Genomic DNA, 288358 nt, shown 5'->3' on the forward strand with positions numbered 1-288358 from the left:
CTCCTTATGCTTTTTGTTCTATTCAAACTTCATGGATTGAATGAGACATGCCCAGGCTGGATTGAGCGATTATGCTTACTTGGACTAGCAATTCAAATGTTAATCTCATCCATAAACACCCTCACAGTCACACCCAGAATAATGCTTAGCCAAATATCTAGGCACTCCTAGCCCAGTCAAATTGACACACAAAATTTACCATTACAAGTCTGCCCCTTGTAAACTCAACACCCATATATATGTGTTTAAACCATATCTCCAAATAATCTCCATAATTTCCAAATAAAGACAATAACAAAGTCATAATTCTAACATTATAACATTATAAAACTACTCTACATGCATATTAACCTTTTTCCACAAAAAAGAGAAAAAGTCCTTGAGTGGTGTGTGTGTGTGTGTGTGTGTGTGTGTGTGTGTGTAGCATTGGGGATTGAACCCAAAGGTGCTCTTCCGTTGAACTACACCCCCAGCCCTATTTATTTATTTATTTTGAGACAGGGTCTCACTAAGTTGCTAAGGATCTCACTAAATTGCCAGGGCTGGTCTTGAACTTATAATCCTCCTGCCTCAGCCTCCTGGTGGAAGGCTAGCTGGAATTATAGGCATGCATCACCATGCCTGGCTTAAAGATCTTTATTTTTTTTTTTAATTTTTGTTGTCGATGGACTTTTATTTTCTTTATTTTTATGTGATGTTGAGAATCAAACCCAGGGCCTCACACATACTACGTAAGGGCTCTCTCTACCACTGAGCTACAACCCCAGCCCTTAAAGCCAATACATCTTATGTTACATGATAAAATAATGAGAGAGAGAGAGAGAGGAGAGAGGAGAGAGAGAGAGGAGAGAGAGAGAGAGAGAGGGAAACAAAGATATTTTAGACACACACACAAACATATTCATAATAAAATAAGGAAGAAACACCCATGACAATTACAGTCCTTTTTTTTCTCTAACTGATCATGTGGTGGCTGGTGTTTATAGCCACCTTCTTCATTACCTGTTCTCTATTCCCTTTGCCTTTAGAAAGCATGTCAGATGACTGGGTCTTTAACTGGTGGGGGGACCCAAATCTTTATTTCTGAAGGGTCTGGGCCATTAGTAGTGTTGTCTAGATTGGATTGCTATTTTTCATCGACCTTAATCACAGGGTATGGTAATACCAAGAAACACCCGAAGGGAGTTTCTGCATTCCAGATATCCTCTTTCTTACCATCACTGTGGGGATACTAGTGCAATTTCTGCATCAATCACCCAGCCAGCACAATAACTCCCTTACTTGTCTGTTGACTCATACGTGCCAGGAGTCCAAAGGAGCCAGGCAGAAGTCTTAATGTCTACTTCAGTAGAGACTATTGAACCTCCTGGTAGAATCACTCCTCCTGGAACTAAGACCTGTATGTAGGCCAGCAAAGCATAAAATTGTGGGAACGAGGAGCAAAACTTAGCTGGAGATTTAACTCAGTTGTATGGCGCTTGCCTCGCATGTACAAGGTCCTAGGCTCAATCCCTAATATCAAAACATTCAAAATTTAAAAAATTTTAAAAGACCCACTTTTGCTAGTGCATCATTAGGAATAAGGTGTGAGTACTGGCACTTCCATTTCCACCCTGGGTCCATGAATCCTATCATATATTAGATGCTGACTCAGAGCATATACAACCTTTTACACTGACCTGCAAGCTATTGCTACCTAACTGGCAATGTAAATGTATCTTCAAAAGGTCATTTCACTGCCTCTCAAGCCAGCTGTTTCCGAATGGTAGGGATATGATAAGACCAGTGAATTCCATGAGCACGGGCCTATTGCCACACTTTGGCAGCAAAGAGTCCCTTGGTCAGAAGCTATGCTGTGTAGATAAAATATTCCTAAATCCACAACTGGTAGTTTGGCAGAAGCAATTGCATACAGGGAAAGTTTAAGTGTCTACTCTAAGAAAGACAAAATGCTGCCCCTTCATGATAGAAATAGTCCAATGTCACAAATTCACCATCAGGAAGCTGGCTGATCACTTGGGGGAATGATTCCTTTTGGGGGACTCAGCGTTGGCCTCTGCTGCAGGTAGACTGGGCACTCAGCAGTGGCTAAATGCAAGTCAGCCTTAATGAGAGGAAGTCCATGTTGCTGAGCCCATACATGATCTTCTTCCCTGCCACCATGGCCACTTTGTTCATGAGCCTGCTGGGAATGCCAGGGGTGGCTGGGGGAACAGGATAATCGGTATCCACAGAATAGGTTATCTTACGCACTTGATTAAAATCTTCTCCTATAATCCCGATGGCTTGGAAAGCTGAAATAGGAAGATTGCGAATTCAAAGCCAACCTCAGCAACAGTGAGGCGCTAAGCAATTTAGTGAGACCCTGTCTCTAAATAAAATACAAAAACAGAGTTGGGGATGTGGCTCAGTGGTTGAGTGCCCTGAGTTCAATCCCCAGTACCCATCACCACATAAAATCTTCTGTTGAGGTCATCCTTTGGTGAGCATTCACATGGGACATAAATTCCTTTCTCTTCTTCCCTGCCCCCTCTCCTCCTCCTTCTCCTCCTCTTCCCAGAAGTCAATCCCAATATGTCTCCCTCAAATTTTTTTGTCACCAATTTTATGATCAGGCTTCTTCCAAGTCCCTGACCATTCAGCCAAACCACTGGCCTACAATTCATGAGAGGTATGTAAACACACATCGGGTCAAATCTCCTTCCAAGCAAAGTCAATGACTGGTGCACTGATTGAAGTTTTGCCCACCAGGAAGATTCCCCTTTACCACTCTGCTTCAGAAATGTCCCAGAAAAGGGCTTCAGTGCAGCAGCTATCTACTTTTGGGGATAAGACTCACTGTTGTACAAGCCTAACTTTATGACTTGGTGGATCATATAACATCCAGTTTGCAACAAACAGCTCAGGTAGCATGATAACTAGGTGATCTATGGCTAAGTGTTGGTCTCTACTAAGGCCCAGTACCTATTTCTCAAAAGAGTTGTTATTCATAGCAGATGCAAGGGCTTTCCTTCCAAATCCTAAGGGCCCTATACTGCAATTCACTTAAAGAGCCCTGTCAAATGCTCGGAAGAGCAGCCTATCACTTACATCTCAAGCACCATTGATATGCAGATCCTATGACCCCAATGTAGAGCAACTTGCATAGCAATCTGAACCTGGTGGCAGAGCCTTCTCTTGTTCTTGGGTCCCACTCCAAAACTAGCAGCTTGGGAAGCCAGGTGTGGTAGCTCACGCCTATAGTTCCAGTAACTCAGGAGGCTGAGTCAGGAGGAGCCACAATTCAAGGCCAGCCTCAGCAACTTAGCAAGACCCCATTTCACAATAAAAAAAATAAAAAGGGCTGGGGATGTAACCCAGTGGTAAAGCACCCTGGGTTAAATCCTCAGTACCAAATAAAACATAAAAATACCCGGGTGTGGTGGAGCACGCCTGTATCCCAGCGATTTGGGAGGCTGAGGCAGGAGTTGTCACAAGTTCAAAGTCAGTCTCAGCAATTTAGTGAGGCATTAAGCAGCTCAGTGAGACCCTGTTTCTAAATAAAATACACAATAGGGCTGGGATGTGGCACAGGGGTGGAGTCCCCTGAGTTCAATCCCTAGTACCCACCCCCGGTAAATAAATAAAATTAAAAATCAAAAAACCAACTGAACAAAAAAATCTAGCAGCTTGGGGCTGGGGATACAGCTCAGTGGTAGGAGCATGTACTTAGTATGACAGATGACCTGGACTCAAACCCCAGCACCAAACCAAAACACTAGCAGCTTTTCAGGTCACTTGGTAAATAGAAATGACACACTGAAAAAAAGAATATGTTGCCTCTGAATGTCTGGGCACCCCATGGCTCATTTGAGCTGACACATAAAATTAACTATCACATACAATGACATGGAATATCCCTAAGATTGAAGTATAAGAGCAAATAAGGTGGAGAATAGCAGGATGAACTAAATTATTATTTATAATTTTTTTCCTGTGTTATGGATTGAACCTAGTGCTTTACACATGCTAAGCAAGTGCTCCCCCTGAGTTATCCCTCCAGCCCTTACTTGTAATTTTTTAAGTGGAGAAAAAACATACACAAACCAATATAATGCTTATATATGCATGAAATATATCTGGAAAGAGATTTTAGAAGTAGTACAGGTTGCTTGGGGAAGGAACGAAAGACTAGGAATAGATGTGAGAAAAATATGCAAGGTACTATTCTAGTCCAAGAGAAAACAGTTTTGAATTTTTGATTAAAAACTTATTCAAAGGATAAGAAACTATAAATGGAGAAAGGATTTTAAATTTTATTTTATTTTATGTTTTGGCAGTGCTGGGGGATCAAACCTAGGGCCTTACCCATGTGAGTCAGGCACTCCTCTACTGGGGCACATCCCCAGCCCATGCAAAAGAAATATTTGAAGTTCAGCAGGACATCTCAAAACGAAAGAGGAAAAACATGTCTCTCACACACATACAAAAATTTCATTATAACCGCCCTGCTAATATAAAATAAACCTTCTGATGATAAAAGTTTTCCAATTCCACATAAAGAAATAATTGATTCAACAATATTGTAATAACTTGTAATTTAAAAATTACCCCATTTAACAGGAGTTCCCTGTAAAAGATTTTACCTGTAGATGAATGCTATATTACAGATTTTGCATCTGTTTTATCTTTTCCTTTTAAAAAGTTGGTCTTCTGGGCTGAGGATGTAGCTCAGAGGTAGAGCATTTGTCTAGCATGCACAAGGCCCTGGACTTAATTCCCAGGACCACAAAAAAAGTGGGTAGCTGCTCCTTTGTCGGTGATTCACTGATAAAGAAAATTGCTTTTGATAGGTGAATGAAGGAGAATATGGAGTGAGATTTGATGAAGGTCAAAATGAAAGAAGGAAAAGAAGGGCATTGTCCTGGATTATAGCAGAAGTGTAGTGCTTTCTTTTGGGCAGTAAGGTGATATGAAACTTTGGAAAGTCATGACGATTTTTCTTTTGTGCGTGTGTGTGTGTGTGTGTGTGGTACTGGGAATTAAACCCAGGGGCACTCTACCCTTCAGTTACACCCCCAACCCTTTCTATTTTCTTATTTTTAGACAGGGGCTTGCTAAGTTGCTTAAGTCCTCCCTAAGTTGCTGAGGCTGGCCTCAAACTTGTGATCCTCCCTGCCTCAGCCTCCTGAGTGGCTGGGATTGCAGACCTGCACCAGCATACCTGGCTATAGTTCTTTTTATTGTCCATTTCATCCCTTAGCAAAGCAGATAATTATGGGCTACAGTTTTTGTTTATTTGTTTTATTCTTTTGTGGTGCTGGTGATGGAACCCATGTATTACACAAATACTCCTCCACTGGGCTACACTCAACGATCTCTAATTCTTAAAGTCTCCTAACTTTTTTAAATATTTTTTTTAGTTGTAGATGGACACAATACCTTTATTTTATTTATTTACTTTTATGTGGTACCAAGGATCAAACCCAATGCCTCACACGTGCTAGGCAAGCGCTCTACCACTGAGATGCAGCTCCAGCCCCATCCTAAATCTTTTTTGACTTTCTTGTCATACATGCAAGGTGGTACGGGGAAAAAACATTACGCATATTTCCATTTCCTGCCAATGCTTTTCATATCAAATCTGAGGGTCACAATGTATACCCTTGATGATCATTACTGTGACTTTATTGCAGATACAGCCAAAGTATATATGATCCATTAACCAAGTCTGAAGTGGGTCCTGACAACCCACTAGACAGCCAGACTGTTTGCTACATTACTAACAGCTTTTGGTAAACAAACTAAAGCAACAGCACAAGAGATAGTAAGCAAATCTGGGTTGTAAGTATGGGGAGTACATAAAATTTCCAAACAATTATGGTCTGGAGGAAATCTGCTCCAGAATATTAGACCACCCACCAGAAACAGGCTAGAACCCAAGGATCTGTCACTGAAATTGCACAGAAAGCTTTTGTTCTCACCATGGCTTGTTCATAGGTCAGAATCAAAAACAATTAAGACATCTTAGGGGCAAATTTTTCTACATTTTATACTTGACTGAAGGCACAAGTCAAGGAAAGACATCTGGAAAGAAATGACAGGGTCAGAAAGTCCAACCCAGCTCTCAAACGCTAAAGACTATGAAGTATCAAGAATAATTCCGATTCATCACTTCTAGGTCCAAATGAGAATATCGAAAGCAGACAACTGGGAATGGAAACGTTCCAGTGAGAACTAAACTTGGACAGAAGCTTGTTGCTTCTTCCTGGGCAACAAGTTGTAAAGCAACACATGGAGTTTAGATTTCATCCTGGCACAGAGGAGAATTTTGAGCAGCAAACACGATCACATTAATGTGCTGAAGATGGTCCTGTGGATGGTCAGGAGAGAGCAAGGTAGGAGAGATGAAGACTGATTAAGAGGCTATTCAACTGGACACAGTGGCGCTCGCCTGTAAATTCCAGCTACTCAGGAGGCTGAGGCAGGAGGATAGCAGTTTAAGGCCTGCCTCAGCAACTTAGTGAGATACTATCTCAAAATTAAAAAATAAAAAGGATTGGGGATGTAAATCAGTGGTAGAGCACCCCTGGGTTCAATCCCCAGCACCACACACTTAAAAAACAAAAAAGTCTATTAAATAGGAAGTGATGGGCTTACACTACTGCAATGGCAACAGGTATGAGAAGGAAGAAGTCTGGGAAGACTTTTTTTCTTTTTTCCTTTTTTTTTTTTTTTTTGGGGGGGGGGGAGTGTACCAGGGATTGAATCCAGGGATACTTGACCACTGAGCCCTGGCCCTTTTTCATTTGGAGACAGGGTCTCACAAGGTTGCTTACAGTCTCGTTAAGTTGCTGAGGCTGGCTTTGAACTTGTGATTCTCCTACCTCGGCCTCCTGAACTTCTGGGATTACAGGCATGTACCACCACACCCAGTTTAAAAAGACTTTTCGAGTGGATGAAAGTACCATTCGGAAAACAGAAAGAACAGGTGTGAGGAGTGAAATAATTTCTAGTTTAGGTCCTTCTGCACCCAGCAGCCCCCTAGGCACTTCCACTTGTGAGTGAGAATAAAAAGTCATACCTCCTTGCAATTTAGCAAGACAGTGTCTCAAATAAAAAGGGTTGGGGACTTAGCTCAGTGGTAAAATACTCCCAGATTTAATCCCCAACACCAATAATAATAATAATAATTAATAATTAATAATATCAGGACATAAAGCTCTGGTTTGGGGAGAATGGTGAATAAGAAGGGAATTACTGATGACCTTGAAAAGCAGAAAAAAAAAGTCTGCCTCTGCCTAGGCCTTCCACTGAGCAAGCAAGCACTCCTGAGGCCCCCAATGGAATCAAGCTCCAGTCTGTCTCTATGTAGCAGAAGGGCAAACTGTGCTGTCACTGTGCTAATCCTGGACTTATCAAACTGAGTTGCTCAGACATAGCAAATGCCTGGTAGGGTCAGTGACTTTTTCCTCCCTACACAATAAATTGGCCTAAACCCTTGAATCCCAGCCCTTTGAGCAAGTCAAACTTACTTTCAGGATAGAGATGAAATTGGCATTGTGCTACCTCCTCATTCTCTTTCTGGCCTTCTGCCACAGCCTGAGGGATCCTGACACCAAGATGTGCTCTAATGTCAGTCAGAGAGGCTATTCGCCATCATCAGTGGAGCTCTAAGTAGTGTTACTACTTCCAGTGAGACTCATTGTGGACATAATACAGATAGTGGTCCTCAAAATATGGTCCTCAACCAGCAGCAAGCGTCACCTGGGAAATGTACCTCTCCACATTCATCCCAAGCCTGAATCAGAAACTTGATGCCCAGAAATCAAGATTCTTCTTCATCTCCTTCTTTTACAATGGCAATTGTTCATACTTATTGGGAGCTTATCGACACACTGTTCTAAGCACTTTGCAAAATCTCACAATGACCTTGTGCCTGCAGGTGCTTCTGAGACTCACTCAAGGCTCTGAGCCTGATATAGAATGGTGGTACTGGCAGCTTCCTGGACTGGCCTGGGACTTGGCAAGCCCAGCCCCCTACCAGGCCAAGATGCCCACTCCATGAATATGCATAGGTGATGCTGATACATGAGCTTAACTGTGGAAGACAGGGGGAGCCAGTGAGCACAGTGCCTCTGAGCTGCATGTGGGAGCACTGGTCCAAGCCAGTGGGCACCATTGGTCAACCGCAGCTCAGGAAACCTCAAGACTCAACGGTTGGAGGCCCGACACCCTCTGCCTTACTTTAGTCTTCTGTAGTCGACAATGTCAAACCCTGTCCTATCTGTCACTACATGCCTGTCAAATATCCTTTTCCAGGGAAGTGACTTCGGAGAGAAAAGCTAAGAGCCACTCCACCCACTCACATAGGAACGTGCAGCTCTGTGGTCTCCATCTCTACCAGGCAGGGTTTTGCCATCTCTGAGCTCAGGGCAAGGGGTTCCCAAATTGCAGCAGCACCGGCGGACAGCAGGGCCTCATTAGATCCCATCCATTTCTTCCTTGGTGCCCCAGAGACCCTCCAAGTAAGGACACTTCACTAGCTGGCACAACTATCTCCTATGTATCTGTGATGCTATCAGACTATGTACTACCCTAGCCCTCTCGAGTGCCTGATGAAAACTGTTTTGTGCAGCCTTCTGAACAGAATGGCCACTGTTTACTTAAAGGAGCCCTTAATGGTTTTTGGCCAACATCTTCTGAGAGCCCCAAGCCAGGCATACAGGTGCCTTGTTACAGTACTGCCTCAGGCCAGAGGTAAGATGTGTACTTAAGGGTCCCAGAAGGGTCACAGGTTGTCCATATGATGGGTCCAAAATGCTGCCATGTGAGGATTCATGGGAGTGAGAAATCCTCTCTACTCTCAAGTCAGAAACATTGGCATTTCCTGAGATTTTCTTGGATACTGTCAGGAATTCATTCCCTACTTTTCTGCCTCACTATCCCTCACTTACTGGTTTCCCCAAATAAGAGAAAGTGTTCTTGGTTCTCAAAATTTGACTGTAGCACCTCACATGCTGGTTAATGTTTAGTGACGGAGGCAACCCAGAGGCCCTGACTTATAGCGTTTGTCTATTTCAGTGGTGTAAATATTCCCATCAGGGCCAATTTCACACTACCAACATCAGGTCACTAGTCACAGCATTGGGAAGAAATGTGCAGCAGTCCCTCAGTTTATGGCATTTCTATCATACAGCTATAATAGATATAAATAACCTTACTAGATAATAGTAAAATGCAGTAAAATATTTAGAAAGTGGTGAGTTTTGAGTATACGTTAACTGTTTTTTAATACCTTTCAATTGTCTGTATAGAATTTAATTTTGAATAATGACTGTGCTTTACAACCAGTTCAAAAATTCCTGAGAATTATGACCAGGTAGGACAGGCTATTCCAGGGTAGCACCTGACCCATCATTCCTTCCTAACTGGCACCTTTGGCTATCCGGGTCTGCAGGGTTTTTGGTGGCCTTATATTAAAACTAGCACTCTGCCTTATATGACCATGTGTGATAATATTGTAGTGACTCTTTTTGGGGGGGAGGGTACTAGAGATTGAATTTAGGGGCACTTGACCACTGAACCACATCCCCAAACTTATTTTGTATTTTATTTAGAGACAGGATCTCACTGAGTTGCTTAGCACCTTGCTTTTGCTGAGGCTGGCTTTGAACTCCTTGTGATGCTTCTGCCTCAGCCTCCCCAGCTGCCTCAACAGCTGTTGGATTACAGGCGTGCTGCCACAATGCGGGCTTCGGGGGACTGAACCCAGAGGCACTATATGACAGCCCTATCCCATTTTATTTCTTATTTTGAGACAGGGTGTCACTAAGTTGTCATGACTAGACTTGAACTTGTGATCCTCCTGCCTCAACCTCCTGAGTTGCTGGGATTCCAGGTGTGCACAGTTGTGCCTGACTGTAGTAACTCTTGATTCCTAAACATCCTTGGATTTCACCTCCGACCTCCACTCCTCACAAGAGCATGAAGTTGTCCAGGTGATGCTGGTGTTTACAGTCACCTTCTAGGAGGCCTGCAGTACCTTATCTTTCCATGAGTTTCTTAGCCACCACTTGTCTATCCCCAGCTCCTAGCTGTCCTCTGATTTTGGAGGACATTGATCAAGACTCTTTAAATAGAGAATCACCTGTTCAGTGATCTGAACTATCATCTGTGATAAATCCCTTGCTACACAGCATCTACTGGACCATAACTGCTGCCAGGAACAGGACCATCAACATATCTCACTGTTACCAAAGTCACACACAACTCAAATTCACATGCAACATACGGCAGGCACTTCTTACCTTGGACTTCCTCATTGCATTCCAACTTGTGCTATTTCTTTACTTCTGGGCTCCAGCAGCCAGACAGCACCTGAGAGGACTGCAGATCAGGTAGGGGCTCACAGGCACAATCAGGCCTCCCCCAGTTCAACACACTAGCTCTCTGTACCACTACCATGAGTCCTTTGAGTGATTGGTCATCAATTCAGTATCATCTGACTCTTCTGTTTCCCTCACTGTGAACCCAACTCATCTTTAACTGTCCCCTGTTCTCTGACTTACTGAGATGCTGTTTTAATCCTGCATCCTTGTAACCAGAAGAGACAAGCTGGGGTGGAGAACCACGCTGTAATTTAAGAGCTCTTGGACTCCCAATGATGCCATGGCCAGATAATGTTCTGGGTCTGCTGGCACAGGTTCAGCCCAGGGAACAGACATGGAAACCCACTTCTCACATTCAGAGTGTACTTGGAGTGGGGGGGGGGGTGTCAGGTTTCCATCAGTGAAATCTATTTCACCTTTTGGAAGGAAATGGGGGAGGGAGACAGCAGATCAGTTTCTGTTCATTTGCTATCTATAGTCAGGGCTAAGGATGTTCTGTACAAGGTTCTCTACCTCATGTACCATTTTTTTTTTTGTAGTTGTAGATGGACAGCATGCTCTTATTTTATTTGTTTATTTTTTTAGTGAGGTGCTGAGGATCGAATCCAGTGCCTTACATTGCTAGGCAAGTGCTTTACTACTCAGCTACAGCCCCAGCCCCTGTCACGTACCTTTGATACACAGAATTTCTCCATCTGATGACTCAGTCCTCCATAAGGCAGACCTTTTCTTTGGGGTTTGATTATTGCTCTCTCCGACTATCCCATAGACTAGCTCTTTAGACCACTTATTGATTCCCAAGGCTTCCTTGCCTGGAGTCTATCTCAACTTGTCTCATTTCTAACTTTGGCTCTTAAGATCTTAGATCAGTGCTAGAATGCTGGTCTAGCATGTGCAAAGCTCTGGGTTCAAGCCCCAATACCTCAACAACAATAAAAAATCTTAGCATGAATCAGAGTCCTAGGCACCTCCATCACCTGGAAGGACAGGGTGGTTGGCTGTGTGGAGTCAGAAGTGCCTATCAGAAATGTTTGGTTCTAGCCAGGTGTAGGGGTACATGTCTGCAATCCCAGCTAATAGGGAGTCTGAGTCAGGAGGAAAGCCAAGTTCAAAGCCAGCCTGGATAACTTAGTGAGATCCTTGTCTCAAAATAAAAAATAAAAAAGACTGGGAATTTAGCTTAGTGGTAGAACCCCTCTGGGTTTAATCCCTGATATGGAGATGGGGATGTCTGGTTCTTGTGTCCACAAGGAAAAACTAAGTTGGAGATAGGGGTTTAGGAGTTGCTGATGCATTAAAAGTAGTAGTATAGATGTCATGCGTGTAGACGAGGCTGCCCAGGCAGAGAGAGAGAGCTGTCTAGTGGAGGGATCCAAGAGCACCAACAGGAAAGGGTCAGACAGAGGTGTCTGCAATGAAGTCTGAGAAGAGCAGCTGGAGAGGCTGAAGCAAAACTAGGAGAGAGGGGCTCTATTAGAACTGTGAAGAAACTTCAAAGGAGGGAGGGGTCACTGTGTCATATGCAGCTGAGAAGTCTAGAAAAATGAGACCTGAATTAGGTTTGACAACTGGGAAGTCACTGGGGATCTTAGGAATAGCTCATTAGTTAGCCTGGTGGGAGCAGAAGCAGGGGGAAAGCTTATGTCTATTATGCTTGGCAACTTAGAGAAGTTTGGACATCAAACAAGCATCTCTGCCTGTATTGCTCACCACCCTGTTTCCACATGTTTCTTAGTTGAGACACCCAAATAAGTTGCTAGTCTGAGGCTTGGGGTGTAGCTTGGTGGTAGAGTGTTTGCCTAGCGTGTGCAAAGCCCTAGATTCCAACCTCAGCACTGTGCTGGGCTTTGTACAAACACACACTGAGTCTGAATGAAGAGAACACTTTGGGACCTTAAAAACTACTGCAGGGTGGTTGCCAGAAGTTGAGTGGCAGCACCAATTAAGAGCAGCAGCTATGGGGATCCTGAACTCTCCAAATTTCAGTTTGCCCCCTTCAGTAGTGGCTTCTGCATGAGTTGACCCGGAAGTTGAATGAATATCCACTAGATGAAGCCCCCAAGGACATTAAGGATTATTACTACAATGGTGATTCTGCGGGACTGCCAGCTCACTTAATGTTGGAGTTCAGTGCTTTCCACATGAGTGCCCCCATGCCTGCACACTGCTGCCCTGCTGTTGGGGCACTGTATAACACTAATACACTTGAGTCTTTCAAGACTGCAGATAAGAAGCTCCTTCTGGAACAAGGAGCCAACGAAATCTGGGAATCCATAAAGTCGGGTGCTGCTCTTGAAAACCCTGTACTCCTCAACAAGTTCCTCCTCTTGACATTTGCAGATTTAAAGAAGTACCACTTCCACTATTGGTCTTGCTATCCTGTCCTGTCTTCCAGAGAGTGTTCCTCTCTCATTCAGGGGCCAGTGGGTTTGGATAAAAGGTTTTCATCAAAACATATTGAAGCCCTTGAGCTGGCTTATGATAACCTTTGTCAAACAGAAGGTGTCACAGCCCTACCACACTTCCTAATCAAGTACAATGACAACATGGCGCTGGTTTCCTTGCTTAAGCACTACAGTGATTTCTTCCAAGGTCAAAGGACAAAGGTCAGAGAAACTGAGTATTTTATTATCCGGTTTAAGAAAAAAACTTCAAGCTCATGTTATAATAAACTGCTGTAAAATTTTAAATCAGATTTCCTCCACCCTCCAAATGATGTTGTTGAACATTTATCTCTGGCCTCTCCTACCCTTACTGTTCTCAAACCAGCTAATTCTCTACATTTCTCCAGTTCTCTTACAGCTCCAAGTAATTTTAGATACTTTACTTCCTATTAGTGATAAAGTTATTTCAGTTTTACCCCCTGATGTATTTTACTCTTGTGTTTTCATTTCCATTCTCAGGGCTAACACTGTAGCTCAGGCCCTCCTTCCCTCACTCCTGGATACTTTGAATCTTCTCACTTCCATCTTGCATGACCCCACTATGGAAAAATCTTCCTCAAACTACTCACATTCACTCTGTCATTCACTGGCCAGGAGCCTGATGGTGACTTCCTTCTGGCTCAGCCTACTTTTCCTGTCTCCTCATAAATATTAGCTCCAGCTAAGTTTATCTGTTTTTTACCAGACCATCCCCACTGCCATCCAATCAAATATACATAGACCTTTTTCTGTATCTTCCTTTTTCCTCACATAGTATCATCTTCCCGAAACATGTCCTGAGAAACTCTCACTCTCCTTATTGAAATTTTCCTTTCATTATGAAGCATTCTCACGGGGATGGCCACATGTGATCTTTCCCTATCTGGACTCACTGCACTTATTTCTGAACCTCATTTATAGTGCCTTGTCTGGATTTCTTTCTGTACTGTTTTAGATTATAAACTCCTGGAGGGCAGGGCCCATGTCTCATGGATCTGTTTCTGCAATAATGTCTAGCATTTGTCTGAGGCCCCCCAAAAAGTTCTTTTGAATGAAAAAAAAAGTCAAACTTACTGCAGATTTTGGGGGGGGGGGCTCATGTTCAGTACTTTCTAACAGTTTACCTTGAGTTAATGAATTTGCAGGCTGGTAAGTCCTTGAATTGGTTCAACCTAATATAAACTTGACTTTTTTAATTGTATTATTAGTCTAACTGGCAACTGACTGGCGTGAGTAGCAGTCATAGCTTCACTTGACTCTGTTGAACCTTCCTTGCCTCCATTGCCTATGGGTCCCTGGTTTTTCTTAGGCTGGGCTAGTCTCACTTATTTGTTAGCCTTTTTCTTTTTGCTTCAAATTCTTAATTATCAAACAAAATATTTATGGCATACATTTATATCATGCTTCCATGTTTACTTACAAAACATCTACCATCAGCTTGGCCCTGTGTTGCACGCCTGTAATCCCAGTGGTTTAGGAGGCTGAGGCAGGAAGATTGCAATTTTGAGGCCAGCCTCAGCAATTTAGCAAGGCCCTAAGTGACTTAGTAGAGGCCTTGTCTAAAAAAAAAAAAGAACTAGGAATTGAATTTGTCTCAGTGGTTAAGCTCCCCTAAGTACAATGCCCCTAGGTTCAATCTCCAGTACTAAAACAAATGAACAAACAAACCAAAAAACACTACCATCGTTTGCATCTCAGAACACCTTCAAGTACACCCCAACTAAGCCGGGTGTTGTGGGGCTCGCCCGTAGTCCCAGCTAGTTGGGAAGCTAAAGCGAGAGGATCACTTGAGTTCAGGAGTACAGGACCAGCCTAGGCAACAACTGAGCGAGATCCCGTCTCAAAAAAGAAAAAGGAAAAGGAAAAGAAAAAAGGACTCTCAATTTTCAGACTGTAAGGGCAATGGTGGGCGCGTGCGCCCCCTGCCGGCTCTCCAGAGCACTGAAGTCTCTCGAGTGTGCAGTGGCTCCTAAGCCCGCCACCTTTCGGAAATGTAGTTAGATGTTCAAATTAGAACTACAAATCCCGGTAGGCTTCGCGCTGCAGCCCCAAAGATGGCGCTTCTCTGGTGAATCTGAATCTTGTTTTTCAGTGCTGTTACGGTAGCCGCACAAGCCTGGCTCAATGTTCACAAGAGGCTTTTGGGAAACATGATAGCTCTCTCGCAGGGGTGCAAACGCCAGTTTTTGCTTCCACAGCTTCATCCATGTGGCGAATCTGCTGTTCTGTACGCTGATTGGCCTCTCAGGGACCAGAAGCGAAGTTTGTGGAATCTGCTGTGGGAAGAAGGACGCAAGAGTTTCTTAGGCTGCTACTGTCATGGCGGCGGCTGCCCCTAAGGCCGGGGTCTCCGCACCCGAGGCGCGGGGTCCCGCTGAAGCCCCACTGCAGTATAGCCTTCTATTGCAATACTTGGTGGGTGACAAGCGTCAGCCCCGGCTCCTGGAGCCTGGGATCCTGGGTGGAATCCCGAGTCCGGCCAAGAGTGAGGAGCAGAAGATGATCGAAAAGGCGATGGAAAGCTGCGCCTTCAAGGCGGCCCTGGCCTGCGTGGGAGGTGAGCGGAAGCTCGTGGGGGCCCTCGGGAGGCTGAGGGCTCCGAGGGCCTCGGATTTTCGGCCAAGACCGCACGCCTCGGAGGCGAGCGACCTGTGCGTCTCGACCTTGACTGCACTCCCGCCCGGCCCAGTGAACTCGGGTATTTCCTCGCCTCACCCTGAGGTTAGATTTCGCCGGTGGAAATTGAGTCAGAGAATCATTATTATGGTCAGGGCCTGCAGGTTATAAAATGGTAGGCTTCGTTCATTCACTTAATCATTCATTCAACAAGTTACTAAGCAACTGTCATGTGCCGGGCGGTGGGGATACGGGATGAAAGAGGTAAGAGCGCTCATTAAGCTAACATTTTACTATATGTATTAGATATGGAACATGAAAAATCCCCAAGATAATGTGGCCTGGGAAAAGGGTGTGAAAAAGAAGGCCATATGCTGACGTCAGGCTTACATCTCCCAAGACAAAGGGTGCCAACTACAGAGAAGTGTTTTATCGCCCCTAAAGTGACTCCCTAGAGGGCATTAACCCCCTCCGAAGATAGTTCCAGCAGACTCTCAACCCAGACGGTGGAAACCCTAAACCCTCAAACTGACACATTCCCTGACCCCAAACTTCTGAGGGCCCAAGAAAACAGATATGCTCACTAACCACCCCTCAAAATAACCTATATAAACCCAGTCCTTTTCTTTGTTCAGTGGCTTATTTTCCACCAGGAGAGTGGGTCGACTAATGCCATTTCAATCCTGCAACCCCATTCTGCATTCCTCACACATGCTGGGCAAGTGCTCCACCACCAAGCTACAGCCCCAGTCCCCATTCCTGCATTCCTGTGTGAAACTTCGTTCCTGAATAAACAGCTAAGCTGATTTGTGAAGTTTAAGTCTGTCCATGTCTTTTTGTGCTAACAATGTGAAGAGAAGAATATTGAGGAGGAGCCTGGCAGAAGAGTGCTGAAAACAAAGGGAACTGCAAATGCACCGGCCTTAGCGGGAACTACTGTGAGCTGCCAGGGGAGTCGGGAGGGAAGGTGGCTTTTTAAGAAAAAAATTGACCTTTTGAGTATTTGAGAATATACAGAATGCCTCCTGTGTGTTGGTAGAGAGGCTGACTGCATTCATAGATGAGATTGAATTTTACTGGGAATGAAAGACATTTGAGAAATGAATAGCGTGAGTGCAAATTTTAAAAAGTGAAATACATTAGAAAAGAGATCTTTTTGGAGCTGGGGCGACTTGAAAGAAAGAGCCATAAGCTGGGCTGGGGCTGTAGCTTAATGGTAGAGCGCTTGCCTATCACCTGTGAAGCACTGGGTTCAATCCTCAGCACCACATTAAAAAAAAAAAAAAATTAATTAAAGGTATTTTTAAAAAGAAGATCCATAAGCAGGAACTATGGAAGAGGAGGAATCCATGAACTCATATTAATTGTGAGGTGATGAGAACACATCCGTATTGGAGTGTCCAGCAGCTCAGGAAGGTTGTAAATGGACAGCAGTGTGGGATTAGCTGTTTGGTAACTATGTGATCTTAAGAAAGTTTCATAACTTCTTGAGAGTGGCAGAATCATGAGCAATATTAGGAAATGAAAGGAGGAAGAAATGCTAGAGGAGACAGAAGATAGATCCTGAATTGTGTAATGTGGAGGCAAGTGGAGAGTTGTAGTGACTGGTGCACTAGTGACCACACAAAAGGTCATCTTCAAATATGATCCCAAGCAATAACCCAGAAAACATGCCAAAGAAATTTTTATCTCTGTTTGTTTTTAGGATTTGTCTTGGGCGGTGCATTTGGAGTTTTTACTGCTGGCATTGATACCAATGTAGGCTTTGACCCTAAAGATCCTTACAGGACGCCGACTGCAAAAGAAGTCCTTAAAGATATGGGACAGAGAGGAATATCTTATGCCAAAAATTTTGCCATTGTGGGCGCCATGTTTTCTTGTACTGAGTGTCTGGTAGAATCTGTAAGTGTCCCTCTGTTTTCTGAGAAGTCCTTACTTGCTGCTATCTCACAAGAGCTGTGACTGAGTTACATCCTCAGCCCAGTTGATGATTTTAAACATTTGACTTTCTTGACCTGGGTGTGGTGGTGCATATCTGTAATCCCAGCTACACTGGAGACTGAGTCAGGTGGATCACAAATTCAAGGCCAGCCTGGGTAGTTTATCGAGACCCTGTCCCAAAATAAAACATGAAAAGGGCTAGAGGTGTAGCCCAGTGGTAGAGTGCCCCTGGGTTTGATCCCCAGTGCCTCCCTCCCTCACCCCTGCCCCACACAGACATTTTGGAGAACCTGAAAAGAAAATTTGATTATTTCCCAAATGCTGGATCTGATTTCAGTGCTCTAGTGCCAACTTCAGGAAGCATCTAGGAACGCATTTAAATTTTAGAAACTATACTTTTAAAAAGATTAGGTTTCCTTTGGGTGATAACTAAATTAGCCAACTGGAAGCCCTGTGCATTTTCCTTGATCGTCTTGTCTGGCTTGTTTCTCTGGCTCTAAACCGCACTTCTCCACCCACAGTACCGGGGAAAATCAGATTGGAAGAACAGTGTCATCAGTGGCTGTATCACTGGAGGGGCCATTGGTTTCAGAGGTTAGTAAACAATTCTCAAATGGTTTTTCTTTGTGGCCTTGGCTAGCATGCTGATGTTGACATTTCCAAGCATGAGTGTTCCAGGGACACTTGATATTCTTCCCTTCTGACAAATCTTAATTGCTTCTGTGTTAATCAGTTTTGGTACTTGCTGTGATCTCTATCAGGGTTTCTCATTCTTGGCACTGTTCATATTTTGGACCAATAAATCTTTGCTGGGACCTGGGGGCAGTACTGTCATTGTAGGATATTTAGCAAGATGCAGATAGCATCCCCTTCAGTTGTGACAACCATAAGCTTTTTCCCAATGTTGCCAAAAGCCCCTTGAGGGGCACCCCCACTAAGAATCACTGGTCCACTCTATCGTAGAAAAAAAGAACTGCCCCCTTATTATCAGACAACTTTCTCATATAGATAAGTTGGAATTTGTTGGTTTCAGGATAGTACAGAAGTATAGCTAAGTCCAGTCAGCTCTGGATAACCCATTTGTCCACATGTGCAGGCTCTCCAGTCATTTTAAATGTTTAGACATTATTCTTAATTTTACACAATTGTCAGTTGTTGTATTTTTGTTTTGTTTTGTTTTGTTTTGCAGTGCTGTGGATCAAACCCAGGGCCATGCTAAGCATGTACTCTTCCACTGAGATACATCCTTAGTCCCAATTATCAGTTTTAATTTTATATCGAAATCAGAATGATAATGTCATTCTGCAGTTGAGGATTCTTAGAATTTTTCCCATTGAAACCTAAATACAAACATTCTAAAAACGTTAGATTATCAACTAAACAAATGCAAAAACTGATCCCCACCATTTCTCCCTGTTGGCATGTTCGAGTGTATGGTATACTTTCCTAGAAGCAGTATCTATTGCTGGGCCACTTTCCATCATTCACACCCTGACTTACTCAGAGCAGAAGCCTCTCATCTTCTGAGAGTAGGGATGATATGCTGTCATTAAAGCCTGCTTTCGCTGCTTACACAGCCATATGTGATTTATAGAGTGACTTCTCTTTTGGTCTTCTCATTGCTTAGCTTTGTCAGGGCCTCTGTGAGAAGCTCAGCTCCCTTCAGGACTGCTTTGATCACTTTCCCAGAAATTTATTCCATAAACAGATAGGGTAAAAGGCCATATGCTTTCATTTGATTCCAAATGCTGGTTCTTTTTACCAGTTTCCTGCCTGTGGAGGGCTATTTCCATAAGACTGGAAGTAGTAATTCTCCAGAATGAGAAAACTTAAGCGAATGTACAGTTAGATAAAACACAAAGATTTACATCTTTTTTTGGTACTGGGGATTATATCCAGGGGCACTTAACCACTGAGTCACATCCCCAGCCAATTTTTTATTTTTTATTTAGGAACAGGGTCTTACTAAGTTGCTTAGGGCTATACTAAATTGCTGAGGCTGGGTTTGAACTTGCAATCCTTCTGCCTCAGCCTCCCCAGCTGCTGGGATTATAGGCATGTGTGACCACACCCACCTGGCTTATATTTTATACGTTCTTCACTGAATTTTTTTTTTTTTTTAATTTTCTTTTAGTTGTGGATGGAGACAATACCTTTATTTATTTATTTTCATGTGGTTCTGGGGATCGAACCCAGTGCCTCACACATGCTAGGCGAGCACTCTACCACTGAGCCACAACCCCAGCCCTTCACTGAAGTTTTATAGAGCCATCATAGGTTGAATGACTAAGAATGTTTAAGCTAGTTTCTTTGCATTTGGGGGTAAACTTTTGGTAAATGCAGCCTAACCCAGCATCTGTCACCACAGGTAAGGTAATATTACTTCTGTTTGCTTTACAGCTGGCTTAAAGGCTGGGGCCATTGGTTGTGGAGGTTTTGCTGCTTTCTCTGCTGCAATTGATTATTACCTACGGTGAGAGTAATTGCCTGTGGGGAAGGAGGACGCCAGCCCAGGATCAAAGCTGTTCTTTGGAGGACAGTTTCTGCACCACTTGGCACTTGCTTCAGGGGCTGAAGACATTTGTTTTCCTTCACATAGTTGGTGTTTTGAGGGAGCCTCCTGGCTGCTCTCTGCCTCTAGCAGTCAGAGCAACCACACTCTGTGCTGCTCCTGGATTCCAGCCAGGCTTTTCAGGGGATGTACTATGCCAGATTGTCTCCTTGGAGTGATCAGGTGACATTGTGTTGACTGTTAGGAATTAAGCTCCACAAAAGCTCAGTCCTAACCACATCCTGCCCTCTGGGTTGTGGGCATGGAGGTGGCAGTGTGTTCCTATGTACCCAGGAATGTCTTCTGCCTTGGAACACCATGCAAGCATCCATCTCGCATGCCAGGGCAGGGCAAATTCATGCCATCCATCCAATTATGTCATTTGATTTAGTGTTCTGCCTTCCTTGTTAAAAGTGTATATATTTATATTATAGTTTAAAGGTTGGTTTATTTTCAAATTCCACAGTGTTTACAAATTGTGCCAGGCAGCCCAAAGAGTGACAATCCAGTGGGAAAGAGTAGGAAACCTCCTGAGAAGTCCAGGAGTGTTAGATTCTCAGGGTTTGTGTGGACTGTGTCTTCTTCACCAGGGTCATTTATTTGGCCAGAGAGCAGCCCTCTCTCTGAAGCCTAGCCTAGCTGCTTTCTAGGATGCACTGAAATTCCCTGTGTGACTCCTTCTGGCCTCTTCACAGAAACCCTTCAGGGCTAGCCCATAGGCATGCCTGCAGTTTGCTGAACCACATGTTGGTTTCAGGCCCAAGCCCAGCTCCGGGACACATGAAGGGTCCTGTTTGGTCATCCTGATGACTCAGTCACAGCAGCTACTGATGAAGACCAGACACTGTAGTGGGGCTGCTCACCACCACCCTTGTTCTCCCCTGTCAGTGGATATTTTGTTTTTGACCTCATGGTTTTATGATGATAATGGCAGCTCAAAGAAGGAAAAAAAAAACCAAAAACCAGCTCAGCCTCATTGTGTGCTACAGGCGTGCGCACACACACACACAAATATATATATTTTATATACACACACACACACTCATATATGTAGTATACATATGTATGTAAATGGTCTTTGGTGATTGGGTTCCACTGCTGTACTGCTTTGCTCTGGTGCACTGGTGCAGCAGAGTTGATGAACTCTTGGGCTGTACCTCTTGGGGGAATAGGCAGGTAGGCTCAGTGGGGTCTCTGAGGTGCTGGCTGCCTTTCTACTGTACAGTAGCTCCTCCACTTTTTTTTTTCCTTTTTTTCCTATTTGCTGTTTTCTATCCTACCCACCCTTAACTAGAATTCAGAGACTGAGCTTAAACATCCAGGCAGTCCCAGTGTTTATTTGTGTGATGTCAAAGGACAGCTGGTGACACCTTCCTTTAGCTGTTTCCTTTCAATGAATGTGCGCTAGTACACAAGGGCTCGTGTCCTCTGTGATGATTCTATGTGATACTGGTCCTGTTCTGGTAAGCATGAGGCTCATCATCACTAGGCCAGTGGGAGCATTCCTCAGAGCTCTGGGACAACTTTAGGAGTGTTTCCTGTACTATCCCTAAATACTTCAAACCTAGGATTTCTTTGAAGCCAGGGCCGTCAGACAGTCCTACCTGGTACCTGTTAAAATGCTCAAATGCCTGGGATCTTCTACCAGCTGGTCTTGTGCATGTGACTGAGTACAAGAAATGCTGCCCTCATAATTGACTTGGCAAAGATGAACCTGGAGGATGTCAGTAGCCATCAGTTCAATAAGCCAAGCCTTGTCCACACTGACTATTCAATCAAGAGAGGAGATGAATAGCTTCCTGTTTTAGATGACTAGGGAGCCAGTATGAGCTCATAAACCAAACAGCAATATTCAGAGACATCTGTTCCTGATCTCCAGAATAAACACAGTATCCAAGGGCATAGGCTGGTGGGAGCTTACATTAACCCCTCTGGCTCTCCCAAAAGTAGGGTGGACCCCGGCCTCTGGGGGATACAACTTCAATAAGTAGATTAGACCAAAAGGCTGACCCAAAGACATGCCACTTCCAAGGAAAATGCAGAGAAAAATTACAGAAAACCAGTGGACAACTTATTGCCATCTCTCCAAGGCATATTGATGGCCAGGTCGGTGGTTAGACATTTCTACCTCATAAAGAGGACTGCAGCAGCCTGGTCTGAAGGGAGGTCTTTGTGCTGAGCAAAGAGAGGGCTGGCACTCTGCCCCAGTTCCCAAAAGGAAGGTTCAAGGACAGATAGCTAGGTAAATAGGTTCCTGGAAGTGCACATCTGGATGCAGCTGGAAGTGTTAAATATTTAGATTGGTGGTCTTCCCTGGACTACTGAAAACACAAACATCCACACCACAGGGCTGAGTTTTGTGCAAATGTTGGGGCTTTGCATTTTTTTTTTTTATTAACATTTTCCTTTCACATGGTTTACATCAATTTATAATAATCTACATAAGTTGAAACAGAACAGAGACAAAAAAATATATCCTTACCAACTTATTAAAGTCAAATATTAACGAAGGGTCCCATCCTACCTCTTATCAGCAAAAACTGGCAGCCCTCACCCATTGCTCAGCAAGGACAGGCATGCCTGGGACTACTGTAGCCTGTCCTTCACATCCTGTTGGCACAGGCTGCCCTGCTGAGTACAGTGACTGGGGGTTCTGGGCTGCACAATCCCTGTCTCAGGAGAACCCACCAGGTATTTATTTCCTCGGTGCAGCTTAGTCCAAGTCTGGCACCCGACCCCCTCCACTCGGTGGAATTTATAAATATTCTGAGTCTTGCATTTCTCAGCCCTTCCAGCCATCCTGTTCTCATATTGCCTAAACAAGCTGGGGGCTGCAGTAGCTTTCTGACTCTGAAAAGCAAACATTCTTCATTTGGGGGAGGCAGGAGACACCCATTTGGGGCTGTAACTAGCTCTATCTGGGCCTCTAATTTGTTACTGCCAATCTTCTGGAAGCAAGAATCTTTCATGCCATATACCAATACCCGAGTGCCAACCAGAGACTTCAAGGATGGTCAGAGATGGGATCTCTTCCTTCACCTACCCCCATCAGGGCTCCTTGCTAAGCTGCTAACAGGCAGCCTGGTGGTCAGCATTTCCTTCCTCCAATGTGCAGAGCTTACTGTTCCACTGACGGCAACAGGAGTAAACAAGATCAGGGAGGCCCCTGCCTTGCCAAGCAAGTACTCCTGCTTTAGGGCCAACAAACCCGTCTTTAGATTTAGACTTGGCCCTGAGCATAAGCAATGGAAACTCTTCTCCCCAATCCTAAGGGCCTAGAGTTGTTTCTGCCACATAGATGAGCCAGGGAGCTGTGCTATGGTTCAAGCCCCTTTTGCTGGTGCTTTGGGAATAAATATTACTCCTTTCCAGTACTGCGTGATCGATCTCAGTTGGGAATGGTACCTCTTGATCCCCTGCAGTGGCAACAATGAGGTTCCCCAGCAAAACCCAGTCTTGAGAGGCAGGTGCCTGTGATTCTTCATCCTCTAATTTCTGGGAGTTTCCAGAGTTCATTCACAAAGCTGCATTTAGAAGCCGAGGCAGGGGCAGGAGCAGCACCGTGATGGCTGGCAACTGCTGGACTGTGCCTTCCTTTCTCAGGGTCTGGAGCACACGTGGCAGTTGGGGCTGCCCCGTGGCAGTGCTCGGCTGTGGAGTGTGTGTGTAAATCTAAGGCAAAAGTACCATGAGGTATGTGAGGTGCCAGGCAGCCTCCACAATGGAGCCTGCATGCTTCTGGACACCTGCACCAGCCACAGAAGTTGCCCTCCAGGAAGCCTGGCTCCACCAGGAAAGCCTCTGAAACTCACTGCCAAGTGCAGCTTCCCCACAACTCAGGCCACCAGTTCTGCATGGCACTGTCAACTGTTCCACCTGGCTTGTTTCCTCAGCAACCTGGACTCTCCCATCTCCCCAGATGCCTTCCTGACCCTCTGGCTCTCTTGATAGCAGGTCACTTGTGGATCTTTACACTCAAAGGAAATAGAACTCCAGGGGGAAAGAACTGAAAATTCAGCAGTAGAAGAAACAGTCAAAGATGCCTCACTGCTAGGCAGGAGACAGGACAGACAAACCCCAGAAATCAGCTCTCCAGCTCTGTGCTAAAGCTTGGGATTAGTATGAGTCTGTCTCCTTGTGCAACATTTGCACAGGCAGCAAGGCAAAGCAGGTGTGCTCCCACAGGTGGAGGGCAGGGGGTGGCCAAGGACAGTGCCCAGCAGTGTTGGATGGGCCGCCACTGCTGCCCAGGACCTCTGCAGAACTTTCCAGATGATGGAGCAAAAACTGAAGCTGCACATGCATGAGGGCGGCCTGGGAAGGCGGAAAGGGTGGAAGACACTGAGGGGAGGCTGTAGTCTAGGAGCAGGGCCAAGAGAGGAGAAACTGGTGGCAGCTACACAGTGCCAAATAAAAGCCCTTGGACTGGACTCAGGAGGAAAGAAAGCCTTGGGGGAAATGAAAGAATAAAGCAGGCTGTGTGCCCACACATGGTCGGTCACTACCTTTTCTGCATGACAGATATACATTAAACAATTCCCAAACAGCACGGAGCATTAGACACAACTAGAGGTACAGAGGGCAGGAGCCGGGGTGTGGTGGTGAGGCTGGGGGCTGGTCAGCTGGCTTTGTACAAGGTGGCACAAAAGATGCACATATTCCAGTTCTTGGAAGCTGGCTTCCCTTGGAGTCTGGAGTGCTGGGCTGGGGAGTTTCTATTGCAGTCTTTCAAGTCTGTGTTGGACTCTGGCTGGAGGGGCTGGCTCTGGCCATCCCCCACAGCCACCCCTCCTCCGGCTACACGTCAGTGGAAAAGTACAGTGTGTTCCGCTTCAGTTCTGCGAAGGAGATGGGGGGGTGCTGCAGGTAGTAGAGAAGGACCTGGACCTGTGGGGAGACAGGAGGGACTGAGGTTGGGGTCCTTGTCCTCCTGGCCCTCTTCATCTGATCTGTTGAGACGAAATGGTCCCTGGGCTGGGGCCTCGTCTGTGTTGCCCACTGTCATTCCCAAGGCTGGCTCTGGCCACCTCCTGGAAGCCACACCTTCTTTGGAAGCCCAGGTGCATTAGCGCATTGTAGCACTAGAGGGCACTGCGGGGAGTCTAGACTTGGGGAGTCTAGAGCCACTTGCCCAACCTCAGCCATAAGCGTCAAACCTGGGCCTGAGGTTGGCTTGGCATCCCTACCCTAGTCTTGTAGGTATCTCGGGGAAGCCTCCTGACCCTGAAAGCAATCCCAGGATTTTTATGAGGATGAAGCCTCCAGAATTTTCCTATACCCCTGGGTTTGTTTTCTGAGACTGAGGTACTCCCAGGAAAGTAGCCAGCACCTGGGACAGACATTCTCTGGGCCCTGGTCTAAATTACATGTTTTGGCCTGGAAAGAGCAGGACTGTCCACAGCCCTGCCTTCCTGGTGGCATCATATACACTATCAGTCCAGCTGTCCAGGAGGGGAGAGGTGTGGGGACTCAGCTATTCTTCTTGCTACCCCTCTACCTGGGCAGTGCTGGGGTACCTGTGCCATGACATCATGGGACCAGATGTCTGCAGCTGATGTGAGATGGGCTTTGCTCTCCACTTCTGAGGGTCTCAGTAACGTGGGGCCAAACACGGTGGCCAGGTTGTGAAGCGACATTTTGTTGATGGGCTCCTTCTCAGCAACCCTGAAAGGAAGAGCAGGGAGAGTAGAATTCACTCCCCAGCAGCTACTCAGAGATCGAAGGCCCTTGGCCTTAAGCTTACAGGAACTCCTGGAAGGACTCCTGGAGGGACCCCTGGTCTCCCCCTTCTAAGGGTAGTGACCTGCTGGTGGGAAGGACACTAAGCCAGACCCAACTATGTCCCAGTTTCTAGGCCACCTGCTGACCTGATGGTAAACTGCCAGGGTCAGAAAGACCCACAGCCATCGACTCCAACTCCCCTGCCTTAGAATGTTACTGCTCTAAGAACTTTCTCTGCAACAGCACGTGTTTGCTACAGTTCTTTGAGGTAGGTACTATTATTATCATCATCCCCATTGTAGAGATGAAGAAGCCAAAATACAGAAAGGTTAAGTGACTTGTCCACAGTCACAGAGCTAGCAAGTGTGTACAGCTGGGATCTAAATCCGGATAGTCTGCCCAAGAACCCATGCCCTTGACCATTCTGCTCTTTACCCATGATCCAACAGTCTAGTTGTGGGGAGTGGCTGCAGGAAGAGTCAGTGGGAGGAGCAGGGGGCAAGGTGGGGTGGGCCTGGAGCTAATTAGCTGTTAATTAGACCTAGGTTCTGCCTGCTGTGCTGGGGCAGAACCAGCTGCAACTCCAGGAGGAGCCCAGGGCTGTCTTTCCTGCTGCTCTAGGGACCTCAGAGCTCCCTTTGGACTTTTCCTGCATCTCTTGCATAACAGGCCAGATGCTGTAGATCTTCCCCTGGATGCTAGCAGGAGCTGCCATCTGTGCTTGGTGTCCAAGAAGGCCTAATATCACCGAACACAGCAAGAAGCAATGGGCCTTCACTGTTCTAGAAGTGTTTTGGTTTTGGGAGACAGACCAACCCCAGGCAGTGTCCCTCACCGCCTCCCTATGACACCATATAGTTCCCACCCTCTGGGCAGGAGCCACAGATATGCCTGCTGACTGTTTTGGAAACGGGCAAACATTGTAATGCTAGCAGGGAACTGTGCAGTGGGTAGCCCTCTACACACACACACACACACACACACACACACACACACAGCCAGAGGCCCAGATGTGGGAACAGACTGTGCCTGATTCCCAGGGCAGAAAACCTAATGAATTTTCCCTCCCACTCCTCCTCTGTGCATCCTCCCCACAACACTCGCCAAACTATTTGGGAATTGGTTGGGGCTTTGGTTCTGGCCAAACCAGAGGGAAAATGTCTCATAATGGGAAAAATAAGACACCAGCGCCAGGCACATCCAGGGCTCCCTCCCAAGCCTGGTCTGGCTGCACTGCAGTAGGCGCCTGGGCCGGACGGGGAAAGCTCAGGGGGCAAGGGTGCTGGTCCAGAGAGTAGCCCTTTCAGGTACCCTGGTTGTGGCTGGCAAGTCAATTTAAAGGAGACCTAGTACTTCAAACTACTATGTATAAATATAAAGCTCTAATAACAAACTATTTAAAAAGGACTGGGGATGTTGCTCATCAGGTTAAGTACCCCTGGGTTCAATCCCCAGTATCAAAAGAAAAACAAACAAACAAAACAACAACAACAACAACAACAACAAAAAACAGGACACCTAGTGACTTCTTCTCCCCATCCATGCATAAGATTAATCCTAGGCTCAAAAGTGAGTGATTTGCTAGGTATCATGGTGCATGCCTGTAGTCCCAGCAGCTTGGGCAACTGAGGCAGGAGGATCACGAGTTCAAAGCCAGTCTTGCAACAGCGAGGTGCTAAGCAACTCGGTGAGACCCTGTCTCTAAATAAAACACAAAATAGGGCTGGGATGTGGTCGAGTGCCCCTGAGTGCAATCTCCCCGCCAAAAAAATGATTCCAGGATACTTTGTGGCTAACTTCTAGTTCTGAACCCTGGGGCCTCACCAGCTTGAGCAGCTCTTGGTTTTCCCTGACCAGGGAAGAGGTGAGGGAGGGGAAGGTGAGAAGGGACTTAAGTTTAGTTTTGGAAAACATAGGCGCTAGAACAGATCTACAGCTAACCCAAAGACGACCTTGCTGGGCTTGGAGACTCACTCCCCCTGTCTATTAAATGAAGCATGAGCTGAGACCAGTGGGTTTCAAACTCCACTGACAAAACAACAAACAGTTTACAATGCGAGCCAGTGCACGTCCGTAGTAACTGTGGTAGTTACACTTCCTGCTGCAGTGTACCCTGATGCTGCCCTTTTTGTCATTTCAAAAATGCTAAAATGGACTGGTTGGGGCCACTAATTGTAAAATCCTTCTACAGCCCATAGCTCTAGTCCTGCCATTCTGAGCATTTCATGGCCAATACCTGAGGCCTTTGTTAGGACCACATATTTCCCAAAACAGAGGAGTATGTGTGCAGAAAATTGAAAAGCAAACTCTCACACTGTTATGGGTGGCCTAGTAGAAGCCACTACCCATGAGGAGCTGCTGAGAAGGTGGGGTCCCATATCAGGACATGTGGGGCTGCCCTGGGTCTCTGGCCTTCCCTCGGTGGACCCCGTCCTATTACCTTTTCAAGTGTTCCAGCAGGAAGAGGAAGGTGATGAGGTTGGGGTCGGGCAGGGAGCGGAGCAGGTGCATCATGCAGTTCTCCTTGGCGGCGGGGTCTGACAAGGCTGTGGGGAAAGAGGGGCTAGGGCAGGGCGTGGCTCCTGGGGTGGAGAACGCCTGGCCAGAGCTCCTATGGCCATGAGGCTGTGAGACCCTGTGGGCAAACCCAGGCTGCTGCTGTTCAGAAGAGCAGATCCCATAGGGGAGGCCTGGCATCTGGGTGGTCTGCTAGCAGCAGGTTCCTTCAGGAAGTCCTCCCGTGACTGGTGACGTGGCCAGAAGGCAGGCTGGTGGGAGCAGTCCCTTTCCTTCCCTCCCGCACAGGTCTTTGCCCCCAATGCCATTCCACCCCAAGTCTGTACGCTAGATTCAAGCCAGTGATGGCGTATGCTGTCAGGGATGGGGATGATCTGTCAACCACCTCTGGTGCTATCACATGGGAGCGAGCAGCCTTCGCCCAGGGCTCCTAACTCCCCATGGGGGCCAAGGCCCTGGCTGCCCCAGGAGAAGGAAAAACAGGAGGGATGTGCCAGGCCTGGATCTGGCCCAAGTAGGTGGAAGCAAGAGCCCTGCCCTCACAGGGGTGAGGAGGAAAGTGCAGCACAAGCTGTCCCCAGTGCCTTCTGGCCACACCAGCCTCCTCCTTGGCTCCAGGTTGCTGGCTTCTGACTGACCACCTCAGGGCAGTCTTCCCTAGACATCTGTTTCCAAGCAAGCAGGTCAGTATGCAAAGAGGACAAACGGAGGGCTGCCATGGGGATGTGAGGGGAGAGAGGCAGGCCAGAGAGGGACCAGAGGGCCTGCCGGGCCACTCTTCATCCTTGGGCCTCCCAGCCACACAGTTGGCTGGTGCAGTGGGTAGGTCAACAAGCAAGGGAGGCCACGAACCCCTTGCTCTTACTTCACTAGCAAGGGAGGCCTGGCTCAGCCCAGTCCAGCCCTCAGGACCCAGCAGCCTCACCAATGCCCTCCATGAAGGCTGGGTAAAGTCGGTCTGTGAGGAGGGGCTCAGGCAGTTCCCGGAAGTAGAGCTTGAGGGTGCCAGCAATGGCATTGATGTCCATGTCACTCAGCATTAGCAGGATATCCTTGTTGTCTGTAGGAGGGGGAAAGGTCAAGGACTGGCCTCCAAGTCTTCCCTCTCCCCAACAGTCTTCAGCCTTGTTCCAGCCCCACAGGACTGTCTCAAGGCAGACCACCACCCACTTCTCTGCCTCTGATTTCCCCCAGAAAGGCGGGGTATAGGTAGCACCCACTAAGCTCTGCTGACTAGGGGTGAGGGAGACAGACAAGCTGGGTTCTGTCCCTGGGAAGGGGAGAAGGGAGTATGACTTATCAGCCAGAGTCCTAAAGTCAGAATCGTATCACATGGCAGGCACCCTCCTTCCCACCTGGAATCTCCCCATCGTGAATCTCTTTTGTGGAAGGCACTGTACATTTTTCACACCTAAAATCATGTTCTGACAGAATCTCAGCAGGTTGCACCGGGCAGCCACGTGCCAGAATGTTCCTGGTCGGGGTCCTGTCTTCTGCCCCAGGCTTGCCCACTGGGCCCCTTTCCCCTGGAATCATGGCTGCCAGTCCAGTTCAGGCTTCTTGACCACTGCGTATGCTGCTGCAGCCACAGCCTGACCCAGCAGAATGGGGAACCAGAGGGCCAAACCCCACCCCACCACCAAGGGGCTTATACAGAGGCAGAACTGTCCCACAGGATGCCGGGGCCTGGAGACAGATGAGGGGAGCCAGCTCAGGCTCATAGCTCTTTAATCTCCCTGCAGCCCATTAGGCACCAGGCAATAAGCACAAAAGCCAGGAACAGAGTCTGGAGTCCAAAACTCGAGTTTAAATTCAGGCGGAAAAGCTACAGGCTGGGTAACCCTGAGCAAGTGACTTGGCTTCTCTGATTTCCATCCATGTTCTTCTCTGTAGCAGTGGATTGGAGTGTAGAGAGATTACATGAGAAAATGCCGGAAGTAGGCTGGCCACAAGAACTCAGAAACAGTCGCCCCGTGCCATGGGGGGACTATGTGCATGTCATAGGCCAAGGCTGCCCTGCCATCAGCTGGCTGGTCCAGGCGTCTCTGCGAGGAAGGCCTCCTGGTCTAATGAACTCTCCTGCCAGACTGCTTGGGCACCCCCCATGCAGCTGGGCCTCCCAGACTCACTGGCATCAAATACAGCCTTCAGTGCCTGGATGTCCGTGGCTACTCCTGATATCCGGTAGATGCCAACCTCCTCGATGCCCCTCTTTTCCACCTCTTCCACACACTGCCGCACGATGTAGGGCACCTTAGAGCGCTCCCGCCTGGGGGACAGAGGATGCAAAGGGAGGATGAGGGAGCCTCGCCGTGCCAGCTGCACTGTCCGGTCCCCACCCCAGCATACCTTGGCTTCTGGGATGAGGGCTGGAGGTAAGGAAAGGGTTAATGAAGAGGCTGTACCACCCCACCCTACCCAGCCCACTAGGCCTGCCTACTGAGCAAGGGCGCAGGTGGGAGACAGTTCTGGGTGATGGCCCAAGGACCCTGAGAAAGAATGTTCCCTGAGATTCAAATGCTTATGGTGGGGGCAGAGGTGGGGTACAGCTCAGTGGCAGAGAGCTTGCTTAGAATGTCCGGGGCCCTGAGTTCACTTCCCAGCCTGGAAAGAAAACAAAGTAGCCTACATGAAGAGGTGGGTCAGGACCTGATGAGGAGCAGCACAGAGGGCAGTGTGACCTGACGCACATGGCCCTTTCTTGAGGGCCAGCTACTCCCTGGACGCCAACCTGCTGCCGCCAAGCCCAGGGGTGGCCTAGAGTCGTCAACCTCCCCATTTAGCTTGAGAAGCAGCCAGTTTGGCATTTTTCCCATGAGATCTTCTAATGTTTCCATGCGGACTTGCTGATTCCTAAAGTATCGTGTGACCCAGAGAACACACCTCTGAGGGCCATTTTTGGCTTCCAAACTGGCCATCTGTGACTGTTGAACTGGGGGTGATTGATTAGGTGCTGGCATAGGCAGCAGGGCTGGGAGATCAGGACTGGCAGGGGCCCGAGCACTAATGCCAACACTTGGACTCCAAGGCAGCACCTACTTAGTCACCACACTGATCTTCACCCCAAAGACACCGGTCTGCTTTTTGGACGGGGTCCTCTTCAGGCTCATGTCCCGGCTGGTGAATTTCATGGAGAATTCCACTTTGATCTGCTTGGGGGATGAGTCAGGGCAGGGATTAGTCCCCCCGGGCATGAGTGTCCGAGGACTGCCCCAAAACACAGGGGTCTCCCTCCCCAGCCTGCAGCAGCCCCTCCAGGCTTCCATACACCCCAGCAGGTGGGAGTGGGGAAGGCGTGGGCAGAGGGGAGAGCCTGCTGCACTAGGGGAGGGGGCGGCAGACACCTCCTATCCCCCAGAACTCACCCCATTCATCTCGATCACATCTGTGTGCCAGTTCTTGGTTTCTACAGTTTGTGGATCCAACTGCAGAGAGAAAGAGGGGGCTATGAGTGAGGGAGTGGGACAGCTCAGAAACCAAGTCAGTACTGTCCCTGCTGGGTGGCAATTTGCTCACCAGCCAGCAATGTTTAGGAAGGCAGAGGCCTTGATGCTTGCCAGGCATGGGAGTGCATGTCTGTAATCCCAGTGACTCAGGAGGCTGAAGCAGGAGGATCAGCCTCAGCAATTTAGCATGATCCTGTCTCAAAATAAAGAAATAAAAAGATCTGCTGATGTGATGTAGTGGTACAGCACCCCTGGGTTAAATCCCCAGGAGCAAAATAAGGTGAAGTCTTAATGCTTATCTTGAAATCTTTAATCTTCAAACTTCAGGGTGGCTCTAGCCCTCTGGCCCCTCCCAGCCATGGCTGGTGAAGGACCCCCAGCCCCAGGGAGGCAAGGACCCTCTGTTAGGCACTCTGCCCATCACATCACACTGACTCCTGATCACCACACTGGGAAATGGGTATTATTAGCCCATTTCACAGATGTAGCAACTGACAGTCACAAGAGGTAAGTAACTTCCTCAGCCATTTAAGCTGGAGTCGTCAGGGGAGAGAGCTAGGCCTTGGCCCGTGCATATCAGAACACCGAATGGGTTTGAATCCCTGCTTCACCGCTTGCTATAGTGGGACCTAAGCCTCATCTGTACACGGCAGCCAGAACCTGCTGCACTGGACTGTTGTGATGAGATAACTTGGGTTAAAGGACTGGCTCCAGAACAGGCGAACTCTCTATAGGGAAGTCCCCAGACCTGAGCTGGAGATCTGGGCGGGCAGGCGGGGGAGGCAGCGGTGCCAGCAGAGGGTCACAGACATCCCTTCCTCTAATTCAGTGGTCTTCAAACTCAGTGGCTTGTGCACCCACAAAATAATTTTGAAGACCAATGTGCTCCCTAGCACATTTTTAAATCAACATCTCAACATTTCTAAGGCAAGTTCAAATTGCTGCAAAGAATGTGATTTCCAGAATAATGTAAATATTGACAGCTTAAAATAAAACCATTACATCATGCTTTAAATGTATGCAGTGGAATCAAATTACTATAATGATTAGATACCCACCACCATGTTCCACTTAAAAACACACAAACAAGCTCTTTGTTCCCTGCTCCATTTCTCCTTAAAAGATTCCTCCTAGTTTGTATTTTTTATATTTTCAAATCTTTTACTCATCACCCTATTATCATTCGCTCCCCAAATATACCTATACATTGAAATGAAAAATTTCCTGAGACCACAGGCTCTGAATACATAAAACATATTCTGGATCTGTTATTACCATGACCAGCAGTGCCCACTAATAAAAATAAACCAACACATTACAAATTTTAATGAATACAAAGCGGCCAGGTTAACACTGTGGTGGACCTGTATCTGAATGAGATAGGTAGGACACCTTTCCTGTTTCAGAGCATGGATCTGAGTATTATTTTTTGCTAGATTGTTCACATTTTTTTGTTTTTATTTTTTATTTTAAAGGATGCAAATGACAAAACATTTTGTTCACTAGACGAGGCTGAACAGGGTTTTACGACAGCAATGTTAAGCAAGTCTTTAACCTCTTTACGTGTCATTTACCTTAAATTACCTATATACCTATGATCAAACTTTTTTTTTTTTTTTTTTTTTGGTACCAGGGATTTGAGCCCAGGGGTGCTTTACCATTGAACTACATCCCCAGACCCTTATTTTTTATTTTTATTTTGAGATAGGGTCTCCCTAGGTTGCTTAGGGCCTTCCTAAGTTGCTGAGGCTGGCCTCGAATTTGTGATCCTCCTGCCTCAGCCTCCTGATTACAAGCATGTGTGTGGCTCAAACATTTTAAATGATCTCTTAGCTGATAATCAGGTCCTTGTCAGTTCAGTGGAAGGCAAAGAACTAGAAAGCTTTGTAACCAGCCATTGGTGTCTTTACTTTTCTTAACATCTACTCTGATGTTTCTAACGGTCCCTCTATTTTCACCCCGGAGGTCTGGGCCAAGTCCCCACAGGGAGCCTGAGCTTTAAGCCTTCCAGCTTCAGGGGGCAGAGTGACGACAGTGAGGTGCCCATTTCAGGTGGGAGTTGAGGTCCTGCAAACTGATTCCCTTCCAGCTCTCTTTGCCCACCCAGCCCTTGGGACATCTCTGCATACCCCAGAGATGAACGCCACAGCTCTGACAGGCCACCATCCCCATGGAAGGAAACTGGACCTGGGTTAGTCAAGTGCTTTTGTACCTTCTGTCTCCCACATAGTGGCTGGGGACAGGGGGTACCCAAGCCTCCTACAGGTTCAGGGGGCTGTACCTGGCTGGCTCGAGGCCCCACATCTGGGCCAGCTGTGGCCAGGTCCCATCATCAGCAGTCAGTTCTCCGCCCAGAGAAGGGATGAGATTGAGAACAAGAAATGGAGAAAGCAGTGTGGGGAGAAGCCCAGGCCCTACGACTGCCTCGAACACAAAGGGAGTGGGAAGCAGCCACCAGTATGGCCGCTGCCCAGGCTCTCTGGTCCAGAGGCGTGAGGTCAGGGGTCTCAGTGGGTCTCATCAGAAGCCCATCACTGGCATCACTTTCCTGAAACCTGTCTCCCCTCAACTTCTTTTGTCCCCCAAACCCTACCTGGACCTGTAGCACAGGCTGCTCCGTGCAGTTCCTGTACCCCATCCAGACTGCTGGTTCTTGGACATAGGGCCCAGGTCTGCCCCCAGCTCCATCCCTCAGCAGTGGTCAGAGCGGGCAGAGGGATCTCAGCTGACTAAGGCAGATGTGTCCTTTGGGAGACACATTCTGAAGTTATTTTGCAGTGTTTGGGGTCAAACCCGGGCTCTACCAGTGAGCTCAGCCGGGTCCCTGACCAGCCCTCTGGAAGGCAAGTCTCTCCGGTATCAGCACACACCTTAGGCCACCTTGCTGGATTCGCCCCATGCTTCAAGTGACCTGGCACTTCCTGGCAGCTGCCATAAACTGAGCCGGTGGTCCCTGCCTGAGTCCTGGATTTAGCATGTGGACACAGCCCAAGCAGGGGAAGGGCAGGATGGAGTGTTAGGCTGACCTGGGTCTTCCATTCCATTGTGTGCATCTGAGCAGGCCACTGAACCTCCTTGAACCTCAAATTCCTCGCGGGGGTATCTATGCCTATGTCTGATGTGTTTTCTGTAAGTCTGGTACTAGAACAAACCCTGGACACACAGCGCCTCAGTTCACTGTCAAAACAAACCTGTGAGGTTTAAGCTTTCACAGCTCTTCCCATTTTACAGATGAGGACACTGAGGCTTCAAGAATATAAGGAATCTGGCCAGTGCCAAATATCTAGGGAATGAGAACTGGGGTACAAGATCGGCTCTCCACAACCCACTCTCTGCTAAGGTTGCAAGATAATGTGCACTGTATCTAAGCAGGCACCTGCACCTGCAGGCAACGAAAGCAGCTGCTGTCACCTGAATTTATTCAGAAAGGCGACATGAGGCCTTCTGGCACAGGGTCTGGTGCCTGGGAGGTTGCCTCAAGCACAAGCTCCCATTTCCTCACTCCCCATCGCGTGGCTGTTTTCAGGAGAGCGTGTGAGATAGGAAAAGCAAGTCCTGATGCTAAGACCCGACTCAAACCTCCTACTTCCAGAAAGCTCTCCCAGAGGACCTCAGGCCTCTGGAATCCTGGCTCCTCTCTGCCACACGAGGAGCCTGCCTCCCCCATTTGCTGTGGTTTCACATGCCTCAGCCTGTCCGAGGCCAGCCCTGAGTAAGGTGTCCCTTTCTGGTTTGCTGTGAGTCCCCATCACTGCCATCTTCCTGTTCTCTGCTGCAGGTGTGGTCCTGGTGTCAGCCCAGGAAGGCCTGCCCAGCCCTTTAGTGTCCTGACAATGATGCTCAGACTCCCAGGAGGCCAGCAGCCTTCAGAAACCAAGTCTATTTCAGGATATCACTTAAATACAGAGAAGGGAGGTGGGGAGTGGAGAGGGACATGGCACATTTTCCAGAGAAACGATGCTGCCTGAATTGCTGTGACTATTTATAACCCCTGGGAAATGTGGACTCTGCTATTTCCTGATTAGATTAGTGCTTAGGGTGGAGAAGCCAGCCCCTGGGACATCAGTGGAGGGGAACACCTGAGTGCTCACCACCTAATCCCAATAAGTGCCATCCATGGGCTCTGGGGAGCAAATACCTGGGGGACATCAGATCACCTGAAGGAAAGAGAGAGGTGCGAAGAGTCAGGCTGGGGAGACCCACCAAACCACAGGTAAGGCATATGCAGTGGGTTCACAAAATACCTTGGAGAAAGTTAGTAGCAGCTGGAGATCACTAAGAGCAACCTGGCCACATTCTTTTTGTCTTTGCCTTTAGCCATGGTGGAATCATGGCCACGCATTCTGACCTCTTCCAAAGAGAAACAGCTGACCTTTAGGGCTGACGTATGTGAGAGCACCGGGGCCCCTGCAAAAGATCCCAGGCCTCTGCTGGAACGTTACAGGTGGCTGGGAAAGGCTGCCTCCCCTTTCTAGACCAGATTGGCCCTCAGTTTAGAACAGGAAGCACCAAAGCAGACTTGTAGCAGGGGCAAGATCTGAGATTCCAAGGACCTGAGTGTCCTCCAGAGCTGTTTCAGTAACACCACAGGGCTCCCCAGGTCAGCCCTCCCTCCCAGCCCCAGGCAAGTGACCCCATCACTTTTTCCCTCACCCTTGAGGGCTGTTCATGGCCACCTCCCAGTGCTTGGCATTTGGGAGGCACCTGGTGAGTGTGGGCCACCTTACCACTGGGGGTCCCCATTCCTGCTCCCTGGTGATGACAGAGCCATGTTCAGACCTGAGTCTGACTGCTGGGCTGCACCGTCTCTCAGGCACTCTCCCTCCCCTACATAGCTTGCCTGAGGTCTTCTGGGGATGGTTTCTGCTCCTCCCCTTCCTGCAAATCCTTACACGAGGCCCTTTAATCTTCAGTAAGAGGACTGTGATGGGAGCTAGGGATAAACAGTCATGTTCTCTGGGGGGCAGAGGGGGAGGCACTGAGCAGCCTTCAGCAAGCACCATCGGATGACAGGGACTCCTGATGACGCTATTCAGCAGAGGCCCCACCTATGAAGGCTGAGCCCCTTCCCTTAAAGCACTCACCCCCATCACTGCCACAGCACATGGGACTGGAGACCCCGAGAGTTCGACCTCCCAGCATAACCCTAACCTCCTGCCCCTCAGGCCTGCTCCCACACTTGGCTCTGCTCCCCTCTTCTCTGCCCTTGGACCCCTGAGCCTGAGGCCCGCCATCCCGGTCCTGTCCTGGAGGGAGGCAGACTCCCCTAGAAGCCTGGAGTTGGTTTTAGAAGTTAATAAAAATGAAGTGCTTTTTAACAAGGGCAGTAAATCCAGTAGACTGAAGTCGTCACCCTAAGGCAGGGCAGGAACGTTAGAAAATAACTCAAGAGGGACTTCAATAAAATCGACCGCTGATCAGGGCGCTAAATAGAAGGCAGAGCCGTCTGGATGTGTTTTTGGGATCCTTGCCACAGGCCAAGCATCAGGTCATGGAGACAGGGCCCTGATCCAGGCATCACGTCTGATGTGGGTACATTTCCTGTGGCTCCCACGCCAGGGGCCACGGTGGCGGTCCTGGGCTTTTCCCCTGCCCTCTCTAAAGCGTGGTCACATGCTTAGGGCTGGGTCCCCTTGGGACACCAAACCAGCCTGTTATTGGGACATACCAAAGGCGTGAGAGGCATGGCAGGGCGGGCAATGGGGAGAGAAAGCTGCCAAAGCCTGCCTGGCCTCCCTGGAGGAGGGCATTCAGGATTCCGGCAACGTGGCTGCTCTGAGATTCAGGGAGAGGCCATGTGGAGAGGGAGGGGCTGCCAGGGCCTCTAGCCTGGCTTCCAGCTCAGCAATTGGGTCAGAAAAGGCCAGGGTCAGGCTCAGAAAATTGTCACCTCATCTTCCCAGTGGCTGGACAACCCCTGCCATGTGGCCAAGCCAATTTTGCCTCTCTGATCTTCACCCTGCAGGGACTGTTTGGGCAGGGCTGGCTAGGCTGCCCTGAGGTTGCCCTGAAACTGAAGTCTGCCCACCTCCTCGCAGGCCAGCACCGAGGGGCTTGGCTGACTGTATTCCAAGGCAACCGGATGACGCCTTTTCCCCTCCCTTCCCCCTCTCAAGAACTTTGAAGTTCCCTGAGGCCCACATATGGAAGGGGTTTAGCAGTTCTGAATGAGGCTTTTATTGAAGCCAGGTTAGCCTCTTAGCACCCACGGCAGCCTGCCTTCCCCAATGCTCCCAATCCCATGGCTCGGTCGGCCCTCTGCGTGCCACACTGTGAGTCCCTGGGCTGGACACAGCTGACCTTGAGCAGAAGCAGACAAAACTCAAACCTAAACTGCTTCTGGAGGCCCCCAAGTTTAGGCACATCTTCCCCAGAGCCCTGAGGCTCTGCTTCCTCGGAGTTAGCCCATCAATCTCAGCCTTCCCTGCTCCGAGCAGCCTGGAGACTTTACTCCAGGGCCAGACTGCAAAACAAAAGCAAAAAAGCCCAGGGCCATACCGGTGGCACCAGGGTAGCAAGGGCAGGGATAGTGGTCACTTCGGAATAAAGGAAGGGTTCCGGACAAAGCAGCACAGAGGCAGCACTCAGCAGCCAGTCCCCACAGGGCTGGGACCACCTTAGAGGTCACAGTCCAAGGCAAGAGGCTTTCTGAGGTCCTGATAAGGAAATTTCAAGCTAGCTGCTTATGGGAAGGCCACAGGACTTGAAGACCACAATGGGCTTAGAGGCCTCTCTCTGGTCTTGCAGAAGTTTGGTAAAAATTATAAAATCCTTCTCTGAAACTGGCTTCACTCTCCCGACGCAGGCCAGGGGCACTTTCTGGGCACAGAGTCTGCTACTAGTGAAAATGGAGGAACCAGCAATTCCGCAGCCTGTGTGGCTGTGTGGATGCCTCCCTTGGGCCTCACATCTGCTCTGAGTCTCACACTCATCACATACCATCCACAGTAAGGGGCGTGCCCACTACTATGTAAAGCATGCCAGGCTGCGTACCACACACCCGAAGGCTGATGGACAGGAACCCGGCTCCTCCAGAAGTCCCCCAATCCAGGGCATGTGGCCCTGACCTCAGTTGGCCCTGTGACCACCCAGACAACTGGACAACTGAGGCACAGCCACAGGGCCAGAGCTGGCTCTGGGCTTCCTCCTAGGAGACCACCGAAGGCAAGTGGCACTGTGGGTTAGAGCCAGTGCTGAGGCCAGGCTGCCTGAGTGTGAGCGGCAGCACCTCTGCAGAGCCTCATCTGGGTCATTCTTTGAGCCTCAGCTTCCTATACATAACACGGTGTGGATAATCATAACACCCTGCAGGACACTGAGGGCTGGGAATGGTGTCTGGTACTTGGTGCACCATCACGAAACTGCACTGAAACTCCAGCAGCTTCACGCCACACTTAAAGGGCAAACTCCTCGTGGCCTGCAAGACCCTAGACAATCTGGCCACTGCCCCCTCATCCAATGCCATCCCCTCTTCTCCCCATATGGCCTCTGCCTGCCTCTGAACACACCTGACTCAGGGCTCTTCCCTCGTTGGTTCCTTTGCCCAGAATGTACCATCCTTAGATCTCTCAAGGACACATCCTTCTCACCATTTAAATCATAGTTAAAAAATGACCTCCTCAGGCTAGGCCTCCCTCCCTCTACTCTCTAATCCATTACCACTGCTACTCTCTGACTCCCTGCTTTTTTTTCTCTTTGTGGTAATGGGATTGAACCCAAGGATGCTCTAAAACTGAGTTACACCCCCTGCCCTTTTTTTTTGAGACAGGTTCTAGCAAAGTTGCCCAGGCTGGCCTTGAACTTGCAATCCTCCTGCTTCAGCCTCCCAAGTAGCTGGAATGACAGGCATGTGCTGCCACAGCTGATTTCATCACCCTATTTCATTTTCTTCGCAGCACTGTCCAGCCTCATGATCTCCATACTGACTGACTCCTGCTGACACAAGTGCCATGAGAGTACAGCTTCACCTGCCACGGCCCCTCTCTATCACTTGTGCTCAGCATGTGCTCCATCAACATTTGTGGACCAAAGGCACGTGCTGGGATGTGGGAGACGCAGACAGCAACGCCTTTCCAGGCCAGGACTCCTTCAGGACAGGGGTCAAGATGCTGCTTGTCTCTCTTCTCCTGTGTTCAGTGAATGACTTGGCCTTGGCTCAGGGGCAGCCCTGTGACCTCTCCCATCCCACATTCTCCCAGTATGTTGAGGGCTTAAGGCTTAGGAATAGGAATCCTGGGTCATGGCCAAGATCATCATATGAACTGGATTCTAAGAGATCATCCCGTTTAGCTCCCTCCCTGTACTGATGCCAGGGAACCAGAGAGGTGAAGAGATTTGCCCAAGGTCACAGAGCAAGTTAAAACAACAAACACAGGACTGGAAAAATGAAGCCTCCTGACTCCTTCCAGTCCGAGGCCTTTCCTTCTCTAGCAACCCATGGCAAACAAGCCTGAGGAAGCCGCCCAGGGCACAGCTGAGACATTCAGGCTCCTGATGGAAAGAGACACTGTAGATGTCACTGTGCTTGCCTGGGTTCATCTGAGGCACCAGCCCTGGTTGGGGTCCCTGTCCAGGATAGAAATAATTCTAGCTTCTGGCTCATGAGCAAGTTCCCGTCTAAGCAGAGCTTGAGAAATTTCTCCGGGTATCCCAGCATTTCTCCACCACAGGCCTTTCTGCAGAAGAAGCCCAAGAGAAGCTCCCATGGTCCCTTCCTCCCTCTCCAGAACTCATCCTGGGGGGTCAAGAGCAACAGACCCCACGGGAACCCAGGACCAACACCAGTTTTTCCCCCAAGCTTTAGGGAGGCAAGTCCAGGAGCAGGGGGCTGTCCCTCAAAGGTGCTAGGCAGCTGTCAAAACACAAGCACCCTTTACCTCCAGCATATGACAGGGGAAAGGAAGCCAAAGTAGCCTGCTGACCAGCCCCCAGTAATGTGCGCAGCTGGCAAGGCCACTTAGCAGAGGGCTCAATCTTTTCAGACCAGTGACCTTTCATCAACACCTGCCAACTTCCCCAAACCAGCACCTGCAGAAGTTTCTGGGTTCTTTCCAAAATGTCTGTCCTCCTAGGCCGGGGGCCTCACTGTCTCTGGATACTACTACAACTCTGGGCCTGGGCAGCTTTGGCCTTTCAGGAACCACCTTGGTTGGCAGGCTCTGCTCTCTCTGGGCTAGGGCCATCCAAAAGACAGGGCACCAAGCCCAGTAAGGCTGACTAGCCAAACTGTGGGTGGGATCCAGAGATGCTGGGGAGGGCCAGTGCCCATTCAACCTCCCCAGGTGCCAAGAAACAGTGCCCAGACAAGTTCACTTAGAGGAAGGACTCCTACCTTTGAGTCCTCTGAATGGCACACAGTTTATCCACAGGATGGCTCTGCTTCTGGGTGAGCTTGAACCTTCATCAAATTCTCAGAGTCAAAGACTCCTGCTCTGTAAGTCAAAAAGGCCTCTGGAGAGCTGACTTGGTGGAGAGAGGGGAGCACTGGGGTTGGGAGACTGCCCATGTGGACCTAGGAGCCAGATCTCCTATTCCAGGGGTGGCAGGTGTGGTAGGAAGCACAGTGGCAGTGGAACGCAGCAAGTAACACTAACCCCACTTCCCACCCACCAGTCTGGCCAAGATGCTGGCCCACACAGGGACCTGTGAGGAAGCCCGCTGGCAGTGGGCCTATGAATGGCAAAGACAGAGAGGAGGCAGGTTCTTTCCTTCTGGCAAATAAGGAGAGTGGTGGGTGGCCGAGGCCAGGACAGATTTCTATTGCAAATGTTTCATGATTTTTTTTTGATGCCCAGAGCTAGATGATGTGTAGGTGAGCCTAAGACACATCTGTATCTTGCACCCAAGCATCCATGTGTCCTCAATGTTAGGAATAGCCAGTAAATGGGTGAGTGAACCTCTGGGGAGTTGCATGTCATTTGCAAACCTGGTGCCATCAAGAATAATTGTCAAGTGGGTGCTGTGGTACATGCCTGTAATCCCAGCTACTAAGGAGGCTGAGACAGGAAGATGGCAAATTCAAAGCCAGTCTCAGCAACTTAGCAAGGCCCTAAGCAACTTAGTGAGACTCTGTCTCTAAATAAAAATATTTAAAAAGGGCTGGGGATGTGGCTCAGTGGTTAAGCACCCCTGGGTTCAATCCCTGGTACCAAAAAAAAAAAAAAAAAAAAAAAAAAAAAATCAAGTTAAATGACACTCTGTAAGGAGTTGGGAGCTGTCCTGTGATGACAATCAAGCTCACAAAGAAAGGGACTCTCTTTTATAACCACCCGAGCCTTAAAGTTCCCCAGACAATGGCCCAAAAGGGTCTCCCCTGTGCTTCCCTGGGTAATACCTCTGACCTCTCTATAACTGGGGGTCCATCATGGAACAGGTGGACTTAGCAATACCAGCCCCTCACTTCCTAAGAGAAGGTCTTTGGAAGTAGGGAATTCTCAAGCCCACGTGGCAACCACTTGAAGCAGAGGGCAAGTCACTAGAAGCTGTCCTTAATTCTCTTCCACTCCCCTGGATCCTGCCAGTTCAATTTGAGTCCCCACCTTCAGCCAGTATCTGGCCTGGTCTGGGTCAAAAGCACCTTTGCCTTGGTTGCAGGGAGACAGCAAGGGTGTTGATTTCCCCATAGACAAATGCTTCTGGCCTGGCCTCACTCTGGACCCTCTGAGCCTCTCTATGACTCCCACAAGTGACCCCATTAAAATCTTTGAATTTTACAGAATTTGGGATGGGATTCCCCCTTCAGTCCCTTCCCCTCTGAAGTTCAACCTACAAATCTACAAGCAGGCAGGATGGAAGGAAGGGCAAGGCACTGAGCCTGGTTTACTCGCATGTGATTTAAAACAAAAAGAAAAAAAAAAAAAAAAAAAAGGAAAGCAAAGTAGAAATGCAAGTTCAAAACCGAGAGTGCTGGCAGAACCCATAAACCCAAATGCCACGTGTCTCCTCTGCTGAACGCTTGCACAACAGACTAACTGCCAAGTCAGGGGCTGGAATGAGGCCTCAGCTCCAGAGTGCTCCTTGGGGACAAGAGCAGCCCTACCCTAACTCTGCCTCCCCAGGGTCCCAGGGAAGCTTGTGAGTGTCCCTGCCTCCTCTCCCCCAGCCACCAGAGGCCCCATCCTATTTCAATGGCTCAGTTTTAATATTGAGACTTTTGCACTGGAACAGATTCTTCATTCCAGCACAGGGACCCCCCAGATGAGTCACAGCCCCTCTTCCAGCCTTTAATGACACTTTGGTTAAATGGGAGCATCTACAACACTGAATCCTTAGGGTGCAGTTAATGAGTTAATGAGGCGGCTCCTCCTGCCAGGCTGGGCAGGACCTGGCACCCTTCCCCCACCCCACCTAAACTGCTGCCTAGTCCCAGCCCCCTTGTCCTGGCAGTGAGCTCACTGTAATGAAAGAAATAGGTTAGCACAGCTGGCAAAGGAGGGATGCATACAGAGGGCCCCACTGCTGCCTGCGCACCTACCAGCCCACGCAGAGCGAGGCAGACACAGGAGGATGGATGTCCCTCTATCACCGCAGTGTTCCTGACACTGACACACTTTGTCACACAGCATGTGCTAGGGGACTGAATCACCAGCTACACAGTGCGTCCCAGCACCAGAGCCACCCTGCAGTTGCACTGATGCCAACCAGCTCAGCGGCACAGCGCCTGACTGGCCCGCCACCATCTCCAGAAGTCACCATCACATAGGGAGCTGTCAGACATCACCAGAGGCAAACTTAGCTAGCGAGTTCCTGAGGTGGCTCCTCAGTTTTGCCAGCCATACATGAAAGGAGAAAAAATCTGGGCATGAGAGTTTAAAAAGCCAACCCTCCCTGCCAGGCACCTTCTCCAGGAGGCAGGTAAACTGAAGGGCTCTGTTTGGCTGGCCCTGGGTTAGGAACCTGCTGAGACAGTTTCTTGCCAACCTTGAGGTTTGGGAATGGATGATGAGCTTTGAGCTGGTGTCTGCTGGCCTCAGCAAGGGCTGGGGAGAGGAGATAGGGAGGGGAATGGCTCCATTCTGCCGGGCACAGACAGCTGCCTCAGCACAGAGGGGCTCTGGTAACAGCCAGGGCCAGCAGGGCTCTGCTAGCCTGGTCCCTAGGGAGGCTGAAGGTGACACAGGGGCCAAAGCAGGGCAGCTCAAGTTGCTGCCCTGCCCAGCACTTTACAGAACTGATATCACCTCTAAGGGGTCAAGCATGCCCCACTGGCAGATGAAACTAAACAAGAAGCCAACAGGCCCAAGAGTACTTCCTCTTGGTAGGTGCCAGGAGCCTCTCTGCTGGCTAGAAGAGCTTGTGCACAGGAGCCTCCTCTGAGCTACAGGAGGGCTTTCAAGTCTCCATCACAATCTGGCCAAGGCCGCCTTTGTCACTACCTTGAAGGATGAACACAACTCTGCAAGCCAGGACTGGCACCCTGCAATGTCTTAGGCAGTTGATTCAGTCTGCAGAGTTATCAAGCACTTACTTTGTGTTAAGCACTGGGTCTGGCTCTTCCTTGGATGCCCGATGCCAGGGCCCAAAGCCAGCCCCAAGGCAGCCTGCCCAGCTGCAGGACAGTCAGCTTCTATCTCAGACTTTAATCCCAACTCAGGTCCGGGGCTGGAGGAAAGGCCAGCAGTCTGCCCTGGCACAGTTTGGTCTGAGTTGCCTGCTGGGTCAGGAACCCCCTGGCACGCTGATTGAGTTGCCTGGTGCCTAACTGGCACCTGGCCAGCAGTCATCTGGGTGGTCCCTGAAGCAGCAGCCTATAAGACCCCAGACTCAGCACATCACTACTTCCCCAACCAGAACGCTCCCCACAACTTGCACAAAGAAACCTCAGATGGTGGATGGTATTGAGGTGCCCCTCAGCAAAGAGGCAGCCAGCAATATCACAGGAAGTGGGGTGAGGGAGATCAGGCCTGTGATGGTTGAGTGGGTCAATGAGACCCAGGAACCCCTTGCCTGATCTGTTTATATTCCTGCTAGTGTAGACTCAGAAAGCAGCCAGGCAGGGTCTACTTGCATAGGACACATTCCCCTTTTTCCCGAGACAGGGACAGTTGCAGAGAAGGCAGCTAGGATTGGGGTGGGGACAGCATCAAGTTCAAGTCACTTAGAGCAGACCCATACACATATTCCAGCCTCCCTGGTTCAGGCAGAAAAAGTGTCCCCAGCAGCACCCAGCCCCTCTAGCCCAACCCCCCTGACCCCTCTAGTCCCCCACTGGCACCTTGTGGCGGAGCAGCTTGCTGCGCACTCGGCCCCAGAGCCGGGCACCAGTATTGGGGCCCCGCTTGCTCCCGGGCTCCTCCAGGTGATCGAGGCAGCAGCGCTCCAGGGGTTCGCACACTGCCTTCAGGCTGCAGTCGGGCTGAGGCAGGACGTCGGTCATGCCGGCGGCCGGCCTGCGGGCCAGCTCCGGGAGGGGACGCGGAGAGGCGCTGGTGGCGTTGGAGCGGTGGCTGTGCGGAGCGCTCAGTCCCGGACTGTGAGTCGAGCAGCTGGCAACACGCGTTGCGGGGCTCGGCTTTCTCCTCCCTCTGCGTCCTCCCACTTTCCCTCCCCACCTCCTAGGAGACTGCAGCCCGCAGCGCACAGACCTAGCACACCGCAAGCGCCGGGCGCCTCCCCGCAGCTTTCTCACCCCTCTGCCTGCGGGTCGGGCCCGCGGAACGCCGAGTGCGTGCGCCACAGCCGGACGCAGGCAGAGCGCAGAGCGCAGAGCGCCCCCACTGCACCGAAGGAAGTGACTTAAAGGAGGCGCTGGAGCTGCCCCTCCAAAAACACCCAGCCCCCGGGCTTTAACTCTTGGCAAGCTGGCGCTGCTCCTCACCGACCCTGAGTCCCTCTTTCCAGCGCCTGCTAAATAAAGTTTGACAAGCAGCTAAACACAAGCCAGTCCCTTCCCGTCTAAATCCCTCCGTTAACTCCTTCACCACCAGGCTGCTCCAGGGGCCTGAGGTATCATGGAGTCTTGGGGCCAAGCCAGAGCGGGCTTTCAAGAGCCAGGGTTCCAGCAAGAGCTGCGTTTTGGCAATAAAGAATTACTCTTCTCCCCTACAAAGGGTTCACACTGCCTTGGAGTTCTACTTTCCCCTACCCCCAACTCCTGCCCCAAGGAACCTCATCCGTGCCACTTAGGTGACAGGCCAGACACTTAGGGGCCAGCACTCCCAATCCTTGTCTCATGGGGAATGTAAATAATAAAGAGGAAGTATGGTGGTACATAATTGTAATCTCAGTGACTCAGGAAGATCACAAGTTCAAGGCCAGGTTTGGCAACTAGCAGGACTCTCAAAAAAAAAAAAAAAAAAAAAAAAAAAAAAAAAGTTAGGGATGTAGCTCAGTGGTAGAGCGCCCCTGGGTTCAGTCCCCAGCACTAGGAAAAAAGAAAGGAATAAGAGGATCCCTAGTGTGGCAGCCCCCTGAGCTTTAGCAGTCCCAGTGGTAATCAAACCACTGTGGGCTCTCTGGAGGAACATGGGCAAAAGCCAAGGAGACTCTGGTCATAGGTGACTAGCAGGAGGCTAGTCATGCCATGGCCTTGCATACCTCACCAAAAGACTTTTGCAAAGGACACCCAATGGCAGAGGGGCAACCAGTCACATATGTATTAAGCACCTCAGGAGACAGGGAGTAAGACCTTGTTCTTGACCCTTTAGTTAGTGCATGTTCTAACTGAAGAGTGAAAAGTGAATCATTGCTTACCATGCAAGTTAGAGTATAATACTTAGAGACAAGAGAACAGCCTGAACCCCAGATGGTTACGATGGTCACAACCCAGGTGTCCAAGACATCCTGCCACTGTAGAGCTGGGCATGTGGAAGAAGCAAATCAGTATCTGCACAGTACCAACCATGAGGCAGGTCCCATGCACAGGGCTTTCAAACAGCCAATTGCATTTATGTGAACTTGGTGTTCCTGTTTCTCTTTTAGAGGTGGTGCGAACTGGGGCTCAGGAAGGTTAAGTTTTTGCCTGTGGTCATGCTAGGGAGTGTCAGTCTCCTCCGAAGCCCCTGCTGTTCACAACCACTGTCTCTGAGGGTTCTTTGGATTCAGGAAAAAGAGCTGGGTCTGGACATTGCTTGGTAACTATGGTTGGGACAAAGAGACCAGTCCTTGGCATCCAAATGTCTTTGTGTGTGGGGAGATCTCACCCAGCAACCTGGAAAGCATTCTAGTCCCTGGAATGCTTTTTTTTGGGGGAGGGGGTTCTGGAGATTAAACAAGTGAGTGACACTCCCAGACCTTTTAATTTTTTATTTTGAGACAGGTGCTTGCTAAGTTGCTGAGGGTCTCACTGAGTTTCTGAAGCTAGCTTTGAACTTGCTATTCTCCTGCCTCAGCCTCACAAATTGCTGGGATTACAGTCTGCCCCACCACACCCATCTCCTTGAAGCTTTTTTTTTTTTTTTAAAGTCTTTTTAAAAAAAAAAAAAATATATATATGTATATACATATATATATGTATTTTAGATGTTGATGGACCTTTATTTTATTCATTTATTTATATGTGGTGCTGAGGATTGAGCCCAGTGCCTCACACATGCTAGGCAAACGCTCTACCACTGAGCCACCACCCCAGCCCCTCTTTGAAGCTTTTTCAGAAAGGGGTAGCTTCATGGCAGAGTGGGCCCAGAACAAAGTGGTTATAATCAGAGCTGCGCTTTTATCAAGCTGCTGACACCATGCCAACTCTCTACACAGACTAATTCAACCTCTCCCAAACTTCATGAAGTATCCCACTTTTACATTTGAGAAAACCAAGGACATTGAGTCGATTAACTTGCCCAAGGCCACCTCTACCGCCTCACCCTGCAGGAATGCGACCTCAGTGGGGCAGGATTGGGTCCTGCCTGCCTAGTGGAGGTGGGGCCTTGGGCTCTGGGTGTCCCTGCAGGGCACCTGAGTGAGCCCCATCTCTTTCATGGCTCCACATGCCACCACCTTCTGCACAGTGCAGGTGGGGCTGGGTTGCCAAAGACGCACACAGCCTCTTTATACCTCAGCCAAAGCTGTCCAAGGCCATTTTAGCTAAAGGTGGGCTGAGCCACACCAGCTTTGCCAGTACCCCAACAGGGAGGTGATGAGACTGACCGAAGGCGAAAGGTGGGGATGCACCTGTGACCCCTAACCCGCTGAGGCCCGAGACACTCTTCCTGACCTGTCTCTCGCCTGCCTCTCCCAAGGCACTTGGGTGCCACCTCTGAAGAGTCTTTCTCTAGTCTCATGAGGGACAAGGTAGGTGCCTTCAGCCCGACTGCTGCCAAACCTATTTCCTCCAGGAAGACTTTGCTCATTCCTTCAGTTCTGTATCTTCACCCCATTCATTTAATTCAAGAGGCAGGAACTGAGGACCTGGCGGAGTGCCTGACCCTGGGGTAGGGGCTGAAAGAATCAGAGATGAGTCAAAGCTAGCATTTGACAAAAGCTAGCATTTGACAAAGTTGCCAGCCTGACAAAGGGGAAGAGATGTGACCAAACTCTCAACAGGAGGCACAAAGGTTTTTATGTATTCATTACCTATCAGTTGTGCACCTACTATGTGTCACACCCAGAAAGTTAAGAGAAAGAAGAGGACATTTCTAGTCAGAGGGAATTGGGGACAGCTTTGTGGAGGAGATGGGGCTGGAGTGGGGTTCTCTGAGACAGGGGAAATGAATGCCCAGCTTCTCTCTGCACTCTTTCAGCAAATGTGCAGTGGTTGGTTGTATAACTGCATATTCTTTTCTTTTTTCTTTTTTCCTCTCCAGCGCTGGGGATTGAACCCAGGGCCTTGTGCTTGTGAGGCAAGCACTCTACCAACTGAGCTATGTCCCCAGCCCTGGTTGCATAACTGGTTGGGAAGATGCCATTATAACTGCTCACCACGTTCACCTGCTGTAGGTATCGTCGGCACTTTGCACTGGCTGGTTGACTTCAGAACTAGACCCTCACTGGCTGAAGTTCTCTTCCCTCTAGCTGGGTCACATGCCACAGGGTACAGTCTGGGGAAATGGTGTGCTGCTCCCCAGTGCTGGGTGTGTGGGAGAAGGGGGCGAGCAGGATGAATGCTGTTTCCAAAGCCCTTCACTCGTCTGTCTTAGAAACCCAGGCTCAACACTCGTCTGGGTAAAGCAAGCTCTGATTGGATGAACGATGGCCAACTGGTCTCCATGGTGACAAAAGTGCCTTAGCAGATGGGTAGCTGAGTTGGGAGGCTCTTCCCTGGAGTTGCTCATCTTTCCCTTTCTCCCTATGGACCCGGACCTTCCTTTGGGGACGGCACAGATTTGCCTTCTCTTCCCCAAGCCTGACTCATTCCTTTCTGGAACCAGTGGCCTAGGACTAGGGTGGAGGAAGAGTTGGGTAAGACAAGTGTCCCCAACAAGTTCCTCAAAAGCGGCAGTCTGAATTCTAGTCTCTGCTGCCCATCACAGACCCTTCACCGTCTCTGCTGGATAGGATAAGCTCAGGTTATTCTGACCACCCAGGAAGTGACCATATCCCCTCCGGCCTGTGTCCATCCCTTCCATCCAGCCACAGCTGGCAGAATCTGCCTCTGAGGACATGCAAGGGCCCCTGGTCTGAATAAACAGAGCCTGGGCGGTAAGGCCCCCACAAACAGATGTCGCTGCCTTTGGAATTAAAAACATTCCTGGTAGACTGTCCCATCCTCCCTTATCCCCTCCCCAGGCTCTCTGCCAGAGGAATGAGGGGCTGTCTCTAGGGAGAAGTGGGTAGGACCCTAGGTTATATGCAGGGAGGGGAACCAGTCACCCAGCACAGCTGTGATTGAAGTAAAATCAGGTTAAAGTGATCAGCAGAGGAATCACTGAGGGGGAAAAAGGCCAACAGGAAATAATATGTAGCCTGAGACATGTGGGTGGGAGAGGTAGGGACTGCCACAGTGCTGCTTTGGTGACAGCTGGGGGTGGGTACAGCTTCTAGGTAAATCCTCCAGCCTGTGAACATGAGGAGGAAGATTCTTCTTCAGAACCTTGGGATATGGCTGCTACTTCTCTGGAGTGACCTCCTTTTTTTTTTTCCTTGAATGATTTTCATCTTCTCCCTAATCAAGACTAGAACCCTGATTCCTTATCCCTGTTCTTCAGTTCAAATGATTAAGCTAGGAAAGGGGGTCTCTGAGCAGCAACCTAGACCTAGGCCACAGCTCTCTCCCATGGGAACTGCTCAGGAGCAAGATGGGGAAGGGGCCATACTGAAAGTCTCAGGTGCAAGAGCTGGGCTTCCCAGAGAAGCCTGGCATTGGGCTGATAATGAGGATCAGGAGAGATGTGGTGTGGCTGCCAAGAACACTCCTCTCAGCCCAGAAGAGCATGGCATGGGATGGGCCCAAAGGAACAGAGCTGAGAGGCATGATGCCTGTGGAAGGTGAGGTGGGCCAAGGCTGTGTGTTACAGGAAGGACGCCAGGGAGTGGTTCCTGCCCAAGGACAGACACAGGAGTCTAGGCTGTGTGAGAACCAGGCAGGGCGGTACACAGGAGCCCAGAGACACCATGGTCCGTGGTGAGTCCTTGGGAGCTGAGCGGAGGACAGCATGTCACGGGGGAAACTGTGGGGAAACAGGGATGGGCTCACACTCCCAATATGAATGGCTCTGTAGTCTCCACGTTCCTGTGTACTCTCAGCAAGTTCTGTACGTACCCTAACCAAACCCATAGGTCGGAGCAGAGGGAAACCGAGACCTGTTCGTTTGTCTATCTATCCATCTGATAGGTTCTGAATATCTGCCATGTCCAAGGCCTGTGCGAGGTCCAGGGATGGGAACCCCTTGCTCAATGTCACCAAGCAGCCAATGGCAGAGTTGTAGTTCCACTCACTTATTCATTCATTGGTCACCAAGTAGATCCCCACCACATGCTGGGTCGGGGGGCCTTGGCACAGCTCACAGTCTAATTCAGTCAAATCTACCTCTGCACCCCCATCACTAACCTTTTCCTCCAAGGAGATCATTGGACAGTAATCAGGGCTCTTTCGGGCAGTCAATGTCCAAGGTCCCAAAGCTCCCCTGGGGTCTGGTCCTTGCCTGCTAAACAGCTGTGCATGAGTTTGCAGCAGTCTGAGCTCTGGAACTCCAACTCTGTCAATAAGTGGCTATTGGCTGGGCATGGTGGCACATGCTATAATTCTAGCAGCTTGGGAGGCTGAGGCAGGAGGATCGCAAGTTCAAAGCCAGCCTCAGCAAATTAGCGAGACCCTCTCTCTAAATAAAATATAAAAAAAGTGTTGGAGATGTAACTCAGTGATTAGCGCCCTTGGGTTCAATCCCAGTTATACACACACACACACACACACACACACAAGTGGCTACAGACAGACACCCAGGGTGGGGCTGGAGAACAGGCTTCAGGTTTAAGATGTGCACAGCGTAAGGAAAGGAGGGAGCCAGCATGGACAGTTACTTGCTCCCCAGCCCACGCCAAGCCTGCTCAAGGTGACCTGCCATCATTCCATCTTCCAGGGGCTTGTGCTGCTTCCCACGCAGCCACCTCAGGCTGGTGCCCCCCTGCCAAAGCATGGTGGCCCTAGGTGGAAAGAAGAAGCTGAAGCAGCCCAAGAGCTTGTGTGCTGAGGAAGGACTGTCCTGATGGCACACCCCTGGCAATCCCCAGTCTTTCTCACGGCACATTTGGTCACGGAAAAGGGTGGAAAATCTACTTGATCCTTTGGGAACATCTTGCTTCTCTAGAACTAAACCCACCCAGGGAGAGAATAGGCATGAGACATTCCTCCCCCAGTCTCCATCTACTGCTTTTGGACTCCAGGACACAAGTCACAGCCGGGAGCATGCTCAAACCTCCTTGGCCACTTGCCTGCTACCCCTCACAGGAAGGAGGAGGTATGGCCAGGGTCTCCCAGCACAATCAGTGGGCAGGGCACCCCAGGCGCTATGCTCTGGATACATGGGTCTCCCAGGCCACACGTGACAGAGGGGTTGAGTCTGAAAGTGGGTCATAGGGCAGGCCTGAGGAGCCTCGCTGCTCCCTTCTCCCCATGCATTGAGCAGCTCCCTTCCACTCACAGGAGCATAAAGGGACCAGAAGAAAGCCCTGCGCAGCTCAGGAACCCGGGCCCAGCACTGCCTGGTGACCATGGACTCTTTCTCTGGGTTTTAGTTTTCACACTTGTCAAATCAGAAGCTTGGGTTAAATTGTATTCAATGAATTTCTTTTTTTATTTTGGCTGAGCTCTACCCTTTTTGTTCAAATAAAATCTTATGCCAAATCTCTTTTACCTCCCCAAACAGAAGCTGAAGCAGAAAGTAAGAGGCCCTGGCTGAAGCAAGGATGTGGGACCTACTGTTCCCAACTCCTCTGTCCTATAACTGTCGCCTTAAGAGCACCTCTTGGCATTCCCAGGCTCTGCAGACAGAACCTGAAGCCCTGGATTCTCCTTTCCAGAGTTTCTGACTCAGACCTGAAGTTCTGCGGGTGGATCACCAGTGCCAGTGCTTCTCGTGGGAACTGATGCTTCTCTTGACCACAGCCCCTGGCCCTTGCTCTCCCGCAGGGTGTGGGGGTGTGGAGGCAGGGAAGATTAGGGGCTTTTTAAGGAGACTTCGGGTCAGAGTCCTAGATCCGGAAATCATTTATCTCCACTTCTTTCCCCACTTTGGGAAAAGTGTGGGCTTCTGCAGTGCTGATGTCGGTTCCCCTCTGTGGCCTCTCAATGGCATAACACTTATCTCATCTAGTCAGTCAGGCTGGTGTTTTATGGGTCAAATTGGTTCTCAAGTCACTCTGGGGTCTGCCCTGAAGTCAGTGCAGCTCAGTCCTTGCCTCTGAGGGTGTAAGCAGGCTGTGCTGGACCCCGTACCAGCATCCACAGGTAGCTCAGCCCTAACTAAGTGCATTCCTGGTCATTCTTCTGCTAAGTGCTTTAGAAAAAGAATCAAAAGTGGGATCGCCCTAGGGACTAGTTTTGGGGATTTCCAGGAAGAGGAGGCAACCTCTGTAGGGAAGTGACCTACTTACCAAGCGCCATGACTACCTTTGTTTTTACCTCCACAGGCTCATCTGAAGGCCACCCAGGCTTCAGAGGACTTGCATTGGGAGGGCACCTGAAACCAGCCAGCTGGCATAAAACCTAGGTCTTCTGTCAGGGAGTCCCCACCCTACAGCTGAGAATACCCACCTTGGGGTTTGGTGAAAGGCTGCAGTTTGGTGAGAGGCTGGTTATTCCCAGGGCCTGAAATAATCAGTTTGCAAGGTACTCTCTGGATTGGATTCTCAGCTTGTCACACATCCCTCAGAGGTGGGCCTGCGGGGGTGGGCACCAAGCCTGCCTGCCAAGGTGGCATTCCCAAGTGGGGAGGAGGGAAGGAGATCTGAGCCTCCATCTGCTTCCTATGAATGTTTCCCGTCTCCAGAATTCACTGGCAGAGCCTAGGCTCCCCAAATCAGGAACACCTGGGCAACAGAGGCGGTTGCGCTGGGATTCACATTAGGCATTTAGAACAGCATTTGGAGAGCCAGGGTCCTGCCCCTGGCTTTCTTTCGCAGAAGATAAGCCTCCTGCTGCCACTTTCCAAGTATCGCCAAGGCTTCCAGACCTGCCTTGAAGAATGACAGTAGGTAGGGCACTGGGCTGGGAAAAAAAAATGGATCCACATCAGCTGGGGTGGGTGGGCCCCCACACGACAATAGCTCCAGTCCCCCAGGCCCTGGGAGTAGTGGTGTCTGATGCAAGGAGTCGAATTGGGCCTGGTACTGTCTCCCTGTCCCCATGTGCCTCCAGGACTGGCAAGGTGGTGGTGATGGCGGCAAAGGGAAGCACCCACCAGGGCTGGCTCTGAGAACAGCAGGCACCAGGGATACAAAACACCAACTAGAGGGAGACACAGTCCCTGCCATACATATCTGGCCCACGCTGCGGGTAGAGAAGGAGTCCATCTTCCAGGGGAGAGGCTATGTTCCAGAGCAGGGAGCTGCCTGGGGTTGTGAGGTATGGCAAGATGGGGGGCTTGGGGGACTAGGGTGGTGGAATGAAAGAGAATGACCCACCAGTCAAGATTTTTTCACAGCAGCCTACTCTGCCCTCCACTCCAGTCAAAACAAGGCACCTCCCAGGAACATGGGCCCAGCTGTGGCCAGTGTGACCCAGAAATAAAGGCCTACAGGATAAATGGGACAAGGTGTCAGGAATCCACTTTAATGGTCCTGTCATCTGTCCAGGGAGAGTTCCTGGTCATTTAGGACATGCCAGAGCCCTGGCTACCAGGCAATAGAGCTGACCATCATGACCCTCAGGGGCCAGGAGGGAATTGCAGTCGGGAGCCCTTGACTTCTGCCCTAGCAGGCTCCTGACCCATGTTCTCCCAGAGCTCCCTCCAGCTCGGCAGAGTAATTAAAACCAGAAGCTGGCTGACAAAGGACCCTTGTTCCAGGGCTCCTCACTCCCGCTGCACTCTGGGCCTGACCCCGCCAAACCCAGTAGAGAGATGTTGGGAGGACAAGCCCAGAGCTGCTCTGCCCTGGGCATGGCAGGCAGTGAGGGCCCCAGACTTGACCTCCCCAGCCACTCTGAGGTCAGTCCAGCAAAGCTGGGTCTGACTCTATCAGTATAAGAAAAAGGATAGTCAGCTAGTCATAGGCCCAAACACAGGGGTCACACACAGGTGACAGCCTCAGGAGGGGGTCACTTGACAAGCTGTAACCAGACTGTCTGAAGGAAGGTGGGGGACAGGGGACCTGAACCTGCCAGCTTAGGGCAAAGGGCCCTCATCATTAAACAAGTACTGACTCTGTGCCAGGACGCATGGCAAGGGGTTCAGGACTCTCACTATAACCCATTTTAGAGATGAGGAAATTAAGGCTCAGAGAGGTAATGTAACTCAACCTGTTATCCCAACTAATGAATAGAGTAAGCAAAACTTGAAGCCCCTGCTCTGTCTATCCTCAATGCTGGCTGAATGATCAAAATTCTCTCATGGTTTCTTTACTAGATGGTGAGGTCCCATCCATTCTTTGGAGTCACAGCACTGTGCCTATCATTTAAAGGGCTCCCAATAAACCCTAAGTGAAATGAATAAATCAGTGAAAAGCCTGGCTATGCATGTCACAGCTCTAACCATTTCTTTCAGGTACATTCTATTCTTTAAGACTCAGAATAATGTGGTGGTAGCCAGGGCACAGTGGCGCGTGCCTGTAATCCCAGTGGCTCAGGAGAATCAGGAGAATGAGACTGGAACGTCTTGAGTTCAAAGCCAACCTCAGCAACTTAGTGAGACCCTAAGCAACTCAGCAAGACCCTGACTCTAAATAAAAATATAAAAAAGGGCTGGGGAAGTGGCTCAGTGGTTCAGTGCCCCTGGGTTCAATCCCTGGTACCAAAAAAAAAGAAAAAAGGAAAAAAAAAAAAAAAAAAAAAGAATATTGTGGTGGTGAATATTTGATAATTATCCCATTTAATAGATGAAGAAATGGAGGTTCCAAGAGCTCAAGAGACACTGACCTTCAGTTTGGATTGCTCTTCCCACAGCATCGGGATCACTGTACTTCCACATGCAATACATCTAAACCATTGAACAAGAAGAGGAATGGACAAGAGGCCCCAGGAAAGAAGGGTCAAGGAGCCAGGGATGCCTTCCTGGGGTAGAGAAGGTCAGAGGATGCTCAACATTACAAGGTTCCCAGTGATCAGCTGTGCCTTGGGGTCACGGGGCATTACAAGGTTCCCAGTGATCAGTTGTACCTTGGAGTCCCGGGGCCCTGCTGTCTTATTATAGCCAGGGGTGATACAAGGTGTGTGACCCTAGGCAGAGACCTGGGTCTAGAGAGGAGGCTACAAAATCTTCATCCCAGAAACTAGACTTCTTTTTTTTTTCCTTACCTAAAACTATGACAGACTAAGATGTTATTATTTAATAATAATGTTATGAAGAACGAAGGAGTTATTATTTAATGGGTATAAAATTTCCAGTGAGGAAGATAAAAAAGGTGTGGAGAGGGATATTGGTGAACATACTTAATACCTCTAAAAATTATTAAAATGGTCAATTTTATGTCATATATATTTTACCACAATTAAAAAAAGAAAAGAATAAAAAGTTAGAGGGTCTAGATATGGTCAGATTTGCCAATCTGGACTCTGAAGACATCCCCAGTCCTGGAGGCCAGGGGCGTGGCCTTCATGACCTCCTCCCAAGTATCGTTTATAATAGCTCCAATTTCTCACAAGCTTCCAAGTAGCCTGGTCAAGAATGTTAAAGAAACCCTCCCTGGCCTGCCTATTCCCTCTAGACACAGGCTCCAAGCTCTGAGAGGGAAGAGAACAGATGGGCATCTCATTAGCATGAACTTAGCAACGAGGGGTGAGGGTGAGTTACTACCCAGGATAGGACAGTAGCATGTCCATCTCGGCCTGGAATGCTGTCCCTTCCCACTCTGGGGTCTTGAGCACTCTTGTGCCCAAGAAGGGCTGTCTGTGCAGGCTATGGGAAAAGTGTAGCTGCCTCCCACACAGCAGAGCAGAGTGATGGGGGGGCAGTCCCAAGGCTTGTGGCTGAGATGGGGAATGGGAGGGTGTGGGGAGGTAGACAAGGCACAAAGGGGCTCCCTCTGGCCTAGCCAGCTAAAAAGGGTTGGACCCTGGGAATATGCTAATCAGTCAGCAGGCTGGTCCCAGTTGGGGATAGCACATCTGGAGCCTGGAGCAGCTTGGTTGGAAATAGACTAGGATAAACATATAGGAGTCCCCTGGGAGCAGGAAAATAAAGCAGGCAGTGGGGGTTGGGGAAGTCCTGGATGAGTTGTAACCCTGATGGCTGGGCTGGGGGTGGGGCAGCAAGGAGGAGGTGAACAGTGGGGCAACCTGGACTGAGAATCCACAGGTAATGACCCCTCAGGTCTGGAAAGAAAGGAAGATCTCCAGACCAAGCTGCTGAGGACTTTCACTAAATCTGCAGTGACAAAGGACAGACCCCTGAGAGTTGCAGGTTGACACCCAAATCTGTTTCTATCCCATCTAGGATCATTTCCAAGCATGACCAGCTTTGGGTGTATGTGTGTGTGGTGGGGGATATCCCTGAATTTGGAGCTCTTGCTCAACCACTAATGAGCTGTATGATCAGCCATGTCACTCACCCATTCTTGTCTTGGGTTCCTTCTCTCCAAAAGACAGGACTGGATTCCTTCTGGTCTCAAACCTTTCAGATCCTCTTCTTTAATTCATTCCTTCACCTTCCCTTCTATTTGCAAAACTCACAACCTCCCCGCTTAGAGCCAGCTGGGCTCTTAAGTTTCCTGGGCTGCTCCCTGCACATTCCTGTCCCCCCACCCCTTCTACTGTTCCAGAGCCGGCCCACCTTGCTAGAGAACAGAGACTAAAGACAGCAGTCATTGTGCAGGCTGTTTTATAAAATGATTGACAAAGTATATAAAGCACTTTTGACAAAAGATACATGTAAAGACTATATCCAGCCCCAGAAAGAAGGGGGTTTATGATAATATTCCACAAAAGTAGAATAAAATATACACTGTGATTAAAGCTATATAAAAATGTATATATCCAAGGAAGGTAAAAGGGACAAAATAAAATGGGTGTTCCAGAGAAGTTGGAGTGGGATGGTTTGTGACTACGTTTCAAGTTGCTTTACTATGATTGCAATTTTCTTTATGATATAAACCTGCCTTTAGACTCAAAAGACTGTTTTCTGCAATCCCTTTTGCCCCACCTCTTCCTCGAAGCCTCCCTACCTCCAGCCCACGATGACCTTTTCGTCTTTGAATTCCTTCAGGTGCACCAGGCAGAAATGTCCCCGTCCAGAGGGGACAGTAATCCAGGCAAAGGCAGAGTTTGCTCTCCTTATGCAATAAAACAGAATCCTGGGGCAGAACATCCTGGCTTGTTGTCCAGGTCACTAGCCTTGTCAGGGCTTTTAAAGGAGGTTAGGAATTTCTTTGTCCTTCTTTCTTTTTTTTTTAATAATTTTTTTTTTTAGTTTTTATTTTTATTCAGTTATTTATATGTGGTGCTGAAAATTAAACCCATTGCCTCATATGTGAGGCAAGCACTCTACCACTGAGCCACAACCTCAGCCTTCTTCTTTCCTTCCTCCCTCCTCGCCCTGTCTTTCTTTTTCTTTGAGACAGGATCTCACTATGTTGCCCAGGCTGGTCTCAAACTGGTAGTCTCAAGAGATCCTCCAGCCTCTGGCTCCCCAGTAGTTGGGATGACAGGTGTGTGCCAGTGCACCCAGCACTGAATTTCTTGATGAAGGTCTGAGGCAAGAGGACATGGCACAGAGGAGAGAGCATGGCCTTCACTGCATACTATAAGCAGAGATGCTTTGGCCAAGATTCTTAACCTAGGCCTTGGTGTCCTCATCTGTGAAACGGGGAAGACAGAATGGTCATTTTCCTTGCAGAGCTATTGCAAAGATCACATGAGACAACATTTGGAAACAGGCTTTCAAGAGCACAAATGCCAGACACACATGTTGGTGATTAGAACTGCCATTTATCTGTCACTAAATGCTGCCGGCCCCTGCCTCCCACTCTAGATTCCATGACCCACTGCCACATCAAGCAAAGTCTGAGAGGGCCACTCATCACAGGAGCAAATTCCTGGAGCTCAGACTGGGCTGAGTGGGAGGGGGCCTAGGAAGAAGGGCAGCAGCAGAAGCGGGCCTCTTCTCCCTGCCTTCCTGCAGTATGCCTGAGGACCTGGCCCCACTCAGCCCCATCCTCAACACCTGCCACAGGGGAGCAGGCTTGTGCTCAGGGCTCATGCCAGTTCCTTCTTGGGCCAGAGGCAGGAAAAAGAGGTGGGATGAGCTGCGGGAACAGGTCATTCTGTGGCTCTGTGGGGCTTAGTCACGTGGGAACAGCTTGGTGTAGATTGTCCATCTAGCCCAGCATCCTCACTGGCTCTGAGGGCATTCACAGGGCTAGACTTTATGGGCTGTGGCACACCCCCGGGGAGGTACCCTCTCCCCAATACCTAGGGGGCTGGTGAGATGGCTCTGTGGCTGGGGCCCGAGGGCTGTGTTGGGGGTTGGGAGGAGCTGAGCACAAAAGGACTTCAAAGTCCTATGGCTCTGAACTGTCCGCTCATGGGCTCAGGTCAGCTGGCAGTAGGAAGGTTTATGTTTCTTTTAATATCAACTCCCAGGCATTTAACATTCCTCGAAGCTTAAACACAGAAACATTTTCCTTAGCAGACTGTGCTTTCTGCTCTGCCAAACATAACCTGGCTGCCTCCCCTCCCCCACCGCCTCCATCTGCTCCTGTCTTCAAGATGCAGTGATTTATGGTGTGCTTCTCCTAGGCCTGTGAGTTAAGCGGGAGGGAGGGACACAGCAGGCTTAAGTCCAGATGGGAGATTACCACCTTCGTGGCCTGGACTCTAAGTTCTAGAGGGGTTGTGGGTCATGGTGCCCACTGAGCTGATTGCCCTGGACACTCTTTCCGCTCTTCCATTCCACAGTCACCAATGGCAGCCACTCATGTCTCTTGGATGGGGTCTCCTGGAAGCTAGAACTCCTCCCTTGCCTGTCCCTCTGGCCCAGCCCAGGGATGTGGAGATGAGGCTCCCACTGCTTATCCCCACAAAGTAGTTTCTGGGGACTAGATTTGGAGAACTTTCTCACTTCATTCCTAATTCCTGAATAATGAAAGACTGGCTTCTGGTTGCCTAGCAGCACTGTCTCCCTGACGACAGTGCTGAGGAGCAGGGTGTAGGTCCCATAGCATCAGGAAGGGATGTGCTCAGGAACATGGGTGACATAAGGCAGATGGCTAGGCCTCTACCAAATAGTGCTCTCCCCCTGAGTCAGGAGTCGGGGAGTGCTACCAGGAATTTCTAGTTGAGAATCCAATACCAAATTTTAGCTTCAACATGCATCAGAGAACAAACACTTTCTGCAAAACAGCCTGACCCCTGCTATAGGTGGGGCTATCACAGCCTGTACACCATCATTTTGGAGCCACCGTTAAGAGACCCGGAGAACTCAAAGTTCAGGACTCAATATGTACCAGTTATCATTTCCCTTGATTTCATAGTCACAGAATCGATCCCCACTTGTATCATAAGCACGAGGTCACACAAGGTGCCAGATAGGAGTGTGGAAAGCTCCACATTGCATGTTATCTGTCTCCAAGCCTAGTTCTCTTGACAGGTAGGTAGATAGCAGCCATCTTCAAAGCTGACAGAATGGTCTAGACATACAAGCTGCAAGCAAGGACTTTTTCCTCACATACATTTTCAGGGCACCAAGAAACAGAGCAGAGCCAGGCACAGTGGCACATGCCTGTAATCCCAGTGACTCGGGAGGCTGAGGCAGGACTGCCAGTTGGATGCCAGCCTTAGTGACTTAGTGAGGTCCTAAGCAACTCAGCAACAACCTGTCTCAAAATAAAAAATAAAAAGGGTTGGGGATCTGGTTCCTTGATTAAGCACCCTGGGTTCAATCTCTAGACCAAAAAAGAAACAGAGAGAAGGCATGTTCACTCAGACTGACTGAGGATCTGCCTCTACTGAAACCCAAAGTATCTATTCTAAGTTGGCGACTCCCAACTCAGCTGAAGACAGTCCAGCAACCCTAGAAACAAGTCAGAGATCAGCCCTAGGAACCAGCAGGACCCAGGCCCTCTGGTAGAATGGCAAGTGCTCAGGGAATACGCCTCATTCCTATCTGGCATCCGTGACAGAACTGCTCATCACACAGTACTCCCCTCACGCTCATGACGCAGCCTCGACACAGTGTTCTAGGAAAAAGCCCAACAGACTAAAACTGGAGTATGAAAACAAAGGTAGCTGTCATTCCTCAATTCCATCTGCAGAAGTATGAATGATCCACCTAAGCCTGCTGTAACCCCACAGAGGTACCTGGCTGCTCAGTAAGATGCCATCTCTAGGAAGGATGAAACACCACCTTGGGGAATTTTTTTCAAACCAGTTTTGAACTAAAGTCACAAAAGGCCAAGCACCTTAACCAAGAAGACGAGATAGGAGGGCGCCTTCTCAACTGGTACCACACCACCTGGCAACTCCCCAAGTCTTGGACCCTCACCTGAATTTGCCCTTTGCCCATGATCTTGTCCACGATCTCATTGTTGTCCTTGTTGACCTTGGTCTTGTCATAGCATTTCTCGTAGCACAGGATCCTCAGGGACTGAGAACCCTCCAGTTCGATTTCAAACTCCTAGAGAAAGATGGGACAGAGGGTCTTCAGCCTCAGAAGCTGGGGTACAGGGTTTTGTGGCTAGTGTGGGCCTCAGCTTTGCAAGGCTTTGGGTGAGCAGGGCCCATGAGGAGCACATCACAAGACAAGAGGAGCATCTCATTTTTTGGAGCTCCTAGAGACCTCCACTTCACTGATGAAGTGGAGTTTGGGGGCCAGAGCTGAAACCCTAGTGTCTGATACCTGACAAAAACACTAATCTGAAGCCAGCTGAACAGGGGATGGAAGGTGCTGGGTTAGGGAGACAGAGCTGGTCCAACCAACTGGCATGGCCACCCCTCCCCCAGGAACAGATAGGTCATGAACAGTGATTGAGATGGGTATGCTCGGTGACAACCAGGAGTCCTTGGGGGGACACCTGCCTCCTCCACTCACCTCATCCCACTTGGGCTCTGTTGTGTCCCGGAACACCCTGGTTTTAGCTTTACTGACAAAATAGCCAAAGGAATCCACCTCCAGGGTACAGTACAGGTCTGCAGGGGGAAGGACAGACAGAGACATACCAAGTGAGGCCCAAGAGGCAGGGGCAAGGGGCAAGGGTAGTGGTGGTGAGGGCCTTGAGAAGGAAAGGGGACAATGTATCAGTCCTTTCCAAAGTCCCCTTCAGAAATGCTCTAAAACAAAGAACTTGGGCTGAGGTGTCAGAAGGCTTAGATCCTGCTGCACCACCTAATGATACTGCCACCCTGGAAAGTCCCTTGAGCCCTTTGAGCCTCAGCTTCCCTTGTGTGAAGAAGAAAAGGTTCAGTGATCACAGAGGGATGCCAGAGAATCAGAGCAGATAATGGGGCTGAAAAGGCTTTGAACACGCCAAGGCACTGTCCACACACTGGCCACGTTCTCCTTTTCTCCAGGTACACAGTAGGTGCTCTGCAAATTAACAGTGTCACTCAGCCCTTCTGAGCTCCTAGTTATCCAAAGATCAAGGAGACCTGGTTCCTGCCTTCAAAGAAATCAGTGGGAGAGGCAAATTATAAGTGACAAAACAGCATGACAGGTGCTGTAAACACAGTTTGCCCTGAACCAATGGGGACACAGAGGGGGAGCCCAATTCTCCCCAGGAATTCAGGAGGCTTCCCAGCAATGCCTGAATGGCTGTTTGTGGGCCAATGGCAGAAATTCTGAAAGGGGCCTGCAGGGAGACGGACAGGAAAGGGAGAGGGAAGGGGCAGGCTGAGGAGAGGAGTCAGGAGCTCTGGGTTATTGGTCCTGTGTGATGTTAAGTCCTTTTTAGTTCTCTGTGACTCAGTTTCCTCACCTGGTAAATGGGTAGGAGCTGTCTGACTCATAGATTCCTGGGTAAAAAGTAGATAAAATATATATAATAGATAAAGTGTAATTTGTAAAATATGAATCAGATTTAGTATTACTAAATCTACAATTCTAATAATCTCCAGACTTAGGGGATGATAATAAAGAAGAGAGAAAAGGATGGGAGCTGGCACTGTGCATACATGATCATCTTTGAGTTCACTCTCAGGTCAGTGTTAACAAGTGTGACTGCCGTTTATGGAGAAGGAAGCTGAGGGTCAGAGAGGTTAAGAAACTTGCCCAAGGACACATGGCTTGTAACTGGCAGAGGTGGGGTTGAAGTCCAAGTGTCTGCAGCTCTAGGGTTTCAGATACCTGGAATGAGGACTTGGGGAGAGTAGATTATAGAGAGAGGGCAGGGTGAGTCTCCTGCCAAGAGGAGCTGGTTCCTGGCCTTTAGGGGAATGCCCCATACCACAAGGCATACTAGCAGGGCCCCAGCCTGCAGAGCAGAGCAGGCGGGCAGCCCCTCACCATGGGTCTTTTTGTAAAAGATGAACAGGGTCCACCCAACTTCTTCCTAGGGTAAGGTATTCAGGGGCACTTACTAGCTGATTGTTTAAACCCCTTGGCAGAATGGACGATGACGTGGAGGAAGCCATAGAGTCCTGGAGACTCGTCATCTGAAAGAGAGAAAAGCCCCCCAGGTAGGGGGTGTTGAGAAGTTCACCCACGATTCTGCAGGAGGGAAAGCTGCAGACCTGGGGAGATGCAGCAGGGTGGTCTGACAGCACCACCTGGTGGCTGGCTGGAAAGTTTGCAAAGCCCACTGCTTCCTCCAATGTGAGCTGCACCAGGTCTTAGTGCCGGGTTATTTCCCCCTCTGCTCAGCCTCTACCTACACTCCTGGGCCAGATAGATAGTACTATTCTCCAAGGTTACTTTCCCTCCCTGTGAATCTTGCTTATGCCATGGCTGCCCTCCTACTTTAGCCTTTCAAGGGGAAAACTAATTTGATCAGTCACTCTGCTAATGGAAGAGGGAAGGCTCAGCTCTGATCCCTGCCTGGGACACAGGGATCCCTAGTTGATCCCACTAAGCCAAGGAAGGCTGGCTTCGAAACCACTTTCAGAGAGTGGATCCTTTCCCAGCACATGGGCAGCCAGAACCCACCTGCTCTGGGCCAAAGTCCAACTCTGGTCACAGTTGATCCTGCTTAAAAACCTCCCACAGGTCCCTCAGTTTGGATGACTTTTAAACTCCCTTACTTAGCATTTATAGCCTTCCAAGATCCAGTCTCTGGGAACTTCTGGGTTAATTTCTCATATACTACTCTCTCCATCCAACATCTTCCCCTACCCCTTAGGCTACAGTCTTTTGCTTCCATTAAGGAACTGCCTCAGGAACTCAACACCATCCCAGTGCCCAGGGTGCCAGATTCTTCTCTCCCAACTGAGAGGGCTGAAGAGGACCTAGGGGCCATTTGGGGAGTCATTTGATAGTAACCCCTATTTAAGATATTGTTATGGTTTGCATGTGAGGTATCCCCCAAAAGCTCATGTGTGAGACAATGCAAGAGGGTTCAGAGCAGAAATGACTAGGTTGTGAGAGTTGTGACCTAATCAGTGAATTAATCTCAATAGGGACTAACAGAGTAGTAACTGAAGTGGAAGAGTGTGGCTGGAGGAGGTGGGAACTGGGGGTTTGGCTTTGGGTATATATTTGTGTCTGACAAGTGGAGGCCTCTCTCGCTGCTTCCTGATCATCAAGTGAGCTGCCATACTCTTCCACCATGATGTCCTGCCTCACCCTGAGACCCAAGGAATGGAGCCTGTTGTCTGGATTGACACCTCTGAAACCTTGAGCACCCAGATAAATTTTCCCTCCTCTAAGATTGTTCTGGTTGGGTTTTTTAGTGGCAACAGTGAAAAAGCTGACTAAAACAGATCTCTATGTACCTAGCAATAAAATACTCCCAGCACAGTTAAATAGAGATCAGACATTGGTAGCCATGTATCTTGGCTGGTCCTTACAGAAGGACCCAGCAATGCCCTGGGGGCTTGGATCTGTTGCTTGTGCAACCTCAGGTTCCAGATCTTACCGTCTTTATTGCTGGTGACAGGAATGTTGTGTACAGTCCTAAGCTTGAAACAGGATCCTGTGAGTACCTGGAGCTCCACTGAGCTCAGGACAAAGGCCTGGAGATCTACAGGAGGAAGCAAGAGAGGAAGGAGCATCAGCACAGGTTCACTAGGATCTGCTGCTCTTCCCTGGGGGCTGCTGCAGGAAAGCAGTTTAGTTCGAGGGTTGGAGTTGGCCCTTGGGAGGGAAAGACTTGGAGATATTCACATGGGCACAGTTGTGAGTGCTGTCAGAGGAATCTATGGGAAGAAGCTTATGTATGTGTGTATAAGAGTAAGAGCAAGAGCAAGTGAGAACAGCATATCCTTGAACTCTGGGTCCAGTTCTATCACCAATTCATTGTATGCATTAAGTGAATTCACTTTAATTCTTTGGGTTTCAATTAATCAGAAACATCAATTAGGTGCCAACTCCCCTGGCATCTTACAGGGTGGCTGTGAAGACTAAAGAAGAGATCACTGACATGTAAATGTTTAGAAATGCAAAAAGCTGGACTGGGGACATAGCTCAGTTGATAGAGTGCTTGCCTTGCAAGCATCAAAGCCCTTGGTTCAGTTCCCAGCACCGTAAAAAAAAAAAAAAAGAAATGCAAAAGGCTCATTGTTGGCATGGGCACCATCAGGGCAGCATGGTGGACTTTACCCTTCTTCTGTAGTTTCTGAATTGCTTCTCTCCACTCTGACCTCTCGTAGTCCGAGGACAGTAAGAACAGGTAGCTCTGAAGAGAAATGAGAATTCAGTGGGGTGACAAGTGAGGCCAAGCATATTCCCCAATTCTGGGGCTCCCAGAAAAGCTCTTTACCCACGGAGCCCTGAGCTTAGAGGAGGCAGTTGGGAGGTGGGGAAGGGGTGCGCTCCTCTTTGGGAAACCAGCTGACAGGACTGGCAATGCTAGTGGTGGCCAGCAGAGGGCACTGGTTCCACACGGGTAGGGAGAGGGAGTTCAGGGCTGGAACCACAGCGGACTCATTGGAAAGTGGGGGACCAGGCAGCATGGACAATGGGCTGCTCTGGACCAAGAAAAGGAGTTATCTCTGTCCCAACTCCGCCCTTCCTGACCTTTCCATTCCGATTGTGGATCCGAAACGGGATAGTGGGAGAATTGAGCAGCAGTAAGAACTCATTCTCAAACATCTTCTTTTTGAGGCGCTCGATGGCCCGGCTCTGCCCTTTGTTGGCTTTCTGCAGGGGACGAGGCACAGATGGTTTCCCTCACACTCAGACTCCACTTCTCACTCAGCAGCTCTAAGCACAACATTCCCCTGTGTGTTAATCACGGTTTTTTTATTTTCTATATTTTATGATGCTTTGACAGCTTGGGGGGCCTACCTAGGTGAGGAGAAGCCACTCCTCCTCTCGGGACTGGCTAACTCTTAAGGTCCCAGATGACTCTCCCCCAAACCAACACCTAATCCAAAACCCAAATCCCCAACAACCACTTATAGGACTCTCACCCATCAAGCCAGTATTTCTTCTGCCCTAAATCACCCAGGGTCAGGGACAACGAGAGACCACCCCAAAGCCCAAGCCCCCCAACTTTATTTGAAATAGGCAATGCTAAGCTGTTCCCCCACCCTGGCCTCCTTCTTCCACAGAAGCCTAATTAACACTGTGGTACCATGTCCTGTGTTTTCTGCTTCTGCCTGTTGATGACCCTGTGGCTTCCCCCTGGGTCCCTGTGTAATGTGGTAGACCCCTTTTCTCGGGAACTGTAAGTAATAAAAATATTTCAGTGGCTCAAACTCTCTGCATTGTTTTTTTGATCACCTCTATAAATTAAATCCTGGGTACAACAGAGACATGCCAGGCGTGGTGGCACACACCTGCAATCCCAGCAGCTCGTAAGGTTGAGGCAGGAGGATTGCAAGTTCAAAGTCAGCCTCAGCAACTTAGCCAGGCCTTAAGCAACTCAGTGAGACTTTGTTCCTAAATAAAATATAAAAAAAGGGCTGGGGATGTGGCTCAGTGGTTAAGCACTCCTGGGTTCAATCCTTGGTATCAAAAACAAAAAAACAAAACAAAACAAAACAAAAAAACTCCTAGATGCCTGTCAGCCCCAGATACTGTCTTGGCCACAGGGTCTCTGACAGTAGGGTTCCAGTCTCTGAGTCCAGCCTGATATCCCACTGTGTCCCCCTGCCCCCTGGCTCAGCCTCCTTCTCCAACAAGCCATTCCCTCTGCCAATGCAGCCTTCTCCTCCACATGTTTAACTTTCTATTTTATTAAGAACCCCCTCCCTTTTATTAATTGCCATTGTGCTTCAAGTCTCAGTTCCAGTACCCTCCTTGATTAGAATTAATCTCTCACTACCCCCTCCCAGTATTTTTAAAATTTCTCTTTTTTTAAATCTACTACTCTGGCAAAATTATTACAACTGCATGGGGAACAGTGGCTCTCACATGCTGCTGGGAGAAATGTAAGCACACAACTTCAGAGGTAAATCTGACAATTAAATGCATACACTGTTTGCCCTGGCCATGTCATTTGTAGGGAATTTCCCGGAGACATGAGGACAGTGATGTGTACTACTGTCCTGCCTCCTCTGGGTAAAGAATCAGAAATTATCTAAATACCCCAATATACCGCTGTGTGGTCAAGCAGCAGAACATGACATTGCCATTAAAAAGACTCTGATGGATCCAAAGAGCTCTAAGGTACAGTTACAAGAAAAGCTTACAAAATTGGAAAATAACTCGTGGTCTTGTTTCATTTAAAATACATATGTTTAAGCCAGGTGTGGTGGCACTTGCCTATAATCCCAGCATTTGGGAGGCGGAGGAAGGAGATTCACAAGTTCAAGGCCAGCCTCTGCAACTTAGTGAGCCCCTATCTCAAAATAAAAATAAAAAGGGCTGGGGGTATACCTCAGTTTTTAAGTGCCCTTGGGTATAATTCCCAGCACTGGGGAGAAAACATGATAAAATATATAAATATAAATATAAATATATATTTATATATATATTTAAAGGTATTTATATATTTATAGGTATAAATATATTTATATATATATTTAAAGGTATATATATAAATATATATACCTTTAAAAATATATCTATACACACACGTGTGCGTGTCCACAGCTGCCTTCTTCTCTGGGTGAGGCGCTCCGTCAGGTGTCTGGCATACCCTTTTTAGCTAATGGGGCTCAGTAAGCATTGACCTGACTAAGCAGAAGGTCATGTCTGCTTGGCGACTAAGGAAGGTACAAGACCTGTCAGCCCCAGGCCTGGGAAAAACCATGCCCGTAGGCTGCCCCTGGAGGAGATGATGGGCAGCGCCAGATGGGGAGGGAGGTGTCACTGTAGCAGGCTGGGCCCCACCCCTGCTGGAGGAGGACACCTGTGCTTGTCAGAGCACTCCCTCTGGGCAGATGTACCCGCTCCTCACTTTCACTCCTAGGCCTCTCCCCTGCCCCAAATACCACTGTGGTCTTCTTTTCCCTGTTCAAAGGGAGACATTTGAGTCAAAAGGATCCTTAGAGGCCATTTGGTCACTTACTCATTAATAGTTGTATACTAAGCACCCATTTACTACATGCTAAGTACTAGGGGCACAGAACTAGAGAAAACAACACACATGCTGGTGTTCAAATTCTAGTGAGGAAGAGATAAAGCTGACCAAGCTATTATAATCAATACCAGTCAAGCAAAACCAAAGATGAACAGCAGGGACAGAGAGCAGGGCACCTAACCCACATTATAGTGAGGGTGGATACCAGAGAAGGCTTTCCAGGGGAGGTGAGGTCTAAGCCAAGCCTGGACAGACAAGGAAGAGAACAGGCCAAACAAACCACTCCACACCCTGCCTTCTGTTCACTGGGGAGGCTCCTTCAATGTCCTTTCCTCTAGCCATTGTTTTCAAATGTAAGAATTTAAGGCTACATATTTTCCTCTTAACAGTGCTTTGGTTATATCCCCTGGGTTTTAACATGTATGACCCTCATTTTCATGCAGTTCAATAGTCCACAGTTTCTTTTTTGTTTTTGTAACTTAAAAGTTTTAACTTTCCAGTCATTCAACTAATATTCTAGTTGTTGACTTCTAATTTTATGGCAGTGTGGTCTATGAATGTTACCTGTATGCTACTAATTTTTTTAAAATTGAAATTTCCTTTGTGGCTTAATTGTGTACGTATGCATGTGTGCATGTGTGTGCATGCATGCTGGGGACTGAAGCTGGGGTACTTTATCACTGAGCCACATCCTCAGCCCTTTTTACTTGAGACAAGGTCTCACTAAGTTACTGAAGGTTTTGCTAAATTGCTGAGGCTAGCCTCAAAGTTGTGATCCTCCTGCCTCGGCCTCCTGAGTCACTGGGAATATGGTTGTGCACAACCATGCCCAGCTCTTCGTGACTTAATATAGGATAAATAATTATGAATGTTCCATGTGTGTCAAGAATCTCAGCACTCTGTCAAGGCACAAGTTTCTGTGCATTTTTAGGCCAAGCATATTAATTGTGGTACTCAGGTCCCTTCTCTCCCCTTTTATTTGCCTACTTGATCTGTCAGTCCTTAAGAGATCTCCTAGGCTTTTTCTCTTGCATAAGTCCTGCTTTTCCTTGAGAAGCTCTCCTTGTTCTTCCTCTCTTGCTTCCTTTTTCTAGTGTTCAACATATACTGTTCTCCAGAAAACTTCCCATAATTTAGCCCACCAAATTCTGAGCACTCACTCCTTGGCCTTCCTGCCACCTGCAGAACTATCTGCCTTAGTTTGGGGCTTTCTCTTATCACCTACACATTTGAAGGCTCCCACTCTTGTGTCCTGCCTCCCTTAGCAGATCATCAACCTTACAACTCCCCCTTTCTGTCCCCTTCCCCCAGCATACCCGACTTAAAGGGACCCAGTCAAAATGGTCCCAAGGCTCTGCTGCCAGGCTCTCCTCACCTCCTTCTGGATTTCACTCTTGAGGGCAGAGATCTTCATTTTCATGTCCTCCAGCTCATGGTCTGGGAAGGGGTGCACGTGGGGGCTGGCCTCAGACTCCTCGGGAGATGGGAACACTAGGTCGGCCAGTGGGATGTACCACTTACAGTCATATTGCTGGTGCTTCCTGAAAACAGCCAGCGGGAGACATGAGCCAGAGGGAAGTCAGCTTTTCAGTCCTGAACTACTGGGCCCAGGACCAAAAACAATGACCCAAATGGGATCTACTGGGAACTCTCCAGGGGTAAGAATGAATGCTGTCCTGGAGAGCGAGATTAAGAAATGCACACATAGAGTAATGACAGTCAGGTCTGGGGTCAGCCAAGCAGGGAGGGCTCTCATCCTTCACTTTGACAGTCTTCAGATTCAGCAGGACCAGTGTTTTTAAATATCCCAAATCATTTATTTATTAAGAAAAACAAAACCCTGTTGATTAGATTTACATTTTCCTATTCTCCATCCAATACCTTTGCTCCCCTCTAGACTATCTAGACTTAGGCTCCCATTCATTATCCTTTAGGCTAGACACAGGATACAGATGTTATTCTAGATGCCAACTCTGATTAATAGGGTCACCGAGGGTACTGGATTAAAGATTATAAAGTTATATCCAAGCCTATTGAGAAAGGGCAACATGGTTGATTAGTAATGTCTGCAATGGGCAAAGGACTTGTGCAGAGGCAGGTAGGCTAATTATTGACATTTCTGCTTTAGAACTATCTCGAAGGTGATCTAGGTCCAGGGAGTCATTCCCTCTATTGAAGCTCATATGATCTCTCTTTCTCTGACTTCCTTAGAACTTTAGGTTTGTACCTCTCATTCCAGTTCCTTATTGCAATAAGCACATGGCTTATCTACTGCACAGCAGTGTATCTGGCACACAGTAGGTGATAAGTAAATGGAGGTGGACAAATATATGGATAAATACTGAAGAAACTTTCCTGCTCAAGGCACAGTGCAGACCCACATTACTGATATGGACGTAGAATGGAGTTTTCAATTTAGATTAGGGTTCAAATCCCCTCTCCTCCACTTCTAGCTGTGTGACCTTGGGCAACTTATTTACCTTCTCTAGAACTTTCATCTGTGAGGTGGGGATAATAATAAACACTCTGTGGCATTGTTGGGAAGATTAGAAATAATGTATTCAAAGCATTTGTCATAGCACCTGGCATGGCATAAGCCCTCAATAAATGGTGGCAGATTTAATGAACATTCACAGAACTGCAGTTAGCAAAAATTTAGAGATGTCTAATAAAAGGAAAATGCTTAAGTAAATTATGGCATATCCACTTGTAACATCATACAGGAAAGTATAATGATAATTATGAAGATCAGGCAGCAATGGGGAAAATGCTTATGACGTGAAATAGAAGAAGCAGAGCCCCAAATTGGGCATTCACTCTGATTACAATTATATGAAAGAAAAAAAAACAAAAAAACAAGGACATTTAAAAAACTGGGAAGGAAATAAAACTGCAGGAGACTGGTGCTTATGTTTGTGTGGGTGACAGCTCTTTTCTGTCATGTCCTGGTATTTTCTTTATAATTTAAAGCATACTTTATTTTTAGAAAAAGGCTAATAAAATTAATTAATATACTTTCTATAAAGAAAGAAGAAAAACCATACAGATTGTCCCAGGTTGCTGAGGGCTCTACAAGGGTCAGGCCTGGTTCCCCCTACTGCGACCCCAAACCCCCGTCCACATACTCACCCTGCAGAGGTCTTCTTCAGCTTGGCGCACAGCAGGACATCTGTAAAGAGGAAGACATGCCGCAGCTTCCGGGAGCTCTCTGACATTTCCACCAGGAAGCCGTCCTTCACCAGCTGCCGTGTCTGAAGGAGATGGCACCCCCCCACCCCGAGCCTGCTCAGAGGTGGGTACAGCTGAGGGCCCAGCCTGCACTGGGGACACTGCCCTGCTAGGGAGGGTGGAAGGGAGGGGTGGTATTGCCTAGTGGTTAAGAGAATTGGCTTTGGAGTCCTAGGCTGGAATCCAGACTCTGCCACTTCTTAGCTGGGACCCCAGGCAAGTTCCCTAACCTCACAAATCTCAGATTTATCACTGTACAAGGAGGAGAACATCTGCCTCGTAAGGTAGGATTCGTCAAGATGGTGTATATGAAACAGCACGGTGCCCACAATTACAATGTGTTTGACAAATGGCAGCTTTCTCACAGTTCTCCACAGCGCCCCCTGGATGGACCTAGTCCAGAATGACCTGGTTTCTCTGGCCCGACCCATGAACAACCTCTATCCTCAAAGAACATCCTAATTGAGCCTGGGAAGTTGATCTACTTTCAGCTCAGCCTTCACCTGCAGGCCACTCAGGCCTGTTTCTGCTACTTCGCAGTGTATTTGTCAATCTCCCCCAGTGGATGGGAGATGCTGGGTGTCCCTCAGTGGGGTTGTAGCAGTCCTAGAGCCACCTCTAACCTGGGCTCTAGATGGATGGGGCGTTTTGCTGCACATGGGACTTCAAGAGTTTCCTCCCTCCCATCCTCAGAGCCAGTGGGCTTCGCTGGAGCTGTCACTTTCTAGCCCAGCCTCCCCTCTGTGCACTACACACCTTGTGACCTACATATGCTGCAAGATGTGGGTGAACATGTTGAAAGGATACAATTAAGACGACCTGAAATTGATGGTGCTCTAAGCAATCTGGAGATTTTTGAGCTATCCCCAGAGTACAACAAACTAATGACATTCCTAGGCATTGCAAACCAGGGCTGGGAACTGCACCAAGACAGTTCCATGCCCCGCTAGTCATGCTCCAGACCCTGTCCCTCATTACTTCTCTTCCCAGGAGACATTGGAGGCTCATAAATGTAACAAAGGAGCATAAACCCAGTCAGCCTTCACTCCTAAATGCCACTTAATTACCTCTATTGGACAGGAAGCACTGTATCTAGGCCAGGATGCTGACCCACAAGGGTCAATGTCCCTCTAATTCTTCACATTGCTTCCCCTCACTGGGCTACCCACTACCCTTCCATCAAGAAGGGTCCCCAGGAGAGCTGCTGTGCCAATCTAGGCACCCACATGGAACATTTCAGCAGCCTGCGAGGTTGCAGACATCCGTGACGTCAGTGTCTTCTGCTGTCAGCTCATTCCCAGCTCCAGCCTACCTGCTGTGCAGGCTGAGCTGAAGCTGCTCAGAGTTTCTGTTCCCTCAGCCTCCAGGGAGAACAACATAGCTGCCAGGGGGGTTGTCTATAACTGGAGGCCCGGTTTCTCTGGTATGGGGCACAATGCTTGGGGCTTATAGCCAGATAGCCCCAAGTACAGAATCCTGTTCTGACACTTATGACTGAGGGACCTCATGCCAGACCTGGAGAGACTCTCCAGGACTCAATTTTCCCTTCCGCCTCATTGGGTTATTATGAGGATTAATGAGACACTGGAGTTAAAGTTGTTAGCCCAGGGCCTGAAATGCCATAGGTAACCAGGGATGAGGAGTAGAGAGGCACAGGACACTCGACAGTGATGCCCACGTATGAAGGAGAGCAGGGGCATCTGGTCAATTGCCTGCTCCTTAGCATAGGTGTGAGGCTGGGGAGGGTCTTGAGCTCACCTCCCCTTTGGGTGTAGTGACTGCAGTCCGGCGGGGATCAATGTCCTCATTGATGCTGGACAGGAAGTTCTGGGAGATGCGGAGGGCATCCTGTAGCAGCGGGTAGTCTGGGTGGTCCACAGGTGTGTGCTTCAGAAGATCCTGGGAAGGAAAGGACGCAGTAAGTCGAGAAGGACGATTCTCTGCTCCATAAGACAGTGGGTAGTACTCAATCTTCACCAAATGAATTCTGAGGTGGGAACTCTAATCTGGTCATGCATGCTAAAAATCTGAACTAAAAATTTACGGTTGGAGTAGTCAGGGTGAGGGTATGATCCCCATTATTCCTTCTGCATCATGACTTCTTTTGCTGGTAGGGGAGGCCAGGTGTAGTCTCATCTCACCAAGCAACTCAGAGAGACACTGCTCTACTTGCCCAATAGCTAGCTGCTCCCAGGACACCAGAGATCAGGAGGCAGAGGATGGGGAAACAGAAGTGCCTGCCTCTTAGGGAGCATTTGGCCAAACATCAAGCTTAGTAGCCAAGCTATATTTAGGCCCTGGCCCTGTTGGCATGGTTACTACAGGCCAGGCAGGCGCAGTTGAGGCCCAGGGACCCTCTGCTCAGCTCCCCAAATAGGCTGTTTTCAGTAACTCCAGCACCCTCCCGCCAAACTCCTAACCCTTCCCTGGCCATTCAAGGGGCTTGACACTCACATGTAGGACCAGGGTACTCCGAGTGACTCGGTCAATGGGCTTGTAGAGCAGAGCTGTTGGGGAACAGGGAAAGGAGACAGGACGGTGACATATGAGGAGCAACTTAAGACCCTGGAGATCAGCTTCATCCCCCAAGCCATCTTGTCAGCCTACATGAACATCCACTTGCTGGGAGCCACAAGGTGTTCCACAGTAACTTGTACATCCACTCTCACTCCCAGGGCAAGCCATACCACAGCAACAAGCGGACACACAGCCCAGACTCCCGTGCCACCTCTGCCTCTGCATCTCACTGCCCAGCACACATTTCCCAGACCCTCCTGGCCTGGTCTGGCTCAGCAGGTATTCCCCTTCATGCTCCCCCACCCCTACACCTGGACAAGCCCTTCAGGTCCAGCACACTCTGGGTCCCACACAAGACTCTGGGCTCAGGGAAGAAGACGTGCTGAAGAAAAGCAGCTTCTCCATTCTTGTGCTCCTCCAGTTAGAGGCCTGGCCCTGTCAGTTGGGCACAGCATGCTTTCCTCTGACCCACACATCTGGTCTCTTCTGTATGAGGAAAGACCTTTCTATATGTCCTTGAATTCCCAAATAGAACAGGAAAGGCTGGGGGGCCAGGAGGCAGGCCAGACCTCCACACCAAGTCTCTGTGCTCCAGCCAGTGGCAACCTGAGGGGCAAAGACTTTCTGAAGGGATTCACTGGGACCTTGGCTATGGTAGTCACCAAGAGGTTGAGCAAATGCAAGCTCAGTCAGGCCCCCGTGAGCCACACCCCTCTGTGACCCAAACACCACATGAGGATTGCTGGCATTCAGCGGGGACAGGTGGAGGCAGCAGCTGGCAGCCCAGTACTTCCGGAAAGCAGTTGTGTCCCCCTCCCAACATGGTGGTTCAGCATTGGTGGTCCTGCACCCGAATGCCCCAGTCCATGGGCATGACCTTTGGTCTCCTGCCATAGGAGGTGTAAGAGGCAGGACATTGGTTTGGGAAGGACCCCAACTGGGTTTCTCATAGGACCAGGTTGTGCCAGATTCCACTCATGCCCTAGCCAGTCCCCAAAGTGTCCCCCCAAAGCCCTAGATATAAATACCCTGTGAATTGCTAAGTAGACACTTCAGGGAACAATCTGCTGGCTACAAAGAAGATGCGGTCTCAGCGGTATGCCAAGAGTCTTATCTGCAGTCTTTGCTTGGCTGCCCATTAGAATCACTGGGGGAGCTCTTAAAAGAAACAGATGCCCACCCCCTACCCCATCGACTAAACCCAAATCTCTGCGGGGCAAAACAGGGTAGCAACATTTTTAAAAAGCTCCATTGCTGGTTCTGATGCATAGTCATGGTAAAAAACCACTGCTTTATACAAACACACTTTCTATGACTTATTTGTAGCCCTTTCTTATCTAGCAATTTCTAGAGGCCCTCTCCGTGGGCTATGGGAGCTAGAATGTGCAGGACCAGGCTTGGTATGTCCTGGGACAGTGAGGTAAAGCCCAGTTACCAGGTCGGGGGGGGCCCACTTCTGAAGCTGCTGTAAGGCACCCCACCTACTTGTGGCTCAGCCCATCTTCAGGGGGGAAATCACCCCATGAGAAGAGAACCCAGAGACACACAAGGAAGTGCAAGGTCAGCAGACACCTGACAGGGTGGGCCCTTGAGTTCCAGCCCCCAGGAAAGCTGAGACTGCACTGTCAGCTACTCCTGGCCTCTCTGAGTCCCAGGAGGAAGAGGTTTCTGTACAAATGGTGGGTTGGGTTTCAGAGGGGTTATTAATATGCTTGTAGTCACCTCAAGAATCCACCTGACAGGGGCTGTGGAATGTGTCCTGCAGCCTCAGCCTTGGCCGAGTGGGGTGAGGGCAGCTGGGAGGAAAAATAGGGAGAGAGAAAGACAGAAGGAGGCTCTGGAGCCACGGTCAGATATAGAGAGGAAGGGCAACTCCAGTGTTTGGGTTCCCCATGGCCCCCGAACACTTGCTTCCCCTAGGTGAGGTGCTCATCCTTTGCTCTAGGAATTCCTGCCCCTTCCCTGTTCCCTGGCTCTTGCAGGCCAGCCTGGTTTCCCCTAATGCTCACCCACTGTCCCCACTCCCCATGCTGTCTGGCCCAGCATACCTGGCATCTGACAACTTGCAAAGCATGTCTCTCCCCCTACTCCAGGAAGCCTTTCCCTGACCAGGACTTTTGGAAACAACACCTTATAGCACCCAAAAATCAGACTCCTGGCATGAACAAGCTGGTCTCTCTCCTGTTTGCTGAGAATTTACTCCATCCAATGGCACTGAGTTAATTGCTTGGTGTGCATTACTTCCTGTGATTAAAATGGGAAGCAATTTTCACCAGCCCCATTTTACGGATGAGAAAACTGAGGCACAGAGACGTTCTGTGACTTGCTCACAATCACAAGGCCATAAGTAGTAGCTGGGTTTTGGATCTCAGTTTACCTATGCTTCTAATGGTGAGCTGCCTTCTTCCTCAGGAGAGGGTAACCCCTGTGAAAGCTCAATAAATGACAGGATGGTTCTCAGACAGATTTCCCAGGGGTGTGTGAGATGACCTCTAGTTACTAGGGTGAGCCCCCTTCTTGAAAGCTGGCTTCTTAATTCCTCATTCCTACTTTGATGCTGACTTCAAATAGGGTATTGCAGGAACCAAAGAAACCCTGAACTCCAGGTCCTGGGCCTGTTCCACGAAGACTAAGCTTTCTTTGTGGAGGGAAGAGGAAGCAAAGGAATGACTCCCTTTTTCTTTTAGGGAAGTAGAGTGGAGACCTGACCAACTCCTAGGCCAGACCAAAGAAGAGCATTTCCCCTCACTCTCTGAACAATCCAGCATCAAGTCCCACTCTCCTCTAGACCCCAGCCTGTCAGAATCAGCTGAGGGGCTGAGGGCTGGCAGGGCAGCTTCTATCCTGTAAGTACAGTGCCCATAGCTATCCTGCTAGGGCTGCTGGAAAGGCTGGCTGCCTCTGAGGCTGCTTCTATCATGAGCAGACTTCGACACAGGTCAGCCCAGGAAGGTGAAGGGGAGGTGGTCCTGCACAGAGTCCTTTGGGAAAGAGCCCAGAAAACCTCATCCATCATCTCTCCTCCAGCAATCAGTCACCTGCCCCTTAGTTCAGCCTTTAACAAGGAGCCCCAGGTTACCACGGAGATAGGAAAGCAAAGTGATTGAGAAGGGTGCAGACAAAATGCCTGGTGGGAGGGAAGAAGGTCCTAAAACCAGCCACCTGCTGCTCTGACACACATGGGCCTAGAGCAGCTGGCCTGGAGGCCACACTTGCCCCTCACACCCTGCCAAACACAGCTTAGGTCATCCCTAAGGCACTTCTTGCCTTGGACAGCAGGACCCGCCTGCTTCGGGACACCTCCCGCCTAGGCCCACTTTGGCCTCTTCTGAGCAACAGCTGGGTGGACAGCGCACATCTATCTTGGGATCCTCACTCCTAGCTAAGGAAACAGGACACAAGATGCTCTGTGTCCCTTTCATTAAAGGGTGGGTGTGTGACCTTCACAAAGAAGCAGCTGCCACACCCCCTTCTCCCAGAGCTGACCTTCTGTGTTGAGTGTGAGACTCTCAAGAGTCTCTGGAGGCCAGCAACAATCCTCCTGGGAGGAATCCAGTCCCTCCTGGCTCCCCCAGCGCGGTCCTGAGGAGGCGGCATGTGTGCCGAGCACACAATACCCTAGCGGCTCAACCTCCTCTCCTGTCTCCGGAAACAAAGAAACTCCCAACTTGTCCCTCCAGCCCAGGCTGGCACCCTCTTGGTTCGAGGTGCTGACATCCACACCCTCTGCCCCCCTCCACCTGGCCCCTGCCGACCCTCTCCCTGGCCTCAGGGTTATTGTGCCTATAGGTACAGCCTACCACTTCATTTCCTTAGCCTCTTGAGGAAGTTGCTCAAAGCCTCATGCACACATTTAGCCACCAGTTCCCCACAGATCCTTGTGGGGAGACCTGGACCTTTCTAGACTGGTCCTTCCATTTCAGAGCCACCCTGCCCTGAGCAGCCCCTAGACTTCAACTCCACTGGCCACAGAGCTGTGCACACAGATCCAACCACTTGCCCAGCCTCCCTTCTCTGCTGCCCCTGAAATCCTGTTGGTCACATTTAAGCCCATTCCAGCCAACCCTCTGCCCTCCCAGTGGGTTAATTCCCATGCCTCCCATGAAGAGGCGCCTGGGTTACCATAAGTGCAGTTACAGCAGAAGCGAATGATGAGAAGAATTTCCATGGCAGCCTCTGTTCCTGCAGCAGGGGCGTGTAGCCATTGCTCCCGTCTCCCGGCTCCCCTCAGCAGCCCAGCCACTCGGCCACCTTGCTGGCTGCTGCTGCACAGCCTACAGAATCAAGCAGCCGCTTTCTTCCAAGAGCTTCTCCAGCAAGGGGGAGGGTAGGAGGCGCGTGGAGAGGCAAGAGGAGGGAGGGGAGGGAGGAGGGACCCAGCGCCTGCTGGCATCCTAAGGAGGAGCACGTTTGTAGCTGGCCCGCTGCCTGGGGAGGAGAGGCTGGATTTCTCATGTGCATGTGCGAGAATGAGCCCGAATGCGCGGGCACGTACACACACACACACACACACACAAAGCAGGGAGGGCACCATGTTCACACACAGCCTGCAGTTCACAAAACCCAGACAAAGGAAGGTAACCGTAAAGCAGCCCCATTCCCCAAAGTACCTTCCATGGTGACTGATGTGTGGCTGTCCTTGGAGTCCTTGGGCCCTTTCACTTTGAGTTCCTACCAGAAGGAGGAAAAGAATCACTACCTGGTCTGTCCTCCTCCTCCCCTCCCCCACTGTGAGCATAATAGGAAGAGGGGCTTTGAAACCTGGGGGTACAAATACAAGGAGACAAAGGAGAGCCAAGGACATAGGGTGCCTCTGCCTCGCCATCTAGATTCCCTGGAGCTTCCTGAGTCCAGCAGCTGGGGTGTGGGCAAGAAGGGTCTGGACCAGTTGATAGGAAGTGCTGAGATACTGGGAATTCCTCAGACCTGTCTCCTGAAGCCCCTCCCCAGCAATTCCTAGGGCCTCCCAGAGACTGGGCACGGCAAGAGCAGGATCCCACCCCCTAGGAACCCCTGCAGAAGACCCTACTCATGGATGTGTACATATCAGGCCCAGGGCCAGGGTTTGAATGGACAAGCACCAGGCCAATCAATCAATTCCTGGGGCATGAATGCCCCTGAGACAAGGAGGGCTCTGCGCACCTGCACAGGGGGAGCAGGGAGGAGGAGGGCCTGGGGCAGAGATGCTGAAGGCCACAGGCTACACCCTCCCCAAAGAGCAGGGCCTCATCACCAACCCAGCCCCCTGACACTCCCCACCACCTATATCTGTTCTGGGCACAAGAGAAGAGATTGCAGGGAGGAATAGCCACCACAATGGCCTTCTAGAGTTCAAGCCAAGTAACCCAGGAATGAGTGCTGGAAACAGATTCCAGTGACAGTTTATGGCATCCAAACCTCTCCTGTGATGTGCTTTAGAGGGAGAGGTGCCCTGGCCCTTGCTAACAGGACAGTACAGCCTGCAATTGGAGCTGAAATGCGATCTCCATTTGGCAGGCAGAGTGCACAGAGCCTGGACAAGGAGTGTCCTAAGAAGGCAGGGGCGAGGTGAGGCCAAGGTCAGGTACCCAGGTGATACTGCCTGCTCTGCCAGGAGGAAGGAAATGCCCAGACAGCAGGAGTTCATTTCCTATGCTGTTTCTAGACAGAGAAAACCCTCAGGGGCTGAGCTTGGGGTGTGTGTGTGTGTGTGTGTGTGTGTGTGTCTGTCTAACTCAGCTTCTCTGGGCTGCATCTCTTTCCCTGATGCCTGGATTCCCAGCTTTAAGGAATTTTGCTCCACGCCCCCCTCCAGTGCAGCCTAGAGGTATGAAATCACTCCTGCTGCAGAGGAGAAAGGCCTAATTGCAGTAATTAAGTGGCAGCGCCAGCAGGAAGCAAGAGCGTCATCCAGTGAGTCAGGATGAACAGCCACCTGGCAGAGGGCCATGGGCTTGGGACAAGTCAGCTTTGAGAGGGGTTTAAGGGTGTAGGGGTTTCTGCCCATGCACACAGAATGGGCAATAAGCCCAGGCTAAAGAGGAAATAGCACTTTTTAGACACTCTTTGGACCATGCTGGCCCTGGGCATCTAAGTAGCTGTGGCAGGGCCGCTCTGAAACAGGCTGGGGAGCCCAGTTTGTTCCTGGGGAGGGCTGGAAGTTGTGAGGGGAAGCACTAGTTCTCTAGCCTCATGACTTCACTTGGAGGGACCTCCCTACCCTAGCTCCGTCCTCCTGGAAAGAGGGTGACTCATTTGACCCATGGGTTTGGGAGAAGAAATTGAGTCCAGGCCTCTCCTCTCTATACCCTGAGTTAGAGGGGCAGGCTCTGCTCCCATCTCAGGGAGGAATCTGTGGCTTGCCATTCCTGCTAGATTCAATAGATACATTTACTTTCAGAGGTAAGGCATTAGCAAGCCTCATGTGGCTATGGATTCAAAGCCATGTCTTCCAATCTGTTTTTTTCTAATAATCAAGTTGACACTTTCATCTCTATCTGTCCAACTCTTGTGCAGCCTCTATGTTGATTCCAAACTTGGGCAAAACCCTTAACCTCAGTAGTTTCAGGAAAACTATCCCATGTCTCACCAACTTTTCTGGCATCAGAGGTGAGACAGGGAAAGCAAAGGGACCAGAAGGACTTTCTGGCAGGACTTCCAAAACTACGAAAGTATGCTCTCTCCCCAGAAACAGAGGTTTCCTTGCCCTGACTTGAGAGGTGTCTCTAGGGTCGTTTTGAATAAAGAATGAACTGGGCTGCAGATCTTGAAGGATCCTAAAGTACGATCCCCTTCTTGCTACTTTCTGGATAGAAGTGCTGATGGCAGGCAATGCCATGCTTCTAGTCTCAAATCTTCCTGGTAGTAAAAAATTACCCAGGAGCTTGTTAGAGTGTAGACTGCAGAGCTGCACCCCAAGACTTCTGAAATTAGAAGCTGCAGGAAAAGTGCCTGGAGATCTGCATTTTGAACAATGCTCCAGCAAGTTTGAGACGAGCTAGACAAGTCCAAACAGCTCATTCTATAGGAGAAGAAACAAAGGTCAAGAGAAGGGACGTGACTTGCCCAAGGTCACCACTGTATAGGATAATACTGCTTTTTATATTTTGCCTTCTCTGTTCCTCTCTCTAACCTGAAATGGGATTAAAAAAAAAAAAAAAATCAAACCAATCGATATTCTTATATTAAGAGGAAAAATGTCAGGTGTCAAAAAGCAAATGTCAGGATAAGTGTTACCCATGAAGGGAACGGCTTCCCTGACTGGCGAACAAGGGAGGAGACAGGCAAAGGCTGGAAGGCTCCGAGCTGCCTGGGGTTGTTGGGAAGGCTGTGTGGGGAGCTTCCTACCTCTGAGATCTTCTGGAACTGGTTGTTGGACTGGCTGCACTTCTCCGCTGTCTCCAGAGCGACTTTATAGTTATCCACAAATGCTTTGTATACTCCAAGCTGGCTGGCCTGCAGGGAAGAGACAGAGAATGGACAGAGAGGAGGGTGGGAGTGGGCTGGGGGAGGATTAATGAATGGATGAAAGCTTAACCAGAGCTCCTGGAGCTCCCTTAGTGCTCAGAACCTCTAACTCAGCTCCAAAGGGCTCTCTGGGAATGGGAGGCCTGGCAGGATGAACATATTACAGTATCCTTTGAACTTGACAGTTTCCATGGAAACGAAGTCAGCCAATAAGGTTAATAAGAGGGTACTTGGGGGGAGGAGAGCAGGGCAGAGGCTTTGTTGGCAGGCCAGAAATTCAACTCATCATAACATTTAGCTTTCTTTAGCACCATCCCAGGCAAGTCCCTTAATGCCTCATTTGTCTTTCACAAACTGTAATTCGAGGAGCACAGGGAGACAGGGGAATGGGGTGGATAATATGGTCTGCTCAGTTCCCCATTCCCCATACTGAGTGTGGGGCACAGCATTTAAAGGGGCCCTCAGGTTCCCATCCCTTAACCCAAAACTTCCCCTGACTTGTGACTACAAAGAGCCTTGCCTCCTCTGGGGAGCAGGACAAATCCCATCACTCCTTTCTGTAAAAGGAGAAACGAAGGTTCACTAATTTGATTCCTCAAATATTTATGGGAAGTCTTCCCTGGGCTGCACATACATATTTTCTCTAAAAGATGGAAATTCAAACTAAAGCTACAATGACATACTATTGCATACTGGTCAGAAGGGTTGAAATTTAAAAATTTGATGCTATCAAGGGTTGGCAAGAATGTGGGGAAATATGAACTCTTATAGACTGCCTGTAGGTATAGGTTAGTACAATTATTTGGAGAGAAATTTGTCAATAATTAATTAATAAAGCTGACAATAGGCTCGAGCTCAGCCTGCCATGTAGCAAATTCACTTCTAATAGAAACCACAGTACTATGCTGCCCACTATGCTGCCCTACACAGTGGCCATGAGCTACATGTGGCTACTGAATGCTAGCAATGTGGCCAGTGCAAATTGAGATTTGCTGTATGTGTAAAATCTACACTGGATTCCCAAGGCTCAGTACATAATAGAGGATGTAAATTACCTTGCCAATTTTAAAATATGAATTAATGTTGAAATAATATTTGGATCTGTTGGAATATATAAAATATATTCTTAAAATTAACTTCACCTGGGTGGGTTGGGCTGTGTGTGGTCTAGTTGTAGAGCACTTGCCTCTTGTGTGTGAGGTACTGGGTTCAAACCTCAGCACCACATAAAAATAAATAAAATAAATGCATGCCGTCCATCTACAACTACAAAAAATTTTAAATAATTTAATTTCACCTGTGTACTTCTTTCTTCTTTTTATTGGTGGGGGGTACTTTTTATGTGTGTGCCCGGTGCCTGGCATCATTTATTTGTTTATTGTGGTGCTGGTGATTGAATCCAAGGCCTCACACATGCTAGGCAAGCACTCTGACACTGAGCTACATTCCGAGCCTTCTTTTCACTTTTTAAAAATGTGGTTACTAGGGCTGGGAATGCATTTCAGTGTTAGAAGGTTTGCCTAGCACGTGTGAAGCCCTGGATTCAATCACCAGCTCTGCTGGGGAAGGGGGTGCTACTAGAACATTTAAAATTATATATATGGCTTGTAATTATTTCTGTTGGATATCACTACTCTTGAAAAGTCTGCATATGTGTGTATCCAAGATGTAAATAAGGATACTTGCTGCCTTTCTCTTCTTTCTGATGGTAGAAGGGTTAGAAACAAATGCTCATAAATACTGGAATCTATAGACACATACAGCAGTTCAGATGAATGAACTAGATTTATATGTAGCAACACCAACGTGTTTTGAAGCAAATGCTAAGTGAATTGCAAAATGTGGCATATATAGAAACTTAAGCAAAATTTTAAAGTACATGTAATGTCATAAAAAGATATAGATATGGAGTAAAAATATAAACTACAGTATATAAAGTACACATCAAATGCACATTGACAGCTGCCTTAGGAGAGAAGGGGAAGGGAAGGGAAGACTTCACCTTCACGTGCAATATTTTAATTTTGGATAATAAAGTTTTGCCAGGGTTTGGAGGTGTAGCTCAATGGCAGAGGCCCTCGGTTCAATCCCCAGAAGAAAGAAGGGAGGGAGAAAGGAAGGAAAAAAGAAGAAAGGAAGGGAGAAAGGAAAGTAAGAGAGAGAGAGAGAGAAAATAGAAGTTAGTTTTGGTATTTATCTTCCAAGCTTAACATCTGTTAATTCTGGGAGGTGCCTACACAGTTGTCTGCTATGTTATTCTCTAGATTTTCTGGTTTAAATACTTTTTTGTTGTTGTTGTTGTTGTTGTTGTTTTAATGAAGTAGCAAGGGGGTACAGCTGCTGCCAGGCTTTATCAGAGGCTTCTACTTTCCACCAAGGTGCTGGGAAAAGTGGCGGTCCCAGAGTCCAATTGTGGTCTTCTCTGCTCCCTGAAGAATCTTGTGCAGTTCATGGACCCAAAGAGGCTGGGCAGGTGGGTTGGGTGCACTATCAACTGGGCCAAGAGCCTCCCAGTACAAAGACAAAGCCCTTTATGGAAGTTGGTGCAGCTGGGGGACAGAGAAGCCAGAGGGGACAGTGAAAACTGGGATGCCTGGAGAAGCCAAGGCCAGAGCAGTGTAAGTTCCAACCCCAAGGGATTAGACTTAAAAATCAATCAATCAAACAAACAAACAAAAACAACCATTTCTGGGAAGGGGCAGGAAGAGGAGGAGTTTGGGTTCTTTCAGGGCAGTCCTGGTAGTCTGTGTCCCAGGGTGTAGATGTGCTAGACGACTGCTTCCTAAGGCAGAGTGCAAATCACTGAAGTCTTCCAGGAAAAGGCTCTCCATGCCTCCCATTCCCATGAGAAGGACACAGCCTGGCTGCCCGGGCTGGCACGCTCCACTAAGCCAAAAGCAGGAGCCATTTTTGTATAGGTTCATGTGCAGAGGTCACAGGCCATCCTGGAAACTGCCATCTCCAGTCACTGGAGGGCCCAAGGTCTGGCCTGCCAGGGTCATTAACTGGAAAGTGGAGGTTGCTTGGAAACAGCAGCTTGGCACTGTAGTGATCTCATAAAACAAACAGCAGAGATGCTAATTCCCTTCTCTCAGTAATGAATAATCAAATACCCAGAGACTTTAGCTTGACATAAACTGCCTCCAGATGCCTAGCTTGCCCCAGCTCTACCCAAGCCCTGCCAACCCCACAGCCCCAGAAGTCTCAGGCATGAGTTCATGATGCTGGGGGTGGGTATCAAACTCACAACCAGGCCTGTGGAAGCTGAGACCAGAACAGGAGGCTCTGGTGACAGTTGGGTCCAAGTGATAAAGAGAATTGGGATAGCGTTTCCACTGTCCTCTGGCTACTCAGCCCTCACCACTGGTTTACACTCTTCTGCCCTCATGAGGGCTGAGAAGAGGCTTTCCCCCAAGTCAATTACTTTAGACTCCAGAGACCAGAGAAGCATGACTGAGTGTTCGCCATTCCTGTACCAGGGAAAACATCTGGGGCCACTAGAATCAGAATTATGATATTCCCTTGAAATGATGCCTTCTATGGGGCACAGTGGTGCATGCCAATAATCCCAGTGACTCAGGAGACTGATGCAGGAGGATGGCAAGTCCAAGGCCAGCCTCAGCACCTTAGCAAGACCCTGACTCAAAAAATAAGAGGTCAGGTGTGGTGGCACATGCCTGTAATCTCAGTGGCTTGGGAGGCTGAGGCAGGAGGATCATGAGTTCAAAGTCAGTTTCTGCAACTCAGTGAGGCCTTAAGCAACTCAGCAAGACCTGTCTCAAATAAAATATAAAAAAGGGCTGGGGATGTGGCACAGCGGTTAAGCACCCCTGGGTTCAATTCCTAGTACAAAAAGAAAAAAAACAATGATGCCTTCTGGAGTGCCCACTCCTAATAACAGTAATAATAATAACCACAGTAGTAATGATAATGGCTGAACACTGAACATTTACTAATTCACAACCTCCCAGGCCCTGTTCCAAGCACTTTTCAGGTATTAACTCATTTATTTCTTGCAACAAGTCACTGAGGTAAATACTGTCATTACCCCCATTTTACAGAAAAGGAAGTTGAGTCATATAGAAGTAAAGTTGCCCAGTCACAGGATCATCTGTGGCAGAGCTGGGACTGAAACTTGGCTGTAACCTGGCTCTAGAAGCTGTGCTTGTCCCCACAATGCTGCTGGTCTTAAAGAGCAAGGCTCTCGATCAGGACACAGATGTCTCCCTCCAGGCCCCAGTCCTCCCCAAATCCAATGGTCAAGGTCTTGGCACATTCATTCATGTACTGATTTCTGGGCTGGTTCTGGGGGTCCGGTGAGAAGGAAATACAGTATGTCTGCCCTCCTGGAGCTTGTGGTTTTGGGGAGACAGGCAGTTCTAAGTGCTCACGAGGGATGAGCACAGAGACTGGGAAAAGCTTCTTTAAGGGAGACACTTTTAAGCTGGGAGGTGATCAAAAGGCCAACAAGATAGGGAAAGACATTTCAATTAGATGGAACCACATGTCTGCAGAAGTCAGAAAATGCCTACAGTGTGAGCTGAGAGCAAAAAGCCCTGTGTAAGAAGGCACAGAGGGCACAGAGGGGAGGGAGGTAGCAGCCAGAGGGTCAGCAAGCAAGGGTCTCACAGTCTTTCCTGGAACCTGACCTTTAGTGACTGTCGGGGAGTCACTGGGGGGACAGAGCAGAGAAGAATCAAGGTCTGGTTAGGGTTCAGATGACTCTCTGTCGCTGCCAGCAGTAGTGGGTGGCGGGAGGAGAGCGGCCTGGAGGTGAGGGCCGCTCATGAGGCCACGGCAAGGGTCCAGGAGAAGGTCAAGGGTGGTCAAGAGGAAGGGTGCCAGAGGGGTGGAAAGAAGTTAGTAGCTGTGAGGGACATCAAAGAAGTGGACTCTATGGAACATGGAGATGAGGGAGAAGGGAGAGGGTGAAAGTAGGCTGGGGAGGAAGAGGTGCCCAGGATGAGTTCAAGGCACTACTGAGATAAAGGCAGGAAGCAGAGCAGGTGACCTCAGAGTCAGTGAGTCTAGTTTGGAACGTGCTGAGTTTGAGGCCCTAGGAGTGACCAGCTAGTGTCAGGGCAGGGAAGGAAAAATGGAGGCACTGCTTCCACCCTACCTCTCAACCATTCACACCCAGGGAACAAGCAAAGAGCCCCGGACCCCTCTCTGCCTGCAGGGCTGCAGAAGTGATGGTGGACAGCCCATGGAGAGCCAGGTAGAGGCTTCACAGGTCTCTCCGGAGGTGTTCCAGCAGAGGCAGAGGCAGAGCTAGGAGAGAGAGTTACTGAAGGCCTGGGAACCAGAAGACTTCTGTGAGCACCACCCCACAGAGTCTGCACCTGAATTCTACTCATGCGCTTCCTTCCCCTGCAACAGCGGGTGGGGTGGGGTTCTCGGTACTTTCTGCTCTGGGGACCTGCACAGATGATCATTAGCTGGTAAAGTCTCCACCAGTGCTCAGTTTTACACAGGTAGCACTGGGATGTGGTGAATCCTCAAGATCTCAGGTGAGCAGTCCTTGTCCCCCGATCTGGTACATGCCTCTCTGTCCATGGAGAGACAGGGGACCAGAAGATTGGCAGGGGAGGTTTGATTCCAGGACTGGCTTGAGAAGTCCCCGTGAAAAGAGAGAAAGGGGCAGGGGGAGCAGTCCTCTCCCAGAAGCACTGGGGCTCTTCCCACTATCCCTGGAAACACTCCCAGGGAGTCAAGGTTCCAGGACCAGATGCCCCATAAACCTTGTGTCCAGGACTCAGAGATGACTCAGGCCTTCAGGAGGCTAAGAAGGCTCAGGCTGGTTAGTCTTCTCCCAAGGCCTTCTCCATATACGAGCAGTCCCACCAAGACCCTGCATGGGGTTGCTCCCTCCATGGAGACTCACCAGCTTCTGGAAGAGGTGGCCCATGGTGACCTGGCTGTCCCACTGTTGCACCTTGGGGCAGAGGTTGTCATAAAACTCCTTGTGGATCTCGTAGATGTCCTGGATCTTGTAGAAGATGGTCTCAATCTGCTGGATGGTGAGCACAGGCTGGGAGGTGGTGGCTGTGGCCTTCAGGGGTTTCATGGGCTGGGAGAGGAAGAGGAAGAAACAGCGTGGGTGGGGGTGAACAAACCAGAGTGTCGGCCCAGCGCAGATTGTGGCACTGATTAGTGCTTTGTGCAGCCCAAGTCCTGCCTCAACAAGGCCACCTGAAACGTAGTTTGTACCTTGGAGCCGTTGTCACAGGCCCCAACAAGCCATATGCAACAAAGGTGAACCTGACAGCCAGAAAGTGGCCCAGAAGTCAGAGCACACCCCCCACCCCCGTCTGAGCTCACAGCATCCGGCTCATGGCCCCGATGGGTTTGCAGATCAATTTCACAGGATCTACATCTCACAATGGTCTCATACTCTGAGTCACAAGCTTTCTTGTCACACTTCCATGGAAGGGAAGGTTGCCTGGGAACCCAACTACTTAGCTGTTACCTTTCAAGAAAAAAAAATGTAGTTGTAGGACTTGAGGACTCACAACCAGCTCAGATTCACTGATGTTTCAGTTTCCCGTCACTTATCACAGGGAGAGGAGTAGGTTGCATACATGCCACCCTCCTATTTCCCACCCCTGTGGCAGACATTGCTAAGCGATTATAATTATCTTTCCCACTGAGCACAGTTGTCTGTGTTCTCAGACTCTCTCTCTATGCCTGAGTTGACATGAAAATGAAACCTATCTATCATCCCCGTGTGTCTAAACCAAGATGTGCCAGAGCCTGCAAGTGGAGAGGTGAGGTGACAGATGATAACTCAGAACCATTCTGCAGTACTGCCTGGAATAATGGATCCTGGGTACGCTCTCTTCAGAGTGATGCTCTGTGTTTTCTAAGTCACCTATGATAAAGTTGGGCACTCTGGTGCACAACTGTGGTCCCAACTACTCAGGAAGCTGAGACAGGAGGATCACTTGAGTCCAGGAGTTCAAGATCAGTCTGGGCAACAGCAAGATTCTATTGCGGAAAAAAAAAAAAATAATAATAATAAAATGGATAAATAAACCACCTACAATGCATAACTATTACTTTTGTAATCAGAAAAACCCCAAAGATACCCAGACTGTACTACAAAAGCCCTGCAGGGGATAGGGTCTGGAAACCCACTGTGTGGAGAGGACATGGGGGAGTACATTTCCCTGGAAGAGAGAAGACTAAGTCAGATACGGGTGATGTTCTATCTGGTGGCTGTGTGGAAAGGGGACTCAGACTTAGTTTGAGTTACTCTGCAGACCAAGGAGCAGTGGGGAGAAGTTAGGGGCCTGGTTTGAGCTCATTAGCGCTGCCCCCACACTGCCTCCTGGGATGAGGTAGTGAGAAGCATTCTAGCAGCGAAGGGGCAACTCCCCTGCTGAAAGTGCTGTGGGTGGGAACACCTACAGGGAGGGAGGCCACAGCCATGGCTGGCTCCCTCTGAGCCAAGACCACCAGCTTGAGCTGACCACAGCAGCCAGACCTCCAGCCAGGCTTTACTCCATCCTCCCTCTGATCGTGGCAGAGCCCAAGCTTGTCCACAAAAGGACGTCTCCTCTACTCAAACACCCAGACAATGCTCTGACTTTGGGCTTCCTCTTCCTCTGGGCTCTACAAAGTCCACACACAATGATGGAGGCAGAGTAAAGCAGACTTTCTTCTGCTGACCCTCTCAGTGCTGGAACCAATGACCCTCAGCATGGAGTCCTTGCTGGGAAAAGGGATGGGGTTCAAGTTGGGTCAGGCTAGGCAGTGTGGGTTTGAGTTCCAACTCTGACACTTAATGGCTGTGGGCAAGTTACTTGCCAACTCTGGGCTTAGCATCAGCAGTGGTCTCATTTGTAAAACTGGGATAGTATTATTTTCTTAGGAGAACTGACGGGAAGATCAAAAGTCATGCTTTACCTGAAATATCTAGTATATGCCAATCAGCAAGTATGGGCTGCTACTGTTACTACTATTCACCCCACAATAATGTCCAAGATGAGGCTAGGCCTGGGGTATTCAGTGGTATATAACACATGCACAATCCCTGTCCCCGTGGGGCTTCCCACCTAGTAGGGTAGACAGACAAAACACAAGTAAACAATCGAACATCTCATGACACAGCAGTAAGTACAATGAAGGAACTGAAGGAACTAAGGAGGGGACCTCCTGAGACAGAATGGTGAAGGACAGCTTCTCCAAGAGGGGACATTACCCTGAAATGGAAGCAAGAGGGCCCAGTATTGCAGATAGACTTCCCTAATGCCTGGTCCTGAGGTAGGAATGGACTTAGTGAAAAACAGGAGCTGAACAGATTCGTGAGCCCGTATGCAGTGGGTAAGGGGGAAAGAGGGGCTTAACGCAGAACTGGATGCCTCACAGGCAGGGCCAGATCATGCAGGGCAAGGAATGCAGGCCCCAGTACTGGAATTGAACCCAGGGCACTCTTACCACTGAACTACATCCCCAGTCCTTTTTATTTTTTATTTTAGGATAGAATTTTCCTAAGTTGCTGAGGTTGGCCCCAAACTTGACTTCCTCCTGCCTTATCCTCCTGAGTCACTGGGATTACAGGCATATGCCACTGCACCTGGAAAGAATTAGAGGTTTGATGATGCAATGGATCATGCACTGACCCAGCTTTCCCTGGAGGTATTTAGGCAGGGGAGTGGTGGAGGTCCAATATTCAGATTATTTTTTACAATCCATCATTTCTGCAATATATTTGAGTAAATCAGATCAACACAAATCAAACAATTTAGTAGACAAAGTAAGATAGGGCTATTACCCAACTTGGACTATAAATATCAACCAGGTGGTTACAGAGTAGCTCAGGGGCTTCACAGAAGAGACAGGCAAGAACTGGGCCTTAGAGATTGGGAAGATCTGAGCAGGTCAGGGGCTGGAGGCTGAGGGCTGGTTAAGCTTGCAGGCAGGGAAACAGAAGGTACCAGAAGAAGGCATATCATTCTCCCAGACCCAGGCAGAAGGATGCAGACTCGCCCTTGGGTGCAATGTTTATCCTTTTCACCTCTATGCAGGATCCAGGGAAGGGGCCCAAGTTGCCAGAGTCCCAGAACCACTCATCCTTGACCTGTCTCAGTGCAATCCCTACTGCAGAAGGAATAAAGGAAATGGAGGGCGGGGACATCCTAGGAATGCAAAAAGGATCAGATTTCTCAGAAGCTGCTAGGGAAGCAGACGCTCATCTGCTGCCTATACAAAGACAAGGCACAACTCCTCTGCTTCCTCCTCAACTTCCTATTCAGTCTACAAAAGGGGAAGAAAAGGAAGCTCGATGGCGGTCAGTCACATGGACGGGCCTGCATCCGGGGTATTAAACGGTTCTCACACAAGATTGAGGACCTTTGCTTCTACCCTTGATTTCATGTGTAGGATGGGGAAGGGTTGGTCAAGTCCTTAAGGCCTGTTATTTTTATGTGGTGAAGCCTCAGGGGCAGGAGGGGCCAAAGGGCCCCCACGACCCTTACTGAGCTTTGACCCAGTACTGCTGTTCTGCCACAGGGCTAGCATTCCAGTTACTTCCTCCCTCCTCCTAGATCCTGCTGCAGAGAGCAGGAGTGGGACACTGGCTCTCCATTTTCCTGGGGAAGAATTCTTAGAGAGAACTCCTGGGCCACCTCAACCCTGGCTCTTCATTTCTTCCTGAGTGCTTCTCAGGAAGACAGGGTTGGGCATGTCTGCTTTGTCCCCCAGCAATTGGCCTTTTGAAACAGGTGAAAGAAACCTGCCCACTTCCTCCACCTCCTACCCCAGAAAGCCTGCTAGTGGCTGCCAGACATGTCTGCTAACCTATCACCTGGGCTCCTACTCACAAGAGCCCAGGGAGGAGATGTCATTGACCTGTTTTACAGATAAGAAAGCCAAGATGCAGCAGGACTATGAACTCCAAAGCAAATTGCCAGAATGAGAGTATAAGAGAGGAGGGCCAGTGAAGACGGTTGTGGCCATCTTGGCTCAGTGGTGGGATGTGCTGTGGATAGCAGCTCTGCACCCGGTGGTCAGGAACAGGCAATACACAGAAACCCAGCCACTGCCCAGAGCCTGGGAGATGCAGAATTACAATTCATTTGGTTTTGGTTTTCTACTTCCTTTTCTACCTCCCACCTCAGCCCAGGTTCCCAGACCTTGTTTGTAAAAAGAGTCCACCAGGAACCAGCAGGGTTCCAGAAAATTACCAAGCATGACTTCAGCCAGCACCCCAGGGACTGGAACAGAGGTCTTTATGTGACGTCCCTGTCATCCTGTGTTATGTACAGGCTTGGGTACACACGCCCAGCCCTCTGCATACCAGGAAGTGCTAAGCGGAACACAGACACACATTAGGTAGGAGCAGAGTGGTGGGAATGGGGCAGGAGGGGGAGCATGAGCTGAGGGAACCGTCCCCCTAACCAGCCAGGAGCCAGGCCACACCAAAGAACAGAGGGTTTAACTCCCCAGTAGCTGAGGGGGGAGGGCTCCTGGCTCACAGAAGGGGGAGGGCTTGACTCCTTATCTCTGAGATTTATCCTCTGAGTCTATGGCTGTGGAGGGTCCTTCCCCTTCTTTCTAAGCCCTCCAGTCACAGACCTGGCCTCCCACCTCAACTCTCCCTCACTCCCTCTGGCCTCTGCTCAAGAAAGAACCAAGAAGGAACCCAGAATGAATAAGTTTGGGGTGGGGTGGGGTGCCTCGCCTCAGAGTGTTGCCTTTGGGGCACAAGCTATTAGAAAGGCAAGGCAGGGAGGAGTGCTCTTGGCCCCTAAATCTGTTATCTTTGCCCAAATGAAGAGGGCGGGATAGAATCTGAGTGGCATGCCTCTGAAGAGGGTGGCACCTTTCCCTCCTTCAGGGAAAGGGCTTGTCGACAGGAACGAAGAAGCCCTAACCTGTCTTCTCTGCCAGTACCTGAGACAATAACAGTGTCATGTGATGCTCAGGCTCTGTTCTAAGGGCTGTATGTACAAATTTATGTCATCCTCATTAACTCCACAAAGAGTACTATTTGTGTACCCGGTTTATAAATGGAGAAAAGGAGGCACAGAGACTCAGTCACCTGCTGAAGGCCAAGAGCTAGTAAGAAGGAAGAGAGGATCCACAGCCAGGCAGTCTGATTCCTTTCAGGGAGGCACCCTGTTAGTGACAACCATGCCCTCTTTTTGGGTACAGTAATCCAGTTTATAAGGTGTTCTTCACATACGTCTAACTGGTAGTGTGCCTGCCTTCAATTCCCAGCAGTGTACTAGGTACCAAAGGATGACCTGACCTAACACAGGAAGAGAAAGAAGGTAAACAGTATTTCTGTAGTCCCTGCACATCTGCAGTCTTAGTCACCTGCAGTCAACCACTATCTGAAAATGTCAATATTTGTTTTGACTCTTCAAGAAAGAGAGGCCACATTCACATGCTTTTTATTATAGGATATTGCTATAATTATTCTATTATTATTCTTAATCTCTTGCTATGTCTAATTTATAAATTAAACTTTATCACAGGTGCATATATGTAGGAAAAAAATAATATATATAGGATTCAGTAGTATCCGAGCTTTCAGGCATTCACTGGAGGTCTTGAAACACATCCTCAGTGGACAAGAGGGTGCTAATGCAGTTTCATCTTCATACAAGGAAATAGAGGATCAAGGGCTCATGTATAGCTTTCCAAAGACAGTGGTTTCAAATCTTCAACATGTATAAGAAAGAGTGTGGCCTTATTTATGCATATATATCCATCCATCCATACATACAGTTAAACATGTGCAACAAACCAAGGGTTCCTGCAATAGTACTAATCCTTACTGTGTGTGATGCACATTGATATTTTCTTTTTCCATTTGTTTTAAAACGCTGGTTCAACCCACTACCCACTAAGAGGTGCAATATGCCTGCAATTAATGGCAGGGTGAACACAAACAGCCCAGTGTATCATGAAGTATCTTCGCATTTCTGTAGTCATTCCTCAGGTAATAAAGATCTCTGGGACACTGAGGAACATCATCTCACATCATAGCAAATACACAAATTTGTGTCTTACCTGTAAGACAGAGTTTTAATTTTCTACACTTACATTTCTAACTCCCTTTTTCTGATAGTACCTTGACTGCAAAGCACCCAGGGGAAAGAATTTTATATGCTGCAATCACTCTGCATAATATCCAGACGCATCTAATAAGCACTTTCTTCACACTCACAAACACCTTACATCTGCGTAGAAGTTTGATCTCTGGAAAACATTTTCATGTTGCCCTCCCAATCTGATTCTCACAACAGTGCCCCCATCTTGGAAAGGGCCCTGGGAGGCATCACTCTGGAGGACTCAAGTTGGTCTAATGCCTGAGTTGTGCTGTTTCTCAAAATAACAGACAAGCTTTCACCTCGAATTTCCTGACGCAGGGTCTCTGGGATGGTGCTGACGTCTACTTTCCCAGGGAGAAGGAATGACTTTGACAGAAGATGACAAAGAGGTCTCAACTTGATTGATTGGTAGAGAATGCCAGGAGCCAGCATGGAGGAAGGTGGCCAGGTGCCCATCTGGATAGAGCAATGCCAACACCATGGTCATGGGCAATGAGAGTATTTTGCTCCCTGATCTGTGCTCTTCCTCTTGTCCTTCCCCGAGCAGGGTAACGGGGTTAGGACATATGCAGGTCCCCTTTCCTCTCCAATTCTAGAAGCAGTTTTAGAGCATGACATTGGCCAACAGGAGAACAAGAAGGCCCCAGAGCAGATACTCACCAGTAAGAGAGCTTCCAACTGGTTAATGTAGATTTCTTCACTGGCCAGGAAGCCAGAGAGAACCAGCTTCCTCATCTCCAGGCCCTTTCCTGCCTCCACCTGCAGAAAGCAAACCAAAGTCCAACGGCTTGTGAGAAAGAGGCCAAAATCCCAGACTGTTTCCTTGTTTTGTTTTGTTTTTCTCTCTTAACAAACTCTTTCACAGGAATAAGAGGCAGTTGTTATTATAGAAATTTTCAAAAATACAAAAATATAAAAGCAAAACCAATCGCTCATATTCCTGTTCACATCTTGCTTTATTTCCATTGTTTTTCTTCCTTTCCTTATTTGCTATCCACCCATTCATCCACCCCTCCATTCAGTTGTCCATCCATCCATTCTTCCATCTTTCACCTTAGCCAACTTTGTCACATTATGCAGGACAACCAAGGACCTGCCCTCATGTCTAGTGGGCAGTTTAAAGGGGGAGGGGGTTAAAGACATATGATGGAAAATCAGTCATGACTGAGGCAGGGCATAATCACATGGGTGGGCACAGCAAGGGTCACAATCTAAGTCTGGGGGACATAGAGAGGATCCCAGAGGAAGTGACATATAAACTGGGAGAAACGGGTAGAGAGAATGGGAGTGGGCACATGAGCCCCAGCCTTGTGACCATTTCTGATGAGATCTTCCTACCCCGCAGGGGGATGATTCCACAACAGAGGGCCCTTCCTTCCAGCTTACCTGTGGAAGCCCCTCAGCGTTTCCTCATTGTGTAAGCCACAGACCCAAGCTAGACTCCTTCTGCTTCCTGAATTCCTGCTCCTCTATGGTGGAGATCAGCCTTGAATACCCATCAACTGGCCCAGTGCCTATACTAGGCACCCCCAAATTTTTCTTCAGTGAAAAAATCTGTAATTATTCTCATCATCCGGGATCCATACAAGGCATTCCTGGCCCCTCTCTCCCTTCCCTCTGCCACATTTCTAAATCCCTTGCCAACATCGTACATCAATTCTTCCCTTCGATTCTCCTCCCCTCTGCAGTGGTTGAAACCCGAGGCCCACTCAGCCACCTGGATTCTAATTGACCTCTACCCAGCTCTCCTCCCTCCTATCCACCTGGGGCAGCTAGACCAGTCTTCTATGAATACCACCTGATGTCTGATGCCTGTTGAGAACTTAATATGAATAATGCAAAATTTGATTAGGTTATTTGTTCATTTATTTATTATTCATTCAACAAGTATTTAATGAATGTCTGTTGGGCTCTATAGGTACAATGGGAAATAAAAAGACAATAGTCTCTGCTCTTGTGTGGTTTATACTCTAGTAGGAGAGAAAGACAATAGCAAACAAATAAATATACAACCACCATCTGTGATGTGTGTCCAGCATATCCTTTGAACACCTACAGTGGCCCTGGTGTGTCTCCCTACCCTTTCTCTGTCCCCCATGGTTCAGAGATCTATCTATCCAACATGCTGGAAACATCCATCCACTGAACTTTGGTTCCTGCCATTGCTGCTCCCACCCGATTCTTCTCCTGACTAAATGACACCTCTCCTTAAAGACACAGCTGCCATCTTATCTCTTTCTCGAGTCTCCCGGGACCACCCTAGCCTGCAGCACCTTGTTACCTGCCCAGGAACTTCTGAGCTTTGCAGCACCTGCCTCTCCGCCTCTCTTCCCTGAGGGCAGCACCACGGGACACACCTGACATTTACTGGGGCTTGCACATCTTTTCCACATTCTCAGTCTTCAAACATCCTACTGAAATGGATTCTGTATTTTCTCATTATACAAATGGAAATAAGTTATGTTTACAAAGAGGGAAGGGAAGGACCCCGGTCACATGGCCAGGACGTGGTGGAGCTGGGATTCCAACGCAGCTCTACCAATTCTTTGTTTCCACTGACTGCTCTGAGGAATTCCCACTCTCCTATTTCTTTTTCAAGCATTGGGCGTTTGTGTGTCATCTCAAACAGATCCTTGCTGGGCACCAAATGCATACCCTAATGTCACCTGGGAAAAGTACGACACCATCAGAAATCTCATAAACCCCTGACAAGAGCTACTTTCTCCTAACTGGGCACGTGCCACAGTGTGTCCTCACAGGTTTTCCCAAGCCATTCTTTCCGCCTTTCCCACAGGTGAGGGCTTAATTAACACTTTGCTGCCCACGAGCAACCCAATTGGGAGATCTGTGTAGAGGCCACTGTCCCTAAAGTCTCTAAAATGATATCTGACCCCCCAGGTAGAAAGAACAATGACTCCTCAGAGATGTCCACATCCTAATCCCTAAAACCTGCGAATACATTACTTTAATGACAAAAGTAATCTTGCAGATGTGATTAAATTTGAGATGGGTTCCTCAAATTTAAGGAACCTTAAATGGATTATCTAGACCCTCTATAATCAGAGGGGTCCTTATAAGGAGGAGGAAGAAGGGGCAGAGTTAAAGAAAATACAATGTGACAAGAGAAGGAGGGAGTCTGGAAGATGCTACACTGTTAGGTTTATTGTTGTTGTTTGTTGCTTGTTTTTGGTGGTCCTGAGGATTAACTCTCCTGGGGATTGAAGTACTATAACTGAACTACATCCCTTTTCATTTTTTATTTTCAGACAGGATCTCACTAAGTTGCTGAGGCCACCCTTGAAGTTGCAATCCTCCTGCCTTAGCCTCTAGAGTCTCTGGCATTAGAAGGGTGTCACCATGCCTGGCTTACACTGCTACCTTTGAAGACAGAAGATGGGACAGGGAATCAAGGAATGTTGAGGGTCTTTAAAAGCTAGAAAAGGCTAGGAAATGAATTCATTCCTTAGAGCTTCCAGAAGCAACGCAAATATGCTGAACCTTTTATGACCTGTATAAGGAACACAGTCTATTTTGTTTTAAGCCATTAAGTTTGTGGCAGTTTGTGTGGACCTCCAGCTTTTGAGAAGAACAATGGTTTTTTACTGATGGCTACAGAGACACTGGGCTAAATGCTTTTTGCTGCAATCTCACAATCTGGTAGGTATTGCCATTATCTCCCTGAGGCACACAGAGCAAACTGCCAGCTGCTCAGAGACAGCACAGCCTCCAGGACACACTTAGGCACAAGATCAGAGCCTAGAGCAGGGTCTTCAGCCCCTTGAGGTCAGATCCAAGGCCACTGCCATCCAAGTCTGACCAGAACCCTCCACAAAGGGGCTTGCACTCCTCCACCATGCCCCACTTCCTTCCTGCTCTCTGCCAACCAAAGATTTGCCTGAGGCCTTGGCAAATACCCTCTAAAGGACATCCCCTGGGGCATACTGTGGGCTGAACGGCAGAGTTGGCTGGACCAGGACCCCAGGTGATTGGCAGTCCCAGCCCCAAAAAGGCCCTCAGCCTGGCACCAGCAAGGCCCCTCAGACCCTGTGCCAGCCATGTCAGCAAGAGCCTCTCTTCATGGCTCCCACCTCATGATCCAATCCTGAATGTTGGTTTTGAGAGGGCAGCTCAGAGAAGAATCCCTACTCTGGGCTACATTCCCTCTGAAGTTTTGGCTAGGATGGGGTGGAGGCATTAGGTAATTTAATGATGTGAAATTAAATTCTGTACATTTTACTAACAGGTCTATTGCTCAGTTACCAACTAAGACCTATTTCATGTTTGCTTTCTCTACACCCCACATTAGAACTGTTTCTTCAGTCCCTCTGGGGCTATTTCTGTCTCATTTTCACCAGGGCTCAACATTCACTCACTCCTCTCTATGACATGCCAGGCACTGGAACGCAAAGGTGAAAGAAATAGTTTCTGTCCCCAACAAGCTCTCCAGAAGGGTCCACATAGCAGAATCCCTTGGGCAAGTTCTCTGAAGAGGTCAGAGCATAGGCTCTGCCATGCTGCTGACCAGTTCCCAGCATAGGAAAGCCCCCTTCCAAGTGGCACTGTCCCCTCTTCCTCTCCAGAGCTCACAAAACACAACCCTGGTGGGCTCATTCAGATGAAAGTCTATCAGCCTGAGATTCCCAAATCAAGGACATCAGGTCACTATGATAGGGGCAGTATCTACGAATAAACCTTAGTCAGCTCTGGCCTGGGCTTCCACAGAGCTAAATAAAGCCTCTGAAGGTTTGGTTCTAGGCCAAACCAAGAAACAATCTCTCTAGGAGCCTTGATCTCCTCCAAGACAACATTAAGGATGAACAGGCAGGGCTGACTCTCTGGTTGTGCTTCAAAGCCAGAGACTGAGATTGCAGACAACAGACTTTGGCCCAAGGACCCATATCAGCTTGCAAGGAGCACCAAGTAGATCTGCTCAAAGTAGATACCACTGGGGTCAGGGGTATTGCACATGCCCAGGGACTTAAAACCAAGCCAAGCATCAACCTCAGGACAGCTGGGCCCTCTCTGAGTTACATGTCTCTTTCAACTACTTCCTTGGCAGAACTCAGAGCAAAGAGGAGAGGGGATGGAGGATAAAGACCAAATTCCAGCTGTTCCCTCTTCATGTTCTGGGCTCTCTGCTGTTGTCTAAAGTTTTAGGCAGAACCCATAGGGGCCAGGCAATTGTTCCTAACTCAACTTTACAGCTTTGCCATACTCTCATACCACTTAGTATTGTTCTTCACAACAATTGACTTTTTAAAAGAAGAGTCTTATCATAAGACTTAGAGCTGAAATCACAGGAAAGATATGCAAGTGATTTTTTTAAAAATAACACATTAAAATACATACTTAACAATTAAAATGAAAAAAACATATCCAGGTGCCACCTAAAATCATCCCTCAAATAAGCACCTACGTGGCTCACACTGCAGGAAACACTCAATGGGGGACAGAGGCAGAGCCCTTACTGCATGTAGAGGCAGGAGAGACCTGGGCAGGTGAAACAGAAGCACAGGCATTTCACACAAACCATTAAAACTTGGCACAGAATAACACCTGAAGGGTTAATGTGCTCTATAAAAGGGCTTTTATTCCTGACAAATGAGTTCCTTGAAATAGCAGCTTCCACAAGTCCCCGCCCGCCAGCCCTATGAACCTTTAAATAGAACTGCACGAAAAGATTTTGGGAAAGTATACACCGTTTTACAGATGGGAGGTGATGTTGCTATCAGTATCTGCATTATGAGTTTCCAGATCATTAACTCCTCAAAAGGAAGTCTGGGTTGAGATGCAGCAAACTCCAGTTACAGCTCTTGAGAAAACTATTGCCAGCTTCACATCTGTCCCCCAGGAAGATGAAGCATCTCGGAAACTACACTAAAATCAGGATTGATTTATAGGACTGGCATTTGAGCACATGCTCAGCAACACAACTACTGTTAAAGGTAAGTACCCCTGAAGCAAAGTAATAGCAAAGAGCGAACTGCCTTGGATTCCTACCAGCTGCCTTGGAGGAGTGAGCCAAGATCGTCTGCAGCCCAATACGAGCGCACCATCCAGAAAGGCCCTTTGGCCATACACACTGGGAACACACATGCACACTCACGGTGCATACATGCACCCAATCTATCCCAGACTCAAAAAGAAGTGGTGTCACCTCTGAATCTGATACCCTTTTATAAGAACACCTCTCATACCTTGACTGAGTTCTCACTCTCTGTCACCTGTGCACTTGCCAACCCTTGCTCTGCTCTTTGTGAGAAGGATAATGCCTTGTTTACCTCATCACATCCTGGAGGGATGCTCTGAATACAACATAACCTGCCTGCATTTGTTGAATGAATTAAAGAGTTTTCTTTCCCCCTTCACAGACCCTGCTTGTCATCCTGCCTGAGGTCAAGCCTGGTGGAAAAGAAGGGCTTGGGAGAGCTGTTCAGGATGAGCCAGGGAGCCTGAAATTCCCCAGCAATCAGGAAGGAACCCCTGCTCCTGTGATGGAGACAACTCCGGGAAAGGAGGAGAAAACTCCATCCAGGCATCAAGGGGACCTGGGAGGAGAGGCAATTTTAGGAGTAATATGTGTCTGGGCCCCCTTGTCAGCCACATACCGCCTCCTGAGAACACCTCTCAGATGCAACAAGGCCAAGGTACACCCTTTGCAGGTCTCAATGAGGCTCACTGGTTTCACAGATTCTCACTGGCACCAGCCACACACACCAAGCACCATGTCATGTTCAGCAGTGAGGATAACATGGTACTTGCCCTTGAGGAGAATAGGACATAACTGAGAAGGTAGATATCTAGAGTTCTGAACAGTGTAAAACATCAACTAAGACTGAGGTATAAGCCAGAACCGAGGAAAAGGGTGGGCACAGGGGGCAGCGCATGAGTGGGATTACATCTGTGCGGGATTACATCTGTGCTGGGGAGGACTTCTCCGAAAAGTCCCTTAGGAACCCCACTGAACCTCCCATCCCACACATTGCACTCTTGATTCCCAGACTTTCCCCCCATCCTGTTCCTGGTGGGGAGACTGGTCAGACACTAAGTCTGCAGAGGCCTCCATGTGACTTACCCCCAGTGCTCCAAGCCAGCACCAGATCAAAGCACAGGGGTTGGGTGCCAGCCCCGGCCAGCCTCCCATTGCAGCTCCTCTGCAGTCACTGCTCCACCCAGACTCCACACATCAGCCATCTACCTACCCTGAGTCTGCAGGCTATTTCTGCCTCCATTAGCTCCTGGGAGTCACGCTGTAGTGTGGGCGGGGCAGGGCTGAGATTCTCATCTGATGGTGAGGGAAGGCTCAGAGAGGATCAGAGACAGCCTCCTACCCCCAGCAATGCTCTGTGCACTACGCCCTCTAGGGGCCCACCTGCTGTTAGGCAGCCTGGCTTCGCAGTGTGCAAACTCTGCCACAGTCCTGGAGGGCCCTTCCTTCTAGCCACAGAAGAGGGGAGCTGAGAAACAGCTGAGGTAGAGCTCTTAGAGGTAGGTCCAGGTAAAAGAAAACCCAGCATGGTGTGTCATGTCCTCCGGAGGGGGAGGAAGGCCAGGGGGTTGGTGTAACCATTCCCCTCCAGCTCTGCCTCCAGGTGCAGGAATGTAAAGAACTCTGAAACATGGGAGTGGGTGGGTTGGTCCAGCAGATGTTTCTTGTGTATGCCAACTTTGGGAAAAGCACCTACCTATCTGGCTGGTGTCTCAAAGACATTGTTACCTCCACCTCTTCAGCTGATTCAATTATTTTCCTTCAAGGAAGCCCAGTGACCTGTGGCTCTTGACCTCTGCAACTGCTCTCTTGCCTCAGTCAAGACACCAAATCCCCAGTATCCTCACTAGGAAGAGGGGTGGCTTCCTTAGCCTGCACTTCTTGAGTGCCCTTATCCTCCGGTTGCCATGGAAACAATGAATTATTGCCCACCGGTTTCAAGTCAGCCAGCTCCTCTGGGGGAAGCAGGCTCGTACCACTGACAGCCCACCAAGTGACTCATGTCACGGCCAGAAAGAGCCCCCAGCACAGCTGGGGGAGAGGAATGCCCACAGTCACTGCCCCTAAAGACAACTGGTGCAGTGGGGGCAAGCACGAAACCTCTCCCCCAGGAACAGCTGCCAGGAGAGCACAGCCCTCGGTTCCCCTCCCAGGCATGCGCCAGCCCCTCTCACACTGAGTGAGGTGCTTCCACTTAGCCATGAGGCTTGTGCACACACCAGCCATTTCTGCCCGCACACGGCTTTGGCGGCAGTCGAGAGCTGCCAGCCCTGCCCCCTCCCCGACAAGCATCTAGGGCGTGTCACATTCCCACCTTCACAGCCATCAAGAAGGGGGACCCTGAGCCGGGGCTGGTCGGGGTTCCCAGCTCACACTCCTCCAGGAGAAATACATCTTCATCTTCCAGAACCTTGTCCAAAAAGCCTATTGCCTCCTCTTCCTCTTCCATGGCAGCCGGAGCCGGTGGAGGGCAAACAGGAAGCAGGGTCCACGCAGCAACAGCAGCAGCAGCAGCAGCAGCAGCCGCGGCCGCCGCCGGGAGAGAAGCAGGCAGGCAGGCAGGCGGGCAGGCGGGCAGGCGGGCGGGAGGGGAAGAGCGCGGGGCAGGCCTACACCAGCATGCTGGCCTCCCCGGAGTCAGTCCTGGCACCTGGCCACCGCCTCCCGATGAAAGGCTCCATTATGAACCTTTTCCTGCTGCCGCTTTCCAGCCCTCTTGCGCGCAGGGCTGCGGGCCCGCCTCCCGCGCGTCCCCACCCTGCGAAAGGGGAAGCCTGGCCTTCGGGCAGCCCCTGACGGCCACCGGCCGGCCGCCTCTCGCGCAGAGCTCGGCCTCCGCCGGCGTTTCAGGATTGTCACCCCGAATGTCGAGAGGCGGGCGGTGCAGCTGCAGGCGCCCTCCGCGGCCCTTCCTGGCTAGCGCACAGGTCCCGCGCAGGCGGGGCCCCAGACGCCGCTCAGTCCTCGCGCTCCGCTCGCCCCGGCCGCCCGCTGCCCGGGCTCCGTCCTGGCGCCCCGCCGCCGCGTCCCCGGCCCCACAAAGCCCGCCCTTTCTGGACTCGGAGGCTCGCGTTTGCTCTGAATACACAGGAAATGCACGTCTTGACTTGCGAGGTGGAGCCGTTCGTTCCCTCTGTGGTCACCGGGCAAGCGGCTGGCGGAGGCTTCTGGTGCGGAGGAGGAGGGAGGGAGGAGGCCTCAGACAGGCCGGGCGGGCGCAGGGGGAGGTCTGCTTCCCAGAGACAGGCTTTATTTACAACTTCTCGCCAGAGCCGGCAGGCAGGGGGAAGCAGGAGAGTAGCTTTCTCAAACAGCCGTCCCCCCTCCACCTGGTCACCACCGGTCACCGTGGGACTCTTCATAAGCCAGAGCCCCCTTCGCACCTCGGCCTCAGGCTCCAAAGCCTAAGCGGAGGGGAGGCCCAGGCCTGGTGAGAAACCACTGTTGCCATCCCTACCATCCCTGGATGAACAAGGCTTTGTGACAATAAAAAGGGGCCTGATCTGCCTTACCCCCAACAAGAGTGCCAGAGTCCTGAGCACGTGTCACCTGGCACCACGGACCAACCAGGTGCCCCATCCCCATCTGTGCCACTTACAGGTGTTACCAAGACTAGCAATGCCACTTCCTTGGAGGAGTTTCCCCTCAAGAGGGGCCTCCCCCAACAGAAGCAGCTCTACAAGGCCAGGACACATATGACCTAGGACAGGTAGCACTGCCCGCCCTGCCCACTCCCAGCTTGCTTCTCACCCTTACAGAAACCAAATTCATCGCAGGGTAAAGCCTCCATGTTGGTCTCCTAGCCTTGATCCCTGAAATGCACACAACTCTACTCTAGGGGGGTGGAGTCTAGAGGCAGCTCGGGAAACTCTTTCACAACAGAACATCAAGGGCAATGGGGACAAACACTAGCACTCCTTAAGAAGCAGGTGAGGTAATCAGTGAAGGAACCAGGTAGGGGCTGGGCAAGCTAGATAAACCTCCCTGGCTCCAGCCGATGGCTACTATTCTCTGTTGAAGAGAAGTGGGAAATCTGCTTTAAAAAATGACTGCAAATAATTTACCTGATTTTAAAAACATTATGTGGTCTAAGTGAACAGCATCTGTGCCCTGAATTATTAGGTCCACAGATTACAGGGTTGCCTTTATTCTTGCAATGGGTTGTTTCTTTGAGAAAAATAACTTGTGTGGGGACGGTTCCCTGTCCCATTTCCTCACTGGGCCTGGCATCTTGGTGTCAAATTCAGCTTCACACACTACTAAAAGACCATTTATCTGTGTAAACCTGTACCTTAGGTTCCACCAACCAGGCAGTGCAGAATCTGAGGCTCTCTATCAACACGTGGTATGTCTATGACCAATCTCTCATGCACATATCACATTCCCTGTCAGGTGACAACTGTATAACCACAGATAAAGAGTCAAACTGTCAAGACCATTTCCAAAGGAAAGTCAAACTGCACCATCCTGGGTCCAGGTGGTGCCACCTTCTCTCTGCTCAGCACCTTAGCTAGCTGAGAACAGGCCTTCTGCTGAACCACCAAGCTGGGTGGAGAGAGGAAGCAAAGGAAAAGAATGGGCATGGTTTCTATCTGGCCTCCCAAATTCTGTCGAAGTTCTGGCTCTAGATGGGGTTCCTGTCGATCTATCAGTAGTAGAAAACCTGTCCTTGCTGGCCACAGGATCCATCCTGTTACCAAATACAGAGATTTGGGATGGGTTAGCTGGGCCCCAGAGACTGTAAGGCCTGGTCAGGGAACTGTCCCCTCACCCCAACCCCCTTTCCCTCCAATCCCTGGTTTTTCCCTGTCCCTGCCCTGGCTGGGTTATAAATAGCCAGGGCACATATGAAGGGCCCTTTCAGCCACAATTCCTCATTTGGTTTGGACGGGTAAGGCTGTTCCCAGGGTTTGGGAACAACCAGGCCTGGCATTCCCCAGGGCACAAGTGTTTCAGCTTGGGGCCCTGTGCCACAGGTTCTTCTGTCTCCACCCTGCAGAATCCAGTGCCTGGCATGAGCTCACATGGGTCGGACAAGCAGGAGGCATGAGAAGAGCTAAAACCCCAAGGAACTGTGTGTGTCCCTTTCTCCACTCAGGAGAACATGAGGTGTCCTTAACAGTCTTCTAGAGTATCCCTGTCTCTATTCTCCACACTCCTAGCATGGTGGGATCAGCACCCAATTCTTCCCCAAAACCTTGAACCTCACAGAAGCGACTCTGAACATTCAAGGCATCTCTGCTCCACCCCACTCCAGTTGCCTGGAATTTCCAGTGAGTAAGTAGGATGCCCCCTCCATTGGACTCCTCACAGGCCCTCAGACCTCTCCCTGGGGGGGGAGTGACTCACAAGTCCCCACTTCTCCCTCCCTTTCCCTCACAAATGCCCTGAGTTGGTCCTGGACCTGAGCTTCCTCCCTGTGTCCTCCACACTCTGCCTACTTCAACCTGGCTCCTGAGCCTCCTCTCCAGAGAAGCAGCCACTCCAAAGGTCCCCAAACTGCCTGTTCCAGAGCCAGTGGCCCTGTTCTCCTATGCTTCACCTCTGCAGCCTGGACTTTCTCAAAGCCCTCAGGTCTCTTGGCCATGGAGGTACTCCTTAGCTTAGGCTGGACCTTCTTTCTCCTGCTTACTATACAAGTGGAGGCACCCACTCAGGCCTCTTGCCTCAGGCCTTTGTGCTCTACCCTTGGAGGACTCATCCCTTCTTCCTAGGCTAACAGTAGCTTGCTAGGTTCTAGGTATGACACCTGCACTAGAAGTCGGATCACCTCACTTGGGAGATGTAGCTGCAGTCCCTCAACTCCACATATCCAGACCCCACATACCCACATATCCAGAGGAGGCCCTTCCTCCTCCCTAAACCAGCTTCCCCTTTTGGCTTCTCCACTTTTGTTGGTGGGCCGCCATCTCATGGCTCTTCCTTCCCTCTGGTCCCACACATCTCTTTTACCAGCTCCTTTGGTTCTTCCTTCTTTTCCTTCCCCAAAGCCACCACCCAACCAAGGTTTGTAGCACCTCACACCTACACAATCCTGGTCATACTTCACTTGGACTCCCCATGTCATCTGTCATCTACCTGTTCACTGGCTCCATTCATTCATACCCTGAAAAGGCCTGGCAGGGCAAACACACTATCTGCAAAAGGACCCCTGCCATCGGCCCATTCTCTCTCTATAAATTTTTTGATTCTGTGAAAAATGTCTGAACAAACGAGGCATGGTTCTTATTCATCAGCCTCGATGGGAACACAAGACAAAGACCAGTCCTGCCAGAGAGGGAAAATTCACAGGAAAGTGGCTTTTGGGTGTCACCTGGGTGCAGGGAAGAGGTTTTCTTTCTTTCTTTCTTTGTTAGTACTGGGATTGAACCAGTGCTTTTCCACTGAGCTACATCCCTAGCCCTTTTCATCTTTTGAGATAGGGTCTCGCTAAGTTGCTGAAGCTGGCCTCAAACTTGAGATTCTCATGCCTCAGCCTCCTGAGTTGCTGAGATTATAGGCCTGTGCCACCATACTCTGCATAGGGAAGGGTTTTTAAGCACAGGGAAGAAAGTTTGTGTGAGTGCATGTGTGTGTGCGTGCATGGGGTGCCAGGGACTGAACCCAAGGCCTTGCACATGCTTGGCAATGCTCTATCACTGAGTTACCTCCCCATCCCTTCTTGTTTTGTTTTGTGACAGGGCTTTGCCAAATAGCTCAGGCTGTTCTTGAACTTGCAATTCTCCTGCCTCAGCCTCCAAGTAGCTGGAATTACAGGTGTGTGCCACTGTGTTTGGCATAAAATGTTTTTTTAAGGAAACTCAGGAGGCCATACTCACAGGACAGAAGAGAAAAGGGGTAGGAGACAAACGTTAAGAGGCTAGCTGGAAGGATACCATGAGGCAATGTGGCACCCACCAAATCCACATCTGGAAGGCTCCAGCAGGTTATTCCCCACAAATGGCCTTCTCTCCCACTCATCCTGTACCCTTGCTTTCACAGTCCCTTGCGATTCAGTCTGCAAGTATTAATTGTCTGCTGTGCATCACCAAGCACTGTGCTCACACTCAGAATGCAGTCACAAACGGGACACTATGTTACCTTCGTGGAGCTAATGGTCTCAGAGGAAGAGTGACCATTGTGACTGACTCCCAAGGCAGAGCCAAGGGAGGGGCAGTGCCAGGGGAAGGGCAGAACTGGGGAGGGGCACATTTTAGAACTATGCAGTTGAAGTACAATTCCTCTGGAAAGGGTAGCATGGAAATATCTATTGTTGATTTTAAATGTTCACACCCTCTGACTCAGCAATTTTACTCTAGGGAATTTCTCTGAAAAAAAAAATTCTAGAAGGACACAAAGATGTATATGTACAAAGATGTTCATTGCAGCAATACTTATACCAGTGAAGACTGGAAAGAGCCCGAATGTCTATCAAAAGTGGACTGGTCTGGCAGGGCAGAGTGGTGCACTTCTAATCTCAGTAACAACAGAGGCTGAGACAGGAGGATCCCAGTTAGACTTAGCAAGACTCTGTCTCAAAATAAAAAATAAAGGCAGGTACAGTGACTCACGCCGGTAATCCCCGCGGCTTGGGAGCCAGAGGCAGGAAAATTGTGAGTTCAAAGTCAACCTGAGCAACTCAGCGAAGTCCTAAGCAACTCAGCCATACCCTGTCTCTAAATAAAATATTTTAAAAGAATTGGGGATGTAGCTCAGTGCTTAAGCGCCTCTGGGTTCAATCCCTGTACCAAAAATAAATAAATAAATAAATAAATAATTAATTAAAAAGGGCTGGGGATGTAGCTCAGTGATAGAGTACTTGGTTGGTATAAGAAAGGCCCTCGATTGGATTCCCAGCACTGCAAAAGAAAAAAAGAAAAGGGGTGGGGCGTTGGTTAAATGAATCACACATATCCATAGAATGAAATATACTGCATATGTTTAGGAAGAGGAACAAGGTTGACTTTAATTACTAGTATGCAAGATGTCCTAGTCTTATTAACTAAACAACATGAGCAAACTTCATACCTACCAATAGCATGATCTCATTTTGATTTTATGAGAACCATACAACCAACTCTTGGCAGTTCTCTTTGTAGGATGGGAATTAAGGAGACTTTCATTTTCTATATTATGTTTTCTGTTGTTGGACTTTTTAGTGATGTAATCAGGGAAAATAAAGAAGTTATAAAAGAAGTGTGGGGGCTGGGCACATGCTTATTTTTATTCGCAAGGCCCTGGATTGGATCCCTAGCACCACAAAAAGAAGTATGTTAAGTACTATGACTGGGAATTTAGAATAAGCTAAGGGTACAAGGAGATGCATCTGAGGCAGCAAAAGAGAAGTCACTGGAGGCTCCCTGGAGGAGGTGACATTAAAACTCACACTGAAAAAAAAGCATGAGTTAGCCATGCCAATGGGGGCTGGGAGACAGATAGGAAAGAGAATGTAAGGCCCAAGGAAATAAGCTCAATTTGGCTGGAGGATAGTGAGTGTTCACATATTCATTCACACAGTATTTACTGAGTACCCACCATGCTCTAGGCACTGGGAACTACAATAAGCAAAAGTTTTGTCACAAAACTGACAAACCCTTGTGGAGTTCACATTCCAGTAGGGGACTAGTCGGTCATGAGGCTGCAGAGGTATAGGCAGGGGTCAGGTGGTCAGGTCAGACACAGTCTTGGCAGTTATACGGAGTTATGAATTTCACCTGATAGACAAAGGGAAGGCATGGGAAGGTTTTTAGTAGGGAGGGACATGGCCATTCCTTAATGCATCCCTCTGGCTGACATCAGATTTCTCTTTCTAAAACACTGTTCACTCTGTGCCCAGCAGGAAGCCACTAAATCAGCCCAAACAAGGGCAGTGGGGCCTGGCTGATGACTCAGTCCCTCACACTCCAGACAATAACCTCTGAAGGGCCATGTACATTCCCACCTCCACTCTGCCTGGTTCCAGTTTTCTTGGCCTGAAGCACTTTCTCCCTTCTCTCTGCCTGTTTCTGGCTCTCCCAGCTTTCTTGGTAGAAGGTCAAGCCCCACTCCAGACTTTTTGGAGTTCAGTAGATCTTGGGCCAATGAGAACTGGCCTCCAGAGGCCAGTACTAGGTAGATGGAGTCACTATAGCTGCAGATAGAACCAGATTCACCATCTTCCTGCTAACCTTGCTCCCTCCTCTTCCTTCCCTTCCTCTGTTATAGTAGAAGTCACTCAAAAGATGTATGGAGTTCGTAACATAAAACAAAAGTCAGGTATAAGACAGTATACCACAATGTTTATGTGAAAACAAACAGAAACACTCCCTTAAATTCTGGACTTGAATTCTACACAGTGGCTCACACCTGTAATCTCAGCAACTTACGAGGCTGAGGCAGGAGGACTACAAGTTTGAGGCCAACCTCAGCAATTTGTCAAGGCCCTAAGCAACTTAGTGAAAAGTTGTCTCAAAATAAAACATAAAAAAGGGCTGGAGATATGACTCAGAGGTAAAGCACTCCTAGGTTAAATCCCTAGTACAAACAAAAAACAAACAAACAAACAAAAACCAAAATCTCTTGCCAGCTCTGTAACCCTGGGCAAGGCATTTAAACTCCCTGTGCATTGGTTTCCTCATCTGTTAAGTGGGCATAATCATAGCACCAATCCTAGGGCCCCTGTAGGACTGGTGCACATGGGGTAGTGTACACCCTTCAGCTAGCTCCAGCTATTCCTCCTATTCTTTGGCAGGTGCTGTGTGTGGGAGAAATACAGAAGAAGGGGCCCTGGCCCACTCCCAGACTTAACTCCTATCTGTTCCAATGAACCCAGTGTTCCACCCACACCAGACCATTCTCCTTTTCCCAAACCTCCAGTGGCTTCCCCACATTCCAGAAGGTACACAGCCCCCTTGCCCAGCACGTTCTTCCTGACCAGTGTCTCAGCAGAGCACAACCCACTCTCAAGGATACCTTCAGCATGATCCCCTCCCCATTCCCTCCTCCCCTTTGGGTATTTACATCTTTTAAGGCTGCTGCACAGACAACCTGAAAATAGGGGAATTTGGGGCTAGGGAGTATAGCTTAGTGGTAGAGCAGGTGCTTAGCATATGCAAAGACCTGAGTTCAATTCCCAGCACTTCAAAAAAAGAAAGGAAGAAAAGAGCAAAAGGAAAAGAAAAAGGGTTTTAAAAACAAAAAGAAATAGAGGAGTTTTGTTTGTATGTGTGAATCCCTTGTTCAGATTAATTCACCCCAGCACCCAGAACAGTATCTTATAAAAATGGGTGCTAGGGCCAGGGGTTGATGGTGCATACCTCTAATGCCAGCAGCTTAGAAGGCCAAGGCACAAAATTGCAAGCTCAAGGACAGTCTCAGCAACTTAGTGAGACCCTGTCCTAAAAAAAAAAAAAAAAAAAAAATTAAAGGGCTAGTTTGTAGCTCAGTGGTAAAGTGCCCCTGGGTTCAATTCCCAGTTCTATCACCTCAAAAAGGTGGGAGCTCAGAAAATCCTAGTGAGGGGCAACAATCCTAGGAGACTTACAGGGCAAGGCAAGAGGTCACCTGAGAAGATAAATCCAGGGGTTCAGGTTAGATGATGGCTGGTATGGAACAGTCATGTGAAGCGGGCTCCTAGGGCTAAGGGAACTCAAAAGACACTACCAGTCAGGCATGGTGACACATGCCTGTATTCCCAGCAATTTGGGAGGCTAAAGCAAGAGGATTGCAACTTGGAGTTCAGTCTCAGCAACTTAGTGAGGCCCTGTATCAAAATAAAAAATAAAAAGGGTTGGGGATGTGGTTCAGTGGTTAAGTGCCCCTGGGTTCAATCCCTGGTCCCTGGTACCAAAAACAAATAAATAAAAGGGGCTGGGGTTGTGGCTCAGTGGTAGAGCACTTTGCCTAGCACATGTGAGGCACTGGGCACTGCATAAAAAAAATGAATAAATAAAATAAAGGTATTGTGTCCATCTACAACTAAAAATAAAATAAAAAAATAAAAGTCCACTACCAGTGAAGGAATCTCCTTTCTACCTTCAGTCACCAGCCTTTACTTGAATCCTTCCAAGGACAGGAAGCTCATTACCTGTCCTATTGCTGGACAGCTCCAGCATCTGAAACCTTGTTCTTGGTGTTAATGTACTCAACTCTTGCCACACAGTAACTCTATTCTCATCCTGTCCTCCAGGACAACACGAGATAGTTTTCTTTCCATTTTAACTGAGAAGTGTCTGCCTAATTCAAATGCAGAGTACGACGGGATGCCATCTCCCCACGCCTGACCCAGTCACTCTTCAACACACTGCCCAGCTAGGCTGCAGGTGCCCCCTGGCCCTGGGATTCTATATCACATAACTGGGTTCACAGAAACCAGCTACCCAACCTGAGCACTTGGACCTATCTTCCCTAGCAGCTGCTCACCTTGCCAGTGAGCCTGTAGGGCCATTTCCATTCACTAAGTCTTTTCTCAGCACTGTCTTTTTCCCACTTAGTAAATGCCAGATGTCCTGGGCAAGGGGAACCCCTGCCCTGAATGGGTATTCTAGACACCTAGCTTTCTACCTCCTTTTAGAGCCACAGTTGTCAGTCTGGGGTGGTTTTGCTCTCTAGGAGGCATTTGGCAATGTCTGGATACCTTCTTCTCCTTCTTTTTTATTGAACTGGGAGTGAACCCAGGGGTGCTTTACCACTGAGCTACATTCCCAGTCCTTTCAAATTTTTAAATTTAATCTATCTACTTATTTATTTGTGGTACTAGGGGTTGAACTCAGGGGTGTTCTACCACTGAGCTACGATCCTTAGTCCCTTTTTATTTTAATTATTTTATTTTATTTTTTGGTACTGGGGATTGAACCCAGGGGCACTAAACCACTGAGCCTCATCCCCAGCCTTTATATAGAGACAGGGTAGAACTGAGTTGCTTAGGGCCTTGCTAAGTTGCTGAGGCTGGCTTTGAACTCTCAATCCTCCTGTCTCGGCCTTTCAGGCCCCAAACTTGCAATTCTGCCTCAGTCTACTGAGTCAATGGAATTACAGGCTTGCACCATTTGGTCCGGCCTTGGATAACCTTTGAATATCATAACTTAACTTGAAGATGCTACTGGCATTTAGTGGGGAGAGGTCAGGGATGCCGCTAAACAACCTACAATGTGCAGGCCAATCCCTCATAACAAAGAATTGTCTGGCCTTTTCCAGATTACAACCCCTGCTTGAGATGTACTTCAGAACCAGAAGCCAGGTTCTGAGGAAGGAGTAGGAGTGAACATTTGCAGGGCCAAACACAGTGAGCGAGCCTCATGTTGTCTGCGTTTCCTGGTACTGCCTTTCTTCCTCAGTCCACAGATCCTGGCAGTGGGTTAGTGTCCATGAGGGGGTGCTTAGAGCTTCAAGGGAACATGCTCACTGTGAGGGGACAGGGAGGGAGGGACATGCTGGCAAAGTGGGAAATGGCTCAGATCAAGTGTCTAGGTCTGAGGTGTCCCCAAAGAACTCCTGTGTGACAATGCAAGAAAGTTTAGAGGTGAGATGATTGGGTTACAAGAGCCTTAACCTGATCAGTGCATTAATCTACTTGAATGGTTAACTGGGTGCTAACTATGGGCAGGGAGGGTGTGGCTGGAGTAGGTATGACACTGGGGTGTGTGCCTATATATTTTATCCCTGGTGAGCAGAGCTCTCTGCTTCCTGGTTGTAATATCCTGAGCTGCTCTCCTCCTTTATACTCTTTCTTTTTCCTTTTCTTTTTTTGGCACTAGGGATTGAACCCAGGGGTGCTGAGTACATCCCCAGTTCTTTTTATATTTTATTTAGGGACAGGGTCTCACAAAGTAGCTAAGGTCCCACTAAGTTGCTGAGGCTGGCTCTGAACTCCCGATCCTCCTGGATCAGCCTCCCGAGCAACTGGGATTACAGGCGTTCACCATTGTCCTTCCCACTCTTCACCATGATGTTCTGCCTCATCTTGGGACCAGAGCAATGGAGTCAGCTATGGACAGAGATCTCTGGAGCTGTGAGCACCAAATAAATTTTTCCTTCTCTAAAACTGTTCTTGTCAGGTCTTATGATCACAGTGGCAAAAAAGCTGAGGGCAACGACCCCCTTCCCCGACACTGGGTCCTCTCCTTTGTCTCTCTCTTTCCCTTGAGTTCCCCATGGTGGCACTCTCCAGAAGGGCTTTCACCCAGCAAGAATGCTGCTAAGAACTGAGTCATCCTTGTTGGGACCACAGCAGGAAGGGGAAGGCCCAAGGGTAGCCAGAGCTAGAAACATGTGAGAGAGCTGGGGTTCACATCCCAGAAAGGGTTCAAACTCAACTAACTCCCCAAGAGGTACTGATCTCCATCGACAGCTGAGGGGGCTGAGTCTCAATGGGTTGCACAAAGTCACAGGGCCAGAAAGAGGTAAAATGAGGGCGCTTGGGCTCATGTTCTGGAGAGGGGAGAGAGCAGTGGTTCACCACTATCCCATCACTGACTAGGTTGCATAGCCTCACTGTACCCTAGTTTCTACATCTATAAAATGGGGAAATAATGGTGCCCACTATTATTTGCTCCTATAACTGTCAGCTCATTTGCTCCTCAGCACCACTTCACAAGGTGGTGCTGAGGAGCAAATGAGCTGACAGTTATAAAGTGCTACTGCAGTGCCTGGCAGTTTGTAGTTTTCCTCTTCTTTCTTCCACACAGGCCAGAGGGTCAAGGTTCCGTGTGGCCCTCCAGATGGAAGATACTGGCTCATAACTCTGCTGAGTAGGAGGTCAACAAGAACATCTTCCATCCGAAAGAAAAACACTCTAGCCTTGTTAGCACCAACTAGTGGAGAAGCTAGCTAGGTCACAGTGACAGGAAATAACTCTCTACTGATTCTCTGTCGCCCTTCTGCACCCAAGAGAGCACAGAGTCCAGAGGTCATCCAGCATATGGCCCCTAGGTGTCTCACCTCTGTGTGGCTGAACACCCCTGGCTTTTATAGCACTTGTTTCAGGGGGCAATTTAACATCATGTTCGTGTGATTATTTGGGTCCATCACATCCTGTCTCTCCCCAAATTTCAGGGCCTCAAGAACAGAGAATGGGTCCGATTGAACCAATCCTCCTATCTACAGTGCCCAGAACCTATAGATTAGCCCACTTTTATTGAATAAATGTTACTTTCTAAGTAGCCTTATTGGCAGATGTCAAATACATTAATGAACTCGGACCCCAACACACTAGCAGGGAAGGATCCAGAGAGGATGTGAAAGAAAGCCACCAGGATCAGCTGGGCAGTCAGGCGGGTTTGTCAGGGAAGACACCCTGGAGGGGTAAGGGTGAGTGAGGTCAAGGGTGTAAAAAGCAGAGAGGGGTGGCCTGGAGAGGACAGGGAGAGTGAGCCAGGAAGGGGACGGAGGATCACAACTCAAGCATGTTATCTGCCTACTTCTGACTTCCCTCCTCCCACCCTGCCCTTGAATTTCTTCATGTATAAAAGGGGGGATTCCCCAAGAGGCCGAAGGTGTTGGGTAACAATGAAGCCCATGGGCCCCTAGCAGAGCGCCTGGCACATGGGAGCCAGTCAGCATCCTCCTCCTTACACCAGGGACTGAAGACCCAGAAAGGGGAGAAATAGGGAACAAGGTTACTGAGGCAAGGAGGCTGGTGAGCTGAGAGCATATCTACCTCCACCATGGCCATCCCCAAGCCACCTCACCAGGCCTGGGACACAGCATGAAGGGTCCAGGTGGGGTGCAAGCTCAGAAGCTGCCACTCTCCACTTGCCCTCCCCCCTTCACTTGGAAACAACCTGTTCGCTTTGCACCCCCAAGTCCCAAGCCCCAAGCCCTCAGAAGGGACTGAGGAAAAGGGGAGAAGCAGTGATTCTTCCCATCTTCATTCCAAGACTGCCCTTACCCTCCCTTTCTCCTCCATGGTTGCCCAGAGCTACTCGGTTCAATTCCAGACACTATTTGAGAACTCCTAAGTGCCTGGGAGCTGCTGGTGGGGCCCACAGAGATGATCAGGGATTGGAGTTCCCAATCTCATAACAGCAGATGCATCCCACAAGTAACTGTGTGACCCTCCCAAACAGCAAGGGGGCCAGCAGCAGGTTATAAAAGCTTCACAGGGACAGGGCATCTGAGCAGGACCTGGAAGCACCACTCGGGCTTCAGCACCACAAAGACCCAAGTTTAAATAAAGCTCTAGCGCCTCTGGCTGTGCAGTCTCAGGCAATTCTGTCTCCTCTGAGACTGTTTCCTCACCTGTAGAATGAAGACAGAGCACACACCTCACAGGGCTGTGTAGACCTTAAATGGGGCAACAAAGTCTGCAGCTGTGATGATGAAGAGGAGATGGAGGAAGGGGAGAAGTGACCATGTCAACTCACCTCCATCCTTATTGGTGGATTCTCCTGCCAGCTGGAGTCTGAACCATGAACAGACTTTACAATTTACAAAGCATTCTGCTAACACCGCCTCATGGATAACTCGTGACAGCTGTGTGAGGTCAGGAGGGAGGAAATGCTCAGGACCTTCACAGATGAGCAAACTGGAACTCAGAGAGGGTGAAGAACCTCCCTAAGGTCACAAAGCTACAAAGTGGTAGAGGAGGGACAGAACCCAGATCTCCTCTGTGCCTTGTGGCCCTTTTTATACTGCACCTCCCTGGAGGGGAGACAGGAGTTAATGACCTATGGGGAGCAAGACTGTGGTTCTCGCTGAGGAATCCCCCACTTGTCAGCTGAGCTAGAGTCCCCAATACTCCTACCCAGCATGCAATGTGGCACTCCCAGTTGAACTGAACCATCAGTGGTCTGTGACCTTGACCCTGTGCCAGGGTGCTCTGCTCAGCCGAGGCCTGGGGAATATCTGAAGGGCTGGGATTTAGGGTTCATCCAATACCTCTGTGGGCTCAAACTAAGATGAGAGCAACAGAGTAAGGCATTTTGGGGAGTGAGAGGTTTGTGTCTGTCAACATCTGAGGTTCTGCTACATCTGGGGCTACCACATGTGGCAGGAGGGACCCAACCCCAGAAAGGAGGTGGGCTGCAAAAGTAGATTCCTTGTGCAGCATGTGCTTACTAGACTGGGTCCTTGCAGTGCTTCTGGTTCCCCACATCTCTAAAAGCTGATAAGAAAAGTCTCACACATCTCACTCACCAAGGACTGAGTATCACAGTGTGCCAGGCCAGATGCCCCAGGCCATCCTCTCAACAGTCCTTCAGGGTAGTCAGTGCTATTTAAAGATGAGGAAACTGAGACTCAGTGGTATTACAACACTTGTGCAATGTCTCACAGCTAGAGAGACAACTTAAGTTCTGGGCTGGGGAGAGAGCTCAGTTGGCAGAATGCTTGCCTTGCAAGCACAAGGCCCTGGGTTCAATCCCCAGCACCGCAACAACAACAACAACAACAACAACAACAAAAACAAACTTAAGTTCTGAATTATGAATCAACTTGACTGAACCACAGGGTGCCCAGGTATATGTCTAAATATTATTCTGAGTATGCCTGTGAGGGTATTTCTGAACGAGATTAATATTTAAATCTGCAGACTGAGTAAAGCCAATTACCCTCTTCAGTGTGGGTGGGCTTCAGACAATCCACTGAAAACCTAAGTAGAACAAAAGGCTGAGTAAGAGGAGACTCTTCCTAACCGACTGCTGGAGTTGGGACACTGGTCTTTTCTGGCCTTTGGACTTGAACTAAAACATCAGCTATTCTTGGACATCAAGTCCACTGGTTTTCACATTGGAATTTCTACCATTGGCTCTTTAGGTTCTTAGGTTTCTGGACTTGGACTTGAACTATACATTATCTCTTCTGGGTCTCAAGCAATCCACTGTAGAGACTGGGACTTCTCAGCCTCCAAAATCACACGAGTCAATTCTTTCTAGTAAATCTCTTCACATATTATGTCTACACACACACACACACACACACACACACACACACACACACACACACCCCTTACAGTTTCTATTTCTCTAAGGAACCCTGAGTAATACAAAGACCAATCCCTGAGCTTTCAGGCTTAGTTGGCTGCATATTTGGATGTAAAAGGCTCAGTCACCAGGCTCTGCCAGAGGTCAGATATCTGAATATCTAGAACAAAAATCTGATTTGGCTGTAAGTTCCCACTGTTCTCAAGTTCCCAACAGGAAGCCCAACCAAGTGAGATCAGCCAAGTTGCAGAAACCTTGACTCTTTTTTTTTTTTTTTAACCAAAACATCCCAAGTACTCAGGAAGAGATGTGGGCACCCTCTAGACACCCCAAAGTAAATAGCAATACTTGAAGTGTCCACTAGGTGGGGCCAGCGATGCAGTGGAAAGGGCTGAAACGCATGGGCTGGAATCTTCACTGCTATTCCCAAGTTGGGTAGATTGCTCCCTACTCCTATCTGGAGTGGCCTCTAGTCCAAGGTGTAAAAATCAATATTAGAGGCCCCAAGCACTTCAGTGAATTGCCAATTTGTAGCAACTCTAAATTTCAAAGTCCTCAAATTAGGTTATTCCCTTATGAGCTACCAAGGAAAATGGGTAGCCACGAAGTGAAGTCACTGCCCTAAGCTCCAGAGTATCTGATAGGGGCATCTCCCCATGATGTGTGTGACCTGTTTCACTAGAGAAAGCACCAGACAGTACCTTTCACCAGAGAATCTAACAAGGAAGGAACAGGAGACAAGAGGCAGACAGGAAGGCAGAAAAGGAAAAGGAAATGGCAAGGACCTGACCCTGTGCGGAGATGCTACAGGACATCTTCCTGCACCTGCTCACAGTGGGGTAAGATCTGTGTCCTGCCTGGGCATCTCTGAGCCCTGCAGGTGCCTGAGACTGGAAGGCAGAGATGAGGAGCAAGAGTTCTCTCCTTTCCTTCCCTTTGGTTGGAGTCCAGGTTCCAGAATTCCTTCTTCTCCATTGGGTACAAAATCCTGTCCCTGCCTGTCCAAGACAGCTTTCTCTAACCCACCACCTCTTTTTAGGACACTGGAGAAACAACACCCCAGAATGCTAGCTCAGGGGCACCTGAAGGTGACCAACACCCTTGCCCACCCCCTCCACCTCCCACCTGCACCCCCCATCCCTTCCCAAACTTGTACTTCCTGGCAGCTGCTGAGCTCTGCGGCCTCTGTTACCATGGCAACAATGTGGCTTCCCCCAAGTGGGAAGCTGGTTGCCAAGGCCCTTGTTGCCAAAGGCTATAACAGCCACCCCAGTGCGTGAAGAGGGAGTGAGAGCCTGTGCAGGGTGGGAAGGAGCAGGGGGTTCTCCAGAATGGTAGAGTCCAGGCAGCCTCCAGATGGAGTGGGGGTGCTAGGCCCCAGAAAGGGGAAACGTATCACACAGTCTCTCAGTGATGCTCTTCTGTGGGCTTCAGAGAAAATAAAAGAACCCCACAAAGCACACCTGGACAAGCCTGAATCAAGCAGGACCAGGCTCTCCTACAGCTCACCCCTCAAACACCACCAAGAGGAACAGCTTTGATTCTTCTCCCAAACTCCAGAAAAAGAGCCCTGAGGAATCTCTGTCTTGCTGGCTCATGTGTCTCAGATGCACATGCACAAGCTGGGTCCAGAGTCTGTCCCTGTCACCAGGAACAGCATTAATTACAACAATGTGGCCCTTCACACATTCCTATCCCCTGCCCTGTCTTGAAGGATATACTTAATACTCCTTATAAAATGCTTCTCTTGGAAGCAGAGCTCCTGCCTCTGTTGATAAGAAGAGATGTGGACACCATCAGGGTTTACTCCTTTTCTGAGTGAAGAACACAGGGCTGGAGGGTTACTGTCTCAGGCAAGACTAGAGAAGCAGCCCTTTCCAACCCTCAGGGAGCACAGGGCCAGCCTCACCTCGGCTGGGCCAACACCGGGACATACACCACTCACAGGCCACCCATGCAACCACTGTCCAGCCTGGGTGCAGACAGAAGGGTCTGATCTTTCCTGGAGCCTCCTCCCCACCCTGCCAAGCAGAGAGACTGCAAGGTAAAGCTGGAGGAGGACTGGTTGTCCAGGAGGTATGGAAGCAGATGCTGATAGAAGAGAGGAGTCAGGTGCAGGGGTGGCAGAGAGCAGCAGGTAGGGGAAGAGGAATGGTAGTATGAGGGTGGCCCCCAATGGAATGAGAGGACCAGAGTCCCAAGAACACCAGGTCCATACTCCCCCAGTATGGCCCCAGAGCCCAGCCCAGGACACCCAGGTTGCTCTATCGCCCTCCCCTGAAGCCTTCTCTCCCAAAACCCCAAAGGAAAAGCAGGTGTATACCTACCCCAGGTGCCAGCCCCTCGGGTGGGGTGGGAGAGATGCCATCCCCACCACCCTGGCTGCGGGCGCTGAGCTGGGGTGACATGGTGGGTGACTCGTCGATGTATGGCATGGTCTCCGAGCCCTCTGGGGGCCCCTTCTGCTCCTCATGCCCCTCTGCGTCGTAGTCGTCGGCCCCGTAGCTGAAGTCTGAGACAAGGAACAGGAAAGGCCACTGAGAGTCCTCCACGAGGGCTGCCAAGGACTGGTAGCGCAGTGGGCGCCGGCGGCGGCCCCCGGCTGCCATGGCCCCGGCCGCACCATGCACACCAGGCCGGGGCAGGGGCTGCACAGGGGCCCAGGCCTGGGGAGGGGTGGGGAGCGCCAGCAGGCACCGGGCTCTGCTCGGTCACAGGCTGCTGGGAGTTGGGGAGGAGCGGCTCTGCTGTTGCCACCCGCTTAATAGCATGTCAGCCGCGTATTTCGAGCTGTTGTTTCCTTTGCCTCCTGCCTAATTCCACGTCTAAAAATTAACAGTGGGAGCAGGAGGCAGGACGCTTCCAACTCTCCTCTCTGAGTCACCATTTTGCTTTTTATAGGGAATAAGGAGTGGGGGCGGGCAGAGCGATGTCACTTCCTCAGCCCCTCCCCCTTAGGTACCATTTGTACACTGAGTCCCATCCCTCCAGGGGGGCAGGGAAGGCTTGGAAGGGATGTTGAGAAAGTGTGCCCAAGGGGCACCTCACCCCTCTAATTCAGGCCCTGGGCCCGCGGGACAGAGCCCAAGGCAGGCAGACGTGGGCGAGAGGGCTGTGCCCAGTCCTGGCAGGGACACGGTGAGCAGCAGACTCCTCAAAAGCCGGCACTTATGTCTATAATTCCAATGTAGGCTTCCTTCAGAGGAGGAGGGAAGGGAACACAACAGGAAGTCGAACTGTGTTAACCCCCTCAGTGCTTGTCAGCCCGTTGGGCTCCAGAGCCCACGTGCAACCCCCCCAGCCGAGGGTTGGACCATCAGGGGACACGGTAGCACCAGGCTTGGCACTGAAAGGGTTACAGGGGCAGCCTCACACAGGCCCCTGCATCACACACTGGCTGGGGAGCTCTCCTCTAGCAGGGTGAGGGCCTTCCAACTTGCCCAATCACTACCCCTTGGCCTGTTTGCATTCCACCAGCCCAGAATGGAGAGGCCAGGGCAAGGTCCCGCAGGGCTGCTTTCAGCTGGCTGGTGTTGGGTCTCCTCAGGCTGGGGCCACTTTCTGAAGATGGGGGGACTCCTCTCTAACTCATCACTGGCCAGGAGCTAAGAGCATAACCTTTGGAGAACAATAAAAGCTGGCACCATAGTGTGTAGGGGGGACATAAAGATTATAGTCTGTCCCTCTGAGCTCCCAGATAGCCTCAGGTCTTTCCTGCAAGCTGGACTGCCCAGAAGCTGCATACAATTGTTAAATAGTCCTGAGCATCTTCGAGATGGGAGGAGTGGCCCAGTATCTTGGGGTCATGCCCAGCGTGGGGAGGAGTCTGGCTGGGTCTGTCCCATTGTCTGCTCAGACATTGCGTCCTCCCTGGCATACCAGCTCAGAGCACTTATAGCACATGGCATCCTGGTGTCCTTCTTGGTCCTGCCTGTTTGTTCCTGAGCCCCTGGGACAGGAAATGAGTGTCTCAGCCATCACTGTGTGCCCAGCACCCCTGGCCAACCCACAGTAGACTCACGGCAAGTGTGTGTGGCAGGAATGAATGAGAGGAAATGCACTGTCAGTCTCAGGTCTGACATCTGAGCCAGGCCCTAGCTAGCCAAGTTTTCTGCAGAGACCCTGACTCCTCCTCCTCTGTCACAACACACTGGTCCCCGGGCAGCCAGCAGCCTAAGAATGGTGTCAACAGGTCACCAGGGCACCCAGCCACGGCCACACTCAGTCCAATCTGGCCCTTTGGCAACTGAGAGCTTCCCCCAGGCTCCCTGCACCTGCTTCTGCTGATGTCCTCTCCAGTCTCTAGACCTGTTAAGCTGTCAGGGAACATGGGCTTTTATTTCCTAAGACAGGCTGTGCACATGAAGAACACAGGCCCTAATGACAACCCAGGAACTGAGATGTGTATGCCATATATTCAGGAAACAGGTCCACTGCCCCTGCAGGCCACAAGGCCCATGTCTGTGGCCGGCAGGAGGTGAGCAGACCTAGTATTTCCAGGGACAGGAGGAAGGAGAAAGGCAGAGTCAGGTCTGCAGAGTCTGGCACTGAGGGGCCTGGCTGTCTGGAGAGACCTGCTTACTTGGGCAAGCTCAGGAGGGACTCGAGATATCAGGTTGACCTCTATCTCTCCTCCAGCAGGCTCCAGGCTGGCGTCAAGGCTGGGGGAAGTGAGCTAGAGTGGATCTTGGTCTGTTCAACAGTTTAGATTCCAGCAGGCCACACCAGGGGTCATGGGAATGAAGCCCTCACTCTAGGTATTTCCCATAAGCAGAAAAGACGACAGGGAAGGTGGCCTGTCTCACCTTCACCTCACAGCATGGAACCCCACAGGGAGGAAGGTCTCTGCTGGCCTTCCCCCAGGTGGGCACAATGTATCAGAGGGACAGATGACCAGGTCCCCTGCCTTTTAACCTAACTGTGAAGTTCTTTTTTTAAAATTTTTATTAATTTTTTACTTGTTCTAATTGGTTATACATGACAGTAGAAAGAATTTTGACACATTGTACACAAATGGAGCATAAATTCTCATTCCTCTGGCTGTACATCTGGGAGGTTCTTATTCCCCTAATTCACAGAGAAAGTAACTGAGTCCCAGAGATATTTACCTATGGACATAGAAAGAACCGAACCCAGACCTGTCTGCGTGCCTCGAAGCCATCCTTTCCCCTTTGAAGTTCCCTCCAGAGAAATCCTCCTACTCAGCCCTCCTGATAGGAGAGACCCAACGAAGGGGAACAGGAGAGCCCAAAGATGGACTGCCAGCACAGTGGGCAGGCAGGATGGGGACAAGGTCCAGAGAGCTCTTTACAAGCATTCCTAGAGCATTTCTCTTTCATTCCTACCCTCCATAAAATCCCAAGAGGCCAGGAGACACCTGCCAGGAAAAGGAATACAGAAAAAGATTGAGAAACCAATGTTTCAGGAAAGAAGGAGCCCTGGGGAAGAAGGAAACCTGCCAAGCACAGGCTTCAGCCTACCAAGGCCACAGGTGGGAACGCCAACTGGACTGCAGCTTGGCCACCAGGTCTCAAAAGAAAGAAAAGGCAGATGAAGTGACAGTCAATTCCATTTCCCTCTTGGTAACAGAGATCCCATTGTATTTGAAGTGGCAGTATGCCCAGTGACCCGTTAAAAAACTACTTTTCCTAATGCTGTGGGCCATGTGATCAAGTTTTCACTCTGAGATGGATTTGTGTAGGACTTTGAGAAAAGCTGCTAAAAGAAATGCACTCCTTACTCCCCTCATTATTCCTCCTTCTGTTGTCAATATGGAAAGCAGGTGGGATGGCTGGAGTTCTAGCAGCCACACTGAACCATAAGATGACCTTGAGAATAGAAGCCAGCACTGAAGATACCTGAGCAGGACAGGAATCTCTGCTGCAGGATGGTCTACCTCTGGACTGCTTTTACACAAGAGAGAGAGAGAAAATGCCGATGTTCTTTAAGACATTGTTACTTAATTTTTCCCTATGACCTTCGTTATTCCTTTTCAGTTTCTTTGGTGAAATCTTTCTCTGCCACAACCCCTTTAAAGATATTGGTGCCCCTTATAGATCCTTACAATAGAATTGCACTCATCAACAAAAAGGTAAAACAACATAAATTACTCTCAAAGACATTATACTAAGTGAAAGAAGTCAGACACAAAAGAGCACATCCTGTGTTTTGTTAAACGAAGTCCTCGAATAGACAGAATTAATCTATGGTTGAAAAAAATAAAAATGATCGTTGCCTCTGGGGTGGAGCAGGGACAGGACTGACTCGAGTGGGCACAAGGGAACTTCCTGGGCTGATGGAACTGTTCTGTATTCTGAGAGGAATTCGGAAGACATGGGTGGACGCATTCACCACAGTTCATCAAGCGGGACTCTTCAGATCTATGCAGTTCCTGAATACTGAACTTCAGTTAATGCCATGCCTGCCACCCAGGTGCAGTGGTACACATCTGTAACCCAGAGAGAGTTCTGGCAGCAGATTCATCTCTGATTGTTTCCTGGGCCTCTTCCCTTCAGGAACCTCAAACCCAAGATTTTCCTGAAGTTAAGACACAAGATCAGGGCTGGGGCTATGGCTCAGTAGTAGAGCGCTTGCCTAGCACGTGAGAATCCCTGGGTTTGATTCTCAACACTGCATATAAATAAATAAAATGAAGATTTATCAACAATTAAAAACCATAAAAAAAAAAAAACCACAATGACAAAAAAAAGAGACACAAGATCATTCAAGTAGGAAACCTAGGAGTCTTCCCAGATTCCTCCTCCTTCCTATGGCTCATCTCCTACACCCCACTCTCCCTTCTCCTTCCCAGCCTCACCAACTCTTTTTTTTTAATTTTTAAATTGTAGATGAACACAATACCTTTACTTTACTTATTTATTATATGTGGTGCTGAGGATCAAACCCAGTGCCTTACACGTGCGAGGCAAGTGCTCTACCACTGAGCCACCATCCCAGCCCCTCACCAACTCTTACAGGATGATTCCAACACTCTCTCTGCAGCAGCCGGACTGCAAACCTGGTCTCCATTTACTTGGTCACAACCCAAACTCCTCGGTGCAGAGCCCTTCTTGGATGGCACCTGCCTCTACTTTATAGGAATATACTTCTGCCCTATAAGACTTCTTCTAGGTTCCTATAGGGGTTAAGTAGTGGCACCCACAAAACAGATGCCCAAATCTTAACCTCTGGTACCTGTGAATGTGATTTTGTTAGATGTAATCAAGTTCAGGATCTTGAGATGAGATCATTTTAGATTAACAGGGTGGGGCCCAAATCCCCACTTGTCCTTCAGAGAAGTGGAAGGGGAGATGCAGACACAGAGGAAGCCGCAAGGAGACTGGAGTGAAGCGGCCACAGGCCAAGGAACACCTGGAGCCGCCAGAAGCCAGAAGAGTCAAGAATTCTCCCCAGTAGCTTGGGAGGGACCTGCCCACCCCTTGATTGAGGATTTCTGGCCTCCAGAGTGTGGAGAATAAATTTCTGTTGTTTTAACTTACCAATTTTGTGGTCATCTATTTTGGCAGCACTAAGTAATGAATATAGTCCCCAAACACAGGCACTGCTGGGTCTTTGCACATGCTATTCCAGGGCCTAGTAACACTCCTCAGTCCTTGTTTATCTGCTAAAAGCCTATTTAGCTTTCAAGTTCAGCTCAGATGCACTCTCTCCTACCAACTCCCTCTGTGTTCATCATACAACAATATCTGGGTATGTAAAGTACTTATACAAACCAATGAGGAAAAAAGTGAAAACCTCAACTTTCTAAATGAGCCAGGGACATGAAGAGAAAATTAAAAAGAAAACTAAAAATGCTCAACAGATACATTTTTAAAAATGCGAACCTCACTTGTAAACAAAAAAAATGCAAACTACTTCCCCTTCTTCTTTGTTGTAATTTCCCTATCAAATTGGTGAGGGTTTCTCCCAGTGACTTGGGAGACTAAGGCAGGAGGATCTCAAGTCCAAAGACAGTCTCAGCAATGTAGTGAGAACCTAAGCAACTCAGCAAGATCCTGTATCAAAATAAAAAATAAAAAAGGCTGAGGATGTAGCTCAGTGGCAAAGTGCCCCTGGGTTAAAAAAAAAAAAAAAAAAAAAAAAATGTGGGAGGAAATTATGTGGATGGGGCTGGGGATTATAGTTCAGTTGGTAGAGCACTGGCCTAGCATGCATGAGGTCCTGGGTTCAATCCCACACACCACAAAAAATAAAATTATATGGATGATATCCAGGTATAGTGGCGTATATCCATAATTCCAGTGACTTAGGAGGCTCACAAGTTCAAGGCCAGCATGGGCAACTTAGTGAGATTCTGTCTCAAATTTAATAAAAAGGGATTAGGGATACAGCTCAGTGGTAGATGCCCCTGGGTTCAATCCCCAGCACCATAGATAAATACAACAAGATGTATACCATCTTGTTAAGTGAAAAAGATTAAATGATAGCAATGTACAGTATTATATGTTTGGAAAAAATAAAAAGGTCTGTACATACATGGAAGAAAGCTTGGAAAGCTATAATATGAAACAATTACAGAGCCTCCAGATTCTGGGAATTTGGAAGAAATAAATGCTTGGTTTCTGATCCCCAGGACACCAGAAGACACTGCTTGTTTTCTACCCAGTATCCATCTTCCCTGCTTCCATTACTTTGGCTTTATTTTTTTATTTAAAATTTTTTTTGGTACTGGGGATTGGACTCTGAGCCTTATGCATGCTAGGCAAAGTGCTTTACCACTGAGCTAGATCCCCAGTCCTTTTTAAATTTTATTTTGAGACAGTGTCTTGCTTAGTTGGTCTTGAACTTGGATCCTCCTGCCTTAGGCTCTGAAGTACCATTATTGGTTTCACATGAGGTGGCAATGGTCCCTATTCCAGGCAAGATACCTACTACTTTCTCTGTCTCTTTTACTACCAGTAGTGGCCATTTGACATCATTCTAGCCAGTGAGACCCAAGTGAAGCATCCTGGGGCATCTGGTCAGGCCTTCACTTTGATGATTAAGAAGGGCTTATTGCTGAGCATGGTGGCACACGCCTGTTAATCCCAGAGATTTGGGAGTCTAAGGCATGAGGATCATGAGTTCAAAGTCCGCCTCTTCAACTTAGTGAGGTTCTAAGCAAGCTTTTTGTAATAAAATACAAAAAAGGGCTGGCTCAGTGGTTAAGTGCCCCTGAGTTTCAATCCCCTGTACCCACCCCCCCAAAAAGAAGGCGTCTTGCCTTGAACTCAGATGTGATGACTAGAGCCACAGTGGCCATTTGCTGCCATGAGAAAAAGGTCTATAAAGAATAGAGACACTTCCCTGATAATACTGAGCTACTGAATTGCACTAAATCCTACTTCCTTTTTTGCTAATTGAGAAAGGTAAATCCCTACATAATGGGGTTTTGGCTACTTTTTAAAATGAACGCATTTCTAAGTGATTCCTTTATAGTCCAGGAGAGGTAGACAGTCCAATAAGCAATAATACTTCACAGACACAGTGAAGCAGAGAACGGGGAGCGGGCAGCAGTGGAGGTGAGGGGATGGCTGGAAGGACTTTGGCAACACTGCCAAAGATGTGATAGAGATAGATTGTCAATCACAGAGGCTAAAAGCAAAGACCCTGGGGTCGGACAGCCTGGGTTCCAGTCCATGCTCCATCCCATCCCAGTCTCTGTACCTCAGAAGCATGCCTGGCACAGGGTGACCACTTACCAATAGACTGACTTAATAAATTAATGTGAAAGGAGGACAATAAAGGGATGGGGAGCACAGGGCCACTGTGAGGGTTCAATCAGATGGATAACACATGCAAAGAACTTGGCACATAGTAAGCACCCAGTAAATCTTAGCTTCTATTATTAATAATATCATTAATAGAACCTTGAAAGATGTGTGGGTGCTTGCCAGGCGCGTGGGGGACGGGAGCAGAGTTCTAACCAACAGGAGGAGGCCTGGCAATGGCACGAAGTGTGAAACAGCAGGGCCCCTTAAGGGGACTATAAATAGCCAGGCATAGCTGGAACACTGAGTGAGCAGGAGGGTGAGGTGATGGCCCTGGGGAAGTGGGCACAGACCAGCTCACCCCAGGCCTCCTAGCTAAGCTAGGGGATAGACAGGAATCAGATCCAGCCCACCACCCCAGGGTCTTGCCTGCCCTAGGAGTGCTGAATCTTGCTCACTCTAGGCAAGTCTCCATGACACATGCTCCTCCGTCAAAAAGCAGTCACAATGCAGGCAAAACCTGGAACTTCCAGATCTCCTGGCAGTCCCCCAGATAAGTGATCACACATGAAGATAGGGGTACATACTGCAAGCCCATAAGAAAGCCTGAGTCCGCGAGGCTGGACAGATGACAGAACAGGAGCCAAGCAGTGGTAGAACAGTAATGGGGACCTCAAAGCACTCTTCTCAGGCAATGCAGAGAACTGGCTTGCGGGAGGCAGGTTAACCCAACTAACTGGCCCTTGTTCCTACCCTCTTAAGCTCTGCCAGGTGTGAAGGGAAGAAGTGCCCAAATACAGGAGGGTGAGCTGTTTACACCAACGACCTACAGTTAAGAGCTGAGAACACAACCCCCAACAAACTGAGGGAAGTCTGGGGCCCTTCCAAACTCTTCCAGGGCACACCAAGGACCTGAAGATGCAGGACAAAGTTAAACCTCAGGTCTGAAATGGTCCTGTCCTCCCAGGAGGGGTGATACAAAGGCTGACTACAAGTGACACATTTATTTTCTGTCTGGAAACTAATGATGGGAATGGGGAAGGGGAGGAGAGCCAAGGGAAGCCCAGGCATGACCATCATTCCCAACAAAGCAGCATCAAAAGCCTTCAGAGAAGCTGGGCACAGTGGCACACACCTGTAATCCCAGCAGCCCCACAGTCTGAGGCAGGAGTAGTAAAAGTTCAAGGCCAGCCTCAGCAACTTAGTGAGGCCCTAAGCAACTCAGCAAAACCCTGTCTCCAAAAATAAAAAATAAAAAAGGTGTGTGGGGGAATGTGGCTCAGTGGTTAAGTGTTCAATACCCAGTAACCCCCCCCCCCAAAAAAAAAGTAGTCTTCAGAGAGCCAGGCTTGGTGGTGCACGCCTATAATCCCAGCAATCTGGGAGGCTGAGGCAGAATAATCACAAATTCAAGGCCAGACTCAGCAACTTAAGGAGACTCCACCTCAAAATAAAATTAAAAAGGGTTGGGGATGTAGCTCAGTGGTATAGTGCCCCTGGATCAAGCCCAGTATCTTGCCCCCCAAAAGTGGCATATGGAGGAGGAAGAGATCAGCTTTCCAAATGGTCTGAGTGTGCAGAACTGGGGCAGGACCACACTGAGTTTTTTCTAGGTCCTGATGAATAGATTGATATAGGTGAAGCTCAGGTCCAGAGCAAGATGGCTCTAGGAAAATTAAGACAACCAAGGCATATGTGATGATCTGGAGTGCGGCGAACAGTCCCCATACAGGCTGTCAAGGGTGGTAGCAGTGGGAATGAATGGAAAGATGTGGGAGAATTGACAGGAAGTGCAGCCAGGAAGGGGGTCCTTCGGGTTTAGGTGACTGAGGGCTATAGGTTGGGATAGTGGGAAAAGACCCTGAGTTCAGGTTTAGGCAGGGTCTGGACTGGGAGGAGGCAAGATCATGCCTGTGGAGGAGCAGATCTGCAATTGGACTGGTGTCTGTTCTAGAGACGCAGATCTGGGAGCCAGGTGACTCTGGTCAGCCAAAAGTCAGTTGCTACTTTTTTGGGATACCACCTGGGACAGATCATGCTCTTTGGGATAAAGGGACCAGGGGAGGTATATGAGATACAAAAACTGCCATCAAACCTATGATGGTAAGATCATCATCTTTTATTTCACATGAAAAGGACAACTACACCACCTGGACTGGGTGCTATGGAGTATGAGATGGAAATGGGATTGAAACCAAAATGCACTACCACTCAGAATAGGCCCTCCCCTCGACCCAGTGCTCTGGGGAGTGACAAGGTCAGAACCAGTGAAATAACAGGCAAGCACCATTCACCTAAAACCCACAGGGGAGGAGTCTTCTAAGTCAAAGCATGGAAAATCTTCAGTCCTCGCTTCAACTCACAGCAGCATTCAAGATGGTGGCCCACTCCTCCTTCTGGAAACACTGGGTTTATCTGGCTGCCAGGACACCATGCTGTTGGTGTTTACCCACTTACCCAACACTACATCTCAGCCCCTTTGTTGGGTCCTCCTGGTCCTAACCCTTTTCATTGGGCCACCCCAGGACTTGAGGCTTGGGCCTCTTCCCAATCTTCTCTCACCCTTTCAGTGTCTCATTCAGCCTCATGGTGTAAAATACCATCCACATGCTGACAATTCTCACATATATATTTATTCTGCCCACATCTTTCTCCTGAACCCCAGGCTTGATCCAACCACCTACTCAAGTTCAATAGCTAATGGGCATCCCAATGTAATACGTCTAACCAAGGTGCCCTAGACCTGCCCCACAGCAGCTTGACCCATCTTAGCTAGTGGCAACCTCCTTCCTCAAGTTGTTCAGGCTCATCTCTGGGCCCTCTTTCTGTCTCACACCCACATGTAATCCTTCAGAAATTCCTATTAGTCAATAGGAATACCAGTGGAATATACCCTGCATCCAGCTATGTCTCATCTCCACCAATAACAACTGGTCCAAGTGATGCCAGTTCTTCCTGGGCTAATGAAATTTCCTCCTGATGGGTCTCTCTGCTCTTGCCTTTCCTGCTATAATGTATTGTGTGTGTGGGAGGGGAGGGGTTGCTGAGGATTGAACCCAGGGCCTCATGCATGCTAGGCAAGGGGTCACCTTTGAACTAAACCCCCAGCTGTCCCTACAATGTATTTTTTTGCAGGGAGGTACCAGGGATTGAACCCAGGGGCACCTAACCACTCAGCCACATCTCCAGCCATTTTAAATATCTTATTTAGAGATAGGGTCTCACTGAGTTGCTGAGGCTGGCCTCAAACTGGATCATCCTACCTTAGCCTCTCTGGTTGCTAGGATTACAGGTATAAGCCACCATGCTTGGCCCATCCCCAGCATTTAGAATAGTACCTAGTGCATGGCAGGTACCCAATGTTGATTGGGTGGATAGATGGATGGATGGATGGATGAATGGATGGATGGATGGATGGATGGATGGATGATTTGGGTTCCATGAGGGTGAACACTCTGACACAGGTACTATATGGTGAAGGATATACCTTTGCTCTTGGCATTTTTAGTCTATTCAGATATGAAAGGCAAAACTCAGGGGAGCCTCTGTCACCTTGAGAATAGGTATCAACTGCTCACAGATCAAAAAGAATGAACAGAGAGAAAGAATGCTGGGTTGAGGCTGGATACTAAGAATCATCCTGGATGAAGGGGCAGGCAGAAGGAAGACACCACTGGAGCCCAGGAAGAAGCTGCTAGAGATTAGGCAGGGAGGCAGGAGTCATCATGAAGCCACAGGAGAGAGCACTAGTGGTAAGGTGCTGTGGAGGTCCAGGATATGGTCAAAGTGGAAGAGCGAGTCTGCTTGGGAACTTCAAGGGCATGGGGGACTTTGGTACAGCACTTTTGGAGATTTAGAGGAAACAAAGGCCAAGTTCATTGGCAAGAGAGTGAGCAAATGGACAGTGAGGAATGACATGGTGAGGTAGGGCTACTCCTCTAAGAGGCTCAGAACAGAGCCAAGGCCCAGCTCCTTCTCCCAAAAAGAAGGGCCTGGAGATACCAGTTTTTCCTGTGCAAGGGCTGCTTCTGCTTTCAGGGAGAAGAGGCTCAATTTCTCTTCATGCTGAGTAAAGAGGTTATTTCCTGGTCACAAAAGTAGACGGACAGCAGGGCAGAGATCCATGAAGTCAGACACTGGAGGCTAGGCCTGGTCTGAGTCTACAGAGTGGTTCAGAGCCCAGGTCTGACTTGAGGGTACAGGTTTGCAGAAGACTATTACGGAGGAGGTTGCAACAGAGTCCCTAGTCTAAGAAGAAAGTAGAAGACATATTGACCCTGGCCTGACCACCCTCACTGCTCTGAAAGGGCCTCTCAGTGTCTCCTGGCTGCCCACTCCTTCCTGCAAATATGCAGCTTGTTTCTGTGTCTGAGTGTCGCTTGGACTTCTGCAGCCTCCTGGGTATGGAGACTTCTGCCCTGTTGTCACCATCTGTTCTGAGGCTGACCATCTCTAGAGAGATCCTCCTGTTCTCCTGACACAAGCCCAGTCTCATAGGCCCCATCCCCTCAGCTGTTGCTCACCCTTGGCTCCCTCTAACCTGATGGACACCGAGCCCCCAAGGCACACTGGAAGGCCAGGGTCTTCTCATCCACACCGGAGCTGAGCTGCCACAGAGCTGCAGAGGTGAGCTTGAGTGCCAGCTCTGGACTATCAACTGGCTGGCTCTGAGTCTCTGTGAGTCATAGGTTCTCTGAGCTTCAGTTTCTTGTGTGTAAGATGAGGATCACAATACCCAGGCCCCAGGGTAGTTGTGAGAATGACATTAAATAACATAATGTAGGCTAAAGTATCTGGGGCAGAAGAGCTTTCAATAGAAGTTGCCAGAAGCCAAGCTGGAGCCATGAGGGCACAGGAGAAAACAGGGTCGACAACTACAGGGCTCAGGTGACCCCAGTTGACCAGAGATACTACAATTCGTGGCCTAACACCAAAGTGAGGTGACCTGGGGAACAGTGCCTGGGACAAGCTCCCTCCTTCTCAGCACCCCCTGCCCTGTGACTGAGGAAAGAGGACCAGCATAACATAGTGGTCGAGGGTATATAGGCCCTGGAGTCAAACTCTATCCCCAGTATTCCCTTTTACTAGTCATGCAACCTTGGATAAACTACTTGTACCCTCAGAGCCTCAGTTTTCTCATCTGTAAAATGGGGATAACAAACAATGACTATACCTCATAAGGTTTTCATGGGTTACAATAAGAAAATATATGCAGTGCAAAGCACCTCGCCTTGGGAAGTTCTAAATAAATAGTAGCTATTATCATTATGACCCCCTGACATCCTTCTAGTGTACTAAGTACCCTCAAGAATCTCCTGGTTCATAATAAACAAAACTAGGGCTTTGGTAATTCATAACTGTGTTAAGTCTACAGCAAACATTCCTCCATCAGCTGACCTACTTGTTAATTGGGGGCTATCCCATAGGGAGTTTACATGGAGTTTTAAGATACCTGTCTTCACAGTGTGTAGGTATCTCCAGAGGAGTTTGGAAGCTCCAGATGTCTGGCTTCCACCCTAGAGGCTCAAATTGAATTGAATTGAATTGATGTGGGGTGGCCTGAGCATTAGGGCTATTGAAAGCCCCCCTGGAGAGCCTATTGTACAGGAAAGCTGAGATTCATCAGTTTAAGACCAGAACTTGTTAGCTTGGTGTTAGATTGCTGGCCTGGCATGCATGAGGCTCTGGGTTTAATCCTCAACACCACAAACAACAGCAACAAAACATGATTCCAAGGCCATAGCCTTGAAAGCCCAATGGAACTAAGACTCGGGAAACAGCCCTACGGAGCCATCAGGCAGCATGGGATCAACTCCCTGAGCACAGGGAAAGCTGCCTGTAAGAGGCAGGGTTTGAATCAAGTCTTGAGGGGAGAGAGGAGGAGACAGAAAAGCTTTGCTCTGAGGTACACTGGGGGCAGGCAGGGAAGGCAGTCCATGGCTCATTCGCTCAGGCCCTCCCCCCCCCCCCCCCCCCCCCCCCCCCCGCTCAGCCTGCAGCAATAGCCCCGCCCTCATCCTGAGAACTTCAGCTAGGCCTGGAGCCTGGGCACTAGCAGCACAGGGCCAGCACTATGACTGAGCAAAGAGAATGGGATAGGACAACTCCTTCCTGGAGGGGCAGCTGGTGTCACTGGAGTTCTCTGTCCTGACCCCGCCCCCACTGCTGGGAACAGACTCAAGACCCCCCACAGGGTGCAGCAAGGCCTCTTTGGTTGCTATGGAGACAAGATCTGATCATCCACCTCCAGTATCCCTCAGGGAGGGAAGCAAGGCAGAGACCGTGGCGCCTGGAGAAGCCCAAGGTTCCAAAGCCTGAAACAAAAGAATCTCAGGTCCTGGACAGGAGTAGCTGAAACAGAGGGCAGGGAGGAGGGTACTTTTCAAACGGTCCTGGACCATCTGAGGGACGGCTGGGAATGCTGGCATTCTCTGCACTGTTGTACAGTGTACACAGCAAGCCCACAGCCGTGATCTCATTTCATCCTCACAACCCAGGGAGACTGTCAGAGTAGCTATTACTCCCCCAGCTCGGGGAGGGGAGAGGAAACTGAGGCTCAAAGAGGTTCTGGGTCTCATCCAAGGCTACCTGTCTAATAAAGAACTGAGCCTCAATGTTCAGCCTGCTCTTTTCCCTTTTGTGCTTCGACATAATCCCCCACTCAGGCAGTGGGGCCTGTAATTCCTGATTACTCTGTAGGAAAGGCAGTTACAAGCCCACTTATCACACAGGACTGATGATGCAGAATGGCCAGATGATCTTCCTCTATGGAGGGCAAGACTGCTGCGTGTGTAGGGAAGCAACAGTCATTCAACAAACATCCCCTACCATATCACAGACCAGATGTAGTGATAGGAACTGACTCCTGGCATTTCTCAGCACCCCTAGCTCAATCACCTGCCCCCGCTGCCAGTCAACAGGATTCCATGAGACTAGGGCCAGGCCAGGAGTCAGACACATTTGGGTCCCAGTCCCACCTCTAAATAATTTCTGGCAAGTTGTACATTCTCTTGGAGCCTCCACTCCATCATCTGGAAAATGCAGGTAGCATAGCTGCCCTGCCCATTGCGCTGAGCTGTTCTGAAGAGCAACGAGGGATTCCAAACAAAAGGAGCATTCCACCAACAAAAAAGCATTCAGTCCATCAGACAAAACCCCAAAAAAGAGAAAACATCCTCTATGGAGTCAAGTATCCCCTGGGCATTGATATATCTGGTTTCCCCACTAGGTGGCAGGAGCCTGGAGGGCAATGGCAATGATGGTCCTCTTCTATTTATTGTGTCTTTTTCATGGCTCCCAGGACAATATTCACACACACACACACACACACACACACACACACACACACTCGGTAACTGCTGGCTGGTTGACAATTCCCTAAAAACCCTCCAAGTCTCTTCCTTTAACATTCCACCACTCAATTATTTAGGGTCTGGGGCCAGGAGGTCACTCTGACACATCCTCCAGGAGTTCTAACCCCTGCTGAAGTTAACAGTGTTAATCTACTTCCTGCCTCCCCTCTGAACCTTCTCAAGAATTGATAACAAGTAATGAGCCTGGACTAATCTGATTTAAGGCTCTGCTCTTCCTTCCCTCTTCTCTGCTCAGCCCCAAAGCCCCAGAAGCGGGAGCAGCAGAAGGGGGAGCAGTCAGGAGGCTGTGACTCAGGGGAATCAAGGGACCATTAAGCATGACCTCCGAATCCAACCGCACTTATCACCCGCCTGCGATGGCTTCCTCAGAGCCCCTCTCCCATATATGGTTTCATGAGTCCTTAGGGTATTCATGAAAAATTAAATGACTCTCAATCTAGTGCTGAGGAGCAAGAAGGGACAGTTCAGAGGACAGATAAGTAATGTAAGATCCAGAGGGGTTGTAAGATTCTCAAAGCAGGGCTGGGGTTGTGGCTCAGTGGTACAGCGCCTGCCTAGCATGTGTGAGGCACTGGGTTTGATTCTCAGCACTGCATATAAATTAATAAAATAAAGGTCCATTGACAACTTAAAAAAAAAAAAAAAAAAAAAAGATTCTCAAACAGTCCTGCAGGCTGGCGGCAGCCAGGATGGGAATCCATGTGACCCTCATCTGCCACCCTGAGGCTCCCACTCCTCCCTGCAGAGGTCAGCCAAGGCATTCCCACCTTACACACTCTCACTCCCCACAACAGAAGCACTTCTGCCCATTGCAGCTGGGAGGCCACACTCCCTGGCATTCAGCTCAAGGGGCTAGCTTTCCACCCAAAGCACCCCTGGACCTTAAAAATAATTCCACTGTTAGCAGGACACAGTGGCACACCACTGTAATCCAGTGACTTAGGAGGATGAGACAGGAGGAGTCCAAGTTCAAGGCCAGCCTGGGCAACTCAGTGAAACCCTGTCTCAAAATAAAAAGTAAAAAAGGCCAGGGATGTAGCTCAATGGTCGAGCACCCCTGGGTTCAATCCCCAGTACTGCAAATAAGAATAATGATGATGATAATGATAGTTCTTACTATTAGAGCTGGGGTGTGGCTTAGTGGTAGAGCACTTGACTAGCATGCACCAGGTCCTGGTTTGATTCTCAGCACAAGAAAAAAAAAATCTACTGCACAGGGCTATAAATGGGTTCCTTTCTTCCCTCCCTCAGTTCTAGAGTGCCAGTAGGTTTACCTGTTCTAAGAACAGATGAGAGGACTCACCCAAGTTAACAGCTTCTTCCTTGGACACAAACATCACTTTTCCTCCAGGGTGGTGCAAAGCCAGGTGAGAACTGAGCTCAAGAAAGCAGGCCAGCCAGCTCGTTTCTGCTCTTTGCCCATGTTCTCACACGTGTGTGGGGTACACCCACTTCCTTGTGACCCAGCCACCTGTGATGCCCCCTGCTCTGGTCAGCTCTCAGCCTCTTCATGGGTACAGACACCCACTGGCCAGAAATCATTTAGAGGCATGTGGCTTTGGTCATTAGTGTGGCCCTGAGTTTTGGTTTCCTTGGATGGGAAATGGAATGACAGGATCATCGTGAGGATGCCATGAGACACTGCCTGTAAATAGCTCAGCCCAGTGCCTGGCACATGACAAAGATGATGATGATTCTGCCACTCCTCTGACAAGTCAGTGACACACAAATCCTGACACTGCCCAGCCACCTGCCACCACCACCTTGGCCACAGAGCAGATTTATCAAGGGCCTTTGCCCTTCATTTAAATGATTTGGCCCTGTTTTATCAACATTACCAGCATTCAACAATATCCCATTCTCCTCTCCTTCCAGCTGCTCTGCAGTTGGGTAGGGCCATGTGGTCAACTCTGGTCAAGAAAATGTAAGTGGATATGACATGTGTCATTTCTTGAGGGAGGCAGAGAAAAGCCATGCACAATTCTTTCTCCCTCTTCACTACTGATGTGACAGTGGAGGTCCTGGGCTCCAGATGGTGCAGTCTACATCAGGCTGGATCCATGAGGGACCATGTGAAGCAGAGGCCCTGGCCTACCTGCAAAGAACCAGTGAGCAAAACAAGTCTTGCTCATGCTAAATCAGGGAGATTCAGGATTAATTAGGTCCCACAACTTACACTAACACCCTCCCACCAAACTCTGGGAGAGTGGGAGGTGGCCCACCCCAGTCTCAAAGAAGCTCTACATGTACTGCCCTGGGCATGCCAGACCCTTTCTCCTAATACCACCCACGCAAGGCTCATGATAAGCCATAGCCACCTTCTTCCTGTTCAAGGGAGAACCAGGAACCCAGCATCCTCTTCTGGGAGCAGAGGGAAAGGAAATGTGGAATTTCCTTCAACAAGCAGATTTGACTAGAAGTCCCAATAGCTTATTATTTGGTAGAAGCTGGCTAAGCCCATAACACCAACTCAGTAACCCACCCACTCTTTCCAGGTTAAGTCAATGGGTCCATCCCAGATTAAACTCCAAGGATGGCCTACTACTGATATGTGAAAATAAGCCCAAAAGTAGACAGAGAAATACACATGTTCCTAGCAGCATTATTCACAACAGCCGAGAGGTGGAAGTTGCCTAAGTGTCCGTCAATGATGAGTGAATGGATAGACAAAATGTGACGTGTACATAATGGAATGTTTTTCAGCCTCAAAATGGAAGGATAGTCTGACACATGCTACAATAGGAATGGACCCTGAGGACATCACACTGAGTAAAATAAGTTGGTCACAAAATGACAACTACTATATGATTCCACTTGACTACCCTAAGTAGTCAAATTGAGAAAGAAAGCAGAACAGTGGTTGCCAGGGGCTGGGGCAGGGGAGGATTGGAGAGTTGTTTAATGGGTGCAGTTTCACTCATCTGCAAGGCTGAGTTCTAGAGAGGGATGGTGGTGGTGGTTACCCAGCCATGTGACTGTACTTAAGGCCACTGAACTGTGCACTTAGAAATGATTATGATGGTACATTTTATGTTACGTATATTTTACCACAATTTTAAAAACAGAATAAAATGCTATTTTTTTTTTTTTTTAAAGTAGACAAGGAAGGAACAGAGATAGAAACCCTCGACTGGGGATTGGCAGGAGGCAAGGCGGCTGAACCAGGCCCAGAGCCCACGCGGCTTCCAAAGAGGGTTTTGGAGTCACCTTCTGAGTTACAAAGGCAGGTTCCACCTCCAGAGCTCATCTGTTTTGCTGCCAACATCCCAGCACAAGATGAGCCTGGCTCACTAGGGCTGCCAGGCACTTGTGGCCTCCAGTTTCAACATCCCTCCCATCGAAATTCTGACAGGAGGCACCCACTTCAGAATTCAGTCTATCCCTCTACCCAGCATCAAAGGGAAATGTCTCAGGGAAGATGCAGAAGGGCCCAGTGGTCACAGCAGGAAAAGAAACGTCCCCCAGGCCACAGTTTCCCTAACTCTGCCCTATCCTTCTGCTACCTCTTAGGCACAGCTCCGTCCTCCCACCCAGCAGTCAGAGATGCCAGCCCTCCCTCCCACCAGAAGGCAACCCCTCCAAGAACCAAGCTCAGGGTCAGACATGATCTAAAGGCTGTCAGGAAACAGTGGTGTGAGATATCTCAACTTGGCCCTCACAACAAGGGTGCTCACAGCCACAGGTCAAAGAATGTAGGCCAAGAGAGAAGGCAGCAGGTCCATAGGCTGGCAGGACCTGCCCAGCACCAGGCGTGAACCAAAGCAGGATGCAGCTAAAGCAGCACTGGGTCAGTCACCCCTGTTCCAAGGAGAGTTTCTGGAAGCATCCCTTCTGTGCCTGAACATTTGAGCGTGAGGCCAAAGGAGGGACACAGCCTTCCTTAACAAGACTCCCACAAAACCAGGGCCTAGGGGCAGGCAAATGGGCACACTCCAGTCTTCCAGGAAAAATGAATACAAGATTCTGAATTGAGAGCAAGAGGAAGGTTACATGGTCCAGAAGCTTCCTCTAGCAGCTCGTGGGGGTGGGGTGGGGGGGGATAGTAGTGGACAGTGAGTGCTTTCATTGCACTGGCTCAAGAGCCAGGCTGCTCCGATTCAAATCCCAGTTCTATGGCATGGTACTGGTAGCAAAATAGACACCTAGATGAATGGTACAAAATAGAGGGCACAGAGACAAACCCACATAAATAGTTACCTCACACTAGACAAAGGTGCCAAAAACACACATCAGAGAAAAGATAGCCTATTCAACAAATGGTACTGGGAAACTGGAAATCCATGTGTAACAAAATAAAATTAAACCACTATCTCTCACCCTGCACAAAAATCAACTCAGAGTGGATCAAAGACTTAGGCACTAGAACACAGACCCTGCACCTAACAGAAGAAGAAGTAGGCCCAAATCATCATCATGTCATCTCAGGACCTGACTTCCTTAACAAGACTCCTAAAGCACAAGAAGTAAAATTAAGACTCAATAAATGGGATGGATTCAAACTAAAAAGCTTGTTCTCAGCAAAGAAAACAATCAATACTGTGAAGAGAGAGCCTACAGAATGGGAGAAAATCTTTACCACACGCGCCTCAGATGCAGCACTAATCTCCAGGATATATAAAGAACTCAAAAAACAAACAACAACAACAACAACAACAAAAACAGTGAATAAATGGGCTAAGGAACTGAACCAACACTTCACAGAAGATATACAATTGATCAACAAACATGAAAAAATATTCATCATCTCTTGCAATTAGAGAGAAATGCAAATCAAAACTACTCTAAGATTTCATCTCACTCCAGTCAGATTGGCAATTATCAAGAATATAAGCAATAATAAGTGTTGGTGAGGATGTGGGGAGAGGGAAACTCACACACTGCTGATGAGACTGCAGATTGGTGCAACCACTATGGAAAGCAGTATAGAAATTCCTCAGAAAACTTGGAATGGAACCACCATTTGGCTCAGCTATCCCACTCGTCAGTTTATACCCAAAGGACTTAAAATCGGCATACTACAGTGACATAGTTACATCAGTATTAATAGCAGCTCAAATCACTATGGAACCAACCTTGATGCCCTTCAACAGATGAATGGATAAAGGAATTGTGGTACATATACACAGTGGAATATTATTCAGTCTTAAAGAAGAATGAAATTATGGCATTTGCAAGTAAATGGATAGAACTAGAGAATATCATGCTAAGTCAAATAAGCCAATCCCAAAAATCAAAAGGTGAAATGTTTTCTCTGATAAAAGGATGCTGATCCATAGTGGGGGGGTAGGTAAGGAAGAATGAAGGAACTTTGGATTATATAGAGGGGAATGAGGAGAGAGGTGAGGCAGTGGGGATGGAAAGGACAGTAGACAGAGACAGACATTATTACCCTATATACACATATGATTACACTACTGGTATGACTCAGTACCACGTACAACCAGAGGAATAAGCCTGGTACCAAAAAAAAAAGAAGAAGAAAAAGAAGAAGGTATGTTCCATTTGTGTAAAATGTGTCAAAATGCATTCTACTGTCATGTATAACCAATTAGAACAAATAAAATAAAAACTTAAAACTAAAACAAAAACAAATCCCAATTTTAGCCATGTGACCTTGGACAACTTGCTTAACCTCTCTTATTGCTGCATCTGAGGTTCCTTAATGTCTTCATTTATAAAATGAAGATAATAGCAATAAGAACACTCAAACTCTCATAGAGCTTTAGTGACAGCTAAATCAGGGAGTTAGTTCAGGTAAAGCCCTAAGAACAGTGCCTGGCACATGGTAAGTTATATTACTGGCTGCTATTGTTAGTGTTATTATTTCTCCTCACTGCCCTGGCCCTGGAAAAGACACCAAGAGGAAGACCAGACCACTGGTGTCTTCTCAGGGGCTGGAAGCAGCTGCATACAGTGTGGGTAGCACACAGGTTGTCCCACACCATGAGAGGCACAAGAGATGTTCTCCCCCAGGACAGCTACACTCCCCATTTTCATGGTCTGCCTTTCCCTGCGGCTGCTGTCTGCTCTCAGCGTAGATCTGAGTTCCATCCTGAGAGCCTTGGGCCCTTTGACAGGGTTGGGCAAGCAATCCAGGTAGTCTGCAGCAATATCCTCATTCCTTCAACCAGAGTCAGCAGAGCACCATGCCTCCTGGGAACCACTCAGGGAGACGGGGAGAAGGGAGGGACACACAGGCACACAGAGATAGGTCTCTTTGGGCTCCTGCAAATGCACAGGTGCAGCCATCAACACTCAGAGGCTCACAAGCACAGTCCTGAGCCCTCCTCCACTGCTGGTATATTGTGTGTGTGTGTGTGTGTGTGTGTGTGTGTGTGTATGCGTGCACATACGTGCACACACACACACACACACACACTCCTCATTCCTGCAGGGAGGGTGTCATGCAAGCTGACTCACTATCATCTTTCCAGAAGGTAAGAGCAGAGGCAGTAGAACATTTGGTTAAGAGTTCATGCTCAAGCCTGGCTTGAATCCCAGGCTCTACTTCTTAAGGAGGTGTGTGACCTGGCAAGTCAAGCAACCTTTTAAAACCTGTTTTGTCTTTGAAACAGAATAATAATAGCACCCAAACTCACAGAGTTTCTGTGAGGAAGGGATGGATAAATGCATCTCAAAAGCGCTTAGGAGAACTGACTACCATTTCTATGACTTGAATGCTCAGTAGGTCAGATCTTCTGATTGATAGGATTCTGCAGGGGCCCTCGTTCTCCTCTTGTTCTGTGTCTTACTTACCCAGAACCACTTCACTGCACCTCTCTCTGCTGAGAACTCATCTGACAATTAGTCCTAATCTCTAGAAGTTCCTAAGCAAAAATTTCAAGCTCAGTCTATGTACCAAATCTGGGTTTTACTGATGTCCTACCCTGACCTCAACAAATGCTTCTTGGATTTTCCCCTGCCCATGGGCTCCACCAGCCATGTTCCACATCTCTCAGCCTTCCTGTTCAGAAATCAGAAATAGCCATTCTCCACAGACACTATGGATGTTTCCTGAGGAGACTGCCATGGCTTTTCCACCATAGGATGGATAGTGTTTCTTTCCTTTTTTTTTTTTTTTTTTGGTACTAGGAATTGAACCCAGAGGTGCTTAACCACTGAACCACATCCCCAGACCTTTTAAAAATATTTTATTTAGAGACAGGGCCTTGCTGAGTTGCTTAGGGCCTCGCTAAATTGGTGATGCTGGCCTTGAACTCATGATCCTCCTGCCTCAGCCTCCGGAGTGGCTGGGGTTACAGGTATGCATCACTGTGCCCAGTTGGACAGTGTTTCTTTATTGAACATCCTGAGAATTCCTGATGCTGGGGATATCTGGAATCCAAAAAAGGACAGAACCACAGAGCCCAGTAATTGAGGTTTAACTCTCTGGACAAGTGACTTAAACCCTCTGGGTTCCTGAGTTTGTTCTTCTGCACAGCAGGGACAGCAGACACCCTCCCCAGGGTAGAGGAAAGTATATAACGAAAAGATGGAAGAGGAGCTACTGTAATACACACACATGGCAGGTGCTTAGTGCACCGAGAATGCAGACTTTTACCTCCTTCCCCCCTGAAGACAACAGATAGGAGAAGAGATCTGAACTGAGAAGAGATCTGCACCGAGGTGTTGTGCTGGTTTGGTAAAGCAGTCTGTTATCTTTAGCAAGATGATATATTCTGTTAGGTAGTTAAGAAAAAATTCACAACTCAGTCTGGGCAGGTTTCACTGGCTGTGATTCAGAACTGCCTTCTATTCTGGGAGTTGGATGTATTCTGAACTCCTTCTCCTTCCCCATACTCTGGTTTACCTGGTCAAATCTCCACCTCACCCCCGCCCTCAGAACCAGGCAGAAGGGTCAAGGGAATGCACCCCCCCCCAACCCCCGGCCCTGGGTCCCAAGCGAACTTGGCCTAGCCACCTGTGTCCTTTGGTCACACACACCAACCCAGCCTATGCCCACACAGCTTTCGGAGCAGCCCTGTTGTGCTATAGAGGCAGATGGCACATACTCAGAAGGGCTGGGAATACGGGCCCACCAGACCCATGTGCCCATCATCTGACAGTATCACAAGGTGAGAAAACCACACCCTGTGGCTACCTCTCCCATCTCACTGGTTTGAAGCCTGATGGGTCACCATAGCAACAGGCTCCCTCTCCAGCCTGCCAGGCAGGGCTGATGCAATTCTCAGGCAGTGAGCAACTCCAAGTTGTTCACACAGCTCTGTTCCCACTAGGGGAGGGTGAGTGGGGAGGACAAATGAAGAGGGAGGAGATGGGCGCACAGAACCTCTGCTCCCCTTCAACTCTGCTCCAAGAGCTGGATCTAATGGACGAGGGCCAGGAAATGAGCAGTGAGCAATGGGTTCTCCTCCCATGTCCCTAATAAATGTGGTGTCGCCGTAGTGGCTGCCACTTCTAGAAGATGCATCTCTGTCAAGCCTTAGGAGATCCAGGGAGGGGGAAACAGCCTGTATCCTGCATTTTTCTACTACCACGTGGGCCCTTCCCTGCCTTCTGAGTCAGCACCCCACCAGCTGAGCACACCCTCTTCACTCAGCCCACAGGCAGCCCAACTCTTCATAATTCAACAGGTGCAGCTTTTCAGCCCTCTGCTCTGTGTTATACTCTCTGCCTTAGTTGCATGCAATAAGCACCCATAAATCCCAGAGCTCCCTGTAAGCCAAAATGTCCCCATGATACCACGGAACTATCTATCCCACTCCTCAGGGGTCTGTGGCTGCCCTGGAGAGTTCTATTCACTCTACGCCGAGGACATAACAGTCAAGAGTCACCTGACCTATTAAATTACCCATGACCCCATCTTAATGGAATAAGCACTCAGAAAATGGGGGGAAGAGGCCAAGTCACCCAGTCTCCCCATCCACCCACCAAACACACCAAAAAACAGAGAAGGAAGTCATATTAGGAGAGCTGGCAACACTAGTGTCCTCTAGCCTTCGGCTCCTACCCATTGATGCAGGACTCTCCCTCCCGAGGCTGGTGTCCTGGATAGAGATGCCTCTAGAGCCAGGAATGCTTCCCTCCTGCAGGCCCGGCTCCCTTCTCCACCCCAACAGCCACCTCCCGCCCTATGTTCCCTCCTACTTGCCCACATCAAGGGCATCCACCCAATCAGGAGCTGGGCCTCCACACAAACAGGTCCTGCTCTGGGACCTTGCACCCTGCCAGAGGCCAGCACTGAGAGGAGGAGGAAAAGGATACCTCCTGGGAGGGGCAGTCCCGCAGGGGCCTCCCAGTGGTCACCCTGACACATGCGGGAAGTGATTAACTCCGGAAGCCCCTTGGGAGATGACATTCAGCTGTGGGATGTCCCGGTATTGTGTCCTGCGGGAGCCTCCACACTGCAGAGAGCAGACCGGCAGAGGTAGTGAACTGCTGGAGCTGGAGGTGCCTCATAGACAAATGGATCAGTGGAGTAGATTTGATAAGTCCTGAAATAAACGCCTGTATTCATGGTCAACACATTAAGCATACCAAGACCATTCAACAAACGGTGCCAGAGCAACCAGACTGCCACATGTAAAAAGAAAGAAATAGAACACTTCAAAAATTAACTCACACCATCATCCAGCTATTTGGGAGGCTGAGGCAGGAGGATCACAATTCACAGTTAGTCTGGGCAACTTTGCAGGACCTTACCTCTAAATAAATAAATAGGGCAAATAGGGCTGGGGATATAGCTCAGTAGAGTACTTGCCTAGTATGCACAAAGCCTCAGGTTTATTCCCCAGTACCATTAAAAAAAAAAAAAAAAAAAAAAAAACCCATAGAATAGGATAAAAAATTTGCAAGCCACATATCTGATAAAGGACTTGTATCTAAACTTGTATAAAAAAATCTTACAACTCAACAATGAAGACTCCAAACCCAACATTTAAAAATGGACAAAGAGGTCCGGGGACATGACTCAGTGGTATAGCACTTGCCTAGCATGCACAAGGCTTTATCCCCAGTAACACACACACATATGCATGTGCACACACATAGCAAAGGATCTGAACAGACAGTTCTTCAAAGAAGATGATGGTGGCTTTCCTTCAGTCCACTGACAATCAATGTGCACTTACATGTATGTGCCAGGTACAGTGCAGAATTAAAGGGACATAGCTGGGAGGCAAAGTAGATTCATCCCTTTTGAGGATTCCTTTGGGTGTTCAGACACTAAACACATTCACTATGTGTGTAAAATGTGTATTGGCCACTTCGTTCTCACAATAAGGTAGGTAGGTACTCCTAGAGTTCCCATTTCATGAGGAAACTGAAGCAAAGAACAGGCTGGGGTTGTGGCTCAATGGCAGAGTGCTTGCCTAGCATGTGTGAGGCCCTGGGTTCAATTCTCAGCACCACATATAAATAAATAAAATAAAGGTCTATTGCCAACTTAAAAAAAAAAAAATAGAAACTGAAGCAAAGAGAAGTAAGGTAACTGGTCCAAGATCACACAGTAAGTGGTAGGACCAATATCACACTCAGGACAGCCTTCCCCAGAGTCCATATGCTGAACCATGACATGACACTGAGCATTATCAGAAGTGATTCATTCTGCTGGGGACCAGGGAGCTGCTTGAAGAGGGTGATGGAGAAGTAGGTTTGAAGGTCTTCATCAGGTAAGCACAAAAGGAAGGTGAATGATGGAGACAGAGCCAAGCATCAACACAGAGTTTGGGGAACACTGAGAGTTCAGCACTTCCAAAGCTGAAGGGGTGGAGAGGCCCACGGGTCAGGCCACAGATGCCCAGGAGTCTATGCCAGGTAGTGGGACTCCTCTCAGGGCAATAGGGAGCCATGAAAGGTTTCAAACAGGAGGGAGGCTTGCTCTGGACTTCAGCGGACACTGTGCTAGGTTTGTTTTGTTTTGGTTTTGTACTGGGGATGGGACCTAGGAAATTCTACCACTGAGCTACATCCGCAATTCTTTTTATTTTGAGACAGGGTCTCCTAAATTGCCCAGGATTGGCCTTGAACTTGTGATCCTCCTGCCTCAGTCTTCCAAGTCCATGCCATGCTGGCTTGATTTGATTTTAATTTGAGGAAGTTGTCAGGTAGCTGGGAGGGGCTGCTGAGGAAGGGGTAGTTCCAGCTGGCAAGTTTGAGGAGTGACGATGACTCAGGGGTGCATGGTGGAACATCTCATGCCATCTGCCTTGTTCTATCCACATCAATGGCAATAACAGGGTAGGCAGACGGGCGATCAGATACTGCTGACCACCAAAGAGTAGAAGGAGAGGCTCTCACTGCAGGGCATGTGCACCTGGTGCCTGGGTGACCCTTGGTTTAACTCCAACACTGTGATCCTCACTGAGCACAATGGGATCCCTGTGGTGACTCAAATTAAGACACGCATCTCCACCAGCCTGCACCAGAGGGAAGGGCTGCCTAGGGAGCACATACTTTGTAGAGAAGAACTCAGCACTGACAGCAGTATGCTCACAAAGGGAGGAGTTCTCAAAATTGAGCTTTAGCCAGTGCAATGGTACCCTCTGGTAATCCCAGAGACTCAGAAGGCTGAGGCGAGAGGATCACAAGTTCAAGGCCAGCCTCAGCAACTTAGGGAACCAGTGTCTCAAAATAAAAAATAAAAAGGGCTGGGGGACTGGGTATGGTGGCACACACCTATAATCCCAGTGGGCTGGGGAGGCTGAGGCAGGAGGATTGTGAGTTTAAAGCCAGTCTCAGCAATTTAGCAGCAGTCACTAAGTAAAAAATTTAAAAAGGGCTGGGGATGTGGCTCAGAGGTTGAGCATCCCCAGGTTCAAGCCCCAGTACCAAAACCAACAAAACTCAATAACTGAACTTTGCTGACAGGGAACTGGGCCAGGGAGCTGCTCCCTGCACTGGGGGTAACAGTATCCTGTGAAAATAATCAACCTGTTTAAACAAGAAGCCATCTCCTGACGTCTCGGCTGGGTCAGGGGGTGGCAGTCAGAATTATCTCATCCAATCCTCCTAACAATCTCATGGTGAGCTCTATCATTGTTTCTATTTTGTAGATGAGTAAACCCAGGCCCAGGAAGGTTGACTAGCTTGCTCCCTGCCCTGTGAAGCTGGGATCTAAATTCAGGGAGCCTGGGCCTAGACCAGCTTTCTCTCCATCTCCACCATCCTTTTAACCAAGTTTGTTTTTGCTTTTTGGTACTAGAGGTTGAACCCACAGATGCTTCACCACTGATACATCCCCAGCCCTGTTTATTTTTAATTTTGAGACAAGTTCTCTCACTAAATTGCCCAGGCTGGTGTCCAACTCATGATCTTCCTCCTCAGCCTCCTGAGAAGCTGGGATTACAGACATATGACACAGCACTGAGTTTAACCATGTTTTTTTTTTTTTTTTTTTTTTTTTTTTTTTGTACCAGGGATTGAACTCAGGGACACTCCACCACTAAGCTACATCCCAGCCCTAGATTGTATTTTATTTAGAGACAGGGTCTCAATGAATTGCTCAACACCTTGCTTTTGCTGAGGCTGGCCTCAACCTCCCAAACCGCTGGGATCACAGGTGCATACCACCATACCCAGCTTAATCATGGGTTTTTACCTCTTTCCAACACAGCCATTATGTCCAGAGACACTAGTAGAGAATTAATCAATTTCAGGTCCTGATATACACAGGCAGGTTCAGCAGTAATAATAACAACAGCCCATCTATAATATATACAATAAATTATTGTATCCTTAGACAGTCCACTGAGGCACTATTATTATCCCCACTTTACAGATGAAAAAACGGAGAGAGATAAAGTGGCTTGCCCAAAGTCACAAAGCCCCTGGAGTGGCCAAGTTTGGACCCCAGGCAGTCTAGTTCCAGACACTACCTTTTCTCTTGCTACCTGACTAAATCAGCAATACTATAGGACTCAGAGTTCTAATGTGCCCAGAGGGCTGGCTTCTCAGGCCACAGCCCAAGAGACACAGGGCAAGGCCATAGCTAGAACGTGCCCAGTAGGACCGGGGAGAAGCTGACAATCAGGACAGATGGAAGAATGAGAACGCACTGGCACTGTGGTTACCCATCAGTGGGTGTGCAGACAGACAGCTGGTGAGACTGGCAGGGCCATGGCCTGGGCTTGCCTGCCAGGCACAGACCACAGAGCCACCAAAGCTGACACAAGGCACCATGGGGTGCATTCAGCTCTGCATTCTTTGAAACTGTAGGTCAACCTGTTAGTGGATCATGCCATCAGTTTGGCAGGTTGCTTTTTGGAATGGATTGCAAAGTAATATCTTACCTACTGAGGGTAGGTATTGTTTTGAGAAGCTTTTCATTCATGTGTGTATATATATAGATAAAAATATATAGCATGTGCCAATGGGTTTTGTCCCTAAACGTGGGAGTAACATTATTACTACTAAATAAGTTGTAGTTTATTCCTACAATGGAATTCCAGGCAGTTTTGACAATGAATAAATTCGAGCTATAGGCAAGAACAAAGATGAACCTCAAAAACATAATTATAAGCAGAAAAAAGGCAAGTCACAGAAATATTCTGACTATTAATATAGATTGCAGGCAAAACTACACAGTTACATTATTTAGGAATGTGTTCCTATGTAGGAAAACAAAGAAGAGGAAATGACTGACAAAAAAATTCAAGATAGCTTGTGCTTCTGTCTACAATGGGTGATAGGGACAGCGCTGCGGGTTGAACTGTGTCCCCTCAAAAAGATATGTTGGAAGCAGGTGTGGTGACCACACCTGTAACCCCAGTGACCAGGGATGAGGCAGGAGGAGAGTAGGTTCAAGGACAGCGTTGGCAATTTAGTGAGATCCTGTGTCAAAACAAAAAATAAAAAGACCTGGGGATGTAGCTCAGTGGTAAAGTGGCCTAGCAGGTGTGAGGCACTAGGTTCAATCCTCAGCACCACATAAAACAAATAAATAAATAAGGGTATTTTTTAAAAAGCACTGTGGATGTAGCTCAGTGATAGAGCAAACCCGGTGGTAGATACTGGGTTTAATCCCCAGTATCAAGGGGAAAAAAAAAAAAAAAAAAAAAAGGATATGTTGGGGTCCTAACCTCAGCACCTCAAAATATGACCTCATTTGGAAACAAGGGCTTATAGAAGTGATGGAGTTAATATGAGGTTGTTAGGGTGGGCTCTAATTCAGTGTGAACATATCTTTATACAGTGGGGAAATCTAGGCACAGAGTCACATGAAGATGGGGACAGGGCATCTACACACCAAGCAACACCAGAGACTGCCAGTCAACTATCACAATTCAGGAGACAGAATGGACAGATTCTGCTTATCAGCACTTAGAAGCAACCAAGCCTGCTGCCACCTTGACCTTGAAATTGTGGCCTCCAAAACCGTAAGACAACACATTCTTGTTCTTAAAGTCACCCAGTCTGTGCTGCTGTTATTAGCAAATGAACATAGTGAAGCACACAGAAGTTTCTCAGTTCCTTCAGTGGGACAAAATTCTTTGGAAGTTTGTCTGAAAGAACTGACCACAGATCCCTCAGGGCTGAGAAGAGAAGGACCTACAGCAGGCCTTCCCTAGAAACAGGGAAGGTGGACCCTAGGCCAGAATACAAATACAGCCAGTGCCCACTGTACTCTGGTCACTTACTGGTTCCCTAACCTGGGCCAGGTACCCCCACACTCCATAACAGAAGTTCCATGTCAGTCTCACAACTGCGTAAGTAAATATAAATCATATTCCAAATTTACAGTGGAGGAAGCTGAGGTTCAAAAATATAACAACTTCATCAAATCAGTCTTCACGGGTCTCTTTGGCTCTAAGAGAATGTTGAATCCAGACCAATATTTATTCATCCATCCATTCATTCATTCTTCCTTCATTCACTCACTCAACAAGTAATTGTTATGCTTCAGGCACTGCTCCAGGAGCTAGAGATATAACAAAGAATACAACAGACAAAATTTCTTCCCTTTCATGCTGAGTTCATACAGCTAACACACAGTGTGAATACCAGACCCTGGGGGGAAGATTGGCATCCTACAGAGCCTATGGCTGGATTAATGGAGGTGTTAATGTTCTCTGTTGAAAAAAATCACAGAAGGGGAGATGGAGCACACTTTAGAGCATATTCCATCACAAGTTATTAAAACTTAACAGAGTCCACGCCTCAAGAAGAAAACCAGTTAGTTATACAAAAATCTTGTCCAGTGGAGTCACTTGATGGAGTTGTTATTTGCCTTCCAGTCTTCAGGGGGTGCTGCTGAGGAGAGGGTAAGGGGCAGCTTAGGTCCCTGCCTCCTACAGACCTTAAGGACTGCCAGCCCAGCCACAGTTCCCTTCTCAGATATACAAGGACTGAGGTCCCCAAATCTCACCTCCTGCCTAGCAATTACCCTGGGCTTTTCAGAAAGCTCCAGTATCCAGAAGTCCAGGTTTTTCCAGTTGGGCTTAAGGACACCTGTTAACCACCCCCTGCCTCACCAGCTAGTGGATCCATTCTTACTCTGAACCCCAAAGCATCCCCATGAGGTGCATTTCACTGCTGGGGAGATCATTAAGTGACTTGCCTGATGCTGTGTGGCCATTAAGTAGGAGCTTTGGGATTCAAATCTAGGGTATGCAATTGTGCAATTTCTCTTTCCTTTACCCACATATCCCTCAGAGTTTAGAGGCTCTCCTGCAGAAGTGAGAATGTATAAAAGACTCAGTCCTGCCAGGTTCCCAGTCAGTGTTTATCAGTAATAACGATTATCCCTGACTCTGGCATAACACAGCAACGTTACACATCGTCAGCATTATCATCTTAGCTGATTATTACACAATCAAAACACACATGGGGTGGATTTAGAGAGAATGATTCTACCTGGATACAGGTTGGCTTCCTGGAGAGGGCCTCTCTAAGTCTACCCTGCTGTTCCCCATTTTCTGCCCCAGAATGAGATCAAAGGAAGGAAGTGGCTAGAGGCTCTTTGTGGGACACCCAGATTTTTGTGTGCTCCACTAAAAGTGGCAGCTTCTGCTAGAAACCCTCACCCCACTGCAAGGACTGGGAACCAGACCCTACCCTGCTCACACTGTGGCCATAGTCCTGTTACAAGCTTCTGCAACCCCCAATACGACTGTGTTATGTTTTCTGTTGTACCAGGATAGAATGAGGGTTTCTCTGAATATCCCTACAAGCACTTACCTTGGAAAATGGGAACTGGGGGAAAAAAGGAAGATGGCAGAGACCTGGAAAGAACTGGCAGCAGAAACAGGGAAAGTCCTTGGTCTCAAATTTCTCTTTGAATTAGCCTAAGTTAACCTGAGGAAAATGGGGAAAGAGCTTTACACAGAAGCCTGGGGTGGCAGAAGAGAAGAGGTAGGGAAGCCTTAGAATCTGAGCTTTAGGCAGGGCTTCTAGTGCTACCTGAGCATTCTGGAAACTGATTCATGGCCATAATTTGGGAATGGGACCAGAACAGCTCCTCGTAACAATAGGTGCTTCCACACTGCCATGTAGGGCAAAGACAGGTAGGTGTGTGATGGCCCTGAGGGGAAAGTTGCCACCTGATGGTTCCAGTGCTTTCCCATTTATCCCCCTTGACATAAGTATCCAAGACTGGTGCCCACCTAATGGGCTAGTATGCTCTGCCTTCACCTGCATGGCCAAAGTCTGAGTATCAGAGAAGAGCAGAGAGGAGGGATCCTTGGGGAGGGTAGGCAGTGGTGCCTTGTTTTAATCTTTACTTCTAGGTATTTTTCTAACCTATCACTATACTTTTTTTTTGTCCCCATCATTGGGGATTAAACCAGGACCTTGAGCACACTAGGCAAGTGTTCTACCACTGAACTATATCCCTATTCCTTTTTATTTTACTTTGACACAGGGTCTTGCTAAGTTGCCAGACAGGCCTTGAACTTACCATCCTCTTGCCTCGGTCTCACCAGCAGCTGGGATTACAGGCATGGGCCACTGCCCCCACCTTATGCATTCATTTTATAAACGTGAAAATAATCTATGCTGAAGAATCTATAATGATTCTCAGGAAGAAACAAAACATCACATAGTAGCAGAATTCCTTGTGAATTAATAAGACTGAAGTGAACAAGTGCATATGTGAACAAACAGGCCAGGAGGCTGGCCTGTTAGGGACACTCCAAGGCTGCTCAGTAAACACTCAGGGATATGCTGGGGTTATGTACACCAGAACAAACTGGCACATGGCCAGTGTCTCCAAGGCCATCAGGGTGTGCTGAGCAGGAAGAATCAATCTACTTTGTGTGCTCCCCACGCCTGGCTGCCCTCTCTCTATGTAAGCATCACAGGGGAACCCAGGAAGTCACACCTCCCTCTGGGAACAAGATGCATTATCACCTGCTTTGTGAAACTATCCCTGTAGGTTTCCATGTCCTTGACCTTGAAAAAAAAACTACAGCTTTTAACTATGGCAGCTGGTAAACAAGATGCAGCAATACAGTGTCCTGATTAGGAAAAGGAACACAGATTGCTTACCTAATTCCTACCTCAGTGTTCTCATCTGTAAAGTGGAGACAGCAAGTATCTTCTTCACAGGACTGTTGTGAAGGATAAGAGTTAATATATATGAAGTGCTTGAAATGCAGACACAAAGCAAGTATTAGGCTACTCTTAGCAATTATCCCTGGCATCTTTCCATTAATTACACAATTATTTTTTGTGTCAGCTCTGTGAAAAGCAATCGCAATATTTCTGTGACATCTCCACAGAAATGTTCCACCAACTTGGCTTATGTGGACTGGTGGGTGGCATAAAGGGGACAGGAAAGCAATACAATGAGCAAGGAACAAGTGGATAGGAACTTTGCAAAGTATTACACACATAACCATTTAATCTGATGTAGGAATACCAGGAAAAAATGCACGTTAAACAAAAACGTTAGATAAGTCACAAGTGTTTAGTGTACATAGACCCCAAATTTTGCATGGGATATACTTATACTTTTAAAAATTATTCAATATTTACCTAAAATTCTAATTTAACTGTGCATGCTATTTGATTTTTCAATACTGGAGATTGAACCATTTTCATTTTACTTTGACAACATGTTGTCAAATGTGTTGTCAAATACATCAAGAGGTTGTTGAGGCTGGCCTGGAATTTGTGATCTTCCTGCCTTAGCCCCCCAAATAGCTGGGATTACAGGCACATGTCAAGGTACCCTGCTATAACATACTATATTTTTATTTGCTAAAAAATTCAGCAATGCTCAAAGGGGTTAAGTAAATTGCCCGGGGTACATCCCAGCAGACATTCAAGGCCTAACGTCCTAAGGGCAGCATGCACAGGCCTCCTCCAGTTGCACACCTTCTCTCAGGAGGCGACTGGCCTAGACTCAGAGAAATGAGCCCTCTGTTATCTGCCTGCAATCAGAGCTTGCCCCTCAGCCCCTGGAGGGTTAGTAGCCCAGGGAGAGGGAGCTACTAGTATCCAAAACCAGGGCTTCAGGAAGTCTTGGACAGCCAGGGGCAGGAGGTGACAGAGGGGGCTGCGCTCAGCCAGGGTGGTACCGGTAGCCCTTTTGGGAGCTGCTCCTGCCTGGCCTGAGATCTGGAGGCAGAAAGCTCAGGAGAAAACTCAAGAGAAAACTCAGGAAGCTCCAGAGGAAACCCCTCAGGCAAGTCCTGAAATATAGTTCCACAACAAAGACAGAAAAGAGTAAGAGCATCTATGCTTTTGAGCTCCCAGCAGGGGGACCAGGCTGGCTTAAGTCCAGCCTACAGACCACAGTGCTCCACAGGCTGGCCCAAGTTCACAGGACCCCTCCCCACAGCTCATACAGATGGCCACCAAAAGAGTGCCAGGCACACACCTTCCCCAGGAGGGACCCCCCCACCACCTCTACTCTCCTGGACTCCAAGGTGGTGTTTCACTTCAATCATTCTCAGTTCTATTTTTATTCAAACGTGACAAGGAAAAAAAAAAAAAACCAATAAATGTTCAAAGCAGGACAATTAAGTCACCTGATTCTAATCTTTCTTCTTTTTTTTTTTTTTGTACTGAGGATTGAATCTTGGGGTGCTAATACCACTGAGTCACATCCTTGGTCCTTTCTAATTTTTATTCTGAGACAGGATCTCCCTAAATTGCTAAATTACTGATGGTAGCCTTGAATTTGTGACCCTCCTGCCCTACCTCTGGAGTCTGTGCCCCAGGGACTCTATACCTTTTAAGCCCAAGGCCCATGGCTGACTTTGGCAAAAGAAGAATAGAGGGTTTAAGAAACATCTGGAGGGCCAGGCAATGTGGCACCTGCCCGTGATCCCAGTGGCTTAGGAGGCTGAGACATGAGGATTGCAACTTCAAAGCCAGCCTTAGCAACTTTTTGAGACTCTGTCTCAAAATGAAAAGGGCTGGGGATGCGACTCAGTGGTAAAGCACTCCTGGGTTCAATCCCCAGTACCAAAGAAAGAAAGAAAGAAAGAAACCTCTGGAGAGCTTCTCTCTAGAACCAGGAGTCCAGGTCTAGAGCTGACTCCCTAGTCAGTGACTGTCCAAGAAGGTGACCTTCAGCCTCATCTTCACCTGCACTTGCAGAGAAAGGTCCACAGGCCCAAGATTGTTCCTCTAAGCAAAGGAAGAGCATGTGTGAAATCAGTGTATCTGGAAGGTCAGGAGTGGGGTTGGGGGTCCCAGGAGGTGATGCCGTGCCAGAGGTGGGCTGGAGTAAGTCTCTAACAAGATCCCCTTGCCATGCTGAGTTTAGATTCTATACTGCAGGAAAGAAGGAGCTAGGAGGTGCTAGACTGTCATGTGGCTGCATATAGGTTCTTCTCACCCCAGGTGAACAGCATGGATACATCACTGGGGGCTCCTAAGAAATGCAGAATAGGAGGCTGGTCCCCATCTGCAGAATCATTTTTCACAGGCCCTGGGTTCAATCTCCTGCACTGGAAGAAGAAGAGAAGAAGAAGGAGAAGGAGGAGGAGGGAGGGGGGAAGGGGACGGGGAGGAAGAAGGAAGAAGGAGGAGGAGGAGAGGGAGAAGAAGAAAAGCATTTGCAAATAACATCAATGCTATGTAAATATTTGTAACATTAAATTGTATATAACATCAATGCTATTTAAATAGTTATTATGCCATATTGTTTAGGGAATAATGACAAGGAAAACAGTCTAACATCTTCTGTACGGATGCATTTTTTTCCTGAAAACAAAAAAAAAATTTTTTTTTTGGTTGTAGATGGACACATACCTTTTTTTTTTTTAAATTTATTTTTATGTGGTGCTGAGGATTGAACCTGGTGCCTCACTTGTGCTAGGCAAGCACTCTGCCACTGAGCCAGAGCCCCAGTCTCCCTAAATATTTTTGATCTGCAGTTGGTTGAATCCACGGCTATAGATAGAACCCACCGCCAAATGCATATACATCAATCATCTGAGCCTTCTTCAAGACTCACATTGTATGGGACTCCCATGCATAGGCATAGATTTAAAGCAGTTTTTCTCCTGTTCATCTGTCATGTCAACTTAATTAGTAGCCCAACCCAAGAGCCTGGTAAGGGTGGAAGGAAGGGAAAATACAGTGGCTAAATGTCCCAATCTCCAGGAAGAGGAACTTAGAAACATATAAATGCCTGCCACCATCCCCACCCCCAACCCCACCCCCACTACCATGAGGTTCTCTAGTAAAAATCCTAGCATTTGGTCACAGGAGGGAGCATCCAGACAGACCTGGATTGTGACCTAAGGGAAGGCGTTTAACCTCTCTAGAAGCTTCAGGTTGGGGAGTGGGTGTCCTCAACCATAAAACAGGATAAGAATAATCAGGACCTCAGTTGGTAGCTGAAGATTAAATAGGATATTGTTTGAAAGGTGCTTAGGATAATATCTGGCATGCTATAAAAGCAGCCTTTGTTATTCTTCATGCCTCTAAGGAGTTTAGAATCTGGCAGAGAAGAAATGACAACTGGCATGAATTATTATAGAGGTAAACAGTGCAAGACAACAGATAAGAAAGTGCTAATTGGTGGCGCAGAGCAAGCACAGTTAGAGATTGTGAGATGGGGATTTCACTAAGAATGCTAAATGAAGCCAGGAGGACTTCCTGGAGGTGGTGGGAACTGAGCTGAGGTTTAAAGCTGGGGAGTTCACCGGAGCACAAGTCTGCTGGGCCCCAATGGCTAGAACAGAGGGAATGTGCTAGGATGCTGGGAAATCCAAATAGAGAACAAGAGGATTCCTAAACTTGGGAATCTTGAAGGCAGTTTGGACCAGATATGGTGGAAAATGCCCCACTGAAGGTTTCTGAGGACAGGTCGGCTTGCTGATCCTTTCTGTAGCTTAGGGAATACTGACAAGGGGAGGAAAGGCTATATCTGTTTAGTAAATGCATTTTTTTTCTTAATATTTTTTGATCTGCAGTTGACTGAATCCATGGATGCACATAGCCAAGTGGAAAAGGAGGTCTCAGACTCAGGGAGGGAGCTTGAGGACACTCCAAGCATCTGCTATCTGGGTTGGCTGAGGTGGCAGTGACCAGCCACCCCACAGGGCCCAGGCCAGAATCTGCTATTCAGTTTCTATAAAATGTTGCTCTCTGAAGGTTCTGCACCCACAGACAATATATAATATCCACTGGTATATCTAGGCAGGCACAATCCAGGACTCCCAAGGCAGGAAATGTTTGGTCAGAGAATGCCATGAGGTCTGCAAAATGTTTGCCAGTCTGAATCAGGGTAAGTGGCCATTCTACATGGTTGGGTGGCACGCCAGCTGGTCTCTCATTAACCCTCTCAATAATACACTAGGAAATTAACAACCATTTCTGCTCCATTAACACCAAAGTTGGCCCTTCAGGGAGAAAAATGGGGGTGGGGAGGACATGGATTTTGTCTAGACAGAGGCGCTCATAAAGGCCAGATGCCTAAGCTTCTGCACTCGGGAAGGGGGTGGGAAGAGGAGACCCTGTGTGCCCCCACAGTGGGGGTCCCCAAGGAAGAAGTCACCAATGCCAGTCTCATCATCCTTAAAATGAGGGTAACGACCTATCACAGGTTTACTGTGAGAATGAAATGAAACTGTGAATACTAGCTAGGTCTGCTACCCTACAGGTGTCCACTTAATTGCTTTGTCATTTTTACTTTTATAAGGAAGTGGACTCCTAAGAGAGACATGTCACTGGGTGTGGTACACACCTATAATTCCAGAAACTTGAGAGACTGAGACAGGATTGCAAGTTTGAAGCTGGCTTCAGCAACTTAGAAAGACCCTGCCTCAAAATAAAATAGTTAAAAGGGCCAAGAATGTAGCTCAGTGGTAGAGTGCCCCTCGGTTTAATCCCCAGGGCAGGGAGAAAGAAAGAAAAAAGACATATCAAGGGGTTGCTTTTCATCTAGCTAGAATTCAGGGCCACAAACAGGCCTTACTTGGTTCAGGGTCCACAGCCAGTTCCCAGTGAGTGGGAACACAGAACTCTGGTGCCCTGCTACCCAAACTATGGTCCCTGGACCAGCACTAAACACAGCAATAGCAGCAGTGCTCTGCAGCCTGCTAGCATGCAGAATCTCAGATCTCATTTCAGACCTGCTGAACTGATTGGTTTTATAAGATTCCCTCTCCCGCCAGGTGGTTCAAAGGCATATTGAAGTTTGAGAAGCTGCTAGGTATTTGATCCTAGGGAAAACTACCTCCTTCCCTCCCAACTCCCACTACAGGAAATATTGGGCCTAGAACTCTGAGTTGATGGAAGTAGAGGATGTTAGTACAGAGGACACTTTGATTAGCATCTGCTTGCTTGTCACACTGAATAAAATTACTCCCAGTCACAAGTTAAGAAAATCATTCCCTTTTCCATTCCATTCAATCTTTCCTATTACCGAAGAAAGATTCATTTTGGTGTTTGTGTGTTTAACGTCTCTATCTATCTCCCTTTAAACAAAGAAGCAGGAAGGCTCAGAATTAGATCCTTCCAAGGGCAACAGTGTGTAACTAGAATTAATAACAATGCTTAGTTTTCAGTATGGTTGTTTGTAAAGGAAACTTTTATTTTTGCAAGTGTACAAATTTCCCATTAATTTTCTTTCTAAATAAGTTACATCTTAATGAATCAAATGAAAAAAAAAAAAAACATTAAATATGTAATAACAAAAGTGTGTAATATGGCAAAAATCACAACAGTAGTGAGCATATTAATGACTTGAGTTTGGTAAATTATTATTCTCTACAGTTAATAAAAGCCTTTTGAGATCAGTGTGTCTACTTTTTGCATTTTGGGTTTTTTTTTGTTTTGTTTTGTTTACACAGTCGGTCATGACCAGCATTTTCTTTTTAAAAAAATTTTTATTAGCTGTTGATGAACCTTTATTTATTTATTTATTTACTTATATGTGGAACTAAATCAACCCCATGTCTCATACATGCTAGGCAAGCACTCTACCACTGAGTCACACATTTGTTTTTTATTTTAATGGAGTGGAATGTTAAAGGATAGAAGAGCATAAACATATGAATGTACTGCAAATGTGGAAGGGTAAGGGCTATTGTTGCACGAAACTTTGTTTCAGTGTGCAAGCTTACAATTTAAAATGTCTATACTGTGTGTGGGTAGCAGTTCAAGGAGTTAGCATGTCACTCCTCCAGCCCAGCCCAATCTCCATTGATAGGGGCATTCTGAATAAATCCCAATGTGTAGCATTAACTCCTTTGGCCAGGCCACCCATGAAAAAATTTCCCTTAATGCTACACCCTGGACAACTCCCCAGCACAGCCCTTTGGCTCTCTCTCCCATGGCACAGAACTGACAACAGTAGCCACTGCATGGAGATACTAAATGAATGGGTGTTCCCTAGCCCTGCTGAGGTGAGGGAAATGCAAGAGGTGTGCACTGAGTCATTGTTTCAACCTGCACAGAAAGAACTAGGGAGAAGCACTAAAGGGACAACAAGCCCTTTTTGGAAGGACAGGACTCTCCCGTTATTAGGAACTGCCTCCCTGGCCTCTCAACTCTTCTGGGCTTAGGCAGCCTTGAGTCAGTAGTCTTCCTGAAGAGAGGACTCTTTCCTTGAAAGGTAGTGATGGGGAGGGCAAGGAATAGCAGGAAAATGCTCTGGGTGGGTGAGGAATGGGGAGCATCACTGCGTGGTACCTGGAGGAGGGAGCTTGTGGAGGCTAAGCCTTTGCTCTGGCTACATTACAGAACCTGGGGGTGGGGATGGGAGTGGGGGTTGGGAGACAGGAGCAGAGGTGAAGCCATAGGAGCGAGGAGGCCCCTGCAGCCAGGTTCAGGGTGGTGTGAGGAAAGGAGGAATCAGGAGTAACTATGGGCCTAGAGACAATTGAGATTTCACATATTTGTCCCTAAAAAGAACATGTCACTAGGAGGGAGTGGCTCACGGGTCTATACCCAACCAACCAGGGCCTCCTAAAAATACTGCTAAGTGAAGGAAATGAGCAGCTCCTGAAATTTTGAGCAACAAGAGGAAAAAAAGAGAACGGAGGTTGGGGGGACACCTCCCCCACTCCTGATTTGGTTTTCAGCTCACGGGAGGCTTTCTCCCTCAGTCTCACTACCCAAGTACCTTTGGTGAAATGGGGCCTCTGATCTTAACTGGGCCTTTTTGACCCCCAGCCAAAGGCAGGGTCTGCCGCCTAGACTCAAGACTTCTCCCCAGAGGACTAGGGTCTCAGAAAGGGTTCTCCGGGGTTTCAGGGGCCTTAGCAGAGGAGGAGAGTGGGATTGGAGGAGTTGCACCATGCCACCATCATTAACATGCTGTCCTGGGTGAGTTCAGACATAGCAGCCAGATCTTAGCCCAACCAGCTGTAGGCCTAGGCAAGGGACTTTGGTGCCTAGTGGCCTGATTTATGGTTGAGGGCTCTCTATATTTTTCTTCTGAAACTGTGGAGGTGAATTTTAAAAGCCCAAGAGCAGGTCCAGCATATTTGGGCTTTGCCAAGTCCTCTCTTCCAGTTCCCACTTCCTTGCCCCTGGCCCCACTTTGCTCTGGAAACTGGGCACTAGCTACACCCCAGTCCCGCCTCCAAAGCCTATTCTCTCTTGCATTAATAATCAGGCCTTCTTGCCAATAATCCCAGGAATGAGGTTAATGCTTACATATAGCCTCCTGAGTGCCTGTGGGGAGAATATCTTGAAATAGAAGAGGTACTGGGTTGGTGGATGCTAACAGGACACTTGCGGGGGGAGTCAAGAGACAGTTTTCATAGTTGTCATTCTGGCTAGAGATGAACCAGATCAATCAAACTCAGTGAAATACCAGTTGCCAAGAGGCCCTCACTGTGTTGCTGTGAAAGGCCAGAGTGTGGGAGAAAGAGCACAGTGTAGAGTCAGGCAAACCTGATGCTTTATTCCTGGCTTGTCTCTAGCTCCATGACCTTAAATTAATTCTTAACTTCCCTGAGTTCCAGTTTCCTCCCCATCAAATGGAAAAAATAATTCTTGCCTCATGAGATAGGGACAGGTGACAATATATGAAGTGCCTAGACCTGAGCTGGCACATAGGAGGGGTGCTCAACTGGCCTTGGCTAGAATCATTTTTATTGTTGGAAGCTGAGTGGGGCTCTAGGGCCAGAGGGACCTAAGGTTTGGCCCAGCAAAAACTGGGAAACCTTCAGCAATAACTGAACATCTCAGAGCCTTGGCTTCCTCATCTATATAAGGGGGGATGATAAAAGATACCCTTTTTGGGTTTTATGATAATGCACAGAAAGAACCTAACACAACATCTGGCACAGAGTCGAGATGATTAAAGTTTGCTTCCATTCTTTCTAGAACAAATAGAGAAATCTATTTTCTATGAACTCAGCAGGACTGATGGACTTCTTTTTATGGGGCCCAGTGGTTCTGGGAGACCCAAGGATGAGGTTTCTCTGCTCTTCTGCAGAAAACTATTCTCAAAGACCACTGGTGTACTATCGCACAGAAGACACTGCCACCCTGATCCTAAAATTCTCAGAGGGGTCTTTCTCCCCAAACTATCCCTTGAAGAGAAAGACTCACTTAAAAAGATTGCTCACAGGCTGTTTAGACCTGGGATAATGCGCAGCTAGCTGGGGGTAACCACAAACGAGGAAATTGATTGCTGCTATGGGGAGTACATGTCCCTCAGCCAGGGAGACAACTAGGCTTAATTACACAGCATCTTTGGCCTTCACAATCTTGATCCATTAAACCCTTGCTGCTCTCTAGGAGGCAATACCCAGGAGGAAGGGGTTAGTCCAGCCCACTAACAGGATCAACCCTTCAATCCCATGAAGATAATTACAGACACATCCTTCCTCAATTGACCTAAGTAAACCCACAGATCCCCAGTCAATCCTGGGTTTGTCTAGGCAGTACAAGCTCCATTGGCATATGCAGAGGCCAATGGCCACCATGCCTGGAGTGAAGAACAGAATGGCACCTGAACAACTGGTCCCCACAGACTGGTCCATCTAGCCTCATCTCCTGTAGGTCAGACCTACCCTGATACTTCCTGTATAGTCCATAAACTCATATTCACCTTTTATCCTGATGTGTGGTGGGGAAGGAAGGGCAGGAGGAAAAGTCAGGAGTTAAGTATGGGGGCAGAAAACAGGGAAACCAAATCAGGTCTGAATCTGGGGACAGAACTGGCAGCCCCACCTACAAATTGTCATAGTACCAGCTGGTTCTGCCTTAAAGGTCTCTTTGCCAAATGCTTGAGGAAGAGGAGGACTGGGCATCTATCCTCAACCTTGCATGGGGGACAGTGCCCCATGCCCTGATTTCTTTCTTCTTCCCCAATCAGTCCACGGCAGGTTCTCCCCAGGCTTCAGAGATAGTGGAACATTCCCAATCGGGGCACCCAAGGCTCTAAATGACCATATTTTACCCTGAGTAATGCAAGCTGAGTCAGGCCAAGGTCACACATCAAAAACAGCCTCTTCACTCTTCCACCCCTCCCCACAAGGCAGAGGACTGAACCTTGTATAGCTAAGCAAGTGCTCTGCCACTGAGTTAAATCCCTAACCCCAAAACAGCCTCTTCTTGTGCAGCCCTGGAGACTGTGATAGAGGAGGCTGTAAGCACAGGCTTCTCCCACCGGTACAAGCAGCCCTGAGGCAAGTGCCAAGACACTGTAGGTAGAACATGGTAGTGATTAGCCTGCGCATCTCCTTAGCCTACCACAGCCAAGGGCCTTGAAGGTGGCAGGCTACTGATTTGGCCTGCCTAAAGCTACCTAGTTCCAGGCTTACCCGCGAAAGGCTCCAGACAATCAAACAGGTGCAGCAGGAAATGCTGCAGTGAAGCCTTCCAATCACAAGCACTAGCAAAGTGGGACTCCCTTGGGGGGTCTCGACTCCACTACAAGCTACTACAATTACCAAATCCACACGCCAGGAAACTTGTGAATGAGCCAGCTAACAAGTTTCTAGGATTTCTAGTGGAGTGCGGAATTAAAGGAGTCAAGGACTCCTATGAAAGAACTTTTCTCTCATACTCATGCAACCAAAACCAACCAAGGGTTTATACCTGAAAACTGAGCTAGAAATCTCCTAAAAAGTTGGGAGCGTAACTCAGTGGTAGAGCACTCACCTAGCATGCGAAAGGCCCTGGGTTCAGTCCCCAAGACACACACACACACACACACACACACACACACAGGCAATCTGGTCCAATTCTCTATTCCTACCCATCCCCTTGCCACCTGCCCAACCCCTTCCGAACTCATCTGCAAGAAGATCCCTGTTCAACAGTGAGGACTGTGACAGTGTGACAAGCTGGACAGCTGAGCAGTTCAATAGCACTAATCTTCAAAGCACTTTATAAACATTAATTAATCCACAAACACCGACGAGAGACATCATAGCCTCACTTTATAGAAGAGTAGGCACAAGGAAGGCTCAAGAACCACCTCAGGAAGCAAATCATATCTCAGACAGAGAATAGCCCAAGTCTTCCTACCCTCAAGAAAGGCAGAGTGGATTTTCTTATCATCCCCCCTTAACCACCCTCCCAGAGCATCTTCTTGCTAATTCTTACAAAATGTTCCTGTCATTTCTTCCTTTTCCCAAAGAACAACAACAGCAACAATCACAACAACAAAAAGTTTTTCTGAGCAGATGACTTAATTATTCTGCCAGCCCCACCTCTGAGACTCCAGCAACCATGACAATTATGGGCTGGTGTTGACAAGAAGGAATAAATTACTGGGGCTATTCAGAGCACAAGAAAGCATCCATCTGCAGGTGTTTGCTGGCGCATCAGGGGCCGTCTGATGTGGCCTGGCTGAGTGAGCTGCTCTGATGAAGTTCACACAGTGTCAGTGGCTCAATCCTTGGTATGCCAAGCATGGTGCTAAGATGAAACTAAGGCAGGTTCACGGTCATTTGGAGATGTGTCTGTATCCCCACAGCCTCAAATATTTTCCTGATCTATAGATAAGGACTCAGTCTATAAGGGGCATGAAAAATATCATGAGAGACTGAAGTATCCCTTGGAAATGCTACTTGGAGTAAGAGACATTAGCTCCAAACAGCAGGATTCTCGTAACTACAGATGGTCATGTTCTGTCTTCTATGAGGTCCAAGAAACTACAGGTTTTTGCTTGGTTCAGTGGGATACGTATGTTTGGGGATCAGTGCTGAGTTGCTCAGAACAAAAACAAGGAGGTTGAAATAACAAAGGAAGGGACCTGAAATGCAGCCCTCAGTCCCTCTTCTAAAAAATCCTGACTGTTTGAAAAGGAGCCAAGTGACAAGCCTGCCTACAGCACACATGTCTCAATCCAGACATGTTTGGAGATCTGTCTCCACTTGATGGAACATAGAAAGTTTCAGAGCACCCCTCATTTTTGGGTTGCTTCACAGAACTTAATTTAGTCCAGTCTTACCCCATGGTATAGAACACAACTAAGAAGTATTGAGCATCTAGTAGAAAGTGTGGCTGGTGAAAGACACAGGGAAGTTAAGAAGAAGAAAATAGCCCACAGAGAGAGTCAAACCAGGCCTAGGGAAAAGAAGCTAGACAAGGTATTAAGGAATAAAGTCGGCATTATTATATTCATGCAGGAAAAATAGTAGTAGAGACAGGAATTTGGGATGACTGGAACCCTCACCTGCCACTCCAGTTTACCAGCAGAGGACTCTGCTCCATTCAGTTCCCAGATCCCACAGGCAGCTGGGAATCTAACTCACATCCTTGAGTCTGACAAATCATCATTACTCCAGTCCTTCAAGACTTCTACTATAAGGAAGAGAAGGGATTTGACATCTACCCCTTCTCTAATGACCATCAACTGTGATGAAGTGGACATACTACTCCTGCCACAGATGTGAAAGAGTAAGTAGTTTGACAATTCCAAAAGCAAGAAGGCCCTGGTGTGCAGTCTGGCACCTTAGGAGTTTCTGGGGGCTGCAGATGGAGCTTCAGTCATTCCTTCCTGGGCTCTAGGCCCAGCCCCCAGTTCCTGCAAGAGCCCAGGGACAGGTTGGGATCAGGATCATTGAAGCCACTTACCCTGCTAGACCATTTTTGGGAGAACTTTGGGATAGAGAACTGAAAAGACAAATGTCTCCCATTCTATGTTACAAGTCAAGGTCTTGAATAATCTCAGACATATCTAAAGCTCAAAGTCCTCGTCACTGTCCTTGGGTATCATCTGAATTCCTGCTCTGTCATTTATCAGTTATATGACCTTGGGTAAAACAATTTAAGTTTACTGGGCCTCCATTTCCTAATCTGTGAGTTCAGTGACCTTGGGTAAAATAATTTAAGTTTACTGGGTTGCTATTTCCTAATCTGTGAGTTCAGTGACCTTGGGTAAAATAATTTAAGTTTACTGGGCCTCCATTTCCTAATCTGTGAATTCAAGAGTTGTGAGGTTTGGTCAGAGTGATAGAAAGTACCTAGCATACAGTAGGTGCTCAGGAGATGCTCTGCTCACCATTACAGGAGCAACACTAAGGTTGAGCCTCTATCATTGCATCATTCACATCTCTCAGAAGTCACACCAGCTGCCCTGGGTGCACCCCCTTTACAATTTCTGATGATCTGGCATTTTGGGGGACCTACCATCTCAGGATTGTGAGCCTCATAAGCAAACAGCTTCCTGAGAGGCAAAGGAACTTCCTCTGAGAGTCACCATGCTGCCAGGCAAATGACAGCCCGGGTATTTGTTTTAATTTAGGCTCTTGTCAAGAGGAAACTTGATGGCTTACAGCCCAAACATGACTACACAGCACCTCCCCAGGAAGCCTCATGCTATGGGGCTCTCAAATAAGCTTTTCTGAAGAGGGAGGCAGGAACTCCTCACATTGTTGCCGAGTCAGTGCCCCCTGCCTGCCTCATTATCCAGCTGTCCCAGAGGTCCAGAGGCCATGGTGGCAGCACCAGGATACAGTTCAGATGCCAGCCTACCTGTGCCAGGACTGGTTTACAGTATCCCAAAGAGGCCCTTGGCCTAATTCCCTTCTATGACATTCCTTCAGTCAGGAATTCTCAAGGCAGCCTCAGGCAATTTTGCATCTCAGATCCAAGTTGGATATGGTGGGGGAAGCCCACTTAAAAGTAATCAGGTGTGTGGCGGGGGAGTGGGTCTTCTTCAGCATGGAGAGAAAGTCAGAGATGTGTTTCCATAGGATTCTATGCTTTGGGAAACAGACACCAGTACTGGGTTTTGCAAAAAGCCAGAAATAACCAGGAATATAAGCAGCATGTGAATGTGAAGCATTGTTATGACTGCTATTTGCAAAAGCACAGCTAACCAGAGGTCACTAATCCTTCCTGCAGATCAGGAGCTGATCTGCATCAGGGCTCTAAACAGATGTATGTCCCCATTCACACAGACACACACACACACACACACACACACACACACACACACACACACATCACACAACCTTGGGCCCTAACCCTCACCCAATGAAGTTGACCTCTGCAGGGAAAGGAGCAGATGGAGTGGCTGGGCTTGGCCCAGAATGGAAACCCAGGGGATCCAGTTTTGCCCCTTTGATGTTGAAAAACCAAAGCAGAATGAACCATTACAAGGAGAGCTCCTGGGAGGAGGCGAGCAAAGAAAGTAGGATGGGGGTGCGGGGAGGGGATATGAGGAATAAAACAGGATTCAAGGGGATGCAGAGAGAAGAGGCTGGGTATTGGGTACTGCACAGCCTTCAGGGCAAGACCTTGGGACTCAAGCCATCACCTTTCCCCTCCTCCCAATACGACTGTCATCAAGGAACTCAAGCTAGGACCCTTAAAAATGTCCTTGGGAAAAAAAAAAAAAAAGGCAATAAAAATGTCCTTTTTGTATGGTATCCAGTGTCCAGACTCAGAACCTGGCTCCACCTGTCTCCTGGATTCCTGCTTCAGGACTCTGAGCTGGGAGACGTTTAAGAGGTGGGAGGGTAACAGTCAAGTGGATCGGGAAGGGTGCAATCTACTTACTATCTTCCTCACAGGCCAGCAGGACCCTCTTCCTGCATCTGGAGAAAGCATCGGGTGATGGTGTATCAAGGGAAGGGTGGGGAGAAGAGGCGGTGCCGGTGCCGTTTTAGCCACCTAAGCCACACGGGGTGGGGGTGGTGACACAGCTCCCGGTTTAGTCCAAGTGCCCAGGAAGTCCCAGTGATCAATTTACACATCCCCCGCGGCTAAGGAAGAGCAATCACATGATCCAGGCAGATTTGGGAGCTGTGAGGGGTGGGGAGCCCTTCTTTTATTTGGGGGGGCGGTGATAAGGCTAGGAGTGGTGATGAAGACGGCAGGGAAGACTGCAGAACCGGGGATTTCAGCTTCTTCATCCAAAAGGCCCTAATGAGATATGCACTTACAGTCTCTTCCCAACCCAATCAATCCCACCTTAGCCCCGAACCACACACATCGGCCTCGGAATATCCCTGAGTTGGCAAACTTGAGCGCCAAGGATTTCCCAAAATGGCCTTTCTGCTTCAGCGTGGACAGAGAAGCCGCTAGTCAGGGAGCCGAGGTAGCACCCTAAAAAGGGCGCTTCCATCTCCCTGAGGGTCGGAGAGGGCTGGATTACACAACAGGTGGGAGGGGGTTAAAGCAGCTCTCTAGCCCGGTCGGTCTAATGCCCCTATCCCCTTTAAGTCCGCTCTGGGGACCCCATCTTCTGCCAATCTCGGGGACCCCATCTACAGACGATCACGGGGATCCCTTACAGCTCCCCCGCCTCCCGGTCCGCTGCGCACCTAGTGGAGGATGCCCGCGGCCCCCAGCTCACGCCGAGCTCCCAGAGAAGCCTAGCAGATGGGACCCGGGGCCGTCGGGGCGCCTCGCCAGGCGCGGAGACCCTTACTGCCCGGCCTCCCCGACCCGAGCGCACACGTACTGCTGTAGAGGGTGTCGATCCAGGAGAGGCGCGGCAGGCCCCGGTGGCTGAGCGGCTCCATGCCCGCGGCTCCGCGCGGCGGCGGCGGCGGCGGCGGCTCCGTCAGATCGGAAACCCGACCCTCATCGCACAACAAAGGAGGGAGGGCGCGGGCAGGCGGGCTGGGAGTCGGGAGGGGCGGCCAGACCCGGAGACCGAAGTTGCCAAGCGCAGGGTGGAGGCAGGGAGGCAGGGAAACAGGTAGCTGGGAGCAAAAAGCCGGAGATGCTAGGGAGGAGACGAGGGCGGGCGACTGTTCCCGGGAACCCTTCGGGCCGCTTCGGCCAGTGGGAGCACCGCTGCAGATCCCCGCGCCGCGGCCCCGCAGTCAGCCCGCCAACTAGCAACTTCCCCCCGGCTACGCGGCGCCCAGGGGCGGGGGGCGGGGGCCGCGACCAATCCGCGTGAGGCTCCGGCGCGCCCCCACCCCCAGCCGCAGCACGCCTCCGAACCCGGTGGGTGTGTGGGCAGCAGTCCCTGGCCACACCGACGCCCAGTAAAGAGGGTCGCGAGTCCGAGCTCGAGGAGTGGTCAGGCGGGGTCTCTGGGTTGCTGCACAGACCCAGGCTCCCCTTCCTGCCCTCGTTGGGCTGAGCAGAATTCTGGCAACCCGCAGACAGGGGCCGCGGGAAGACCTATGGGCCCGCAGGGGTGACATCACCTGCCACCCCAGGATCTCTAAGCGCAGTTTTGGGGCTGGTTCGGCGGCCAGGCCCCTCCCCTGGACGAGCCTGGGGAGTGGCGCTGACGGGGTTAATGTCCTGAGCGCCGGTGGTTAGGCTCCGCCGCTCCGGGACTGTTGGTTTCCAAACCTTAACAGTGCCTCCTCATCCATTCAACCACCCTTGACCTTAAAGTGCATCTGTTCCCGCCCTACACACCAGAGGGCGGCTCTGGAGAAAAGCAGGAGAGAGCAACAAGGGGCAGCGGAGGAACGACTTTCTCTCAGAAGTGCCCCTTTGGAGTAACCGGAAGGCAAACTCCAGGAGCTTTGGGCATCTCTCCAGGCAACACAGGAGGCCTATCATGTATAAGTTGAGGGAAGTCTGGGGTCAAGATACCTCAGAGAACAGACAAAATTCCTCCTAACAAAGATCCCCTCAAAAGCAGTAAAGACATTGGGAGTGGAACTTTATGTCTTATGAATGCCAATTCTATGGGACCCAAAACAACTTTCCTATATATTTGGTCCTGTAGTCACACGGGAGATGTGACTGAAGAGATGAGTGAGGCTTGGGTGGACTAGGGAACAGGGGCTAACATCCTTTCCTGAACTCCCTGGGAAGAAAGTAGCATGACCCACCAAGGGAGCCTGCACTACACCATTTATTTACCAGGATAGTGATATTTCTAATAATGGAACAGTCCTCACCCCACTCCATCTCCTACCCAGGCAGCTTAAGGGCAAAACCTTCACGATTCAGCTCTACCAAAGTTTACAAGGAGTTAAGCTTACCCTGGCCTTTGTGGAGGGCAGTGGTTGTTAGCATCCACTGAACTTGGTGGTGGTTGGGAGAAGTCCTCATTATTCCCAACAAACATCTAGTTCTTAAGGGGAGAAGCAGACCTCACCCATAATGCTGGGAGGAAGCCTGTGCCCAGTCCCATAAGCTGCCTGGGTACAGGCCTCCATAGCTACCCAAAGGAAAGGTGGCCACCAGTTCACAGTGGATTGGGTTGAGCACCTGAGAGGTGCAGGGGAAAATGCTCTGAGGTGTGGAAGCCTCTACAGGTGGCTGTTGCCAATATTTTCTAACATGAGCCCCTCCCTGTGTCTACTTGGCTCTCCGACCCCCACACCACCACTCTTGGTTCAGACGCTAACGCTGCATCTTGCTGCTCCTCCCTGCTCAGCTGCCACCCTCCCACCAACTCTGACTGGCACATAAGATTGGGAGCGCCAAGCAGGCACCTGGAGCTTGGCAGGGAGGGAGCCATGCATCTCCAATGAGAAGCTCCAGAAATAGAGCTCCCGGATGAGAGAGGGAGCATGTAGGCTCTCCAAGGAAGCAGACGGAGGACTAGAGAGGGGCCTCAGGCTTCTCTTCTTCCTGCATGGCACCCTCAGAAAGCACAGGCAGAACCCAGGAGAGGAGGAAACAGGAGCATGAGCTGCAGTCATCCTCCATCATCAGCCCAGGGAGGCCATGGCACTGTTCCCTTCCCAACAACAACAACAATCAAGACTGCCTGGACCCTCTCCCCACACTATGGGGATTTTCCTGATGGTCACATCCGGAGTTGACTGTGAGGAGGCCATGGATGTGTTTCTGTGTGAGTCACATACATTTGCATACATTTTACATTTTTATCTACAAAGGCTTTAACAAGCTATTTTCAGTGTTTTTCAAGTTAAAATCTTGCAATTTCTCTCCTTAGCATTGCCATAGCTTGCTTTTTTTCCTACATTCTGTCCAATTCTCCCTGGACCTTCCCCTCTACAACACAATGTAAGGCAGAGGGAGAAACTACCTGGGTGGCAATATTTCTAATATCTAACACTGAATGTCAACTTGGATCTTAGCGTTTTGTTCACAAGGATGTCCTCACTGTGAACATCACTGTTATCTCAGTTTTTCCGCATTTTCCAGATGAGAAAATTGAGGCATTGAGCAGCTAAGTAACCCAACCAGACCAACTGGCAAGGACTGGGACTTTAGCTGTCTGCTTAAATAATGTACATGCTTATCTTCACTGTCAGCTGACTGTTAAACACAGGGTATTGAAGGTCCCTGGAAATCCTGGCTGGTCCATTGGTAAGACCTCCTTCTAGGAAATCTTTCTAGTCCCCTTTTAACTCTAGATGCCCATTTCGGAAAATTTTAGTTACTTCAAGATTTTCTTGATGCCTTATGGGATGACCTCCAGTGTTAATACCATATAGCCTGATTCTGACTTTGGATACTGCGATGATTAAATGGGACTTAGAATACCATGGCAGTTTGAGATTGGAACAGCTGCCTTCAGATCTCTGGCACTGAGGGCAGGAGGGAAGCTGGGGAAACCCTACCATGCACCTGGAAAGGAAGGAGTTAAAAGAGTTAGTTACTCGCCTCGGTTTTTTGCCCAAGGAATGCTACCCTGAAATGCTCTTAACCCCAGCCATCAACCCCAATCTGTCAGAGCAGCAGGAAGGTGTTCTTGTAGACAGAACTCCCTGATTCAGCTAAGTGCCTGCACCAGCCTGTGCACCCCAAGGTACTGAGTCAGCATCCATCGCATCACCTCCTCCACTCCCCTACTAACCAGTCCCTTGTCCAGACCCTGGGGCCAGGGCTCTTCATCTTTCCCAGCTTTCCCTCCAGCCTCTGCACTCAGGCTGTCCTCAGTTCCTCCATCTCCATGGTGACCTGCCCACTCCTCCCTCACCAATGGATTTAACAGGAATTTAAGGGTTGTACACTGCCAGCAGTGCAGGGCTGATGATGTGAGGCTGAGCAGGAAAGAGATGATAGATCCCATTCTGAAGGCCAGCAGCCCTCCCCTTTACTCCCAGGGTGGTATGTTGCTATCCAACTATTTGGCCAAAATGAAAAAAAAAAAAATGTGATGATCTTAAAATCAAAACCAGGTATCTCCAATCCCTAGCATGGCAAACAAAACAAAAACAGCAGCAAAAACTGTGTATCTCCCCTTTTCTTCCCTCTCACATTAGCAACAACCCAGCTCCACTGTGCGCAACAGGAAAGACCCACGAGTCCCTGCTTTCCTTGATCACCCAATAGTCACTGCTGGCAAAGAAAATGTTGTCTGCATGCTAGGGTCAGCCAGCGTGTGCAGAAGCTGGATGCATCGGTGTTGAGGTGTGTGGCACTCCACATTCAAGTGAAAAACAGAAACAGACCCCGGTGACTAATAGCCCAAGAGTTTGCACCCTCCCAGCAGATCTGCTCTTTAAAGATGGATCAGTATTTTTTGAAATACTATAGCACCCAGCACCCAGTTCAGAGGATGAACAGCAGTCATATAGGCTTCCAAAGCAGCTGTCACCACTGTGTTCCCAGAATAACCCTCTGCCAAAAGTCCAATAGACTGACATTCAATAATGCATGTTGAATAAGTAAAATTAAGGACAGGTAACATTTATTGAGTGCTTGGTAAGTTCCAGGCACAGGTCTATATGTTTTATGTGAATTATCTCACCTAATCCTCATAATAAAGCAATGAGACAGGCACTACTATTATCTCAATTTCACAGAAGAAGAAGAAAGGCTAAGGCATTGGCCAGCTAGCAGATGGAGACACTTGGAAACAAACCAAGTGTGAATCCAGAGTCCACGTGTATAGCTCTGTATTGGGCTGTAAAAAGTGATCAAAAGAATAAACAGAATGAAGTTAAACTTGGGGAAGAAGAGATCAGAGTTACATAAGGAGTCAAGGCAGTGTTATTCCAGAATACCCTAGGGCCACTGATAGTTAAACAAAAAGAGAAAACCATGTCTGCTACAATAGCATAGATGATCCTGGAGACAAGTTGAACACAATCCAATGGCATTCTCCTACGTGCCAGGCCCTGCCAAACCCCACTGCCTCTATGCGCGACGCCAGTCTCCATCATCTACAGAAGGTGGGTACCTGGGGGTCAGGTAGATGACTCCAGATTTCCTGTTGGCAGCAGCAGACCACAAACTTTGCTTCCTTTCCACTCCTTGCCTCATTTCTTTTTCCTTGGTACAGTAAAGCAGTATCTACTCTTCTGAGATTCACCCTCACCCCTTGGATCTAGAAAGAAGAAAATTCCCCAGGCATTCTGAGTCTCCAATCAGGGAGAAGGCTTGGCCCAAGACTGTCCTTTAACCTCTTACTACCGGCCCTTTCCCAGCCTCCTGATTTTTCAGCAGACAGTGAGATCTACAAGTAACAGAGATGAATTTGCAGCCATCTCAAATTCATTTCTCTATTCAAGTTTTGTGTCAGCTTGAATCATGGGAAAGATCTGCAGTCCCGGTAAGATGTAGACCTTATTCCCAGGGAATTGCATTCACCCCTTGTTGCCTCCCTCAGCATCATTGCCAGGAGAAAGCACAGAGACATCCAGGTCTCAACACAGTGACACTTCCTGCACATACCCACACATTCCCCAAGGGCTGTGTTCAGGCCCTGTTCTCATAGCCAAGGCCACAGCAAGTTCAGTATCATGCACAGAGAAGCTGGCTTAGAAGAGACTAACCAAGCTGCAATTTCAGGAGGGTCTCTTGCCAAGCCCCAGCTAACAAGGCCCTCGGCTGACATTGCTTAGGTTGTACCACCCAAGGATCACCATGAGAGTTTCCCTAGAGTCAATCAGAAGGCTCAACAGCATGGTCTGGGGTCCCCTCCATCATTTACTTACCACTGAATCCCCATCAGCATTTGGAAAGATGCCAGCTGAAGAAGAGACAAGAGGTTTCTCCAAGTTCCCAAAACCCAGAGAACAAGTTAAATGGCTCCAATTTCATCAGTTCCAAGGGACGCAGGGAGGCATGTCCAAGTTGAGCTCAGAACTTAAAGGCTGGCCCTCTGCCCTCCTGTGGTCACCAATGCCCTGAAACTGGCTGTGCTCCCCACTTTTCAGCCAGTGTTCTGCTGATGCATCCCAGCCCTGCACTGCTCTGCCAGGAGCTCTGACGCCACCCACCAAGCTGGCCCTGTCCCCATCAGGCCCAGGAGTAGCCTCAGCGGGTGAGGGCTGTCAAGGAGACTGGCTCCAGGAGGTGGCAGCTGAACATCCAGGAAAGTGAAGACAAAGGAGCGTTTGAGCCTGGCCAGTGGTGCTTGCCATTGGTGGAGTCTCGCTTTGGGGTTAATGGATGAGCAAGCCGGTGTGTGACTGTGTCTCTTTAAGAACTGGACCTCTTTAAGGCAAGTTCCCTCTGCAGTCAACTCATGCCACCACCCGTCCTGCGGCAGAGAGCTGGGCTCTTAAGCGCCATCTGCTGTCCCCAAAGAGCAGAACCTTAGCCACCAGAGGTGTTCCAGCCAAGTGTTGCATTTAAATTTCAGCTTCCCAACAAACTCTGCACAAGTCTGCAGGTTGCTATTGTAAGCAACAGCACTGGGGGGGGGGGAGGGGGGGATGTCAGGAGGAGCAGGAGTCTCAAAGAGCGATGAGGGGGGAGAATGCAAGCACTCTACCACTGAGCTACAACTGCAGTTCCAGCCCTAAGCAACTTAGTGAGATCCTGTCTCAAAACTAAAAAAAATAAATAAAAGGACTGCAAATATAATTCAATGGTAAAGTACCTCTGGATTCAATCCACAATATCAAAAAAAAAAGAAAAAGAAAAAGAAAAAGAATTATCAATAAATTCTTGTTCAGTCACTAATCTGCTGTGTGTCTAAGTAGCTCCCTTTCTCTTTTTTAGGGGTGCGGTACCTGGGATTGACCTCAGGGGCGCATCCCCCACCCTATTTTGTATTTTATTTAGAGACAGGGTCTCACTGAGTTGCTTAGGGCCTTGCTCTTGCAGAGGCTGGCTTTGAACTCATGATTCTCCTGACTCAGCCTCTGGAGCCACTAGGATTACAGTCATGCACCACTGAGCCCAGCACCCTTTCCCTTTTTGGGCCTTGGTTTTCTCACCTTGACATGAAGGGATACAAGTCAATAATATCTAAGAATTCTTAAGAGATGGATAACCATGAAGCAGTTAACAAGGGAGGGGAAAACTTTCTTCTTTCCCATCCCTCTGTTATTGTATTCCTGGAATTTAATGGGTTTTGAGGGCTAGAAACATTATTTATTAGCACTGAATATTCCATGAGCCATGTATAAGTCAGGATTCTTTTGCCCAGGTTGCTAGTGAGTATAAATTTGAGATATGCTCAAAAATCACAAAAAGGTGAGGTAATGCCTGATGGGTCAAAAGTAGTGTGGATAGCATGTTATGAGGGTTCACCATCTCCAACTGAGTTGATGCCTAAATGCTGCTTCTTTTTTCTTTTTTTTGGTACTAGGGATGGAATCCAGGGGCACTTAACCACTGAGCCACATTCCCAGCCCATTTTTATTTTGAGACAGGGTCTTGCTGAGTTGCTTAGGGCCTCACTAAGTTGCTGAGCTGGCCTCAGATTTGTGATCCTTCTATCTCAGCCTCCCAAGGTCGCTGGTATTATAAGTGTGTGCCATCATACCCAGTCTAAATGCTTCTTGAAAAAAGTGGCATTTGAACCAGGGCCTGAAAAGACAATGTTTCACTGGCAAAAATGATAGAGTGGGAAGACAGGGCATTCTGGGGAAGAAGAAAAAGCAAAAGTAATTGGAGAAGCAAAAAAGGGAGGGGAAAATCAAGTTGGTATACAACCATGGTCCTAGCCACTCTGGAGGCTGAGGTGGGAGGATCACTTGAGCCCGCAAGTCTGAGATCAGTTTGAGCAACAAAGTGTAACTCTGCCTCAAAAAAAGAGAAAAAAAAAAAAAAAAGAAAGAAAGGTGAGAGCAAGTGGAAGCAGAACTGGAGTGAATGCCTTGGAGAACAGAGAGACTTGCTAATTGAATGTGTGACCTAAGCATGAACTTAGTGGCCCAACAGAATTTGCAGCTTTTCTTAGGCCTGTCTTTATTACGAAGCCTTTCTGGGACATCTCTTCCTTCTCAATGCATAGCAGGGCTAAGGGTCCACTTCCCCATCCTGAGTTCACTGAAAGCCTTTCATTTAACTCTCCTCTCCCTGGCATCATAGATACTTATATTCTAGGTATGAGCACATTACTTTCACTTTTTTATTATGTGAAACCTCTATGTGGAATATACAATCACTACTCTCATTTTCTAGAAGAGGCTCAAGCCAAACTTCCAGCAAGTGGTAGAGTCAAGTTCACACTCTGGTCCGGCTACCAGTCACAAAGGTTTGGCAAGCATCCTAACCAGAGAGCCCATTTGACACTCATGTCAGAAGCTGGGTTCCAGACAGTGTGGCTACACGAGAACAAGAGGCTCATGTGCATTTATCCGCAGAGCTCTTAAACCTACTCTCCAGGGAAAGCGGCAGGGCCAAGACACAAAGACAAATTTCCATGCTTTTCCTCCTCAGCCCAAGTCTGATGAACTCTAGGGTCTCTGCACTACTCTTCGGGCATGAGGCCTGTGCCTGTAGGGTCCCTGGTGACAAGATGAACTATTCTGTGGGACATCTCTCTCAGAAGCAACACCCAGGCTGACCCAGGCTCAGTCGAGTATATACTGTAAAGTGTTTTTGTTGCTATTGTGGTGGTGATAGGGATGGTGCTAGGGATCACATACCCAAGGCCTCCTACAGGCTAAGCATTTGTCTATCCATTTCTATCAGGAGCATTTTAAAGAAAAGTATCCCTTGGCTAATGTCTAGGAGGAACACAGGGGGTATCAGCTCTATATTTGGCCTCACTCAACTCCTTCCCCACACTTTCACGAATCTGCTGCCCTGGGCTTAAAGAAGAGTACCAATACATGTAGAACTTTCTGGATCGTTCTTTGCTTGGTGCTCTGAAGGGGTGTGTGTGTGTGTGTGCGCGCACGCACGCGCACGCGTGCATGTGAAATCCCTTGGAGAAGATAACAGAATGTGATACGTGGTAAGGTATGAGAGATTCACTTTCCTAAGGAAGAATTCTGTTCCTCTGTGCAGTGCCTCCGTGTAGTGCCACCTGGTCAGAAGCCCTTTACCCACTCCTCAGAGGCAGCCTCAGCCCTGCCCAGCCCAGGCAGCACTTTAAGACATATCATTCCTATTTCAGAGTCACCAGGAAACAGACCTAGACCTCCTACTCTGGAATGCAGAGGGCGGATGTCTGGAGATGCTGAGCTGCAGCAGCCTTAACTTCAATCTGTGTGATTTCAAACCTCTGCCTCTGCCCACCTCTTCCAGGTCAGTCCCATGCCGTTTTAGTCTGACTAGTGGGAGACGGAAAGACACTGGGTCTCTGCCTCAGGTTACCTGGAAGCCTCAACTCCAGGGGCCTTTTCAGATCTTAGACATGATTCAGATGAAATCTGGCTCCTTACCCAACCTCCTTCTCATGGTCCAATGTGTCCCAGACAACTCATTGCCCAATCCCTACATGTCCCACTGAGCTATTTTTCAGGTTCCTATTTCTATCTGATTATGCAAGTTTCTTTCTTCCAGGAAGTCACATGCTTGTCACATGAGAGTAGCCACAGGCTACCAGCAGCAGGAAGGGTTATGGGAAGTCCTGGGCCCACGCCTTGGGTAGTGACTCCTCATTCCCTATAGCCAGCATCCCAAGGAGCTTTGACTCACTTGGGGAGAAGCCCAGCATAGGTCCAAATGAGACCATGACTTGTTTTTCAATTTCCCCAGAAGACAGTTCCCAATTTGACCCTCTAAATACATAGGTAGCCCTGGGCTCTGAGATTTCTCTGTCCCTCAAATCCCCTGTTCCTGGGGCAAATGCACCCTATGTCTGTCAGATCAAAGCCACACTGCAAGCCAGAGACAGGAACGTGTGCTGCTACACCTGGCTGGTGAGAGCCTCCACATGGGTTAGTTCTTTAGAGGCCCTTCAGAGGGGTGAGCTGCTTTTTCCTGGAGGCAGAGGAGCTGCTTTTGTAGAGACCTGTTTGCTTCCCACCATAAGTAAGCAGAGATGAGAAAGTGCCACCCAGAAGCATCCTCACCTTCAGGGCTCCAGTTCTCTGTTGCTGTCTCACAGAAGCCACAGGTGGAGCTGTACATGCAAGCAGGCCATGCTTCCTGACAGACGGGCAAGGAACCTTGTCTTCCTGCAAAAACAACTAACCCCACATCAGTACAGGTGGGCACATCTACCCAAGGCAGAGTTGCTGAAGATTTCTAGTTTTCTTTTAAGACTGAAAAGGAAGAGGTTCTGTCTTGCCAAGGAGAGTTGCCCTACACCAATAGAAGTGGATTTCCCATCTGGCCTGCCTAAGTCTGCAAGCAAAGGTGCCTGGGTAATAGCATAAGGCACTGTCTCCTAACTGGACCCTTGCTCTTCTGAGGGAGTTGGTAAAGGTGGGGGGACTTTGCTCTGGAATGGTCAGTCATGGATACCATGTTCTAGAAAGCAAAACCTCTCTCTAGCTCTGCAGGTGGAAAACAGATGAGATATGCCAAGGCCCTGCTATGAAGAACACTCAAGCTGTTGGCTCAGAAGCCACATTGCAATTAGCATCCTGTCATTTGCTCATTTGTACGTATTTCATATATCATCAAAAGGCCACATGGAGGGTGTGAAGTATATAGGCTGTTCAGTTGTTTTTTTTGTTTTTTTGTTTTTTTCCAACACTGGGGATTGAACCCAGGGCCTCCTATATGCTAGGCTAACACTGAGATACACCCCAGCCACTACTGTTTGTTTGATTCTTTTTAAGTTCATTGAGTTATTTTTTTCTATAAGTTTATTCCATTATTTTTTAGACATGAGTTGGGGTGTAGCTCAATGGTAGGGATATGTGAGGCTTGGTCCCCAGCAGCAACATTCTCAATCTCTCTCTTTCTCTCTCTCTCTCTCTCTCTCTCTCTCTCTCTCTCTCTCTCTCTCTCTCACACACACACACACACACACACACACACACACAAAGAGTGAAATGTGACCCACCCATAAATGCACCACACCAATTAACATTTTCCAGCCTTTCGGGGAATGCATACAACAGTATCTTTACATACTTAGAGTGGCTCTGTAGACTGTGCACAAAAATTTCTCAATCTGATCCTTGGTCAGTCCAACCTTCCTTTTTCCATCCTACCATTACATTAAGCAGGGCAAGTTCTACCTAGATGAGCTATGACTTCACTTTGCTCAAGGCTAGCCTCCTAGGCCACAGACACAAAGCTGAGCCTCTATATGGAATCTCCAGTACATCATTCAATTCTGTTCATGATGTGAGATGTCTCTGGTCACTTGGGCAGAGAGAGGAACAGTACCTGAGTTGTCAGTGCAGTTCAAGGGAAGAGATACAGGCTCATCTGTAGTGTCCTCAATAATAGAAGCCAAGAACTGCTCCTGACAGGGCCTAGGGGCTCTTCTGTCCTCTGGGCTGGGCTCTAGCTTTGACACTGGAAGGAAGTCATGTGGTTGACCAGGGCTACACACCTGCCTGACAAGCGGCTATATTAGTGACATCAGCCTTTCAGCAATGGAAACTGAGGAGGAGGGGGGAAAGGAGTTGCAGGAAGAATTGTAAAGAAAAAGTTAGATTTGGATTCACCACCCAAACCCCAAACCCTAGTAGGAACAAAGTGAGTACAGGGCTGGGTGTGCCACTCCAACCTCAGAAAACAAAAGACTGAAAAGCTTCCTAGACTTTTTCACACCATGGTACGTGCAGGAAATGACACTATACACACAGAAAACTGGGGTAGACAGACGAGCTGTGGTCAGAGGCGAAATGGGGGGAAGGGGAAATTATATTTCTTCATACTTTCAACTCATTTTAGACAAACTCATTGGGAAATGAGAGAGGGGGCAGGGAGACCAATTTTGACTTTAAAAGTCTCTCCACTGCCTGCCAAGTGAAGCCTCCTCCAAGGCCGCAATTCCAGCCCCACTGCAGGTGAAATGTGGCAGTGTCCAGAATTCAGCTGCACAGACAATGGGGCATAGGACACTCTCCCTAGGAGGACATCCTATAGCTGGGCATGGCCACTGATAAAGCAGAGTAAATAGTCTGGAAGATAATGCCATGCCTGGTTTGGGTCAGACATTAGTCAATCTTGTCAAAAGGGCTCAGGAGCTCACAGGCCCAATGACCAAGGTGGAGACTGACATTTACTTTGACAAAAGCAGGGCTGCCAACACAGTAGCTGGTCTCTCCTGGAGACTTCCTCCTGGCTTAATCCATCCTCCCATGGTGAGGTGGGGGGAGCACCTGCTAACTGTCCTGGGCACTACTAGAGGGACCCAGGCCTGCAGCAGCATCATTCACAGGTATTTAGATCAGCAATAGCTTCATAGCCCAGTGTCTGGGCTGCTGCTGGTTCAGGACACAGAGAGGGATGGTTTGGCTCAGGATGTGGGTTCTAGAGACAGAGTAGACCTAAGTTCAAGACTGGTGTCCCTAAGTAACCTAACCTTTCTGAGCTTCCGTTTCTTTCAGTATATAGTGATGATAGCAATGGTTGCTATCTCAACTGAAATGGTTGAAAGTATCAAAAAGCAGCTGTAAGACCCTCATCACAGTGCCTGCTCCACTGTAAGCACCCAAGCAGTTATTTACTATAATGCCGGTTGAGTTTTGAGCTCATGTGTATGTGCGCGCACACACACACACACACACACACACACACACACAAACCCCTATGTGCTATGATCTTAGGACGTATCTGAATATTATACTTGGGGCATGATTCAATGCAGAATTTCTTTTTTTTTTTTTTTTGCAGAATTTCTTAATAACAGTTTCAGCTATACTAGAGCCCCACAGCTTATACTCAAAAGAAAATCTCATCTATTTCTATTACTCATCTTAGACATCAATGTGATCATTCACTGTAAATTGCAAATTGAAAAAGTATCCCTGCTGTCTCTTCATATTCTCTTCAAACTCAACATCAGTCACATATATGCGAGCATGCACACGCGATAAGGTCATACTTAAGGGCGTTTCTCCTGGGGACAGGGGGTCTAACTGCCTGAGGCTCTTCTGAGGGACCCCAGTTACCATGTGCTCCCCAGGGTGTATAAAGAAAGCCCTTCACATGTTTTCATATATTAGCTCTTGGTAAATGTTGCGTGGAATTTGATGATCCTGTTAGGGAAGAGAAGATGATTCATAATCATCTATTACTAATTCGCCGACCTTCGATGAAATGCCGTCTAGGTTTAGGGTTTAGAAATGTTGCTGCTGGAAATTGCTGGATTGGAGGCAAATGGCTCTCTTCTTTCACCAAGGAGGCCCAGCTGCCTGTGAAACAGTACATTCAGCGATCCCGCCCCAGTACTAATTTCTCCAGTATAGACTGAGCGGCAGAACCTGGGGAGGACCCCTTGAACAGGGCTTCTGACCGACCTCAGCACAGCTCGGAGGTGGTGGGAGAGAGGGGGAGAGTGGGGGTGGGGAACGGTTCCTGGTCACGTGACGGGCGCTGCAGCATTTAAACTTGAAATAGAGCACCGGCAGCCAAACCACGCGGGCAACCAGGGTTACCTCTTCCTGAACGCACGATTAATCCAGCATCAAATTAGAAATGCCGGATGCTGCGAGAAGCCAGGCGGGGGAGTCGGCTTTGGTTTCTGAGGTTTACGCAGTAGTTGGGATGCAAATGCATTCAGGGTCTGGGGCCTTTTCCTATGACTCACTCAGAAAGGCAGATGCCGCAATGCTCCCGGGGCCTGTTTACACCCTCGGGATCTTGTGGGGTGAAAGGATGCTCAGGCTCCACCTAGCCGTAGGGAAAGCCCTGCAAGGCGGATGTGGCATTGGCCTGAACCCCACCACCTCCCAGGTGGACAGCAGGAAGCGGTACTTACTTGACATGGAAGATGAAACAGAGCATCGACCCTTCTTTATTTTGGATTTAAAATAAATAGTTCAAAGAGTTTTTGTTTCCTGGCATTGGTGCCCACGGGTCCATTGGGAGAAATCCTGGAGCAGACAGAAGAAGAACAAGAAAGCACAAGGCCCACCTGCCCAAGAGCTGGGCCAGCCTACTTCCTCTCGGTTTCTCCTGCAGCTCATCCCACAGGGGCAGGTTGAAGTCCTTAGCGCAAGAAACCTTCCCTGGAGGAACTTACAGATGTCTGCATAGGGCTTAAAACCACCTAGCAAAAGGAAAGATCTGAAATCCAGATGAGAGTCTTCTGAAATTCAAAGAATCAAGCAAATGTGTGCCCCACTCAGGTTTCTGAAAGGACAGCTGCTAAAGGAGAGTGGACCTGAGCTGAGAGGTCTCAGCCCCATCCCAAGTGTCCCTGCGTCCCTCAGACCGTTCTGGGTTTGTAAAAAATTCGTCACTGGGCAAGGCTCCTACATGTATGTTTTCAAAAGTGGTGCCTGCCTCAATTTCTGCAAAAAGAGGCATTGACTCTTTTCAAAATGCAAAAATGGGTTCAAACTAATTAGTGGTAGTCCTTTGCTATGTGAAGGCCCAACCTCAGTTAGGCCTCAGTTTCTCTCCTCCGTAAAATGAGGCTAATAATACTAACCTCTTACAGCTGTGAAAATAAATGAAACAGTGCATAAATTAGATGCAATACCTGTAAGTGTGCCATAAAAGGACCGAAGGATACATAATCTACAACACAGTGTTAAATAAGTGCAGGTTCCTTCTGGAGAGAGGAGTGGAAGTGGTGGGAAGAGGTGACAGAAACTGACATGTTTTAGTTCAAAGACTTCAGTACTGATTGAATCTTTTATACTGAAAATGCATTTATGTAATTCAGGTGCTTAGTAACAGGTCTGTGTCATGGTAGATACTCAGAATTTTTAAAAATTGAGATATTCATTCTTATTTAATTTTAACTTGGCTCCTGGTTCAAAGTGGAAGACAGTGCACGGAGCTTGTGTGTGTTTTAAATCATTGTCATATGCCTGTCCCTCTTAATTCAAATCCATAAACTTGATATGAATCATATATTAAAACAAAACCCATTATCAGGCCAGGAAGATAACACAGGGTACTCTCAAGGATCAGGAATTCCAAGGAACCCCTGAAAGATGGAGGTAGAGAGATCAGATTGGAGGAAAGCAAAGGCCACAACATACCCAGGAGTTGGTTCCTGCCAAAATTCAGGAGAGTAGGAGGAAACAGATCCTGGAACAGGAGAGCAGGCAGGGGAGCTTTGTGGAGACTAGCAGAGAGGCAGGAGGAGAAGTCAACCAGTTCAGCACTCAGATATCCTTCTGTCCCATCTCACCTTCCCAGTACTAAACTCAGTCCCCAACAGCTTCTGGCTTCAGCTTCCTTTTCTACATTGTGGCTTCATTTCATCTCTGGTTAATACAGAAGCATATCTCTCTCTATTTTTTTTTTTAACCAGAGATTGAACCCCAGGGGCACTGAACCACTAAGCCACATCCCCAGCCCGATTTTTTTTTTTTTTTTTTTTTTTTTTTTTGAGACAGGATCTCACTAAGTTGGTTAGTACCTTGCTAAATTGCAGAGGCTGTCCTTGAACTTGTGATCCTTCTGCCTCAGCCTCCTGTACCCAGCAAGAAGCATATCTTATTTTTCAGCACAGCAATTTTTTTAAATAAGAAAATGTTTAAGCATTACTGTGTTTACAGCAGAGGAAGAAGATTAAAATATGAACTCATAGCAGAAAATTGATCAAAATGATTTCTAGGAAAACAAAGTCCAAATAATTGAAAGGAAAGTCTGAACAGATTATAAACCTTTTTAAAAAATGGACAAGTAGGGGCTGGGGAGATAGCTCAGTTGGTAGAGTGCTTGCCTTGCAAGCACAAAGCCCTGGGTTCGATCCCCAGCACCCAAAAAAAAAAAAAAAAAAAAAAAAAAGAAAAAAAAAAAAAAAAAAAAAAGTGGAAAAGAAGGAAGAGATCTATATACTAGACCTAACCAGTTATAAAGGTAAGGGCTTCTAAACCATTGCAAACAGAAGGTTTAGAAGGCATTGTAAAATTGCCCACATTACATAAACTGAAAAAGGGCACAGAAACAGATGGGAAGCTACTCAACTAATTTTGTGACACCACCATAATTCTGGATAAAGACAGTGAGAGAAAAAGAGGGAAGGAGAGGGAGAGAGAAAAACAAAACAAAACAAAAAAAAAGAACTGAGTCAACTTTTCCTTTGCCACAGATAAAAAGAATCTTAGTTTCAAGGATCATATTGAATCTAGCAATCTAGCAATATTTTTTCCTAAATAGCATATCTCAGAGCCACTATACACTGCACAACTTACTGCCATGTGAGAGGGTTTTTTATTATACAACCCGAAACCCTGTATATTAGATCAAATAGGGTTTATACTGGATCACCATTGGAAAATTTGTATAGTTCATTCATTAGTTAGTGCATGCTAGGCAAGTGCTCTACCACTGAGCTACACCCCCAGACAGGGTCTCACTCAGTTGCCCAGGTTGACCTTGAATTTGGGATCCTTCTGCCACAGCCTTCCCAGTAGCTGGAATTACAAGTTTGTGCCATTGTGCCCAGGTGAGATGTCATTTTTGTCCATTAGATTGACACAAATGAAAAATAATAACAAATATGGGTAATAATGTGAACAAGTTCTTTTGAAAAGTATGGTGAGGTCAGGTATGGTGGCACACATCTGTAATCCCAGCGCTTGGGAGGCTGGGGCAGGAGGATTGCAAGTTCAAAGTCAGCCTCAGCAATTTAGCAAGGACCTAAGCAACTTAGTGAGACCCTGTCTCAAAAATAAAATATAAAAGGGCTGGGGATGTGGCTCAGTAGGTAAGTGCCCCTGGGTTCCATCCCTGATACCAAAAAAAAGAAAAAGGGGGGGGGGGGATATAAACTGGATTGGCCTTTTCACAGGACAATTTGACAGTACCTATAAATGTTTAAAATGCACATAGCTTTCAACTTTATAATTCCATGTGCAGAGATTCTCTAGAGAAATGTTCATACATATGAACTTGTATTATGTAACATATATGGTTTTTCATTACAATGTTGTTTGGAATAGCAAAAACTGAGATATCCCAACAGGGATTAGATTTGTCCCCTTTGCCTTATTTCTAGCAAGGGAAGTGGGAGAGGTGAGCTCTTGGAATCACAGACCTTGTGACTATATAATTCCTTTGGTAGCTTCTCTTAGGAGATAGACTATTTTGGAGCCACTGACGTCAGAGGTGGCCTCACTGCCCCTGTCTAGGAAAGAGGGTGTAAGCAACCCCAATGAGTTTGGAGGGTTTAAAAAGAAAAATTGCAAGACTCTCAGCTGGGTTCCTCAGGGTGGCAAGGACAGGGTGATATGGATACTAGAGGTTGTCCTGCCGGGCCTTCCTGGGCAAGTTGACACCTGAGAGGCATCTCTGCCTGTGTCCTGAAAGAAGTGGATGTCAGGAACAACTCCTCAGGGACCCAAGTGTGAGGTGCCCTCAGCCAAGCTTAGCACTGAGGAATTCGCATTTCCTCTCTCCAGGAACAATGGCAGTTGTGCTAGGTCTGGATTGTGTGAGCCACACACCACCTTCATATGCCAGGGTCATGTGTTGGCCTGTGAAGAACCAGTCTGAGAGGCACATCTGTCAGCGAGAAGCCCTTGACACTAACGAGATGGAGTTCTCTGTCAAATTGGGGGGATAGCAGCACTGACTACAGCTTCTTTTTTGACTCTAGAAGGGAGAACTTCAGAAGGGAACTTCTGGACTTTCTGCTGGTAAGTATGTGGATACAGAAGCTGAACAAATAGGAAAAATGCCAAAGGAAGCACCCCAAGATAATGGAGCAAGTGTTGTCACTTACGTACGTGCTGGTCAGCTAAGATGTGATTATTGCTGTTCAGCATCACAACAGCAGTGGTCACCATCAGTGCATTAAGACCTACCTTGTAAGCCAGTCAAAGCATGGGTTTTTGTTTTGTTTTAGTACCAGGAATTGAACCAAAAGGCACTTAACCACTGAGTCACATCCCCAGCCCTTTTTTAATATTTTATTTTTTTGACAGGGTCTTGCTAAGTTCCTTAGGGCCTTGTTAAATTGCTGAGGCTGGCTTTGAACTTGCCATCCTCCAGCCCCAGCCTCCCGAGCTGCTGGGATGACAGGCATGCACCACCATGCCTAGCCACATAGGTCTCTTACCTACACATTTATACAGTGAATGTGTGTCTATTAGTCTGGTAATTGGTTATCTCTGTCTTTGCTATTCTAGGAAGACCAAAGCTCTTGAAGCAGAATTTTGAACTCTTTCCCCTGGTATACAGCTTTTCACAATTGAGGTGTCAGTTAAAAAAAAAAAAAAAAAGTTTGCTTTAATTGCCTGCATCCCTTTCTCTTAGATAGGAGTTTATGGTAGCCCAGAATTGATCTCTCATGGGTTATAAAATCAAATATACAATGCTTTTACTCTCTGGACCTGCTTTGAAGTGGATGACATTTTATTGTCCACATTCTTCTCTTGTAGCCTTCTGATTCTTGGTGATTTGGTTGCTCCATAAACATTGAAAGCTGCAGTAAAGGTATTTTATTGACTTTTTTTTTTTTTTTTTTGGTACTGGGGTTGAACCCAGGGCCTCAGGTTTATTGATCTTTTTTACCAATTGTTTTCGAGATTATAAGCACTCTATCCTCTCCACAGTGACTTAAAAAAAAAAAAAAAAAAAAAAAAAAAAAAACCAAAAAAAACAGGAAAAGCCAGGTATGGTGGCCCATGCCTATAATCTCAGGGACTTAGGCAGTTGAGGCAGGAGGATTGCAAGTTCAAGATCAGTCTGAGCAACTTAGTAAGACCTTGTCTTAAAATAAAAATAAATGGGGCTGGGGATGTAGCTCAATAGTAGTATGCCCCTAGGTTCAAACCCCATTGCAAAAAAAAAAAAAAAAAGGAAAAGTTCCATTTATCAAAGCCCAGCAGATATGTCTGATTATTTACAAACACACTAAATTTACAAATTTCAGCAAAGCTGTATTCTTAATTCCACAATGATCTCCACTCCTGAAGAACACACACATATTTTTTTCATGCCATCTATATCCAAGTTAATGAAGGCTGATCTCCTTGAGGGAGAAAATAAGCAAAAAGTAATTAACTTTTGAGAGATTGAAGTTCAGCTCACCTGGGTTGGGACTCTACTCTGTAACTGTCCCCTGTCACTTGCATAGAAAGATTTGACCCCAACCCACTGTCCTCCTTTCCTGAGCTCAGCAAGGGGAAAGAGTGGGGCAAGCATTCAAAGCAAGGAGGATGGCTAAGCCCAAGGGTTTTTCTTGAGCACAGGGGTTAGAGTCAGCCTGAGCAACAAAGCAAGACTCCCATCTCCTAAAAAAAAAAAAAAACCAACACTGTTAGACACCAAGATGACTAGCTGGGGGCAGCAAAAGAGACACCTGCATGATTCAGGCCCCAACCAAGAGTTTTGGAATAGCAGATGTGAAAGAACTTCTCTGTACCATCATCTAAGTGTCACTCAACTTTGGCTCTTATGTTTGCTCTCAAGTCAAAGGTCACCTTGACTCCTTCCTGTGACTGCAGGCTGGCCCCTAACACAAAAGGATAGACTGTCTGGCAACTCCTTATCTATTTACACACAAACTCAAAAAGGCCTTTTCTCTCCCCATTTTGCTTGAAAACATAAGTTCTTAAGTAAATTGAGTACTTCTTTTTCTTTCTTTCAATGTCAACCTTAAGGGCTGTGTAGACAGAAAGAAAGGGTTCTATGTTTAAAACTCACCAGACATTTACTACCACCTCACATCAAGCTCTTAGCAAAGCCTGCTGAACTCTGAGGTGGCTGGGCTGGCTGCTAAGAATCCTCTGGGTTTGTTAAAAATATAGATTCCAGATCCTGGCTGTTTGGCTTATGCCCTGTATTTCCCACTATTCAGGAAGCTGAGATAGGAGGATGGTTTGAGCCCAGGGGTTAGAGTCAGCCTGAGCAACAAAGCAAGATTCCCATTTCTTTTTTTTTTTTTTTTTTTTTTTTTTTGATTGTTCCATTTTTTTTTGATGTTTCCAAATATAAAAAAGTCAAGATTCTTACACCAATTATCTCAAATAAGACCATGCAGAGCAATTCAGTGTGTACAGCAGTCACTTCTCCCCTTTAGTTTTTGCTGCTCTTTATACAATAGTGTGATAGACAGGAAACTGGATCGCATGTGCTTGGATGGAAAAAATGTCATCTTTATAAAAACATGCAGGGCAGATTCTCCTCTGTCTGCAAGTCAATTTACAGTAACTGCTTCTTTTTCATGAGGGACATGGAACCGAAAAATTAAGTGCCCAATTTTATTCAGCTACCCCACAAGTAAGCACAAATAACAGCCTCAACACTTGGCAAACTTTGGAGGGTTGAGATGGTAGACATTTCACTACTTAACCTGGAAATGTTGGCTTTAAGTAAATTTCCTTGGGCCTTTCTTCTAATTTTGCTAGATCAGGTTCCACAAGAATAGTGAAGAAATTTTAAAAGTGAAAACTGTAAGGTACTGTAGTATACAAATTTTTGCTAGTTGCATAGGCTAAAGATGTTTTTGCTAAATGGCACTGAAGAAAATCCTGACAGCACTACTTAGACCAAAATGTTTCTGACCAAAGGAAATTATACAACAATATTTATAGGCTAACTTTTAAGAGATGGTTGACATTAATACTGTACATTTTTTACATGTCAAATACATAGTCCAAGAGTTTATAAAATAAGTTCATGCATTATTACCTCTAAGAATATCATGTACAAGATAAACCCCCCAATACTTGTGACAGCATTTCAGGTGGAAGCAGTCTTATATACAAAAACAATCCAGTTTGTCTGCTGTGTTAAGTATTTAAATAAATTTCAGAGATTACTAAGAAAAAAATCTTAGTCCATTGGTGATTGATACAAAGTATCAATTTGTGGGATTTAAAATGTTTCCTTTTTAAAAACACCCAGAATACATAACCTCTGCACAAAGAAAAATATAAAAATTCTGGATGATCACATTTTATTATACTACATAATTTAGGATAAAATGTCACTGGTTAAGTTTTTCTGCCTTCTTCCATTTTACTCCTTCCATTGACAGCATTAATTTGTGAACTAATGTTTACATTTAGTTCAGCTGCATTTATGGCACAAGATCTCATTTTCAAAATGGCACCAATTTTCCTGAAATACAAGAACTCTATTTTTAGCAGCAATTATATTTTTAAAGGTTAGCAGTTTTACAGAGCAATATTTTAACTATACCTTTTCTACTTCATACTCACCAGTTATAATATTTACAACAGTCTACTGTCCACATAAAGAGTGATCTTTCTTCACTCTCCCAATTCCACATCTTAGTCACTGTTTTTTCTCCTCCCCCCTTATTTGTGATCTTCTTAGGGGAAGTACAGGACTTTCAATTCATGTATTTATGTGTTTTAAATGGGATGCGTGATTTAAGTACAAAGGGTAAGATGAAATAATTCTTAATTCAGGTGTGTTCCAGTGCCCCAAAAGTTATATGACAAGCAGTAATTACTGACAACCTAGAAATGATGATACATTTGAAGGTGCCTTAACAATCTTAAGCCCACGACAGCTGAACAGCAAGGTGACCGTTACACTTCACTGTGGTACGGCCATCACTGACTGGCCCCAAAGGTAAGACTCCAATCCTGTTGTTTTGGTAAGCACACAAATTTAACAGAAGATGAGTCCCTACTATAAAGTGTTTTAAGAGCAATTTACATTGAGGGAAATATGCTTCTGAGGTATTCTATGTAAAGTGAGATCATAGAGGGAATTGGCAAGTGAGCATGCTAACTAAATTCCGTGAACACTGTCTTCATGATAAGACATACTTACTACATCATGCATTTTGCCAATATTTCCCTAAAAAAATCACTAACTCAGAGTAATATTTTGTGTTAAATTACTATTGAATTTTAGGGAAAATAGCCATTTTAGGTTGACAGTGACATAATACCAGTTATGCAAATTCAGACAAGAGTTGGCAAATTCCTAAAATATCAAATTGAAGTCCTTTGTTCAAACAGTTAAGGACCATACAGAGACAGCCCAAATGTGCAATTTATAATTTAAAATTCTGACCCTGCAAAGCATGTTCTAGAATGGAAGATTCCCATTTCTTAAAAAAAAAAAAAAAAAAAAAAAAAAGATAAATTCCAGGCTTTTCTCAGATCCACATGGATTCCATTTCAGCGTGGCCCAGCACAAGGAATCTTTTTATAATATTCATGCAGAGGATTCTGATTTGCAGTCAGTTCTTTAGATTATTTTGGAAGTGGAAGAATAACAGTTTAGTAATTTCCTCAATCTTTCTTTCAGACTAATTAGCAAACACTTACCAAGGAGATAGAATGGGTAAGATGTTATGGCAAATCCTAGGAAAGCAAAGAGTGAATAATATGAGTTTTTCTTAAGGCCTGGCAGCCATTTGTGCTAAACATTTACCATAAATTTCCTCCTTCATCCTCAGGACATTCCAGGAGATCCTCATCCATTGCACAGATAAGAAAACCAAGGCAAAATGACTTTTTAAAATTCTCACCCCTAGTTAAGGGGCAGAATGGGGCTTCAAACCCAGGCAGTCTGGCACCAGAGCCTGTACCCTGTACCACCATGAGCCAGTATCTACCTTCAACAAATCCAGTAAGGATGGGGTGACATCTAAATTACGGTAATAAATTACGAAATTATTGTAATAAGAGTCTGAAACTCCCAAGAAATCCACCCCTGCTTTTTTTGTTACCAGGGATTGAACCCAAGGGCACTTAAACACTAAGCCACATCCCCAAACCTTTTTTTGTTTGTTTGTTTAAATTTTGAGACAAAGTCACACTAGGCTGCTTACAGCCTTGCTAAGTTGCTGAGGTTGGCTTCAAATTTATAGTCCTCCTACCTCAGTCTCCAGAGCTGCTGAGATTACAGACATGTGCCACTATACCCAGCTACCCAAGAAATCCTTGAATGCAGCAGTAAATAATCAGTCAACCCATGTGAGCACAGTATCAAATCTTTCTTCAAGACATGGCCCAAACAGCAGCCCAGAAAGCAAGAAAGAAGGTGTTTATTTCCACTTTTCAGTTTCTAAAATCTCTTCATTTTGTGATGTGCTCGGGGTGGAAGACAGGTCAGGGAAATGGTCAGAAATGAAACTACAGATTGTGTTTTGTTTCTAAACACTGCCTGTAACCGAATTCCCCTAAAAACTGTGATTTGGGGGACAGAGAAAGCTGCCTATCAATTTGGGATCCAAATAGGAAGCTGAGGGGCATCTTAAGAGCAGGAAGATGACCTTATTTTAGGTGAACAAGAAGAGATGTTATTTAGTCTGGATTAAGGTTGCAGAGGTTGAAGGCCATAGTCCTAATTCATAAATTCCTCTGTCCTTTTTCCTGTGTTCCTTTTTCTCAGACTGCGTGAAAACCTCAGCAAAGATACTCTTACCCCACGATGATCTTATTCCTCCAAAGAAAACAAGCTCTGTGGTTGCAAAGCAACAAAATGGTTCAAAACTAGGCAGTCTAAGACACTGTTTCTATCTAAGGAGTGATCACCCCTAACAATTTGGGCAAAATATGTAAATAATCCCTTAATTGGTTAAAATTACCTATATTAACAAAATCAAATGTGAAATGCCTACAGTTAGCTTAATAGCAATTTATTTATTTTATTTTATTTTATTTTTTTATTTTTTTTGGCAGTGCTGGGGATTGAACCCAGGGCCTTGTGCTTGTGAGGCAAGCATTCTACCAACTGAGCTATATCCCCAGCCCCAGCAATTTATTTAAAAATTTTTTTTAGTTGTCAATGGACCTTTATTTTATTTGTTTATATGCGGTGCTAAGGTTCAAACCCGGTGCTTCACACATGCTAGGTAAGCCTGTACCAGTGAGCCACAACCCCAGCCCCATCAATAGCAATTTAAAAGAAAAAACAAAGAGGGCTTTAAAATTTGAGTATAGGGGCTGGCGAGGTGGTGCACACCTATAATCCCAGCCACTGGAGATGCTGAAGCAGGAGGATGTCTAGTTTAAAGTCAGCCTCAGCAATTCAGCGAGGCCCTAAGCAACTCAGTGAGACCCTGTCTCTAAACAAAATATTTAAAAGGTCTGAGGATGTGGCTCAGTGGTTAAGTGCCCCTGGGTTCAATCCCCAGTACCAAAAACAAAAACAAAATTTGAGTATAGGGGCTGAGAATGTAGCAGCAGTAGAGTGCTTGTCTAGCATGCACAAAGCCCTGGGTTCAATCTCTAGTTCTGAGGAAAAAAAAAAAAAAAAATGTATATAAAGCTTGTGACTATAAATATTTCTTCCCCCTAATTTGTCAGCTACTTCAATGTATATATGATAAATTGAACTTCTCTCTGCATAAAAATTCAGATGAAATATTGCCAAACTCTAATTTTTGTATCCTAAAATAATGCTTTTTTGTTATATAAAAATTTGAAGCATAGCCAGGAGTAGTGGTGCAGGCCTATAATCCCACTGGCTCAGGAGACTGAGGCAGGAGGATTGAGAGTTCAAAGTCAGCCTTAGCACTTAGCAACTTATCGATACCCTAAGTAACTTAGCAAGATCCTGTCTCAAAGTAAAACATAAAGGGCTGAGGGTGTGGCTCAGTGGTTAAGTACCCTGAGTTCATCCCCTGGCACCACAATTAAAAAAAAAAAAAAAAAAAATTGAAGCATAAAAGTAATGATAATATTGTTTTTTTCCTCCCCCTTTCATCCTCAGCAATCCCAATAAGCAAAAGAGAAAACCAAGGCAGTCACCCTAAGAAATATTTCACAGGCTAAAAGCAGCAACAAAACAAATCCAGAAGATGTTAGTTTGGGGCCTACTTAATAGAACTATGGTACAAAGACGGGTGACGTCCACCAAGACTCCTGCCCCAGTGCCCTCCTCAGAATGGAGCACGGTGGCTGGGGAGCAGCTGCCCAGGCAGGGCTGTACTTGCCAGGCACCCTGCATCTCAGAGGGGACATATATGTGGTCCTTGGTAATGAAATATGAACAGAATACGTGGGTACCACTTCTGAGCTGAGTCAAGAAGCAAGTGTGTTTTCCCTTTCTTGCTCCCTCAATGCCCTCTGAGAGCTGAGAGCACTAGGATTCAGAGGAGGGAGAACCACAAGGGTGCCGTTTGGGTTCCAAGTGGCCGTGGGAAGCAAATCTTCTCATCAGAAGCACCCACATTCTTTGTTGTGTGAACCAGTAATAAACATATAGCTGTTCAGCTTCTGAAATATTAGAGTGGGTTTGTTACAGTGGCTCTAACTCTAATATAAATTGTTGCATTCCGAGGTACTGAGATGCGGTGGTGGGTGGTGGTAGGGGAGGAAGAGAAGGCTTATTCGTGAGTGCAGAAGCACACTAGGAAAGAAATACATTTCCTTCTCCGATGGAAAACGCTTTAACACAGGATTTTGATCTCACATGCCTGTAGAAAATAGGCAGCTAGTATAATACTAGTAGATATTAACAACTAAAAGCACAATGTACCAGGTTGAGCACTTACATTAACTTGTGTAGTTCTCACAAATTTGTGAGGTAGATAAACTATAATAAACCCCATTTTGCAAAGGGAAGTGAGTCCCACGGTAATTTGCCTAGGGTCACACAGCTAGTAAGGGGCAGAGAGAGGCAGGGTGCAAAGCCAGGCAGCCCAGCTCTGGAGTCACTCTGTTCACTGCCATCTCTGTACTCAAGGCAAGTGGACAAGGGGCTCAGTAGAAGGCTAGAGCAATCAGAGAAACCACACCCAGTCCAAAGGGGTCAGTCACTCAGTTCCACCATATGTTTTGCCAATCTTCCCATTTTTCAATAAGTCAGAAATCCAGATTTTTGTGTAAAATCTCCATAAGGATTCAGTTTTGTCTGAACCCCCTGCAGCTCAAACAAAGCACACCAGCAGTTAGCCTGGGGCCAGTCACTTGCCGCCCTGTGGCCCCTGCATCCAGAACAGCTGTCTCTGCTGCCCAAAGGCCCTGGGGACTTCTGGGTCTGGTGGTCTTTGGGCCCACTGATATGAATAATTAACTTGTTTTCATAGTGCTGGCCCACAAAGGTTACCAACAAGCCCAGCATTCAGAAAGCAACTCCGTGCCCTTCTGAGACAATGAAGTCAGGCGTGGGGGATCCTAGGGGTGCTCAGGAGCCCCATAATGAAGTCTGGTGTTGTGGCCTGTGCTCAAAAGGAGCCAGTGGATGCCCCTGCCGGGCTGGCTCTGTGGGGCCTAAGAGTGTCAGCAAGGCTCGTTAGAGACGTGACATGCTGCGGCTTTCACAGGTGTCAGCAGGAGTGGGCTCTGGATTCCTCAAGATGCTTTAAAATAAGACAAAAAGACACAATTATGCAGCCAAACGGAGGCAAGGCAGCTGCATACAAAGCAGGGCTTTCTCCACAATCAAGGACCACAACCCCAGCTAGATAGCATTGAGGTCTCACCTTCCTCCCCAGGCTGCAGCTGGGAGGCATCTGTAATTGGATGCTCCACTGCTCCAGCTCTTGGATTATTCAAACTGCAATTTCCAGAAGCCTCGGGTTTCAATTAAGGATGCAACCAGGCAACAAGATGAGCAAGATACCATTTTTCACCCTTAAGAGTCTATTTCAGCAATGCACATGGCCAAACTAATAACAACAATGGCAATAATAAGATTAACCAACACACACTGAGTGTTTATTACAAACCAAGTGCTTTTCAAAGTGCTTTATATATGTGGATCCATTTAATCTTCACCCCACTTAATTAGACACCGATATCATATTATCACTTCCAGTCTACATATACAGAAATCAAGGCACAAACAAGTAAATTTATTCGAGGTCACATAGCAGTTAGGTGACAGAGCTGAGATTTTTTTTTTTTTTTTTGGTTCCTTTTTGAAATACTGGGGATCAAACCAGGCAAGTGCTCTACCACTGAGCTGCTACACTCCCAGTTCCAGAGCTGGGAATTTTCTTTTCTTTTTTGATACTGGAGATTGAACCCAGAGGCCCTTGAACACTGATCCACGTCCCCAGCCCTTTTTTTTATATATTTATAAGAGACGATGAACGGTCTTGCGGAGTTGCTTAAGCCTCGCTAAATTGCTGAGGCTGGCTTTGAACTTGCAATCCTCCTGCCTCAGCCTCCCGAGCCACTGGGATTACAGGCATGTGCCACTGAGCCCGGCCAGAGCTGGGATTTGAATTCAAGTGAAGTGAGTGATCCCAGACAGCATGCTCTGGACCATCACACCAGTGAATTTACACACGGGACTGTATGCCAGATCCTGCACTAACTGTTTTCTGTACATCATTTCACTTAATTTTTACAACACCAAGTGAGGTATAATCATCCCCATTGTGCAGAAAAGAAAATAGGTTTATGGAGAGGTGGAGTAATTTTGCTAAGGGCACAAAATAATGAACGGCCTACGGCCTCACTATAAACCCAGGTCCTTTTGATTCAAAGCCAGGTTCTTTACGTGGTCCCAGCTCAGCTCATTTAATTTACTAGGGTTCATAAAATTTGGGCTGTAGCCTGAAGAGATTACCAGTTAGTGGTGAGATGGAGTAGATAGTAACTTTGGTCCCAGAAAGAGTTGGGGGCTGGGGAGATAGCTCAGTTGGTAGAGTGCTTGCCTGTCAAGCACGAGACCCTGGGTTCGATCCCCAGCACGGCAAAAAAAAAAAAAAAGAGAGAGTTGGAATCCAATGCTAGCTCTATCCTTTATTTGCTGTGTGATTCTTGGCAAGTGACTCAATGTCTCTTATTTACTTACTAGTATGTAACAGGAATAATAATACTTAGTCTTATAGAATTATGAATATGGTATGTGAGTAATATATACTTTTACTAAACACTCGGTATGAAAATAATATACCATTATAGTCAGCTGTTCCCAAATTACAAATTGATGGTTTCAGACTTTTGCTTACAAGTGTATTCTTTATGACTTGAAATGGCCGAGTAAGTGGTAAGTAGGTTGCCAGGATAGCTCCTGAAATCTAATCAACAGACGAAGATCTTGAAAACTGCATTGCACTTCTGGGATTTTCCTGAGTAACACACTTCCAAATGTGTAAGATCCCCAAGGAAATCACATTTCTCAGACAGCCGCACAATCAGACACTTAGGACTCCCACTTTTACAAATAGACTTAATATACACTAGATCAATGGCATCACAGACAAAATAGGTTTCCATGGTTTTTAATTCTTGGATCCTTTTCACTGTTAGTGATTTAATGGTTTTGTATCTGGAGCAATGGACCTTGCTGAAACAGCTTGTTATTTTCATTTCAACAGTCATCAAAACTGATGTGGTGGGCACAGTGGCACGTATCTGCTATCCCCATGACTCAGGAGGCTGAGGCAAGAGGATTGCATGTTGGAGGCCAGCCTCAGCAACTTATCAAGACTATCTCAAAATAAAATTTTACAAAAGGGCTGGATGTAGCTCAGCAGTGGAATGCTTGCCTACCATCTGCAAAGACCTGGGTTCAATCTCCAGTACCACACACACACATACACACACACACACACACACACACACATACACACAAATTGGTGATGTGTGTCTGGTTTCACTTCATAGTTGGGGTTCTTGGTTTTGATTGCTATGGATGGTGGCACAACAGAATATGCCCGTATGACCAACCCTCATAAAAGTCTCAGACCTTGAGACTCAACTCATTCCTCTGGGCAGATATTCCAAATGTATTTCATTTGCTCTAAAGAGAGAAAACATTCCTATTTCGTCACAGATGAGGAAGGTCATTGAAAGTCTGTGCTGTGTATCCTTTGTTTAAAAAAAAAAGTCTCCTCCTCCTCCTTCATTGATAGAATCTGCTGGGACCTCTGCTCTGCACTGCCCTCCGTCTAGGACACAGGATGTCAGAGCAGCCAGCTAGAGCATTATGCACTGCAGTAGTGGGAAAAGAGATCTCTGAAGGGTCTCAGATCAGCATTCAAGTCTCTGATTCAGAAGTTGTGCACACCAATTCCTTTCACACTCATTGGTCAGGACAGGCACATGATCCCATCAGACTTCAAAGCAACCAGGAACATAATCCCGCCTCTCATATTCCCAGACGACAAAAGAGGATCAATCAAAATGTTAGTCCTAATGACTAACATAGGTTAGGTGGGAGGGCCTGTTTGTCCAGGTTTGAAGCATCAGACTTTCTCTGCATTGCCCACCTTCAGAAAATGATACATTCCCAAGAGGAAGAGGAGTACAAAATGGCAAGGAGTGCCATTGGTGAGCAGATGGACAGGGTAGTAAGTGAGATGGGTGCATTGAAATCTCAGGGATGCATGAAGTTTGAAAAAGGCTTCAGGAAGAATATAATAGCTCTCTTTTTTTCCCATTTTCTCCCTCCCTTCCTGTCTCTTTTCTTTCTTTGGCATTGGGGACTGAACCCAGGGGTGCTCTACCACTGAGTCACATCCCCAGTCTTTTTTTATTTTTTAACAGTAACTTTATTGCACTTATTTTTATGTGATGCTGAGGATCGAACCCAGTGCCCCACACATGAGGCAGGTGCTCCACCACTGAGATACAACTCCAGCCCTCCCCCAGCCCTTTTTAATTTTTATTTTGAGACAGGTCTCACTAAGTTGCTGAGGCTGGCCTCGAACTTTCAATCCTCCTGCCTCAGCCTCCTGAATTGCTAGAATCATAGGCATGCATCATCATGCCTGGACACCAAATGCACTCTTAACTGAGACCCAGCACCTAGGTCTACCTGGGGAAGCCTTCAAGGAAGAAGTGGCCTCCTAACGAAAGATGTATAGGAATATGTCATATGGACAATATAGAGAGGGCATTCCAGGGAAATGAAGACAGGAATGAGAGTGGTGGTGTGCTACGAAACCATATGCAGTTCAGTACAGGTGCAGTGTGAAGTACAAGCAGGTAGGGCGTTGGGGAAGATGGAGATGAGAGCGAAACAGTTCACAGATGGCCTAGCACATTTGTATTTAAGGAGCTCAAATTTTTCTCTTGGAGGTGACAGAGAGCCATGGATCAGTGTGAGTTGGGGGTACAAAATTTGACTTAGGGCATAGAACAAGCATTGTCTTACTGTGGAACATAATCAGGAGCTGGAGAGAAAAAGGTAGAGGCAGAACAATCAGCTGCTGTGGTGTTTTAGGGAGGAGTGATGAATGAACATGCAGATACTCAAGCACCTCCTATGATTTATTGAGTACCTCCTATGTGCCAGGCACTGTGACATTCTGGGGCTACAAAGACAAAGAAAGTATAGGTCAGAACCAGGTTCCCTGAGGCCATGCCAGTCACAGCCCCGGGGCATGAATGAGTGGTGCTCATGGAACCTCAAGTGTGGGATATTGTAATTCCTGCCCCAAGTCCAGAAAACACACACAGGGTGGGGTGGGCCCAGAGGCAGCCCCACCATCAGCCATCCCAAGAGGCTCCAGGGCCAATGCCAAGGCCAGTGCAGTGATGGGAAAGCAACTGAGGAGACCAATTCCCCTCTTATATTCATGTCTCACCTAAATGAGTCCTGATGTCCTGTGCCACATCTGCTTCCGTTACTTTAAATCTCTGCACATGGCAAATCAGAAAATGGAATGGCACTGTTATGGAGAAGGCTACACTCAAAAATCCCCCTCCTAGAAAAGGATTTGAAATTACAAAATGATGGTGATCACACCCTTTTTGTGCATTTATGAATGCACTAAAAACCATGATTATACACATCAAAGGGGTAAACTTTATAATGTGAGTTATCTCTTGAAAAATTAATTTCATAGGGGAAAAACAATCCTATCACTTAGCATTGAACAATTTGGGGCTATTTAGTCAGTTAACCAACCAGGGCCTCAGTTTCTTCATCTGCAAAATGAGAATGGTAGGTAGCCCATCCTTCAGGAGACTCTTCTGAATATTAAATGTGAGAATGTAGGTAAAGCACTTAACTTACTGCCTTGCAAAAAGTAGGTGCTAAATATATTCTAGTTCTTTCCCTCTTACATGCCAGTGAGTTTTTTTTTTTTTTTAAGGTATTTTTTGTTATAGATGAATTCAATACCTTTATTTTATTTATTTTTATGTGGTGCTAAGGATCAAACCCAGTGCCTCACACATGCTATTCAAATGCTCTGCCACTGAGCTCCAGCTCCAGCCCGCCAATGAGGTTTTTTAAGACAATCTTTTGCTAAGCAGCTGCAAGATGTGACATGAGCTCCAAGCAACCTCTCTTCAGACAGTCTTGTCTCAGGCAGACTATAGCAAAATCAAACGGGAAGACAGAACAGGAACTGGAGCTGACTCTTACTGTAAAAAGGCTGCAGATTTTCTCTGCAGCTACACAGTACAGAAATAACACGGGTGGTTCACATGGAATAAATACAGTCACACACAAAGAAGCAAGGAGAGTCAGATGGGCACAGAGATATCTGTTTATAATTCTAGTATGATACACAGTCCAGTGTCCAAAACAGCCAACTTGGCCCCAATTCCTGGAAAAGTCCATGGGGCTATAATGTATTCCTGGCAGCAGAGATGATAGATGTTCCAATCCCCTTTGATATGGGTTCTTTGAAATTAGAATGAACCCAAAACAAACTTTACACGACCAGAAATTTCTAGCATTGTACCAACGTAAGGAATTTTTTTTTCACTATGCTTTTCATTTATGACAATTCTAAAGTCTTCCAGGTACTTATCAAGTGTCTGCTATATGCTCAGTGCTGTGAAGGATACCTTTGTGAGAGAAAGAAACAAACCATGGTCCCTGCTCTCAAGGAGTCAGCTAATCTCTCAGTTTGAGAGCACTGCTTCACAGCCATGGTGCCTTGCACAGAGCAGTGGTTCTGTTGTTTGTCCATAGGGTCAATGAATTAATAGATGGCACAATAATAACACAATTGTACAGTGTGGGGCTCACTCTAAGAACCACAAGATGGGTTGGAGTAGTTGGAAAAGGCTTGTGCCAGAGGCTGCTAGTTGCCTACTCAATATCAATTCTTCCATTTTTTCTTGTAACAGAGCCCCCATTTTATTGGAGGTGGCCATATGCCCAGATTAAATACTATATTTCTCAGCCTCCCTGGTAGCTAGAGGTGGCTAATGAGATAAAAAACAGAAAATTGTTAGAAAGGCTTCTAGGAAGGGCCTTAAAAGGGCAGATCACAACAGCTGCCACTCACTCTTATTTGCTCTTCTTCCTGTTCTTCTAAATTTCCTGCCTGAAACATAAATGTGACACGCTAGATCGCCAGCAGCTATGTTGGACCATGAGGCAGCCTTGAGACCAGAAAGGTAGAAAGACTCAAAGCCTGAATGACACTGAGTCACCATATTCTCCCTCAACTACTTACCTCTTGGAGGTTCCTTTACATGAGAGATAGATACACCTCTATGTTGTTTAAGCCGCTTTTTTCAAGAGTTGGGTATCATATGCAGCAAACCATATCTTAACCAATACATGGAAAAGCCAGAACCAAAAGAAAAGTATTGGTTTTGGGATTGGGGATGTGGAGATGGGAAGGCATCTCAAATGCCCCAAAAAAGCATGAGAAAAGACCCTGGCAGGAAAAAGCATTAGCTGAAAGCAAGTTCAAGACCAGCACAACAGATGTTAGGGGAAAGGAGTTTAACTGGGAGGGACCAGGGACCACAAAGGACCAATAAATTGCTCTCTTTGAAGGAGCAAGCACCTGTGGACTGAGAAGAGACAAAGGCAAAACAAAGAGGCCTGGAGAACTTCGTTATGTGAAGAGATACAGACAGGAGCAGTGGCCTGGGTCAACCAACTGAAAACTCCCATCTGGGTACAGTGGTGCACAGCTATAATCCCAGTGGCTGGGAAGGCTGAGGCAGGAGGATTGCAAGTTCAAAGCCAGCCTGAGCAATTTAGTGAGGCCCTAAGTGATTGTGATACCCTGTCTCAAAATAAAAAAATTTAAATAAGAAGGGCTGGGGATGGAGTTCAGTGGTTAAGTGCCCCTGGGTTCAATCCCTGGTACCAAAAAGGAAAAAAAAAAAAAAAAAAAAAGCTGCTCTAATAATACCATCTAAGATCTACTTAACACCATGTCCTGGCCCTATGCTATGTTCTCTCTGCCCAGCATTTCATTGAGGTCTCACAAGTCTATGAAATAGTCCTATAATTATCATTTTGTAGACAAGGAACTTGAGGCTTGGAGAAGGTCAGTAACTTATCCTACATAAGCACCATGACCCTGCAAGGTAGGTAACCCCATTTTTGTAGTGACAATTCCTTTTTTCAGATGAGGAAAGGGTTTCTTCTACTGTTTCAAAGCCAGAAAAAAGTATGAAAAGCTTGACATTTTTTAAACTTTATTTTATTATATTCCTTTTTATGTGGTGCTGAGGATCGAACCCAGTGCCTCACACATGCCAGGCAAGCGTTCTACCATTGAGCTACAACCCAGTCTAAGAACTTGACATTTTGGGGAGGAGTACTGGAAACTGAACCCTGGAGTGCTTTACCACCAACCTACATCCCCAGCACTTTTTTTTTTTTTAATTTTGAGACAGAATCTTCGTAAGTGGTTGAGGATCTTGGTAGCTTATTGAGACTGGCCTCAAATTTATAATCCTCTTGTCTCGGCCTCCCGTGTGCTGGGATTACAGGCCAACACCACCATGCCCGGCAAGATCCTGATTTTAAAACAGACCCAGAGTCAATTGCTTTGTGAATTAATCTTTTAACCAGAAGAAAAACAGATAAACCAGTTTTCAGGCTTGGTTGTATTTACTACATGGATAGAAGAAAGGCACATTAAACCCACCCATCACCCTTGGCTGGCAGGTAAAGTGTTGAAAGGTGTCGTGGGGGTGGGGAGGTAAGGTGATAAGGGTGAGGGGTGGAAAGAAAACACTGAAGAGCCAAGCAAACTGGGATGCAAGGTCCACTGGATGTACCAATGGACCACAGCAATTCACTAGCTCATGTATCTTAAATAAATTTGTTTTGTTTTTTGCAGTACCCCAGAGAACTCTACCACTGAGTTACACCCCTAGCCCTTTTTTATAATTTTTATTTTTGTAGGTGTAGATGGACGGCATACCTTTATTTGTTCATTTTTATGTGGTGCTGAGGATCCAACCCAGTGCCTCACACATGAGAGGCAAGCACTCTGCCACTGTGCTATAACCCCAGCCCGCCCCCAGCTCTTTTTATTTCTATTCTGAAATAGGGACCCACTAAGTTGCTTAGGCTAGTCTCAAACTTGTCATCATTGTGTCTCAGCCTCCTGAGTAGCTGGGATTAAAGTCATGTGCCCCTGCGCCCAGTTTCAAATAGTTTTTTAATATCTCTCCACAACAGGGATTGGGGAAAAAATTATCACAGCTAAGCCTAAAAAATTCAATACTTTGAATTAAGTTATTCAGACACATCCACTGAACACTAGGAATTAATTCTTCCTGGAGAAAAATCTCATTAGTCATTGACAGGAAGGTGAAAAACCCATCAGCTTACAAATGGGCTAGGTAACTTGAGAACCTAGTAGGAAATGCATTTCCAATAAAGATTAAAAACAAAATGTCTCCATCAGCAACTTGGCAGAATCCAGTGGCAGAAAAATCTGCGATGACACAGCTGTCCCAGGACAGCATAACAGATTGGATGTTGGAAGTGTCAGCTTTGCCAGGTGTGGTGACACACACCTGTAATCTCAGTGATTCGGGAGGATGAAACAGGAGGATTGCCAAGTTCAAGACCAGCCTCAGCAACTTAATGAGGCCCTAAGCAAAAAGGGCTGGGGAGGAGGCTCAGTGGTAAAGTGCCTCTGGGTTTGATTCCTGGTACCAAGAATAAATAAAACAATAAAATAAAATAAAAGTGTCAGTTCTGTAGACTGACCCAAGTTTAAATGTTGTCTCCACCACATGCTAACTGTGGGGCTTTGACAAGTTTCTTCACCTCTCAGCCTCAACATCTTCACCTGTAAAATGGGATTAATCATTTCTGCCCACTGAGATGGCTGCAGGGCTATAGGAGATGGTCTGCTACTCCTGACACTGTGACCTTGATAGAATTTAGGTGTTGGCATTTGCTTAAAATTCCAAGAAAGAAGAGGCTACTGCACATAGTGGAAAGAGCCTAGATCTGACCTTGAGGCTACTTTTCAGGAAAAGGACAGGAGTACATCAATTCTAAGATTTTCTTCCAGTTCGAGACTCTTGAATGTCACCAAGGTTCTAAATAACATCTTTAGTAACTAATATGATATAACTGTAGTCACCCACTAGAAAGTCATTTCTTGATCTAAAAACCAAGCATTTCTATCCAGGAGCCAAAGAGCCAGAGAGAACCATGGCAGAGGGGTCAATAACCTGAACAGTCTCAGCCTGATGTGAGAACCTTGATAAATGCTTGCTGAGCAAAATAGGTGGGTGGGTGAATGGATGGATGAATGAAGGCATTCCAAGGGCCAACAAAAATAGAGAGCACTTGTTTTCACTGAGCAAATTTTAATGCAAGGAGAAAATGTTACCCATTTAAAATATTAACATTATTTTACCCTTTGAACTGAAACCAGAATATCAGATGAATAGTTTCTGCCAGTCAAAGGATGTCAGAGAAACAGGTGCAGTGGCACATGCCTATAATTCCAACTACTCAGCAGGCTAAGGCAGGAGGATCACAAGTTTGAGGCCAGCCTTAGCAACTTGGCAAGACACTGTCTCAAAATAAAAAACTAGAAAGGCCAGGGATGTAGCTCAGCGGTAGAGCACCTCTGGGTTCAACCCCCAGTGTTATGGTTTGGATGTGAGGTGTCCCCCAAAAGCTTCCATGTGAGACAATATAGGAAGGTTCAGAGGAAAAAAGATTAGGTTGTAAGACTTTTAACCCATCAGTGAATTAATCCATGACGGGATTAAGTGAAGTGGTAGGATGTGGCTGGAGATTGGAATTGGGGCGTGGCTTTGCAGTATATAATTTGTATGTGGAGAGAAGAGCCTCTCTTCTCCTCCTTCTCCCTCTCCCTCTCCCTCTCCCTTTCCCTCTCCCCTCTCCCCTCTCCCCCTTTCTCTCTCTCTCTCTCTCTCTCTCTCTCTCTCTCTCTCTCTCTCTCTCTCTCTCTCTCTCTCTCTCTCTTTCTCTCTTTTCTCTTCCACCATGATGTTCTGCCTTACCTGGAGCCCTGAGGAATGGAGCCAGCTTTCTATGGACTAAGACCTCTGAAACCATGAGCCTTCAAATAAACCCTTCCTCCTCTACAATTGTGCTGGTCAGATTATTTAGTCACAGCAGCAAAAAAGCTGACTAAAACACCCAGTATCACAAAAAATGGTATTCCTAGGCTCCGAAAAGTCACCTCCTGGATTTGTTAGAGAAAAGCACTTTGGTTCACAAGGACTGCAGACACACAGTGGAAACCACAGGCTTCAGAAGGAATGCATAAACCTGAGAAAGACATGCCTCTCAACTCCTATGGCAGGGGTGTTGCCAGGGGAGCATGCCAACATGCAATAGAAATACAGGACCTCAGGATGCAGGCATGCTGTTTTGTCCACCCAAGAATGCCCAGCCACAGAAAGGAGGTCTGACATCGAGCTATGGTCTGCTATGAGGCTAAGACCACCCAGAAGCCCTATAGGTGGGTAGAATCCCTGATGGGTGATCCCAGCAGTAGATGATCTGCGGTCTGCTGAGACTTTCGTAATAAAGAAGACAATAATAATGCATACATACACATGCATGCACTTAATGATCACTATGAGCCACACTAAGCTCTTTAAATATTTTCTTATATGTATTCATTTGTTTGTTTATTTTGCAGTACTGGAGGTTGAACGCAAGGGCCCTCTACCACTGAGCTACATCCCTAGTCCTTTTCTTTCTCTCTTTTTCTCTTTCTTTCAGACAGGGTCTTGCTAAGATGCCCAGGCTGCTTGGCCTCAAGCTTGTGTTAGCCTCCCAAGTAGCTGGAATTATAGGGCAAAAGGCACTATGTGCAGTTATTTTCTTGTATTTAATCTTCTTAACTATTCTTGGAGATAGATAGTAATATCTGAGACAGTTCAGCTTGGTGTTTGAAAGCATGTACTTGGGATCCAGAATTCTTGGGTTCAAATCCTAAGTAATCCTTTTATAGGCTGGGTGACTTTGGCAGCATTATTTAAGCTCTACAGGCCTCATGATTCTTATAGGGAAAAATGGAGATAACAGTAGTGCCTCTGCCCTTAAGTTCTGTGGCATAAATTAATTCATATGGATAATATGCTCAGAATAGGAGCTGGCAAAAGCAAACTCTAGGTAAGTGTTCCCTATTCTTGATATTCCTACCTGAGGGATGGAGACAGAGGTTTGGAAAAGGGCAGTGTGGATTATTGATGGCTTCATACTTGGTAAGGATCAGAGCCAGGACACAGAGGCAGGTCTGACTTCACAGTACACATAACATGATACAGTTGTCCTGGCTCTGTCCACCTGTGTCCCCTATTCACACCACCAACCATTCATACCAACATGCTAAAAGAAAGATACTAAATGAACTGGCAGTCTAACTTTATCTAGACAATGATTCTGCCATGTGCACAAAGAACCCTCAAATGTGTCTTGGTTTAGGGATCTGCCCCTTATTTAAAAGAAAATGTCCCTCTTCCAAGGAGGGGAACACTTTGCCTTTGAGCCTTTTTATATAAGGCCTCGTATATTCTCTGTCCTTGAAACCCTGAGACCGAGGTAAAGCCTGTTATTGCCAATAAAACCTGCCCTTCAGTTAAGTCCTCTGGATACATATACTGGGTGTGATCACTGGCACAGAGAGAATAGTATGAGAATCAATCCAATCAAAGAACCTCGTAAGTCAAGAGTACTACTGTCTCCCCATGTTCCTGGGAGGTTCTACAAAGAGCCAGAGTAGTGCTAGGGGAAAAAATATGTTAAAAACATATGTTATAGACAATCAAACCATCTTTGATCCCAAATGATCTAGGAGTAGGAAGCTTTGAAGAATCAACTAAAAACAGAAAAAAAAAATCAAAAGCAAGAAAAAAAACAAAAAACTCAGCAGTAGTTAGTTGACACTCATCGCTGTTATGTGCCAGGACCTATTCAGATTTGGTTAGAGATAATATCCTGCCTAATCCTCATATCAACAGTATGGCATAAGCAGTGTTTATCAGCCCATTTTACAGATGAGGAAAACAAGCCACAAAAAAGTCAAATAACTTCTTCCAAGTTCATGCAAGCAGCGTGAGTCTTAGATCATGGTCTTAATCTGTGTTTGTACCACCACACATATATACTTGAAATGGAGTTTTAAAACAGCATAGTATGTGCACATGGCATAGCACTGCCATGTGCAATGTTTCCTTCTTCTTCCACTCCCTCCCTCTCCCGCCCCTCTCCGTGTGTGTGTGTGTGTGTGTGTGTGTGTGTGTGTGTGTGTACTCGTGCGCGGGCCCATGCTAGGGATTGAAACCTACATGTTGCACATTCTAGGGACACCCTTTACTATGGAGCTACACCCCCAGTCCTGATGTTTTTCTATTCTAACATATTTTCAAATTACAGATGGGCACAATACCTATTTATTTATTTTTATACAGAGCTGAGGATCCAACCCAGTGCCTCACACGTGCTAGGCAAGCACTCTACTACTGAGCTACAAACCCAGCCCCTATTCTATTTAATTCCTATGACACATAACATTCAACAAATATGTCTGGAACACTTAATATATGTTAGATACTATTCTAGGCTGCTGGGCTGTCAGTGAATAAAAGAGGTCAAAATTCCTGCCCTCCTTCAGCTCCTATTTCACCAAAGAGAGAAAGAAAGGGAGGGAATCCAATCCATAGGCAAAATCATAGCATCTAAGGTGGTAATTTGATGATTTGCTATGGAAGGAAAAAAAAGCAGGGAAGGTCAAGGGTGATCAAGGAAGACCTTGCAATGCTTTCTGTCAGCTACAATGATTTCAGTGGGTTGTTGCCTACAGTGTGAAAGCCTCTGCCCTTGATTATTTCACTCTAGTTCTTCCCTGTATGTTTGAAGGTCTTTTTTCCTAGACTGTGTGCATGTGCACATACTTGCATCACCGTGCACGTCTATGTACACAAGTATGTGTGCATGTATGTGTGCGCGCATATGGATGCATGTACAAACCCACCCCTATTAACTTCCTTGCAGAGGAGGTTTGGGAGACAGGAGGCAAGACCCCCACATGCAGCTATAGAGTCCCCTACACAAGCTTGCCCTGCAGAGTGGGTCTGGTGTGAGGCCTGAAATACAGCTCTGGCACTAGTCAAAGCCATGAGGTGCCAAGATATGCTCTGGCTGGAGTCTTTAGTCCAGAGGAAGAAGAATATTATCATCAGTCTATCCAGGGGGGCTACCTTTGCAATTCATTAGCCCAGAGGCACTGTCAGTTTCTAATTTACATCAAGGTGCCTATGTGTGCTAGAGTGATCTTAGGGAGAGAAACCACTCACAGAAATAAAAATCAGTCCTGAGGGAAATTCCAGTGCACTGGGCACAACTGAAAGAGTGATTGATGCAGATCTTTGGAGAGATGGGATTGGAGCCAGCTCTGAAGCAGCTACAGTCACTTGGGTAGCCTCCATCGAGGGCATTTGGAACTTGGCACTAGAATGAAATCTTCAGATTCTCGTTTTAAGTTAAAGGGACCCATAAAAAATGTTACTAGCATGGATGGCAAAAGCATTACCTATGGGAAAAGCAGCCAATCCCTGCTAATGAATAAGTGTAATTGATCAAAACAGATGACTTGCTGGACCTTCCAAATGCGCTTTTAGCAAAGCGGACAGTTTCTCATTCAAATGCAAACTCACCCAGATAAGATCTAATAATGGAGATTTTGGAACAATCCCAGCATCAGTGATTTCTTCTTCTTTTTTTCTTTATTGAGTGGGAAGGCATCCTAAGTTCCTGGATGTGGCCTGACTCAACTAGGTACCAATGTATGCTTTTCACATAGCTGTAGGGACCCTGACAGTCCCCAGATGCAGCAAAGGGCCAGTTACATGTCACCCCACAACCCAATCTGATCTTTACTCTTTACCTCATTTCTATTCCCTGACTTATGAAGAGCTGGGTGGTCATTCAATCTAGTGCAATCATCCATTTATTCAGCCAATATTTATTGAACATTGTGTGGACCATCACAAGGGGATTCAAAGATGACTAAGACCAGGCCCTGTCCTCAGAAAAGAGGGAAGATGTGAAGGGAAACAACAGATGACAGAAGGCTCTAAGCAAAGGTCTCAGTTCACCTGGGCAAGCACTTAATCTTTCTGGACTTCAATTTGCTCCTTTATCAAGTGAAGGCTCTGGCCTAGACAGGATCTCTGGGCACTAGGCCAGATGAAAACTATATAATTCAAAGCCTTGCCCTACTCTCAGGTTCCCAGGCTACTAGGAAGCTAACAAACCCAGAGTCATTTACTAGAAAGGTGAAAAGTCAGCAATGGGGAACTGGTGAGCATTATGTACCCTTTCCAGAGTGAATTTGGCCCCAGCACAAGATACAGGTTGGAGAATATGTGAGATAAGTTCAGAAATTTAAGTAGATTTATAGACTTCACACCAAGGATCTGGGGAAAGTGGGGGAGCCACTGGATTTTATATGGAACCCTAACAGGTTGGTGCAAATGAATCTGTGGAGGTTAGGCTGAAGCTGGGTGGTGGGAGTAAGTGATGTTACAACAGAACAGAAAGGCTAAGACCTGAAGGGAAACGTTCCACCCATAGTCAGGCCAAGCCCACTGATCCATCACTCTCTGCCATAGCAATCAAACTTATTTTCATAAACTCATCCAAGCCCCAAATTCACTTTGCACTCTTTTTATAAGTTCCAAAAGTGACTTTAAGGTTAACAAGTAAAGCTTGCCCCCCTTCTTCCCAGATACCTGAGGTTTAACAGGACCACCCACCAAGGTCGGCCAGGGAGGAGAGCCAGCAGACTGGAGGATATACGAGGAGGGATCTGCGGGAGTCGGGGTAGCCTACCTGCAGAGGAGCCGTCCTCGTGGTCCGAGCTGTTGTGGCTGCAGTCGCTGCCTCTCTCCGGCGAGCTGTGACTGGGCGAGTCCCGCTCCGGCACCCACAGAAACCTCTTGCGCCCCCACTGGGGGAAGTGCTCACGGACCCCGCGCCTGGGGGGCTCATCCTCTGCGGGGAGCTGGGCCCGACTGTCCTTGGCCTCCGCCTCCAGCTGCTCCAGGTCTCGGCTCCGGCGCTGCTGCCGCCGGCCCCCAGGGAACAGGTGCATCCAGCGGTGGGGGCTGCACGCCCGCGCTGGCTTCTCGGTCTCATCCCGGGTCCCGAACCGGCAGGGGGCCACAAGCAAGTGGCCGAGGACGAATTTCTCGTTCAAATCCACGATCTCGAAGTCGTGGTCACTGTTGTCGCCCCCCTCGTCCACGCCCGAGGCGTCCGGCTCGCCCTCTTCCGAACCTCTCCCCGCGCGGGACCCTGAGGACTGCTCCTCTCTGGGCGCAGTGGGCACAGTGCCACTGTGTCCCGGGGGCGCGCAGTCCTCCTTGGGCCTGAAGAGGAGGCGAGGCTGCAGTAGCTGCTGGTGGATGGCGGCAGTCAAGCTGCGCACCGCGCCCCCTCCCTCCGCCGGCACCGGCCAGGTAGGAATATCCAGGCACACGTAGGGGGGAGGCTCAGTCTTCCCCGCCTCCTTCGGGTCGGGGCGCGAGGGGCCCAAGGAGCCTGAGGCGCTTGAGGGGTCTGCGGGGCCTGGGTCGCCGCCCGTTGCGCCCTTTTCCTCTAGCTGTGGCGGAGCCCGCCCCGGCCCCGCCGGCGCCAGCTCCTCAGCGGAGGCTACAGGGCTGCCGCCTTCTCCGCCCGCCGGATCCCCGCAGCCTGCGTCCAGCTTCTCCCCGGCCAGGGCCGCCTGCAGATACAAGACTTTGAACTTCTCCTCGGCCAACACCTGTTGCAGCCGCTTCAGGTTGAGTTTGCAGCGCTCCAGTTCCCGCTCCATGTCCAGCACCGACTCCAGCCTCATGACCGGTGCCTCCTCCCCGGGGAATTCGGCCTTCCAGTGGCGTTCAAACTCCTCCGGGTCCCACATTGCTGAGCGCCCCGTCGGGCCTCGCGGCCCGGATCCTCTGCGCCACAGCCGGTTGAGGTCGCGCCGTGCTCTCCCAGGGAAGCCCACGATGGCGTAGCCGCCAGCCTTTCGCTTCAGCGCCTGAAGGGGAAAAAAAATAAAGTTTTTCCCCTTCCGCCCTCGTGCCTTTTTTCTTCTTCTCTGGGTTTCGCCTTCCTGACGTAAGCAGCCACCCGCGGTGGAGGCGGGAGCCTGAGGACCCTAGGCCCGCCCCGGGCAGAACGCGTGGAGCCGGCGGTCTGCGGTAGCACCGCTGGGCCAGGCGCCCCGCGGACTCCGGCTCTGGGAAAGCCGTGGCGGGGGCGGAGCCTCGGTGGCGCGGGGCCAGAGCCCGCGGGCGCGTCCCCGAGCTGCGCGGGCGGCCAGGAGAGGGGCGGGCCTGCGGTGCTGCCCACCTCAGAGATGCTGGAGATACCAGGTGCTGGCCACAGCAAGGCCCGCTCGCACGCGCTGGGCCCTTGTTGCTGCGCAGCTCCCGCCGCAGCGCGCGGTCCGCGCCCCTTCCCTGCACCGGAGCCCGGGGTCGCGCGGCCGGTGGGAGGCGGGAGCCCATGTGAGGGAGCGCGCGGGGGCGCCCTGGGCCCCAGCCAACCTCCCGCCGCCCGGCTCTCTGCAGCCTCGCCTGCTCAGAGTCAGGGTGGCGCCCAGGACCAACAAGGAAAAGGTTCGAAAAAGGCGATGTGACGCGGCAGCGAGGGCAGCTGTCTGCTTGCTGATCCATGGTGCCGCCCGGTGCAGGGATTTAGTGAGCTCCTTGACCTAACTTGTCCAAGATCACATGGCAGCTTAATCCCAAACTGGGGATAAAACTTTGGGTTTTGAGTTCCTTTAAACGATCTCTTCGCTGCTCACTAAAGCTTCTCCGGAGAAGTAGGCAATGGTGATAAGCTCCAAGGGGTTCTGCTTGGAGGCTCTGGGACTTCAAAGCTGAGGAAGCACTCGTGTAACTGAACCAGACCATGGTTGCAGGGGCCTAGTCCTAGTAGAGGACCCTCCCCTCTTCCTCTTTATGGCATCAGACAATCCCCTAGGGAGGGAAAGAAGGAGCTGGGGAGCAGCTGCCTGTGGGCTGGATTGAGACTCCCGCTTCGACCTCTCCCTCTTCCTCTCCCTCCCGTCGGGACGCCCGGCACTTTTCCTGCCTTTCTCTATTCCAGGGTTCTGAGTGGGGTCCGCGCTCTGCCAAGAGAGTCCTTGATACATCGTCTCCTGCTTGTGAGGAAACTGATACTCACAAGGGCCAAGATGATTTGGCAGCTGCAACTTCTTCCCATCCTCTGAAGCTAAACTCGGGGACCTTCTCTCCAACCACTTGCTACTCACTTCAACCATGGGCACAAAAGTGCTCCCACTTTTCAATCCTCTTCAATTCATCTCTCAAGTCTAAAAGGAAGATATTTCTTAACCACAAATGAGATGGTGCCAATGCTTTTTGCTCAAAATCAATCAGTGACTCCCCATCACCCACAGGGTGGAGTCCAGACTCTTTGCATGACACAGAAAGTCCTACCTACTTTGGTCTCTGCCCACTTCTCTTTCTTTCTCCTATGTTTACTAACAACACTGTCCCCAAAGACCTGGCTTTCTTTTACACGTGCCTTTGACTCTTCCTTGGAGTTCCTGTTTTCCCTCTACACACAAAGGAAACTCCCTGCAGCCTGGGGACCTCCACTTCTGAAAAGCCTCTTCCAGCCCCTCCCTCTCGTTTCTTTCACCGCCGAATCCTGTGCATGCCTTTGTCTGTTTGCTCTCCTTCCACCTCATTATAATTATTAACAACTTTTATTTCCTCTCAGAATGTGAAAGGGGAGGGACTGTCTTTGTCACTTTTTGTATTCCTGCTGCTGCTTGCAGTGTGATGTAGAAATGATTGATACTTGTCGAAGGAAAAAAAATGAATGAGTGAATGAATGAAGAGATGAACACATCCCCCACCTTGCCATTCCTGCTCTGCTCCTCCCCCTGCTTATCATTTCCAAACTGGGGCAAATGTGCTTCCCCCAGAGGCTTCTCAACTCTGGAATTTCTTTCTTACCAAAGTCTGTGTTCCCTTGTTTTATTATCCCTTCCTTCTTTGTTTTATTTTTTATTTTCTCTAACTTGGTGTGCCACTGGCATGAATCTTCATAGTATTAGTCTTCATGCTAGACTGAGACAGGAGAATGGATATGTTTTTAAATACACTAACTTATTATTTCCCAATCTAAGTGATTTCTCAATTCTTTATCTAGTTCCTTGATCTGCTTTCTGTCCCACCTTAGCTCCATGTGATGAAGCTCCAGAGGCCACCACAATTTTCTCCCAGGGAGTGCTTACAACCAGCCAGTGCAGGGGTATTCCATCAAATGGAGTCTAGGCATTGTGGCTTCTGTTAAGATTTCAGAAGGAGAGAAAAAATGCCGCATGGCAGTGATGGATGATCCCAGTCAATAGCATATTGATTGGGAAATCTTTCAGTGTGTATATTTAAATGCACAAAGAAAAAGAAAATTTTAAGTTACTATAAACATCAATTTCTGAATGTATAAGTTCCCTGGGAGGGTAGTTTCAACTCTGTCCTTTAATTAAAGCAGTGATATGATTCCCTTTTGGCCCAAGGAAGTTGTTACCAAAACCACTAATTTTTTCCACCAGGGCCAATATAGCTGGAAATGCCAGCGTACATCTTCTGTAAACAGATCCCAGGAGCAGCCTTCATTGTCTCTAGCTGGTGGATAGTTCAGCTTTATTACCTGGCTTCGGGTTATCATGGGGACGGGAGTAGGGTGACTGACAATTATTGAGTCCATATTTCTTGTTGCTATACATCTTTGATCCCATCGAATCTCTCACAACAACCCTGTAAATGAGGTATTATTGTTGCCACTTCAGAAAGAAAAATGAAATATCAAAGAGGTTATAGGTCATGCAGCTGGTCTGCTGAGTTCTAATAAAGCGCAGCAGCTTTGCAAAGGTGTGACCCAGGTGCATCTGTCATTGACACTTATTCATTCAATATATATTTTTTGAGCACCTTCTAGGTGCCAGGGCCAGGCAAATTAAGTTTAAACTTTGCAGTCTGGCATATGGGATTCTCCACCATGGATCCTCTGACCCCAGCCTACTTTTCCAACATCATTACCTGAATTTCTTTTGCTGACTGTCTCATTTAACCCCCAAGCTGAGTGACTCCTCTGTAGAAGATGCCTTTTGTGTCCCATTCCACCTGTCCATGGCATAACTTAGATTTTTGCTGTAGCCTCAGTGTACAGTTCCCACAGGCTGGCTGCCATCTCTCTCTCTCTCTCTCTCTCTCTCTCTCTCTTCACGCACCTACCCCTACTGCTCTCCAGTTTGCGGGGGGGGCAGTTTCCCAAGTCACAAGGCTCTCAAGAGTTGCCCAGATGGAATTTTCCATAGGGAAATTAACACCCCCCCAGGAGCATCCCCATGGCCAGTGGAAAGCCTTGGTTAGTAAGTCCCCAAGAATCCTATCTTTGGAGGGTCTTTCTGAGACATGCTTTAGATGATTGTCCAGGGATCTTCAACAGCAAGGAGTCCCAGTTGTTCACAGAGGCAAGTGTAAAGCAATTGATAAGGAGCTATTGGCTTTCTGTCTCAGCCTCCCTTTGTCCTGCTTTCTGGGACAACCATCCAAATAAAACCCCAGGTCCTTGTCTCAGCTTCTGCTTTAGTTGCCCTCCAGAGCCCCCATGCTCGCTCTACATCTATATAACCACATACAGCACTACATCATTCTTCCCTGGTCTTGCATGCCTTCCTTCACCGGGCTGCTTCCTTCTCTACCTGACAAGACTCCCTTTCACCTGTCAAACCCAGTTCACTGTGACTTCCTCTCTGCCTTCCCTTCCCCACATCCAGTTAGGCATGACTGTCTACAGACCCAGCAAGGGTTCACCACACTGTAATTAATTCTATGGCTCTTAAGTTCACAGCTTCTGAAATCTCAAGTCCTCAAGTCTCAAATTCATGACTTGTCAAGTTTCAGATGCTCCTGGCCAGTTGGCACCTCTTACACCTCCAGTTGCCCCAAAACCTAACAAGATATGAAACAGAATCCATGCCTAGCCCGTGTCTGCTGAAGGGATGAATTAATGATGTACAAGTAATGAATGATTAGTACTCATCTGGGTTCTTTGGACCCCAAACCATCTTAAAGCAGAATCACCCTTATCCAATAGACAGAGTGGGAAGACACCTGTGAAGGCCATGCTGTTAGGAATTTTACCTTTAAAAAAATTATTCTGTATCAACAAGCAACCTCTAAAGAAATACAAAATGGGGGCTATCAGTCATTCACACTTCAGTGTGAACTGCCTTGCTTCTTTCCTCATGGTTACCTGAGTTTAATAGGAAAGGACTGGGTGGAGGAAGAGAATGAACGCGGATTAGCTAGAAGGAGGAGGAGACCAAAGGTGAGGGGTGGGTGGAGTCATTCTGGGGTGGGGCCTGCCTCTGAATGCAGAAGGTGGGAACACGGATAAAAAAGGCCCCTCCCTTTGAGAACCTGGTCTACCAGGCTTTTGTTCTCTAACACAAGTGTTCTCCTGACCACAGATTAAAATAACCTGGGAGAACTGTTCAGCCCATCCAGATTTGGATTTCCTCCAACTTCAATTCTTTCATAATCTCAGGAATGGGGCCCCACAGAAGGACTTTATTTATTTATTTTTAGCTTTATTGAGGCATGATACAATGAAATCACTTTAAGTGTGCAATTTGATAAATTTTAGTAATTGCATATAGTCATGTATTCCTTACAATAATCATGATACAGAACAGTCCTACCTAAAAAATTCCCTCCTATCCTTTTGCAGTCAATCTCTTACCCCAACTTCCAGCCCCAGGCAAACATAGCTTTCTAGATTTTTGACAATATAGTTTTATCTTTTCTAGAATTTTATATGAACGAATGTAGTCTTTGGTGTTTGATTCCTGACACTTAGCATAATGTTTTCAGGTTACATCTGTGTTGTTTGTATATTTATATTTTCTTTTCTTTTGTTCCCCCTACCTCAAATCAGGAACAGGCATTTTAATGTTACTTTGTGACAGTCAAAACTTATTGTAATGTGACAGAAGTTTTATCATTATCTTGCACATAAATGTGATTTGATGAGACAAAGAGTCATTAGAGGTTATATAATTCCCTTTTATTGCTAAGGAGTATTCCATTGTAAGAGTTTATTTATTTACCTGCTCTCCAGTTCATGGACATTCAGGTTACCTTTTTACCTTTGACATGTTTTCAACTCTCTCAAACAAACAAAGGATTGGGATTGCTGGATCTTAAGACAACTTTATGTTTAACTAAGATACTACCATATGATATTTTCCAAAGTTGTAGTAACTTTTGGGATGGGGGCTGGGGAAGGTGGGGGTTCTAGTGATTGAACCCAGAGGAGCTTAACCACTGTCCCACATCTCCAGTCTTTTTATGTTTTATTTTGAGACAGGGTCTTGCTAAATTACTGAGGCTGACCTCCAACTTGCCATCTTGATGCCTTAGCCTCCTGAGTCACTGGAATTACAGGTGTGTACCATGCACCCAGCGGGCAGTATCATTTTTTTTTTATTTAATTTTTTTTTAGCAGTATCGTTTTTGATTGCTACCAGCAATGTATGAGAGTCCTGCTCTACATCCTTGACAACACCTGTTGTTGTCTTTTCATTTTTAGCCTAGTGGGCGTGTAAAGATATCGTATTGAGGTTTTAGTTTGCATTTCCCCAATGATTAATAATGTATAAGTTTTTTTAATATCTTTATTTTATTTATTTATTTATATGTGGTGCTGAGGCTCAAACCCAGTGCCTCACACATACTAGGCAAACGCTCTAGTGCTGAGCCACAACCCCAGCCCATTGTAAGATCTTTCTAGGTACTTCTTGGCCATATCTTCTTTTTAAAAGTATTCTGTTCAGTCTTTTGCTTATTTTTTATTGGATGTTTGCCTTTTTATAATTGAGTTGTAATAGTTCTTTATGTTCTTTACTCATGCCCTTCCCTGGGTATGTTTTGCAAATAATTTTCTGCTAGCCTGTGGTTTATCTTATTTTCTTACCTGTGACTTATGAAGAGTGAGTATTTTTTCTTGCAATGAAGCACATTTTATGATTTTTTTAATAATTCAAACTTCGTGTGTTCTACTTAAAAAAATTTACCCTACCCATTGTAACAAAGATTTTTTTCTCATTTTCTTCTAGAAATGTAATAGATTTAACTCTTATGTTTGAGACTAAAATCACTTTTAGTTAATTTGGGGGTATGGTATAGAGTGAGGGTAAAGTTTTTTTTTTTTTTCATGTAGATATCCAGTTATTGCAGTACCAGTTAGTAAAAAGACTCTATTTTCGCCCACCAAAGTAATTAGGTGGCTTTGTGAAATACCAATTAAAAATGAGTCTCCTGAACAGCAGACGCAGAGAAGCAGATTTTTGTGAAAACGCTAATGTGCAAGACCCTCACCCTCGAAGTTGAGTCCAGTGACATCATCAAGTATGTCAAAGTCGGGGCTGGGGCTGGGGCTCAGTGGTGGAGCGCTTGCCTGGCATGTAGAGTCACTGGGTTCGATTCTCAGCACCACATAAAAACAAAGTAAAGGTATCATGTCCAGCTACTACTAAAAAATATTTTTAAAAAAGAATGTCAAAGCCAAAATTCCAGACAAGGAAGGCAAACCACCTGATCAGCTGCATCTAATATTTGCAGGTAAACAGCTGGAGAATGGCTGAACTCTTTCAGATCACAACATCCAGAAAGAGTACACCGTGCACTCGGTGCTTTGCCTGTGAGGTGGCATCATTGAACCTTCCCTGTGCCAGCTTGCCCAGAAGTACAACTGTGACAAGATGATCTGTCACAAGTGTTATGCCCCCTTGCACCCTCATGCTGTCAGCTGCCACAAGAAGTGTGGCCACACCAAAAACCTCCGCCTCAAGAAGGTGGTCAAATAAATCTCTCAGCTGACTCCTTTCTCCAAAGGGTGGCCTCCTGCCCAAGCCCCATGTATGGCCTTGGGACCTCAATAAAGTTTCCCTCACACTGACTGGAGCAGTTTAAAAAAAAAATCAATTGAGCATAAAAATAATAGATCTATTTTTGGACCCTCTTCTGTTGTATATGTCCATCCTCATGGTAATACCATAGTCTTGATTATTAAAGTTTTAGGTAGGTCTTGATTTAGGTACTGTGTTAATCAGCCTTTCATCACTGTGACCAAAACCTGACAAAAACAACTTAGAGGAAGAAAAGTTTATTTTGGACTCATGGTTTCAAGAGATTCAGTTCAAGGTCAGCCAGCTCCATTGCTCTGAGCCTGAGATAGGGCATGCTGCTTAGCTCATGGCAGTCAGAAAACAGAGACAAGACATAGTGCCTAAATCATGCCTGCAGGGGCCTACTTCCTCCAGCCACATCCTGCCTGCCTATAGTTATCACCCCAAAATCCATTCAGATCACTAATCCATCAAATGGATTAATCCATTGATGAGATCACAGCCCTTGTAATCTAATCCTTTCACTTCTGCATTCCTGCATTGCCTAACACAGGAGATTTTGGTGAGACATTAAAGATCTGAACCATAACAGGTAGTGGAAGTCTTCCAACCATCCTACTTTTAAAAACTTGTTTTGTCTATTTCTAAATCTTTGCCTTTTGATAAACTTCAGGTACCAGCTGTAAGTGCTGTGCTCAGGGTACCACCCACAGTTCTGCCCAGCAGACTGTAAATTTGGAACTCCGGCAATCCTCCCTGTCAGGATTAATAATTCACTAGAAGAACTCACAGGACTCAGAAAAACACTATATTTATAATTATGGTTTATTACACAGGATACAAATGAACAGTCTGGAACCTTGGAAAAGGTCTGGAGGGACCCTGAGCACAGCAGCTTCTGTCCCCAATGGAGCAGGGTATGTCAGCCCCCTGGATGTGTTCACCAATGCAGAAGCTCTCTGAACTGCTCTGTTTAGGGATTTTTATGAATATTTCATTTTGTAGGCATGATTGATTAAGTTGTCGACCATTGGTGATGGATACAATCTTAGGTCCCCTCTGCTCTCTGGAGGTGGAAGTGTATAGGGACAGGGGTTGGAAGCCCTGAAATTTCTAACCCTCCTCTAATCTCCTGATTGGTGTTTCTGTCCCCGTTCAGAAGTTAACTAGCACCCACAAGAATGTGATCAAAATTATAATGGGTTGCACCCTATGTATGTAAAATATGTCAGAATACATCCTACTGTCATGTATATCTAAAAACAACAAAAAATTTTTCAAAAAAAAAAAGCAGCTAACTAGCAGCATAGCTTGGAGTCATCTTATTAACATATAATAGACAATAAATTCAAAGGGTTTTAGGAACTTTGTGCCCTGAACTAAGGACAAGACCAAATATTTGAGACCAAATATTTATCTTTTATTGTACCATGGGTGTGGATCTTCCTCTTTCTTTTTAACAGCTTCATGGCATTCCATTGTATAGCTGTACCATGGTTTATTTAACATCCCTATTGACCTATGATGCAGGCATTCTCTATCCCTGCTAGTACTAGCAATGATTTATTTAAATTTAAATATCCCCTATTTTTTTTATAGGACACAAGAAAAGGAAGTATATTTGAAAAGAGGCAGATTAACATGCTTGCATGTCAGAATGCAACATTTTCTGACTATTTTCAAAGGTTCATCAATAGTGTGGTTTTGCTTTTAAAATTTGTTACAAATATATATGAAGAATCTAGCTTGTACAAGGATCAGGATGCAAAGCTATTCACACAAAATGGAAGAGAGAAGCCCTGCATTCCCATACTCAGAAAAAGGGATACTGGGTGAGAGCCACAAGAGGAAACAAAGTGCTATGAGGGCTCAAAGCAGACAGGCCAGGTCGGGCTGCTGCTGCAAAGCTTTCATGCAACACATCACTCAGCTCGAAAAATCATGTTCAGAGGCATCTGGAGAAAGCCACGATTTAATACCAGTTTAGCAAAAATTAAGCTCTTGATATAACAATTATTTAACCACATAAACAGTCTCTAAAAGTAGGTCTTTCACAAATAGAGAAGTACAAAAGATGAATTAACATATCCAAAGTCATATAGTTTTAGAGCTAATTCCTTGTTACATAATTTTTTTTTTTTTTTTTTTTTTTTTTTTTTACATTGATCAGGGCACTTTCTGTGAGCCAGGCACTGTGGGCAATGCAAAAGCATAAAATGTGGTCCCTGTTATTAGTTTATATTATGAAGATCCAAGATGTCAAGTAAAAGCAAATGTATGCCACTAGCACTCTCTGCCCTTTTCTTTGGTTGAAACACTGCAGGCACTTTGTTTCCTGAAACTACGATCTTAGGCTGCCCGTTATTCTACTGAATTCCGAAGATCATAGCCTTTTCCTGAAGAAACTCCTTTCTTCAATGCTTCAGGCCAGTTGTGAGTCTCCAAATAAGTGACCAGGGTATCAAATACTTGATTGATGGCCAATATCTCTGAATGATAGTTTTTCCCATTCTGGAGCTTGACCATGTATTCCTGGATCGGCAAGCAGGCTGTCTTGACAGAATACTCCTGGGCCTTTTGAAACATCACCTTCTTCTGAATGCTTTCCACGAGTCCACCAAAGTATACGTCCTTACGTAAACTTTGTTTAGGTCAACACCTCGAAAAGCATGTTCTGAGTCGGGAGTCAGGTACACAAAGGTTTCCAGGGGAAATAAACTAAAGCAGACATCTTCTGTTATGTCCAGCAGGTAACTAGAAAATCCATCATTCATCCTCAAACATTCTTCATAGAGGGGACTATCTGTCATGAATCCAGTGAGGCAGATCCAAAAGGGTCTGTCCACTTTTTTATTTGAAACATACAACCTTTGGATCTGTCCAGCCAGCTTACTTAATTCCTTCTTTGACATGTGATGGGTCAAATCGATACACAGTCTTGGTCCTGAGTGTTTGGCCTCCAAGAGTTTCTCTTTGGTTAAGGATCTCAGAAAGCATTTGCTGTGCTGGGGGCAGATGCCTGGATTTTCTGCACCATTGGCTTTTCTTCTTTCTTTTTCTTGCTTTATTTTGCTCTTCTTTGCTGCAACTCTCTTTTCCCAGTGTCTCTATTTTCTCTGGACATCTTTCGAGCACCATGTTGTACTGCTTGTGGGGAGGGCTCCCTGTCTTGGCAGTCACATTCCACATCAATCTGCAGAAGCTGGATGCTTTCAGAGAGCCCATCTTCACTATGTCTTCTAGGATGCCTTCTTGCCCCTGCAACTATGGTGACTCTGTTCTCTGAACACTCCCAATTTCCAGTCCATGTGCTTAGATCTCTGGGCCCAATGCCTCGTGCAACAGAGGCGGCACCAATATCTCCAATTGATGAACATTGAGTTGCTTGCAGTTTTTCTGCTATCAATAAGACTGTAGGAAGCATCCTTGTAAATGTTTCTTTAGGTTACATTCTCCAAAATGGAATCCCTGGGTCAAAGCGTATGTGTGCTGACATTTGGACAGATACCGCTAAATTACCATCTAAAAACTGGACCAGTTTTCGCTCCCATCAGCAGTGTGCGAGACAGACCGTTCTCTAGCTCTCTGCCAACATTGGATGTTTTCAATTTAAATTGGTCCTTGTTGCTGTAGAGGTTGGGGTGTAGCACAGTGCTAGAGTGCACGCTTAGCTTGCATGAGACCCTGGCTCTGATCCCCAGTACTGGGAAAAAAAGTTATTGTAGAAAATTTTATTTACTGATGGGGAACAGTGTTATATGACTGCACTGTACTCCCAACTTCTCCAGAGTTTGAAGCAGGAGGATCTCAAGTTTGAGGTCAATTTTGATGACTTAACACTCTATCTCAAAAAAAAAAAAAAAAAAAAAGTGGGGGGTGGGCTGTGAATTTGGCTGAGTACCCCTGGGTTCATCCCCAGCACTGCAAATCAGGGTATTATTATATTAGAGGTGCTTATTTCTTGTGGGTAGTTTATTAGTCTGTTCATTCTTTTCCAGTAGGCAAAGCTAGGAACACATTTATTTAAACTATATCACGAATCTATAGTGTGTTTTCTAATTAGTATTTGAGGCAATAGAATTTTCACTTAATCTCAGTGATCTCACCTTTCCCTCTCCTTTTTCCTGCTCAAAAAAGAGCCCCCATTTTCAGTAGCACTAATTTGATTACTCACGCACATTCTCATGGGATTTGTCATTATTTACATGTCACCCACACTCAGGGACCATGCTAATACTCTGTGTTGCTCTAAATTTAGCATATGTGCTGCCAAAGTGAGAACACACTTTATAATCTTTAGCAATCTGCAAAGTGAAAAATCGTATCTCCTTGTAGTTTTATTTAGTATTTCTTTGGCAATTTGGGGCTGGTGTCTTTGCATTATAGACAAGTCTCTGGTTTAACCTCTTCCCCTAAATTGTTGATAGTCTCCAGAACAGTGGATCCCAAACTTCAGGTATCTCATACTATGTGTTTTTCAAATCCATAAATCACCATACTATTGCTTACTGAACATATTTTTATTTACTGAGCATCTTCTTAAGCAGTCACATGCAAATGTAACAAGCTTTATAACAAACTTTGGTGTCTACTTACTTATCTAGTGCACATTTACATAAATATATTACTCTTGAAATTAAAAAGTGGGTATCACCTGAAACATCTCATGATGTTTCACACCACCCTTGAAATCACTGCCTTAACTGGGAGCCATGGTACATGACTATAATCCCAGCAGCTTGGGAGGTTGAGGAGGGAGGATCTAGAGTTCAAGCCAATCTCAGCAACTTAGCAAGGCCCTAAGCAACTTGGCAAGAGACTATCACAAAAATAAAAATAAATGGGGTTAGGGATGTGGCTCAGTGGTTAAGCACCCCTGGGTTCAATCCCTGGTTTTAAAAAAAAAAAAATCATTGCCCTATAGGTGTTGATATTCTATGATTGAAACAAAGTGAGAGACATCATTGCACCATGTCAGTAAGTTTAATAAGAAAGACTCTTCTGAGGAAAACCAAAACCTCACTTGGTGCTGGAGGCAGCTGCTGCTCAAGAATGGCTTGATATGGAAAAGAGGACCTGAGACCTGCTTGGGCATTGCTGTGAGTCTGCGGGGTGTATGGGAAACCACACTGACTCTCTAGTCCTCAGTTTCCTCATCTGTAAAATGGGGAAGTTGAAGTAAATGGTTTGCAATTCCTTCCAGGTTTGAAGGCAGACCCCTCTGACTTTGTGCCCTGAGTTCCTAGTTCAGAAATGAGAGCATTGTTCAGCTACCCATTTCCTCTCACTGGGGTTCCTATGTCAGGACTGGTGGTCCTAGTCCACACCACCAAGCCTCACTCTAGCATCATTGATGAAGAACTCACACCCGGGGAACCAACCAGCTCCTGAGCACAGGAAGCACCTAAGGGTGACAGAAGAACTTAAGTAGCTCTGAATCCTGGTAGAGCCAAGATTAGAGCAATGATGTGTAATCATTGGAAGAGGCCAAGAACTGCTGTCAGGGGGGCACAGACAGCCCAGGATAGGGGCAGAACCCAGCATTCTCAAGACCAGCAGAGACAATCCATGCTACTCCAGAAGCTCAGGTCACATCCTGCTGGACCACATTCCAGCAACTGGTCCAGTTTGGTGAGGATCAGATGTGCTTGTGTGTGTGCACGTGTGTGTGTGTGTGTGTGTGTGTGTGTGTGTGTGTGTGTGTGTATGTTTGTGTGTGAGAGAGAGAGAGAGAGAGATGTCCAGAGAAGCAGAAAAACACAGTGGCTATGAACCAGAGAGAGCCTGGGATTGAATATCACTCTTTTATTTTTTAGATTTTTTTTAGTTGTAAATGGACACAATGCCTTTATTTTATTTATTTATTTTTATGTGGTGCTGAGGATCTAACCCAGTGCCTCACACATGCTAGGCAAGTGCTCTACCACTGAACTACAGCTCCAGACCTGAATATCGCTCTTGACACTGACCAACCATGTGGCATTAGATAAATTACCTTACGATTTGTGCCTCAGTTTCCTCATCTGCAAAACAGGGATCATAACACGACTAACTTCATAAGAGAATGAAAAGGACTAAAGGGTTAACACATGAAGAACGCTGTGGCCCTAAGCAGCTTATGCACTTCTGTTTTCATGTGTACAAGAGAGGGGGAAGAAAGCAAAGGAATGAAGGAGAAAGAGCAAGCTAATCCACATTTCTCCAGTAGGGTGGAGTAAGAGTTCCCAGCCTGAGTTCACAGAGGTGAACTTCTCTCACAGAGCAAAACTACGTAGAGGGGATTTTGTCACTCCTATGGAGCCCATGACCCCAAGTTACATCCCAACAAGGTGTGTCCTGCTTAAAAAAACCCTCATATTGCTCAGTGGTATGTGAACCTCATGTAATCTGTTTAGGGAAGAAAGCCAAGATGCCAATAATTCTATCTTCTATTAAGACCGACCAGGGAATTCCACCTTTGGGTCCCCTTCTTCCACCCAGCAGAAGTCTGCTTTCATTTTTCTTTGATAAAACTTAAAAAAAAAAGACTGACCAACAGCTCCAAAGTATGCAAGTTGCACTGAGTCCGTGTGGACAGTTGTGGGGCTTTCCATGGCCTGCACCATCAAGAATGAATCTGAGGTGAATCTGAGGAGCAGGCTCAGATAGTCCTGTGTGCAGAAAAAAGCATAAACTGCTCTGTAGAGTGGGTCAGGAAGCATGCTATGGCATGAAGCTCAGTTCCAAATGGCCAATGCTATGGCCACCCAAGCATCCCAAGACCAACTGGTGGGGTAATCCCTTCTAGATGCTATGCTCCCTGAAGATTCAGCTGCCCCAAAGGAAGCTGTTTCTTCTTCCATGAGAACAGAACCTGAGTGGGACTCTGGGGCACATGCCTATAATCCAAGTGACTTGGGGGGGCTGAAGCACAGGATCAAAAGTTCAAGGCCAATCTCAGAAACTTTGAGTGGTCCTATCTCAAAATGAAAAAATTAAAAAATAAAAAGAGTAGAGGTTTAGCTCAGTGGTAGAGCACCTCTGGGTTCAATCCCCAGTACCAAACAAACAAACAAAAACAAAACCTGAGACCTATTGTGTCATGCATGTGCCGTTTATATTTTTTGTTCTGTCTGTCCAGTACTTTTTTTTGTACTTAAAAAATATTTTTGGTTATTTCCTTGTGCTATTGTGTGTGTGTGTGTGTGTGTGTGTGTGTGTGCGCGCGCGTGCGTGTGAACATGTGTCTGAAAAGGCTACTTCCCCTGGCTCCTTTCCTCCAGTGCTAGGGAAAGTCTGAATCCTTGAACACCTTGGACTCTTTTGCTTGGATTTTTTTGTTGCCCTGGACATTCTCCTCAGAGAGTGGGCACCACACTCAGAATGAAAGGTCACTTGTCCTCACTCATTGTAAAAGCTCTGAAAGGGGCTGGGGAGATAGTTCAGCTGGTAGAGTGCTTACCTTGCAAGCACAAGGCCCTGAGTTCGATCCCCAGTACCACAAAAAAACAACAACAACAAAAAAGCTCTAAAAGGCATCAATAAGTTCCTTCAAGATCTTCAAAATATTCCTCCTGTCTCCTGACTCACGCTTGAAATTACTTGAACTACTTCAAGGCTTTAAGTTCTACATTAAGGTTCGGCAAGATTGTTCTGTAATGACCAGATGGCAATATCTTAGGCTTTGTGGGGTATATGATCTGCATACACAGAGGTGAGGTGAGTGTCTCTCACAGCAAAGGCAACCCCTGCTTCTGTTGTCAGAGGGATCAACTGTTCCTTTGTAGCTGAATAGCAGCAGCCTTAGACACACGTAAATAAAGAACATTTTGTGTGTGTGTGTGTGTGTGTGTGTGTGTGTGTGTGTGGTGCTGGGGATTGAACCTAGGGCCTTGTATATTCAAGGCAAGCATTTCTACCAACCGAGCTATATCCTCAGCCCTAAGAACATTTTTGTTTCTAACAAAACTTTACCCTGGGCAGGCATGGTGATGTACATCTGTAATCTCAGTGACTAGGGAGGCTGAGGCAGGAGGATCTCAAGTTGGGCAATCTAGCAAGAAGCCATCTCAAGTGCTGGGTATGGTGGCACACACCTGAAATTCTAGCAGCTCAGGAACCTGAGGCAGGAGGGTTGCAAGCTCAAAGCCAGCTCAGCAACTTAGGTCCTAAGCAACTTAGTGAGATTCTATCTCAAAATAAAAAAATAAAAAGGGTTGGGGATGTGGCTCAGTGGTAGAGCACCCCTATGTTGATTCCCAGTACCACACAAAACAAACAAATAGATACACAAAAAAAACTTTAGTTATAAAAGTAGGGGCCAGACTAGGCCCACTGTTCATTCTACATTTATGGAGAAGGGTTGTGAGATGTAACACATGCCAAGCACTATGGCAACAATTTGATATGCGGTATTTGATTCAGTCCTCAGAATCACTGTGCAATATGCTAGAGAGCCCACTTTATAGCTAAAGAAACTGAGGCTTCAATGGTACAGAATAGAGGACATGGACACAAACCCAAATAAATACAACTTTCTAATACTAGACAAAGGTGCCAAAAATATGCAATGGAGAAAAGATAGCCTCTTCAACAAATGGTGCTGGGAGAATTGGAAATCCATATGCAACAGAATGAAACTAAACCCATATCTCTCACCCTGCACAAAACTCAACTCAAAATGGATTAAGGACCTTGGAATCAGACCAGAGACCCTGCATCTTATAGAAGAAAAAGTAGGTCCAGATCTTCAACATGTCGGCCTAGGACCAGACTTCCTCAACAGGACTCCCAGAGCATAAGAAATAAAAGCAAGAATCAATAACTGGGATAGATTCAAACTAAAAAGCTTTCTCTCAGCAAAGGAAACTATCAGCAATGTGAAGAAAGAGCCTACAGAGTGGGAGAATATCTTTGCCAATCATACTTCAGATAGAGCACTAATCTCCAGAATCTATAAAGAACTCAAAAAACTCTACACCAAGAATACAAATAATCCGATCGACAAATGGGCTAAGGAAATGAACAGACACTTCACAGAAGAAGATGTACAAGCAATCAACAAACATATGAAAAAATGTTCAACATCTCTAGTAATAAGAGAAATGCAAATCAAAACCACCCTAAGATTCCATCTCACCCCAATTAGAATGGTGATTATCAAAAATACAAGCAACAGGTGTTGGCGAGGATGTGGGGAGAAAGGTACACTCATACATTGCTGGTGGGGCTGAAAATTAGTGCAGCCACTCTGGAAAGCAGTGTGGAGATTCCTTAGAAAACTTGGAATGGAACCACCATTTGACCCAACTATCCCACTCCTTGGTCTATACCCAAAGGACTTAAAATCAGCATACTACATAGATACAGCCACATCAATGTTCATAGCTGCTCAATTCACAATAGCCAGATTGTGGAACCAACCTAGATGTCCTAGATTGATGAGTGGATAAAGAAACTGTGGTATATATATATATATATATATATATATATATATATATATATATATATATATATACACACAATGGAATATTACTCTGCCATAAAGAATGATAAAATTATGGCATTTGCAGGCAAATGGATGAAATTGGAGACCATCATGCTAAGTGAGATAAGCCAATCTCAAAAAACTAAAGGACGAATGATCTCGATGATAAGTGGATGATGACACATAAGGGGGAGGGTGGGAGGAGTTAGTGTTAGGGTTAGGGTTAGGGTTAGGGTTAGGGAGGGGAGCAAGAATGGAGGAAGAAAGGACTGTTTAGAGGGAAAAGAAGGGTGGGAGGGGTGGGGGGAAGGGAAAAAATAATAGAATGAATCAAACAACATTACCATATGTAAATTTATGATTATACAAATGGTATGCCTTTAACCCATGTACAAACAGACAAACAACATGTATCCCATTTGTTTACAATAAAAAAAAAAAAAAAGAAACTGAGGCTTGGAGAGATTAAGTAACTTGGTTACGCTCGCACAGGATATTATCAGAATTTGACCTCAGGTATGTAGAATTGATAGGGAACAGACAGGTGTGAATGGTGGGAACACAAGGCTAAGGGAATAATTCTATAAAATGGGCCCACTCTGTTGACCCACACATGTTTTCTTTTCCAAGAAGCAATTTACCTGCAGCCCTGCCTGGCTTAAGCAGACAGGATATGTCACATTCCTTAGCAATCTATCTGTTATCTGCAGGAGAAATATAGGCCCGAATAAATGTCCATAAGAGGAACTCAAGTTACACTGTAGGAGGGAGACTTTTGTGTCCCTTTCCACAGACCAGATCCCCAAAACCCAGGGAGATAAGTATAATTCCTTCTAACAATAAAATGTGTAAAAATTTATGGTTAAGAATCCAATTAGGGGCCTGGGGTTGTGGCTCAGTGGTAGAGAGCTTGCTTAGCACATGTGAGGTACTGGGTTTGATCCTCAGCACCGCATATAAATAAACAAATAACATATAGTACTGTGTCCATCTACAACTAAAAGTACTTTAAAAAAAAATCCAGTTAGGGCTGGGATCGTGACTCAGTGGTAGAGTGCTTGCCTCACACATGCTAGGCACTGGGTTCGATCCTCAGCACCACAAAAAATGAATAAATAAAATAAAGGTATTAAAAAAACCAAAGAATCCAATTAGATGGGGCTGGGGTTGTGGCTCAGTGGTAAAGTGCTTGCCTATCATGTGTGAAGCACTGGGTTCGATTCTCAGCACTACATATAAATAAGTGAATAAAATAAAGATCTATAAAACAGTCCAATTAGAACCAGTCAGTATGAGCCAAAGTGACCTAGAGTTGTCACAGTAGTGGAGACTTGAAAGTCTGATGTCATTCTGCTGTCAATCAAAAGTCAAGAGGCAGACTGACCCTGGTAGACTCATTGGAAACTTCTCTGGGGTCCCCAATAAAACTGGAGTACAGGAGAGGCATGCTGTCTCTCTCCTCTCTAAGAGGACCCACTCTCTCCCTTGAGTGTCCCCTTGTCCCTTTCTCATTCCTTCTTATAAACCCATGCCTGTTCCTCTGAGTAACCTGTCTGAAATCTTTCTGACTTGAGTACAAGAATTGGGGTTTGAGGCCTGCACAGTGGTCCACACCTAGAATCCCAGCGACTAAGGAGCTGGGGTAGGAGGATCCCAAGTTCAAAGTCAGCCTCAGCAACTTAGTGAGGCACTTACTAATTCAGCAAGACTTTGTCTCTAGGGACTGGGGTTGTGGCTCAGAGGTAGAGCACTTGCCTGGCACATGTGAGGCACTGGGGTCAAGCCTGAGCACCACATAAAAATAAATAAATCAAGTATACAATTTGATTAAAAAAAAAAAAAACTGTGTCTAAATAAAATATAAAAAAGAACTGGGGATGTGGCTCAGTTCTTAAGCATACTGGGTTCAATCCCCAGTACCAAAAAAAAAAAAAAAAAAAAGGCTGCCTGTTTCCCAGAAAGCCCCAGCAGTGTGACAGAATTCCAAAGCCTATGCTTTGTGAATCTGGGGTAGAGCACTTGCCTAGCATTGAAGAGGCCCTGAGTTCAATCCAGCAAAATACACACCCACACACAATCTCAAACCTGTGTGTGTTCTGTAGAAACAAAAACGTGCAGAATACTGAAACTAGACGGGCCTTAAGATCTCACCAAATCCAACATCCTCATTTTGTAGAGAGGAAATGGAATAATGGGTAAGAGCACACTGAATCAAACTTGTCTGTCTTTCCTAATGCCATCACTTGGGGCACAGCATCTCCCTTCCTGGATAAGTGGTCTTCGGGGGGATTTCCACTACCTGAGTGGGCACTAACTCTTCCGTTAGAGTCTCATCTTCCTTAGCACTAATTTAAATCTCAGGCAAACTCTCCCTCATGGTTGCACAACAGCTGCCACGCACTCTTGAGGCTACATTCTTCCCTATTTGCAAACTTCCTCCAAAGAGAACTTTCCTTTCTTAGAAACCTCTGTAATCCTTTCCTTGCATCTTATTGGTTTGCAATACCCACTCTATTTTATTTTATTTTTTCTTGATGGGGAGTACCGGAGATTGAACTGTAGGGGCACTAGACCACTGAGCCACATCCCCAACTCTATTTTGTATTTTATTTAGTAACAGGGTCTCACTGAGTTGCTTAGCGCCTCGCTGTTGCTGAGGTTGGCTTTGAACTTGCCATCCTCTTGCCTCAGCCTCCCAAGACACTGGGATTACAGGCGTGTACCACCTCACCCTGCTGAAGTACCCATTTTAAACCAATCACTGCAGTCAAGGAGTGGGACACTGTTTTTAAGTCAGTCAGGATCCTTCCCTGTAACTGGGGTTGGGTTAATTATATCTAAACCACTTGGCTGATTACCAGGGAAAGGTTATTAATTTCCCTATGAGAAATCAGGGCTGCATTTGCCAAAGAAGAGGTGTTGACATACAAAAAGTTCTACTCTGGGTTGAACTCAGGGCTTTCTCATTCCTGAGAGTTCGCTCTTCCATTGTGTTTCCCATCCAGGCAGGAGAGGCTGCTTTTGCAGACACTGTCCCTCATTATCTCTTGGAGCTAAGGTGAGCCCTACTCTGCCATCTGCCTGGCACATAAGCCATGTGCAACTGCAGCCCGGGCAAATGTGGGCGGCTGTGTTCTTAATGGGTACTTCTTTGGTGTCCGAATGTGTGTCTAAAAGTGGGAGTGTGTTCAATTAACCTGTTGTAGAAGGGATTGGGAAATCCCCCCACCCCATACTGGGGATTGAACCCAGGAGTGCTTAACCACTGAACCACATCCCTAGCACACCCCACCTTTTAAAAATATTTAAATTTAAATGCTGCTGAGTTGCTTAGGGTCTTGCTAATTTGCTGAGGCTGGCTTTGAACTTGCCATCCTCCTGTCTCAGCCTCCGGAGAAGCTGGGATTACAGGTGTGTGCCTCCACATCTGGCTGATTTGGTGATGTTTTGAGTAGAGGAAGTAGCCTTGAATACAGTAACTACTTACTGCCCAGTGTGAGTCAAAATGGATGCCAGAGAACAGAGCAGGCAGAGCCTCCTCTCACTGTTTTATTGATGTCCTGGCATAGTCTCAGTGTTACTTAGGGTGCCCTGCTCAAAAGCCCTTGGTAACAGAGGTCAGAAGGCAACAAGCAAATTATTGAGCTTGTGGCCTTTTCCAGAGTTCTCCTTAGCAAACAGGTAGGTACATCAGTGACATCACAGAACACCTTCACAGAGTGCCAAACGCCAAGACCTGTGATGTTAAGAAGCATGACAGCAAGGTGTGGTGGCTCACACCTGTAATCCCAGCAATTTAGGGGGCTGAGGCTGGAGGATCACAAGTTGGAGGCCAGCTTCGGCATATTAACAAAACCCCCAGCAACTTAGTGAGACCCTGTCTCAAAATAAGAAGAAATGAAAAGAGTTGGGATGTAACACAGAGGTAGAATGTTTTTGGGTTTCATCCCCAATGCTGATAGGAAAAAAAAAAGCAAACACGGCTCTGGTTGCTGTTTACCTTATGAGCAGGTGGAAGTTGCCAGGCCATCTGCCCTTCCTATGCTGATCGGGGAAGGGAGAGGCACCAGATGTCCTCTGAAATCTGGGCCCTAGAACAAAGACTGACATCAGAGACAAACACAAAACACAACTGTGGATCATTTGTGGAAACAAAAGGAGCCCATGGCCCTTTGGGGGCCTCACTTCCTTTCATCATTTGGGTTGTGATAAGAGCTAGGCCTAGAAGGTACTTGGCTATTCTGTATTCTTTGTTTGCATTTTAATTTTCTCCCAAATTTTCCTTGTACTCAGAGTTCTTATCATTTAACCCTTAATCTTTGAGGGAGGTTTCTCTGGGTTAGATCAGCAGGTTAAATAACAAAATTAGGGCAATTTCACTTTCTACTTCTCATACCTAAAGAATTCAAAGCAGGAAATCAAACAGAAACTCTGTGCCCCCAGGATTCATAACAGCACTATTCACAATAGCCAAAAAGTGGAAAGAACCCAAATATCCATCAACAGATGAATGAGTAAATAAATAAGATACAGCTACGTAATGGAATGTTATTCGGAATTGAAGTTCTATTACATGTACAACATGAATGGACCTTCAAAATGTTATGCTAACTGATATAAGTGAGACACCAAGAACAAATATTGTATGATTCCACTTACATGGGATACCTAGAAAAAGCAAACGCATATAGGTGGAAATAATGGTTACCAGGGACTAGACGGGGTGGCTAGGGTGGAGAGAATGGGGAGTTAGTGTTTAAAGAGTTTGGAGTTTCAGTATGGAATGATAAAAAAGTTCTAGAAATCTTAGGTGGTAATGGTTGCACAACAATGTGAAGGTACTTAGTGCCACTGAAAATGTCACTTATAAAACAGTTAAAACTGGGCTGGGGGTGTAGCTTAGTGGTGGAGTAAGTGCCTGCATGAGCAACGCTCTGGGTTCAACCCTCAGCACACACACACACAAAGGTTAAAAAATTTATATTGTGCATGTTTTACAAATCTCTCTCTCTTTTTCCTTCTTTGCTACTGGTTATTTAACCCTGGGGTGCTTTTACCACTGAGTCACATCCCCAGCCCTTTTTATTTTTAACTTTGAGACAGGCTCTCACTAAGTTGCTGAGGGTCTTGCTAAGTTGCTGAGGCTGGTCTCTAACTTGCAATTCTCCTACCACAACCTCATAAATTGCTGGGATTATAGGTATGCACCACTGTGCCCAGGCCACAATAATCTCTTTAAAGTCAGAGTTAGAGGTGACCTGTAAGTAGGGGACAGCTCCATTCTATCTCATAAACCACCTCATCCTTATCTCAGGCCCAGCTGGTGACTAGAAAATCAATGTCTTGGTTAGAATAGAGTTTGTTTCAAGGCAACCTCTTTTGGTTGCTGGGAGTTGTGGTCCATCTGCTGCTTTAAAAGCAGGTAAGGAGAGTTGGCCAAAGCACTGAATGTCACCAGCTGTACCACTCTTTAGTACTTATCCTAAAGTGATCATACTACAGTGATACATGCATACCCATGTTTATAGCAGCACAATTCACAATAACCAAACTATGGAACCAATCTAGGGGTCCATCAGAATGGATGAAGAAAATGTGGTATATATACATGATGGAGTTTTAGCCAGCCATAAAGGAAAAAATGAAATTATGTCATTTGCAGGAAAATGGATGGAACTAGAAACCATTGTGTTAAGTGAAGTAAGTCAAACTCAGAAGGTCAAGGGTCATATATTTTCTGTCATATGCGTAAGCTATAGAGGAAAAAGGGAAAAGAAAGGTGGGGGCAGAGCTCATGAAAATCAGGGGGAGATTAGTAGAGGAAAGAGACCAAAGGATGGGAGGCAGGGAGGGAGGGGGAAAGTGCTGGGGAGGGATATTGGCCAAATTATATTGTTATATCATGTGCATGTATGAATATGTAACAACAAATCCCATCATTATGTGCAATTATAATGCCCCAATAAAAAAATGTGGGGGGAAAAAACACTAAAGATCACACCTGGGATCTTCACTAGCTATACTACTCATAATAGATGAAACATCTGCTTTGTTCAAATATCAAAAAAAAAAAGCATGTTGAGGATATGGGGATGTATCTCAGTGCCCCGGGTTCAATTCCCAGCACTACACACACATACACACACACACACACACACACACACACACATACACACACACACACACACACATACACACACACACACACACACACACAGAATATCATAAAAAATCTTCCCTCTGTTATTCATTGTTCCTTGTCCCCATGTGCCCCAACTTGTTTTTAGTTTCTTGTCTATCTCATAGGCTTCTGTGAATATATTATCCACCCTCACCCAATTTTTTTGTTTTTTTCAGTGCTGAGGATTGAACCCTGGGCTTTGTGTGAGATAAGCAAGCGCTCTACCACTGACAAAAGATACAAAGATGCACTCAGTCTTCTTTTTTTATAACCTAACTAGTGCCTGCTTTTCTGCAGTTTTTTGTTTTTTTGTTTTGTTTTTACACTGTATAAGAATTTTCCTTACTCTCTTTCTATAATTATACATGATTCTAACACATGTAGTTTTTCACAGTTTTGGGGGAGGTTACCAGGGATTGAACTCAGGGGCTCTTGACCACTGAGCCACATCCCCAAGCTCTCACTGAGTTGCTTAGTGCCCCAATTTTTCTGAGGCTGGCTTTGGACTCATGATCCTCTGCCTCAGCCTTCCCAGCCACTGGGATTACAGGCATGCGCCAGCGTGCCAGGTTTAGTTACCACAATTTATTTAACCATTCCTTTACTGTTGAACCTTTATCTGGTTTCCAATCTTTTGCCATGACATAAGTGCAAAGGATAACCTTGTCTAAATGCCATTTTGCACATGTGTAATGATATCTGTAGGAAAAAATTCTGGGAGGGGGGTTACTGAATCAAAGGGTACATAAATTGGATACTTTGGTAATTACTCAACTAATTGCCCTTTGCCAATTTATTCTTTTACCCACAATATTTAAGAGCACTGTTTTTTTTTTTAAATAGCCTGGCCCATGCAATGCAATTTCCAAATTTTTGAATTTTTACTAGTATAAGAGTGAAAATGATATCTTGATATAATTTTAATTCACATGTATTTTATTATGACTGAGGTTGAGCATCTTTTCATAATAAAGAGCCATTTTTTTCCTTTCTGTGAACCATCTGTTCATATCTTTGCTCAAATTTTCTCTTAGGCTACTAACCTTTTTCTCATCAATTTGTAGGAGACCTTCTAATATTAGGGAAATTAAACCTTTGCCTGTAATATGAGTTGAAAATATTTTTGCAAATTTGTCATTTCTATTCTGACATTGCAATTTATTGTCTTAGTTTATTTTGTGCTGCTATACAAAATACCTGAGCTTGGGTCATTTGTAATGAATTGAATATGTATTAGCTCACAGTTTTAGAGGCTGGGAGATCCAAGATCAAGGTACCAGGAGGTTGGTGTCTGAGGAGGGTCTGGTCTCCACTTCCAAAATAGTGCCTTGAATGTTGCATCCTCCAGAAAGAAGGAACACTGTCTCTTATATGGCGAAAGAGCAGGAGGCAAAAGCTAACCCCCAATTTACCCTTTTAATAATGGCATTAATCCCACCTATGAGGGTGGCTTAAATGCCTCTCAAGGATCCACCTCCTGCCAGGTGCATGCCTGTCATGCCGATACTCCAGAGGCTGAGGCAAGGAGGATGGCAACTTCACAGTAAATCTGGAAAGTTAGTGAGATTCTATCTAAAAAAAACAAAAACAAAAACAAACAAACAAAACTTAACAGGGTTGGTAATGTAGCTCATTGGTAAAGAGACCCAGGGTTCAATTCCTAGTGCTGAAAAAAAAAAAAAAAAATCACAATGAGAAGTTTCAACATGAATTTTAGAGGGGACAAACATTCAAACCATTATGCTTAGTCTATCATTTGCTTTACAGAATTTTTTATGTAGTCAAACTTATCAATTTCTTCTTAATAGCATTTAGATTTTGAGATAGAATGAGAAATGCTGTACTTTGAAATTACAAAGAATGTTTTCATGTTTTATTCTATCACTCTAATGGTTTCATTTTGTTCTCATTTTAAGTTTTGATCCAAATGAAATCTGTCCTCACGTGCAGTGTGAAGGATGGATCTTACTTCCTTTTCCCCAATTGCTACCCAGCTGTTTCAATACTACATATTGAGAAATCAATCTAATTTCCTCACTGGTTTTAGAATCTGTCTTTTTTTTAATACTAATGAGCTAGATGACACTTTCTATTTTTTTTTCCATTGGTCTGTCTCTACATGCATACGATTCAAGAATTCAGCAAGTATTTATTGGGTGCTTTTCCTGTGCTAGGTGCCATTCTAAGCATGGGGAATTTAGTCTCAAACAAAACAGAGGGAAATCCTTACTTTGGTTGAGTTTAGATTCTAGTGAGGAGACTCAGAAAAATAAATAAATAGGTGTATATTAGATAGTGATAAGTGATAAAGAGAACAATGAAGCCTGGGCGCAAATCAAAGTTGCCTTTGAGTACAAGTTAAGGAAGTCAGCCAGGAGGATGTGTAGGAGGGGAGGATTCTAGGCAGAGAAATGGAAATGCAAAGGCCTGGAAAGTGGGAATTAGACAGGCATATTTGAGGCAAAATCCAGAGGCCTGTTTAGTAAGAACTGAGAGGGAGATGGTAGGAGCTCGGCTACAGTTGACGAGGACACTAGATGGCACAAGATCTTGAACTTCATGCACCAGTGCCACACCCTCTTGGACACCAAGACGTAGTCTTTTTAAACATGTGGTCAATGGTGGGGGCACACCTGTAATCCCAGCAGCTCAGGAGGCTGAAGCAGGGGGATCCTGAGTTCGAAGCCAGCCTCAGGAATTTAGCGAGAACCTGTCTCTAAATTAAACAACAACAACAACAACAACGACAACAAACAGGTGATCAAACTGGTTCCTTGTCTTAGTTTGGGTTTCCAGTAAAGCACAGAGACAAAGGCTTTCACTCGGCTCGCTTATCTGGGACTTGCTCACAGGTATGGGAGTGAGGGTCGGGTGGATAGACTGACAGAGAACCAATACAAGGATGCAACATGGAGTCAGCTGTCATCGGAAGCCACTGTTGCTCAACCCTGCGGCACTTTCAGGGGAGGCTTTTTGAAACTGTTCTCAGAACTGTCTGCCTTGGGAACAAAAAGCGGAAGGCTTTATCTATCGGTTCCCTTTCCCCATCAATCAATATGGCACCGTGGGTGTTAACGCCCCTGTTCTCCAGTTGAGTACGCATGCGTCAAGGGGTTTCTGTGGCACACTGCAAGGCAGTTGCAGGAATAGAGCAGCATCCGTTCAGGTTGCACCTGGGTAGAACTGGTTACTGTGGCTGCGGCCGGATTGAGAGAGGGGTAGAACGACACAGCCCTCCTTCTTCTTGTTCTCTTTTGGTTTTCCTGGATCTTTTTATATATGCGTGGTTTTTTTTTGTTTTGTTTTGTTTTGTTTTGTTTTTAAATCATGTGAACTTTAGATTCACCTTATTTTAGCTTAGAAAAAAAATAGTGACATTTTTGTTGGGTATACATTAAATGTACCAATAAAGTGAGGGAGATTGTCTTGATGATATTAAATGATTCTCTTCAGAAACATGTCCCTCCATTCTTCAAGTCTTCTTCCCATAAATTTCACAATTTTCCTGTTAAATGTATTCATGGGCATTTAAAAAAATTTATTAATGTTGTTACTTTCCTTCCATTATATGCAGAAACTGGGTGCTGTTTGGTTATGAAGCCTACTGATTATTATGTATTAATTTGTACTCTGCTACTTTAATGAATTTATTATTATTTTGTAATAGGATTTTCATCTGTTCTTTGTTTTTTTCCCAATATGTAACTATAATATCTGAAACTGTGAAGGCGGTGAATCATGGTGGTCAGGAATATAAACCCTGAGTTTGGATCTTGGTTCTGATCATTACTACCCTTGTGATTTGGACTAGTTACCTACTTTCTCAGAGCCTCAGTTTCCTCATCTGAAAATTGAGAATGTTAGAAGAGCTTTTTTCATCAGAATGTTGTGAGGATTAGTAAAGTTGATATGTGAAAAACAGAACTGTGCTCCTTAACTCTTGGTTAATGTCCAAATTTTGATTTTTTTTAAAATTTTTTTTTTATTGTAAACAAATGGGATACATGTTGTTTCTCTGTTTGTACATGGCGTAAAGGCATACCATTTGTGTAATCAAAAATTTACATAGAGTAATGTTGTTTGATTCATTCTGTTATTTTTTCCCTTCCCCCCACCCCTCCCACCCCTCTTTACCCTCTATACAGTACTTCCTCCATACTTGCCCCCCTCCCTAACCCTAACTCTAACCCTAACACTAACCCTTCCCTCCCCCCCATTATGTGTCATCCTCCACTTATTAGCGATATCATTCGTCCTTTGGCTTTTTGAGATTGGCTTATCTCACTTAGCATGATATTCTCCAATTTCATCCATTTGCCTGCAAATGCCATAATTTTATCATTCTTTATGGTTGAGTAATATTCCATTGTATATATATACCACAGTTTCTTTATCCACTCATCAATTGAAGGGCATCTAGGTTGGTTCCACAGTCTGGCTATTGTGAATTGAGCAGCTATGAACATTGATGTGGCTGTATCTCTGTAGTATGCTGATTTTAAGTCCTTTGGGTATAGGCCAAGGAGTGGGATAGCTGGGTCAAATGGAGGGTCCATTCCAAGTTTTCTAACGAATCTCCACACTGCTTTCCAGAGTGGCTGCACTAATTTGCAGCCGCACCAGCAATGTATGAGTGTACCTTTCTCCCCACATCCTCGCCAACACCTGTTGTTGCTCGTATTCTTGATAATCGCCATTCTAATTGGGGTGAGATGGAATCTTAGGGTGGTTTTGATTTGCATTTCTCTTATTACTAGAGATGTTGAACATTTTTCCATATGTTTGTTGATTGCTTGTAGATCTTCTTCTGTGAAGTGTCTATTCATTTCCTTAGCCCATTTGTCGACTGGATTATTTGAATTCTTGGAGTAGAGTTTTTTGAGTTCTTTATAGATTCTGGAGATTAGTGCTCTATCTGAAGTATGATTGGCAAAGATATTCTCCCACTCTGTAGGCTCTTTCTTCGCATTGCTGATAGTTTCCTTTGCTGAGAGAAAGCTTTTTAGTTTGAATCTATCCCAGTTATTGATTCTAGCTTTTATTTCTTGTGCTATGGGAGTCCTGTTAAGGAAGTCTGATCCTAGACCAACAAGGTGAAGATTTGGACCTACTTTTTCTTCTATAATCTGCAGGGTCTCTGGTCTGATTCCGAGGTCCTTAATCCATTTTGAGTTTAGTTTCGTGCATGGTGAGAGATTTGGGTTTAGTTTCATTCTGTTGCATATGGATTTCCAATTCTCCCAGCACCATTTGTTGAAGAGGCTATCTTTTCTCCATTGCATATTTTTGGCCCCTTTGTCTAGTATGAGAAAATTGTATTTATTTGGGTTTGTGTCCGTGTCCTCTATTCTGTACCATTGATCTACCTTTCTATTTTGGTACCAATACCATGCCGTTTTTGTTACTATTGCTTTGTAGTAGAGTTGAAGATCTGGTATTGCAATACCCCCTGTTTCACTCTTCCTGCTAAGGATTGCTTTAGCTATTCTGGGTTTCTTATTCTTCCAGATGAATTTCATAATTGCTTGCTCTATTTCTGTAAGGTACGTCATTGGGATTTTAATTGGAATTGCATTGAATTTGTATAGCACTTTAGGTAGTATGGCCATTTTGACAATATTAATTCTTCCTATCCAAGAACATGGAAGATCTTTCCATCTTCTAAGGTGTTCTTTAATTTCTTTCTTTAGTGTTGTATAGTTCTCATTGTAGAGGTCTTTCACCTCTTTTGTGAGATTGATTCCCAAGTATTTTATTTTTTTCGAGGCTATTGTGAATGGGGTAGTTTTCCTAATTTCTCTTTCTGAAGATTCATCACTTATGTATAAAAATGCATTGGATTTATGGGCATTGATCTTGTCACCTGCTACTTTACTGAATTCACTTATGAGTTCTAAGAGTTTTCTGGTGGAATTTCCAGGTTCCTCTAAATATATAATCATGTCATCAGCGAACAGGGATAGTTTGAGTTCTTCTTTTCCAATTCGTATCCCTTTAATTTCTTTGGTTTGTCTAATTGCTCTGGCTAGAGTCTCAAGAACGATGTTGAATAGAAGTGGTGAAAGAGGGCATCCCTGCCTTGTTCCAGTTTTTAGGGGGAATGCTTTCAGTTTTTCACCATTTAGAATGATATTAGCCATGGGCTTAGCATAAATGGCCTTTACAATGTTAAGGAATGTTCCCACTATCCCTATTTTTTCTAGTGTTTTGAGCATGAAGGGGTGCTGTATTTTATCGAATGCTTTTTCTGCATCTATTGAAATAATCATGTGATTCTTGACTTTAAGTCTATTAATATGGTGAATTACGTTTATTGATTTCCTGATGTTGAACCAACCTTGCTTCCCTGGGATGAAACCCACTTGATCATGGTGCACTATCTTTTTAATATGTTTTTGTATGCGATTTGCTAAAATTTTGTTGAGAATTTTTGTGTCGATGTTCATTAAGGATATTGGTCTGCAATTTTCTTTCCTTGATGAGTCTCTGTCTGGTTTAGGTATCAGTGTGATATTGGCTTCATAGAATGAGTTTGGGAGGGTTCCCTCCTCTTCTATTTTATGGAATACTTTGAGAAGTATTGGAATGAGCTCTTCTTTAAAGGTTTTGTAGAACTCGGCTGAGAACCCATCTGGTCCCGGACTTTTCTTTGTTGGTAGGCTTTTGATGACTTCTTCTATTTCAGTACTTGAAATTGGTCTATTTAAATTGTTTATGTCCTCCTCGTTCAGTTTAGGCAATTCATATGTCTCTAGAAACCTGTTGATGTCTTCGAAATTTTCTATTTTGTTGGAGTATAGATCTTCAAAATAGCTTCTAATTATGTGTTGTATTTCACTCGTGTGTGTTGTGATATTTCCTTGTTCATTCCGAATTTTAGTGATTTGGGTTTTCTCTCGTCTTTGTTAGTGTGGCTAAAGGTTTATCAATTTTGTTTACTTTTTCAAAGAACCAACTATTTATTTTGCAAATTTTTGTATTGTTTCTTTTGTTTCAATTTCATTGATTTCAGCTCTGAGTTTAACTATTTCCTGTCTTCTACTACTTTTGGTGCTGGTCTGTTTTTCTTTTTCTAGGGCTTTGGGCTGTAGTGTTAGGTCATTTATTTGTTGAGTTTTACTTCTTTTATTGAATGCGCTCCATGAAATAAATTTTCCTCTAAGTACTGCTTTCATAGTGTCCCAGAGATTTTGATATGATGTTTCTTTGTTCTCATTTACCTCTAAGAATTTTTTAATTTCCTTCCTAATATCTTCTGTTATCCATTCATCATATAATAGCATATTGTTTAATCTCCAGGTGTTGAAGTAGTTTCTGTTTTTTACTCTTTCATTTATTTCTAACTTCAATCCATTATGATCTGATAGAACACATGGTAGTGTCTCTATCTTCTTGTATTTGCTAACATTAGCTTTGTGGCATAATATATGGTCTATTTTAGAGAAGGATCCATGTGCTGCTGAGAAGAAAGTGTATGCGCTCTTGGTTGGATGGTATATTCTATAAATATCCGTTAAGTCTAAATTATTGATTGTGTTATTGAGATCTATGGTTTCTTTGTTCAATTTTTGTCTGGAAGATCTGTCCAGTGGTGAGAGAGGCGTGTTAAAATCACCTAGTATTATTGTGTTATGGTCTATTTGGTTTCTGAAATTGAGAAGGATTTGTTTGACATACATGGATGAGCCACTGTTTGGGGCATAGATGTTTATGATTGTTATATCTTGCTGATTTATGCTTCCCTTAAGCAGTATGAAATGACCTTCTTTATCCCTTCTGACTAACTTTGGCTTGAAGTCCACATTATCGGAAATGAGGATGGATACTCCAGCTTTTTTGCTGAGTCCATGTGCATGGTATGTTTTTCCCCATCCTTTCACCTTTAGTCTATGGGTATCTTTTTCTATGAGGTGAGTCTCTTGCAGGCAATATATTGTTGGATCTTTCTTTTTAATCCAATCTGCCAGTCTATGTCTTTTGATTGATGAATTCAGGCCATTAACATTCAGGGTTATTATAGAGATATGATTTGGTTTCCCAGTCATTTGGTTCATTTTTTATTTATTTGTTTGACACAACTTGTTTCCTCCTTTATTTGACAGTTCCTTTAGGATAATTCCTCCCTTTGCTGATTTGCTTCTTTGTTTTTCATCTCTTCCTCATGGAATATTTTGCTGAGAATGTTCTGTGATGCTGGCTTTCTTTTTGTAAATTCTTTTAGCTTTTGTTTATCATGGAAGGATTTTATTTCATCGTCAAATTTGAAGGTAAGTTTTGCTGGGTATAAAATTCTTGGTTGGCCTCCATTTTCTTTCAGGGCTTGAAAAATGTTGTTCCAGGCCCTTCTAGCTTTTAGGGTCTGGATTGAAAAATCTGCTGATATGCGTATTGGTTTCCCCCCTGAATGTAATTTGGTTCTTTTCTCTCACAGCCTTTAAAATTCTGTCTTTATTTTGTATGTTAGGTATTTTCATTATAATGTGCCTTGGTGTGGGTCTGTTGTAATTTTGTGTATTTGGAGTCCTATAAGCCTCTTGAACTTGATTTTCCATTTCATTCTTCAGATTTGGGAAATTTTCTGATATTATTTCATTGAATAAATTGTTCATTCCTTTGGCTTGTTTCTCTAGGCCTTCCTCAATCCCACTAATTCTTAAATTTGGCCTTTTCATGATATCCCATAATTCTTGTAGATTCTGTTCATGATTTCTTACCATCTTCTTTGTTTGTTCAACTTTGTTTTCAAGGTTAAATATTTTGTTTTCAATGTCTGAGGTTCTGTCTTCCAGGTGTTCTATCCTATTGGATATGCTTTCTATGGAGTTCTTAATTTGGTTTATTGTTTCTTTCATGTCAAGGATTTCTGTTTGGTTTTTTTTCAATATCTCTAACTCTTTATTGAAATGATCTTTTGCTTCCTGTATTTGCTCTTTTAACTGTCGATTGGTGCGATCATTCAATGCTTGCATTTGCTTTTTCATCTCATCATTCAGTGCATGCATTTGCTTTTTCATCTCATCATTTGCTTCTCTGATCATTTTAATTATGTACATTCTGAACTCCTTTTCTGTCATTTCTTCTGCCATGCTGTCACTGGGTTTTATTGATGTAACATCTAGATTTGTTTGCAGCATTTTCTTTCCTTGTTTTCTCATATTGTTCATGTATCAGTGGACCGCTGAGATATTGCAGATTTCCTCTATTGACTTACAATGTCCCTGAAGATTTCTATATATCTCCCCCCTTAGCCTTCAGTAGGCTGAAGTCTTGGAGGAAGTTGATAATGCGGTGCTCCACAAGGAAGCTGCCTCTCTAGGAGTGGTGGCCTTCAGGTGGGGTATAATCCCTGCTAGTGGGCAGAGGTGCCTCCACTTGTTGACCAATGGTCATCCAAAGGGGACCTAGGCTGTGGGCTGAGGCAAGGCCTGTTTGGGCCTGAGTCTCTGGTTTTACCGTCCTTGTGGGGAAACCTCACCTGGCAGGGAAGACTCACCCGGTGGGGAGGTGTCGCTGGTCAGTTCCCTCCTAGAGGTTCCCCTCAATTTACAGCTACCGCCTGGGCTGGGCTGCCTTCCTCTGCAAAGTTCCCAGGGGCCTGGCCCTACCTCCTGGGCCTGGGAGCCTCACCCTTCGCAGATGAACATCCTTAGGCTGCCCCTCCTCAGAGAATCTGCCCGCAGGCCTGGAACCTTCGCTCCGCCCTAAGCCTGTCTCTGTGCGGCTCTTCCACCAAGAAGACTCCTAGATCCTGGGACCCTGCTCTGCACCTAATCGCCTGGCTATGCGGCCCCTCCTCTGAGCAGCCACCTGGGGCCCCGTACAATCGCTCTAAGTCCCAGAGACCTGCCACATGCCTCTTCCTCCAGACAGCCGCCCAGTATTCCGGTGCGGTCACTAGGAGTCCAAGAAACTCACTGCGTGCCTCCACCTCCCACCAACCACCCGTAGCCCTGGGCAATCAATCACTCCGAGTCGAAGTGACCCTCCCCGTTCCTCCTCCTTCTCCAGATAACCCCCCGGGTGTTCAGGAGCGGTCGTTCTGAGTGGCTCTGAATCCACGTGACCCGCTGCACGGGTCCTCTGGGCAACCGCCCGGAGCTCTGGTGCGGCCACTCAAGACTAAGCGACCCACCACGCTTCTCCTCCAGGCAGCCCCCCTGTGTTCAGGAGCTGTCACTTTAAGTCCAAACAACTCACCACTCGCCTTCTCCTCTGAGCAGCCACCTGGAGCGCTAATGCAGTCACTGCGAGTCCACACGACCCGCCGCGCTCCTCCTCCTCCTCCTCCTAGTCCTCTGGGCAGGCCCCGGTGTTCAGAAGTGGTCTGAGTCCAAACAGCTCGCCACGCAGCCCCTCCTCTGGCAACCGCCTGTAGCTCTGGTGTAGTCACCCTGAATCCAAGCGGCCGCGCTCCTCTTCCTCCTCCTCGTCCTCAGGGCAGGCCCTGGTGTTCAGAAGCGGTCGCTTAGAGTCCAAACAGCTGGCCGCGCGGCTTCTCCTCTGGCAACCACCTGTAGCTCTGGTGCAGTCACTCCGAATCCAAGCGGCCACGTTCCTCCTCCTCCTCCTCAGGGCAGGCCCCGGTGTTCTGAGTCCACGCAGCTCTCCTCGCCACTCCTCCCCTGGGCAGCTGCCGGAGCCCCAGTGGTTGCTCTGAGTCCCAGCGCTGTGCCGAGCGGCCTCCTTTACGGCGCTCCCAGTTGTCTGCGTTCACTGCTCCAGCCGGGGGAGGGGTGTCTCGCCGGCAGCTCTACTTCACAAAGTTCCCCGCGTTCCGGGACCACCGTCCCATCCGGGATGCCTTCCCAACGGGTGAGAGTCACCCGGCTGCTTTGAGTTGGTCCCAAGTGTCTCAATATCTCCTCTTTTGAATCCTGAGTCCTGGAGCAACATGAAATGCAGCCACCCTCTAGGCCGCCATCTTGAAACCCCCGCCATCTTGAAACCCCCGATTTTTTTTTTTTTTTTTTTTTTTTATACTGAGGATTGAATCTAGGGCTGCTCTACCATTGAGCTACATGCCCATTCCTTTTTTGAATTTTATTTTGAGACAGGGACTCTCAGTTGCTCAGGCTGGCAATCCTCCTGCCACTGTACCCAGTTCTCTCTCTTCTTGCAGTGCTGGGAATCAAACCCCTAGCTCTCACATGCAAGGCAAGGGCTCTAGTATTGAGTTACACCCTCAACCTATAGAAATGTAAGTTGGTACTTGTTTTCTTACAGCACATTGAAGATAGCATACCATTCTTTTCTGGCTTCTATTGACACTATTAAAAAGTCAGCTGTCAGTTTTTTTGAGTGTAATTTTTTCTCTCTGTTCTAAATTTTTCTTTATCTTCAGTTTATCTAATACAATATTATATAATGTGTCTAGGCACAGACTTCCATTTAAAAAAAAATCTTGTTTGGAATTTATCTGGCTTCTTTATTCTGTAGATTGATATCATTTGTTTGTTCCAGAACATGTTATCAATTACTCAGCTACTTACCTTTTCAAGTATTGCTATTGCCCTGCTCTCTTTCTTTAAATCTTCCAGTTAAATCCATGTTAACCTTTTCCACCATGTATCTTATGTCACTTATGGTCTCTGCTGTATTTTTCACTCTTTTGTTTCTCTATGGTTCATTCTGGGAGTTGTCTTTTGACTTGTCTTCTAATTCACTTATTTTTAGTCTATTGTGTCTGCTGTTGACTAAGCCCATTTGGTTTTTAATTTTAGTTATTGTAATTTTTCAGTTCTAGCAGTTCTCTTTGGTTCTTTTTCTAATCTGCTATGCTATGTCTGTAGTTTTTAGTTCCCTGGACATTTTCAAACTTGAATTTTATTGCTTTGGACATAGCAAGCATACTTGTTTGAGAGTCATTATGCCCTAGACCCGTTAACTGGAGTCCTTCTGTTTCTATTAACTGTTTTGGTTGTGTTTTTTATAATGCTAGAGATAGAACCTAGGGCCTCACAAATCTCACAAATGATTAAGCACCCTGGGGTTCAATCCCCAGTAAAAAAAAAAAAAAAAAAAAAAGAAGGAAAGAGAAAAGAAAAAAAGTTTCTATTGTATTTTAATTTTTCCTTCATAGAAAGGATTATTCTAAATTAATGTATTTGGGTTGGAGGTATAGCTCAGTGTTAGAGTACTTGCCTAACATGTGAAAGACCCTGGGTTTGTTCCCCAGCACTAGAAAAAAAATAAAAGCAAAAACAAAAACAACAATTCATTTTTTTTGTTTTTTTTTTTGTTTTTTGTTTTCAGTTTTTGTTTTCTTTTTTTTTATTTCTTTTTATTGTAAACAAATGGGATACATGTTGTTTCTGTTTGTACATGGACTAACAGCATACCATTTGCATAATCATACATTCACATAGGGTAATGAGGTTTGATTCATTCTGTTATTTTTTCCTTCCCCCCCACCCCTTCCACCTCTCTTTTCCCTCTACACAGTCCCTCCTTCCTCCATTCTTGCCCCCCTCCCACCTCCCATTATGTGTCATCATCCGCTTATCAGTGAGATCATTTGTCTTTTGGATTTTTGAGATTGGCTTATCTCATTTAACATGATATTCTCCAATTTCATCCATTTGCCTACAAATGCCATAATTTTATTATTCTTTATAGCTGAGTAATATTCCATTGTGTGTATCTATCTATCTATCTATCTATCTATCTATCTATCTATCTATATATCAGTTTCTTTATCCATTCATCAATTGAAGGACATCTAGGTTGGTTCCATAGTCTGGCTATTGTGAATTGAGCTGCTATGAACATTGATGTGGCTGTATCTCTGTGGTATGGTGATTTTAAGTCCTTTGGGTATAGGCCAAGGAGTGGGATAGCTGGGTCAAATGGTAGGTCCATTCCAAGTTTTCTAAGGAATCTCCACACTGCTTTCCAGAGTGGCTGCACTAATTTGCAGTCCCACCAGCAATGTATGAGTGTACCTTTTTCCCCACATCCTCTCTAACACCTATTGTTGCTTGTGTTCTTGATAATCGCCATTCTAATTGGGGTGAGATGGAATCTTAGTGTAGTTTTGATTTGCATTTCTCTTATTACTAAAGATGGTGAACATTTCTTCATATGTTTGTTGATTGCTTGTAGATCTTCTTCTGTGAACTATCTGTTCATATCCTTAGCCCATTTGTTGATTGGATTATTTGTATTCTTGGTGTAGAGTTTTTTGAGTTCTTTATAGATTCTGGAAATTAGTGCTTTATCTGAAGTATGAGTGGCAAGGATATTCTCCCACTCTGTAGGGTCTCTCTTCACATAGCTGATAGTTTCCTTTGCTGAGAGAAAGCTTTTTAGTTTGAATCTATCCCAGTTATTGATTCTTGCTTTTATTTCTTGTGCTATGGGAGTCCTGTTAAGGAAGTCTGATCCTAAGCCAACATGTTGAAGATTTGGACCTATTTGGACCTACTTTTTCTTCTATAAGATGCAGGGTCTCGGGTCTGATTCCGAGGTCCTTGAACCATTTTGAGATGAGTTTTGTGCAGGGTGAGAGATAGGGGTTTAGTTTCATTCTGCTGCATATGGATTTCCAGTTTTCCCAGCACCATTTGTTGAAGAGGCTCTTTTCTCCATTGCATATTTTTGGCACCTTTGTCTAGTATGAGAAAATTATATTTATTTGGGCTTGTGTCCATGTTTTCTATTCTGTACCATTGACCTACCTGTCTATTTTGGTACCAATACCATGCTGTTTTTGTTACTATTGCTTTGTAGTATAGTTGAAGTTCTGGTATTGCGATACCCTGTTTCACTCTTCCTGCTAAGGATTGCTTTAGCTACTCTGGGTTTCTTATTCTTCCAGATGAATTTCATGATTGCTTGCTCTATTTCTGTAAGGTACACCATTGGGATTTTAATTGGAATTGCATTGAATCTGTATAGCACTTTTGGTAGTATGGCCATTTTGACAATATTAATTCTTCCTATCCAAGAACATGGGAGATCTTTCCATCTTCTAAGGTCTTCCTCAATTTCTTTCTTCAGTGTTTTGTAGTTTTCATTGTAGAGATCTTTTACCTCGTTGGTTAGATTGATTCCCAAGTATTTTATTTTATTTTTTGAGGCTGTTGCAAATGGAGTTGTTTTCCTCATTTCCCTTTCAGCTGTTTCGTCACTTGTGTATAAAAATGCTTTAGATTTATGTGTGTTGATTTTATAGCCTGCTATTTTGCTGAATTCATTGATGAGATCTAGAAGTTTTCTGGAGGAGGTTTTTTTGGATCCTCTAAATATAGAATCATGTCATCAGCAAATAGTGACAGCTTAAGTTCCTCTTTTCCTGTTCGTATCCCTTTAATTTCTTTAGTCTGCCTAATTGCTCTGGCTAGAGTTTCCAGGACAATGTCGAATAGAAGTGGTGAAAGAGGACATCCCTGTCTTGTTCCCATTTTTAAAGGGAATGGTTTCAGTTTTTCTCCATTAAGAATGATGTCGGCCAAGGGCTTAGCATAAATAGCCTTTACAATGTTCAGGTATGTTCCTACTATCTCTATTTTTTCCAGTGTTTTGAGCATGAAAGGGTGTTGTATTTTGTCGAACGCTTTTTCTGTGTCAATTGAAATAACCATATGATTCTTGTCCTTAAGTCTATTGACATGATGGATTACGTTTATTGACTTACGGATGTTAAACCATCCTTGCATTCCAGGGATGAACCCCACTTGACGTGGTGCACAATTTTCTTAATATGTTACAAAAACAACAATCCTTTGTCCACTACAACCAGAAGAGGAAGTTTTAGGTTATGGTAGTAAGCTTTTGTGTGATGAACCATCCTTGAATTCATAGAAAAAAAATAACTCATGGTCATGATATATTAATTTGAATATGCTATATTCTGTTTATTAATATTTTGTTTATACTTTTTGCATTATGATTAATTAATGAGATATTTATATTATATTTTAGTGAAGTTGGGGTAGGCTAGGGAAGAATAGAGTTACATTGTATTAAGTAGAGGGGACTGAAGGGAGGGGAAGGGGTATGGATGTAGGAAGGATAGTAGAGTGAAACAGACATTATTACCTCATGTACATATATGACTGCATGATTGATGTGATCCTACAATCTGTACAATCAGAAAAATGAGAAATTATACTCCATTTTTGTATGATCTATCAAAATGTATAAATGCATTCTACTGTCATGTACAACTAATTAGAAAAAATTAAAAAATCAATAAAAATGTTTTTTATAAGTGGACCCAATACCTTTATTTTATTTATTTATTTTTATGTGGTGCTGAGGATCAAACCAGTACCTCACATGTGCTAGGCAAGCATTCTACCACTGAGCCACAACCCCAACCCCTTAGTGAAGTTTTTATTGAGTTTGGTATCAGTTCTGTGCTCATATTTTTAAAATATTTTGAAAGTATTCCCTTTTTTTGTGGACTATAATAATTTAAGTAACCCTGGTATTATAGTCTCTTGAAAGGTTTTATAGAATTACCCTGTGAAACCATCCAGTGCTGTGGTTTTAATTGTGTTGGTTGGGACTCTTGCTAGGGGCTATGGAGGGGTGAAATATAATAAATGACAGACAGTATTTTATTCACACCAGTGCACACAGCTGGACCTAGAGCCATTGCATGGTTAAAAAACAACAGCAACAAAACATTTAGTTATAGAAATTTTCAATGCCAAGAAATTTTAAATATTAAATTCTTGTTTTTTGTTGTCTGAAGAGTAAAAAATCCCTTTAAGCATTTTCTTTTACTTATTTCATGCTCTAGCCATTCTCAGAGATCAAAATCTGGACATAGAACCATTTCTCAAACATTTATTCTGCTTTAAAAATGAGTCTAAGTTGCTTCAGGTCATAATGATAACCCTTCCTCTCATTCCAAAGCTCATCTGTAAAATTTGACATTTACTCATCAGAAAACAATTTCTGTTTGTAGGCTTCTTATCTGTGCTCTTCTCCCTCACAGGAAGAGGGCTTTATCTCTTTTGGTACTCCCATAAGCAGAATAAATGTGATTAGTAAGCATAGAGAGGAAAGCACCATGTGAAGGCAGAGTATTAGATCTACACTCAGATTTTGCAAAATCAAAACAAACAAAATCCCCCTAAGAGCAAAAGCCCCCAAATCCTTTACAAAAGTCTTATATATTGATGAGCTGTTTTCTCATATGCACAACCAAAGTGGCCTTTGTGAGGTAGTCTGGTTTCCTAAGAAGCATGGGATGTAGAGTGTAATTTGGGGCTTCAGAGTAACAGAAGATAAGAGGACATCTGAATTGGAACTCCCTTCCCCCACAAGTCTGGGGGAGGTTTGGAGTTAAGTTCATTGCCGAGATAAGTGACTGAATTTCAAAAGGATATTATCAGTCCAACCAGCAAGCAATCCTACGATATGTGAAATTAATTAGCCACTAAATAAAGGAAGCTAGAATTGAAGTTGCTCAGAGCCGGGGCGATGGCGCATCCCTGTAATCCCAGCAGTTTAGGAGGCTAAGGCGGGAGTTTGCCAAGTTCAAAGTCAGCCTAAGCAACTCAGCGAGGCCCTGTCTCTAAATTAAAAGAAAGCGGGGGAGGGGGCACCCTGGGGATGTTGCTCAGTGGTTAAGCCGTCTGGGTTCAGCCCCCTACAAAAAAAAAAAAAAAAAATCAAGTTGCTCAGATACACGTCTTCTCCTTGAGAGGAATTATACTTCTTGTCTCTGATTCTGCAGTGCCTGGCACAAAGTATATGCTCAGTACATGAAAAGAATGAACTAAATTAGCAATTTACATGGAAGTACATATTCGTTCATTAAGTATTGATTGCGTGTCAGTGTCAGGCACTGTGCTGAGTGCTGCTCACAGGAAAAAAGACAATCCTGGACCCAGGATTTGTGGTCCATGACACTAGATGTGGACGGTCCAGCGGAGGTCCCCGAAGGGACCATGTGTAAGGGCTCACTCTGGAGAGGTTTCCCACCCTTTGTCGATGGGCCTTGCAGAACACAGAACAAAGGGAAGCAGTATAATCAGAAATGAGAGTCCGGGGCCAAATGGCTCAGATGCCCAGTGCCTCTAGTTGCCTCCCCCTACCTTCCTTGCAGAGAGCAGCGATGCTCTACTTGGATGTGAAAAGATGAAGAAAACAGAAGCGTCCGCCTTGGCAGCCTCTGACAGCCTGAGGCCCTAAATGCGCAGAGATTATAATCTGCTTCCTTGCTGTTACCAGAGAAGGAAAACCAACAACAGAGGTAGAAAGAACAGCAACCCGGCTCTAGCAGATGGTGGGGGTGTGGTTTCCAAAGGGATGGAGGCGAGAGCATCTAAAGCAGGCGGTGGGGCGCCCTCTGCTGGAGACAAGGACGTTCTGCGTCCAGCGGAGCATGGGCGAAGCCCAGTAGGACAGATTGCTGAGACCCAGTTACCAGCCATGTCTTGTTCCTTTCAACTACACAGATCAAATCCCCAAGGGGAAACATCTACCAACATTGATCCAGGCCCTCCCATCTTCCCTACTGTCCAGGGGAATCAGGAAGTAATCATGAATGGGTGACTTGCTAAAATTCCATCTGTACTCAGAGTCTCCACTCCCCACCCTGCTGGCCAAGTCACTACCTCCTTTGGTGCCTCAATGCCTTTATGAACCCCTTGAAGAAAAGGTATACACAAACTGGACTAGAGATACAGCCCAGTGTTAGAGCACTTGCCTAGCATATATGGGTCCTATCCTCAGCGCTGAAATACAAAGGTATAGGAACTATTATAAAATATCTAATCTCCCTCTTTTTATTTTTGGTGCTGGAAATGGGACCCAGGACTTCATGCATGCTAAGCCCATGCTCTACCCCTGCCATGTCTCCCTCTTTTTCTGCAAATACAAGGACTTTGGGTACAGTAATAATACAGATAGCATGGCTAGAGAGGTTCGTGTCTAGTTTATTGGCATATTCCTTCACTCCCTTTTAGAACAGCATATCATTTGAAGATTTTCTTAAAAGAAAGTCTTTAACGCCCCCAACTAATCTTTTCCAAAGAGTGATAATTATAAATTCCAAACAAAAACTTAAAGGCATGTGTGCCTCTCTCAGGCTTTTCATTTTGATAGATCTGCTAATTAAAAGCTATAATTTAACAAATAATGACCTAACCATCTTACTCTGAAATCAAACAAAAACCCACTGCTAAAATGTTGGACTGGATAAAGATAATGAATCCAGGCACAATTCAGACTCCTGCTGGGCCCAGCCTGGCCCCCTTCCAGCAAGGGGCCTGCCGCCTTTGATTAGCTGCAATAGTTTTCCAAGCCATTTGGAGCAAACCCGCTACAGGGAGGATAAGTGAGCAATTTATGAGGCTAAGTGTTTTTTTGGACCCTCTCCCACTGCTGATGGAGCAGGTTGGGATATTTATCCCTTCCTTGCCCTCATTCATTGTCACTTGGTCAATTTCATTTTCTCCCCATCCTTCTTTGGCCCCTGGGGGAGAATATTGTTTGTGAAGTAACAAGGAGTCAGGAATCATGAAAAGGAAACTGGCAGTGAAACCAGGTAATGCCTGCTGCCTTCGACATCCTAAGTGGTTAATAAAATAATAAATGATGAAAGCAAGATTGCTTCCCACCCACTGCACCCCCTCCCTTAGCTGGGAATTGGGCATCTGTGCCAGGCTAAAAATAACCTGGTGTTCTGGAACCTCCCCCGCTGCCCAAGCTCACGCCAGTCTCCTGTGAGTGCCACCCAGTGCTCTGCATCTGCAGGAGTGATCATTCTCCGTGGCAGGAGGGCCTCAAATACCGACCCCTTCCTGGAGTCCTGGGAAGGGGAGAGAATTAGAGACTCTCTTAAAGAGCATCTGGTAGTGGCAAAGGGCTTCCCATGGAGCTGAGGCGGGAAGAGTGAGCAATAGGTGAGACCCAGGCAGAACACAAACCTTGGATACTCTGGACCTGTGTGCAGGCTCTGGGAGGAAGGAACCTCCAGGCATATTCAGATTACGTTCCCATTCCCAGACCTCAGCCTGAGTGGTTATATCCTGGGGTCACTGGTAACAGTCCAATAAGAGTTGTCATCAGCATCATCAACATTGTCATCCCTCCGCACTACCATATATTGAGTGTTTATGATGTGCCCAGCACTTTGCTAAGTACTGAATGCTGATTCATTCCATTGATCCTCTCAACAAACATAAAGCAGTAATAGATTTTTTGTCCCTTTCATTTTCCCTTAGTCTGTTTCTGGATTCTCTTTCCTGACCAATGGTACTGCGCAAGCCAGTTCTTGAATGCCTTCTCCATTCAGAGTCCACCTCTGAAGAAAGTGGTTATCTTTTGGGGAAGGATGAGGTGTTTTTTTTTTTTTTTTTTTTTTTGCTTTTTAATTGTAGATGAACATAATAACTTTATTTATTTAATTTTAAGTGGTGTTGAGAATCAAACCCAGTGCTTCACATGTGCTAGGCAAGCACTCTACCACTAAGCTACAATCCCAGGTCAGAATGAAGTTCTTGATTCACCTTGTGTCACGTGACTAAACTGTTCTTCTGGTGCCAAAGTATTGATCCTGGGATTGGGCGCTATGTTAATCAGTTTTTCACCACTATAACGAAACACCTGAGACCAGCTTACTTTATGAACAAAAGAGGTTTATTTAGATCCCAGTTTTGGAGGTTCAAGGGCACCGTACCTGCAACCACTCAGATCTGGTGAGGGTCTTTGAGACTGTGTCATATCATGATGGATGGCAATGGTGGGAGCATTTGCAGGGCACTTTATCAGACAGGAAGCCAGGAAGCTGGGTAGGGCCAGGCTCAGGCTCTTATAGCAACCCTATTGAGAGAACTACTAAAGGGCATCGTTAGGACCTCCTTAATCTCTTCTGGGGGGCACACCTGCAATGACCTAAAGACCTACCGTTAAACCCCACCTCTTAAAAGTTCCATGACCTCAGCACCACCACACTGAGGACCAAGCCTCCAGCATATGGATTCTTGGGAGACAAACCAAACCCCAAGCATAGCAGAGCCCAAGCTTGAAGTGGCTATGATCACCTGGACATAAGAATGACAGGGATGCTCCCTACAAGATGGGGACAACACCCCCCATCAGATCTTGTCTGGAGGTGTACATATGTGATGCATACTGGGACAACAGAAACCTACTTCCACTGAGATGACTAAAGGACAACTGACAACCACAATAACTGTGTGTACCCAGATGTGTGTTTGCTGAGTGCGAGGTGCTCTGCTGAACACCCTTCATGTGTTCTCTTATTTAATTTCTCAACAATCCTACAACATAGTTGCTATTAGCATCTTCTACTTCAGAGCCCAGAAAGCAGAGAATCAAGCCAATTCATCAACTTGCCATGGGTCACACAGCCACAGTAGGAAAGAGATTCAAACACAGGCACTGGGACTCAATAAACTGTGTTCTATTTTTAAAAAATAATTTGTAGTTTATATTTTTGAAAAATCACATGATCCAAGGGTTCTTTAAATAGCATAAATGGGTATTTAGTAAAAAGTTTAGCTTCTTATACAGCCAGGCACAGGGTCCATCAGTGAGACAAGCAACCTTTGAAAACTCAAATCCCACATCTGCAAATGTGGTTAGCAAAACTTTACCTTTGATTATAAGAAATGAGACTCCAGTTTTGTACCTATAGATGCAACGTTTGATCTTGCTAAACAGCCATAGCAAAAACATTGACCCACATCTGACATCTAGACTGACAAAATAGAAGTAGTTAGATTATAAGATAAGCTGATATTACAGATTTACCCAGCCTGATATTTTTAAAAATCAGAGTATTCAAGCTGGGTGCAGTGGTGTGCACCTGTAGTCCTAGTGACTCAAGAGGTTGAGGCAGGAGGATTGCAAGTTTGAGGCCAGCCTCTCGGCAACTTAGCAAGACCCTGTCTCAAAAAAAAAAAAAAAAAAAAAAAAAAAAATATATATATATCGAAAGGGGCTGGTGATGTAGCTTAGTGGTAAAGCACACATGGATTCAATTCCCTAGTGCCAATAATAATAATAAGAAGAAAGAAAGAAAGAAAGAAAGAAAGAAAGAAAGAAAGAAAGAAAGAAAGAAAGAAAGAAAGGAGAAAAAGCAACATATCCACTTTTCCTTGTTAAAAAACCATTAGAAACAGGGATGGGAGCAAATTTTTCTAATGTTTACAAATTCCAGCAATGGTTTTATATTGTTTTGTGTCCTCCATAACAGGGAGGGAGGGCATCTTGACAACATTTGTTTTTTTGTCCCATCTATAGAAACATGATCCTGCAGAGCTGAAATTTTTCTTGAATACTCTGATTTTTATTTCTGTGTTTTGATTTTTGAGATAGCATCTCCCTATTTTGCCCAGGCTGACCTGGAATTCCTGGGCACAAGGGATCCTCCTGCCTCAGCCTCCTGAGTCGCTGGTACTACAGGTGCACACCACTATACCCAGCTTGAATACTCTGATTTTTAAAAATATCAGACTAGGTAAATCTGTAATGACAGCTTGCTTTATAATCTAACTACCTCTATTTTGTCAGCCCAGAAATCAAATGTGGGCCAGTGCTCTTGCTATGGCTGCTTAGCACAAATGTTGCAGCTTTAGGTGCAAAATTGAAGTCTCATTCCCCAAGATCAAAGTTAAATTCATGCTAACCATATTCCCGAATGTGGGATTTGAGTTTTCAAAGGTTTTTTCATTGATGGACATATTGACCTACTCTATCTCAAGTCCTCAGGGCAAAACTATCAACTATCCATTCCCAGTGTTTGCATCCTCTCCAGCAGTGACCTGACCCAGGCTTTCAGAGCTGGACTCCAAGGGTGAGGCTAATAACTGATTGTAGCATTCATGTGACCTCTTCTTAGGGATATTTGCATTCAAATGAGGCAGAGTTCAAGTTCAAAGCATCCTCTTCCTGAGAAGAAGCTCTAGAAGGACAAATTCCATCTCCCCAGTCCCTCGTGCACAGCCTTTTGATCAAGACATACACATTAAATGGGAAAGGATGGTATCAAACTCCATATTCATGAGACCTTTGCAGATTGCAAACAACTGCTCTAACAGCTAAATACTTTGCTTAAGTAATGAAGAGAATATTTTGGCTCATATAACTGAACAATGGTGGCATAGATTTTTAGGAAATAGTTTGATCTGGTCCTGAGATAGTGGAACCCTTGCCTTATTTTCTGGCTCACTTTTCTTGGTGCTAGCTCCATGCTCAGACCCGCTCTCCCCTTTGTGGTCACCAAATGAAAACAGTCATTTCCCAGAACTAGAGTCATGCCCGAGCATGTCCAGCAGGTGAGAGTTGACTCAGGTCACTTCCACACAAGAAGTGTGTGGATTTCTGCAGCCTGGGGTATGGCTCAGTGGTAGAGTGCTTGTCTTGCACGTGTGAGGCACTGGTTCAATCCTCAGCGCTGCACATAAATAAATAAAGGTCCATGGACAACTGAAAAAATATTCATAAAAAAAAGGAGGCTTTCTAATCCCCAGAGCTCCAGCAGACATCTTAGGGCCTTTCACTATCTTTCAGGAGTAAATGTTCCTCCCACCAGAACCATGTAGCCAACAAGATGACACCCCTGACAGGTTTCAGTTGAGCCCACCTGAAATGCTGAAAATGGAGGAGTGGTGAATCTCCAACAGAAAATTAAGATCACTTTGGTGAGAAAAAGGGCAACAGATTCCAGGAAACAAACAGAAATCTCAACCACACCACTGAGGAGGGAGTGGTTCTTTGAGCAACATTTCCCACCTGCGCCTCTATCCTGGGCACTGGGCCCCTTCCGACAGCAGTGGCTTCTGGTGTGTGAGTCAGAGATCACAGAGCCCTGGACCACCCAGCTGCATGAGAGGAGAGGATGAACGAGGGCTCGACTCCCTGCACTATGGAGTCCCCACCCTCCCCACATGCCAGGTTCACCAGTCAGTCAAAGCTTTCCTTTGGGGGCTAAGGGTGTAGCTCGATGGTAGAGTTCATGCCTAGCATGTATAAGGCTCTGGTTTTGATCCCCAGCACCACAAGAAAACAAAACAGAAGCACAAAACTTCTCTCTGCCTTTCCTTCACTACCAAATCTCTCTCTGCAGCCGTTTTTTTTTTTTTTTTTTTTTTTGGTGTTGTCTGGTTGGTTTCTGAGACGAGGTCTCACGATGTTGCTCCGGCTGGTCTCAAATATCTGGGCTCAAGAGATCCTTCTGCCTCAGCCTTCCGAGTGCCTGGGACTACTACAGGGGCACACCACGGCACCAGGCTATTCTACAGCAGGTGTGAGATCGTTAGTTATATCCATTTGCCTTGATTTCATTGATTTCATGCACTTGGGGAAAAGATCCCTGATTCTTTGTAGGGACTCATTTTATGTACATGCCTGAAATAGTCATTGCTTTGGAAATTGTGGTAGCACTTCCGAATAAATCTCATGTCATAGCAGCAAAGCAGAGCAGGGATGGTTTGTGGTAAAGGCAAAGAAAGGCTGACAAAGACTGTTTCCAATTAAAAGATACAAAAGGCACATGACAAGCAAATGCAAAGCATGATCTCATATAGGATCATATGATCCATATGAGACCAGAAGAGAAAAAGAGAGACCTATTGAGGATTTTATTGGAGCAATTGACAACATTTGAATATGAATCATAGATTATTGTATTATTTTGACAGTTTATACAGATTACGTAGAAGGTGTCTTTGTTCTTAGGAAATACACACTGTCATCTTTAAGCGGAAAGGAGCATGATGTCTATAACTTTCAAATTGTTCAAGAAAAAGTACTGTATAAAAAGAACAAAAATGATAATGCAGCTGGACATGGTGGTGCATACTCATAATCCCAGCTACTCGGAAGACTGAGGCAGGAGGTCAGCAAGTTTGAGGTCAGCCTGGGAACTTTGTGAGACCCTGTCTCCTAAAAAGGTTGGGCATGTGTTTCAGTGGTAGAGCCTTGCCTAGCAATTTTTTAGATCTTGGGTTCAATCCCCAGTGTGGGGGGAGAAAAAAAAGATAGTGTAAATGGGACAAAATGTTTAAAATTGGTGACTCTAGGTAAGGATTATGGGAGGCCCAATTGTCTGGGTTCGAATGCTACCTCACCTGCTCACTAGGTAGCTCTAAACTTAAGCTCTCCAGCACTTAAGGGTCTGGTTTATGGTAAGTGTGATGGGCTGACAGAACTGGCTCCATGAGAATGTTATAGGCCAGACTCTAAGGGAAATGACTAAACAGACTCCATTTTCCATGTTATGTAGGAAATAAGCTTCTCCCATGGGAACACCCCGCCTCTGTGCCCATCATCAGTTACTTAGTGTGACATGATTAAGAATACAGAATGATAATTTCTATGTAAAGAAAAATTGCTCTCTTTTGATTCCTATTGCTCCTAAACAATGCACCACGTGAACAGTGATTGTGTGGATGTTAGTAACCATTCTTTAGTTTGTACCTAGGTAAGGGTCATTTTGACCCACTTCCCCCTCTGTTGATGATCTCATGATGTTAATGTGTAATTTCGAATCATAGCAACAGACACTTATGATTGATGTGATTTTTGGTATAAGAACCCCTACAACCCTGTGGTCGGAGCTGTTCTCCCAATAGCCATTTTTTGGGGCATTGTGTGAGACAGTCAGCCGGCCGGCTTAATAAAGTCTCTCAAATTTGGACTTCTCAGTGGTGATCGGTCTGTTCTTAAGTTGCGCCCCATAACAGTAAGGATCTAATAAATTCCTGATATTTTTATTTTAAAACATTCATTCATTCCTTCATTATTATTTATTTATTTATTTTATGTGGTGCTGAGGATTGAACCCAGCACCTCACATGTGCCAGGCAAGTGCTCCACCACTGAGCCACAACCCCAGGCCCTGTTTTTATTACTATCCCTCTCTACTCACAATTCTTAGGGAAAAAGAGGTATAAGTAAAATTATTTCTTCTAGGAGCACTGCTGGGAATGCAAGATAAAGGGAGTTCCTCCCACCTGGTCACAAAAGAAAGGCTGGATTTTGTCTCACATCTTGTATATATATGGTGATAAGCTTTAGGCATTTTTCTGCAACTTGCCTATTTCAACCAAAACAATCTCTTGGAGATTTTCCCATAATAATGCCAATAATACTTCACATTTACTGACATTTACTATGTGCCTTTCGTGCTTCTCAGCGCTTAAATGATTTATTTAATCATCACAACAATTCTATGAGGCAGATGCCCTGGTACTCACCATTTTATGGATAAGGAAACTTAGGCTCAGAGAGGTTATGTAAGTTGCCCCAGGCCAGAGCATCAGAATTTGAACTCAGCTGGCTTCCAAAGCCTGTAACCTTAATTGTGGTATTTTCCCTGTAAGTACTTCAAGACCCACTTCATTGGAAGAAGGTAGAGGGGGGGCACGAAGGGGGCTACGCAGTATTCCACACAAGGATGCTATCAAAGCTCATTCAGTCATTTCCAATTGATGGGTATGTAAGTGATTTCCACTATTTGCTATTTAAAACCAAGTGGCAATATACACCATTGATCAATCCTTGATAATATCACTGTGTTTAACACCAATATTACTATGTTACAGGAAAAAAGAAATTAATTATATTAGAACAATTTGAGCAGCCAAATAAATAATATTGGATTATAACCCAAAGTTATATTTAAAATGTTGGGGGGTGCCAGGATTGTAACCCGAAGAAGTTTTTACCATTAAGTTACATCCCCAGCACCCACATCCTTTAGTTGTTATTGGTGTTTTTTTTTTTTTTTTTTGGAGACAGTCTTGCTAGGTTGCTTAGGGCCTCCTTAATTGCTGAGGCTGGCTTTGAACTTGTGATCCTCCTGCCTCAGCCTCCCAAGCTTCTAGGATAATAGGCTTAATGCTACCATACCCAGCTATATTAAATTTATATTAAATATCCATTATTCCATAATGAAATATATAAATAATTGAATAAGTAAATAAATGAAGAAAGGATAAATATCTAATACAGAAGAATTTCAAATTTTTGCAGATGCTCTACTGTCAAATCAGGGAATATAACTCCCTACTCCTTCAGTATGGGACTTCCTTCCAAAGTGTACAATATGGGAAGGGGCAGGAGAAAGAGTAACTTTACAGTGGAGAAAACTGACAAACATGACCCCAGTTCAAGGTCATCATGAACACCCATAAGCCATGCTGATAGTATGTAACCTTCACATGTGGGATATAAATGGCACTTTACCTATGTGGCCATCCTTGACCAAAGCCATAACCCCGGTTGTGTTGGTCAGCTATTTGTCATTATAACAGATATCTGAGTTAATCAAATTATAAAGACAAAAGGGTTATTTTGGCTCAAGTTTTGGAGATTTTAGTTTAGAGTCAGTTTGGCCTGTTGCTTTGGAGCCTGTAGTGAGGCAGTCCATGATGGCAGGAGCATGTGGCACAGCAAAGCTGCTTAACTCAGGACCAGGATGCAAAAAAAGAGAGGAAGGCAGTGGGGTCCCACAATCCCCTTCTAGAGCATATCCCCTATGACCTAAGGCCTCCACTAGGCCTCACCTCTTAAAGGTTTGACCCCTCCCATAGCACCAAGTTGGGGACCTTAACATATGAGTCCTTGGAGGATGTTCCAGTCTAAATTATAGCACCAGAATAATCATGAAAAAAAATCAGAAAAATGCCAGTAGTGGGGCCAGCACCCTTCAAAATGTCCAAGTCACCAAAAACAAGTAGTCTGAAAAACTGTCATAGTCAAGAGGAGCTAAAGAGATATGATGGCTCATTGCAATGTGTTGATTGGAACCTGGAACAGAAATGGAGCATCTGAGTGAAGCACTCTGAATGAGCTATTGACTCCAGTTAATAAAATTGATGTGTTCACGTTGCTTCGTAATTATAACAAATGTACCACAGAAATGTAATACATTAATAATAAGGGAGTGGCATGGTGGCACATGCCTGTAATCCCAGTGGCTCGGGAGGCTGAGGCAGGAGGATCTCCAGTTCAAAGTCAACCTCAGCAATTTAGCAAGGCCCTAAGCAACTCAGTGAGACCCTGTATCAAAATAAAATATAAAAAAGGAATGTGGGGGTGTTGCTCAGTGTTTAAGCCCCCCTGCGTTCAACTCCTGGTACACACACACACACACACACACACACACACACAAGCCTGGTTTCTGTAAGGGATGGTAGTGGAGGAGCTCAGCAGCAGCCCTCAGCTTTGGAGGGCAGGAGGAAAGGAAGTGCAAGTGGATGCAGACAATTTGTAGGCCCAGGCAGGAAGCTGAGGATTCATACCTGAGACCTCAATTTTTCTTCTATGACAGGAAGTGAGGGTGGGGGTGTGTTGGAGGAGATGAGTAATCAAAGGGAAAAACCGTGTTTGTAAAAGTGATGAGGCCTCGGAGAGGCCCTGAGGGGAGTGAAGGACAACACTGACCAGGGCTGAAAAAAGAGCAATCTCCTTTCTTTTCACAGATTGAGAATACAACTTCCATGTTTTCTACTGGCAACCCCAGAGAACCCCAGCCCAGGTCCCTAGTCAGACTACTTGGAGTTTCATGTCTTGACCAGCAGAGGGCGCAGAAACTCCACCTAAATTTTCTTTTGCTTTTCCACACTCCAAAGTTCCACACTCCAGAGTTCCAAAGCGTTGAAGGCCAAGGTTTCTGCGTTGCCACATTTAAAGGATGAGGGTCTGGGGATGTGGCTCAATGGTAGACAGCTTGCCTAGCATACGTGAGACCCTAGTTTAAATCCCCAGCCCTAGAGGGGAGGAAGAGTGGGAAGGAAAGAGAGAGGGACAAAGAGGAGGGAGACAGAGGCTCCATGACAGCCCAAAAGAATAACTTTGAAGAGAAAGAATTAACTTATGCTTCTGAAGCTAATTTATTTTACTTTATTCCCCCACAAGACCCTCTAAAGAAGATCTGACAAAGGAGAGGACATGACTGCCCAAATGAAGGTGTGGCACGTTCTAAGTGTTCAGTCTCCTTGAATCCTCATGAACCACCTCTGGGAGGGTCAGCAACAGCACCTCTATTTTACAGACCATTTAACAGAGCCACAGAGTGGTTCAGGAAGTTACTGGAAGGATCCACTTGACTCCAAGCTTTATTTTTTGAGGCTGTTGCAAATGGAGTTGTTTTCCTCATTTCCCTTTCAGCTGTTTCGTCACTTGTGTATAAAAATGCTTTAGATTTATGTGTGTTGATTTTATAGCCTGCTATTTTGCTGAATTCATTGATGAGATCTAGAAGTTTTCTGGAGGAGGTTTTTTTTGGATCCTCTAAATATAGAATCATGTCATCAGCAAATAGTGACAGCTTAAGTTCCTCTTTTCCTGTTCGTATCCCTTTAATTTCTTTAGTCTGCCTAATTGCTCTGGCTAGAGTTTCCAGGACAATGTCGAATAGAAGTGGTGAAAGAGGACATCCCTGTCTTGTTCCCATTTTTAAAGGGAATGGTTTCAGTTTTTCTCCATTAAGAATGATGTCGGCCAAGGGCTTAGCATAAATAGCCTTTACAATGTTCAGGTATGTTCCTACTATCTCTATTTTTTCCAGTGTTTTGAGCATGAAGGGGTGTTGTATTTTGTCGAACGCTTTTTCTGTGTCAATTGAAATAACCATATGATTCTTGTCCTTAAGTCTATTGACATGATGGATTACGTTTATTGACTTACGGATGTTAACCATCCTTGCATTCCAGGGATGAACCCCACTTGACGTGGTGCACAATTTTCTTAATATGTTACAAAAACAACAATCCTTTGTCCACTACAACCAGAAGAGGAAGTTTTAGGTTATGGTAGTAAGCTTTTGTGTGATGAACCATCCTTGAATTCATAGAAAAAAAATAACTCATGGTCATGATATATTAATTTGAATATGCTATATTCTGTTTATTAATATTTTGTTTATACTTTTTGCATTATGATTAATTAATGAGATATTTATATTATATTTTAGTGAAGTTGGGTAGGCTAGGGAAGAATAGAGTTACATTGTATTAAGTAGAGGGGACTGAAGGGAGGGGAAGGGGTATGGATGTAGGAAGGATAGTAGAGTGAAACAGACATTATTACCTCATGTACATATATGACTGCATGATTGATGTGATCCTACAATCTGTACAATCAGAAAAATGAGAAATTATGCTCCATTTTTGTATGATCTATCAAAATGTATAAATGCATTCTACTGTCATGTACAACTAATTAGAAAAAATTAAAAAAATCAATAAAAATGTTTTTTATAAGTGGACCCAATACCTTTATTTTATTTATTTATTTTTATGTGGTGCTGAGGATCAAACCAGTACCTCACATGTGCTAGGCAAGCATTCTACCACTGAGCCACAACCCCAACCCCTTAGTGAAGTTTTTATTGAGTTTGGTATCAGTTCTGTGCTCATATTTTTAAAATATTTTGAAAGTATTCCCTTTTTTTGTGGACTATAATAATTTAAGTAACCCTGGTATTATAGTCTCTTGAAAGGTTTTATAGAATTACCCTGTGAAACCATCCAGTGCTGTGGTTTTAATTGTGTTGGTTGGGACTCTTGCTAGGGGCTATGGAGGGGTGAAATATAATAAATGACAGACAGTATTTTATTCACACCAGTGCACACAGCTGGACCTAGAGCCATTGCATGGTTAAAAAACAACAGCAACAAAACATTTAGTTATAGAAATTTTCAATGCCAAGAAATTTTAAATATTAAATTCTTGTTTTTTGTTGTCTGAAGAGTAAAAAATCCCTTTAAGCATTTTCTTTTACTTATTTCATGCTCTAGCCATTCTCAGAGATCAAAATCTGGACATAGAACCATTTCTCAAACATTTATTCTCCTTTAAAAATGAGTCTAAGTGCTTCAGGTCATAATGATAACCCTTCCTCTCATTCCAAAGCTCATCTGTAAAATTTGACATTTACTCATCAGAAAACAATTTCTGTTTGTAGGCTTCTTATCTGTGCTCTTCTCCCTCACAGGAAGAGGGCTTTATCTCTTTTGGTACTCCCATAAGCAGAATAAATGTGATTAGTAAGCATAGAGAGGAAAGCACCATGTGAAGGCAGAGTATTAGATCTACACTCAGATTTTGCAAAATCAAAACAAACAAAATCCCCCTAAGAGCAAAAGCCCCCAAATCCTTTACAAAAGTCTTATATATTGATGAGCTGTTTTCTCATATGCACAACCAAAGTGGCCTTTGTGAGGTAGTCTGGTTTCCTAAGAAGCATGGGATGTAGAGTGTAATTTGGGGCTTCAGAGTAACAGAAGATAAGAGGACATCTGAATTGGAACTCCCTTCCCCCACAAGTCTGGGGGAGGTTTGGAGTTAAGTTCATTGCCGAGATAAGTGACTGAATTTCAAAAGGATATTATCAGTCCAACCAGCAAGCAATCCTACGATATGTGAAATTAATTAGCCACTAAATAAAGGAAGCTAGAATTGAAGTTGCTCAGAGCCGGGGCGATGGCGCATGCCTGTAATCCCAGCAGTTTAGGAGGCTAAGGCGGGAGTTTGCCAAGTTCAAAGTCAGCCTAAGCAACTCAGCGAGGCCCTGTCTCTAAATTAAAAGAAAGCGGGGGAGGGGGCACCCTGGGGATGTTGCTCAGTGGTTAAGCCGTCTGGGTTCAGCCCCCTACAAAAAAAAAAAAAAAAAAATCAAGTTGCTCAGATACACGTCTTCTCCTTGAGAGGAATTATACTTCTTGTCTCTGATTCTGCAGTGCCTGGCACAAAGTATATGCTCAGTACATGAAAAGAATGAACTAAATTAGCAATTTACATGGAAGTACATATTCGTTCATTAAGTATTGATTGCGTGTCAGTGTCAGGCACTGTGCTGAGTGCTGCTGACAGGAAAAAAGACAATCCTGGACCCAGGATTTGTGGTCCATGACACTAGATGTGGACGGTCCAGCGGAGGTCCCCGAAGGGACCGTGTGTAAGGGCTCACTCTGGAGAGGTTTCCCACCCTTTGTCGATGGGCCTTGCAGAACACAGAACAAAGGGAAGCAGTATAATCAGAAATGAGAGTCCGGGGCCAAATGGCTCAGATGCCCAGTGCCTCTAGTTGCCTCCCCCTACCTTCCTTGCAGAGAGCAGCGATGCTCTACTTGGATGTGAAAAGATGAAGAAAACAGAAGCGTCCGCCTTGGCAGCCTCTGACAGCCTGAGGCCCTAAATGCGCAGAGATTATAATCTGCTTCCTTGCTGTTACCAGAGAAGGAAAACCAACAACAGAGGTAGAAAGAACAGCAACCCGGCTCTAGCAGATGGTGGGGGTGTGGTTTCCAAAGGGATGGAGGCGAGAGCATCTAAAGCAGGCGGTGGGGCGCCCTCTGCTGGAGACAAGGACGTTCTGCGTCCAGCGGAGCATGGGCGAAGCCCAGTAGGACAGATTGCTGAGACCCAGTTACCAGCCATGTCTTGTTCCTTTCAACTACACAGATCAAATCCCCAAGGGGAAACATCTACCAACATTGATCCAGGCCCTCCCATCTTCCCTACTGTCCAGGGGAATCAGGAAGTAATCATGAATGGGTGACTTGCTAAAATTCCATCTGTACTCAGAGTCTCCACTCCCCACCCTGCTGGCCAAGTCACTACCTCCTTTGGTGCCTCAATGCCTTTATGAACCCCTTGAAGAAAAGGTATACACAAACTGGACTAGAGATACAGCCCAGTGTTAGAGCACTTGCCTAGCATATATGGGTCTTATCCTCAGCGCTGAAATACAAAGGTATAGGAACTATTATAAAATATCTAATCTCCCTCTTTTTATTTTTGGTGCTGGAAATGGGACCCAGGACTTCATGCATGCTAAGCCCATGCTCTACCCCTGCCATGTCTCCCTCTTTTTCTGCAAATACAAGGACTTTGGGTACAGTAATAATACAGATAGCATGGCTAGAGAGGTTCGTGTCTAGTTTATTGGCATATTCCTTCACTCCCTTTTAGAACAGCATATCATTTGAAGATTTTCTTAAAAGAAAGTCTTTAACGCCCCCAACTAATCTTTTCCAAAGAGTGATAATTATAAATTCCAAACAAAACTTAAAGGCATGTGTGCCTCTCTCAGGCTTTTCATTTTGATAGATCTGCTAATTAAAAGCTATAATTTAACAAATAATGACCTAACCATCTTACTCTGAAATCAAACAAAAACCCACTGCTAAAATGTTGGACTGGATAAAGATAATGAATCCAGGCACAATTCAGACTCCTGCTGGGCCCAGCCTGGCCCCCTTCCAGCAAGGGGCCTGCCGCCTTTGATTAGCTGCAATAGTTTTCCAAGCCATTTGGAGCAAACCCGCTACAGGGAGGATAAGTGAGCAATTTATGAGGCTAAGTGTTTTTTGGACCCTCTCCCACTGCTGATGGAGCAGGTTGGGATATTTATCCCTTCCTTGCCCTCATTCATTGTCACTTGGTCAATTTCATTTTCTCCCCATCCTTCTTTGGCCCCTGGGGGAGAATATTGTTTGTGAAGTAACAAGGAGTCAGGAATCATGAAAAGGAAACTGGCAGTGAAACCAGGTAATGCCTGCTGCCTTCGACATCCTAAGTGGTTAATAAAATAATAAATGATGAAAGCAAGATTGCTTCTCACCCACTGCACCCCCTCCCTTAGCTGGGAATTGGGCATCTGTGCCAGGCTAAAAATAACCTGGTGTTCTGGAACCTCCCCCGCTGCCCAAGCTCACGCCAGTCTCCTGTGAGTGCCACCCAGTGCTCTGCATCTGCAGGAGTGATCATTCTCCGTGGCAGGAGGGCCTCAAATACCGACCCCTTCCTGGAGTCCTGGGAAGGGGAGAGAATTAGAGACTCTCTTAAAGAGCATCTGGTAGTGGCAAAGGGCTTCCCATGGAGCTGAGGCGGGAAGAGTGAGCAATAGGTGAGACCCAGGCAGAACACAAACCTTGGATACTCTGGACCTGTGTGCAGGCTCTGGGAGGAAGGAACCTCCAGGCATATTCAGATTACGTTCCCATTCCCAGACCTCAGCCTGAGTGGTTATATCCTGGGGTCACTGGTAACAGTCCAATAAGAGTTGTCATCAGCATCATCAACATTGTCATCCCTCCGCACTACCATATATTGAGTGTTTATGATGTGCCCAGCACTTTGCTAAGTACTGAATGCTGATTCATTCCATTGATCCTCTCAACAAACATAAAGCAGTAATAGATTTTTTGTCCCTTTCATTTTCCCTTAGTCTGTTTCTGGATTCTCTTTCCTGACCAATGGTACTGTGCAAGCCAGTTCTTGAATGCCTTCTCCATTCAGAGTCCACCTCTGAAGAAAGTGGTTATCTTTTGGGGAAGGATGAGGTGTTTTTTTTTTTTTTTTTTTTTGCTTTTTAATTGTAGATGAACATAATAACTTTATTTATTTAATTTTAAGTGGTGTTGAGAATCAAACCCAGTGCTTCACATGTGCTAGGCAAGCACTCTACCACTAAGCTACAATCCCAGGTCAGAATGAAGTTCTTGATTCACCTTGTGTCACGTGACTAAACTGTTCTTCTGGTGCCAAAGTATTGATCCTGGGATTGGGCGCTATGTTAATCAGTTTTTCACCACTATAACGAAACACCTGAGACCAGCTTACTTTATGAACAAAAGAGGTTTATTTAGATCCCAGTTTTGGAGGTTCAAGGGCACCGTACCTGCAACCACTCAGATCTGGTGAGGGTCTTTGAGACTGTGTCATATCATGATGGATGGCAATGGTGGGAGCATTTGCAGGGCACTTTATCAGACAGGAAGCCAGGAAGCTGGGTAGGGCCAGGCTCAGGCTCTTATAGCAACCCTATTGAGAGAACTACTAAAGGGCATCGTTAGGACCTCCTTAATCTCTTCTGGGGGGCACACCTGCAATGACCTAAAGACCTACCGTTAAACCCCACCTCTTAAAAGTTCCATGACCTCAGCACCACCACACTGAGGACCAAGCCTCCAGCATATGGATTCTTGGGAGACAAACCAAACCCCAAGCATAGCAGAGCCCAAGCTTGAAGTGGCTATGATCACCTGGACATAAGAATGACAGGGATGCTCCCTACAAGATGGGGACAACACCCCCCATCAGATCTTGTCTGGAGGTGTACATATGTGATGCATACTGGGACAACAGAAACCTACTTCCACTGAGATGACTAAAGGACAACTGACAACCACAATAACTGTGTGTACCCAGATGTGTGTTTGCTGAGTGCGAGGTGCTCTGCTGAACACCCTTCATGTGTTCTCTTATTTAATTTCTCAACAATCCTACAACATAGTTGCTATTAGCATCTTCTACTTCAGAGCCCAGAAAGCAGAGAATCAAGCCAATTCATCAACTTGCCATGGGTCACACAGCCACAGTAGGAAAGAGATTCAAACACAGGCACTGGGACTCAATAAACTGTGTTCTATTTTTAAAAAATAATTTGTAGTTTATATTTTTGAAAAATCACATGATCCAAGGGTTCTTTAAATAGCATAAATGGGTATTTAGTAAAAAGTTTAGCTTCTTATACAGCCAGGCACAGGGTCCATCAGTGAGACAAGCAGCCTTTGAAAACTCAAATCCCACATCTGCAAATGTGGTTAGCAAAACTTTACCTTTGATTATAAGAAATGAGACTCCAGTTTTGTACCTATAGATGCAACGTTTGATCTTGCTAAACAGCCATAGCAAAAACATTGACCCACATCTGACATCTAGACTGACAAAATAGAAGTAGTTAGATTATAAGATAAGCTGATATTACAGATTTACCCAGCCTGATATTTTTAAAAATCAGAGTATTCAAGCTGGGTGCAGTGGTGTGCACCTGTAGTCCTAGTGACTCAAGAGGTTGAGGCAGGAGGATTGCAAGTTTGAGGCCAGCCTCTCGGCAACTTAGCAAGACCCTGTCTCAAAAAAAAAAAAAAAAAAAAATATATATATATATATATCGAAAGGGGCTGGTAATGTAGCTTAGTGGTAAAGCACACATGGATTCAATTCCCTAGTGCCAATAATAATAAGAAGAAGAAAGAAAGAAAGAAAGAAAGAAAGAAAGAAAGAAAGAAAGAAAGAAAGAAAGGAGAAAAAGCAACATATCCACTTTTCCTTGTTAAAAAACCATTAGAAACAGGGATGGGAGCAAATTTTTCTAATGTTTACAAATTCCAGCAATGGTTTTATATTGTTTTGTGTCCTCCATAACAGGGAGGGAGGGCATCTTGACAACATTTGTTTTTTTGTCCCATCTATAGAAACATGATCCTGCAGAGCTGAAATTTTTCTTGAATACTCTGATTTTTATTTCTGTGTTTTGATTTTTGAGATAGCATCTCCCTATTTTGCCCAGGCTGACCTGGAATTCCTGGGCACAAGGGATCCTCCTGCCTCAGCCTCCTGAGTCGCTGGTACTACAGGTGCACACCACTATACCCAGCTTGAATACTCTGATTTTTAAAAATATCAGACTAGGTAAATCTGTAATGACAGCTTGCTTTATAATCTAACTACCTCTATTTTGTCAGCCCAGAAATCAAATGTGGGCCAGTGCTCTTGCTATGGCTGCTTAGCACAAATGTTGCAGCTTTAGGTGCAAAATTGAAGTCTCATTCCCCAAGATCAAAGTTAAATTCATGCTAACCATATTCCCGAATGTGGGATTTGAGTTTTCAAAGGTTTTTTCATTGATGGACATATTGACCTACTCTATCTCAAGTCCTCAGGGCAAAACTATCAACTATCCATTCCCAGTGTTTGCATCCTCTCCAGCAGTGACCTGACCCAGGCTTTCAGAGCTGGACTCCAAGGGTGAGGCTAATAACTGATTGTAGCATTCATGTGACCTCTTCTTAGGGATATTTGCATTCAAATGAGGCAGAGTTCAAGTTCAAAGCATCCTCTTCCTGAGAAGAAGCTCTAGAAGGACAAATTCCATCTCCCCAGTCCCTCGTGCACAGCCTTTTGATCAAGACATACACATTAAATGGGAAAGGATGGTATCAAACTCCATATTCATGAGACCTTTGCAGATTGCAAACAACTGCTCTAACAGCTAAATACTTTGCTTAAGTAATGAAGAGAATATTTTGGCTCATATAACTGAACAATGGTGGCATAGATTTTTAGGAAATAGTTTGATCTGGTCCTGAGATAGTGGAACCCTTGCCTTATTTTCTGGCTCACTTTTCTTGGTGCTAGCTCCATGCTCAGACCCGCTCTCCCCTTTGTGGTCACCAAATGAAAACAGTCATTTCCCAGAACTAGAGTCATGCCCGAGCATGTCCAGCAGGTGAGAGTTGACTCAGGTCACTTCCACACAAGAAGTGTGTGGATTTCTGCAGCCTGGGGTATGGCTCAGTGGTAGAGTGCTTGTCTTGCACGTGTGAGGCACTGGTTCAATCCTCAGCGCTGCACATAAATAAATAAAGGTCCATGGACAACTGAAAAAATATTCATAAAAAAAAGGAGGCTTTCTAATCCCCAGAGCTCCAGCAGACATCTTAGGGCCTTTCACTATCTTTCAGGAGTAAATGTTCCTCCCACCAGAACCATGTAGCCAACAAGATGACACCCCTGACAGGTTTCAGTTGAGCCCACCTGAAATGCTGAAAATGGAGGAGTGGTGAATCTCCAACAGAAAATTAAGATCACTTTGGTGAGAAAAAGGGCAACAGATTCCAGGAAACAAACAGAAATCTCAACCACACCACTGAGGAGGGAGTGGTTCTTTGAGCAACATTTCCCACCTGCGCCTCTATCCTGGGCACTGGGCCCCTTCCGACAGCAGTGGCTTCTGGTGTGTGAGTCAGAGATCACAGAGCCCTGGACCACCCAGCTGCATGAGAGGAGAGGATGAACGAGGGCTCGACTCCCTGCACTATGGAGTCCCCACCCTCCCCACATGCCAGGTTCACCAGTCAGTCAAAGCTTTCCTTTGGGGGCTAAGGGTGTAGCTCGATGGTAGAGTTCATGCCTAGCATGTATAAGGCTCTGGTTTTGATCCCCAGCACCACAAGAAAACAAAACAGAAGCACAAAACTTCTCTCTGCCTTTCCTTCACTACCAAATCTCTCTCTGCAGCCGTTTTTTTTTTTGGTGTTGTCTGGTTGGTTTCTGAGACGAGGTCTCACGATGTTGCTCCGGCTGGTCTCAAATATCTGGGCTCAAGAGATCCTTCTGCCTCAGCCTTCCGAGTGCCTGGGACTACTACAGGGGCACACCACGGCACCAGGCTATTCTACAGCAGGTGTGAGATCGTTAGTTATATCCATTTGCCTTGATTTCATTGATTTCATGCACTTGGGGAAAAGATCCCTGATTCTTTGTAGGGACTCATTTTATGTACATGCCTGAAATAGTCATTGCTTTGGAAATTGTGGTAGCACTTCCTGAATAAATCTCATGTCATAGCAGCAAAGCAGAGCAGGGATGGTTTGTGGTAAAGGCAAAGAAAGGCTGACAAAGACTGTTTCCAATTAAAAGATACAAAAGGCACATGACAAGCAAATGCAAAGCATGATCTCATATAGGATCATATGATCCATATGAGACCAGAAGAGAAAAAGAGAGACCTATTGAGGATTTTATTGGAGCAATTGACAACATTTGAATATGAATCATAGATTATTGTATTATTTTGACAGTTTATACAGATTACGTAGAAGGTGTCTTTGTTCTTAGGAAATACACACTGTCATCTTTAAGCGGAAAGGAGCATGATGTCTATAACTTTCAAATTGTTCAAGAAAAAGTACTGTATAAAAAGAACAAAAATGATAATGCAGCTGGACATGGTGGTGCATACTCATAATCCCAGCTACTCGGAAGACTGAGGCAGGAGGTCAGCAAGTTTGAGGTCAGCCTGGGAACTTTGTGAGACCCTGTCTCCTAAAAAGGTTGGGCATGTGTTTCAGTGGTAGAGCCTTGCCTAGCAATTTTTTAGATCTTGGGTTCAATCCCCAGTGTGGGGGGAGAAAAAAAAGATAGTGTAAATGGGACAAAATGTTTAAAATTGGTGACTCTAGGTAAGGATTATGGGAGGCCCAATTGTCTGGGTTCGAATGCTACCTCACCTGCTCACTAGGTAGCTCTAAACTTAAGCTCTCCAGCACTTAAGGGTCTGGTTTATGGTAAGTGTGATGGGCTGACAGAACTGGCTCCATGAGAATGTTATAGGCCAGACTCTAAGGGAAATGACTAAACAGACTCCATTTTCCATGTTATGTAGGAAATAAGCTTCTCCCATGGGAACACCCCGCCTCTGTGCCCATCATCAGTTACTTAGTGTGACATGATTAAGAATACAGAATGATAATTTCTATGTAAAGAAAAATTGCTCTCTTTTGATTCCTATTGCTCCTAAACAATGCACCACGTGAACAGTGATTGTGTGGATGTTAGTAACCATTCTTTAGTTTGTACCTAGGTAAGGGTCATTTTGACCCACTTCCCCCTCTGTTGATGATCTCATGATGTTAATGTGTAATTTCGAATCATAGCAACAGACACTTATGATTGATGTGATTTTTGGTATAAGAACCCCTACAACCCTGTGGTCGGAGCTGTTCTCCCAATAGCCATTTTTTGGGGCATTGTGTGAGACAGTCAGCCGGCCAGCTTAATAAAGTCTCTCAAATTTGGACTTCTCAGTGGTGATCGGTCTGTTCTTAAGTTGCGCCCCATAACAGTAAGGATCTAATAAATTCCTGATATTTTTATTTTAAAACATTCATTCATTCCTTCATTTATTTATTTATTTATTTATTTTTATGTGGTGCTGAGGATTGAACCCAGCACCTCACATGTGCCAGGCAAGTGCTCCACCACTGAGCCACAACCCCAGGCCCTGTTTTTATTACTATCCCTCTCTACTCACAATTCTTAGGGAAAAAGAGGTATAAGTAAAATTATTTCTTCTAGGAGCACTGCTGGGAATGCAAGATAAAGGGAGTTCCTCCCACCTGGTCACAAAAGAAAGGCTGGATTTTGTCTCACATCTTGTATATATATGGTGATAAGCTTTAGGCATTTTTCTGCAACTTGCCTATTTCAACCAAAACAATCTCTTGGGATTTTCCCATAATAATGCCAATAATACTTCACATTTACTGACATTTACTATGTGCCTTTCGTGCTTCTCAGCGCTTAAATGATTTATTTAATCATCACAACAATTCTATGAGGCAGATGCCCTGGTACTCACCATTTTATGGATAAGGAAACTTAGGCTCAGAGAGGTTATGTAAGTTGCCCCAGGCCAGAGCATCAGAATTTGAACTCAGCTGGCTTCCAAAGCCTGTAACCTTAATTGTGGTATTTTCCCTGTAAGTACTTCAAGACCCACTTCATTGGAAGAAGGTAGAGGGGGGCACGAAGGGGGCTACGCAGTATTCCACACAAGGATGCTATCAAAGCTCATTCAGTCATTTCCAATTGATGGGTATGTAAGTGATTTCCACTATTTGCTATTTAAAACCATGTGGCAATATACACCATTGATCAATCCTTGATAATATCACTGTGTTTAACACCAATATTACTATGTTACAGGAAAAAGAAATTAATTATATTAGAACAATTTGAGCAGCCAAATAAATAATATTGGATTATAACCCAAAGTTATATTTAAAATGTTGGGGGGTGCCAGGATTGTAACCCGAAGAAGTTTTACCATTAAGTTACATCCCCAGCACCCACATCCTTTAGTTGTTATTGGTGTTTTTTTTTTTTTTTTTTGGAGACAGTCTTGCTAGGTTGCTTAGGGCCTCCTTAATTGCTGAGGCTGGCTTTGAACTTGTGATCCTCCTGCCTCAGCCTCCCAAGCTTCTAGGATAATAGGCTTAATGCTACCATACCCAGCTATATTAAATTTATATTAAATATCCATTATTCCATAATGAAATATATAAATAATTGAATAAGTAAATAAATGAAGAAAGGATAAATATCTAATACAGAAGAATTTCAAATTTTTGCAGATGCTCTACTGTCAAATCAGGGAATATAACTCCCTACTCCTTCAGTATGGGACTTCCTTCCAAAGTGTACAATATGGGAAGGGGCAGGAGAAAGAGTAACTTTACAGTGGAGAAAACTGACAAACATGACCCCAGTTCAAGGTCATCATGAACACCCATAAGCCATGCTGATAGTATGTAACCTTCACATGTGGGATATAAATGGCACTTTACCTATGTGGCCATCCTTGACCAAAGCCATAACCCCGGTTGTGTTGGTCAGCTATTTGTCATTATAACAGATATCTGAGTTAATCAAATTATAAAGACAAAAGGGTTATTTTGGCTCAAGTTTTGGAGATTTTAGTTTAGAGTCAGTTTGGCCTGTTGCTTTGGAGCCTGTAGTGAGGCAGTCCATGATGGCAGGAGCATGTGGCACAGCAAAGCTGCTTAACTCAGGACCAGGATGCAAAAAAGAGAGGAAGGCAGTGGGGTCCCACAATCCCCTTCTAGAGCATATCCCCTATGACCTAAGGCCTCCACTAGGCCTCACCTCTTAAAGGTTTGACCCCTCCCAATAGCACCAAGTTGGGGACCTTAACATATGAGTCCTTGGAGGATGTTCCAGTCTAAATTATAGCACCAGAATAATCATGAAAAAAAATCAGAAAAATGCCAGTAGTGGGGCCAGCACCCTTCAAAATGTCCAAGTCACCAAAAACAAGTAGTCTGAAAAACTGTCATAGTCAAGAGGAGCTAAAGAGATATGATGGCTCATTGCAATGTGTTGATTGGAACCTGGAACAGAAATGGAGCATCTGAGTGAAGCACTCTGAATGAGCTATTGACTCCAGTTAATAAAATTGATGTGTTCACGTTGCTTCCGTAATTATAACAAATGTACCACAGAAATGTAATACATTAATAATAAGGGAGTGGCATGGTGGCACATGCCTGTAATCCCAGTGGCTCGGGAGGCTGAGGCAGGAGGATCTCCAGTTCAAAGTCAACCTCAGCAATTTAGCAAGGCCCTAAGCAACTCAGTGAGACCCTGTATCAAAATAAAATATAAAAAAGGAATGGGGGTGTTGCTCAGTGTTTAAGCCCCCCTGCGTTCAACTCCTGGTACACACACACACACACACACACACACACACACACACACACACACACAAGCCTGGTTTCTGTAAGGGATGGTAGTGGAGGAGCTCAGCAGCAGCCCTCAGCTTTGGAGGGCAGGAGGAAAGGAAGTGCAAGTGGATGCAGACAATTTGTAGGCCCAGGCAGGAAGCTGAGGATTCATACCTGAGACCTCAATTTTTCTTCTATGACAGGAAGTGAGGGTGGGGGTGTGTTGGGAGATGAGTAATCAAAGGGAAAAACCGTGTTTGTAAAAGTGATGAGGCCTCGGAGAGGCCCTGAGGGGAGTGAAGGACAACACTGACCAGGGCTGAAAAAAGAGCAATCTCCTTTCTTTTCACAGATGAGAATACAACTTCCATGTTTCTACTGGCAACCCCAGAGAACCCCAGCCCAGGTCCCTAGTCAGACTACTTGGAGTTTCATGTCTTGACCAGCAGAGGGCGCAGAAACTCCACCTAAATTTTCTTTTGCTTTTCCACACTCCAAAGTTCCACACTCCAGAGTTCCAAAGCGTTGAAGGCCAAGGTTTTCTGCGTTGCCACATTTAAAGGATGAGGGTCTGGGGATGTGGCTCAATGGTAGACAGCTTGCCTAGCATACGTGAGACCCTAGTTAAATCCCCAGCCCTAGAGGGGAGGAAGAGTGGGAAGGAAAGAGAGAGGGACAAAGAGGAGGGAGACAGAGGCTCCATGACAGCCCAAAAGAATAACTTTGAAGAGAAAGAATTAACTTATGCTTCTGAAAGCTAATTTATTTTACTTTATTCCCCCACAAGACCCTCTAAAGAAGATCTGGCAAAGGAGAGGACATGACTGCCCAAATGAAGGTGTGGCACGTTCTAAGTGTTCAGTCTCCTTGAATCCTCATGACCACCTCTGGGAGGGTCAGCAACAGCACCTCTATTTTACAGACCATTTAACAGAGCCACAGAGTGGTTCAGGAAGTTACTGGAAGGGATCCACTTGACTCCAAGCTAAGCTGCATTCCCATTTGACTTCAACCAATTAACAGTCAACAAGTGCATGTGCTGCTGCACCCCTCCTCCAGGAGGTGCTCTGTGAGGAAAAGACCCTGTGTGATTAAATTTGGGAGCCCACAAACTCCATTCCTGTGCAGGTCAGTACATGGGAGAATCTGAAGTCAGGTAGTGAAGAGCCTGCCTGGGCTTTGTTCAAACTCAGCTTTCCCAAGTTTTCTGCCACATGGCCTGAACAGAGCAGTGGCTGTGAAGCTGAAGAGGAGAAGACAGGCTGGAGAGCGAGCCCCGATAGACAGTTGCCAGCTTGGTTGTCTTGGGCTCTCGGTAGGTGAGACGGGTGGACAATGAGGGCGGGAGCTTAGATCAAGGCTGCTTCCTAGGCTGGGCTGGACCAACTAGGTAAGTGTTGGTTTTGTTCATCTTATTTGCCAGGTGGAGCCAGGAAGAGGAAGGAGTCTTGGATTTGGGTTCAGGTATCTGTAGAACAATTACCTGGAAATTAGGAATGTGTGTCTGAAAGATAGGAGGGCGAACGCAGCTGGTAACAGAGATCTGACATTTAGGGCTAGGGGTGTGGCTCAGTAATCGAGGGCTTGCCTGGCATATGTGAGCCCTGGGTTTCATCCTTAGCCAACCACCTCCCCACCACCACCACACAAAGATCTGACATTTAAGGGGTTCATGGGAGAAAAGGGAGAGAGAGAGGAAGAGAGAAAAGAGGGAAAAGAAGAGGAGGAGGGGGAGGAGGGGGAGGGAGGGAAGAGGAGGAGGAGGGAAGAAGAAACCAGAGACTCAAAGGGGAGGCTCATGTCTAACGGGGAACCCAGTTTCTGGAAGAAGTGGTGAGCAGATCCCATACTTTGAGTAAAGCAAGAAGAATGGAAACTGCAGGCGACATATCAGCCATCAGGATAAGCAGGGGTCCAGCAGAGTGGAGAGAAGCTAATCCAGATTATTATGGATGAATACATGTGCTGGAATGAGGTGAGGCAGTGAGGGGAATTCTGGGTGTAGCAGGGTTCCGGGGGTTTGAGACTGGTTACTTGAGCACTAATGGTGGCCTCCAAATACTGCTGTGAGCAATCCCTCTGATCCACATGCAGACACAGCTTCATCTGCTGAGAGGTGGAGTCTGTGTCCCCTACCCTTGAGTCTAGGCTGGCCTTGCCACTTGGCTTTGACCAAGAGAGTTGGCGGAAATGCTGTTCCTGGTCCTTAAAAGGTCACTGGCAACTTCCTATTCCTCCCACCTCTTGGAACCCAGCAGCCATGCTATAAGGAAGTCGAGGTTGTCCTGCTGGAGTGACTGGCCAAGAGGAGAGGCCACACAGGAATTGAGGTCATGTGACAAGAGAGGCTTTCTTGCGCATTCTAGCTTCAGAAGAGTTACCAGATGAATGTAGTAACATGGGTGACCCTCACTGATATCACAATAGGCACGAACTGCCCAATCAACCCATGGAATCATGAGAAATAATACATGGTATTTTTTTTTTTTTTTGAGGTACTGGGGATCGAACCCAGGGCCTTATCTCCCCAGCCCCCAATACATGGTATTTTAAACCACTAAGTGGGATAATTTGTCACAGGTGAATGGGGCAAGAGGAAGGAGCTGGGGAGAGATGCAGATTCCTGGCAAAGGGGGCATAACTGATAGAATGAGTTTGTCCAGAAGGCTGAAGGGCTGGCCTGGATGGAGGGCCTGTGACACAAAAGCAAAGGACGAGCCATGTGTGGTGGTACACTTACGTAATCCCAGTGACTCAGGAGGCCAAGGCAGGAGGATTGCAAATTTGAGGCCAGCCTCAGCAACTCAGCAAGACCCTGTCTCAAAATAAAAAATAAAAAGGGCTGGGAGGAGATTAAAAAATTCTTAGAGGTCAATGAGAATGATGATACAACATATCAAAATCTCTGGGACACTATGAAAGCGGTACTAAGAGGAAATTCATTGCATGGAGCGCATTCCAGAGAAGAATGAAAAGTCAACAATTAAATGACCTAACATTACAGCTCAAAGCCCTAGAAAAAGAAGAACAGAATAACAGCAAAAGTAGTAGAAGACAGGAAATAATTAAAATCAGAGCTGAAATCAATGAAATTGAAACAAAAGAAACTATTAAAAAAATTGACATAACAAAAAGTTGGTTCTTTGAGAAAGTAAACAAAATAGACAAACCCTTAGCCACACTAAGAGAAGGAGAGAGAAGACTCAAATTACTAAAATACATGATGCAAAAGGAAATATCACGACAGACACCACTGAGATACAGAACATAATGAGAAGCTACTTTGAAAATCTGTATTCCAACAAAATAGAAAGTACCGAAGACATTGACAAATTTCTAGAGACATATGCTCCTCCCAAACTGAACCAGGAGGACATACACGATTTAAACAGATCAATATCAAACAATGAAATAGAAGAAGCCATTAAAAATCTACCATCCAAGAAAAGCCCAGGACCAGATGGATTCTCAGTCGAGTTCTACAAGACCTTCCAAGAAGAACTCATTCCAATACTTCTCAAAGTATCCCAGGAAATAGAAAAGGAGGGTACCCTACCGAACTCATTCTATGAAGCTAATATCACCCTCATACCCAAACCAGGAAAAGACACATCAAAGAAAGAAAATTTTAGACCAATATCCTTGATGAATATAGATGCAAAGATCCTTAACAAAATATTGGCAAAAACATATTAAGAAAATGGTACACCACGATCAAGTGGGGTTCATTCCTGGAATGCAAGGATGGTTCAACATTCGTAAATCAATAAACGTAATCCATCATATCAATAGACTTAAGGATAAGAATCATATGGTTATTTCAATTGACACAGAAAAAGCATTTGACAAAATACAACACCCCTTCATGCTCAAAACACTAGAAAAAATAGGGATAGTAGGAACATACCTGAACATTGTAAAGGCTATTTATGCTAAGCCCATGGCCAACATCATTCTTAATGGAGAAAAACTGAAACCATTCCCATTAAAAATGGGAACAAGACAGGGATGTCCTCTTTCACCACTTCTATTCAACATTGTCCTCGAAACTCTAGCCAGAGCAATTAGGCAGACTAAAGAAATTAAAGGGATACGAATAGGAAAAGAGGAACTTAAGCTGTCACTATTTGTGGATGACATGATTCTATATTTAGAGGATCCAAAAAAACCTCCTCCAGAAAACTTCTAGACCTCATCAATGAATTCAGCAAAATAGCAGGCTATAGAATCAACACACATAAATCTACAGCATTTTTATACGCAAGCGATGAAACACTGAAAGGGAAATGAGGAAAACAACTCCATTTGCAATAGCCTCAAAAAAAATAAAATACTTGGGTATCAATCTAACCAATGAGGTAAAAGATCTCTACAATGAAAACTACAAAACACTGAAGAAAGAAATTGAGGAAGACCTTAGAAGATGGAAAGATCTCCCATGTTCTTGGATAGGCAGAATTAATATTGTCAAAATGGCCATACTACCAAAAGTGCTATACAGATTCAATGCAATTCCAATTAAAATCCCAATGACGTACCTCACAGAAATAGAGCAAGCAATCATGAAATTCATCTGGAAGAATAAGAAACCCAGAATAGCTAAAGCAATCCTTAGCAGGAAGAATGAAACAGGGGGTATCGCAATACCAGAACTTCAACTATACTATAAAGCAATAGTAACAAAAACGGCATGGTATTGGCACCAAAATAGACAGGTAGATCAATGGTACAGAATAGAGGACACGGACACAAACCCAAATAAATATAATTTTCTAATACTAGACAAAGGTGCCAAAAATATGCAATGGAGAAAAGATAGCCTTTCAACAAATGGTGCTGGGAAAACTGGAAAGCCATATGCAACAGAATGAAACTAAACCCATATCTCTCACCCTGCACAAAACTCAACTCAAAATGGATCAAGGACCTTGAAATCAGACCAGAGACCCTGCATCTTATAGAAGAAAAAGTAGGTCCAAATCTTCACCTTTTTGGCTTAGGATCAGACTTCCTTAACAGGACTCCCATAGCACAAGAAATAAAAGCAAGAATCAATAACTGGGATAGATTCAAACTAAATAGCTTTCTCTCAGCAAAGGAAACTATCAGCAATGTGAAGAGAGACCCTACAGAGTGGGAGAATATCTTTGCCACTCATACTTCAGATAGAGCACTAATTTCCAGAATATATAAAGAACTCAAAACACTCTACACCAAGAATACAAATAACCCAATTAACAAATGGGTTAAGGAAATGAACAGACACTTCACAGAAGAAGATGTACAAGCAATCAACAGATATATGAAAAAATGTTCAACATCTCTAGTAATGAGAAATGCAAATCAAAACCACCCTAAGATTCCATCTCATCCCAATTAGAATGGTGATTATCAAGAATGCAAGCAACAATAGGTGTTGGAGAGGATGTGGGGAAAAAGGTACACTCATACATTGCTGGTGGGACTGCAAATTAGTGCAGCCACTCTGGAAAGCAGTGTGGAGATTCCTTAGAAAACTTGGAATGGACCTACCATTTGACCCAGCTATCCCACTCCTTGGCCTATACCCAAAGGACTTAAAATCAACACACTACAGAGATACAGCCACATCAATGTTCATAGAGGCTCAATTCACAATAGCCAGACTATGGAACCAACCTAGATGTCCTTCAATTGATGAATGGATAAAGAAACTGTGGTATATATATATACAATGGAATATTACTCAGCTATAAATAATAATAAAATTATGGCATTTGTAGGCAAATGGATGAAATTGGAGACCATCATGTTAAGTGAGATAAGCCAATCTCAAAAATCCAAAAGAGGAATGATCTCACTGATAAGCGGATGATGACACTTAATGGGGGGTGGGAGGGGGACAAGAATGGAGGAAGGAGGACTGTATAGAGGGAAAAGAGAGGTGGGAGGGGTGGGGGGAAGGAAAAAACTAACGGAGTCAATCAAACATCATTACTCTATGTAAATATATGAATATAGAAATGGTATGCTGTTACTCCATGTACAAACTGAAACAACATGCATGCCATTTGTTTACAATAAAAATAAATTAAAAAAAAAAAAAGGGCTGGGGATGTAGCTCAGTGGAAAAGCTTCCCTGAGCTCAGTTTCCAGTACACATATGTGTATATATATATATTTTTTTTTTTTTTCTGAGTTCAACTGATCTTTGCCATTCAGACCCCAGACAGTCCTGTTTTGGTTGGCATAGGGCAAACAGGCACATCTCCAGGGAGAAAAGGACCATTCTGTTGGAATTTTTCACTTTGTCTATAGTGTTTTCCAGTTTGTTTTTCTCTTCAAGCATTTCAGAGATTAAAACTTTATTATGTTGCTTAAAAATCCCAAAACTAAACAAACCACAACAAAAGACAGTGATGCACAGAGGTGCCTACAAGGTAGGAGGAAGGATTGAGGCTGGGAACTCCCCTGCTACCCACAAATGATTTTTTTTCCCATAGTGGGAATTGAATCCAGGGCTTGGCACATGCAAGGCTCCAAATGACTTCTATTACTTTCTTTGTGTACAAAGACTATGGGTCCTATGTCAGAGTGAAGTCTCAAGATTAGGGTGGGGTATAAGTGAGCCCTGGAAGGTTGGACCTGTGGTGGAACCCCCAAAAACATGAATCCACCAAACACACAGCACCTGGTGGACTCAGCTGCCCTCCAGGATAAAAAGTACAATGGACAGAGGGAGAGGGCAGTGGGAGGTCTGACTCAAGTGCTGTCTGGACCTATGATTTGGGACAAGTGACTTCCACTTTTTGGGGGGTGGTTAGATTAGATTAGTAATTCTTAGACTTTTTTGGATTATGGATTTCCCCTGAAAATTTGATATAAACCCATAGATGTAATATTTTAGATACATGATACATATTTTATATATCTTTTTCTACTGACTAGAATGTAAACTCAATAGGGAGGATTTTGTGTGTGTGTATTTTGTTCACTAACAGACTAAAACAGTTCCTGGTGCTTAGGTGTGCCATAAACAGTGATGACTAGATTGGGATTGGGATTCAGAAACCCCATCCCCGCATGTCAGCAGATAGCCCAGGTTCAGAATCCTGGAATAAGTTGATCTCTTCCTGTCCCAACATTCTTGGAGTCTACAGAATTCTACCCTGAATCATCTTTGTTTCTTTTCTCCGTGCTCCCCACCAGTGCTGGGGATTGAGCCCAGGGGCATTCTACCACTGAGCTACATCCCCAGCCCTTTGTATTTTTTATTTTGAGACAGGGGTTCACTAAGTGGCTGAAGCTGGGCTAGAACTTTCCATCCTCCTGCCTCAGCCTCCTGAGTTGCTGGGATTACAGGAGTGTGCTCCAGGCCCAGTTACCTACTGTGAATCTTTCTGGTGTAGACTATATAGTTGACTCTATATCCAAAACAAAGCTCTAGTCCTGTACCTAGGGGGGAAATATTTGCTGAACAGCTCCTGTGTCCAGGGAGCTAAGAGTTATATTAAATGCATTTCATGTTGTATCTTAATTAGGATCACACCACCTTATGAGGAGGTTTTTATTATCCTAATTTTTCACATGAGCCGGTGTGGTGGTGCACACATGTAATCCCAGAGACTAGGAAGGCTGAGGCAGCAGGATTGCAAGTTCAAGGCCAGCCTAGGCAATTTAGCCAGACTCTGCCTCAAAATAAAAAATAAAAAGGGCTGGGGATGTAGCTCAGTGGTAGAGCACCCCTGGGTTCAATTCTCAGTTCAAAAACAAACAAAAAACTCAATGAAAACTAAAACAAAATTTTCAAATGAGGAACCTGCGGCTCAGAGAGGTTAAGTAATTTGCCTAAGGTTATTCAGCTGGTCAGAGATGGAGCTGGGATTTAAACCTGCCTGTCAAAATCTATTGAAAGGTCTTTCTTCCATGTCCTGGTTGAGGGTCACCATCCATTCCTCCTAGCCTGAGGACTGTGGGTTGCTAAGCACTGCTTGGAGGGGAGACTCACCTCCTCTCCTGAGCTGCCACATGCCACAGTGGATAGGATGCGGTGGCTGTATCTGAGGGCTGGCTTCACATCCTACCAGAGGAGCAGCTGTCAGGAGGGCGGTCAGGACCCCCGGCCCACAGCCCTGTCCTCACTGGAGCCAACGAATCCGTGCAGCCGTGAACTCAGTCGAGCTCCCTTCAGGCTTCCCCGTGCTCACTGTGCCCACTTCTGGCCGTGTGACCTCCCTTGAGGCTGCTTCACTTGCAGGAGGTTCCTGTTTCCACATCTATGAAATGGGCATAAAAACACGGCGAAGTTCCGGGACCGACACCCGAGACCGCGGCGGACGCTGCAGAACCGCGGCCCCCGGTCCTCTCCAGACCCGCCCCGCGCAGGGCCGGTCCCAGCCGGGCGCTTTCCCAGGCAGTGAGGCCCAAGGGGTGGAAACCGACCCGAAGTAAGCCGCTGTGGACGGAACCACAGAAGTGAAGCTCTGGAGCAGGGACCCGGTAGCCGCGGACCCCCGCCCGGAGCCTGGCTCGGAGATCGGAGACGGGTCGGAGCCGAGTCGGAGCCGAGCGGGACTCGCGGCGGGACGTACGCGGGTGGCGGCCGCGGTCCTTCGCCCCCGGCGTCGCGCTCCCCGCGCCCCCGACACGGCCGGGCTCAGGGTCCTGGCTCGTAAATCTCCTTCACACGAAGGGCCATAAATCAGGGCCCGCCGGGACCCCCCAGCTCCCAGCCCCGACCCGTGCCCTTCGGGGAGGGCGGGGCGCAGGAAGCCCCTGGGACAAGTGGGCGGGGCTGCCCCGGCCCCGCCCACTGCGGCTGCTAATTACAGGCCCGCGGAGCCTGATTTACTGCAGGGCGGGCGCGTCTGGGGAGTCTGGAGGGGCGGGGGCTGGGGCTCCCCAGGGGCTCCCAAGTTCTCAGGACCTCGTTGAAATGACCATCTCAATAGTAAACTGCCCTGTGCTTTATATAAATTAAATAGAAACATAAGAATAGCTAATTTGGAGAGACTGTGTGCCAAGCTGTGTTAAACACTTATTAGTTTATTCATCAAATATTTATTGAATGCCTAATAGGTGCCAGAAGTCTTGTATATATTATCTCCCAAAATGTTCCCAGCCCCGAAAGTTAGTCGTTGTGGTTCCCATTTTGCAGATGAAGAAATGAAAGCAAGAAACAATTAAATGACTTGTCTAAGGCCACTTGACTAGTAAGTAGCCCAGGATTCATACTCTTGACCATCTGTCGCTAAAAATCTACCTTAAAAAAAAAAAAAGATTATCTTGCCTCTTTGCTACCACTTGCCTTGCCTAGAGTCTTCTTGCTCCATCCTTCAACTGTGTGCCTTTGGGCAAAATGCCTTAGCCTCTCTGAGCCTTAGTTCCCCTCATTGGCAAAAGAGTACTCTGTCCTACTTATATCACAAGGAGGAGTTTGGAGGATCAAATTGAAGGGAAATTTATGAACACACTTACAAATTATAAAGTTCAGTATGAAAGGGTATTAGTTAAGGTGATTTTGGGTGCTGTAATAAATAAATGACCAACTCTCGTGGCTTAAACATAAAAGTTTATTTTTTGCACAGATAGGCTACATTAAGCGTGGGTGTTCCTGGCCACAGTTTTTCCTGGACAGTTCTGCTCCAAGCATGATGAAGGACCCAGAATTCATCTCCCTTATGGCTCTGTCATTTCCAGCCTGTGGCTCCCAAAGGTCCTGAGCCCACCCCTAAGGTCCTGAGGCTAGCAGGAAGGGGAAGGAGCACAGAGGTTGCTTATGGGAGGTTATTATGCGCAGACTCGGAAAGTGGACTTCATTTCTGTTCACATTCACCAGGAACTCAGTCAACTGCTGGAAAGAATAAGAAATGTCATGACCAAGGCACAACAGATTACCCCAAACCTTTTGTTTTAAAACAGCAATAAATATTTATTATAGTCAAAATTTTAGGGAGGGGCCTACCTGGGTCATTTTCTTCTCCTTCTATGAAGGATAGACATGTAAACTCCTGCAGCCTTTTTGTCACCATGAGGGAAGAGAAAGAAACACCATGAGGGGGGCTGGGGTTGTGGCTCAGTGATAGAGCACTTCCCTAGTACATATGAGGCACTGGGTTCGCTCCTCAGCACCACATAAAAATAAATAAATAAAGTAAAGGTATTACATACATCTACAAAGATAAATATTTTTTAAAAACACCCTGAGGGGAAGAGATATGAAAACAATTCTATGAGCTGCAGAAAAAAAAAAATTATGGAATAGTCATTGAACTAGCAAAGGAATTTAAATTTTCCCACAAATTTATTTATTTATTTATTGTGGTGCTGGGTATCAACTCTAAGGGCTCACACATGCTAGGCAAGCACTGTACCAGTTAACCACAACCCCACCTCCCCACAGAGTTTTAAACATTCCCAAGAACACTTAAAACAATTCTGAAAATGAGAAGACTGAAGGATTTCCCAAGGAGGCAGATATTACACAGAGGTGGTTGGAGTTGGCAGGGCAGAAATGTAGAACTGGGAATCACTGGGGATAGGATGAACTATTTACCAAATGGGGTTAGAAAACTCGATACCTGAATTCCAATAATAATCATGGTGACAGCAGCAATATCAGTAATAATACAAATAATGGACACTATTTATTGACATCTACAAAGTGCTAGAAATTTACTTTTGTATATTTACTGCAGTTTACTTCTTCCACAAGGTATTATCATCTATTGGTTCCACTTAAGATATGAGAAAACTGAATCTCAAGAGGATGAAGATGGCTTCTTGAGCCCACACGTGACTCTCAGCTTCCTGAGCACAGAGTAGGAGCCCTGATTTTCCTTTCCAGAGAGTTCCTGGTCTTCAGCACCCCTAGCCAGGGCAGAGGCTACCTCTCCCAAGAGGCAAAGCCCTCCATCCACACCAAGCCAGGCCCCCAGACCTGGAATTCCTACTTCACTCCCACTGACTCTAGGGCAGATCTAGCTGATTAGACTCCCTGCTAAAAGCACTGGGGCCTCTGTCATTTCCCTAATGAGAAGCCAATCACCCGGTCATTAGTGGGTGGAGGTGATAGGGAGTTTGGGGCTGGGGTTGGAGGGCAGGGGATGCTCTTGGTTATCTGGATGATTTACAGCTGCAGTGGGCAGGCTGACCTGGGAAGGGAGCAGAGAAGAAAGTTAATATGCAGAGCAGACCTTCTAGAAGCTAGGCCCCCCAAGCTAAGAGCTTCACATGCTCTGTTTTCTTTAATCCTCCCAATAAATCTGATGAAGCAGTGTTATTATACACCCCCATTTTACAGACAAGAAAACTGAGTTTTAGAAAGGTTAAGCATCTTGCCCAAGGCTGTAGTGCTACTAAAAAATGATAGTCTTATTCCAGAGCCTTCTCCAAAACAACCACTCTGCTGTCAGTGATAGGGGCACTGCAGGTGTGTGCAGGTGAAGAACTAACAAATATCTTGGCTTTAGACTAAGAAGGAACAGCATTCAAGAAGCACATGATTGGCCGGACATGGTGGTACATGCCTGTAATCCCAGAGACTGAGGCAAGAGGATCGTGAGTTCAAAGCCAGCTTCAGCAATTTAGTGAGAACCTAAGCAACTCAGTGAGACCCGGTCTCTAAATAAAATACAAAAAAGTGGGGGCATGGGGATGTGGCTCCATGGTTAAGTGCCCCTGGGTTCAAACCCCATTTCCAAAAAAAGAAAGAGCCAAATGTGTGCATGAATTTGCAAACAAGAACCCCTGGGATGTTGAGAAAGTCTGCCAGAAAAAGGATAATAAAAATGACAACTATATATTAGTATTATTATTTGTGATACTGAGGATTGAATGCAGAGGTGATCTACCACAGAACTATATTCCAGCCCTTTTTATTTTTGATTTTGAGACAGGATCTTTGAAATTACAGACTTATACCATCATGCCTGACTCGTTCTTTATTTTGAGACAAGGTCTTGCTTAATTGTGCAGGCTGACCTCAAAGTTTCGATACTCCTGCCTCAGCCTTCAGAGTGGCTGGGATTACAGGTGTGTAGCACTGCACCCAGCAACAATTAAATATGCCAAGTCCTGTGCTCAGGATTTTCTGTGTATGGTATCATTTAATTCTCACAATTTTGAGGTGGTTACCAATTTATGAATTTATTTTGCAGGGCTGGTAATCAAACCCATGGCCTCATGTAAGCTAGGCAAGCACTCTACCACTGAGCTACACCCTGCCCATCAATCCATTTTACAGATGAGGAAACCAAGAGTCAGGGAGGTTAAGTCACTTGCCCTGGCTCTGGAAGTTGGTACAGGGGATTGGCTTGGGAGTAAGAGAGGAGGAAAGGGTGGTTGCTTACTTTCTACTATGAGTTGTCAGGATTCTTGGTTTGAAACAACAAACTCCAACTTTGATCACATAAGCAGAAGAGGGAATTATTGGGCAACAATGAATTAGCTCACAAAATCAATGGGAAGAAAGGCTCAGGAACTAAGTTTGGGAAATTCATAGGAATTACAGGAGCTTGGGCAGCTGAACTGGTAGGCTAGCCAGTAGAACCTTCTGACTATCCCCACAGGACTTTGAAGGCCACCAGCCCTGATAATGGCACAGTGACTTCTCTACTGTAGCCTGTTACTCTGGGACACCTGCTCCAGACTCAGGTTACAGAATCAAGTGCCTGAACTCCTGTCTGGTGTAGCTGCCAGGAATCTGCCTCCCAGAGCCCCACCACAGAGGCACCCCTCCCCAAGATAGGGAGACCGATTCAATTCTGCATTGCAAACAACAATAATGAAAACAAAAACATTGACAGTTCCTGGTGCCCCAGGTTCCCTAGCCACCCAGGAAGAGGTGTCCCATGTTCATACTTGGACCCTAGTTCAGAGAGCCCATTGCGAGGTGCTGCTCAGAAACCTCAGGCCTCCAGTCTTGAAGGAGGATATGAAGATAATGCCTTTCTTTGGTCATCTGCCACATCCAGTTCTATTCTCTGAAGTGGTGTTGACTCCTTCTGGTTCTCTCTCCATCACCTGCAGGGCTCAGACTCCCACCTCTCTCCTGGATCCTTATCTCCTAGGGAGTTTGTCTTAGATCCATTGTCCACACTGTTCAAAGGTAGTCAAGCTACAATTCAATATAACTATGTCACTCCCCAGTTTAATAATCTTTCCTTTTTTTGTTTTTTGTTTTTAGTTTTGCTTTGTTTTTTTTTTTTTTTTTGTGGAACTGGGGATTGAACACAGGGCTTCGCTCATCATGCTGGGCAAGCACTCTACCCCTGAGCTGCCTTCCCAGTGCTGTCTCCTCCCCCGCTTTAAATTTTATTTTGAGACAGAGGCTCACTAAGTTGCACAGGCTGACCTTGAGTTTGAAATCCTCCTGCCTCGACCTGCTATATAGCTGGGAGTACAGATGTGTGCCACCTTGGCTGGCTCTGGTTTTTAATGTCCTTTTATAGTTCTTAGTTATTTATAGGACACACACACACACACACACACCAAAAAAAAAAAGAAAAAAGGAGAGATTTTGTTGGCCAGGTGCAGCCATGCACACCTGTAATCCCAGTGGCTCAGTAGCTTGTGAGGCAGGAGGATCCAAGTTCAAAGCCAGCCTCAGCAACTTAGCGAGGCCCTTAGCAACTTAAGGAGAACCTTTCTCAAAATAAAAAATAAAAAGAGCTGGGGATGAGGCTTTGTGATTCTGTGCCCCTGGGGTTCAATCCCTGGTACCAAAAAAAAAAAAAAAATTTATTTTGTCATGATGCCAGTGATCCCAGGTCATCTTCCATCATTTCCTGATTTCCCACTTCATGGTTTGGCAGAGTCAATTTACTGTATTTTCCACATCATCCTACAGTGGCTTATACTTCACTCAACCGTCAATGCCCTTCCACTCACTATCTGCTTGGTAAGCTGCCATCAATCCTTTGAAATCCAGTTCAGGCATAATTTCTCCTGCAAAACATTTTCTGACCCCTCAGAGTTCATGCTCCTTCCTTGGTACACTTGCTAATCTTGCACATTCTTTGATTTCATGCTATTGAAATAATTGGCCTTTCCCAAGAGGTGGTAAGCTCCAGGAGGACAGGTACCATGTTGGTTTTGCTCAGGATGGTTTCTTCATTACCTAACCCAAGACCTGGCAGATAGTAGGTGCTCAATAATTACCTAACTCAATTAGCCAGGAAAAGCGAAGCCATGGGATGAATGAAAGAGAAGAGAGTTTTGGGAGATGGGATTGGGAAGTGACAAAAGGCAACTTCCACAATTTGTGCCCTGAGGCTGGGAGAGAAGGCATAAATTCCAGGAAGTAGGGAAGGACTAACTTGGAGAATACATCTGAGTGTATTTCCCAGGAAGGCGCCAGTGGAGAGGGCAAGCTGTGAAACCAAGGGAGGGGTAATTGATGAGGCAGGGTCCCCAGGAGAGACAGAGTGGAGGCAGGAGGGAAGAGGAAGTCACTATCCAGAAACCAGGCAGGGACATGTGGGGAGGGAGGAAGGACAAAGACCAAAACTGGGTGCTGCCTGGAGAGGGATGCAGAGGAGGGAGTCCTCAGCCTGCAGTAAGAGCCAGAGGCACTAATGGTTTTTCTTTTGTTTTTTTAAGACCCATCACTGGAAATATTTAATGACTTCCCCATCTCCTGCCAAAGAAAAGTGAATGCGTTAGTGGCCTACATGACTATGTACCATCTAGTCCTGTCATCAGTCTGCTCATCTCTTACTCAGCCTAGGCCCACTGGACACCTTGCACCCACTAGAACCTGCAGATGCCTTCCTGCCTCAGGGCCTTTGCACACATTGTTCTTTCTGCCTGAACTCTCTTCCCCCAAACAGTTATAGTTCCTTATCTCTTTCAGGTGCTTACCCAGATGTCACCTTCTTAGGTGGGCTTTCCTGACCCCACCACCCCTCACCCCACACATGCATACTCAACACTTCCTACCTTTCCTAGTGTTATTTTTTTCTGCAGCACTTATTGCTGTCTATTATACTCCTCCCACCATACTGGGGATTGAACCCAGGGGTGCTCTATCACTGAGCTGCATTCCCAGCCCTTTTGATTTTTTGAGACAGAGTCTTGCTAAGTTGTTTATGCTGGCCTTGAACTTGCGATCCTCCTGCCTGGGCCTCCAGCATTGCTGGCCTCTCTGTTGGCCTAATACGCTCCTAATACATGTCTTATAGTACTTATTTACTGCACACATTACCTATTTTCTTTATTATTTGCTCGCACCACGAGAAAGTGACCTCCATGAGGTTTCTGGCTGTTTTATTCACTGGTCTATGCCAGTAACTACACCAATAGGCGGTCAATAACTTTTTTGTTAAGGCTGGGGATTAGCTTGGTGGTAGATCGCTGGCCTTGCATGAATGGACCCTGGGTTCCCCACCACGAAATGTTGTCGTTGAGTGACAGCACGAAGAGCCAGAGTCTAACACTGCGCCCAAATCTGGATTCTAAAGTTCAAAGATCTACAGTAAGCCGAGTCTGAGCTGAAACGCGGAGGGTCGGGTTGGGGAGAGCAGGGGGACTCGGGGGACAGAAGTTCCAGGGTGGGAGTTCTGCCCTCCCTGCGGGGAGCGGGGCCGGAACTTCCAGAGAAGAGCAGGAATTCCTGAAATCCGGGCCGGCCGAGTGGTAATAGGCACCTTCGCGGCCGCCGGCGGAACCGCCCGGCCCTAAATCACGGCCGCCGCCCCTCCTCCCGCCCGGCGGCCCGGGAAGCGCTGCTGGCGGGCATGGGCGGCTCCAGCCGCGGCGGGCACCGGCCGTGCAGGTGCCGCGGAAATGCCTGCCCCGCTGCCCGCTTTGAAGTCGGCCCGCGCCGCAGCGTCCTCCCGGGCGCGGCGACCGCCTGCGTCCCCTCGCGCCTCCTGGCCGCGGAGGGCAGAGCGGCCGGGGCGGAGTCGCTTCCCCGAGCCGGCCGCGTGTCGGGAGTGTGGCCTCGGAGTCGTGCCTCGGGGCCGGGTCCTTCCCGACCTGTGCGGGGCAAAGCGGCGGAAGGGCGGCCGCCCCCTGCACGCGAAGGACAATTGCGCGGTTCCACATTCTTTGCTTTTATGACGATTTAAGGGTTCGTGTTAGGGACCAGAGAAGTCAGTGGTTCCAGCTCGTCTTTTTATTTTTATTTTTTTCCTTACTGATCTACTAGTTTTGTTCACTTGAGCCCCACAGTTGTCTCTTGCAATGGATTATTTCCCTTCATGCAATGCAGGGATGGGGATGTTTCAAAGTTAATGAGCGAGAAGGAAACTGTAATCAAAATTATCCTTAAATAGGGCTTAAATTACAGTACACAACAGCATTATATATTTAACCCTGAACAATGTTTTTACAGAAGCTAACACTTAATAACTACTGAGATAGATTCTGAAGGAAATGATTATATATATTTATATATATGTATATAATACATACATATATATACACATACAATTTTTTTCCTTTCTAAGCATTCAAACTACTTTGAGGGGACAGTTTTGAATTCAGTAGCTCTTGGATGAGACTCAAGGTTTTGCTTGATGCTGTGGCCACTACAACCATAATTTGGGAGCCATCCCTTTAAGACAACTATCGAATTGCCCCCAGGTGACCCAGGTGCCTGGGACTGTAAACATTTCTACTTGGCTGCAGAGTTTCCTCCCTCCTGTTTTAATATAGAACCTCATAAAGTTACCTCGAGTTAATACATTGGTTTGTGGTCATCTATGCACATGTATGTAGTAGGTGTTTAATAAATGCTTACTGGATATGAATATGAAGCCTGCTTGATCTGGCGTATATGGAATTTCCAGTCTCATGATTGTCTTCTTACCAGGGATTGTGCCACTTATTGAACTGTCAGCAAATATTTCCTCACACCTCCTGTGTACCAGGCACCTGGGAAATCAGAGGTGACCTAGGGGTGACCCCAGCATGAGCACAGAAGTGCAGTACAATATGCTAAATTCTAGACTGAACTAGGAACCCTGTGGGAGAGGCTCAGAGCTGGCTTCACTGGGGAGGAAAGGACAGCAAGCAGCTGAGGCTGGTGACTCATTGCCCACCATCTGAACTCAATCCAGAACTCCGGCAGGCAAAGAGACCTGAAGCCCTCCCTGCAGATGCAGCCAGAGAGCTGCAGGCTGATCCTGAGTCTCCGCAGGCTTCACCTGGCTGGCTGGGCCCTGACTTAGCTGCAGCAGGGGATAGGGGGTGGGCACAGCCTGTCACTTCTGTTCTCTGGTGCTTTCCCTGGGATCCCAGTGGCCATCGATTCTGGTAGCATGGGTCAAAGTGAGTCAAAGAAACCCCAGGCAGCAAATCTCAGTCCCAGCAGCAGGCAGTTGGGCCGCTCTGGTCTTCTGCCTTCCAGTTCACATTCTCTTCTGCTTGTCTCTGCCCATTGCCCCACCTCAGCGTTCCAGGTTTTCTCTATATTAGTCAAACCTTTAAAAAATTTTCATTCTTGGTTGAAACTAATTAAATCTCTTAAAATTTCTAATTCAAAGGATTGATACTAGGTCTCTAATAATGACAATAAGTCAGTGGGGGGATTTGGGTAGTGATGGGGTGTTCCCTCAGCTGAACATGCAGGCCAGGCCCAGATGGGTTAAGACCCTTGTCTTGGAAGAAGACACGCCACAGCTAACCCTCTAACTGGGGGCAAGGTCCTTGACTCTGTTTCCTGTCTGCATCATTATAATGAACCTTCCATAGGGGACTGTTGTGAGGCTAAGCTAATGTATGTTTAAAAGCACTTAGAATAATGCCTGGTCTATGAGAAGCATACCATAGAATTCAGTGCCAGCATTATTAAGGTCATTATTGCTATGGTTAATTATCACCAACAGCATCCTATCCATAGTGGTGTGTGAGTTCTAGGATGCTGAGTCACTGGAGTAAGAAAGGTGCTAGATGTAGGCTAAGCTGATTTGCCACCAATTGGTACCTCCCCGCAGCTCTTGGGCTG

General features: G+C 46.4%; 2 protein-coding genes and 1 pseudogene across 8 annotated transcripts; 1 reads left to right on the top strand and 2 right to left on the bottom strand.

Moving 5' to 3' along the window:
* The first annotated feature begins 15089 nt into the window (after positions 1–15089).
* Positions 15090–20327, top strand: TIMM22 (translocase of inner mitochondrial membrane 22). The gene is made up of 4 exons (XM_079130993.1): positions 15090–15350; positions 17115–17311; positions 17872–17944; positions 19751–20327. Exons 1-4 carry the CDS (start codon positions 15113–15115, stop codon positions 19825–19827), a joined length of 585 nt encoding a protein of 194 aa, XP_078987119.1. The 5' UTR covers positions 15090–15112; the 3' UTR covers positions 19828–20327.
* Positions 20328–22252: 1925 nt separating this feature from the next.
* ABR (ABR activator of RhoGEF and GTPase) lies at positions 22253–207001 on the bottom strand. Of its 6 annotated transcripts, none has more exons than XM_079130772.1 (23): positions 205643–207001; positions 118107–118291; positions 93574–93672; positions 86736–86921; positions 80732–80839; positions 78016–78076; positions 73343–73395; positions 72647–72787; positions 70790–70911; positions 69036–69201; positions 65209–65331; positions 64792–64867; positions 64109–64213; positions 62616–62690; positions 61132–61229; positions 60586–60717; positions 31505–31564; positions 31179–31291; positions 30269–30408; positions 29065–29199; positions 28063–28168; positions 25418–25565; positions 22253–24788 (listed from the first exon to the last, which is right to left on the bottom strand). In XM_079130772.1, exons 1-23 carry the CDS (start codon positions 206715–206717, stop codon positions 24699–24701), a joined length of 3597 nt encoding a protein of 1198 aa, XP_078986898.1. In that variant the 5' UTR covers positions 206718–207001; the 3' UTR covers positions 22253–24698. The 6 variants fall into 6 exon arrangements, with proteins under 6 accessions (XP_078986898.1, XP_078986899.1, XP_078986900.1 ...); XM_079130773.1 differs by having other exon boundaries at positions 31179–31288; positions 205643–207000; XM_079130774.1 differs by lacking the exon at positions 205643–207001 and adding an exon at positions 165105–165706.
* Positions 207002–215817: 8816 nt separating this feature from the next.
* LOC306655953 (tRNA methyltransferase 10 homolog B-like) lies at positions 215818–216890 on the bottom strand (annotated as a pseudogene). The gene is made up of 2 exons: positions 216646–216890; positions 215818–216506 (listed from the first exon to the last, which is right to left on the bottom strand). The product of its transcript is annotated as a tRNA methyltransferase 10 homolog B-like (transcript).
* Between the last annotated feature and the right edge of the window lie 71468 nt (positions 216891–288358).

Source organism: Sciurus vulgaris, assembly GCF_902686455.1.
Source record: "Sciurus vulgaris genome assembly, chromosome: 3".
Taxonomy (NCBI): Eukaryota; Metazoa; Chordata; class Mammalia; order Rodentia; family Sciuridae; genus Sciurus; species Sciurus vulgaris.

Coding starts and splice junctions, on each gene's coding strand:
- TIMM22 (XM_079130993.1), top strand. CDS start 15,113: ATGGCGGCGGCTGCCCCTAAGGCCGGGGTCTCCGCACCCGAGGCGCGG. Junction 15,351..17,114: donor GGCCCTGGCCTGCGTGGGAG/GTGAGCGGAAGC, acceptor GTTTGTTTTTAG/GATTTGTCTTGGGCGGTGCA. Junction 17,945..19,750: donor AGGGGCCATTGGTTTCAGAG/GTTAGTAAACAA, acceptor TTTGCTTTACAG/CTGGCTTAAAGGCTGGGGCC.
- ABR (XM_079130772.1), bottom strand. CDS start 206,717: ATGTGGGACCCGGAGGAGTTTGAACGCCACTGGAAGGCCGAATTCCCC. Junction 64,868..65,208: donor TCCACAATCGGAATGGAAAG/GTCAGGAAGGGC, acceptor ATTTCTCTTCAG/AGCTACCTGTTCTTACTGTC. Junction 24,789..25,417: donor CCCATGATGTCATGGCACAG/GTACCCCAGCAC, acceptor GTCTCCCCACAG/GTCCAGGTCCTTCTCTACTA.